Source organism: Sminthopsis crassicaudata, chromosome 3 (assembly GCF_048593235.1).
Source record: "Sminthopsis crassicaudata isolate SCR6 chromosome 3, ASM4859323v1, whole genome shotgun sequence".
Lineage (NCBI taxonomy): Eukaryota > Metazoa > Chordata > Mammalia > Dasyuromorphia > Dasyuridae > Sminthopsis > Sminthopsis crassicaudata.
In genome coordinates this window covers 123,180,192-123,468,549 of record NC_133619.1, presented here as the reverse complement: position 1 = coordinate 123,468,549, position 288,358 = coordinate 123,180,192, and the positions used below count along the sequence as shown (strand labels likewise).

Below are 288,358 nucleotides of genomic sequence, written 5' to 3'. Positions count from 1 at the left end.
GAACTTAAACCCAGATCTTCCCAGCTCTTTAACCAATTCTCTATTTACTAAGCCAATACTATTTCTCACCAAATCGAATCTTTTAAAATCCAGAAGCATTTTGCTGCCTCGTTATTTCTCACTGCAGCTCAGAACTGGTATAGAAATGTCTACCTTCTTCAATTTAATACAACAATCAAACAAGCTATTTCTAGGGGAAAAAAGTAAAATAATCATGAAGAAAGGAGAAGGAAAATCAACCTGACCCACTTCAGTTCTGCTGACAAAATGGGCCTTCTCTTTAGATTAGTATTCTTACATATTTGTTTCAGGAACATGTCAGAAGTGATCTCAAACTTTGAGGAATTAATTAAATGGTAGTTAAAGAGGAATTGAAGTGGGGAAAGAAGTTAATGTTGGAAAGATTTCTTTTATTCTCTCATATAAAAACATCATTCCAAAGTATTCATCCATATTGGAGAAATCTCAGAGAATCAGTTCCATGAGACCTTTTCCATCTGACAAATCCCATGGAAGCATGTTCTAGTTTATAGAATTTTAGAGCTGGTACACTGTAGATATCATTTAGTATTTAGGTCCGAAGAATTAAATGACTTACCAGGGCCACCCCAGCTGGTACTAAAACCAAAGCCTCTTCCAAACTCAGCAGCCTTTACAATACAAAATGGAGGATCACAGAACCCTTCAGGCTATACAAAGAAATCAAATATCTCTATTCCCAACATTCACCCTTAGCTGAAGCACCTTTGCAAAAAGATTTTATGCTAAAATTGGAATTAGGTCTTTTGGGGACTTGCATGGTAAATAAAACAAGTCAAACTTGCCTCAAGTTTCTGGGAAAAAGTGTAGGAATATAAATCTAGAAGTAGAAGGGATCTCAGAAGCTATCTAACTCAATCTTCTCATTTTGCAAATGAAGAAATATGAAATAGAGAAGCAAAATGATATGTCCATTAGACTTGCACTAGTAGAGGTGGAATTTGACTTAGGTCTTCTAATTCCAGCGCCTATGATGGCTCCACTGTACTTCTCAGAGACTTTACAGCAGGGTCAGGAATGCCTCAATTTGGGGAAGTATCTTCTTTCAGGGAGATTGTAAAGCAGTGATATAAGACTGTCCTTGAAGCAAAAAAATAGCCCAGATTTAAAATTCAAAGTCCCTAAAAATAGGCACTTTTCAGTCAAGTCACATTGACCACTTTGATTTCTGAGTGTCCAGCCTAAGATCCCAAATCCTGACATGTAATTGCAAGAAGGAATATTAAAAAGGAAGAATTAGTAGAGAAGAAAGAGTTCTTCTGGAAAGAAAGGAATTGGTTAAGTAAGTTAAATATTCAGGAATAAAAGTGTTGGTAACAATTGACCTTGATGTCACTGAGTTTTAACTTTTGCTATGCTATTGGCCCTGTGGGTGTCCAGTGATCCCCCAAAAGGAAAACAAACACATATTTATTAAATACAGCATTCAGACACAATTCTGTTACTATAGCACCTTGCCAACTTCCATTATTATTTTTCAAGATGGTTATTTATTTTAATACTAATAATTTCTACTCTTCAAGTGAAAAAGGTCACCTGACTAACTCTGCTGCACAGAAAACATAACAAAAGCCTGCTGAGCTCTGATGAATTATCAGCCACACAAAGAGTCCTGAAGTCCTTGACAGAGTTGGGATTAAGCCCTGGTGTCTCTTTCAAATACAGTATTTATAATTTTTTAAGGATTTTAAAAGCTTTTTTTTTTTTTTTTTGCTTCTCTGTACAATGTTCATTAGTTCTAATCATATTATGGTCCCAATGTAGCTATTTTAAAGTGAAATTAAAAGGCAGCCCAGCTATGGAGGGTAAGAATTATTGAAAGAGGTGTCTGGAGAGCCATTTAAAAATTTCAAGTAAAAAAAAAAGAGCTGTTCTTTTCCTTTTAAAAATTAAGAAATCAAATACAGAAATGATCTAATTTACATTAATAACCTCCAATCTATGAAACAATTTTTAACCATTTTAAAATGAAAGGCTGGTGATTAAGTCTATGAGTAGGTAGTGATCATAATAATAAATCTTTGAGAATTATAAATGTGTTAAGTAGTGGTATATAGAACACTGAATTGGTTAATGTCTTGATCTAGAGTTGCCATAAAGCAACAGGCCCAGAGTATCCTTACAATATGACTATGACACCCAGTTTGACATTTTTACTTTCCCTTAAGGAGTCTGTCAGAACTAAAAAGTAATATTTACCTCCTTCTGTATATAAAGCCACTTCAAAGCCATGGCTACTTGATGAGTAATAATACTGCTTGCTTAGTTCTCAGTAGGGCTTTTGCTCAGGATGTTATAGGATATTCCTGGGTCAGGAATACAGTCATGATAACATTTCCATTTGGCCTCAGCAATCCTAAATGTTTATGGAGGAGAGGAGGAGGAATAAAATATATACCCTTTGAAGTGAAAATGGTTTTTCTTTTTAATTTTCATGGAAGTGGTGCTGCAAAACAGCTGCGTGAATTAAGTCGACTCACATAATATCTCTAGACCTTGGACCTTGATGATCTCATCTATAAAATGCAATCCAATTCAACAAACTTATTACATCTCTCCTGTGTGCACTGCATTGTGTTAAATTTTAGGTGAGATAGAGGGTTTACATAATATGTAGTAATAAGTGATTAATAATGAGATTTAGAACTGAAAAGGACTTTGGAGATTACTGAATCCAACTTCTCTATATTATGCATGAGAAAAACAAGACTTGTAGAAATTACTGAAAGTCCCACAGATATATTGTATCTGAACTGGGATTTGAACTCAAATCTTCGGGCTTTAAGTTTAAAGCCTTTCTCCCACCCCTTATTAAAAAGTCAGTATGGTTTAGGAGAGAGAGCAATAAGCTCTACTATTTTCCTAATGTGGAAGCAGCTTTAAGAAATTTTTAGTTGTAGGATCATGGGCAAGTCATTTCCCTTCTATGAATCTGTTTTCCCATATATAAAATGGGGCTAATATTTACTTAGATTATCTCACATAGCGACTTGCATACCCTAAAGCAGAAGTGTCAAAAACTAGTCTAGCTGCCTAACACTTCTAAGTGTTTCTTGAACTGGATTAAAATATAATTAGGAATCATTTAATAAAGTAAATAAAAAATTTAATAGAACATAATGTTAACAAGTGGCTTTTAAAGTCAATATGTACCCACACAGATCCTTGTGAAGGGTTTAGTGGTTCTTAATTCTAATTGAGTTTGACACTACTACCCTAAAGCATCATATCAAATGTCAGCTATTATTTCTATTACATCAAGTTACTTCTTATAGTCTTGGAGAATGATGAAATGTACATTTTGTTAAGTCCTAAATAAATGGGTTAAATTGTAAATTCAACCCCTAAAATTATGTAGATTTATAATTGTGTGAGAGAATTATCAAGGATATTAGTATGTAAGGGACCATTCCCTCTTAACTTAGGTGAGAAGTCACTTTGTCAACATGCAAGTGAAGGAGAAAGAATATCTAAATTTTCCTGGTAAAGAAAATGAAGAGAATCTGGACCTTTATCAGAAATAAAATTGATACCTCCTACAGGCGGCCTTTCCTTAATTTCCCCTATTTTCCACTTTCAATAACTTTATATTTATTTTGTATATATTTAGTAATGTATATACTGCTTTCTTCCAGTAAAGTATAAGTCCCTTGAGGGCAGAGACTTAGATACTTCATTTTTATTTTCGTATTGTTGGCTCCTAGCCTAATGCCAGGTACACAGCAGGTAACTTGATTTATCAAACTTGATTCCTACTCTTAAATCCAATCCAAACATTATAAAAGATCACTGTCAGATCTCATTAAAAAAAATTCATACATATATGTAATGGGGAAGGATTAGTTTATGGGAACTTATGGAATTGATTTTATATGTATTTAATGATCTTCAAATAATCAATGGAAAATGAAATATTTCCAAGTAAATAAATTCTTGGCTTGTCCCTCACTTATTGTCAGATTTAAAACATTCTCTAGGGAAAGGGTGCCAACAACACTGATGGAGAATATTTTCACAAGGCTGAGTTCCCAGGTTCATTGAAGTGACACAATCACAAAAAGCTTTATCCAATAGGGATTGGACACAGTTATATTTCCAAATAATATGACTCCATTGAGGATAGTCCCTGTGTTTGATACTAAGTGAACAGAATGCTATTTTTAAAATCAAAAAGCCAAATTCTGTATCCTTCCTCAAACTTACTTTTTAACAGTACAATTCTCAGTAAGTTATTTTACCTCCTCTTAGCCTCAGTTTTGTCATCTTTTTAAAAAAGGGGGGGGTGATAATACAAGTAGTTTTTTTTTTTAAAAAAGCAAAACATGGGGATATAAGAATTAAATGAAATAATGAATGTACATTTACAAATGAACATTTACAAATCTTAAAGCAATCTTCCTGATTGAATATGACATTATAAGTGATTGTTTTTCTTTGATAGAGCAAAACTATAATTCTAGAGAAGTGATTCTAAAGGTTCCAGTCCATTTTCAAAACACACAAAAATTTATTTTTTAAAAAAATCTGAATAAAAATTTATTCAGTCAATATTAATGCCTTTAAATATCATTAGTATTGGAAAAGGTGGCCATGACTTGGTCTCATAGAGTTTCTATGGAAATAAGAATGCTTAAGCCCTGAAAATTCCACTTAGATTTAGCCTGGGATGAGCTGTTAATAAAAACTTCTTTGCACATTGTGTAGACACAGCACAGCCTTGCTGTATCAACTTTATGCTCCAATAAACAAGACAATAATGACAAATTATCAAAGCAGGCCTCAGATGTGACCCTCAATTGGGAGAGCAGCAATTTAATGAAGACAAAAGCTAGGTGAAAGCTGCTAATATCATTTACTGATAAACAGATTTTCTCAAGAGGCTCCTAGCTCAATCCCCCAAGGACCCATAAACCTGCATAATTCCATTTAAAATATTGTGCAATTCACTAAATTAGTCTTTGAACATCCTTACTATCCAATTACGAAGCCCCAGCATGGACAGAATAATGAAATTTTTCAAACTGTGGAATGCATGTGGTCTTAACAAACTTATGACAAACACTGAAATTAGCTTTCAATTTTGAGGCCCCGGCTGCCTTCTCTTCATGCTTCAAGCCAGTGTTGCAACAAAAAAATCACTATTGCAATGGCTAAGCAGAATGTAGGAAAAATAAATCTTGACTTCCTCAGAATTCACAACATAGTCCCCCTTCAGGAAAAAAAATCATAAGAAATTGAATGATGTTTTTGCATTTGCAAGCTATTTGGTCCGCTTAAAATCTAGTAAAAGCTTTACTGAATAAAGGGCAAAAATACCTCCTGGACAGTTCTATCTTCCAGGCAGGCAGAAAAAGGCGAGAGTTTGAGGAAGTGAAATTTATTTCTGTTCAAGCATTGCAAGCTACATTATTAAAGTCATTTGTCATGCTTTGAATATTTCTGCCTGATTCACCATTAAATTGGCCTTCTAATTACCAACTTTGTCATGAAAAGTGGTTGGGACTGCTTCATTCACCAGGAAACTTCAATTCTTTAATCATTACTTGCCCCATATGGGGAAAAAGGATACATTTTTATATTTAAACCTTAAAATAAATGATGTTCAGAAAATTATGTTTAAAATATCAAATCACCATAAAATTTTAAAATGTTGATTATTATTTAGAATGTGTCTTTTTGAGTTATGAGTTCATTTGGATAGAGTGGAACCTTGGTGACATTAAGCTATTGTTTCGTTAGATGAGTCTTGCTATCACCTACCTATATAACCCCTTCTAAGAGCTCCAGGGACCAACAGGTACCAAGCCTCATATAAAAATGCCAGGAGGCTCCTTTCTCCTCTTCATTTTCACCTACCCCTCAATCTCCATATTTATCTCACTAAAGTTGCAGAAAATATCCAAAATTCATAGTTTTCCATAGAAAGCACACTGTGAGTTTTAAGTGGCCTGGTTAATAGGAGAGTCTTGGAGAAATAGTGAGTATCTTCTGTTTGTCACATATACATTCAATTTTCAGAGTGGTAACCCTGCTTCTGGTATGCTATGTATACTCAATACCAGAAACAACAATAATATCACATTGTGAATATCCTTATCAATTGGTTATGATAGGGGTTATACCTGACATAACATTTTGTTTACAATTTTTACTGATATTCTTTGGTTTTCATATTATTTTCATTTCCAAATGTATTTCTTCCTTTTCTCAAATCCCTAAAGAGTTACCTATTAGATTACAGGATAAAAAGGGGGGGGGGAAGGTCAATAAAACTAATATATCAACCAAGTCTGACAGTCTATGCAAATATTCCACAGCTATAATCCTCCACTTCTGCAAAGGAAAAAAGGAATTGCCTTTTCTTCTCTCCTTTTCAAAGCCAAGTTTGATAAGAGTTAAGTTTTTTTGTTTTTGTTCTTTCTATTTACATATTGGTATATTGTATTGATATAACATTTTAAACTATGTACTGTAATCTCTCCTAGAGTTTTGTGGAAATTCTTGGGGAAATTATATAATCTTAACAGAATTGATTGGATACTGACAGGAAAAAGACATATTATAGGAACAATTAATGTCTTTAAAAAAGCATACTTTATATTTCCCAGTATATCTTTCCCTCTTTCCTTTCCCCAAGTGCCATTCCTTATGACAAAAAAACAAAAAGGGGAAAAAACCAGTTCAATAAAATTAATTAGCACATCAAAAATTCTTGACATTTTATGCAATGTTTCACATCTTTCATCACCTAACTCTGCAAAGAAGGACAAGACACTATCAATTTTCTTTTGGGGGCTCAGTTTGGTCATTATAGCTTTGCAGAATTCCATTTAATTTTTAAAATTTTTCTTTTCAATTACATTGTTATAATCATTTGCATAGTTTGCGTTGTTCACTTTGTTTTGCATTAATTCAGTAATAATTATACTAATTCAATAATGTTTTCCCAATTTTCTCTATCATCATATTCATCATTTCAAATGTAATGCCAGAGAAATTGAGCAAGATAGAAATTAGAGAGTATTTAATAGTTTATTAAATGGAGAGATATACTGGGATCAAATGGATACATGATTTGATCCCAGGGCTGAATGAGACTATGGTCTCCAAGAATCCAGCAAACAATCAGAGTTCTCAATGATATATATATATATATACACGTGTCTCAGATGCAGAGGGTAGACTGAGGCAGGGGAGGAGTCAGAGTACTGAGAATGGAAATAGGACTCTGGCAGGGTGGGGTGAGCCACAGGAGATGGAATGACCTAACCAGGAGGCACCAGGACATGGGGAGAGGCATGTTGATAAGACAAAATCTGACATTCTGATAGCTTGGGATGGGGAGAGGCATTCTGATATTCTAAAACATAAGATCTTTCATCCTTATCAAGTTTCTCATATAGAGGGAGAGGAGGTTTTGCAGAACTGAGGAGCAGGGAAACCAAGGGAGGAGTGAGTTGGGATAATTAGGGAAACTAAGTCAGGACAATGAAAGAGAACTGTGGCATAACACTTACGTTTTCAAAATTCTCCATTATATTCAAGTACTACAATTTGTTTAGCCATTACCCCCCTAGAATCTAAGAGAAAAGAAAGAATTTCTGGATTCAGTACCAGGCATATGAGTTTCCCTTGCCATGTATTTCCTACATGTTTTCTGTTCTGTCATTGTGCTTTAAGTTTGTTCCCACTCTCTTCTACGAGTTCACATAATTATTATAAATATTTTTCATAGTTTACTTTAGGTTTGTGGGTGATAGATCTTTTATAACTAATGTGATAGATCTTTTATAACTAATGTGTTCTTGCCATCTTACTCAATGCCTTTGTTTTCCATTAATTGTTTCTACTAATTGATTATTAAAGGTAGGCTCATTGGTAGAGGCTCAAGATCTATCTATCTTTAACTATACATATCTATAGTTATCTATTAAAATATTGATATCTAAGCATATTGTCTATCTCTACATAGTACACATAAAGTGGGTGTCAGAGAGAGAGAGAGAGAGAGAGAGAGAGAGAGAGAGAGAGAGAGAGAGAGAGAGAGAGAGAGAGAGAGAGAATCCTCCTCCCTTCGTGAATCCAATCTGCAAGTCTGAAAACAAGTTGGAGAGGGGATAGCCCCAGAGAGATGTTATGCTTCAAAGTATCAAAGTAATTTTGAAAAAGTATTAAAACATCTCAGAGAAATTCAAGATCTATTTAAAGGTGATGTTGTTGATGTTTAATTTTTTAATTAATTATGAAAATCTCTCCAATAGTCTGAAAATTCCTTCAATCTTATTATACACTATTCTTCTCTTACTTGATAGCAAAAAATGTCTCTTTTTGCTACTTCTCATACAAGATAACCAATCTCCCTTCTGTATGTTTTCCCAATGGTGGTCCCTCAAGCCTGGACTATTCCTCCTCCTCCTCACATTTACATCTCTTAGAATCTCTCCTTTCCTTCAGGTTCTGTTAGTGACACTGATGGAGAAGCTTTTCCTGATACCACAAACTGTTAAGTATCCAACTCTCCAAAAGAAAAAAAAAGTACTTCGTATTTTCTATTTCTCTCTTTCCCTATTTCCATTTTGTATCTTATTTTAGAATATTACTTATACACCTTCTAAGGGCAGGGACCATTTCATTTTTGTCTTTGTTGTCCCAGGACTTAGCAAAATGTCTGGCATGTATTAGGAACTTAATAAATGCTCTTTGAGTGATTGCTTCTGCATTGATATAAAAAACCTTGGCTTGTAAATCAAACAATAAAGGATATTCCAGTGCTCACATTGCACTTCAATTAGAAGTCAAAGATATCTATGTCACTTACTTTTCAGGTTCCTGGAATGCTATTTAGAGTTCTGGAAAACAAAGCAAACAACCAGACTTGAAGTAGTATTATAAAGACTTGAAGGGGAATGAACTTAGCTTCTTGAATGCAATATATTGGGCCTCCAGCATTAATTTAGCTGAAAACGCTATCATCTGATTCATAGTCAGTAATTAGATCTAGCTTGACCTTTGGTAGATATAGGTTCAACCCAACTTCATGCTTTTTCTAAGGGGTCAGAGATTTTATCCTCCACTATTTTTCTTACAGCTTTAGTCTGGATAAAGATTTCTTACAGTTTTATTCTGGCATTCTACTTAGTGATGATATTTTAGACCATAAACACACCATAACAAAAGTCAGGAGCACAAGGCTCCCCTACTGGGCAAATTAACATATTTGCCTATTGACTTGTCACCTCTGGAATCTGTATGATGACCCTGCATTACTGAAATTTGCTTGGGTTATTCCATGTAAGAAGTTGAGTTCTCCCTTCTAGGATATAAAGCAAAATGATGGGCAAAGCATAAAGATAGGCTATAGGCTTAACTTATACAGAGCAAAATGAAGTAGAAACTTGAAAACTGTGTGAACTTCATCAGTTAAGGTAGCCAGAATGTATAATGGAGCCCTGATTATTATTTTCTAATTAGAGGATCTGAATAGTCTCAATTTGGTCATCTTTGATGATCACATTAAGGCAAAAAAATTATCAGAATTCCACTTTATACTATATAGTCTTAGATTTATGGAAAATTTCAAAATAGTTTCAAAGGAACACAAAGTATAGAATTACAAATCTAGAGTAATTTCCAAATTGAAAAAGACTTCAGAGAATACCTAGTTGAACCTCTTAATTTTACAAGTGAGGAAAATGAGACCCAAGGAGATTCATGTTCAGATTTCTTCAGTTTTATGCCCATGAGTACCTAATTTTCATTTTTTGTAGTATGGCAAAGTCTCAAAACTCAATAATAAATAAAATAACAACTCCCATTTATTTGTCACTACAAAACTTATAAAACCCTTAGTTGTGGGTCTGATGACCCCTGAATTTAATTAAAGAAACACACAATCACTAATGCCTAGCTTCAGAGTCACCATGATCTTATCAAGAGGGTATACATTTTTAAATTTATTGCTATTTTATCCATCTTTAAAAATTTTTTTGAAGTTAATTTATTTTGGGACTCGTGTCACTATGTTTGAAATTAGGGACCTATAAGTAAAAATAAATAACTGAAGGATATTGGTAAAAGAAAATGGGGGGAAAAAGGTTTCTTCCCCACAGAGAATGTCTCAAATAGAAACTAGAGATCCCCTGCAGGTGAATTAAAACATTGTTTAAGCTAGGTATTAAAAGAAGGGTGAGTGCTAAAAAGCCTCATTAACAAAAGTTAATAACTGAGAATTATTTATAGGAGTTGCATTTTTTTTCTTGTCACCAAAAAGATTATACACGAAGTAAGGAATCATCAAAAGGATTGGTTTTATAATTTAAGTCCATAAAGCTCTGGGTTATTTAGCGTCTCAAAATGTCCTTGTGAGCAAATAGGAAGCTAATTAACATCTGTTAGGTGGGATAAGTGTAATGAGTGACTTGTAAAAGGAGAAACTATAAAAATGAGATGATACTCATATGTGACTCATGGAATCTCATTACTTTATAGTCATATCTCAACCATATCTCAACTATGTCAAATATTCTGAAGACCTCTCTATCAGTAATTTCTCCTTGATTACTTTAAAGAGAATATTATAAGTTTTAGAGGTAAACCAATCTGGATGGAGCTAAGATATAGAATCCTAGAGTGAGTCTGGGTAAGGAACAGGAGAAACATTGACTATTGATATAAATATAAAGGTAATTTGATGCATTTCTTTGTCTGTCAGAATGGGAAATTTGATAAGCCAAAGCAGAACTGTATCAAAAAGAGGTCCGAGTATTTTACATCATTGGCCTCCTAAAATAACACAACAACCTAAAAGGGTTTTTTAAAATGTTTTCTCTCTAACTATGAATTTACATAGCAGGAGCCAGTTTTGTCAAGCTTGAACACCTCATTTAACTTTTCTGAATCTCATGTCCTCATCACACCTTCTATTGGTAACATATTGCACCTATCTTACCTATCAGACGTTGAATATTAATAACAACTGATAAAGCACTTTAATGATTATCTCATTTAAACCTCATAATAACCATTTATGAGTATTTAAGCTGAGGCTCAGAGGTTAACTTGCCCATATTTACATGACTAGTTTTTTTTTTTTTTGCTTACATGGTATAAGATATTGAACAACTCAGAATTTAAGGAACTTGATATGTAAAACAACTTTTAAATATTTCCTCTATAAACACAATTGTTTTTAGAATCAAAGCTGATAGAAACAATTTTATTTAAGTTATCATTATTATATATTGAAGTCATTTCTAGCTGGGAGAAAGTTCAAGCTGGTATAGTCTTCTAACCCCTCTACTATGATTCTACTCTAATATTGATTTGTGGTATTAAAGGAACATTGAATATAGAAATGACATGTTAAATTCAGTCTAGGCTAAAATTATTGAATTTTAACCTAATTTTGACTAACCAAGTCCAAAGAACCACTCCAGTTATTCCTCGAGTAAACAAAGGGAAACTTCTCTCTTCATCTGTACTTTAATCATTTCTCAATCGAGCAGGATGAGGGCCAACCCAATCATTTTATCTTGGTGAGAAAATAGTGAACCAGACATACAATTGTTTCCTCTAAAAGACTGAGTGCTATCCTTAATCTATTTCCTCAAGAAAGGCTCCTTTTTCAAACTTGATCCATTTGAAGATTTTGGAAAAAGTTTTTTTTAGAGTAAAATTATTTCTTAATGATTTTAGAAGGGGAAAAGTTTTTTTAATAACATCTTTACACAATATATATCCTTTTTGCTGGTGAAAAAAACTTGACAATAAAATATGAACCAAGTCCCACTTATTTTAGTCTTATCTGACTTTTTTGTGATGCCATTTGAAATTTTCTTGGCAAGCACAGTAGAGTGGTTTGTCATTTCTTTTTCCAGTCATTTTATGGAAGGAAACTGAGGCAAACAAGGTTAAAGGACTTGCCCAGGTTCACATTGCTAGTAAGTTTCTGAGACTAGATTTGAAAGATAAGTCTTCTTGACTTCAGAACTGAAATTCTAATTACTATGCCACCTACCACCAATCTTATTTTAATATCCCTTTTAAGAACCTCAATTGAAAGATGGTTTTATTCACTTATAGACTTTTTTTCTGGTTACTTACAGATTTCTTTTTACCAGGGCAGACATTATCTCTCCTTCCATACCTCCTTTACTTTCTTTTCTTTTTTTACAGTCATCAGTTTCACTTAAAAATGATTGTTGTACCATAACACAAACATAAAATGCCTTGAAAGCCCACTCCTACAGATTAAATTATGACCTTCCAATTAAATAGCAAATTATGTTCAAGGACAATCGACACATAAATGGCCTTGATATATCTGATGCTGAGAATCAGTAGCTATCCTTTGATCTTCTGATCATAATAGTAATCATAGGATTGCCTGATGATGAGGCAAAAGGCAGGCAAGCAGGAAAAAAAAAGCTGAAGGGGGGATCTGAAACCAGGGAAAAGCTTTGATTTTAGAATAGTTAAAGTGTTAAGGCCAGCAGCCTTTGGCAGAGAGGGAGAGTGGGCAGTGACCTTAAATGAGGCAGTAGAAGGAAAAGGAAGAGGTTCAATCAAGAGGGAACAAGTACTTTAGGGCAAGTAAAACCTAGACCTGCCAAGTTAGCAGTTGGAGATTAAAAAAAAATAAATGATGACCTTGCTTTTTTTTTTTTTTAATATCACTGCTCTGAATCTTTTTATCATACCTAAAGAACTGTTAATTCATCTTTCATGAATACATTAGAGCAGGAGGGTTTTCCCATAGGCAAAAGCATTATACTTATTTGCAAATGTCTTACATAATGATGTGAATGCTATGCAGAAAGATATGTTTTGGTGAAAGGTTAGCAACAATGCCAAGAGCTTTTCATTGTCTCCTTAAATACTTGACTGTAATAAAAAAAATCAGTTACTTTTTTTGTCAGTCATTTTTTAGTTGTTGGGAAAGGTTGCTATATAACTTTAGAATTTAATAACCTGGTTGGTTAGATTGTTGGCTGATAAGCAGCATTTCTTACTTACCTAAATGTAGTCTGTTTCATCTTCTAATCATAACTTCCAATAACTTTATTTTTTAAAACATCCATTTATTCAGGAAATAATGCCAGATTTTTATTGGCTCTTCACAAGTTTTATTAATATACCATAAAGTGAAAATGAAACTGAAAATCACAGCTGCAGACCCAGAATTTATTGCAATCATTTTAATTTGTTTGTTATGACTTACACTAGTCTAAGGGTGCTCCTGTAACAACAGATGCTGAATTCATGAAGAGTTACATAAGGACCTTGTTGTCAAACATAAAAACAACCCATTTAGTGCCTGCTTTGCATCTACATAGGAATTTCCCTTTCATTATCTACCAGCTCCTAGAAGCTTATTATAGCCATTGTTTAATTTGTGCTTGGGTTTTACAAATGACACTTGTACAAGTCTCATGGGGCTCCTGAGAGAAGCAGGGCTCTTCTCTTTCCTCCCCTTGTGTCATTTCCTTTGTGAACCTTTATAATTAGCCACTTAACAAATCAAGGAAAATGAACCTTTGACTGCAAAGTGCACCCTCAAGTTTAGTCAACCACATAGCCAAACTAGATAGATTGGGGGGGAAGAAGTCCTTAAATCGAGGTAAATATGCCTGAAGGGTTAAAAAAAAAGAATCCTCAGAGACTAATGGTCCAAAACAGGGACAATGCAAGTGATTCTTGGGATGGCAAACTATCCAAACAGATATTAACATAATCACGGTACAGAATGTTAGAAAATGTGCATACATTGCCAACAGTACTAATGACTATTTCTTCTTCATTCTTCTCCTTTGCAGGGGGGAAAACTAAGAAATTGGCCATTTTGTTAGGAAAACAACATCATTCAAACTTATAAGTTATATATACATATATATATGTAAAATTTACATATATGTATTATATATGTTTACACATATAAGTTATGCATATAAGTTTTACATATATATATATATAGATATAGATATATATATAGATATATATATATATAGATATATATACGCACAAAATAGATCCAAATCTTAGCTGGTAAGAATTCAATATGGAAAAATGACACTATTTTAAGCCCTTAATGAAGGCAAGCACATCTGTAGTGGTAATTTGTGGAAGAGAATTTAAAAGTAAGATCCTATCTATAATGATAATTAATTTTGGATTACTAATTAGGTTTCTAAATGTGTACCTCAGAGAACATATAATCCCAAAGTCCAATATGTACAAAAGAACCTTTCAAATTCACATTCCTACAAAATTTCATCTTTCATGTATACTGATTTATTCTTATTATAGCATATTCACATAGACTTTTATATTTAATTTTTTAAATTATTAAATAAAAGTAAAAAAGAAATCTCTACCTCCATTTTTTCTATTAAGGACTTACTTCAACAGAATATTGGCTATTTAGTGCCTTTTCCAATAGATGAAATTCATGTAGTACCAATTTCCTTAATGTTAGCTCACTACTCTTTATCTACCTTTTCTCATAGTTAATTTTTTTAAAAATACATTTTAAAGCTTTTCTTAGTTATTATCCTCTTAATTTGAAAGATGAAGCTATCCTGATTTAATGTCATATCTAAGTAAAAATGCATAAGAAGATTTTTATATCCAAATGGGGAGAGAGAAGGAATTTCTGCTTAATAAAAAAGTTCTGGGAATTCTAGAAGATGAAATCTTTCAAGATGATGTACCACTTTAGTCTTTAGAAAGAAATCAGACTTTTTGCAACCAGAGGACATTAAAATGGAGAGGACAAATTGCTCTTGATGGGAAGGGTCAATGAAACAAAATATGATATGAGTAAAAAAACAAGCAACTATTGATTCACATAAATTCATACAAATTTCATTTGCATTTAAAACTAGTATTAAATTTTGTTTTGCCATACTACTGGAGAAATACAAATGTTTTCTCTGTATTCAAGAAAAGAAAGAAAATTGGTATAAACTTTAGGTCAATGAGCATGTCCTGGATAATGCAAATTTGATAATTTTTTATTAAAAGGATGGCAAGTGAAGAGCTATAAAAAGAAATGGAAATCACAAAAGCTAACATAGCTTGAGAGAACAGATTTATTAGCTCATTAAATCAAGGAGAGACAGAGACATATAAACAGAAAAAAGAGAAGAGAGACAAAAGAGAGAGAGAAAAGTGCCTTAGACAAAGAACATTTCCACAAGCTTCATGTTTATCAGACTTTGTGCTAAGTCTGAGGAAAAGACTCAGAATACACTGGAAAATCTAATAAGATAGACTTTGCCCTCAAAGAGTTTATATTCTAATGTGATATGGAAAAACATCAAGAAATGTTAGAAGTGGAGTGATAGGTGAAGCAGGAGAGATTCTAGGAAGTATCCCAGCTATATAAGGTACAAAGATAACCAATAAAAGCTTGGAAGAGCTAGCAATAAATCCTAGTTTTTGGTGGGGCAAAATGCTCATAGAATAAAGTTGTCATGGTAGAGAGATTATAGATAATACTATAGATAGAATCTATATCTAGATTTCATGAAAACCTTTGGAAATAATTACTAACAGCTATGTTAAGATTTGCAAAGCACTTAACATGCTATAGTATTCATCTTCATAACAATCTTGTGAGGCAGATGCTTATTATTCTCATTTTACAGATGAGAAAACTGAGGCTTGAAAAAAGTAAAATTACTTAAATAGTATCTCTCAACTAGGAAGGGTTTGAGGTAGGATTTGAACTCAAATCTTTCTGGTTGTAAGGCCAACTTTTTATCCTTTATGCCAAACTGTTTATCATGTTATTATTATGGACCAGAGATATATTTTACATAGTGATATTTAGTTGGATTCAAAATTGGTTGAATGACTAGTTTTAAAGAATAGTTATTTTTACATTTTTAATTAAAGGCTTTTATTTTCAAAATGTATGCATGGATAATTTTCAGCATCCACCTTTGTAAAACCCTTGTGTTCCAAAATTTTCCCCTCCCTCCCTCCCCCACCTCCCCTAGATGACAAGTAATCTATGTTAAACATATACAATTCCTCTATACATATTTTCACAAATATCATGCTACACAAGAAAAATCAGATCAAAAATGAGAAAGAAAACAAAATGTAAGCAAACAACAACAACAAAAAGAGAGAAAATAATATGTTGTGATCTGCACTCAGTTCCCACAGTCCTCTCTTTCTGAGTGCAGAAGGCTCTCTTCATCACAATACCATTATAACTGGTCCAAATCATATCATTTGTAAAGAGAGCCACATCCATCAGAACTGATCATCATATAATCTTTCTTTTTCAGTGTAAAATTAATTTTGGTTTTACTTATTTCACTCAGCATCAGTTCATGTAAGTCTCTCCATGCCTCCCTGAAATCATCCTGCTGATCATTTCTTATACAACAATAATTTCTATAACATTCATATACCATGACTTATTCAGCCATTCTCTAACTTATGGGCATCTACTCAGTTTCCAGTTTCTTGCCACTATAAAAAGGGCTGCCACAAACATTTTTGCACATGTGGGATCCTTTCCCTCCTTTATGATCTCTTTAGGATATAGTAGAGATACTCCTGGATCAAAGGGTAAGCACATTTTGATAGCCATTTGGACATAGTTCCAAATTGCTCTCCAGAATGGTTTAATCAGTTCACAACTCCACCAAAACGCATTAGTGTCCCAGTTTTTTTCCATATCCCCTGTCCTGTGAACCTAACCTATTCTGCTTGATAGACTACTCTATTTTAAAGAATAATTATTACTAGTCAATTGAAGGCAGCTAGATTATGCAGGAGATAGAGAGCCAGGTCTAGAGGCAGGAAGATTTCTTTTCTTTTCCTTTTTTTTTTTTTTTTTTTGGTTTGTTTGTTTGTTGAGGCAATTGGGGTTAAGTGACTTGCCCAGGGTCACACATCTAGGAAGTGTTAAGTGTCTGATGCCAGAGTTGAACTCATGTTCTCCTGACTTCAGTATTGGTGCTCTATCCACTGTGCTACCTAGCTGCCCCAGGAAGACTTATTTTCATTAGCTTTAAATACTTACTAATTGTGTGAGCTGGGCAAGTCACTTAACATGTTTACCTCTCCTCATCTGCACCAGTGACCCCTATGTTATGCAATCAATTCTAAAGTTCTTAAGAAAAACTTGAGAGTGTCCTATCACTTTTTCTGAACATCTTGTGAATGCTTGCCCTGGGTGGCTTCTCCACAAAATAATCATTTTTGGCAAGCATAGATTTTATATTCAAACAATGGCTAGCCACACTTTAGAACTGATTGCATGACATGGGAACTACTCAGCATAGCATGCCCTCATCTTAGAAGGGGCTGTGCTGTATGAACAAAGCAGGAAATGAATTAGCTGAAAAGAAACATGAGATGCCCAGAGTTAGATTAAGCCACCCCAAATGTTCATAGGGACTATTTGTGTCTGACCTGTGTGGCAGAGTATTCCAAGCTTTTATTGATCCGATCAGTCACAGTCAGACACACAGTAACTTAACCCTTTTGATCCTCTTTGAAAATGAAGGACAACAACCATCTATAGAATGAGCTGGAGATGAAAATGGCAAACAATTTCAGTAAGTTTGCCAAGAAATTCCTCTAAGAGGTCATAAAGATTTGAACATGATTGAACACAATAATAGTCAATCTGAAAGAAGATCTCCGGTAGAGTCCTTCAGGTATTTGGACCTCTTTATCATTTCTAATATATGAAAATGGCCTTGGACAACTAGTTGTCTTTGGATAATGGCCTAGGTACATTCTTATGAAATTTGCAGATAACACAAAACTAGATGGGAAGAATAGTTATTGCCTAGGATGAGAGAGTAAGAGTCAATTCTTAAAATAAAAAAATTATTGAACACTCCCTTTTTTCCTCATCTATATCTCTTATCAGCATGCTACATTTTTTCATTCTTCAATTTTCTGAAAAAAAATTTGCTTTTGTCCTTAACAAGGACAATCCCAGTACTTATATCTTTAAACCCATTCTTTTCTATTTCCTAAATTCCTAAAGAACTTGCTACCATAAGCCAATGCCCTTCCCTATCATCTACTCAGCTACCAAGGATGTCTTGTATTTTTTCTGAGGTCTTATTCAACCCATTACCTTTAGTCTCCTAAGCACAAACTTTGAGTCTCCCTTACCCCTCATACCCAGTTGGTTCTTAAATTGTGTTCTTTCAACCTCTCTAGTATGTGACCTTTTCTCTTTATTCATATGACCACCATTAATTCAGATCCTTATCACTTCTCACCAGGACTGTTGCAACAGCCATTCTCACTGTCTCAAATCTTTCCTTTCTCCAACAACTCATTTTCCACTCACCTACCAAAGTGATAGTCTAATAGCATTTCAATAATATGTTTCTGATAAACAGTGATGTTTATCACTGATTTCCTCAAGAAGCTCTAAGCATGGAGTTTCTAAACTAGAGCCTGAGAACTTAAAAAAAATTGATAACTATTTCAATGGAATTAATTTTTTAAAATAATCCAATATGTAAATCATTATATGCATTTAAACACATTATTCTGAGAAGGGATACATAGGCTTTACATACTGCCAAAAAGTCTATAAAATACACATAAAAATTTTAAGAACTTCTATTTTGATATATATAGTACTTTGGAAATCATGCAGAGGTCAGTGTTTTCTATAGTCTCAATACATTCAACTCTCATCAGATTACATATGCAGAAGTGCTCTATTTCATTTTGGGTGCTCCATTTTAGAAAAGGAGAAGGAAAAGGAACAAGCATTTATTAAATAGCATCTATTATATGTAAGCTATTGAAATCAGATTTTTACTGATGTTATTTCATTTGAACCTACCAATAACAGTGGGAAGAAAATGCTCTTGTAGTCACCACCTTTCAATTTAGGAAACAGAGGCAGACAAAGCTTAAGGGATTTTCCCAGTCACATAGCAAGATTTGAATTAAGATTTTCTTAACTTGAGGTCTGATGCTTGATGTACTTAGCCACCTACATTGATAAGCTAGAGGCTTTCTGAAGAAAAGAAATCAGAATTTCCTCAAAATTATAAGACATGAGATGATAAAGATACAAAGTGGGGACACTTGAACTCAGTTCCTTGATTCTAGATGCAGTGTCCTTTTCAGCATGCCCTACTGCCTCTCTACCTAACTGCCATCACAGGGTAGAGGATTTATTTCTTCTATCAGTCACAAATCTTCTTGTCCTTGCTCATTATCATTTCTTTTGTTATTATCTTCTATATATATCTTCACAATAGCTTCAATGTCATCAAATTCATTAAGTGGCAGAAAAATACAACCTGATTAGTAGGCCTCTTGAGGACTCAGAGACCAAACTAAAATTTAAACCTAGAACATTGAAACCTAAAATATATCTTTTGGAAGATAAACAATATATTCTGCTTCCTTCATATTTTGGGTCATTTAATAGCATATTGAAATTTTTTTAGCATGATTCCAGAGAGTCATTTCTGTGCCTTTTGTCTTAAGAGCACAGGCTTTCCCAGATTTCCCAGAGGCTCATGTCATATAAATAATAAAGCTAGAAACCAGTTCTAGGTGAACAATATCTTGCATATAGTAGGCATTTAATAAATGTCCACTAAATTGAGTTAACTTGAGAATTGCTTATAAAGTATAGCATTCCCTTCTAGGACCACATCCCAAAAGGGGCACTCACACACACAGGTTGACATTTCTAGAGAATGCTGATTAATATATGGTACCCTCAGTGTCCTAGAGGTAACTTTAAGGGGTCATGACTTCTAATTTTATAGCTCCTAGACTTTGTTGTGCTCACCATTGAACCTCATAAAAATTTAGAAAAGAGATTTCCTGAGAATGTATACCAAGAATGGAAGGCTACATATACATTTCTCCTATCTTGGGGGCTTATTTCTTCCCTTGAATACATTAGATCCTTAAGAACTGTGGACCTAGATTTAAAGAACAAAATGAGTAAGGCATATATTCAAGAACATGTATGCCCAAGGGATAAATCCACGCTTCTGGATCTTTGCTTTTCTTTTGGGGTCTGGGGATCAGTATTTGTATGTGGTCATTTCTGGCACCTTTCTCTGTTAAAAGGGTTATTTATGCTATCGTCAGATCATCTTTATTTTTAAATTATTTTTAATTTTAAAATTAAGCATTTATTTTCTTTCCCTCTTATCTTTCCACTGGAAAAAAAAGAGAAAAATAGCATTTATATCAAATATGTAGAGACAAGCAAAAAAAAAGAAAAATTCCTACATTAGCCATATCCAAAATGCATGTCTTATTCTGTATTTTGAGTCTATGATCTTTTTAGGAGGTAAGCAACATTCTTTATAATTGTTACTCTGGCATCATGGTCAATCGTTACTTTCAAATTTGTTTATTTTTACAATGCTGTTATTATTATATGAGTTGTTCACTTCAGTTTGCATTAGTTCATACAAGTCTTTCTATGTTTCTCAAAAACTGTCCTTTCATCATTTTTTACAAAACAAAAATATTATTTTACATTCGTGCACCATAATTTATTTAGTCTTTCTTATATGTTTGGCTAATCCCTTAGCTTCCCATTTTTTATCACCAAAAAAAGTTACTGTAACTATTTTTATACAAATGAATTCTTTTTATATTTTTGTGGTTTCTTTGGTGTATACACCTACTAGAGCCACTTCTGGGTGAAAAGACATGAAAAGTTTAGTAACTTTTAGGGTGTAGCTCTAAATTATTTTCTAGAGTTACTAGACCAGTGTATGTCTCTACCAATAGTTCTTGCATTTGGGGTTGATGCAAGTACTATCTAGGATCTTTGAAAACTCTTCCTTTAGGGAAAGTGATTTGGAGCATTTTTAAAGGTTATTTATAACTGGGTGTTTTCCCCTTAAAAATTGTCTGTTTATATCCTATGACTATCAATTAGAGAATGGCTTTGATGACTGTCTTTTCATATCTGCCTATAGTTGATTTCTCTATTATAAGTTACCACTATTCTCTTGCTTACTGTTATTGGATTTTTTATATGCTGCTAATTATTTTGATTTCTAGTGGATCCTTTAATGGCAAGTATGAATTTCCTGATTTTACACATTCATCTAGGCACTTACATCTTGGACTATTTGCTCAACTAAGCAGGAAAATATACACACCCATATCAGAAATAGTTAATGGACACAGAATAGACAGCTAGAATGTAGTATACCCATCTTTTACCTTAGCCGTCAGCTCACAGCAGTCCTTGTCATTGTTTTTTCTGGCTCCAAAGCCAATTAAAAGGAAGACTTCATGTTATCACAGAGTATTAGCCTACCATTTATTTCAAAACAGGCTTCCAAAGTTCATGTTGTATTGGAATAAAGATGGGAATATGGATACCTCCAAAGAAGGGAAAATCCCTTCCTGCCTATAATATAAAAGATTGTAATATATAGTAGAGGCACTTATTCTGTGCCAGGCACTGATGCTAAGTGCTTTACAAATATTGTCTCATTTAGCCCTTACAACCCTGGTAGGATGCAGATAAGTTTTGTCTCCAAATAGAACTAAAGTTGTATTTTTTGCTCTTTTTATGTAAAATGTGTGAGCATATCATTCACTTGCTGACCTTTGACTCTTTTCTTATTCATTTCCCTGGTGTGGAATGATAAAGTTCTTGTGCCAGACTTAAGTGCCATATGCATGAAGCCTTCTTTACCATTGTAATCCTCATTCCTTTCTTCTTTGAATCTAGAAGCAATATCAATAGTAAAAAGACTTTAAAAATCAGTGTTACTCTCATTTGGCGTTTAGATGCTACATTTACAAATTTTTTAATGATCATTATATTTCCTGGTGGATTGACAGCTGTCCTAAGAACCAGTAAAAATCAGGTATTAGTCACATTTCTAATACATATTAATATGTGACACTTGAAAAGACAGTGATAGGGCTCTAGAAAACTTTTTAAGACCATAAATTGCAGAGAAGATATTGATTTGCATTGATAGAGTGAGTTTTTTCTTATCAGAGTTCTCTATATCAATGAAATTACAAGTCCCTATTCCTACTATATGTAATATTTTTAGGCCACAGTAGACCTATCAGAGATTTAAGAAAAGCCTTATCTCATTATATTGAAGTAGGCATCTGCTAATGACTTTCCTAGCTTCTTATTCTGGAATTAACCTGCCAAGGTGGCCATTCTAACTCTAAAAACTTATGAAAATCTAATTAGCTTAATGGAGTGAAGAGGAGGCTGTCAGCAGCCACCTTGGAACTTAATTGAATAGTGATAACATGTCCATTGTCCAAGAATTGTACCCTGCTTTGCAGGTACAGAACAAAAATCAGAACTGACTTTAAGGCTCAGGGAAGGCAAGATAATAAATGCTATGTTTAGCAATAGGAGGGTAGTAATTGTACACCCTGTCTTACATTTATAGGCACTTCATTAAATAGAACATGTGTCCATGAAGCAAAATGTGGCCTATTGTACAAAATGTTCAAGAATATGTCATTTATAAAGAATAACATAATGTAATACTGAAGAATAATATACTTTATTTCAACTGCTTCTATTTCAGAGAATTAAATACTTCCCTAAGGAACTCACAAATCCTTAAGATCCAGATTTTATGACATAGGAATGGTTGATTTATTACTGGAGTAGGGCACTGAATGGTATCCCAATGTCCTGAAAACCTCTCTTACCTTAGGACTATGTGGTGGTTGAGGTAGGGAAGAAGTTATGATAGAATATCTCACCTTATTGTTGTTTCTCACAACATCCCTCTTAAATCTGAAGGAAATGATGGAGCAATCAAGGCCCTAGAAATCTAAGCAATTATAGCTAATGCTACTCTACATTTATGCATTGCTCTAGAGCAGGATTTCTTAATCTGGGGTCTGTAGATATTTCAGTTGGTACCTGAACTTGGATGGAAAAAATACACATTTATTTTCATTAAAATCCAACTAAAATTTTGAATTTTCATAAATGATGAATTTTTAAAAGAAACATTCTGTGAAGAAGTTCTCAAGCTTTACCCCATCCTCTGGAGTTTCCATTCAGACTATTTTATTTGAATTTGCAACAATAATGTGAAGTATTTAGGGCAGGTTATTATTGTATTCGACTCACAGATTTGGACACTGAGAATTTAGAAAAGCTAAGTAACTTACCTAATAAGATTTAGCTATTAAGTAGTCAAAGTAGGGTTAGAATTGCTACCTTTTGATTTCTAATTGTGTTTTCTCTTTTTCTGTGTCATGATGCCTGTTCTATGATACATATGAAAGTAAAAGGCAGATTTTTTATTGCCCATTGCAGTGCTTTGTCCATTAGAGCGTGTGACTTTGAGATATTTCATTTTTAATAGGTTTAAAAAGTTCACAGAGCCCAGGTTAGGAAATCCTGGTTTAAATGGATTAAGGCAACTGTATGATCTTGATTAACACTGTATAGTAAAAAAGAGCATTGGATTTGGAGGCGAGAGGTAGGACTCAAATCCTGTCTTTGATGGTTTGACAATAGGTCAATGATTTCTTCTCTGGAGCCTCAATTTCCTCATTTGTAAAATGGGGCTACAAAACTACTTAACTCACAGGGTTTCTATGAGGAAACATTGTCAAATGTAAAAAAATTACAAAAATGCAAGCAATTATTAAAATTGGGGGGGTATGGCCCACCTGTCTTCTCTGTCCATGTTATCTGATCTAAAACTGTCATGATTTAGCAATTTAGCACTTCCATCATGAGGCAGTTTGAAGATAATATGCCTTGCATTGCTATTCCTATTTCATTTGTCCCAAACACAATGCTTTCAATACCTTACATGTAATTGGTATGCAATAAATATTTAATCATGGTGATGAATTATGATCTAAAACAAGAAATTTAACAAGAATTAGTGATAACTTACTAACTGTCCTTTTTATTCCTCTTCTGGAAGTAGAAGAGTATTTCCTTATGCTGTAAGAAAGTTTGAGGCACTTGTCACAGTAAGACTATGAGTTTAAAATAGATAGGTTCTGAACTTTCATTTCCAGAATTGTCAAATGAATAATATTCCCAAGATAGTAGACCTGTATAAGAAAAGACTGGGTGCAGAAATATACTTCATTTTTCCAAAACACTCTATCCATTTAGTAACTTTATAAATTCTTTTGTCAATTTTTCATATCATTCATTCCCAGTGGCAAGTTGAGATTCCCAGTGGCAAGTTGAGATTTTAAGAATATAGGTCTTAACTACATAAACATGATGAATAGAAACAAATTAGACATATTACTCTCTCTAGCAGGCAGTATTGACTATTCTAAAATGCATTATTGGACTGATTTTAAAACAAAAGAATCAAAGTAATTGATTAGTGGCTGTGGAATGTTGTCTCCATCAATAGCTGAGTGTATTTTGAACTCTTTTCGGTATGCAGTATAGAGAACTGAATCACAGTCAAATAAATATGATTTTGAAGCATGCAAAGGAAAAAATATGCAGTTTTGAAGAGAATGATTTAAACTTTGACATTTAAAAATTTGGACTACCTGAAAAACTGCTAAGTAAAAGTTTCAACTACATTAATTTCTTACCAATAAATATATTATCTGGAGTTTTCAGTATCATCCTAGCCAAATGAGGAGAGGTTAGGCACCAGATTGTCAGCAATATGAACAGTTTTTAAGCCACAGTCTTTTCAAAGTCCAAATCAAAGAGAATATCATCTATCTAAATCAAAATAGTATTACTATCTCTTATCAGTGTAAAATACCTTGATGCCAAAATTTTACAAATCCTTGAAGTATATTCGTCAATTAGCAGTGAAGATTTTTTCAACTTGCAAAATTTTCCTCTCCCCAACCTACCACCCACCCCAGGGGGTTATTATAAGAAATGAATTTCAAAATGTTTTAGGGTGAGAAAAATAGAAAATAAGCTAAATCAATTACAGAAAAAAATCTCCCTCCCCAGGTCTCAAAAATATAAATGTTTTGAATGGAAATGCTGCAATTACATTTAAAAGAAGGGAATTCGCTTGTGATTTAGGCCTTCTCATAGAATATACTTTTAAAAGCATCTTTCTTTTAAACAAGTCTGCCCCTGTCACGCAATAATCTTACTCTATACATTTCTTCTGCTTCTTAAGTCATTTTCTTCTGAGAGAACTGGATTATCATCAAAATCTTGAATAAACATTCTTTTCTTGTTGAAAAATAGATAGAACTTTATTCTGGACCAAATTGTTTAATTGCATAAGTATAGAATCATTTATGGAGAAATGTATGGTCCCATGAAAGATTGAGAAATGAAATCAAAGTTAACAGCAAACTCAGAAACTCAAGAAAATCTCCCTTTGATTTGTTTTTAAAGTTACTGTTTTTGAAAATTCCTTATCTCATCCTCCTTTTATCAGATTTTTTGTGAGTTAGAGATACTCTTTTTTCTTCAAAAGGTCTAGGGGCCCATTGAGCACAAAGCAGCCCATTTGATATCAGTCTATTAGCCACCCCCCTCCTTCAGTTCAATGCATATTAATGGAAGTCGTCCAAACTCTTCTTCTCTCCTCACTTAACAAGCATAATAATAAATGAATATTTAAACTAGCTGCAGATATATTAAATGGAAACAAATAGGTTTCATTTGTAACAAGTGCACACAGGTTAATTAACAAGAAGGAGCTTTTGTGTTGAAACAAGACTCCCTGATGCTGTACGTGCAGGTGCCGTTAAGGGCCAATTGAGCTCTATAGGATAATTATGAAGTACCATTGTGCTCTTCCGTTTGTTAACAAAGTGCTGCCTGCAATTTGCCTAAACCTATAAACCATCATCTGTGATCCTCAGCAGCAATTAAGTGACAAATATCTTCTCATCGGAGACTTGGGAAAACAAAAGAGACATGATAGCATTTAAGGAGCCAGATGGATATTTTAGAATGTCATCTTTCGAAGGCCTCTCTTTCAATAATAGTATAAAACTGAAACATATTTGGTACAGTAGAGGGGTGGGGAGGGGAGCTACCCCAAAAAAACCCAACCCAAAACAAATAAGATGGGCACTTTGAATAATTGAAGGAGTGTGTATTGGAACAGCATTTGATTCTAAATTCTTCGAGTATTTAAGAAATCTAATAGAGCTATATAAAATACAGTTCCTCTCATTACAAGACTATTGAGTCCATTTGTTTCTCATGTCCTGAATACACCCATAAATTATGTGCTATGTAAAGGAAAGAAGAACATTTCTGAATTTAGAGGAGGAAAAAGGCCAAACAAATAGCAGCATTTTCTCCAGGGTATAAGTTACTAATTAGTTTCCCAGAAATAGCTTATTCTTGAAAATGAGAGATCAGCAAATGCATACCCATCCTCTCCTTTCCTTTCCCCTCCTCTCCCTTCCTCTCCCTCTTTTCTTATCTTCTCCCTCTCCCTCCCTCTCCTTCCTCCTCCTCCTCCTTCTTCTTCTTTTTCTTCTTCTCTCTCTCTCTCTCTTCTCTCTCTCTCTCTCTCTCTCTCTCTCTCTCTCTCTCTCTCTCTCTCTCTCTCTCTCTCTCTCTCTCTCTCTCTCTCTCTCTCTCTCTCTCTCTCTCTCTCTCTCTCTCCTCCACTCTGTGGGTGTGCCTGTTTCTGTCTCTGTCTGGATCTGTCTCTCTCTTTTTCTCTGTCCCTCTCTCTCTCTTTGAATCTGTCTCTCTGAATGTCTCTGTCTCTCTCTGTCTCTCTGTCTCTGTCTCTCTCTCCTTCCCTTCCCCGTCTCTCCTTCCTCCTCCCCCGCCCCCCTCTCTCTGTCTCTGTCTCTGTCTCTCTCTGTCTCTTTGTCTGTCTGTCTGTCTGTCTATCTGTCTCTCTCTCTCTCTCTCTCTCTCACACACACACACACACACACACACACACACACACACACACAGAGTAATTTTAAACCAAGCAGTCTCCCCCTCCAGTAAACTAATTGATCTCCAAGTTTTGGGGATGTAACATTTAAAATGCTTCTGTAAGCATGGCAATAATTCCAGGAGCTATAAACTTTACAAAGGCACTGTTGAATTAGTTCAATTAATTGTCTGGTTGGGAGAATCTCCAAAAAAACTTGCGGAAGCTCTTGTTTTTATAGTTAAGGATCTTCAGGGCATTTAGTTGCCTACATTAAACGATGCTGTCTAACTGGTCTCTGTAATTGGTAGAGCTAAAAGGCTATTCAGTAATGTTAAAAAAATTATAAATGTATGAGTTTCACTATCAAGTCAGTAGGTGGTTAGTTTCAGTTGTTTTTTTTTAACTTCTTTGCCAAAATAATGGCATTTACAAATGTTTTTAGGAATCATCGAGAAACTACTGCTCAGTGTGTTTTAATATAGTATTAGGTCAACAGCTCTCTTGAAAGAACAAAATCAACCCAGGGCCAAACAGTCAGACAGACCTAATTAAATACGCTAGGAGTAAGGAAAGCAGTCGGATAACTAGAACAGGCCTGACCCTTTTCTTTGTACTTTGCTGGGTTTCTCACTACCTTTGCTACTTTCCTCTGGATTTATTTTTTTAATGAATTATTTAAAAACAGCCATTTCAGATCTACAATTAATTTTCAAAGAATTGGCAACAGTTGGAAATAATCACAACTTAAACAGCTTGAAAGTGGTTCCTATCTTGTCAGGGAAACAGAATCTGTCCTCTGGTGACAGTTTCACTAATCCCCTCTTGGCATCTGCCCCTCTGCATCTTCTTTAAAATACCAGTGGTGAACCCCTATTTCCAACAGGGACAAAATGCAAATATCAGAAGGCAGCTTTTTCTATTTACCTAGATATCTTTTTCTTTTTATGAAAGGATGGGAACTAATGGGCTTCATTTCAGTAGGTGAAAAAATAGGTTATAGAGTGTTGGAACTTTTTTTTATCATTAAAGAGCACAGTCCTGTGAAAAGCTGAAATATTAGCTCTCTACAGCGTCTTGCAAAAAATGAAAGTGCTTAATAAACATTTTTCCTCTGGATATTACTTATAGTTCACCTTGTGGAGTGGTTGGAACTCTACCCTCAGGAACAAGATCCTGATATAATGTTATTTGCATGTTCTGATCCTTATCACAGCATTAAAGAGTTAGAAGGGATATAAAAAAAGGTCTTCAAGTCCATCCCTCTGCCCTCCTACAATCAACTACATCCAATAGATGCGAATCTATTATTGTTGAAAGAACCTCTGGGGAAAACTTTTCTCTGTAGCCAATTTGAACATTCATCAATCTTCATAGTTAGGTAAAGTTACACAGTAATAAATTAGCATATGGGAAAACTGAGCAGCTCTTGGACTTGTCCAAAATCACACAGTAACAGAGTTGGGATCGAAGATGAACCCAGTGCCCTGTGTCTCCAAATTTAGGGCCATCTCTGTCCCTCTGTTCTCTTAAGGTTCATTTCCTTTGAAGGACTATAACTAAGGTGGAAAGAAGCTTCCAATCTTACATGATAGTCTTAATTGCCTATTCAAAACACTACCTCTTCACTGTGGTCTCACTGATTTTATTATAGAATATTTGCATTGACAAGACCCTTAGGGATTCTCTAGAGATGCACAGAGATATAGATCAAGTAAAATATAAGCACCTTTAAAAAAGACTCTTTTTGTTCTATTAGTGTATCCCAAGTATGACACAGTGTCATCAGCATAGTTGGGATTAAACAAATGATATATTTTTATTTGGATATGAGTATTTTTATTTGAAATCTATTGTTCTTTCTATGGCCCAGCCTCCACTTACCTCTACAAGACTTGAATTCATATTTAACTGTACATACAATATCCGTATGGCTATTGGTGTAATATTGCATATTTAAACTATGCAATAATAATGATAGCTAACATTGATATAGTGTTTTAAGGTTTCCAAAACACAAAAATATCTTATTTGATCCTTACAATTACCAAAGGAGATAGATTTTATTAGCCCCATTTTGCAGATAAGAAAACCGAGGTTGAGGGAGGTTAAATGACACAGCAAATAAGTCTGGATTTGAATTCAGGTCTTCACAATTCCAAATCTAGTATTCTATCCATTATGCTACCCAGCCAGCAACAATGTAGCTCTCTTACAATTATAAGTGCTCCATTAATACATAATACACTGCATTTCTCAATCTGTATATGAGGCCATGATATAGAGGAGATCACTGTAGGTTATAATGTTCTTTTGGTATTGTAGCTTTTTATATGGAATCCAACATAGACCTAAACTTTACTGAATTCTATTCTATGGATTGTCACTTTGGTATTAAGTAGAGATTTTGAGGCCTGTTCAATATTTATTAGCCATTCAAGAAGAAACATAATTCACAATTTTTTCTTTTCAAATTGGTGGCTCAGACCATTAAACTTAATGACCCCATTATATATTTGCCAACCTCTTTAACTCTCCTTTCAATTTTTGAGGAATTTTCTTTCAACTGAGGAATGAGTACCTTGATCATCTATTGACTGTAGGTTGGTTAGTTACTGTGAGTCCTACCTACTCTGAGAATGAGATTCCCCTAAAATATCGACTGGGACAGACTAATTCCCTGGTTTCTTTTCTCAAGTAAGAGTAGCAATTACATACATTCATACAAACATACATATGTATATATGTGTATAAAGGCAAAATATCTCTTTGTATATATATATATACATATGTAAAATTCTTTATGTATAATTTTCATATAATTAAATATATATATATATATATGTAAGTATATATATGAAGAATTATTAAATTAAGGCTTAGAGACCTGTATAGTTTTACAGTCTTACAGACTATATTAATGGAATGTTTTTCATATTTCAGATTCTATATGGAATAAATCATTGGGTTCATTACTACTGTGTTATTGTTTTTTTTTTTTTAATTTTCCTCCTTTCCATTCTTTTACAAAAATTTGTGTTTGTATGTGTGTTTATGTTTTGTGAATGTTGCTGAAAATAAAAACATTAAGAATTTTTCACTGTCAGAATTTTAAAAAGAAACTTTTGTTATCGATGACAACTGTTCTTTGATCTGTTTCACAAAGAAATCATATCTTATACTTTTGGTCAAATTCTGTTACTTTAAACACATTAGTACTAGTTATATTAATTTGCTATTCTGGAAATTTATCACATTTATTGAAATTAGTGCATTAGTTAGGGCTTAGTATGTAGTCTTCATAAGAAGACTAGTTCCATAATAGCCTTTCTATAAATAGATCTCAAATATGGCACAAATTTTCAGTCATCAAAATAAAATTGATCAAAGGCAAGTTGCTTAAACAGATGATTAGAATGCTAATTCATACATCATATCAATAAATTGTACTCTTAAATTAGATCAGACTTTGAAATATTTCTCTCTTGGTTATGCACCAGGAGTAATATGTTATGAGCATCCTGCCTTAGTATCATAAGACAGGGAACAGTAAGTAGCAGGGGCAATAGACTGAAATCTCCCTCCCAAATAGTCTATACTCTAACATATCCATAAAGCTGGCTAAGGCATATAATCCACTATTTCATGAACTTCTTATAAAAGAAGTCTCTTTAAACACCACCAATCATGTGATCAGAAAACAGCTCATAACAGTAGGTAGCAAGTGTCTAACCATGATTTCAAGGTTGATCTGGAGTCAAATGGAAATTTGAGAATGTCAGCTTTAAAGGTCTCTCAATTGCAGCATAAAATGGAAACATGTTCGGAACAAGAGTGGCTATAAGTTTGGGGGGAATCCATGTTAAAAAAAGATTATGATGAGTTATTTGAATAATTGAATATCATAATGAGTATTCAGTGTTGTTTCTTTTTCATTAGCTACTTAGCAAGGTCTAGTTAATTGTGGCAACTGTATACATTGAACTCTATGTTTGGTTATTCAGAATGAATATACATTTTATGAATTACCAATGTCTGACTTTTCTCTCCTACTGACTGACTTATGGTTAGTTCAATGCTCAACGCTCAGAATATATAGAAGATAAATTCAATGCTCATTATTCTTCAGAATATATAAAAGATAAGAATATATAGAAATAAGTACTTTTGGAAGGGAATATGTTGCGCTGGAAATTCTCGGTGAGGGGTCTGTCCAAATATGTCAGTTTAGTGGGGAAAGGGCAGCACTTCTTTTCAGAAAGTCTTATGCACACAGAGCAGACTCCAAGAAGTTAGCTGACTTTTAACATTCTCCTTTGTTCTCCATAAATTTCATGATTTTTTGGGTTGCTGCCATTGTTTGTCACTGCTCTCCGGATCCAGTATTGATTGGGCATGATTTTTTTCCCCATCCTCTCTTGGAGGTCTATGAAATTTCCATTACAACTGGATTTGGGGGGTTTGTTTATTTGCTTTGATGTAATCAGAGATTAATGGACAACACATAATACACTGATCTTACCCTGATGAGCTCCTGTTGCTATCCTCAGTAACAGAGGCAAGATCTAATGATGATTATTAATAATAATCATTATGTCACATGTTCTAGTTTGTTGATCAATGTCCCTCCCCCCTAAAATGTAGAACCTAAATTAAGTACTATGCTCTAGATATGGTACCACAACATGGTATACAATCCCAGATCACTTTTTTTTTGTAATAATGTAGCCTAAGATACAGACTTTTTTTTTTGTTTTCCATATCATGTTCTTGACTCCTTTTGAGCTAGAGACTCAGGTCAATTCAAGTATAAAATAAATGCTTACTAAGTGCAAAGCACTATGCTAAAAATTGAGAATAAAAAGAAAAAGAAAGAAATACTCCCTGATCTCAAGGTGCTTTGCAGGATTTAATTAAATCAAAGTATATATATACATATATATATATGCATATATATATATATATAAAAAACAAACATGACAATTTCAGGAAGGAATGAAGGATGAATAATTAGTGGAACCACAATAGGTTTCATGTAGAAGGTAACCAATGAGTTTGGCCTTGAAAGATAATTTTAAGAAGCAGAAGTGAGGATACCCACAGTCCAAGCATGGGGACAAACTTTTGCAAAAGCACAGAGACAGTACATTGAATAAAAAATTTGGGAAGATTAGTTTGGCATGCAGGAAGGTAGAATAATATGAAAGAAATTAAAAAGGGAAGTTGGAGGCAGATTGTGAAGGGTTTTAAATACCATATTATGAATTCTGTATTTTAGTCTAGATGCAGTAGGAAGCAACTAAAGATTTTTGAATGAATAAGATCTGATGTGTTCAGTTTTGTGTCCTTGTAATACTAATTTAGTGGCTGCATGTATGCTGAATTGCACTCTGGAAGTAGGGTGATAAATTAGGAAGCAACAGAAATAGTTAATGAGTAGTGACTGTGAATAGAGATAAGGGAACAGGTGCAAGAAATATTTTAGAGGTAGAATAAATACTTGGTGACTGACTAGATAAGACAGAGCAATACCAAGAAATTGTAATGTGCTTAGCCAATAGGGACTGATTTTATAAGTTAAGGGCAGAATTAATCATTTCTTATAGAAATAAAATAATAATCATAGTACAGCTTAAATTTATTGAATGCTTTCTACTTTTTCTAAGTACAGCTATTATGTTTCATAAGTGCATGTCCACTAAAATTTCCAGATAATTTCTTAAAGGAACTGCTGTATCTTTCCATACTGAATTTGTGTGTTATGTGCACTTGAGTTTTTTTTAATCCAAGTTTAGGATTTAGGATTTTACATCTATTTCTACTTAATTTCATTGTCTCCATTTTATACATTAGGAATCTAAAGCTAAAAGCAGTTAGGTAATACCACTAGTAAGCATCAGGACTGCATCCTTTGACATCAAGTTCAGTACTTCTTCCACTGTATCATGTTGCCCTCTCTTAGGTTTTTTTCCCCCTAAAATATTATTTTCTGCAAAAAAAATCATATATATATATGTATATTTTCATATGTATGTTCATGTATATATATATATATATATATATATATATATATATATACATATATATATATATATATATGTAAGTATACACACACGTGTATGGGGGTATATGTATATATTTGTTTGGTATAGCTGAAACACCTGTATTTTTAGAAGTTAATTTTTGAGATTTTAAAAAATTTTTCAAGTATTCTTGATCATTAGAAAAGTTTTAATTTAGTAACCCCAGAATAGATTATAGTCTATTTTCTGAATTTATTACTTTTCTCAATTTCACTTAAAAATGAATAGTTAATAATAGAAAGCTACTTGTTTCTCGTCATCTTTATCTGAGTGTCTTGAAGAAAGCTGAGTTGTGACTCTTTAGAATATAAATAACAAGTCCCATGATCATCATCACACATTCATCAGTAAATCCTGATCACTAGGTGATTTTTATGATAAAAAGTTCTTGTTATGCAATTAGCTATGCCATTAATCACTTGTTACAGAAATTAGATAACAAAAATGAAGCTTACATATGTACATGCTTTCACTTTTTCTAGTACTTTCACATTTTGTAATCAAACACAACCAGCATCAATTAAGGGTCTGCCACAGGCAGGTCACTTTCTCACCAAAGTGTGAAAGCCCTTTGCCCTCAAGGAAATTATATTCTACTGGGGAAGTGCAACATTCCTATAAATAAGTATATAGCAATTCAATATTTGGTTCAGGATTCCCCCAAAGAGGAATAATTATACCTATCCTGCAGGCATTTTCCTTCTCATATTACAGATGAGGAAACTGAAGGTTACCAGGTGTCCAAGGTCACTCACTGAGTTAGAGACTGATCTAGAACTGTAAGTAGTCTCTTGATTCAATATCCAGTGGTTTTTTTTTTTCCAATAGTACATGCTCCTTTTTTTTTTTTTTTAAATAAAAGCATCTAGCAAAGATAAGTAGAAGTCAACTGTAATCTTTGTAAATAAATAGTTTTTATATGTAATTAGCTTGGGTTCTCAGGTCCTTCAGGATCTCACAAAAATCCCACCTATGTCTCAACCTACAGCAATATCTTCATGATTTTGTTTCACATATCAGACACAGTAAAAATAGCTTAGTAGAGATTGCAAGTATTTCATCTTACAAAAAGTTCCTCAAATATTTTACTTACAAGTTATCTGAAAAATATTATTTTTAGCTTTCTCAATAATTTTTTTGTCTGTGTCTTGCTCGGGCAGAGGAGCAATGGATGGTTTCACCAGGACTAAAGGGACTCTCAGGGTCACAGGGGGAGGCGCAAACAGCTTGCTCAGTGAGGATAGAGCCTCAAAGTTCTTCTCCTTCGTGGTATATCGTGTGGGATGTTTTTCCTGCTGTCCCTTGAGCTGGTGCACTTTTTCATTATTCCCCCTTGGCAAGGGAGCAACACGGAGAGCTCGTCCTTGAACTAGAAGTAATTTTGCCTTCTGAAACAGGCTCTTCTCCTCCTCCTGGACCAAGTCTGTTCGAGGTTTTCAGAGATGCCCCTTAGCTGGCTGGTAAAGTCCCACGTTGTAGAAAGGACAGACAAACAAATTACCCCTTTCCTTGAGATTTCACTGTAAAGTTCTTTGTTGAATTTACAACATCCCTTCCCCTTTGTACTTCTCAAAGTGAGAATAGAGCTGGATATGAGGTAAAATTTGGAAGTTACTATATGACTCCTACAAGGTCAGAGTTAGGAGGGACTATAGAGATTAGTTGATCCAATAGTTTCATTTTATTACTAAGAGGTGACCAAAAGAGCTAAAGGAACTTTCTCAAGATTGTACACAATAGTGTATGGTAGAATTTGAACTTTGGTTGCCTACTTCTGATCTAGTGTCCTTTCCATAATACCATAATGTCTTAATAAAGTTATAGTGGTACTGAGCATTGGAACCTAGTGATGGCAGAATGAGAGGGAAAAGGCACTTGAGATCCACTGAGCTGTTCAGTTATTGGAGCAAACAGCTCCTATTTCTTCAGTGCAGGTGTAGTGTAACAAAGAAAAAAATACAAGTGTCCAACAAATAGCAACTAGAGGAGTGGAAGAGTATTTAGATATCTTCAGAAGTATAGTTAGGGCAGAGCCATAAGCTCTTTGTCTCAGGCCAGGGACTTTGGAAGTTGTTTTTAAAATCATTTTGAGGATTATGTTTTCACTTGCCTGGCCTAAGGTATCGATGATAGCCTATTCAAGGGGGAGCACTTTAGGAAGTTGGTTGTATGTTAGAGTGCTCTTAATTCCCCTACTGATTATATTCCACATGGGTTCTCCCACTCAATTTGCTGTTATTTTCCTTAGGTGCAAAAATATGCTAGTTACAACTCAGCATGACACCTTCATTTCTCCAGCTATGTTGCAAGTGGTATTCAGGCAGATATTTCTGTCCTTTCTTCTGATTGGTTGGCTCTTCTCAAAATACTTAGAGCAGTAGTATCTTTTGGCCACTCAATAACTAAATCCAACAGACTTACATGTTAAATTATTTGAGAAAATTTTTTAATGATTTTCCTTTAGCTTACTACTATGTGAAACATGTATTTAAATGATAATATATGAATTTATACAGCAAATATTATATTCTCTAGAAGATAGCTTTCAAACACCATGAGATAAAATACTACTGTCCTTACAACTAGAAGCTATTAACCTAATTAGTGTACTAAGCATAAAATATAAATGATAGTACTATGTTGAGAAAATAATTGAAAATAATGGCTAACTAAATTTCAGAATTATACAAATGATACAATTATTTTACCTTATAAATGTTAAGGTGGCAAGAAGATTGTTAAGTAAATGGATTAAAAAGATATGTTTTAGGGCATCCTGTAATCTCAAAATTACCCAATAGAATTGAACATAAAGCTTTGAGTTCAGTTTAGATCTGCATCTTTAAGGTTGGCTGGGGAGGAAAAGTTTGCTGTATATTGTACTGTAGTTCATTTGAAGGATGCTTGCCTTCTGCTAGCTTAATAAGGATATTAGACTAAGGCTTTCTAGGGGAAGATTAGGAAAAGGTTGGTAAGCAATGAATGTCAAAAATAGTACAACTCATGAAGGGGCACTTTAAGAAGTTTTGTAGAATATTTGCAAACATTTACTAAGCACCTACCAGGCACCAGACACCAATAGTTAGTCATTTGAAATTAAAGACAAAAATGAAAATAGTCTCCTCCCTCAATGAGCTTGCATTTTCCTGGGAGGAAATGTACAGATACAATCATTTTGTTTTTATCGTGCTCTCTCAATATGCCCTTCTGTTACCTTTCTTCCTTCCTTGTTCCTTTCTACTTTTCTTTACCTTATAACCTTTTCTTTTCATCTCCCTACCATTCATCAATATGTTTCTATTCCTCTGTCCCCATCCCTTTGGCTGCATCCCTTTGACCCTCATGTGTTCAAAATGAAATGCCACAAAGAAAGGAAGGGGGAAAATGGTACTGAAACAGGAAATGCAGAAGCATTGGATTATATCACAGGTAGACACCAGCAAATAGTTTATGGCAGAACTTGGACAGGAGAGGATTCAAGTGAAAAGAAGTATGAAACTTAGAAAAAGGAATAAGCCAATAGTTATTTGTTGAATTCAGAAAATCTTGCAGAGATCACATTCTGATTTCTACATAAACTTCTAAGATTGTACTTCCATGATTCTACTATTCTCAATATACCAATTACGAATTTTGACCCAACTTAGGTCTAATAAGAGATTATAAATATAAAAGCAAATTCATGGAAAAAAGAATCAAACCAATCAGAAATAAAATTAGAATTAGACTAGAAAAGCAGCTGTGTAAGTAAGCTGCCTATTAAGTGAACAAAGGGCAAATGCAGTGGCATGTACATAATGAGGATAGTTTTAATAGACATTTTTCAAGAATGTACATATTTTAATGCATAAATGCTGCTTGTTCTCCATATCATTTAGCTTTTTTTTTTTTTTTTTGAGGTAATTGAGGCTAAGTGACTTGTGCAGGGTCACACAGTTAGGAAGTGTTAAGTGTCTGAGGCTAGATTTGAACTCGGGTCCTCCTGAATTCAAGGCTAGTTCTCTAGGGCCACCTAGTTGCCCCCGTTTAGCTTTTTTTTAAAAATAAGATAAATGGTGTGTATCATACCAAAGGCTCAAGGCCTTCAAAGGACAACAATCACTGGGGGATACAACCTCCAAAGCTTACTCAGAGGACACAATTGCTTTGTTTGAATCCTAGAATCAATTACTTACCATCATCTGACATTCAGTTCAGGTACTGTTTATTCTGGCAGATTCCTAGATCTTCCCATCTAAAAGTGATCATTACCTCCTAAAATCTCTCATGACACTATTTAGAACTCACCAATGTATTTGTTATAGTCAAACTTGTGTTATGATCTTGCTCTCTCTACAAGAATGTAAGCTCTTGAAGACAGAAATGATGATTAATTTTACCTTCATATTCCTAGAACGTGGCATAGTGATTTATAAATAATAATTGCTAAATACATGCTTGTTGAATTGGATCATAGGAATCCTTTCAGAAAGTATGATACTGGTTTTTCCCCATTTCTATACTGTTTCTGTTTATATCATGTAAACTCTGTCTTAAATTCATAACCTGAACTTTAATCTAAAAGTCACAAAATTGTCATGACACAAAGTATCCTAGATTACCCTGTGCCTTTCTGGGTACTCTCCCTCTGAAATAGAAACCAGAAGGGAGCTCAGATATACTGTACTGGACAAAATATGATCTTAAAGCATTTCATCATAGTTCTAGCTTCTACTCTGCTGTAGTATCTTACTCACTCTCAGGTTATTCCTGTTGTTCTTATGCCAGTATCCAAATTCACTGCCGAGTTTCCCAAGTCCCACATATACTCAATTTCACATAAAACTCACTCCCAGAATATTCTATCATTCATATGAACGCCTAAGAAGCACTCTCAATAACAATTATTGACTCCTTTACTACTATGCTCATAGACCTTAGGTCCTTTGAGAACGCTAGATGGTACAATGGATAGAGCACTGAGTCTGAAATTAAGAAGACCTGAATTCAAAACCAGCCTCTAGCATTTATTAGCTGTGTGATTCTGGAGAAGTCATTTTACCTCTAAGTTTCTTCAACTATAAAATAGGGATATAATGGTATCTGCCTTCCAACTTTATTCGGAAGACCAAATGAGATATTTGTAAAATACCTGGCAAATAGTAGGTACTTATTAAGTTTTTTTTTCCTTTTCCTTCCAAACTGCATATCAATATATACAATCTCTGAGCCTCTTTCTAACTTTACTAAATGCCTTGACAGCCAGAATGTAAATGCCTTTACTTGTTTTCATTAGTAAGTCACCTCTTCTATCCCATAAAAGAGAATAAAAATTTTTCCCATGAAAAAACACACAAGGTTTTCTCAGAATGAGGAAAATTTCCATGAAGAGACAAACAATTTCCCCCCTATAGCATATCAAATTACAGACACACTGATATTTAATTAGTTTTTGTCTTTTGTCTAACAATGGTGAGGCCAAAAGAGTTTTGTATCAAGGGTTCAAATGTCATCTCAGACCCTTGTCAACCCATTTTACATTTTAGGGCCTCAGTGTCCCACTTTGTGAAATGGAGCTAATACACAATATTACTTAACTCACATGGTTTTTGTAAGGAAAGTCCTTTGTAAACTATAAAGCGCTACATAAGTCAGTCCAAACAGCACTGCTAACTCTTGAGTGATATAATTGTGCAACTCTTTAAAAACTTAACAAGGAGCTAGGATCTCTGTCCAATTTATAGATATCAGGTTTTCTCTATTCTCTTGCTCTTACTTTCTTTCTCCCCACATACATATACATGTATATACACACATCTTTATATTTATGTGTATAGCTAGAGAGTTCATTCTATATGATCATAGAAATAATAAAAATAAAGCTGTTATTATTGATTATTCAGGTACATATTACTATTAAATCTACTAAATTTACTTTTCTCAGTAAATCTGTTTTTCTTTCCTGTATATTCCTTTCTTTGGGAATTGTACTTCTAGATTCAGAATTGCTTCAGTCTGCAAACAATTTGAGTGGCTGTCACCACAGGCAAAGTGAGGTGGAAAGTTGAGGCAATTATCTGGATAATTCAGGCAAAACCCCACTCTTTCCCTGGGGTAAAAAGGGTTGTTTTGGGGAGAGGGATTGACTGAGCCAAATTAGCTGTCTATATTGATAAAATTCAGGGGATAATCATCCACTTCTCTATTTTACCTGTATAGACCCTGATTTATAGTTGATATCATATTTTTAAATTCCCTAGAGTTAATGTTCACACCAACAAAGCAGTGAGTGATACACATGGTGAGAAAGAGGAAAAACAAGCATATCTGAAATTAAATTCAAGTAGGATTCCACTTTTCTACAATGCCTTTTAGAAACTAATAGTTGATTTTGAAACTGTGGCAGATATTCTATAATGACTTGTACCTATATAGATCGCTCTCTAGACCGCCATCTAGAATGGTATCATAGTCAGACATTGCAGACAAAGTCTGGACAAAGGTCTGTATTTTGAGGCAAAAGGACAATTGGACTGGTATGCTCAAGTAGCGTTGGTATGATACGTACAACTGTAATCAGGTGAGGTCGGGAGGCAGTTGAGGCAGAATGCAATTACTTTACTTAGCATTTGTCTGCAATTCCATGACTAGCATTCATCCAGAAGCAAGGCTATGTGTTATTGGCTGTTGTCTGAGCTCTGAGGAACAACAGCATGTAGTCCCATCTGCTTCTGCTGACTGGCAGAAGCTTTGTTATGTTTCTTGGGCTCCATTTTTCTGACTCTAAGAAGTGTAGAAAGTGGTAGCCTGGGAAAAGAGAGGCAAAGCAAATCCTTCCTCGCCTCTTTATTGCCGCTTCCATACATGCGAAGGTCTGGTCTATCATATGCCATTATAGTTGATCAAGCTTAAAAGACAAACTCAGATTTTCAAGCAGAGCATTCACTAGAGGACACTTACAGATCGTGTTCTCATCCCAATCTGGTTCCCTGGGGAGGAGAGTGCACAGTACAAGGAACATATCTGTGTTTCCCATCAATCTAAGTTTTGTATAAAAACAGAAATGTGCCAGTCTGTAAACAATGAGTGACTGTTATCTGCATAGCAACCAGAAGGTGGCATAATCTCAACAGTGATTGAAGCCTGTCAGGTCTACTAGTGAACATAAGCAAATTTATTTGGGAAGAACCTGTTTCGAAAAGTGCATTTTACCCTGTGATCATCCATTTATTTAGATTAATACATTATCCCCTTCCCCTCTTACCCCCACCTTACCCCACCCAAACAGGTTGTAAAATTACTTTTAGCACCAGATTGGTTATGTTCATTGGGGTTGATTTTCTAATTGAAAATAATTGATTTATGAAATCTAAATAGAGTATCTTGAAAAGGCAGCATGTAGAAAATGCTCTCATACCTTTTTACTTGCAGCTAATTCCCCCATCATAGCTATAAACTTTAATTTCATAATAATTTATTAAAATAGTTTTATTCATTCAAAGAATAATTTCTTAATAAGTCAAAAGTAGTAAAATAAATGCCCTCAGGCATTTTAAAAATAAATAACAGTATATCTAGCTCAAGAAGCACTCTAAATCATGTTAGATGAAGAACTATCGGACTTAACTCTCTCATCCATTTTAAAGGAAGCAATGATCTGGATATTCCTTTTATCAGTGTGAAAGGAAAATACTTATTTGTACTTTATTGGTTCAGATAACATAACACTGGTGACTATCATAAATATCTGAGCAATGTTCTAACAAATCAGGACAATCTTCCAAAAGCAACAGGTCCTTGAACTAAGGTGAAAAAGTGCCATATGGGTACTAAAAGCGAAGATTCTTCCCGATGCTCTCTTCTGTGCTGATTTAAAAGATAAGCAAATCTTTCTGCAACAAGCCCTCTGTTATTTGTTTCATTCTCATTTATACAAAAAGAACAAACTTAAAAACTGTGCTTTTCTCAGTCTTCCATTATAGTTTTTTTCCCTCTTCTTAGTCTTTTGTTTATCTGCTCTCTCACCCTCCCCCTTAGATGAGCATCTCTCTGTAAGCCTTTCCTTTAGCTCTGCCTAGAAGGCATTCTCTCCTTCTGCCCCCTCCATCTGGCAATCTCTCCCTGGTCAGTCATGCTTTCTTCTTCTCTGTTCTACCAATATGGCCATCTGGACGGTAATGGGAAGTATTACTATGTCTGAGTAGAAAACTTACTTGTATTATAAACAAATACATGATTGTGCTTAATGGTTATCCCATATATTAGAATGCAAAATAATGAATGGGTAGAAATATTAAAATGTAACCAGTGCCATCCTAAATCCTAAAACATAACTTATCTGTAGGGGAAAATAACACAATCCAGGTTCTCCTCTAATAACAATAATGATTTTGTTAAATAGACAAAAGAATCAAAATCTAAAAATTGGAAATTTTATTTTCTAATAATTTTTTAAAGTTTTGAACAAGCTGTTTCTTTGTTATTCCCATGATTTTAATCACACACACACACACACACACGCACACATGCACACACACACACCATACACACACATACCACACATACACAGATAGTTTTTGTAATTTCTAATTATTAATTTTGTAAAGTCAACAAAAACTGAAATAGTATTTCCCAATTTCTTTCTCTTTCTTTTTTTTCTAGCTTTTTCCCCTTTCTATCCACGGACAGAACAAGAAAAATAGAAATCTAACCTTAAATTGGCACTATAATATTATGACACCCCTGTGGGAATATTCTAACATATATTCATTCTGACAAAGAACCGAGAGCCGCCTGTAAGGGAGGACATGAGCATCAAATTTAAGGATGCTAGGCATTGAAGTAACCTAGCAAAGCACAGACCTGGCCTCAAATTTTTAAGGATCTTTTAGAATGTAATTTTTCCACTTTATAGGGGAGCTAAAGAAGCCTGCTTTATTCTAACATTGCTTAAAGTAGAAGCAGCCAAAAGAAAGGCAGAGGTATATAACATGAACTGCTTATTTCAGCAGAGAATTGTAGTAGGGACTCCCCATTCAAGTCTTACATCTATAGGGGCTTTCTAGGGTTATGAAGACTCTAAGGGCGCAATGTGGCAGGTAAGAAAAAAAGCATTAGTTTCTTATCACTTAACCTTATTCAGTTGGCAGCTGGCTAGTGACTCCTTAATGAAGACCTCATATATTGAGAAATTCACCTACAGAGTGTAAGGAAAGAAACTCTTTTGTACAAAGGATCTTTGGCTCATAGAAAAAATTTAATTGAAGACCAAACTTAGAATACAACTGGATTTCTTTTTTCTTTTTCTTAGAAAAAAATGAAGTCCTCAACTTCTCTGATATTTTAAATTAAGAAAAAGGGAGCATAAAATTTGAATTAGTTAAGTATAAGGGGCAGCACTGGACTGGGAGTCAGTAAGAGAGTTCAAATTCTGTCTCAGTCATTTATTGATTGTGTCATCCTGGGGACATCATTAAACCTCTTTCATTGTATTATCTTTATACATAAATAGAAAAAATGACACTCAATGGCTTTAAAGATTCCTTCTGATTTTCAACCTGTAATCCTATAAGATTTACTCAGAATTATACTTCACCAAGGTAGTCAGCCAGCACAGTAGATACAGTGCTAGGCTTCTAGTCATGAAGACCCATCTTTTCAAGCTCAAGTGGCTTCAGACACTTACTAACCGTGTGACTCTGAGCAGGTTACTTAACCCTGCTTGCCTCAGTTGCCTCATCTGTAAAATAATCTGGAGAAGGAAATGGCAAACTAATATCTTTATCAAGAAAACCCCAAATGAACTGATGAAGAATTAGACATGATTGAAGCAATTAACATATTTCAGTAACCTATCACGCTTATAAAGCTCATTATTCATACTATTAAGGATTACAGATAATTATTAGAGATATTAGAGATAAAAGGGAGATAGTAATAGGGAAAGAAGAATGGAAAGGGCTAGCATAAAGAGAGATGAAAACAGAGAATAGAGGGAGAATTAGGAACAAGAATTTCCATATAATAGGAAAACACATATAAACCAAGATTTCAAACTTTTTTTTAAAGTAGCAGTTAATATTTATATTATACCTACTATGTGCTAGGAATCACATTAAGTACTTTACAAATATATTATCTTATTTCATCCTTATAGCAACCCTTGAAGGATTTTTGTTCAGTCATTTCAGTCATGTCCAACTCTTTCTAATCCCATATGGGGTTTTCTTTCTCTCTTTTGACTTCCAAATTCTCTGCCTCCTTCCCTACCTGCCTTCCCCCCTCCCTGAGACAGTAAGCAATTAAATATAGGTTATATATTTGAAATTATGTAGAACATTTCTATCTTAGTTATTTTAAACCTTTTTTTAAAAAAGGATTCACTTTTTAATAACTATAATTTATTAATTTCAGGAAATATTGCAAGTAGAAGAGTGTCACAAAGATTTTGAAAATTAAAATGATGAGGAAAAGAATCTCATGAAGACTGCCAACCAAGGTATAGAAGAGCAATCTTTGAGGACATGTTAAAAGAGCTGAGGCTATTTACTAGGAGAGAAATACACATAGAGGGAGATAGGGAGAGAAATAGAGAAATTGATAAAGTATTGAGGTAAGAATTAATGGGAAACCACATCCTACAACTGACTGGGTCTCTAAGCTTTAGAGAATTATTAACTGTTATTTACTGGCCTTTAGCATGGGCATGAACTGTTTGAGCACTATGTTCAGCTTTTAGACAGCTGTAATCATCAAGCCTTTAGAAATTCTACTTTGAACAGGATAACTGGAGGTCTGGACTGGGAAGGAAATTATTCTCTGATTCACCACTGCTTAGAACCACAATTATAGTATCATCATTAGGAGATCAGATAGAATTGATCTCATATCTGGTCTTGAACTACAAGTTCCTCACACTGAATTTATGAAACCTTTCTGGGCCCCACTTCCCTTGAGGAATTTATTGTCATGAATTAGGTGATCCAAAACATGATTTTTCATATTGGGCTATCTGACTCATCTAGGTTCATATATATTTCCCCCAAAAGGTTGCGAAGCTATGTGATCCTGGGAATGAAGTTGGAAGACAGCTTGGTACTATTTGTATTAAAACTGATTTTCATTCTCTGGAGGAAGCATCTCTTGGGAACCTTATGTCAAGTTAGGAGTTTCTTTTAACTATGTCCTAATTCTTTCTTTTGATGAGAGGTAACTTATTCTCATGTTTAGTAACTCTTTATATTTTTTTTTTATTAACACAGAAGGTTTCGTTATACCTTCTTACTCAGACTAAATAATTTTATTTTTTTTTTTACATTTCCTCATTGTTCCCACATTCCAACACTTTAATATTTTCAGTTCTCTCAACCACAAATTAGGGTTAGTGTTAAGTACATAGCAGCATTAATAGAAACACTAAACTACAGATTTTCCCCCTTTCTTACTACATCATAATTTTATTAGAATGCCAATTCACACATCAGAAGCTGAAATGCTTTCTTAATATTTGCAAGAATCAGTGTCAAATAGTAGAAAAATGACTGTGTTTGTTGTAAAAAAAAAACAAAACCCTGGGTTTGAATCAATACATATATCAGGAAAAAATGCTCTGTTCCAAATATTTCCCATAACCTCCAAAGTGCTTTCAGGTAGAAATTTGTTTTCTCCTTTTTTAATTTTCCAGCATTTAGGAGAGCAAATCTAGAAGTTCATTATCCTAAAACTCTAATCTCTCAATTGATCAGGAGTGATAATGAATGAATAAAGCCTTGGCACAATGGCATAGTAGAGTATTATGTCTGGAGTCAGAAAGACTCATCTTCCTGAGTTCAAATCTGGTCTCAGATACTTACTAGTTGTGTGACCCTGAGCAAGTCAGCCCTGTTTATTTCAATTTCCTCATCTGTAAAATAAGCTAGAGAAGAAAATGGCAATACCCCAATATCTTCTGCCAACTAAACTTCCCCCAAAATGAGTTACAAATAGTTGGACATGATCGAACAACAATAAAAATATGCATTTATTAAATGAGAATTAATTTCAGGCACCAAGTTAAATACTGGAAATATTGCCGTTTATCCTTTGTTCTTGAAGAGAACCAATGACATCAAAAGGATAATGTCTTGACCTGCAAATTAATTGGATTTAAGTGAGGTAGGACAGCGCAAGAATATCAGCCTCAGTCTCTTTTTCAGAATCATTTGAATCCAGTGGCAAGGCATAGGTTAAGATAACTGGAGATGACTACAGATACAGTGATGTCTTGGCCTTTTAAAGCTAGGGTTTTCCCATTCCGTGATTTAAAGCTAGGTAAAAAAATGAAGCAAAAGGTGGCCTAGTTTGCCTACTTAAAAAAAGCAAACTCGGAGAGTAAAACTATCAGAGTTTCTGGTCAGAACAGAAACAAATGCTATTTACACTTACTCTGAGCCATCAAAATCCAAACAATACCAAGTGGATCTTGTGCTGGGATCTATTATTGGCCATTCAGTAACGACCAGAGTGATTTGAATCCCAGTAGGCTTTATCAAATCCTGGTTTTCTAGAACTCTATTTTAAGAAATCATAAATTAAATTATATGGGACAAAAAGTTAATTATTCCAGTTTTAAAAAGATATATAGGATAAATAAAGAGGAAAGAGGGAAAAAACTAACCTTCAAACCACAAGTTTGCCACAAGTAGTGGCAAAATTTATATTCCTTTGGAAAGAGCATTCATATGTAAGAGTGGAAGGAAGGAAGGAAGGAAGGAAGGAAGGAAGGAAGGAAGGAAGGAAGGAAGGAAGGAAGGAAGGAAGGAAGGAAGAAAGGAAGCAAGGAAGGAAGGAAGGAAGGAAGGGAGGAGGGAAGGAGGGAGGGAGGGAGGGAGGGAGGGAAGGAAGGAAGGAAGGAAGGAAGGAAGGAAGGAAGGAAGGAAGGAAGGAAGGAAGGAAGGAAGGAAGGAAGGAAGGAAGGAAGGAAGGAAGGAAGGAAGGAAGGAAGGAAAGAAGGAAGGAAGGAAGGAAGGGACATTGCCCAACTAGAACTGGCCAGTGAGATCCCCAGTGGAGCAATACTACTACTCACAGTAGTAAAGGATTTGGATTTAAGTAAAGCAAATGTACAAAGTCATCAATCTCATTCTTTCATACAGAATCATCTGAGTACAGTGGCAAGACATAGGTTAGGAAAACTGGAAAAAATCCCTATTGTAAATACACACAAAAGAAGAAAGATGATCTCTATCCTCAAGAATCTTATATTCTAATGAGGAAAGACTGCAAAAAAAGTAGTTGAAAAGAGAAGGGGGAGGGTGTAGAAGAACTCTGTAGACATGAGTCAGCAGTACAGTTGGAAGATTATGGATCTTCTACTTCAGTTAGAAGTTCTGGGAGGAGGAAACTAAGCAGAAGCTGAGGCTTTAAAGCCACTTACTATTTTCAAAGTATTGTGGATACAAATGGAAAAAAAATTAGGCAAAAAAAAAGCTCTCAAGGAGCCCACATTTTAGAACTATGTTTGCTATCTGAGTTTGTCCATATAATTCAAGTCTATCATGAGGAACATGCTTTCTAGATTAACCTGACTGTGCTTTTTAAATAACTCCAAACACAAATCTCAGTTCTTAAAGAGTCTAGCTACATCTTTAGTAATCAATTGTTCACTTCTAAAATATTGTCATCATAAAGGTCTCTGACCTGGTGATTAGGTAGATAATAGCACAATTAGGCAGATAATAACTTTAAGAATTGGCAGTAAGAAATAGTACTAAATTTAATGTACTTGTGAAAAGAGAAGATGTTATATCCTTGTAAAGTTTACATTATCTTGATCTAATGAGATACTGGAAATCTACTGATTGTTAGAAACACCTACCTACCCACAATTAAAAATATATCCAAAGATAGAGAGATTTCTCAGGGGCTAATACAGAGGCTTTACTACATTAAATATTCAATATTTGCCATTTTTTGCTAAAAAATTCCCAATTACATTTTAATCTGTTTCTGCCATACTTGCATTATGAATTTGGCACCTTTGTCCTAGCGACTCTTCTAATAGTAAGCACTTAATAAATATTTGCATTGAATAAAAAACAAAAGCAGGTAAGCAAAGTGTAGGGAGATAAACAGAATGCTGGGAATAAAATGCATATAGAATTAAGTTGTAGTTCTGGTTCATCCATAATTTAGCTATAGGATTTTAGGGAAAGCATCTAGGCTCTCTATTCCTCAACTTCTCTACTTGTGAACCCTCTTTAGAAAGGTGTAATAATTAAGGATGAAATAATATGATGTGTGGGCAAATATTCTGAAGATGACGAAGGGTTCTGCAAGCATAAAACATTATGATGATATCCACAAGTGGAACTGTGGAAAACAAAATATGTTTTGAGTGAAAACAGAGGTAATTTAGAAGACATAATAGAGAAAATAGAGAGAGGGTCTAACTTGGCAGATTCAAAGTGCAAAGGTAGGGACATAGCCCAAAGGCAAGAGTCTGTGAATAAAGAGGAGGTTGTGACCAGTTATGTTAGGAAAAATTTGCTTAGAACTTTAAGCCCCTGGAAAGCAAAATGAATATGAACTACATATGATAAGGCAACATTCCACTATTACAAAGGAAAAAAGTGATCCTTTCTTCTTTACTCACATCCCTCAGGCCACTTATTATGATTCTATCCTGACTTCTTTTTCCTTTCAAATCTGACTTTGGTGTTTATTCTAACATGATTTTGCTTGTACAGAAATTTGGGGGAGTAGGTATACATATACAGATACATGTATAGACATATATACACACACACACACGATATATTTAAGAGAGACAATAGAGACAGAGAAAGACAGACAGACACACACATACACACACACACATAGTGCTCTATACTCTAACTTGTATGATTCCTCGGATGGCCTTAACTAATGGAAAAGCCCAACAAGATCAGAAAGGTTAAAGTATGGGATCTTCAAAGGGAAAAGTAACACTCATGTTTTATATTTGATAATCTGGAACATCAAGCTAAACTGCTTCATCATACAAGAGACCTAGATTTGGGGGAAGTATAACTTATGGAAAATATAAGACACCTTGACATCCCTTTGATTTAGAGCCTGAATTTCTATTCACTGAAGTGCTTGTGTTTTGAATAACTGGACTCTGGCTTACTAATGATTCTATTAGACAGGGAGAATCCAAATGGTCTATTTCTGCAATTTAAGAGAGATAAAATTAATAATTTTAGAAAATTATTAATAAGATAAAAATCATAAGGTTCTCTCCCAATTGACTCAGCCCCAAACTAGAGCTACACTTCTGACCTATTTATTCTTATCTATGGAAAACTATAGATATTTTGTATTGCAATGTCTCCTGCACATAATTAACAGATATGCGCCACCAATCCCAATTTAAGACAACAAAAGGGCAAAAACAACCTAAAGAAATACAGGAAAATAATGTAGATAGTACTTACCACATCAATCAATTCTAGCCTGGATTGATATGAGTTCTTAGTTCTACAGAGTGGAGGCCCAAACATTAGAATCCAGCTGCCAGCATTCAGGCTCAAATTTCTCTGGCCTCATACGGCAAAATATCTGTAAGTGACTTTCAATCTTTTCAGTGGCTATTGCATTTTCATCTAATCCAAACACAAACTTCTAATTCATCTTCATTCAGCTGCATGAAGATTTTAAAAATAATCCCTGCCCAATGAATACTGCCATGGCAGATTCTGCTTTAGTACTTTAGCAAATCCTCAAACTAATATTTGAATCACAGTCCAATCTCATAATCCTGTCCCAGTGTTTACATTCAAATCCATGGAACTTCAATTGCCATCTTGCATTTCTCTATGTCCCTGAAACATTTGGATTGTACTACTCTTCTAAATCATGGATACCATTATCTGTCACCAAAAAAGATTAACTATAGTTCTAACCTTATCCATTGCTTTTATCTTGTTTCTCTTCTCTTTCTCCTCTACCCCAATCAAAATCCTTTAACAGATCTCTACTTCTTTTAATATAATGTCTATACCCTTTCATTAGCTTTTTGAGGTCCTTCATTACCTTGTTATAACCTACCTATTTATCCATATCATCTTTAGCCCTGAGTTTACACCATTTAGTGACCAGAATATTTTCATTTACATTCTATCTATCCAAGTCTTATTCATTCTTATTATTATAATGAATTTAATAAACATCAATAAATGGATATTTCCATATATTAAAAAGGGATAAATAAGCTTGTATAGGAAAATATGAATTTCTGTTATGTACAGATTTTTTAAAGTATATATAAGATTTTAATATGTAATATCAGCACTGTTCTGCTTATCTGTATCTGTTTCCGAATTTCCTTCCATTTACTTCTGAGACTTTTTAAAAATGTTTCATTGAAACCACATTCTTATTTTTCTTTCTTTCTCTTTTCTTTCTTTTTTCTTTTCCTTCTTTCCTTCCTCTTTCTCTCCCTCCCTTCATTCTCTCCTTCCTTCCTTCCCTTCTTCCCTCCCTTCCTTCCTTCCCCCCTTCCTCCCTTCCTTCCTTCCTCCCTTCTCTCCCTTCCTTCATTTTCCCTCCTTCCCTCTCTACCTCCCTTCCTTCCTTTTTTCCTTCCTTTTTTTCCCCTCCCTCCTTCCTTTTTTTCCCTTGACAAATTACCTCTCCCCCAAAGCCCTCTCTTATAACCAAGAAATATATTTCCTAGACATTCATAAAAGCTGTTTAGACTTCATGAAATCTTCCCTTACTACTCTAGCTCTCATTAATCATTTTTTTTTTCTGATTTCATAATGGGGATAATCTGTATCATAATAGCTTATCAGCTAATTACATACTGAATTTCAACAATTCAATTCAATTCAATTAAAAATCTACCTGTACAATCAATTGTACTAAAAGCTAAGGATGTCAATAAAATAAAAATAAAAAAAAAAGAACAACTACAATCTCTGTCCTCAAGGAATTTATAACTTAAAAAGAGGGATATGGCTGCACTAATAATTAAAAAGACAGAAAGTAATGAGAGATTAAAAGTTCTCTAAGAAAATTTGAAGGGGATAAATTTCACTTGAGGGGAATGGGGTAAGATACTTAGTGAAGAAGTAGCTGATTTGGAAGGCCAAAATTTCAGCTTGAGATGAGAAGGTATGTGTTTAGTCCAAGGGGACAGTTTACTCTTTTTCCATTAGAGTGTAAACTCCTTTTGAATAGGGATTTTTCATTCATTTTATTTGTATCCACAATACCTAGCTCATTGCTTGCATATGGCAGGTACTTTATTCATGTTTGTTGATTGATTTTTTTCTGAGAAATAGGAAAAATGAAAGATTTGATAACTCAAATAATTATGTAGTAGTGAGAACTGAAACTTTAAAATTTGTTTTACTCAAAGTCTTTCACTCTAAAGGAGTCTGGTGTTAGTTTATCAGTGTACTGCCATTTATTAAGTACTGGACACTGGGCTATATCCTGGGGAATACATAGAAAGTCAAAAATTGGTTTCTGCTTTCATAGAGCTTGCGATCCAAATAGTTCTATTACTTATAACTTGTGTATTTTTCAAAAAGGATTCTCAATCTCTTTTTTCCTTTGTAAAGTGGAAAACAGTTCTTCAGTATCACCTCTAAGGTTTCTTCTACCTCCCAAGGAGGAATCCTAAGAATCTTACACTGCATCTACTTTCATTTCTTCATTTTACAGATGAGAAAGTGAAAGTCTAGAAAAGGAGACTAATTAGCTCAAGATTACCAAGGTGAGATTGGAACCTGAGATCTCTGACAACAACTACACTCATGATGCTTCCAGAGAAAACAATGGAAAAAAAGCTTTATGAAGACTGAGGCTATGTATCATTTAAACTTTATATTCTTCTATAATCTAACACATAATTTTTCCTAGTAGGCCTTATACATATGTATATGCATACCTGCACATACACACATATATGTTATTGTCCAAAAGCCTCCCTAATGAATTCACATCTTTATATACTTCATATAGAGCCAAACAACAGATGATTTCATACAATTGTGGACTTTAAAGTTGTCAAGGGCCATAGAGGTCACCCAGTATAATCTCCCTTTTTTCAGAAATTAGCAGATGGTCACTGCTGTCATAGAGCTAACAATCTGCAATTTGATCTTTCCTTTCAATTCATGATTTGCTGTGAATCTCCATTACCGAATGGCCCATTGCAATAGTGACCAGGAAAGTAGTATTGCTAGAGCAGGATTGAACATTTTGAGTAAAATTCAAGAAATGAGACTATATTAGGATTGTTTGAGAATGAAGGATTTTCTGATGATACTCAAGTCAGGTTAAGAACTTTTGCAAAAGCATTCAAAGATCAAATGGATCTCTATTCAGAAATTACTTCTTAGGAGATGAATAGGGCCAATTTCCAAAATTTTGTTCCTTAAACATTTTCTAGAAAGTGGAAAATGTTATACACATACATAAATACATCCATGCTTAATTGTAGATTGTTTGAGGAAAGTGGGGAAGAGTAAAAGGGAAAAAAGAATAAAGTAAAAGTGCACAGCAGAGAATAAAACCTACAAGGAAGCAAAAGAAATGTGGACAATTATGAATGCAATATCTTTTATTGATATGTGCTTTCTTGAAATGGAAATGTATTTTGAATCCTTCACTCCTGGGCACACATGACAATATTTTTGTTTGTTTTTCTATTTCAAGTTTATTTTTTCTTATTTTGCATTTAAGTTTTAATTAAATACATTTTAAAATGGTAAATTATGGACATAATATCATGTACATCTTAAGGAGCCTTGAATAACCATCATCACCTTCTTCATCTGCATAAAAAGAAGACTAGACTACTTCCTTTCAGTTTGATATTCAATATTTTGATACTCAATATTTTTTGTTCATAAGACTCTATATAGTAAACACTACTTTGTAATTCACATCAGTCAGATGCAAATTATTGGTGTTTTAAAGCATCACAGAATCACAGAATTTTAGAATTGGAAGAAGCCTCAGTTGCCAATAATCTAACTCATATATAGAGGAATCTTCTTGTAATAGGCTCAACTTAGTGATCCAGTTAATGCTTGAAGATATCCAAGAAAGGGGAAGTTGCTACTTCTTAAGATAGAATAGCATTCCATTTTTGGACTTTTCTAATTGTTAGAAAGTTTTCCCTGATATTAAGCTTAAAATGGCTTTGTTGCAAAGTCTGTTCATCGATTCTTGTTCTGCCCTCAGGGGCCAAGGAGCATAAAGTGTCTTCTTTATAAAAGCTGTCCAGACATTTGAAGACAGCTATCATATTCCATCTGCCTTCTCTTCTCCAGCAAAGGTTCTTACAAGTGCTTTTCATATAAACTCAAAGCTTATCTCCATTGTGGTTGCCTTTCTTTGGACATGCTACAATTTATTAATGTCTTTATTAAAATGTATCCAGAACTAAACACAAGATACCAGATGAGTTCTGACAAGGGCAGAATAAATTGAGACTGGGATCTTCCTATTTTATCTTAACACATTTCAAAATCACAATAGTTTTTTTTGACTACCACACTGTATTCCTAGCTAATGTTGAGTTTATAAACCACTAAAACCTCCAGATCTTCTTCAGATCCAGTAATAACAGTGGATCCACCATCTTGTAATTGTGAAGTTGATTTTTGAAACCCAATATGCTCTTTCCTTTAAACACTTGAAGAGAGTTTCATAAACATTAGATGCTTATTTTTAAAACAGAATAGCGAAGAGGCATGGGAGAGTGCATGAGCACTCATCACTGTAAGAATACCATATCCATATATCTCTTTTGTTTCTTCTCAAATATTGTCCTTAATCCTAAACTCTCTGAAAAAAGAACTGTGAATTTTTATGCAAAGTTTTATATCAAGATATACTAATCTTTGTAAATCTCTGTCTGCTTCACCTAAACATTATTAAAGAAGCCCTGATGAAAAACATGCATACACACAAAATAGATAGATATAAATATAGAGATAGGTAGATAAACACACCCATATATGCTGATCACCTACCTGCCATAGATGAGGCATAGTAGAATTCTATTGAAGAAGTTTCACTGAACAAATTGACCTACATGTATTCATTTTACATTTTGTTCTTTTATGTTTTAATAGGTTTTTTGAATCTTTTTTAAAAAAATTACAGCTAGATCTGAATATATTGCTCTTTGACTTCCTAGCCTGGACAAAAATGGTCCATTTCTAGTCATATGAAATAATGCTCTAAATCATTATTGAACAGAAAAAGGCAAATTAAGACAACTCTGAGGTACTCCTACACATCTCTCAGATTGGTGAAGATGACAATAAAAGATAATGATGAATGTTTGAGGGCATGTGAGAAAACTGGGACAGAAGGCAGATGGACATTGTTGGTGGACTTGTGAACTGATCCAACCATTCTGGAGAACAATTTGGAACTATGTCCAAAGGGCTAAAAAACTGTGCATACTTTTTGATCTAGCAGTGTCTCTACTGGGCTTGTATCCTAAAGAGATGATAAAGGAGGAAAAATGACCCATGGGTGCAAAAATATTTGTAGCAGCCCTTTTTGTAGTAACAAGAAACTGGAAACTGAATGGATGCCCATCAGTTGGAGACTGGCTGAATAAGTTGTGGTATATGAATATAATGGAATATTATTGTTCTGTAAGAAACAATCAACAGGATGGTTTCAGAGAGTCCTGAAGAGACTTACATGAGCTGATGCTAAGTGAAGTCAAATGAACCAGGAGAATCTTGTAAACAGCAATAGCAAGATTATCCGGTGATTAACTCTGGATGATGCGGCTGTTTCCAACAGCAAGATGATTCAGGCCAGCTCCAATGGTCTTGTAGAGTAGAGGAAGGATTCTAATTTAGACAGTACTCTTTTTTATCACAAAGCATTGTTCCTTTTAAAGATTCTCAAAAAGAGCATTTGGCCCCTGGCCAGGGCATGTTAGGCACAAAATGACTTTACATAATTGCTGATAATTAAAAAAAAATCTAACCACAGTAAATTAATATGTTGCATATTACAAATATGCTGCAAAAATAAAAAGGTTTCAGGAGTGTATGAAGGAAGTTGGTTTCTTACTTCTTTCAAGAAACAGGTGATCTATCCAGACCTGTGCTTTTAGACCTGGGAATGAGTCTTTTATTTCTTATCCTGAAGCTCAATATCCCTCTTCCATCCCCTCAATTGGCTGGGAATGATGAAATAACAGATTTCATGGTCCTCTCATTGCATGTTCCTTCTTGACATGTTCCCCCTCCCTCATCATACAACCCATGTTCAAAAATAGCAGAAAACTCCTCCTTTGGAAAGTTAATATTAATTAACTTATTAACCATATACACTCAGTGCTTGCAGTTACCTTTAACCTACTTCTAGTTTTGGGGCAATTTTTATCAGTTTATCAGTTTGGGCGGCTAAATAACTTGTTTTGTGCAACTAACTCAGTCAGCCATTGTGACCTTTTTTCTAAGTTCTTGTCTCTATATAGAAATATAACTCTGTAGGTTGCTCACAGTGCCTTAACTTAGACAATAGGAGGGGTCATTGGAAATCAGTTTGGCAAAAAGCTCTTTTAGAATGATTACAGATTCTCAGATAATTACAGGGAATGTACTAATTGCAGAGGACTTAACCTGAGATTCCATAACAGTGCAGTATTTATTCATTTCTCATATTTTCTATGAGAAGTTTGGAAGTTATATTTCATTTCATCCCATTCAATTTATTTTTGTAATTCTTATGCAAATCATAGAACTGTGTAGGTTTTTAAAACTCCAAAATTCAATTCTGAAGGACATTAATAAATAAATAAGACAAAAAATTTTAGAATTTAAGATAAAAGTTTGAATGCTCTTCACATATCATAAAGATATGTACCATTTATACTCTATTTGTTTTTAGCCAGTGTTTTTGACCAGTTGAACCAAAGATGCCAACACAACCCAAAGAGGCACTAGAACTCATCCTCTTGATGGACTGGTTCTGCTGCCAAGACTCCTAATTCTATGTTCAACTCTGTCCATTGACTAGGCTAGGCAGCATTCAGAAGTGAAATTGGTGGGGACAAATTTTTTGTAGCAATTGCTTTATCTAGGATCAAGATAAAATATGGGAGAGCGTGCCCTTAATTCAAATCTTACACTTCGGTTTTTACTATATCTTCTCTGCAAAAATCTTTTAGTAAAAGACAATTGATGTTAATTCAGTAAATGATTGTTGTTCAGTGTGTTTGACTCTTTGTGATCCCATTTGTGGTTTTCTTGGGTGAAGATATTGGACTGCTTTGCCAATTCCTTCTCCAGCTCATTTTATATATGAGGAAACAGAGACAAACAGGGCTAAATGAGTTGCTTAGGCTCATACAACTAATAAACGCCTTAGGCTATATTTGAATTCATGAAGATGAGTCTTCCTGATTCTAAGTCCAGCACTTTGCCCACTGTGCTATCTAGCTTCCCTAGATTAGGATACTAATCTCGGGTTTAGCCAATGAAATAATGGAAACATTAATTGTAACAACTGATTGATACTGGAAAGAATATATTGGAAGGGGAGCTTAAGCTGAAAACATTAGAGAAGAATTACTAACCATTCAAGATTACTCATAAAATCTTGAGGGGGCAGATGTAGCCTTGCTTTGGAGGACCTAACTCATAGGTGCAAATAGGAGCTTGACTGACCCTCAGAGCTTATAAAAATAACATAGGTATTGGAGTAATGTTCTTTTCCTATCTACATCCTCTTAATTACATCTGGACCCACCTAGCACCTTGCTACTATTGAGGAAAACTCCAAGGTAATAAGTACTCCCATTGAAAAGTTCAAAAAGGGGCTTAATTTCATGATCCTAAAGCCTGAAAAAAATAAGTTCAAATAACATCATCTCCAAGGTTTTCTAGTCTATTTAAATTTTTTTTTTAAAAAAGTAAATTAAAATTAATATAGATGGTATCAATTTTTAAATTTATTTCTTTAATGCACATATTCATTAACAAGTCAGAGTTGGACAACCTTAACCTTCCTTCAACATTCTGGCTGGTTGCCTAAAGAGTAGCTGATGTATCAAGATACTGCTTTAGTTCAAGTGGTTTGGAGTCAGGAGGAGGGTCATAGTTAAGACCCTGTTGGAGCAGATTCAGTACAGGGGGCCCAATTACTGCACGAATCCCCCTGTGCGGAATATGACACAGATGAGTGAGCCTGCACCTGCTGGAGCCCTACCTGTGCCAAGGACCCACAGCACCAGCAATGCTTCCGTTTGTTTGTGTGCTTGTAGTTGAATGCTTTGTGGCTAGCCAGGGAATAGGTAACGGCTTCCCCTCTGGTAGCAGAAAGACTGGAAAGAGGATGTAAGTATGATTCCTACTGACAGCTAATGGAGAACCTCCTTTAGAGCAAGTGATAGAGATGCTGCTTTTGGATACCAAGCCCTTTGGTTCTCATCCCAGAAAATTGCTTGTGGGGAATTGATCAATTTCCCAAAACTTTCAATCATCTGGATTGTATCTAACCCTTTTATTTGGATAGTTTATGCTTTATATCATAAAGGTAGAGTACAGTTAAAAGGAAAAAAAATTGTTAGGCATATGGATAGAGTAAATGAGCTCCCAATGAGTCTTTGTCTTCTCTCCCTTCTATAAACAGTACAGTGTTTCATGGGTTATAGAGGTAGGTATTGGGGGCACAAGTAATAGAGCAGAAGCAAAATAAAGTTAAAATAGTTTTGCACATTTTTCCCCTCAAATCTTTGATTTCAGTGGCGTGGAAAGGTCCCCTGGTATGGAAATACTCTTCACTGATGCAGATCGACAACGTTTATAACTTAGAGAACTACCAGGGAAACATTGAGAGATTGTTATTCATCATAAGATAATAACCTACAAAAACCTATTCCTTTTTTTCTCCCTAAACCCTATGTCTCCCCATATACCTCTGAGATATTTTATTTAAATGTTTTGTTTGTTTTGCTTTCATTTAGATTTGGAAAGAACCCTGACAGTCATCTTATCTAATCACCTCATTTTGTAAATGAAAAAATTGAGACCCAGAAAGAATTGCTCATGGTCACAGACCTAGTATTTTTCAGAGTACAAGCTGAAATAATATATTTATATACATTTAAATGTATGTAATGTGTTTTATACATGTTATCTCATTTGATTTTATGCATATTTTCTCATATGCACATTAGGGATTCTTAACAAATTGGTTCTAAAAATTTGATGCTTTAGTCTTAAACTAATGATTTATAAAACATTTAAAACTAATTCAGTCCTTGAATTTACAGAACAAGTTTCTGGATATTGTAGTTCCTTTATCTAGAAATTTAAAAAGGGTGATTAGAGACATCTGTTTGAGCAATCTCACTAGCAACATGGACTCAAGAACAATGTGATTTTATGACTGGGTGTATCTTGCAAAAAATGGAGTGTTAAGCAATTTTGACTATGTATATGTATGTATACACACATATATATGTATACATATACATATATATATGTATATACATATATACATATATACATATGTATATATATAATTATTACCCTGAAGTTGAAAATGGTTTTTGCTTTCCTTTGCTGGGGAAATTGAGCCTTAAACAACAATTATCCATGTAATAGAAAATATACTAAGAACAATCTCATAAGTACTAAGTCTTAGTCTTATTGCTCAGTATCATTTGAAGACTGAAGATAGAGAAAGAAAGTATGTAACTTTTAGGAATTTATAATATCAATTGAGATTTAACAATATGAAAAATTTGTGATTTATGATTATGGCAAATTGGAAAAATGTATGATTTGTTTCATTCTCCATGCAAAGGCTTTTTTTTAAAACTTTTAATTTCATGAATTAGTATTTACAGGTAGACTATATATGGGGAGTGAATATAAAGGCATCAGACAAATTTTGTACATTATATTTATTCTCATTACTTTAGACTTGTAACATATATCTGTTTGACAAATAATCATCCATATTACCAAAATATCACCATGTTACTTTCCTTGAGATTAGCTCAGGTTTTTTTTTAATTTTCTGGACACTTTCTGAGGAGCCACCTAGAACTGACTCAGCTCTCCTGGACCTTCACTTGGGGCCCAAGACTCTGCAGCTGCCGTAGCTCTACATTTGCCTAAAGCAATGTGCCAGCTGTCTCAGCCCGTATTACCCTACAGTAATGTGAACAACTGGAAGCAATAATGTGTCTCCCCATTTGCCTAACAATACCAACATGAACAATAATTCAGAAGACTGAAGATTTGTGCTGTAATTTAATAAACCCCATGCCCATTTCTACAATTGAGTATCACATCTGTGCAATGGATCCTCGAAGTGTAATATTCTTTTATAAGGGACCATTAACCAATCTTAAGTTTATAGGTTTCCTTAAATCTTTTTCATCAGCTGTTAAACTACAGTAAAGAGAAAATTGCCTCTTATGAGACAAGGGATAGTAAAATACAAAGACTGTGATTAAACGTCAATCAATTAAGGATTATAATATAATAAAAATGCTGACTGATGATTAAAATGAGTAGTTTCTGAGAGAATTTTATAAGCAATATTAAGAATTGTTTTAAAAAGTTAGTAGAATAAACTTCAATTACATCATTATATATGAGGGCCATCTACTAAATTACTTTTCTAGAGAAAAAAGAGAGAAGAATTATGGTTCAGGTGCAAAGATCCCCAAATCAGCAATGTGCCTCTTTACTCAAAAGGATATCTTTGCTCTATCTCTTATTTTACTACAGTTTAGCTTCAGGGATTTTAAATTCATTTCTGAATGGAATAAATAACAGAATTTTTGTTTCAGCTGGTGTTCAGCAATCTTGTACAGCTGGGCAACAGTTTACGAAAATGGATCATGCAGTAAAACAAGAGAATAAACAAATACCATCTCAATTTAGGTAACAAAACACTGACTAGAACTTAGGGCTCAAGAAGGGAGCCCTGGGGCCTTTTGTAAATCTATCTCTTCAAGCCTTCCTTGAAGGGTACCACTATATTGGGTAACACTATAGTGGAAAGTACTCTGGATTTGGATTGAAAGAATTAAGTTCAAATTCTCATTTATTACATGTGCCATCTTTCTGGACTTCAGTTCCTTTATTTATAAAATAATAGTTAGACCAGATGACCTCAAAGGGCCTTTTTGTAATTGTATAACCTCCCTGAAAGAGTCAGATTCACTGGTCAACATGGAATCACTTAAACAAAACAAGTGATCCAGTTTATTCATTTCTCATTGACCACTGGTCAAAGGTTTTTAACTTGTATTTAACTGTAAAGATGATGAAATATATAAAATGGTTACTTGATATTTGGCAATAATGTAATTCAAGTGGGACTAAGTAGCATCCCTTTCCTTTCTTCCTTATTCTTTTAATCAAAGTGAATCATATATTGTTTGTGTGAGTAGACCTTTTCCTTGAAATTCCCTTCCATATTCCAGGCCACTCTGACTCCTACGCCTCAACCTCCTAAAAGTATTCACCTTCTCTTCTTCTACTCTCCCACCTCCCCCAGGGAGATTTTCTGATGAGCACCATTAACCAGGGTTCTTCTAGGCTCCAAAGGGTTTAGGAACGTTCTTTGCCAGTTTTGGTGGCATCTCAGAGCCTACAGTATAGCAGCTGGCTTATATGAGCCTTGAAGGAGTAGCACACGTGATACCACATTGGAAACATGGGAGCAGCTGGCAGCAAGAACAGTGCTCGAAAGATGACGGTAATTCATGGTCTGCTAGAAACCCTTTTGGAGATTCTACTTGCACAGCAAAGATAGCAGTAGGATCATTCAAAATAAATAGCAAGGAAAGGGGAGAGTGACAAACCAAGCAAAAACCAGGTGAGGGATATAATTTTTCTTTTTCCTCTCTGTAAGTATCAATAAATTCCCAATGAGCCAGTCAGCTACAATGTATTGTCTTCAAAAGAATAGGAAAAAAAATTCCTTTCATTACATGTGTTGAAAATGAACATTGATGAACAAAATAATAACTTCTAGGTGATATCCTGTTATCACAACATTATTGTTCTTCTGGAGCTTTCTTGCACTTCCAGGGTAATGACAAAACACGGGATTCAAAAGCCCAAGCCAGCAATTATTTACTAAATGCAGGACAAATGATGAGTCCTGTAAGAAATAGAAGAGAAGAAGAAGAAAATACAAGAAGAGAAGAAAAGGGATTTTTACTTTTGAGGGGCTTATAATCAAGTTAGGGCTTTAAAATAATGTAAATGTAATTTACAGAACGGTTTTCTGTATTTAACACCTATGTAATAGATTCTTAAAATAGAATATTATTTTATACAGAACTACTTACCTATACTAAGTTTGCGTAAGAAAAAAGGAAATGTATAATCAAATTCTAGGTTTTGTGGCTACAAACTTAAGAAGGCATAGGCCTCTTTCTTTGTTATTGGCTGGTTCCTCTCAGGACCCCAGTCCTTCCCAGACTACTCCAGACTTAACCTTCACAGGATTTTCTGTACTACACCCTGCAAGATGCTTTCATTAGTCTCTCTCCTTACCCCACCTTTCAACTCTCTTTTGTATGCATCTGTGATCCTATGACCCTTCAAGATTTATATAATTGCATAAGCTTCTTTTAAGGACATAGAATTTTTTAATTTTTATTTACATTCCCAATGTTTAGGACAGTATTGGGCACACAATAAGCACTTAATATTTATTGCCTGACTTAGAATAGGACATGCAAGAGATTGCAAATAATAATAATAATAATAATAATAATAATGATAATCTTTAATATAGCTCTTTTAAGAATCATAGGATCACAGATTTTAAGCTAGAAGGGACCTTGAAGGTTATAGATTCATTTTATTAAAGAGGAAACTGAGGCAAATACAGTTGCAAGGTCACATTGTTAGTAAATATATATGAAGTTGCATTCAAACCCAGGTCCTCTTGATTACAGGTCTAATACACTATAGTTGTGTACATTGAAGAAGAATGTTCAAATTTCAGTGATTGATATAACTGAATAAGAGCCAGGAAGGCCCAGGAGAACACAGGCTTTCAATCTAAAACCTGGACACCATATTTTTTGCCAGTCTCACAGCAAACAGTTGCTAAATTCTAACGGTCAATGAAATAACTTCCTGCGTCTGGGACTTAACTTTGGAACAAATTCATACTAGCATGGAATTTCTGGCATGTGGCTCTTCAGAAAGGAAAGCAGTGTGGTATAATAGAAAGAATATTAAACTTAGTTTGAGTTTGGTTCTCAGCCTGGTATAATGGTGGATATAGTTCTCTGAGTTGTCCATGTGAGGAGAATTAATTAAGAATAAAGAAGAGGTTTATCAATTTGAAAAGGTTAAAGAAATATAGCAATTTCATAGTACTTTGCTTGTATTTCCTTTTGAAACATCTATATCTACATATCTATAACCATATTTTCCTCTATATCTGCATATTTTATATAATTATACAAATATATGTATACATATATTTATAAATTTACATATACAGGACTATCACCTTATTAAGACTATTAAGGATATCTTCTGGGACTGGATACTTGTTGATCCATTAATCCATTCAGATGTCATTGAGAATGAAAGATTAAATCTCATTCTGGAGATGTCTTTGAACCAGAGCCAACCTTATGTATTGGAGCTATAAAAAAAATAGGGGGGAGGAAAACAATCTGATTTAGAAGGGGGGATATTATACAAAGCCTCTCCTTACTTATTCCCCAACACTACAATAAAAACACTTTGGGATTTGCTAATTACATCCTTGGTGGAATGTCCTCACTCAGCCAGATGCATTTGCTTTCCATCCACTCAACCTAAGAAGTAGCTATGGTGGAATCTTTCAATTATGTGTTCCCTGGAGACTTCTTTGAGGACGTGAAGCCATTGTGACCCATTCTCCAAAATAGAAGAGAGTGAATTTCCTATGCTGAGTTCTTGGGATTTTGAGACTTTAGGGAGAGAAAGAGAAGTTCCTAGAGAGTACCAGGATCTTATAAATAAAACTAAGTCTGTAGTCACCTGAGTTAGAATAGCAATGGGGGACTCAGTCACAATTTGTGGGAACAAAAAATGTGGATTATACATTCTGTTATTTCTGTAATGTATTAAGACAAGGCAGGTCCAGTAAGAAGAAAGTTGCTTCTTGTTCAAGTTCATCTCTTTTATTCAGAGTATAAAACCTTAAGGTAGTATAATAGACTTTAAATAAATCCCTGGGATGAAGGTGAGATTCATCAGAATGTTAGAATTTAACTAACATTTGCATCAACTATTTATAGACTACTGTTTGTCATATTTTGTTTTATTTCCTATGGGGTGAAACAGATTATCCTGTATATGAAACGCATTATTGCATTTTTACATGGGAATTGGAGATCCCATTACCCACATCTCTGAGGATCTAGACAGTGTCCATAATTTGAATTTTTCAGAGGAAACTCTGGGTAGGGGCAAAATGAGTCAAGAATTATGTCTTGGGATCAGCTTCAAGAATGACCTAGGTCTATATAAATTCAGAGATTAGTGGATCATAGGTTGCAAGTAAAGAGGGGATAATACCTGCATTTCCTACCTAACAATATTCTTGTGAAGGGTGTACCTTATAAACTATAAAGTACAATTCATTAGTCCTGATGTAAAGGATGTCCTAGTGGTTGTAATTTGGTGTAACTCAAGCCAAGGGGGATTCTGGTTTTTGAGTGATCAAAGTTTCGGTTTAATTCTCAGGCTGCCTGAATCTCAGAGTTTAGATCAAATTTGAAGAAAATATTCTAAACTGGGCATGCTTTATTGCTTGAACTGATATTGATTCCTAGAGACAAGGGTAAGGTATCTACTGCATCAAGATGAGATGCTTGTGTTCATCTTCTTTTCTAAGATATCAAGAGAAAACTCTCAATACTTTTACTTATTTTAATCCTTTCACTTTTTTATATCTGATTTTCTTATTTTGTATCTATAAAAAAGGAACTTTAATTCAATTATAATTAGAGGAGTACTTATGTTCAGTAAGTCACGTGGTAAGATAAAGACCTGATTAGAATTTCTGGCATGAATATCAATACTGCAAAAATGTTATAAGAAAAATTTCAATATAGATCTGATAATGATTTTACGTTATTGGATAGAAATTTCTGCCCTCCTTCAAATATGCTTATTTACCAAGATATGCTGATTGATATATTAGAGTAACAAACATTTAATTAGTGTTAGTTGAAACTGGATAATTTTTAGGATCCTCTACCCACATTCTGCCTTTTTGGTACTATCATACACATGCAAGCAGTGGCCACAAAGGACTGAGAACCATTTTGCATTTCAAACTTTTTCATGATAGAGATGGAATGAGTTGGGGGAAGATTGTTTATGAATTGAAGAAGAAAAAAATTCCTCCTTTATGGCCAATCACAATGAAAACCACAAAAAGGAACAAATGGAATATTGCAAATAATTTTTTACAACAGGATACATCTTTATAATCTTGTTTCCGATTGAGAGTTATAGAAACTTTAGGTTCCCTCTGTGTTTGTTATTTAAAACAAAACCAAAAGAAAATACATTTGAGTTCAGGGGATAATTCAAACATCAAAACTTTCCTCAAAATATTTTCATATATAAAATCAAATTCTATATACTTCTGCAACAGATATGACAAAAGGGAAAACTTTGTTGACATTATGAAAAGTAAATCAGAATATTATATATTTTCCACAGTCACATATAAGGGTCAAACAAAAGAATTTTATGTTATTAGGGATATTCTCCCTGTAAGTTATATTTTACTCCTTTGAGCTCTGGAACACTATACAGCCTGCTTAGGGAATCTGCAGTATTATGAAAGATGTGATCTTATCATCAATATTGGAAAAACAGTGTGGATGAAAACCCTCAAATTTCTTCTTTTACATATGAATTAGCAGTCCACTGAATTTGTCCAATGATAGATATATCATTGAGAAGCACTGCAAAAGGATATATAGCTGCTCACATTGCTTTACTAGAGGATTTAGAGTTAAGGTAATTTTTTTAATTGACCTTGTTATAATCCCTATGGAATCCACACTACATGAAAGGGCTAATATGTTAGCATGTTTTCTACATGTTTATTTCACTGTTCAACTGAGAATGTATGTTTTTGAAGGCCAATTACTATGTTCATTTAACTTGCTCTACTTTTCTAGTTCTATATTTGTTGATAATGGATAAATGTATACTGAAGGCAAAGGAACTTGATATATGAGTTTTGAGGCTGCCCACTCTAGTGCTAATTCCTCTCTCCCACAAACTAAAGAAAGTTAACTCATCAGTATTCCCTGTTAGCCAGTCTGCCTCTAATTCTACATCTTTTACTGCCTCTTACACCCCTAAGATATGTTTTTCCCCCCTTTGCAGTGAAAGATTGGCAAAGTGTCTGGATTAAAGTGAAACAGAGTTTACACTTGCCCTCATTCACAAAAAGCCTTGGGAAAGCAGATTAAAGGCCAGATCATTCCCTTTCCTCTTGCTCTTGTGGTCATTTTCGCTGATGTAAGCTATGCTCTATCTAGTGATCAGAGTCATTTTCTTGCAAAGATTGATGATTGAATGGTCTGACTACCCTGGTAGTTATCCATCACACATGCCTATGGAGAATCAAGTTTTGTCTCTCATCCAATTTTGGTAGCAATTAAGTTTGGGTTACTTCCAGGACTAAAGTCTTCTTTGGCCACCCACAGGGAAGCAGGGCAGTTGAAAGGTTTCCTATTTGTTCCAGAATGTTGTTGTCTGATCACCTACTGGGGCTCAAAGCTAAAAATGAAAGTGAAATGAAAAAGTTAAAAAAATAAGAAAATTTGAATGATGATTTTAGATATGCTTTGAAAATTTATTTTTAAGCATTGGAACAAACAATTCGCTCCATTTGTCCTTAATATATTAGCAGTGATACAGGGAATCTCAACGTTGCTACTTATTTGCTGTGTGATATTGAATGAGTCTAGGGCCCTTCAGTTTCTCCATCTGTAGAAATAGGGACAATAATATTTGAAAATATTATACTATCTAACCCCAGGGTTTTTGTGAGGAAAATGCTTTTATAAACTATGAAGTACTACATGAATGTGAATGGTTATTATTGTTGTAACTAACTTAGAGATATTTCAGTTGTAAAACTACTTTTATATATTAAAAAGTCTTTCATTCTTTACCCCAGAAATCCAGATCCACTTCTACCTAACTCCTTCTCCACTATTGCTGCCCTTTATTCAGAGCACTACCTCTATGGGAATCATTGCTGAAAACTATCTGACACACTATATTTACACCTTCTTTTTGATAAATCTTTTCTCCTACATTTCCATAGGAACCAATCAGTCTTGATTTGGGCTTTAGCTCTCACAACCCACTATTACATGGTTTGGGCTCAGAGGAGTTTCATGATTAAGGAAAATTAGGGTTCACAGATTAGGAGACATAGGTGGATGTCTCTTGCTTCTTAGAGAGAAGTGATGTATTAGAGGCACAGAATGAGACATATATTTTCATCATGGTCAATGTGTTGATTTATTTTGCTTGACTATACTAATTTGTTACAAAAGAAAGCTTCCGAGGTAGGGAGATAAATTAGTAGGTAGCAAAAAAAAAAAAAAAAAAAAAAAAAAAAAAAAGATGCAAAAAAAGGAAAGGAAAGGAAAGAGCATTATTAGAACATTTAGAAATGTACACAATAAAACAAAAAAAATAGTTTTAGTAGGGGCACAAAAATAAAACAATTTATTTAATTACCTTATGAAATTTAAAGCCACTACAGTAGTTGGCCAAAAAAAAATGTTAAAAACTACATAAAAGAAATTCATGGTTTTATAGATACTACTCTATTTTCATATTAAATTGTTTTTTTACTGTTGATGATTGTTAAATTTGTAATCATAATTTTTAAAAAAAGTAAAAGGGGGAGGAATCATAAAGAAATAGCACTTAGATGTAATTCTAGATCTACCAGATTTTTGATGTGACTTTCAGATTTAAATTGTACTCTTGCCAACTATCTTTGGGATTAAATAAATTGCTGCAAAAGCACTCCTCTAATGTATTATTTTTCTATGAAAATCACACCTGGGTTCATGAAGACTGTGACAATAGAGTATATGAAGAAAGTCCTATCAAATACGAAGGTATTTGTGTATAGTTTTGGTAATGGACTAAACATCTATCATCTGAGGATTATTCTAGCTAAGTTTAGAGAGTTCAAGATGAAAGTTTTTTTAGAATAGCAACTGTTACCAACCTAGAACAGTTACTAACTTGAAAAGAGGAAATTGTTGTTGTTCAATTGTATCCAACTCTTCATGACTACATTTGGAGTGTTTTGCCATTTCTTTTTTTTAGCTCATTTTACAGGTGAGAAAACTGAAGCAAACAGGGTTTAAATGATTGGCCCAGGGTCACACAGCTAGTATGGTTCTAGGACCAGATTTGAACTCAGGAGAATGTCTTCCTGATTGCAGGCCCAACATTCTATTCATTGTTTTACCTAACTGTTTTAAAAAGTAAGACCCACCTCCTAATAGGGTCAATTGAGAGAGTCTCTACACTGACAGAAGCATAGACACTTGAAATACTGACGTATAAAAGGATTAAATAGGTTATTATGGACTGGTTCTAAGAAACTAATCATTACTTCTAATTTTTTTTCTCCTATGGGGAAATACCTTGGATTCCAAACAAGTGACAACAAAATAAACATTGTGACATAATCCATCTTACCAAATGATGTTTTGGTATTGGGGAAACCAGGAATTGCTGGTATAAGGTCATGATTTTAAATTAGAAGGATCCGAGAGATCATCCAATCCAATGTGTTCATTTTACAGATTAAGGGACAAATAACACATTGGATGTCAGAGTCACAATCCAAAGAGATTTTAATAAGCTGAGCATTGGGTCAAATCTAGTTAAACAAGAACCAATTGGGACAAATGTAAAGTCTAAATCTAAGTCTGATTCAAAAAGTGTGGGATATGGGGAGATAATAATCAGCAATTTGTTTGAAAAATATTTGGTTTTTAGTGGACTCGATATATGAGTTGGCATTTTGATATGGAAATAAATGAAGCCAATTGGAAAATGTAGATTTAGAAATGAGGAGATAATATCTTTCTTAAATAGAAGCTCCAAAAGCTGAGCACAATAGATAATAAAGATGGAACTTGAGGATGGTGAAGGGCTTATCACATTTAAAATGGTTGAAGAAATTAAGGATTGAAGAGAAACTTCCAAGGAGATAACAGCTGTAAAAGTATTTGAAGGCTTTTGTGCAGAGGGCTTTGTATTTGTTTTGTTAGACAATCACAGGTGATGAGTGTAAATTTCAAAGTGACAAATTTTATCTTCAGATGAGAAAAAAACCAAACCCAAAATGTCTTAATGATTAATGCTATCTGAAAGTGGTATGGGGCTGCTTCTAGGGTGGAGAATAGTGGTGATGGTGGTGGTGGTAAAAGATTTCTCCTCATCTTGTTGTTGAGTTTTATTCTTCATTGTGTCCAACTCTTTGTGACCATTTGGGATTTTATTGGCAAAGATACTAGAGTGCTTTGATGTTTCCTTCTCCAGCTCATTTTACAAATGAGAAAATGGAGGCAAACAGGATTAGGTGATTTGCTCAGGGTCACACAGCTAGTAAGTGTCTGAGGCCAGATTTCAACTCAGGAAGAAGAGCCTTCCTGACTTCGGGCCCAATGCTCTATTCATTATAACCACCTAGCTACCCTTCCCCATATCAGAGTTCTTCAAAGAGAAGCTAAATGACAACTTGTAATATATATGGTAGTGGAGATTCCATTCTGAGTAGGTGTTGGACCTTTCTGGGTCCAAGAAAGAGACCTTCAGCATGATTCTGATTCTGGCCGCAATCACACCACAGCATTGCTTTATGGTTCAGCGGAAGGCTGTCATAACTAGAAATCCACAGGCTGTGGTTAACCTTAGAAAATTGCATTCCAAACTGTGGACAAATCAAATGATGTACTGTGTCTTAGAATTATTGTTCTTTGGATCCCGATGACCTTTTACTCTTTCCTTTAACTGCTATGGATTGTCTGACAATATTTGCTGAGTTCAGCTCTTTATTCAAACGTGGCAAGATTTGAAGGAGGAGAGCAGACGGTGTTTTCCAGGTTACCAGAATTTGTTTTCTTATGTTATACTTTACTTGATGATGTGACATAAGATTCAGATAGCTACTAGCAAAATATTGCACAATAAATAAAAATAAGTTTCTTTTACCAATCCTGAGTAGAAACCTCACATACCAGAACTAAGATTAACCATGTCTCTTTTGGGACAACTAGAGGTGTCTGCTACTACAAATGTGTCTAGTATTTGTTCCACAGAGACATTTTCAACCAGCTTGGAGATGATCAATTCCTTTGAGGCCAAAGATTACATCCTATTATTTTTGTATCTTACTAAATTCTGGACAATGCACTTCTATAGGTACTTAATCAATGTTTAGTTATTGAATGAATGAGTTATAAATGAATGCTAGCTAGCTCAGTCTTAACTGCATGACTTAAAGGTATATATGTATTTTAACTTTAGAAAGATATTGTAGAAGGGATGTTCATTCATTTATGTGTTGAATTAGGTGTTTTGTGGGTCCCTTTGAAGAACAAGAATCTATAATTCTAAGATATACTGTAATTCCAAGGTTCCCTGCCACTAGGATAAGCAGATGTATCAAATCAATTTGTAACATTTTCTTTTTATTTCAAGTAGATATTGAGTCCTTTGCTTTTATTTAGCATTTGCTAGAAATTTTTAAATATAAGAATATTACCAAACTATCAAAGTTTTTAATTGTGTCATGATTTCTTTATATTATAGCACTTCTCCCCCACTCTCCAACTCATAAATGCAAAATTCATTCATTCAAATATTTATTGAATACTTTTTCTGTGCCTATAACTGTATTTGCTCCTGTAAAAGATTATAAAAGAAGTGTAAGAAATTATCTTTCCCCTCAAGGAGTGTAAAATCCAGTTGGACAGGCAAAGTTGACAAAAGTGAAATAATGAGACAAGGTATAGTGCTAATGGCTAAGTGCAATATATGTTCAGTGATGATAAAGTTACTGTGGGCTGTAGTAGTCAAGAAAGTCTAATTGTTATTGAAGAATAGGAGCTTTTACTGGGACATTGAAGCAGACATAATCCTAGGAGAGGTAGAGGAGGAAGGGAAACACATGTTAGAGTAGTACATAGAGCTCTGGATCAAAGGTATAATAACATACAGGAATATGGCATATATAGAGAAGCAATGAAAAGAGATTGACTTGGTATGTCTGTATGGGGAAACAACCAGAGATAAAACAGAATGTCTAGGGGATGGAGCATTTGTGGAGGGCTTCTGGAAGCCAACAGCCGAAGCACCTTACAATAGGGCAATAGGGAGCCACTGTAGTTTCTTGAATGAAGAAAAACATGACAGAAATGGTTTATGAGGAATTTTAGTCTGGAATCCTGGAGATCATGCTAAAAGGAAATGTCAATAATCCAAACATGAAGTGATTGGAGTCTAAAAGTAAAAATGAAAAACTCTGATAAAAGGTTTTAATCTGATAAATCTGAGAAAGACAAAACAAGATAATAGCAGATAATACATCAAACCTGATCTCAAGTCAGGTTTATTTAAAATAGTATTGCAAAGCAATGATTTTCTTCCATTGTTGTTTTTCTTTGTCCTTTGTTCTTAAAAAGGACCAATTTCTTCTGTGATATCTTGATTTATAAGTAAATTGGATCTAAGCAAGGCAGAACTGTACAAAATCATCAACCTTCTTAATTAACTCGACTCTGATAAACATTGAGCCAATTTAGTTCTTGTCCTTTCAAAATCTTTTTTAAAAAATCCTGATACTTTGAATTTAACTGTATCAATAGGATTTTGAACTAAAAGGAACCATAGAAGTCACCTGATCTAATCCACTCATTTTGCAGATAGTGTAGCCAGGATCTGTCTGTTTTCAGACTCCAAATTTAGTGCCTCCCCTATTGGTGTTTTTTGATAATGATTAAAGAGTGAATGAACTTCTTAGGGTATTTATATATTCAGGTAATAGCTTGTTCATCCATAGATCAAACTAATCTAAATTATTTTAATATACCACATTTCCAAAATACAAATATACTTCAGAAATTCAGTTATGTTTTAGCTGCCCAGCAATCTCCAAAACAAGAAAACAAAATACTTAGTCAAAGTCATTGTTAATCTTTCTAATTATGTTAATATGTGGGTAAACTTTGAAAGCAATCATCAAGATTCTTTTTTTTTTTTTAATTAAGTACCATGATAATCTCCCTGTAGAATACCTGGTTTCATTTGGGGAAGTCCCATGAATTCTCATAAGTTCACCAGGAATGTCAAATATTTTATATTTATTAATGTGTAAATATTTAAGAGTCTTCTTATCCGGGAACAACCATTTCCTCCTTGACTGCTTCTCCACCCAAGTCCATCCTTTAGAATTGGCAGCAGAGAATTTTTAGATGTATTTCTTATTATAGCATTACCACAACAAGCCTAAACATCTTCCTCTTTTCCTTCTTCTGCCATACAGACTCATAATGGAGTTCCTTATTAAATATACATGCAATCCCTTGTTGCATATAAATGTGCCTCATCAAAGAATCAGGGAGACCCTACAACTTACCATCGATTGTTCATGAAGACAGTATAATATCTGAATGGTGTTCTTTCACTTTCTCCTTAAAGGAGACTACAAAACAAAGAGCCAGGTAACTTTACTAGCCAAGCTAAATAGTCCTAATTTGGTTCCTTTATTACATATTTATTAGGATACTTTATTTTATAGCTATTAAACCACAAAAACAGAAATTGCTGCTTCACACCTACTGAAATGAATTTACAGAGTCATAATTGTAGATCTTGACTTCATGGGATACTATGGGTTTTACTTTCTTTTTTGAACAAAATGCCCATCTGCTCAAGAAGTGTCTGTGGTTCTCCATTTCATCTTAAATTAAAAAAAATTTTTTTCTCTATTTGTCACTTAATGATGGCTCCAACCTATATTTTTAGTTGAATTTTATATTATTCCTCCTTCCCCTCCTTATCCCATACACACACCCTGCATTCTTGACAAACTGATTACCTACTTGCTATTTTCCATATATGTGATCTCTTCTTCTACCCTCTGCTTTTGCACAGGCTGTCTCCACAGTCCTAGTTTGCTCTTTCTTCTCATTTCTTTTTCTTGGAGTCTCTTAATTCCCCACAAGACACCTTTTAGGTACTGCCTTTGACACACAGCTTTTCATGACCTCTGACTCTTGTCTTATAAATATTCTCTACCCCCTAAAATACTTATTGGTTTTGTGCATATTTTATATTTATATATCAGAGTACATATTAGATTCCTCCTATCAGACCTTAAGCTCTCTGAGGCCAGGAACAGTTCTTCCTTCTTTTTATTGTTAGCATATCTTTTAGTATCTTTAGGGTATCTTTTTTTATCTTTAGATATTTTGCACACAATAGGGGCTTAACAAATGTTTGTTGAATTGACTTAAAAATTGGTTACTTTTACTTTTTGAAATTGAAATCAAGCAGTAGAAAGTTCTTTCTAAAAAAAAAAAAAAGGTCAGAGAATTTGAAAGGAAAAGGCAATGAATCCGAAATTTACTACTTTTTTTGGTGAAATAAAATACAAGAGTCTTTTAAGAAATTTCACAACAGATTCCTGATATCTTCCAGTAAATGTCCATAACATCAGCTGTGGAAGACAAGGACATTGCATGAAGGAACACAAGTATTTGGTATGAAAAACAGAAGAAACCACTTAAAAAACCACAATAGTGAATAGCAAAATAAGTATTCAGAAAGGGAAGTATATTGTTTTATGTATGTGTGCTCTTCCTCAGAATGCTCCCCTACCCAACCCTCCAACCCCTTTGGGCCTCCAGATTGCATTGTTGTAAAACACACAGGGATGGGTGGCTTAAACTGTGGTCTGCACACACTAGGTGAAATGTATCTATTGACTTACAAGCTGGATGCATGTGTCAAAATGCAATCCGGTATTTTTGTAATAATAGCTAGCAGTCATCGCTGTAAATTATTTATGGAGACTATTCAGTGCAAACAGGTTAGTGTACACATCCTCTTCAGCCTGACTGCCCTGGTTTTAGATCACTCAGACATTCAACTCCTCAGAGATCTGCTCTTATCACTGCAAACCCTAAAAAGGTACCCAAACTGCAGACATTTCAGCAACTCAAAGCAGTTCCAGCCATTTGCTAAAGTTCCTCCTCAAGGTTCAGTGAGTAAACATCTCCCTCCCACCCACCCTGGCCCTTGCGATGTAAGTTAATATCAGACATGAAGGAAGATCGATCTAGGGAGCAGAGATGCGACAGTCCTCTCCCTGCTTTGTGCAGAAACATGGAAGAAGGACATAGCAAAGGCCACTGGTGAGCTTAACACGAACTGACATTTCACTAATGCTGTGTTTCTGAAGCTGGGGAAAAGCCAGCTAGCCAATGAAGACTTCTGCTTATCCTTAAATAAATGTGGGGTCCTATTCCAATGAAGAGCATGAGGTTTCCATCCTCTGTCCTTAGCTCTTCCAGCTATGGTCATTGCCATTATCTTTTTAGGAATCAATTTTAAGCAAGTAGACATCTCTCCAATGTCACAGAGGTGGCAGGAAATTTCTGTTAGGGGGGAATCTCAATATTTTAGTAGAGCTATTTTGCTTTTCTTATGAATAAGCATCTAATGAAATATAAATCTCAGGTGTCCTGGTTTGTATAACTGTCTTTTTCATTGTATTTTCGTTGTCCTTTAAGATGAAAAGATAGTCGAGGCTTTTTTTAACCACTTATTATGGGAAGGCTGTTTTGTTATGATTAATCACAGCTTTTATTTGTAGTGTTAAAAGATAAGCTGGGTTAAGCTATTTGTTCACCAATTATAAACAGAATAAAAAAAACACAGACATAACTGCTGGCATAACCCCTGAAAATGTGATGAAAAATGTTGAGAGAGAAAATAAAAGGTCTCTGAGTTCCAGTTCTAGTTTTCTTAATGTCCACAGAATCAGTTTCTTCATTTATAAAATGGAAGATACCTATCTCAAATCACCTTACTGAGATATAGCAAGCCATAGGTAATAAAATTTATATACACCTCTTACATTTATTCTCAGTAGGGATAACTTACATGTTTTTACATGTCATAAATAAGAATATTACATAGAGAATCTCAGCTAACAAGCATATCAGCCCTACTAGGTAGCCTAAACCCCAGCTTCTTAAGTTGTGCTTTATGACCCCATATGGAGTCTTATAATTGAATGTGGAGGTCATGAAATTATGATTTATTATCAGTAAATATTTGATTTGTGTTTTTATTTTATATATCTATATACCTGGGGTCATGTAAACATTTCTTAGGAGAAAAGAGATCATGAGTAAAAAAATTTAAGAAGCCCTAGCCTAAACTATCATCCACATTTTATTATTGATTAAAGTGAGGCTTACAATATAAGTGACTTGTCCATGGTCATACAACTACTAAGCAGTATCAGGCCATGAACAAGATTCTCTGATTCTAGATCTCAAATTCTCCAGCAGACTCATGATGAAAAATCTTGTCCATGCCCAGAGAAAGAATTGACTGTATCTGAATATAAATTGAAGCATACTGTCTTTCTTTTTCTTTTTTTTTCCTAAACTTTATTTTTTGTTGAGAGTTTTTTTAGAAGGGGAGAGATCTATGTTTCTTTCAAAATATGATTTTCATGGAAATATTTTACCTAATTTCAAATATTCTTTCTTAATGGAAGTGTGAAGCAAGGATAAGGGAGAAATCTGGAACTCAAAGTTTAAAAATAAATAAAGTTGTTTTAAATGTAACTGGGCAAAAGTTACATAAATTGAATCAAAAATTATGGTAAAAAAGAAAACACAAATTTTAAAAAGTTCTCTAATATGATTACACATCCACAGTTCTAGTAAAGACCTAGGAGGCCATTTATTCTAGACCTGTCATTTTTTTTTTTTAAAGAAACTGAGGTTGAAGAATGTCAACTGAGTTGTCAAGATTAGAAAAGTAGTTCATATCACAGGTAAAATTTAAACCTAGAACCAACTTCAGAAACCAATGATTTTTCTACCATGTTGCCTAACCATTCCTACTTTGAAAAGGAATAAAGTTGTTGCTGATCACAGGGATTGTCTATACTATTGTGGTTTGAAATTGAAACTGCCCCCCCAATATTAACTGCTCCATAAAAATTTCCTTGATATTCCAAGATATTCACAATCTCTCTTCTTTCATGGCTCTCATTTATCTTTGTACTTTTATAATGATATTTATCACATTAGCAGTTATTCATGTATAAAGATTCTTTGCTAGTTGATAAATCCTGGACGTGAAGAACCATGCCTTATTTGCAGGATATTAAGAGCATAGGATAGATTTAAAGCTAGAAGGCTATAGCCTTCTATTTCATTTTATAGATTAAGAACCTAAAGTTCCCAGAGGTAAAGAAGCAAAGAATTCAAAGTCACTTAAGTAGTAAATCAAATTGAAGATTCACAGAATATTCAAATCTAGATCTCTGACTGCAGAACCAGAACTCTTTTCAAAGTAGCATGAATTTTTCTATCCTTCATATCACTTAGCATAGTGCTTTATAGATAAGATAGTGCTGGTGATGGTGACCTTCAGTTTTTTTTTTTTCAATCATATCTGATTTTTTGTGATCACATTTGGGTTTTCTTAGCAAAGATGTTGAAGTGGTTTGCCATTTCCTTCTTCAATTAATTTTACAGATGTGCAAACGAAACAAACAAGATTAAGTGACTTGCCCAGGATAATATACTTTGTGTCTGTGGCCAAATTGAAACTCAAGAGAGTTAAGTCTTTTTGACTGCAGGCTGAGCACTCTATCCATTATACTACTTAGCTGCTACTTTGCCATAATTATGATAATAGAAATATAGTAAATATTTGTTGAGTGATAAAAAGAAAGAAAGAAACCATTTTTTAAAAGTTTGCTTCTCCTCTTCCATAAAGGTTTTGCTGACTACCTTAGGCCACACTAATCTCTGCCATTTCTAAAGTCCCATAGCACATATAATCAGTACCACACAATAGAGCAGTTAAAGATGAGAGCTAATTTTTCCTCTAATTGTTCCATATGGATTGTTCCTCTCTTTTCTCTTTGAGGGCAGAAACCAACTGTGACTTGTACTTTTCTCTAAAACTTATCTCAATGCAATTATGTCATAGCTGTTCAAAAAATCCCCTCAATATTTGAGTAACTGACTATAGAATGCAGCAGGTATGTGTTTGGGGGACTTAGAAAGAGGTGAGGGGAGAGATTGCACTAATCTAGATCATTTTGTAAAACAGTTTTAGATAACTATATATTTTAAAATTAAGCTATAACTTTGTTAATCAAATAGCAGGTTGTAAATATTTCAACTGGTGAGGATATGGAATGTTTTATGATGTTTGGGGGGATTACTTTTTTGGTGTAAAAGCTACATGTTTCTTATGGTAGGATATAACTAACACAACCATTATAAAGATTCACTTTCCATAACACATAAAAGTCTAAGATCTAGATGATTTCAAGCAGAAATTGTGACTTTCTCTTCTGTTCCATGATCAATAAGTTTTTTGGAAAAGTAAAACTTTCAGAATCTTCTATAATTTATCATTTATAAATTACACATCCTTTTGAGAGCTTAAAATTTTATAGCTATGGCTCTAGAAAAAGCTCAGTAGTACCATACCACTTCATCCTCCCCTAAAAATTGTCTTTCTCACTCTTTTAGGAAAGACAGTTATTCTAAGGATATCAGAAAATCAAGTCTTTGAAGCACAAACCTCCCTCCCCAGATAAAATGTTATCATCATTCTTAGGAAGGAAGTCCCTTCACAGCATCACAAGACCAAAGAAAACCTATTAAAAAGACCCCAAGTGGATGGAATGGTATAATGTTGGCACTGTTAAGTCAATGCACCTGGTGACTCAGAAGTTGGTGGCCATTAAAATTTGTTTTTACCTGGATTAGGTTTAGGTTTGTAAAAATGGTTTCCATGCCTCAGGAAAGGGAAGTTTTGGGGCAATGAGGATTAAACAGAGAAATGATCAAAGATGAAATGTCCACATATAGAGGCTCTAGGTGAGTAAGCTCAAAAAGATTCATGAACAGACTAAGCTTTATGGTCACTATCTCAGGCAGATATGGAAATGAAAACATGTTAGTTATTATTTGTGAACACAGAGTCGTGAATCTAACCATAATCAAAGCTTAATCTTGAATGAATGAGAAAAATAAAAGCAGGGCTACTTATCTTTTCATTCTATAAATAGTTTATGTCAACCCAATTTGTGCTACATCAAATTATGCAAAGCTCTTCAAAATAATTTGGCAGAGAAGCTCTATAAATTCCCTATGTGGCTCTCCAATAATGCCATCCTATTAGAAGTCACAACCCTGGAGTGTCCAGCCTGTTACAATGAAGCCATGTTGCTTTTTCCACTGTTCTAGGAACTGAGCTTAGAAAAGTTGTTTGGGCTGCTAGTTGGAAAATGAGTCGGATGCATTGTTGCTATGGTGACTCATCTGGAAATATTCTGACAGCTGTGCAATAATGAAGAGAGGACTGGACATGAAGTAAGAGGATTTGAGTTCAAATTTCAGTTCTGTCATTATTGAGAAAAAACAGGTAAATATTGCTCATAAAATGGTTATAAAATGTCATAAATATAAACTTTCTCACAAGTTTTTCTTAGAATGAAACAAAGGCTAGTTTTATTTTGCAATATTCACAATCATTATTCAGATTCTCTGATCAATGATCTCTTAGTTGCTAATTTCAATGTCTTTTTTCTCAGTCATTATCTTGACTTGTCTGCAGCACTGGACACTCATGACCATATCCTTTTCCTAGATATACTTTCTCTCTGAATTTTCATGACAGTACTTTCTCTTGGTTCTCTTAATTCCATTAAGTCATTTGCTAGTTACCTTTCCTGGATCATCATTCATCTCCCACGCCTTAACTATCAGTGTTTCCCAAAAGCTCTATCCTGGGTCTTCTTTTTTATTTCTTCATACCTTCTTTCTTGATGTTCTCGTCAGTTCACAGACACCTAAGTATAATTTCAGGCAGATAACTAACTCCTCGATCTATATATGTAGTGCTAGTCTTTCTTCTGAAAAAAAGCTCAAGAGACAAGAAGATATCCCAAAAGCACCTGATTCTGTATCAGTCCCTGTAGGCTATATTGACCAAGTTATCAAATACTTACAGACAAACTCAGCACTCCTCCTATGCATATTTCACAGGCATGTTGTGAGTATTGATCGTCCTTTGAAGTATTTGAGAGAAAAAAATCTCTATAAAACATCAAAAATGTAGACTCTATTAAATGGCTTGGAATGGCTTTGAGATGATGTGGTACAAGTAGAGTAAGGAAATTCAAATCCAAGTTTTAATATTTTGCTATATGACCTTGGGCAAGTAATTGTACTTTCCTTCATCTGTTTTGTCATCTTTAAACTAGAGATAATAATACCTATGTTTATTTTCTCTGGGATGTGAGGAGATTGGTTTTTAATCCTTAAAATTCTATGTAAATGTGAATTCTTGTTATTAGGACAGTGATAGGACCTAGGTCTATTATCTCGTTAGAACAGAGAACAACTAATAAAAGGATTCCCTGTATCAGTACAGTACTACTCTCTAACATAAAGTATTAAAGAGCTATTTGCAACACTGAAAAGTTAAATGACACATAGCATCATGTCAGAAATAAAACTTGGAATCCTAATTTTCTGGGACTAGTAATCTAATGATTGATATTTGCATTTAATACTATTTGATAACTTGCCCAAGACTACAAAGATTACTATATCATTTTGCCTTTCAATCATTATTTAGCATTTGTTGTTGATTATGATTAGATTATAAGCTCTACTATTAATCAAATACTACATATGAAAATTCCAGTGATATATGATAAGTTCTTAGATAGGATAAAATTAAAGCACAGTTTACTCAATGAAATTTAAAAACAAACAAACCAACCTAAAACTACATGATAACAAACCCATGCTATTCTATTAGTATATTTTCAATTTAATGTATTTATTTACTTGTGAGTTCTTGAGGAAAGCCTGGATTATAACAAGGCCTCAGAAGGGATCAAAGGATTACCTACTGGTGCCTTTATGTCTTCAATGAGAAAAAAAATGAAAGTATGTTCATTAATACCTCAGGCAAATAGTCTCTGAAATACAGAAGCCAAAGTTTACAGATGTGTCTCAGCACAATGAGAGAGGGGAAATTTAAAACTATATGCTATGCTGTGCAACAGCTTGAATCCAGATACTTTAAGACCAAATCTCCATCCAATCTAGCCCCTCCTCACTGAGAATATAACATACCAAATAAAGCTAGTTGGTGTAGTAGATAGAGCACCTGGTTCTTATATATGTTAATATATAATATATTGTATGTTATTATATCAAGCCAATATATCATTCATTATTATTTTATTATATATGTTGTTTATTACATTATTAATATATTAATAATTATATATTATATAATACTTTCTATAAGCACATCAAATTAGCCATATTCTAGACATTCTGAGATCCCTATATCACTTTACCTCCATTCCACAAAAGATGTTTAGGACTAAATTTAACCTGCTTCAGTAAGAGAATTCTTAGGACTAGTAATAATTTATTAAGAAAGACTCAGAAGATGTCTCATTTAACATGCACACACAAAAAGTAAAAACTAAGTGTGAAAATATGATCTGTCAGTTCCCAATAAATGTTTGTGCAACATAAGATCAGCCTAAAGTGAAAATTTGTATGAACTGATGCAGAGTGAAGTCAACAGAAGCAGGAGAAGAATTTATGTAACAGCAAAACTGTAAAAACAACTAACTATGAAAAACTTAAAAATTCTGACCACAATTTGAGAGGATCAATAGTGAAGCATGCTACCTGTTCTCCTGATGGGGAGTTGAGAAACTGAGGGTGCAGAATGAATCATTTATTTTTGGACATGGACAATGTGGAATGTGTTTTGCTCAACTATACAGATTTGTTACCAGAATCTTGTTGGGTTTTTTCCCAATGAGGAAAGAAAAGAGGGAAGGAAAAAATACATTTTTTAAAAAGAAACATTCGATAACATAAGTTGGAAACAAAATCATTTGACTCTCAGAATCAGAGACCAGTAAGATCTTTTCCCTGTGGACCAGGTTATCAAGGCTATCGATATTCTCAGTTCATGCAGTTTTACTGATGTAACTCAATATATCATCTCACTCTTCTAGTAAGCTCATTTTTTCTTTCTTCTTAAAATTTTACTTGTCAATTAGTAGCAACTTAAACAACTCAGCTTATTTTTTTTCTCCGAAAGCTTGCACTGCACCCAAAAGAGATTATATACAAAACAACAAAAATAAAAGATGAAAAAGGTTAATAACTTAAGCTGATGCTATATTCATTCCATCAATAGGAGAGCAGCTCAGTGACCCAGTATCACAGTGATCTCACCATAATCAATTAACTGTGTGAAGTAAACAGATCTGTCCCTTTTGGCTGCTGGGGAACCTGATCCTTCTCTCTCTTCTTACTGACACTGTGAATGGAGAAATCACAGAGACGGACATTATGTCATCTCTTACTAAGGTAACAGAGAAATTTCACAGCTATGTTATACTGAAATCTGCTAACATTCTAGCTAATGTTCATATTTTTTAGTAAAAAAAAAAAAAAAGCATTGAGGTGGGGGGGGAAACATACACACAATAAGATGCCAGCTCTAAAACAGATTTTTTTCAAAACATGTGGAAATCATAATAAAATAACTTCAAATTCTAGTACCACCCCAGACGAGTAATTGTCATAATGATTACTGTCCCATTTTGACAGCTCTCTGATTAGTTTTTACGCAATGCCACGGCCACCAAACTAATTTGAAGCTAATTATTTCCAAACAGATTAGTATTCTTGAAGCAGTAGTTTTAGACAGGTCAGGAGATGGCGATCTCAGATGTACTTTATATAGTTTATATTACTTTTTCTCTCTTTCTTTCTTTCTCTCTCTCTCTCTCTCTCTCTCTCTCTCTCATACACACACACACACACAAACACACACACATTATGTCAGTCACAAAAAGCAGGGAGTGGGGATAAAGGAACTATTATGCATAATTAGTAGTCTTAATTTTAAAAGGGCCTGATATCAGCTGTAGCACTGGCTCAACAAACCCCCTTGGGCTAGATTCTCCTGCCTTCTGATTAGAGTTATATGAATCTGGAAATATCTACCTGCATTAACTCCATCAAAACTCAGTGGTTTGAGAATCTTCCAACTCTGGCAAGCAATTCAAAATCTTTCACTTTAGGAAACCATAGACTGGGAAGCCTAGGAGGTGATTAATATTTCAGGGTGATAGAAGCTCATTTGAAACCACTACTAGACCTCTTAAGGTGATCCCTGTGATACTTAACACATATGTCAAGTCCCATATTCTCAATGATCATAAAGCATTTTGCAACCTTTATAATCATCACACCAGGGAACTATTTGCTGAAAAGAGGTTTAAATTTTTAAAAGTGGTTTATACATACTTACATATACATATAGTGTAATATATATTATATTACATATAATATAATGTAATATATGATGGGTGTGTGTGCACACATGTAAAATTTATGCTTTGAATATTGTTTCACTTACAACTCTGAAGTTAGACAAGAAGCAGCTTGAACAGAGTTTCCTAACCTGGGATTATGGATTCTCAAATGATCTGTGGATAGATTTCTATTTCCATTTTTATTTTCATTAACCTCTTGCTGAAATTTGACATTTCCTTCTATTATGAATGTGGGCAAGAAACCATGATTCTGTGGAAGTGGTCCACAGGCTTCACCTTTTTGCAAAATAGATCCATGACTCTCTAAAAAGGCTGAAAACTCTAAACTAAAATTTGACTAAAAGAGAAATATGGAGAACCTTTTTTTTTACTTTGATGAATCCTTTATGTTTACCAAGGTAGGTGTTCCCTACAATGATGCAAAATGAAATTACTTTGGAACTTCTCATTCTGGGAGATTTTTGCTTATGTAAGACCCCTCCCCCCCTTAAATCCTGCTTTTAGAACCTATACAAGGCTCTGAAGCCCTTCATCTAATTATTTTATTATATCAGAAATAAATTATCATAGATGTATGTATATATGTATTTATATATATATATGTTAGGTGTTCTGTAGATGTTTATATTTTACATAGATGTTCAACCATCAATATTTTAAAAACTGAAGTTTTTAAAAGGATATCAAGATCATATACTTGATAAATGGCATTTGAACCCAATTACTCTAACTGGCCTGGACTACTTTTAGTTCATCCCCAAGGTTGTGTCCTTCATGCACATTGAAATTTCCTATAAGGGCTGAGGAAGAGATGGCCTTTTTCTGCCCCAACATAATGTCAGTCACACATCTTGCCACTTGTGCAAGACATCTCATTTAGGCAAGATTGCTTTTGGACTTCTAATTTTTTTGTCTTTTTTAATTTTTTTTTTTCATGATCTTGGGTAACTAAAAAAAATTATCTTTAGTACTTGTCTTGTACTAAAGGCAACTTAATCTCTTAAACATAGGTTTTCCCCTAAAACTCTTTCCTGAGTTTAACATTACAGTTAAGTTCTGATCAGCAAAAACAATAAATTTCCTGAAATGGTTGCATATTTTTGAATTTACATTATTCAAAGTTATAATTTTATAAAATATGATCATTTGTAGCAACCATTCAGGGGAATTGGAAATATGCAGTATACCTTCAAGTAATGTGACCACTTCAGGGAATACATTTTTATGCTTACCTGTAACTCGCTGTATCACACCTGGTGACCTCATTAGCTCCCATTGACTCAGTTATCATTTTTCCCCCAAATTATTCTCAGATTTCCATCCCTAACATTTCTCCTGAGCTCTAATCTTGCATCCCCAACTGATTCTTGGACATCTAAAATTGGGTGTTTTGTAGGCATCTCAAATTCAGCAAATCCAAAGTATAACTCATTATTTGCTTCCTTATCACCCCTTCTTTTTCTACTTTCCATTTTGAGGTTCTTGTCCTTCCTTTTTCAAAAAGGACCAAAATGACATCCCTATGATCCAACCAATAGTAGCTCAGAATGCTCTGCCACAGATCGGACACAATCTATATGAACATTTGGGGTGTCTTTTCTAATTTTGCATTTTTCACATTTCCTTTGGGCTAATTCGATTGTGCTTTTGCTCATAGAGTACAGCACCTTCTCAGATGATGTTATGTGGCATTTCTTATTTTCCCTCTTAATTAAGGACATAGTTATAGACTCATAGCTTCAGCATTATCCAATCATTTTCAATGGTTGTCTCCATTCCTGGAATCCCTTCGCACATTTATGGCTACTGCTTTCAAGACTCAGCTCAGATACTATTTTTTACAAGAAGCCTGTTCTTTAATACTAAGTATCTTTTCTCTAGAATTACTTTCTATTTATTCTGCTTGAGTCTTGCATATGTATATATATATATATATATATATATATATATATATATATATATATATATATATAATTTGTTTACATATTGTCTCTCTCATTAGAATGTTAACTCCATGAGAAGAGAGGATCACATACTTCAACCCATCCATTTTATAGATAAGAAACTGAACCCTAGAGAAGTGAAATAATTTCCCTAAGGTCTCATCAGTAGTAAGAGGCAAATAAGGATTTGAAACCAGATCCTCTGACTCAATTTGAATAGATTTGATAAATGTTTGTTGAATTAATAAATGTATTAAAATTCATTCCATCTTACCTAGTCTACATGTCTATTTAGTCCTTTTAGTTATTTAGATAGTAGAGGCATCTAAGTAGGGAACAGATAAAAACCTATTAGGTGATTGTTTGATGCAGTTGTCAGGGCTGCTTAGTTTTTTATCCTAGACTACCCTAAAGATACAGCAAGCCATTTCGGTTTGCCCTGAAAGTGATTACAGGAGAAGCATGCAGGAAATGATTGGCAAAAAAAAAATGCAGGAAAAGTGGAAATCACCAAGAAAAAAAGTACTAAGGGGAAATCAATAGAAGGTGAAAGGTCAACAAGCCTCCTGCTGTTAGACTGTCAAAATGTATTTAATGGGTTCATTGGATATTTTTTCACATTTAAGAAATTGATATGAGAAGGGAACTTCTCATATTGCTTTTTATCTTAAAGCCCCCAAAAAAGCTTTTTAAGAAAATAATTTTTTGAGAACTTTATTCTGATCTAAGTATTACATTTATACCCAGGGGGTTGATACCCCTGAGGCTTCTGTGGAATGACAGGCTTTCAATACCGATTCTTAAGTTATTTTCTAGGGAGCTAATTCAGCTCTTCTCACTACAGTATATATCAAATTTTAATTATAGTTTAAATGATATGAATCTAAATTCAGAATGGCAGTCATATGGAACCTAGCATATTCTGAGACCTCTTTTAGGTCAGGCCTGTAATATTCGCTGAGCAGAGATGACTTCCTAATTCTGTTGAAGATCATGCATGCAGATGTATGGTGTTTTCCACCCTTTCTTCAAAAGCAGGAAAATGCCTAAGAGCAATCTTGACTAGTGATTATAAGGTGACATCCTTTCTAGGCAACAGGTGAAGCATGTAGAAATGAATTGGAAAGTTCGTTGTTTCAATATTATGTATAATAATGCTTCTGGAAAGGCATTTTAATTTCATTGTGGATCATTTAAACACTTGATGCTTTATTTAAAAAAAATTTTAAAAAACTGACATATCTTCTAGATAATTATATTAGCTAATGTGTACATAGTGCATTAAGATTTGCAAAATATCATCTCATTTTATCAATATAATCCTGGGAGGTAGATGCTATTATTACCCCCATTTTATAGATGAGGAAACAGAGGCAGAGATTAGTTGGCTTTAACTACTGTCACACAGCAAGTGTACTTAGGTCTTCCTGACTCCAAGATGTGTGTTCTAATTACTATCACTACCATATCCTGAAAAATTTGCTAGTTTAGAACTCCTGACTTTAACTACAGTGACTATCCTTGCTTTTGACAAAGGCTACAGGGTTATTATTGGCCTTTTATTATGTGACTACTGTCACATAACATACCATAATTGGCTGAGCTGTTTCTCAAATAGAATGTCAACTTCTCAACGTAAACTTGATTGAATATTAATAGACTGGAGAATACAAATGGGCCTAACATTGACAAGACTCTTTTAAAGATAACTTTAAAAAAATTACATTCTTTTGTGACACAAAGTAAAAAATGGTACCACTAAATTGATGAGAAGAAATCAAACTTAAAAATAAAAGGGTGTGAGACAATATTATTGTACCTTCCTTTATCATAAAAGGTTAGTTTTAGGAAAGGATAGACTTGGTGAAATTTAATAGGTGAAACAGGTGAAATTTAAGTTTCATCCTGCTTGCTGCTCTGCTATAATTGACTGTACAATGCTGGGAAAGTCACTTAACTCTAAAAGTCTGTTTCCTTATCTGTAAAATGTGAATGATAATAATACTTGAGCAATCTGCATTAGGACTGTTTTTAGAAGCAAAGTATTTTGTATGACTAAAGTGCTACATAAACATGAATTATCATTACTCAATTATTCAAATGGATCTCAGATATCATCAGTGTAGGTACCCTCCAATGATGCAGATGACAACTTATTCATGGCTGCCTTTTTTTTCATGTCCTTCTGTAATTTGATCAAGGTATCCTTTTTCTTTACATTGTGAGGATATCAAAGGAGCATGAGGACTGTCCCTCAGTTAGCTCTTGCATTTACTATTTGACTTTGCTCTGTCTCCATCAAAATTCCTTGTTTTTAATGTGTTTAGCTTCCTCATACTCATCATGAACCTCTCCACTGATCTTTGGGTGAATGAGAATGACCTATTATTATTATCATTAATATTCTGCCTTACTCTCTGATAAAGGATACTGGGTGATAACTGGCGCCTTATTAGGATGACATAAACATATGTGGGAAATTTGTATGGGAAAATAGGGGAGAAATGAGGATCCTTCATTGATTTTTGCTTTTTGTAAAATATCATATAATTGTCTAAACAAAAAACAAACCCAGCAGTAGACAGAGTGTTGAACTTGAAGCACTGGACTAATTATAGTCCACTGATTTACCTGCAAATCACTTAATTGTTTTGAGCTTCAGTTTCCTCATATGTTAAAATGAGAGAATTGACATAATAGAGAGATTACATAGACTCACATACTATTAGTTTGAAAGGCAGTGTGATATAGTGGAGGACTAGATTTGGAGACAGAAGGCAGAGATTTCAGTTCTAGCTTTGCTATTTATCTACATAGCTCACACACATCAAAGCTCAATCAAGCCTCTCATAACCTTCTCAGGGTGAATTTTCATATCTACAAAATGAACAGGCTGGTTCATAATCTCAAAGGTTCTGTAATGAATATCACTCAACACTAGAGGGTACTGCAGAGAACCATCAACCTGCCTCTAACATCCCGAACCTCAGAGCTGCAAATAGCTATCCATCTCCTCCTTTTACTGTTCTTGGGTGTCTCCATAAATAAAACCACCTGATTCACTTACACCCACTTACTAGCTACTCCCATTTTGTCTTTCTGAGTTTTACCTCATAAAATCAGCTATTTATAAAGTGATAAAAGCATTTAATAATAATTGCTAGCATTTTTGTATAGTCCCTTAATATTTGCAAAGCCCTTTACAAATTTTACTTCATCCTCTCTTCACTATAACCCTGGGAGGCAGATGCTAATATTTCTCTATTTTACAGATGAGGAAACTGAGATGGAGATTAAGTGATTTGCCTAGGGAAGTATGAGGTCAGACAAAAATAAGTGACTTTTATATAGATCTTCTATTTTCTAGGCACTAGGTTAATCACTTTACAATTACAATCTCATTCAATTCTCTCAAAAACATCAAGAAAGTAGATCCTCTTATTATCACCATTTTACAGATAAGGGAGCTAAAGCAGGTAGAGACTGTGGGTCACACAGTTAATAACTTTCTGAGGCTGAATTTGAATTCAGGTCTTCCTGATTCCAAGACCAGAACTCTATCCATTGTGTCACTTAGCTGCCTCATTTAATATTAACAATATTTAATCAAGTGGTACCACAAACACATTAGTATCTTCTTCCAATCCAATATGTTCATCTGAAACTATGACCCTTCCTACTACCCACCCAAATTTAATCCTGCTTCAAACTGCCCTTAACCTCCTCTTCCCCTATTAGACAGGCAAAAGTTCAGAAATTCAAATTCTACTTGGAAGCTGGGCAAAAGGGTTTCAGGCACAAACTGGAAGATTTAGAGGAATGAGCATATGAATGAATAGCTGATGAATGAACCACTAGGACTCACTAGACTGTTCTTCTTTAAATAATGATTTCCCTGGTACTCCTGGAACTTTCATCTTGCCCCCAGCTCCTCATGATTAGTATCAGGTATTCTGGGCATAAATTTATACTTCTGTACCTTCAGCACTGAACAAAGCCTGTTGGGTTTTTATATGGGGGGAGGATGTTGCTTGGCTATCAGCATCTCTAGAGTAGAAGCAGCTTTCATCATATTTATACCAAATCACTATTACTATTTTTCAAATCTACTTGAGAAGTGCATGCACCAGAGCCATGGCCCTTAACATTCTATTTCTCTATAGTTTGGTTTCCTTGGTAAATCACTGCTACATCCTCTGCCTTTTCAATCTCTGAAGCCTATGAAAATTTTGAAACTTCAAGGCCAGATATGTCAGCTATTAATTCCTAGTCAAAGAAAATCTTTATAATCTTTTCACTTATTGGAGATAGGCTATTTGTCTTTGTATCCCCCAAAGCCTAGCACAGTGCTAATCTTAGACACTTAATAAATACTCTTATATTGCTTGATTGTGAGTAGAATTTGAAGCTACCTGAGGCTGTTTCAAAGTTCAGTTCCTGAAAGTAGCATATCACAAGCCTATCCCTTTTACCTCAGATTATCATCTAAGCAATGGCTTAGGTGGGGGCTGGAAGCAGAGACTAAGTACAGTGGAGGATAGCTCTCCCCTGATTCACAGCTATGTACCCTACTGACAGTCATCTCTGTGTGCAGAAGATAGCAGCTCATCCATTCATGTCTTGATTAATTCACATATCAGTACCAAAGTTAAAAAAGAAAATCCCAGAGTGAATGAAAGGAGAGGGGACTCAAAGGAGAAAGAGAACAAAGAGGAAGACACTGATAATTCAGCAGTCAATAGGAGGAACACATAGACAGGAAAGTGAGAACCACTCTAAAGTAACAATTAGATGCTCCCCTTGAGGGCTGACCAATAGAAATCAGCAACTAGAGACTTCTTCAAAATCAAATATGTATTTGGGTATAGATCTGTGCAAGATCTTAGCTTTTTTGATTTGGCACTCTTCTTTTTCGATGGAAGAAAATGCTGAAAACTGAAGTTGGGAAAGAAGCTAAAAAATTAGAAAGATAAAGTTTTAAAACTTGACCAAAGAGAATGAGAGAATAGTTATTTAACATCTTGTGGGAGTTCCTGGATATATCTTAGAATTGTTCAAATGAAAGTTTGGCTAACATTGCACATGTCTCTCAAATATGACTTTTCACCAATGTTTTAAATGGCTTATGAGAAAAAATTCAAATTCTCCATTATTTTCTGATATTTTTCTGATTATTTTCTGATATTCTTCATACTAAACACAATATATTATCCAGGACTTGGACTAATTGGAGCATAGGATGGAGGAAGCATGATGTAGTGATCAGAGAGCAGTCAAGAGAGAAGTTATTTTGCAAATAGAAAGCTGGCCTAGTAAGTAAGAAGACTGGAAACCAGTCCTGATTCTGACACATGCTGAGTACATTTCTCGGGGCTAGCCATGTAAACTTTTGGAATCACTTGGCAATTCTTTAAGACTGTAGTTTAAAAAAAATGGTTATTAAATTTTAGAAAATATAGTTTCTTTCCTTTTTACCTAATCATTTTTGGAAACAGACTTTAAAATGGTATTGCTGAGTTAAAGGGTACAGGTAATTTTATAACTCTTTGGGCATAATGATATCTCTTTAGTTTCAAAGACCTGCAAGTTGCAGGGATATCCATCAATTAGGGAATGTTGGAATAAGCTGTGATATGTGATTGGGGCAGAATAGGACTGTGGTATAAGAAATGATGAGACTCAGTGATCTTAGGAAAAAACATGGAAAGATTTACATGAAATAATGAAGATTAAAGTGAACAGAACCAAGTGAACACTGTATACAGTAATGGCAATATTGTTTTAAAAATGATTTAGAATGAATAAGTTATTTTGACTATTATATTTGACTATTATAAGTTTCTAAATTATCTATAAAGGACATATGAAGAAAGATGCTATCTGCATACAGAAAAAAGATAAATAGATATATGTGCAGGGTAATTTTACATATACACATGTATACACACATGCATGCACACATACATGCATACATGTGCACATTATATATACAAACACATTTCTTTGTATTTAGTGGCAGATAGCTCTAGGATAGGAGGTAGGGAAAAAAGAAATTTGCACAATAATGTGGTTGTATATTTGAAAGGAATAGTAAATTGTTCATAGTAGATTTTCATCTTTTTAATGTACTGTTATGGAAATGCTTGTTTTATTCCACAAATTAAAAATAAAATAAATTTAAAAAAGAAAAATAGTGATTTGTTCCATATTTGGTGGAGGGAGTTAACTATACTAATGAAATTATAGGTCTAAAAATAATAAAGTCTGAGGAGAACCCAGAATGTATAGAAAGGGATGGGACAGGGATATAGAAGTCAACTTACTTTTTTGTTCCTTTGGACGCACATATAAAATAAAAAAAGTTTGGAAAAGGTGAATTTTCCCTTAAAACTCTAAAAACCTTATAATTCTATGCCTTTTAGACCAGGGGGATAGGGGTGGGGAGAAATAAGTATATGTTGAGGGTGGGGAGTATTTTACTGAAATATTAATCTTCTGTTTGAAAGAGCAGTTTTAAAAATTATGTTAAAGGGCAGCTAGGTGGCACAGTGGATAGAGCACCAGCCCTGAAGTCAGGAAGACCTAAATTCAAATTAGACCTCAGATAAAACTTACTAGTTGTGTGACCCTGGGCAAATCACTTAATCCCAATTGCCTCAGTAAAAATAAAGAAACAAAAACATATATTCATTTCTCCCCACTTCCATGGATGAGACTGGATAAACAATATGCTAAACTGTATTTACTTCAGTGGAAAAAAATGAGTCAAAGAAAAACTTTGAATTAGTCTCAGGTTATTTGGATCTTACATAAAGTATTTACAGAAGTAGGTAGGTAATTTTTTCTTGATTGAAATTTATATAAAGAGGGAGGGAAACACTGGGGAAAGGTATCTTGAAAATGTAATTTATGTCAAGGAATAATGAAGTCAACAATCTCAAAGAAAAAGTTCCCTTTGATAAGGTCAAAATAATAATAGCTAACATTTATCTACCATTTTAAGGTTTTCAAAGGGTTTTTATACACAAATTATCCCCCAAACTCATAGTGCCCTATTAAGCTTTAATTGCTTAAACTAATAAAAAGTTTTATAATAATAAATATATTAAAATTAATATGCTTTAATAGTCGAAAACTGCATGAAAAGTTTTGGGACAACTTGTTCATTAATTCATTTAATCCTTACAACAATCCTTCCAGGCAGCTGCTATTCTCACCCCTATTCCTCACTTCCATTTCAATTAAGGAAACTAAGGCCCAGGAAATCAAAGGGATAATTATTGGGATTGAGGCAGACTATGAACTTCAGTCTAGTGCCCAATAACATGGACACCTAGCTGCATAGAAGAAGGGCACTTTGGTGGCAGAAGAGGTAGAGGAATATAAGCAAAGTCTAGGAGCTGAAATAGTTTAGAATATTTAAGACACAATGAGGAAGAAACAGTCTGGAGCTAAAAGTTAGGGAGTAGTGAGATATAAATATTTAAATTTGCTGTCCAATTATATCTGACTATGATGCTATTTTGGTATTTTATTTTGCAATGATATTGGAATAGTTTGTCATTTCCTTCTTCAATTCATTTTACAGGTGAGAAAACTGAGGCAAGCAGGATTAAGTGATTTGTCCAGGGTCAAACAGCTAGTAAATGTCTGAGGTCAGATTTGAACTCAGAAAGCTATGTCTTCATGACTTCAGGCCTAGCATTCTATCCACTGCACTATCTAGCTGCCCATAAATTTAAATAAGTTTATTAATAGAAGATTATAGATATTTTTGGATGCCAGGAAAAAAACAGTTAAATTTATCCTATAGGCAACAGGGAATGACTGGATGTTTTCAAGTTAGGGTTTGACCTATTGAAACCAGTGTTTAGGAAGATTAATCTAGAGCTTATATATAAGAAGTGGAGGTTTGGAATGGGGAGGCTTGAAGCAGAAGAAACTCTTTGAATAGTTAAGGTGTGAAATGAGGTGGACCTCTGGGTATGATTATGCCAGTGGGAATAGAAAAGAATAGATTTAAGAGACATTTCAAAGGAAGAATCGACAGGACATAGTGAGTGATTGGATATAGGGGATGAAAGAGAGGGATGAGTCAAAGATATCTGCAGGTCTGGAGTCTGGGGAATTGGAATAGTGTTGTCATTGCTAAATTGAGGAAGTTTGGAAAAAACACTGGGGAAATCTAGTTCTCTTGGTTTTTTTCTCTATTTAAGTCACCATAGACATTGCTAATAGGTAAATCTAATTAAATAAGCTAGATGAAAGGAGGAAAATGTTTTCTCAGCCTTTGCAATACTCCATTGAAAAGAAGATAATGATTTTCCAAGGGAACTCTGAGAGGCAAAAATGCTAGTTCTTGGCTTATTTCAGAACCTTGTATAATTTTGTGCAAATGTGGGATGTTACATAAGTGCTGCATACTATCATCAAGAGCAGATAGAGAAATAAAGCAATTAAAATATACAAAAAAACAAACAGAAGTTAAGAAAGGGATAGAAACAAGCAAGTTTTGTTAACACATGCTAAATTTACTTATATTTTTAAAAACCTAGATAAAAATGTTTATAGTTTCATATACAATCCTATTATTCTATTTTTCTATCAAAGCATTATTGTTTGCTTTTGTTAATCAAGTTCAATAAAATTTAAAAGGCCAGAAACTTTATAATATAACAGTAATGCTTATTATAGTAAGCCCTATCATCTTGCAACTTCATTGATAATCAAAAATCTCATTGGATCTTAACAAAAGTTATATCAGGCAGGTAGTGTATTAAGTTACTTTTAGAGACCATCATTCTTTTTCCTTGAAGAACAATGACCTCAGGAAGGTGATGTCTTGACTTGCAAGTGAATTAGGTTTAAGTGAGGGCAGGCTGTGCAAAGTCATCAGCTTCACTCTTCCCTCCAGAGTCATCTGATTCTAGTGACATGACATCAGTCAAGATGACTGGCAATGGTCCCAGATGCAGTGGGAGACCTTGGCCTTTTTAAGCAAAGTTCTTTCCTATGTCTCAGTATGTCTGAGGCAATATCCATTCAGTAGTTAAAGGCTAGGTAAGAATTGAGACAAAAGTTTGCTTTCATAAAAGAATCAATCTGGAAAGGAAAGACCTTTAGGATTTCTAATGAAGGAACTAAAGTCCACTTAAGTTATTTGCCCAAGGTCATGCAGTGACTGGGAATTGACAGCAAATCTGACTTTAAGACTAGTGGTCTTTCTGTAAAATCACAGTTCTAGTAACAAAAGTCTTGATGATATTAAACTTACAATGCTATCCATTTCCTTTTCTAGATTCCAAGTTACTTGATAGTTCTTGGTAGGAATAGAAAGAAGCAAAACAATACTTGTGGATCACTAAGACCCAGAAGTAGCCATGAAATGGTTATGGAATTCCCATAGATTGAATGAATTAAGGTTTCTTTCTCAGAATGGCTCAATACCTGGAAATAATAATTTATATTAATAATAATACCCTTCAAATGATGAATTTGATTAATTTCCAAAACTTTTTATCATGTGACATCTTTCCATAATTCTGAGATTTAGAATAGTTCAAGTTAGAGATTGCTTACCACCTGTTTAAGTCATTCTAAATATAATCAGTGTGGCAGAATGAAGATGGTTTTAAACTATGGCATTATAACTATGTGACCTTGGGCAAATCTCTTCTCTATGTTTATTCATTTGTGAAATGAAAGCATTCGGCTAGGTGACCTCTAAGGTCCTTGCCACCTCATAGTTTGTGATCTCTAGTGTTGTTCCCAAATTTCATCTACCCAAAAGAAATAGGAGATAGTATAGTACAATAGAAAGGCATTTGGAATGAGAGGGACTATTTTTGAATCCTGATTGCTACTTACTATTTCTGTGATCTTGAGCAAATCATTAAGTTCTTCTTTGCCTCAGTTTCTTCAGCTCAAAATCTGTATTTTATATGTCCTGAAGTAACTTTAGTTTTTAAGAGTGTTCTCATTTAGAAAATGTCTCATTAACAATAATAGATTACTATGAGGGGAAAGGCTTAACTTCATCAAATTGTTAAGTTTGAATCTATCATTTATTTTTCAATTAATATCTTTCCATATTAATTTGTTCTAGATACTGGTCTATTTTTCTCTGTTTTTCTTCTCCTTTTTTTCTCTGATATAAGAAAAGTTGTTTTGTTTTGTTTTGTTTTTTTAAGAAAAGAAGAGAAAGTCAATTCTATATTTTGAGTCCTGACAGCTCCCAGAATTTACATCCCAAAAACATAGTGGCATTGTTCTCAGTCTAATTGTATGGCCAAAAAAAAAAAATCTTTTTTTTTTCAGATTTCTATCACACTTATTTCTCTTTAAGTGCTTCCTCCCCAGATGTGCTGCATAATTAATGGAATGAAGTTAAATATAGAGGTTTTTAAAATTAATTTTCTTCAAATACATTATACTTTCAAATTCATTTTATTTCATTGTACTGTTGATCTCTGTCGATTTTTTTTGCATCATTTCCTTATCTTTTTGGATACTCTTAATCCCTTTTCCTTTAGTATCTTCTTATAATTTAATTGCTATTCTATTTATCACCTTCCAGGATTTTAAGTAAAGATATTAAGATATGATATTGCAGTGATCTCTTTGTGTGTCTCTTTAAATTCCTTTTCAATGGATAAGTTGCTATTTATCATCATGGCTTTTTCCATTACCTCTCTATTTACTATATATTTTATAAACTGTTCCAATTACATATCAAACTAAATGTCACAATTATCCACTTCCAAAATAATCTGAATTAATTTTCTAGGTAGCATTCTAAATTGTTATTTGCTGTGATCAAGACTTTTCCAATCTTACATTTTACTCTCCAATATGTACTTAAACTTGACACTCCATTTCTCAGCTCTGAGCATCCTCACTGGCTATCCCCTATGTTTAAATACTTTCCCAGCTTTCCTCCAACTACTGATTTACCTAATTTATTTTAAATCCCAACTAAAATTCCATCTTCTAAAAGAAGCCGTGCCCCATTCGTAATTTCAGTGCCTTTTTTCTTTTAATGTGTATAACTTGCTTTGTACACACATATGCACATTTTTAATTTTGGGGGGCAATTTGGGTTAAGTGACTATACACTATATATATATATATGTATATATATATATATACACCCACACACATATAAACACTGATATACTTATATACATATATATATATACTTATTTATGTGCACATACACATACATGTGTGTATGTGTATATATGTGCCTACCACATAGTTAGTACCCAGTAAATGTTTGCTGATTGATATTGGAGGAGTCATCGATAACCTTAAAGGATCCAGATATGTTTCTGTAAATGTGGAGTACATGGTGGCTTAGAAAGTGGAACTTGCTGGTACTGAAAGGGTAAGTATGATGTGTTTATAACTGTGAGCTATAGAAAATAGAGAACTTATCTCAGGAACAAGAAGATTTGGATTCAAGTACTGCCTCTCACACTACTGCGTAAGTCACCAAAGTTCCCTGTGCCTTAGCTAACTTTCTAGACTTCATGTTGAATGTGGGCATGCTAACCTGAATTGAAAGGGAGAATTCTCTCTATCAATGAAATCACAGGTCAACTCCCCATCTCCTGAATCTATTCCAATTTGACTTGACAGCCGTATCATAATGAAAACTGAAATAAAAAAAGAAAATAATTTTCAGGTTTCTTTCTTTCCTTTGCATATCAAAAATTCTCGGGCTTTTCATCCTCATTCCATATTAGTTTACTCATCAGTTTTACTGCTTTGCCAGGTGTCCCATTTAGAAAGCTGACATCATCTGGATAGGGGTTAATGACCAAGCTTCTCCTACTACCTCCCTATCCATGCCAACAATGTATTGGATGAGAGAGGAAGGAAGAAAAGTGTTGCAAACCAAGAAGGAAGGAAAGCATTTATGCAGCACTACTCTGACAGTACTATTATACACTGTGCTAAGAATTTTATAAATATTATCTCATTTGCTCCTCACAAAAATCTTTGAGCTATATGCCATTATAATCCTCATTTTACAATCAAGGAAACTGAGGCAAACAGGGTTAGTGACTTGCCCCGCTAGTAACTGTCTGGGGCTGGATTTGAAGTCAGGTCTTCTTGATGTCAGGCCCGAGACTCTATCCACCATGCTACCTTTAGGGAGATAGAACTAGTAATCAGCATATAAGATAGGAATGTCGGAGAGATGATTGATAAAAATTCTGAGAGAGTGTGGCATAGTGGAAAGAGCACTGCATTTGGCCAAGGATCTGGTTTCAAATCCCCAGTTTTACCTGTGTGACATTGTGAAAGTCACTCCACATCTCTGGGTCCACTTCAGTGTTCCCTAATTTATGCAATAAGAAGGGAGAGTTATATTATTTTATAAATGAGTTTCCATGTTTATAAAATAAGGGAATATCCATATAAAATAGCAGAATGTATTACATGGTCTCTAAAGTAATATGAGATATAAATTCAGTGACCCTATGGTTACATGTGAGTTCTAGTGTAGAGTAATCATTAATAAAGACCAATAGGTTGGATGAAGTTATTAGTCAATACAGAGAGATTAGGGAAATCAAAACAGATTGAGAGGAGAACTGTTACCGATTGCAGATTTTACTGATTTGCATATGCCTGAACATTAGGCATTATATGGAATGGCTTCAGTTTTCAGGAGGAAGGAACTGTGTTTTTCTATAACTGTTCTTTCTCTTTTTTAAAAAAAAAAATAAGCTCTTTGAGAGAAAAAAAAAACAACAACAACTTGCTCAGCTATTTTTCCTTCTTCAATAATCCTTCTTCTTGTCCTCCCTTTGCCTCCTTTGTGGCTTTCACCTGATAATCGTGATTGTTTTCCATTAGCCTCCTCCCTTTCCGAAACACATACAGGGAGTAGGGAAATGGCATAGAGATTGAGGGGGACTGATGCTTGGGGATGAAATTGACATCCACAATACACTTGGATCATTCATCTTTTGACTAGTAGAATGTAAACTCCCTGAGAGCAAGAACTATATTTTCTGAAGGTCATTTTCCATGTCAAACAAATGGAGAGGGCTTAATAAAAGTTTAATATTAACAATATTTCTATCAAAAAGTGATCAAGGGACTGCGATTCTTTACTGTTCATTGTTTATATCAGTTTGGGGCTTTTAAGTGAGAAGAAATATGAAGACAACTTGGAGGGAGTTCAGAATTAAGTCATAAAAATGAGTGAAAGGTTGGAGGGAATAGCTTAAGAGGAAAGAGGGAATCAGTTATATGCTGGCTAAACAAGGGCGAAAGAAGGAATTACCTGTGTATGACAAATGAAAGGTGCACAAACTAAATAATAAATTGCTTGGTTGTTGCTACAACACTGAATCGGGAAACTTTTCCCAGTCACTGCATTTGAAAACTTTGCTGCCTCAACCATAACCCAGTTGCCAATTGTTCATGTGCAAAATCAAAGAAACAGCAGTCACTGCCACAAATCAGTATAGTCACCCAGTTAATGACACACTCCCCTCTCTCCCACTTATCTACAGAGATTTAATTACAAGGGGGGAATGATACTATCTTTCCATCATTCCTTTACTCTCTCATTCTCATTCTATTATCTCCAACTAAAATCCTCCCTTTTAAAAACTGGAAACTCTCTTTATTTCCTTGTTTTCTATTTATCCTATATATTACTTGCTTTCCATATATTTGCTTTCATGTTGTTTCCCTCATTATTCCTTGAAGGCAGGAATAAAGTTTTCTACCTTTTTTTATCCCCAGTGCTAAGGTATGCTTGTCTGGCACATAGTAAATGTATAATGAATGTTGATTAATTAAATTTTTCTGATTCCCCAGGATCATCATATTGAATCATTTCCCTGAGACTTGTACCATGATTTCAGCCTAGGATCTTAAAGATTGTTTTAAAGACCAAAATCACATAGAAGATTCCATAGAAGAATAAACTTTTGAGCATAATGTTTTTATAATGACCTATATCCTTTTTTTCTTTTTTAATCCTTAAACCATTATCAAATAGTATGGTTGAACTGTTAGCTCATCTAAATATAGCTAGTTTATGGGGTTTTTTTAAAAGTTACCTTGATTCATAGGATATACAAATCAAATTGGAACAAATAAAAACAAGCAAGTAACATATTTTCAGCACATTGCCTGGTTCTTATTAGACTCCCTTCATTTATTTTAGATCTTGTGTATAAGGACTGGCACTCATTTCCAGGGTGAGCTATGCTAGGTAACATTTAAAAACAAAACAAAACACTCCCTTTTCCTGAGCTCTTTATCAAAAAGCACTGTGACTGACGGTGATTAGCAATCAACCTTTTTGCATTTAAGAAATACGTTGATATTATATTCCTTTTTCCCAAGAAACAATTATGAATTCATAAATATTAAAGCCATCTAGCATTCTTTCCTCCATGTACTACACCTCATTCAGGAGCACTGATCAAATGCAGAATATGCATTCTGATGTCAGTCATGTGAAAAAGCCAGTCTCAGAAATACTAAAAGAACTTTGCATATCTCAGAATGTACAGAATGAACGAATTATTTAAAATATGTCCAGTTGCAAAACATTCATCATCCTTGATCTGTAATTTGGGCCGTGTTAGTTCAGTTTCAGTCAAAATCTACAAGTCAGTGCCAAATCACTTCCAAATGCAGACACCTCTCCATAAGGTCTTATACAGATATGGTACCTTCTGTGAATTATATGGAAGAAAAAAGTACATGAGGATGAATTTCCTCTGATTGCTAGAACCCCCAATAGCAAATCATAATAATCAAAGCTTTAAATACGATAATGTTTAGGAATTGAGCTGGCACCAGGGAGGCTAAGTTCTCAAGTCAATATTTGAAAATTAGAGCTGTTGTGTGAAATAGAGTGCTAAATTGGAGAACTGCCAACTGCTGAAAGCCCATCCGTGGAGGAGTGACTGGGAAAATAGAGAGTTTCCCAAGGATGCCAAGATTGAAATAATTGAGAAGAGTTTGTCTCATTCTCATCTCATTGCTTTGGGTCCTATTCTCCGTGGGCTTAGCCCCTGTCTTGTTGTGAGCCTTAGGAACTGTACTTCCATTCTTCTTTTTAGAGACCCTCTCAGCCCAGAGTTCCTATTTTCCTATGGGAGTCAAAGAGGAGATGAGGAAAGTTATAAATTGAGCCCTTTGGGAGAAACTTTCACTTGGTTCACATATTTGTTTTTATGTTTTTGTTTGGGGCTATGTTAAGACCAAACATTAAGGCAATGCATTAGAAACATATCTGCGCCCTTGAAAGTAAGAGGAAAAAAATCAGTTATCTGTTCTTAAGAGAACTAAGAGATCATAGATTAATGACGCAGCCACTTGTTTCCTTGATGATCCTTCCCTTATACTCCATGAGAAAATAGACCATATTTTACATTACTAATCTAAGCATGCTTTTAGAATGAGTAAAACCCCTTTTCCATAATACACAGATCTATATATGTACAAAGCTTGTCACTTGTCCTTTTCAAAACACTCATATACCCCAATAAATTTACTAAAGTGTTCCAAAGCATATATTTTCTTAGAAACATGAAGGGACATAAGAAGGTAATGAAATTTTGCATACCCATAAGGAGAATAAATTCCTGTAAATAGATGGATTATCAATAACTACTCATCACTTTTGCTATTTTTTTTACTTAAAATTTGTTAAGCACAACTTTGACAACTTGTAAAATATATGTTATCCTTAAAATTCTAAAATCTAAATCTATTGGACCCCCAAAATTCAGTCACAATGAGCTAAGGCATCAGTTGATTTTATCAAATACTAGAAGGTATCAAAGTATATACATATACATATATTTTTCTTCTCACTAAAAATGTCTTTGCTACTATACCAAAGAAACCAATAAAGATGCTTTGATTTTCTTAGATGTTTGAGTTTTGGAAAGTTTATTTATATGATGTATCAATTTTTAGCAGATATACAATAGTGATAGGGGAGCCAAGGTTTTGCCCAGGGAACTGAAATTTAAAGTGCTAACAGTTTCTTGAGTCATAGAATCATAAGAATCCGAGGCAGGATTGGAACCATGGTCTTCTGACTCCAGATGCCATACTCTTTTTACTGTGCCATGCTGCCTCCCAGTTCTTCAACAACATAGAAACAACTAAGCAAAGCACCTAGCTAAATAGAAATAATTCATTCAAGTAAACACCTATCAGGCAGTTGTATTTTTCTGCTAATTAAATCATTCTCCATCCTGCTTCTCTTCCCTCATAGTTGGCCACCTCAGCATTGGTTTTTCTGTATTCTGTGATCTCCCAACCCCAAATTCAGGGCATGTTTTATCCTGCTTTCCTGAGGCACAATAATTTCTAGTTCTGATTCTGGATTGCACAGATACCAGCTCCAAATAGAACTGAATTTCTGTATAAAGGAATGTTTCTCTACTTTTGTAATCCCAATACTTAGTGAAGTGCCTTTCCCAAAATAGGCATTTAACAAATTCTCAAACTGAATGTGTATGTATGCCCATGGATATAGTTTTCCTTTTCTATTCCCCAAAGAAGAACGAAATGATTAATTTAAATATATCACATTACCTTCATTAGATACTTAAGGTCCTTATTGGTCTATGACATCAATGACTCTATTTCTTTTTTGCTATAATTAATTTACTATTGCTTTAGTATATTCCTCCTCATCCCTCAATGGTGAATGATAACTTGTATCATGACAGTCATGCCTACAAAATGATGAAGATGTGCAATAAAGAAATGAAATATGACATTGGGATAAAAATTGGGTAGATGTCATAATCATATTTAAAATATATATTAAAGAGAAAAATGGAAGATGATGAGCACATTTTAAAGAGATGAGTACAATTTAGTTCTCAGATTTATGTTTTCTCAAAGCTAATGATAATAACTAAATATGCTGTATACAAATATATAAATAGAAAATTACCCACTCTCTCTGACAATCAGCTTAAATGTCAGAACATGATACTATTTGTTAAGCACTTAGAGAGTGAGGAACACTCAGAATCATAGAAAAAGAAACAAGAAGAAATTTGTTTCATTTTCCATCTCTAGAAAGGCATGATATTTTGCATTTATAAGGTGCCTTGAAAAAGAAACTTCTTGAGCTCTTACAAAATAGTTGTTATAGAATCACAGAACATAGAGCTCTAGGGGGTTTTACAGAATATCTGGTCTATACCCCTCATTTTAACTGAAATTGAGATTTTATTGAAACCAAAGCTACAAAAGGGGAAGTGAATTGTTCTTGTTTTCACAGGCAGTAAGAGGGCAGAGCTAGGAAGCAACTTTCATTTACTTTTAATATGTTCTTATGAAACACATGGGGTAAGCATCTTCCTTTATAAGACATAAAAATTTAACACACAAACCAGCTAAGTAGTTTTCCCAAGGTCCCATAGTTAATCAACAAAATACAAACTGGAACTCAGCACTTGACTATCTCATTGCTAATAATCATGGACTTCTGATGTCATGTGTAATTGTTCAACATTTTCATTTTGAAGACTGGAAAACAGAATTTTTAGGTTTAATGACTGACCAAAGGTATACAATTCTTGCCTCAGATATTAAGTTGTATGATCCTGACCAAGTCACTTTACTACTGTCAGTTTCAACTTTCTCATCTATAAAATTAGAATATCTATCACCTACATTCCAGGATTATTTTAAAGATAAAATTAGATAATATAGTATTTTGTAAACCTTAGAAGCACTACATCCATGCCATTATTACTACTTTTGATGATACTTGAGTGAGCTCCAAAATCTTAGTCTTTTGGTTCTTTATTCTAGTTTTGCTTCTTTGTAACATGCTCTGGGGCAATCAAAAATTCTTAAGATTTGACCAGCATGTACAGAATTATGACCAGACCTATGTGACACAAATGTTCTAAGACTTTAGGAATGCATCTTTTATGCTGTAATGTGGGTTCATTTGAGTAACCTATAACTTCAATACAGATATGAAAAATGAATATTTTTGAATATCACACCATTTTAGCAGAAAATTCATTTTTGTTATTTGTGTTCCGGTTACAATATTTGTTATTAATGACAATCAGATTTAAGAAAAGCCATCTGGGACACACATTATTCATTGTACTGCTACACCCTACCCATTACTCAGTACTCATTATTTTATGTAGCCTATCCCCCATCTAAACTCTTTTTGGAGATTCTGGAGAGAAAGATGCAAAGGAAGAAATAAAGCGACACCAACAAACGGAGGGAATTGTGGTGAAAGAGATACATACCTAGCAGAGATAAGAAAAGAGATTAAACAACCTTCCACCTGGGGAGAAGGGAGGGAATCAAGAAGAGGAACTTTGTCCTATTTTTAGTTCAGACATCATAATACTAGGGGATAAGAACTTTGGTAAGATGACATTAAATAAGAGCTTTCTTTTCCCTTGAGGTTTTGGTTTTTTGGAGTTATGGGAGTGGAGGTGGGGCAGGATGAAAACAAAGCAGAGCAGAGAAAGCAGAATTGACTTCTCAAGACTTGCTTTAGACTCAAGGGGAGCAACATATAGGGGATCCTCAGATTTCCTTTTGGCTTATTTAGCCCCGATCTTCAGGCTAGGGAAAAACACATGGATTCATGGTAAATTCTCTGTCTAGGGTAGGGTTTCTTAAATTGGAATCCATTAATTTTTTTATGTTGATAATGACATCAATATAATTGATTTCCTTTGTAATCTCATATATTTTATTTTGTGCACTTTAAATCATTATTCTGAGGAGTTCATAGATTTCACCAGATTGCCAAAGGGATGCACAATATGAAAAAAAGTTAAGAATCACTGGTCTAGGAGAAAAGATTGTGTAAATTGTTGAATTTTTTCTCTTTTACTGTTTTGTGAGCCTCAGTACAGTAAATAGAGGCAGGAAGGCAAGGAAATCAGTAGTAAGGAGCTAAAAATATATATTAGTTCAAAAAAACCAATCTAATGGCAAATTTTAGTTACACAGAAAATTCCCCCCAGTCCCCAACCAGTAGCTGGGAATGATGGCTATTCTATTTTGGAATTTAGATTTAAAGGAATTACTTTTTTTTCTTCTGGATACAGATTAACATATATTTACTTATTTTTAGAAGAGCAATGAATCACATTTGAATATTCTTTTTTCCTTCTTGTTGGCCAGAGCTCAGCTTCTTACATGTCAGAATACAATTCAAGCCTCACATTTTATTTCTTTTTCTTTTCTTTTTTGGGGGTTCCTAGCAAAATGAAATCTTATATTGTAACTGTAATTTGGCCAAGCTAAAAGCAACAAAATAATGTGTTCATGATACAAAGACAATTTTATGATACAATTTTCTGAAATCCTCCAGCTTCTGGATTTTATCTTATCTGGACTTAAACTCTTCTTCCCTAGGCATTGGTTTTCTTTTGTTTCCCACTTTATAGCTTTCTCCAGATGTTGTCTTCCTTAGTGGACTATGAAGATTTTACAAAGAAGTTCAATAAGAACTTTATCACTGATGTCCATGTTCATAACTCAGTTCCCATATAAATAGATTTTAGTTAGATATGTTTATACCTGAGGTGATTTGGTGTAGTTGGCTGAGTACCAGGCAGGGAGCCAAAAAGACTTGGGTTTGAAGATTGTCACTGTCATTTACTCCACTGTGTGATCCTGGGCATGTAACTGAGGCTCCCTAAAATTTATCTGCTAAGTTACAGATGTTCTGTGATCTGCTTGGTGAAGGGAGGTCCCACACTGATGAAATAATACAGATATAGATTTGTATGATCCCTCTCTCAAAGGAATGAAAGGAGCCTTGAGATCTTATTTAGGCTAACTACATCTCATCTGCTTTTTAAAGGTTCATTCCAGTCACTTTCATCCTTACCCTAGTTACAAAAACCTCAGAAATTGAGGTTTTACTTGTGAAATTTATAATGAAATAACTCATTCAGATGAATACCATTCACTTCCTAAAAGGGATTTTTTTCTTATACCTATCCTGAATCCTTCATAAATTAAATAAATTTCTCTTCTTCTTCTTCTTCTTTTTTTTCTTTAATTCCAGAAAACAATTTCACTATCTTCAACTTCCCCCTTATCTTTTACCTTTAGGCTTTCATTCCTCCCCACTTCATTCCCCCTTCCAGGAAATAATCACTGTCATAAATATTTTCTGTTTTCTTGTGCTAGTTTTTTCTTCTGTTTTTTTTTTTTTCTTTTCTTGCCTCTACCATTTCAGGGATAAAAGTTAATTTAAATTATTTTTCCATTTGTGTGTATATATGCATGTAGACATATATATGTATATATATATGTAAAATACAGATATGCTTATAGACATATATACATACAATTATGTGTATATGTGTGTAAACAGACAGAAATAGAGAATAAAAGCAGTCTTCTATTTGGCAGCAAAATATCAAGAAAATAATTTTCATTTCCTTCAAATACTTGGTCAAAAAATTCCCTTTGCAGCAGATTGTAGGTCTAACAAGAGACATGTCACAAAATGGTATTAATCTTAGAGAAGCAACTCATATAAATGGAACATAATGTTATTTTTACCTATGGATTTTTTCCCCCAGGAAAATCCAGAACAAGGAGAACAGCACATATTCTGATGAGGTTTAATACAGAAGCTTTTTTTTTTTTAAAGTGTAAATGCTTATAGTTCTTTAATGTCACTTTCAGTAAGTTGCATGACCAGACAAACCTTTTATCACATTATTTTTTGCATAAATGTCAAAAGAAATGGAAAAAAAGAAAAAGCTATTAAAAACACAATTTTTGTTGGCATATAAGAAAGAGCCCATATTTGATGGAGCAAATTCTTTTAAAATGTATTTCTTATTAAGGAGGACTTCAAGGTATATTGCCGACCAAAGTCTCTTAAAGGGCTCTCATTGACATTTACATGACTTCATTTGTGCTATTAGCATCTCTCTAACTAGAAGTCTGAGAGCCTTAAGACCGATGGCCGTATAAGGCGGTCCCTTGACATACCCTGGAGAGGAGATGAGAATCAGTGTATTAAGGAGGAAAAAGCAACCGGCTGCAACTTTATTACAATGTTACAGTGGAGAATATCATGTCATGAATAACGACCCCCTTGGTAGGTGGTGGAGATGCTTATGAGTATGTATGACGAGGACGAATCTGTGAGCAGGGAGCCCTATGTAGCTATAATTCACTGTCACTCTGGAGGAAGGTTCTGGAAGGTTGGACTGCTGAGCAATAAAAGATGCCCTCGGGGCTGAATAAATGTTCTATTGGATTTCCATGTCTGGACTCTCACATTTCTTTAAGCTTTCTTGCTGAGGGACCATACGGTAAACAGCAGTCATTGTAGCAATAAGCTTTAAAAGGCAGATAATTCTTGCAAGCTATATACCACTTTGGCCTCCCAGGTCTGCTCATATTCCCCCCTCCCCATTTATTTTATTTTTTTTAACATTTTTTTTCTTTTTAAATTTTGAGTTCCAGATTCTTTCTCTCATCCTTCCCTTCCCCTTGAGAAGACAAACAATATATCAATTCTACATATGAAGTCATGCAAAATATATTTCCATGTTAGCCATAAAACAAAGGAAAAAAAAGAAAGGAAGCCAGAAAATAATGGTTCATTTTGCCATCAGAATTCATCACTTTTCTCTCTGGAAGTGCATAGCATTTTTTCCATTGTGAGTCATTTGGAATTCTCTTGGATCGTTGTATTGATCAGAATAATCAAGTCTTTTATTATTACAAAATTGTTGTTACTCTGCACAATGATTGTTTTTCTCACTTCACTTTGAACCAATTCATATAGGTCTTCTATGTTTTTTCTGAAATCACCCCCCTTATCATTTTTATAGCATTTTATAAAACAATATTATTCAAATTACATGCCATAGCTTGTTGAGCCATTTTCCACTTGATGAGCATCCCCTCAATTTCCAATTCTTTGCCACCACAAAAAAAAGAGCTGCCATAAATATTTTCTTTCATCTCTTTGGGACAGAGACCTAAGTGGTATTGCTGGATTAGAGAGTGTGCTCACTTTTATAACTATTTGGTAATAGTTCCAAATTGTTCATCAAGAGAGTTAGACGAGTTCACTAATCTACTATAGGTAGAATAATGTATTTATTTTTCCTTATCCCTTCTAGCATCCCTTCTCGTCTTTTCTGATAGATGTGAGGTGACAACTCAGAGTTATTTTAATTTGCTTTTCTTGAATCAAGAATGATTTAAAACATTTTTTTCATATCCCTTGATCATTTATCAATTGGGTAATGGTTTGTATTCTTACAAATCTAATTTAGTTCCCTACATATTTAAGAACTGAGGCCTTTATCAGAGAAACTTTCTATAAAATTTTGTCTATGCATTTTTTTAGCAAAGTGTACTTTCCCTGATTATGTCTTTTAATTGAGTCAATTTTTGCTTTTGCTTCTTCTGAGATAATGGTTGCTACCCCTGTCATTTTTTTACTTCAGCTGAAGCATAAGAGATTCTGCTCCAGCTCTGTAAGCTAGGGATCTTTCTTCTTCAAGTGTGTTTCTTATATACAAAATATTGTTGGAATCTGGTATCTAATATGTTATACTATCCACTTCCATTTTGGGGGTTAGTTCAACCTATTCACATATACTGTTATGATTACTGTGTATTTTCTTTCATTTCTTTGTTTATCCTTCTCTTTTTTCATCATGTGCCTTCGCAGAATCTGTCTTCTTCTGACCACTGCCTTGATTTTAACACTCAGCTGAATTTTTGTGTGTATATGTGTATATTTATATATGTGTTCTTCCTTCTTTGAACCAATTCCACTGAGAGTAAGATTCAAACACTGCCTTCCATCCCCCATTTTCTCCCTTTACAATAGAAATACTTCTCTGTATACCTCTTTTATTGAGAAAATTTCTCCATTCTATGTTTCCTTTCCACTTCTCCTAATACATCTCTTTTTCTTACATATACATTTTATTTTGGAGATCATTTTACCATAAGTGATTCACAGACATGTTCTCTATCCATGTAGACTCCTAACTGCCCTAATAATGATAAAGTTCTTAGAATTTACATCATCTTCCCATATAAGAATGTAAAGAGTTTAACTTTATTGAGTCCTTTATGATTATTCTTTCATATTTTCCTTTTTAATGTTTCTCTTGAGCTTTCTGTTTGAATGTCAGATTTTCTATTCAGCTCTGGTCTTTTCATCAGGAATACTTAAAAGTTCTCTATTTTCTAGATACTATTCCCTCCCACCCCACCTCTGAAGTTTTCCTTTACAGTCTCAAAATATGATGTCTAGGCTCTTTTTTGATCATGGCTTTCAGAAATATAATCCAACAATTCATAACTTATATCACATTGATATATTTTCCAGGTCAGTTGTTTTTCCAATGAGATATTTTACATTTTCTTCAATTTTTTTCCTTGTTTGTTTCTTGAAATCACATGGAGTCATTAGCTTCTACTTGCTCAATCTTAATTTGATTTGAGATTTTTTTTAAAAGTTGTTTGGAGAGAAATGTTGAGAGTTTATGTAGATTCCAGCTTATACTCTACCATCTTGTGCCTCCTCCTCATTTGCTGGAAGACAATTTTCCTGCCTCAAAGTTACTCTTAAATTAAATCAAATGTCTAATTGCATATAAGACATTGTTTCTGAGTGGCAGAACAACAGGGCTTGAATGTATTAAGAATTTCACCAGAATATTTAATACTCTCAAACATTAATGAAGACATCTCGCATTTTGCCTCTCTCAGCAACACAGATATGAGGATAAGGAAAATATATGCATCCAAATGAAATAAAATACACAAGTTGTTTTGCAAGTGCTATGTAGATATTAGCTGTATGAGTATAAGTAAGCCTCTATTTTCTAATGTTCCCAGGTAACTCTCTAAGATGCAATATTAGGATTGAGTTTGTGATTTCACTAATACCATTTACTAATGCAGGTTGGTACCTTCTTTGCTATTATAGGTTTCCTAAAGCCCTAGATAATTAACATGAACAGTAAGTGTTGAAGACACAAACCCAAAGTGTTCCTGATTTGGTGGCCATCAATCTACCTAGGGCACATTGTGGTCTTTCAAGATTGTAAGTTACAGTTAAGAAACCTTCATTCTTGGAGGGAGCTTCCATACCAGGAGTTGCCCATATAAGTGAAATCACAAGTTTGACTCCAAAAAGATCTATATTTAACTGTGCTAGGTAGTAGGAATACAGATTGTAATAAGATAGGTTAAAATGTAACAGAGAAATAAAGGAATCATAATTGGTAGGTGCAATAAAGCATAGAAAAGAAGTTTGAGAGAAGAGAAATCACTTTTACTGGAGGAGTTAGGGAAGGCTTCATGAAAGAGGTGGATTATGAAGTAGGCCATGGAAAAGGAGTAGAATCTTTAAAAACAGAGCTTTTTCTTCATGAAAGTAGGAGAAGGCATGGAACACTGAATAATAACCAAAAAATTTCTGAATATTCATTACCCCAACAATTGTATTTATGACTAACCTCCGAATATCCAGATGACAAAGGAAGATAGTTTGGATGTAAATCAAACTAATTCTTAATTTTATTTTGATTTAAAGTTGAGAGACTTTCTCAGAATCCATGTGATCTTTAGGGTTTCCAATATTTTATGACTGTGATGCTGCTATTTTTATCATTTGCCACTTTTTAGTTAAGCGAGACTGAAAATAGGAAACAGCAAATCCCTTTGCCACAAGATCTTTTTACAGGAGTTATTTCTAGATCATTTTTCAGGAATGGCCCTTAGGTGAGTTTTATCATTTGGGGATCTTATTTCAAAGGGAAACTAAATTCAGAAACTTTAAGATTAGTTTACAGTTAATCAGCGGATCACAAGGTATTTCATCTTGCCACATGATAATAGATGTCAAGCTGGAGACTTCAGAGTTAATCTAATTCAACCTCTTCATTTTACAAAAGAGGAAACTGAGACATATTGACAGATTATTTCTTTCTCAAAAGTCATAAAAGGAGTGGCAGAAAAAGCATTTGAATCAGATCTCTTGATTCTCAATACACATTCTTTCCATTGAAGCAGAGATCAACATTTCTACAGAAATTTTCAAATTCATTTATTTTGAAATTCTATTTAGGGGGAGAAAGGGAATGGGGACTTATGATTTCTTTGGTGTAGGGAACTCTTAATGAGTTCTACAAATATGTTATCAAAAATTATTCTGCAATTTAGCATCCTAGGGAATAATCATGGAGTTCCAGAAGTTAAGAGTTTTGCCTAGAGTCACAAGAGCAGTATGTGGTAATAGTAGGACTTGAACTCAGCTCTTTCTCACTCCAGGGCTGGCATTCTGTTAGTGATATGCCAATAAATGTTTAACACAAAGCTCTCCAAAATCAAGATGCACTTTTAAGTTTAATCTGGATTTTGAACATTCTTTCTATTACTTTCTTAAATTTAGAAATTAACAAAACAATGAACCAAGCCCTGATTTGTAGTATTTGTGGTGTCCAAGGGAGTAAATGCTCACATTGAAAATTTAAACACTCACTTTCATAAGCCAGTTAGAGCTGGCTTCAGTACACCCTTGATTTCTTCATATTATACCAAGCAACTTCTTTAGCTGTATATAAAATAAAACCATTCCACATTGCTAACACTCTACAAAACAACACAAGGAGGTAGTTTTCAAAATCTGCCAGCAATGTGGTTTTCTTCTTTCCTTTTTCTAATCAAATTAATTAAAGGTTTATCTATTTTTTTCATAATACTATCTTTTATTTTCATATTTATTGTTTTGTTAGTTAACAGTTTTCTTATTTTCAATGTTATTAATCTCTCCTTTTATTTTTAGAATTTCAAATTTGGTATTTAATTGGGGTTTTTTAATTTGTTCTTTTTCTAGCTTTTTTAGCAATAATCCCAATTCATTGATCTTCTCTTTATTTTATTCAAGGAAGCATCTAGAGACATAAAGTTTTTTTTAAGAACTGCTTTGGCTGCATTCCATAAATTTTCTTCTGTTGTCTCATTACTGTTATTTTTTTGGATGAAATCCTTGATTGTTTCTATGATTTGTTGTTTCACTCACTTGTTCTTTAAGATTAGATTAATTTCCAGTTAATTTTGGTCCATTTTTCCTGACCCCTTATTATATGTAATTTTTCTTACATCATGACCTGGAAAAGATACATTTACTATTTCTCCTTTCTGCATTTGATTTTGAGATTTTTAATACTCTAATACCTGGTTTCATGTACTACTGAGAAAAAAGTATATTCCTTTCTGTCCCCATTCAGTTTTCTCCAAAAATCTATCATACTTAACTAGCTCTCAAATTCTTCACAAAACCCATTATTTCACTCAAATTTCAAATATTTGCGAACTCCATAGTTTCCTTTCAAATGAATAAACAACAAACCTCTTGCCCCTGTTAAAGCATTTCTCCCACTTTCATTTGCTCCTGACCTTAGCTTGTAGGATGAATGCTACAATTTCTGTTAGGTCATTTGACTGAGAAATCAAGAGGCCAGGAGAGCATGGCAGACTATACCATCCTTCACAACAGGCTGTTTTATTTTCGTTCCTTTTCTGGGAAGGCTGAAGGCCTTTGTGTCACAAAACAACAAGTACTGAGGGGGGTAATTATATGTAGTTATATAAAGCAGGCTAATGCCAGCCAAGCAAATTGCCTAAAAGGAGAGGTTGTGTTCCTTGTTAAATGTTTTGTCAAGCTGACCATGCCCTTTATTTATCTCTAATACAACATGCTTATTCTGCCCCTATCTACTGTATTCACCCTGCAAATTTATGAGGCTCTATTAATCTTTTGCCCTGCTGACTATCTCCGTTGCAAAGTGTCAGCAGACTTTTGTACCTTGCTAATGTACAAAGGGCTTCCTATGAGTAATATCAGCATTTTGCCTTTTAATTGCACATATAATTTTTAGGTCTTACAGCTAATAAGGGAATTGAGACCACAGTTCATCACTGTCTCGAATGGTACTCCAGGGGTGTGGGGACTATGGAAGCTGAGAAAAGGATATAGCCGTGCTGGCTCTAAGCTGTAGTTTCTCTCATAATAGTGGTACCATTCACACTGCTGTGGGGAAAGATGTCAAGGTTTCCAATGGAAACCCCACTTTTCTGGGACAGTGTAACTCCAATGGAAGATTTTATTCTTTCTTGAAAATTTTCTATGGTGAACCTTGGCTGTTTTCTTTTTCTTTCTTTCTTTTTTTCTTTCTTTCTTTTTTCCTTTTTTTCTTCCTTCCTTCCTTTCTTTCTTTTTTCTTCCTTCCTTCCATTCTTCCATTCTTCCTTCCTTCCTTCCTTCCTTCCTTCCTTTCTTTCTCTCCCTTCTTTCTTTCTTTCTCTTTTTTCTCCCCTTCATCCTTCCTTCTTTCCTTCCTTTTTACATTTCATATTGATTCCTAAAGAATGTTTTCTTTCTTTCTTTGTTTTTATTGCTTTCTTTTTCTTTCTTTTCTCTTTCTTTCTTTCTTTCTTTCTCTCTCTGTCCCTCCCTGCATTTCTCCCACTCTCGTTTCCTTACTTCCTTCCTTCCTTCCTTTTACATTTCATAGCGATTCCTAAAGAATGTTTTCTTCCTTCCTTTCTCCCTTCCTCCCTCCCTTCCTGCCTGCCTTCTTTCCTTACTTCCTTCCTTTCTTTTTACATTTCATATTGATTCCTAAAGAAATTACTAGTGGTATTTTTAAGGTCAAAAAAACCCAATATTATCTATCCAAAGATTATCTATCTAGCCAAACTCTTATGACCTGAGATCCCCAAGGATTTAAAACTGGTACAGTTTTTGATCTTCCTCTGACCCTGGTATTGAATTTTTCCTGTCCAGAATGCAGACTTATAGTTTTAAGCACTTTCAAGAAAAAATAGTTAAAATAAATGGGGGATTAGGGTTTGCAATGTGGGCATTTTGCTTTCCCATTAATAGCCTTTCACAAACATTTTTACTATGCCTGAAAAATGTGCATTATTGATGAGTGTACTTCTTACTGAGCAAAAGCCATTAGAAAGGAAAGGAAAGATCTGTGGCAAGGAGGCTTGTGCAGAGCTTAGAGTTTTGTACAGATGTTATGTTATCTTGTTTAGCAGTTCTCCATTGTCCAGACAGTGAGTAGACCCAGCTGCTGTTATTTGACTTAAATGCCCACTCCATGATGTGGGTTATCATGGGAAACTATAGGGTATACAATATGGAATTTGTTAATAATGTGTGAAAATAGCAGGTAAAGTCAGTCAATAAATTTAATGAAGAAATAAGTCAAGCCAATTATTTGTCATTAAGCAAATAGACTAATCAAACCACTACCACAACAGACTGTAGTTCTCATTTTTTTAGAACAGCTATATTCAACAAATCATTTAAAAAATGATCTCATCCCTAGTGCTAGGATATCAAGAATACTGATAAATTCTATTCAGAAAAGGGGTATATTAGTAGAGTAAGGAAAATGTGGATTCAAATCCCACATTAAATACTTATTATCTATGTGACCATTAGACATTTAACTTAAGGCCCAGATTCTCTTTGTAATAAGTGTTGGAATAGATAGCCTATGAAGTCCCTTCTTTCTCTAAATTCATGATCTTAAGACTCATGGGAAAAGTCAACAAGAGTAATACAGGATGAGAAGATGGGGGAGAAGATGGGGTATGATTAAAAGTCATATCCACATTAATGTTTATGATCCTGTATCTTTGGCACTTCAATTGTTACTTTTCTTACACTAATTTTCTCTTTTCATTTCCATTAGTGGGGGGCAGATAAGATATCAGTCATATTTTAAGGTAAATTTAAGCCAATGTGTTACTTGCCCAATGGTTCTTCTATTAGGTTCACTAAAATTTTGCATCTTTAAGAGGAGATCAGCCAATCTATGAGTAAGGTTTCAGGTTTTCTAGGAATCCTTGACATCACTTCATATATGCTTCTCTTTGACATGCCACTTTGTGACAAGGAACTTATAATCTGCAAAAGAAGTCATTTCCATTTTTGAATTGTAATAATATTCCTCCTTTTATTGAGCTCAAATCTGCCTCTACAATTTTTATCTACTGCTATTAGTTTTACCTTCTGATCCCAAATATAATAGGTTTTAATTATTCTTCCATGTAATAACTTTTGTCTTCAAATATTTTAAGATAACCAGCATACTGAAAATATTTTTTCCAGTTTAAATGTTCCTAGTTCTTTAGCCAGTCCTTCAAAGGAATGATCTTCAGCCCCATATAAAATAGAAATTCTCCAGCTTTTCTATATTCTTCACAAACTGTGGCACTCTGAATTGAATATAATTCTGTGGATATGATTTGTCCAAGTCAAAGTATAGAATAAATATCATATATCTTGTTCTAAATATTTAGCTTCATAGCATTTATATGATGCTTTAAAGTGCATGAAATATACATATATTAACTCATTTAATCCTCATTAAGTGAAGTAAGTGCTATTATTATGTCCATTTTACAAATGAGAAAACAGACACAGGGAGGATACAAAAGAAATCTTATACATCTTCTGATCCACACACTTCACTTAATACATGGGGGAAATGAAATTTAGAAGGATTAAAAAACTTCCATAAAGTCACATGAAGTAAGATATAGAGCTAGATTTGAAACAATATCTTTGATTCCAAACTTACTTCTCTCTGTGTGTGAAAACATGAGCTTATTACTTTTATACAAATCAAAATTTTATCTATCCCATGTTCTAAGGGAATTCTCTCTGTCTGTAAAGTAAGAATGAATTAGCTAATGTACATACATAAAGCACAATCTTATTTTCAAGATTGATAGTTTATAGTATAATGCAGATATTTAGATAATATTATTTAAGATAGTATCAATGATGAAACTGAAATTTGAGAAGCGTTACCCTAACATAAAAATTTCAAGAGAATAGATGTTAAAATGAATTTTCACAATAATATCTCAAAGTATCTTATCATTTTTCCAGAAAGACATTTTAACATTTTTGTAATAGATTACTTCACTGATGTTATAAAGTAAATAAACCTACTTTTCTTATAACTTTTCATCAAATTTTGTTATTTTTTCATGTTTTAAATTTATAATAAAAATATTCTGTGAAATTTCTCTAAAAATAATTTCTGACATGGAACCATAAGATAACAGGTTTTTTTTTTTTATTTTAGGGTACAAAAGGACTAGAAGTTTCATTATGTGTTTTTCTCAATCCTGTACACTTTGCTTGATTTCATAAGAAATAACATTATTTCTACTTTTGAAAAATATTTAATTCTTCAAACCATAGTTGAATGAGGTTGACTTAGAAATCATTTTTAGATATTGAAAAGTAATCTTCCATTTCTTTTATTTATCATTGTATATAGTAGGTTGTGATGGTTCTCTTCTATTTCTTTTCTATTGTGATTTTGCATTATATATTTTTTATTTTAATCATTTTATTTTTCTCCCTATTCTTTTTTCCCTTCATGCTAGTTAAAGGTTTATAACATGTATATCTTTTCTAAGAACCATCATCTAATTTTTTTTTTAAAATCAATTCTATAGCTTTTAGTTTTCCATTTTGTCTATTTCTCCTCTAATTTTCAATATTTCCTCCTGTATTTATTTTGGATTTATTTACTTGTTGTCTAGTTTTTTTCTATTTTCTTTTTCTATTTTGTTAATGCTTAATGCCCAGGATGTAATTTTTCTTTTGAATATTATTTTAATTACATCTGAGAAATTTTGGTATGTTGTCTATTTACTATTCTCTTCCACATAATTTTTGTTTCTATAATTAATTCTTTAAGCCACTCATTATTCAGGATGCCACTATTTAGTCTACATTTAAGTTTATAGCTTTTACTTGTTTTCTTTATATTGATTGTTATTTTATTATATCTGCGAAATATGTTTACTATTTCTCCTTTTTAAAAATATGTATTCATAATTTCTCTTCACAAATTGGTCTTGAGAAATAAATCATATAATTCACCAAGACAGTCCAAATGAAAGAGATAGTAAATTATAAAGGAGTTTAATAATCCTTCCTCAAAGTTATATAAATCTCAGAGAAAGATAAACAAATGAAAATACAGATAGAACAATTTGTTGCAGAATTTAAATCTGAAAGACGTGGTATTGTCTACATAGGAATGTTTATATATGTACATATATACAGATATAATACCAAAATATTCATAATTATGAATTTTAAAACACTGTACTTAATTTTTTAAAATAAGAGAAAAGGCTCACTTGTAAAATGAAGGTTCTATGGCTAGAAAGCAATTAAATGCAATTAAAACAATACTAAAGCTCTCCTCACATCTATCAGATTAATACAACTGGCCAAAAAGAAAAATGACAAGGATTTAGAGAAAACAGGATGGGAAAGATGGGAAAATAGGAATATAAATGTATTGTTGATGGAACTGGGAATTGGTCTGTTTTTTTGGAAAACAATTTAGAACTATGTCTAAAAAGTTATCAAACTGTACATATTCTTTTAGATATTGAGAACCACTTTTAAGCCTAGAGAACAGAAAAATCAAAGAAAGAAGAAAATAATTCAAAAAAAAATCTGAAACTAAGAGGGTGCCCAATAATTGGGAAACAAATCGTGGATAATAATGGTATTGGAATGTTACATATTATTAAAAATGATGAAAGAAACACTTTCAGAGAAATCTTGAGAAACTTGTATGAACTGATAAAAACTGAAGTAAGTAGAATAACAAAACATTTTATACAGTAACAATGGCAAATGTGAATACAACTTTGATAATCATAGTTATTTTGATTAACACAATGACTTACCATGATTTCAGAGGACTAGTGATGAAACATACTGTCCACTAACACAAAGGTAATGGAGTCAAATAATGAAACATGCATTTCCCCTCTATATCCAACATCATTTTGCTTGACTATGCATATTAATTACAAGGGTTTTGTTTTTTCTTTTTTAAAAATGGAAAGGTATACATAGGGAAGATAAAATAGATTTCTTGTACTTAAAAAAGAAAATTAAATTAGTAGAAAAGGGAAAATATAGGTTTTATGGAATGAATTTTCAATATGCGTTAATATGACATTGAAATACATGTTGAATATATATCATATTGAATATATCAATGACATGACATGGAAATGTAAAATTTAATATATCTTTTGGTAGTGGCATGGAACTAGAAACTGAATGTCCAGCAATTGGGGAATGATTGAACAAATTGTAGTATATGAATTAATGAAACACTAATGATTGAACAAATTGTAGTGTATGAATTAATGAAACACTAATGATTGAACAAATTATAGTGTATGAATATAATGAACACTATTATAATATAAGAAATTATGAAAAGGACAGAAGCATAGAAATATAATCATCAAAACATCAGATTATACTGCTGTACTTTGACTTTGTTAGATTCTACTTGGGACATTGTGTTCTTATCTGAATGACTATTTAAGGAAGGTCATAGACAAGCTGAAGTGCTTCCAGAAAAGGAAAGCCAGGATAGCGAGGGGCCTGGTCACCATGCCATAAAAAATTAGCTAAAGGAACTAGGGATGTTTAAACAGGAGAATAAAAACTTGGGAAAAGAGTAGTTTAGTTATCTTCGAATATTTGAAGTATCCTCAGGTGAAAGATTTCTACTTAGCCCTGAGAGAAAAAATAGGAACAATAATTTATGAAAATTATAGTCAGGTAGATTTGGGTCTTCTAAAAGAAAGATCTTTCTAAAGGAATTTGGGAATAGTAACCAAATCCCATTGCAGGGGAAAGGATGAAATTTTCCCAGTCTAGAAACTATTCTATATTGCCCTTTTTATGTTAATGAGTTCACTCAAGTCACACAATTTTTAAAGTTACAGATTTTAAGGCAATGCTCAATGTAGTATATTTTACTCATAACTATTTCTTCCATATGACAGAGTGGATAGAGCACTGAACTTGGAGATAGGGAAATCTGAGTCAAAATCCAGCCTCAGACACCTACCAACGGTGGGACCCTGAGCAACTCGTTTATCTGCTTTCTGCCTCAGTTTCTCCAATTAAAAATGGACATAATAATAGCATCTATTTTGAGACTTGTGAGGATCAAATGAGATATCTTTAAAATACTCAACATAGTGTTTGGTACATAGTATTAATAAATGTTTCCTTCCAAATAAATTTTATTTTATTTTCATCTCTTTGCTCCCCCCCTTCCCCAAGATAGTAAGCAAGCTGATATAGCTTATACATGCACAATACTTTTAAACATATTTTCATATTTGTCATGTTGTCCAAGAAAAACTATTCCAAAGGGGGAAAAATCACAAAAAATAAAAATCAAACAAATAAACAAAAAAGTGAAAAAGACTATACATCAATCCATAGTTTTCTCTCTGGATGCACATGGCATTTTTCCATCCCAAGTCTGTTGGAATTGTTTATTTCCAAAGAAATTAATAATTGTGAATTCATAGAGGGGAAAGGATCTAATCTCATAACTCACTAAGTTCTGTAAGTAGAAACTGATAAGTATTTGTTGAATTGAACTCTTATTTTTGAGTTGAGGCAATTGAGGTCCAACAATAAAAAAAAAAAATTAATTCAATCAAAGTCATAGGAATAATTAATTCAGAATGAAAACTAAAACTAAGAACTCCTGACTCTTACTCTACTGATCTTTCCATAGCTCTATAAGAAAAGTAGCCTGATGAAGAAAATGGGGAAGGGTATAAGCATTTATATAGTGCCTATGCATGTACTAGGAACTGTGCTAAATGCTCTTACAAATACACAGGACTATAGGTTCACAGTCAAAGTTAAAGGGCCTTTAAGGTCTGAATTAATACATGGAACTTTTATCAGAATCCAGAAGGAAAGAGCCTTGGACTTAGTGGAATACCACTGTCCAGGTCCTACAGGACATGCAGGAGTTCCATAAGACTAGAAGATGAGAATCAACATTTCTAATGACACCTGGAAAAAGTGTAGACTTTAGAGCACAGTTGTTCTATGTTCCAGATGGTTAATACCTTTAAATGAGCTATCTTCTCTATTCTGTGCCAAATGTTTTGTATATTTCATTGCTCTGGAGTAAAATAATAATAATAATCAACTCTCACTTATGATATAAAGTCATTTATGTTCTAGGAACTTTAAAAATGGATTTCAAAGACAAATGCCACTTATATTGCACTACAAAATTTTTCAATATCCATTTCAGGACTAAAATTCTGTGATTCTAGTATGTATATATATATATGTGTGTGTGTGTGTGTGTGTGTGTGTGTGTGTGTGTGTATATATGTAATCATCTATTATATAATCATTATGAACAAATATATGTACAGATATTTATAAAGGAACAAGATATTTCACTTAAGAACTCAGATTTCAATATCTCCCTCAAGTCCCTTTTAACTTTATGAAAACCTTAATTATCCAGACTTTGAATGTATTATTTGCATCTCTGGCACCCATGTATCTATACACAAGTAGTGCATAATATACATATTTCTAAATAATATACTCCATCCTCACCTATGCTTACCTAGCTTTCTTCCAACTATAGTCTATCTTACTTCATATACCCCTTTTCTGATTTCTCTTCCCCCAATTATTTGCACTCAATTTTTCTTGGATTTTTTTATATTCTGTGTGTATATATACTTACTTGTGTACATGTTTCATTCTTCCAGTAACATAAGACCCTTGAGACCAGACACTATTTAGTATTTGTCTTTTTAAAAAAAACCCACTAGACTTAGTACAGTATCTTGCATACACCAATGCCTATGTTAACAAATGATTGGAAAGAATAATAGTAACAAAAGAAACAATGCTTTGTAATTATTATAAACACGCTTCCTTACTTCCTTCCCTTACACTACATAGGGCATCATACCCTTACCTACAGATGTTCTTAAAAGCATTTTTTTTTCTGTTTTGCACCTCTGAAACCTCCCAGAATATCTTGGAGTTTACTGGCTAGATTTCCTTCTTAAGGACCAGGTATTAAACCAAAACCAATCTGATTCACATTGGCCATCAATAGGTCCTAGTCCAAGCCCCATTTGGTCATTGTCTGGGTCTTGATTGATCCATATTGAATGTAAGTAACAATTATTTCTGCTTTGATCAGAGACATTGAGGATCTTCCCTTCCCAGATTCATTGATTTATTTATTTAGATTTTTTTGATCTAGGTGAAAGAGGAGATTTTTTTCATCAGTTGCTGCCTAACCTTAATCACTAAATGGTTGCAGTCTCAATAAAACTCAGACCTGTTGAAGATCTAGCTTAAAAAGGCCAGGGTCTCCTATTTCACCCAAGGCCAGCTATAGTCATCTTGGTTTCTATTTTGCCACTGGACTGAGATAACTCTGGAAGGGAAAGTGAAGCAGGTGATCTTGCATAGTCCTCACTTAAATCCAATTCACTTGTCTCTCATGGCATCATTTCCCTGATGTCATGGTCCTCTTCAAAAACAACAAATTTGAGAAAATTTAGGATTCCTTCCTTTTTATAGTAGAAAAAGTGGGTGATATGAATGTGAAATATTGCATAGATTATGATATAGCCTATTTGTTGACTAGTTTTGATAAAATTCATTGTTTTCTTTTTCTATATTTCTTATAAAGGGTGAGCTTCACTAGCTAGAGGAAGGGAGAGGGATATATTGGAAAATGATCCATGATGGCAAAACAAAAGGCATCAATAAAGATAAAATTTTCTAAAAGTAAAAAATGAATGCTTGCTGAATTGAATAATATGCTGAATAGTGGTTGAGGCAGATCACTCCCAAAAGAATCTGATCTGTATCTCAGGTACATCTAGTACTACCCAGGCCCAAGAAAAATCACCAGAACTCTTTCTGGCAGTCACCAAAAATTCAACATTATTCTTACAATCAAATTCAGGATTTCATGACAAAGACTTTTTACTTTTAATTTTTATCACTATAGCTTGCTTTTATATCACCTTTACTTCCTAATTTATCTCTTCCCCTTCTTCCCTTATAAGAAGGATTAAAAAAGAAAAAAAATTATTTAAAACTAGTCCATCAATCAGCCATTCTGACTAAAAAAATTAGTTCTTTCTAAACACTTTTTGAATGATTGATTGACCAAATGAATGTCATTGTATGCTAGAATCAACTCGTTTGCATACTGATAATCCAAAATTGTGGATAGTTAAATTTTTAGTGTGAGCATTTGCACTTTGGAAATTGGCAAATGCTGCAAATCAGGGCTAGCTTTATTATTTTACTTATTATTCAGACTTAAGAAAGTTATGGAGAAATGCTAATTATACAAATTAAACTCTGTAGACTTAGTTATTAAATGTTTGCCACCATACCGTTAACCGTGTTCCATGTTCATATTCCCCTGTCTCTACAAAGAATGGAGCAGGTAGGCCCCCCATATTTGTTTATTGGAGTCAGGGTTGGCTATTTTTAGTATTTTTTGTAGCATTGTTTCAATTATTTTACTATATTTTCTCTTTACATTATTGTAGTCATGTCTATTGTTTTCCTGATCTTTCTGATCAAAGGTTAAACATTCTTACTTTTTTGTACCATTCTTCTTTTCTTCTGTGTTACAGTAACCAATTCTATTACATCCATGCATCATAATCTCTTTTGACAAAATAATGTTGGTCTAAATCAAAGTTTTCATGATTCGTCATGGGGTGGAATATGCCCAACACACCTTTATGTCTATTATCTGAGTTCCAGGCAACATAGTCCAGAAATGCTTCACCCCAGGGGGTTGCCCACCTACAATGAATACTTTTAGCCTTGTCAACAAACTGATGTATGTTATTTCCTGTAATATGAAAGAAGGTGGGAAAGGAAGTACACAGATGTATTTATAGTGAAATACTACAAACATGTAGACCAATTAGGATTGTAAACTGTGGTCCCCAGGGGTTAAGAGCAATTGGTGATGTGATGCTAGAACTCTGGGTCTGGAGTCAGGAAGAATTGAGTTGAAATTCAGCTTCAGTTACTAATTGTGTGATCCTGAGCAAGTCACTTAATCTCTGTCTCACACAATTTCTTCAACTATAAAATGCAGAAGATGATAGCACTTGCTTCCCAAAATTTTTGTGAGATCAAATGTAATAGTTGTAAAAAAAACTCTTAGCACAATGCCTGACCCATAGTACAAGGCATTATAAAAATGCTTTCCTTTCATGCCTGTAACTACTCCCACACTTTAAAAAAAAAGATATAAAGTCATAATAGAGGAGAATATGTCAATGGACCTAATTGTAATTAGATCTCATTTATAAAATAAACTAAATGTATTCATTTTTTTCTTGTCCCTTTGTGTTTGGTTTTCATTGCAATCCATGTACATCATATGGTATGTTAGGTGAAGGTATGATTATTCTCTTTGTCTGTTGAATATAAAAACAATCGAGGGGATGGAGAATGGTACAAGCAAGCAGAGGCAGGAACAATGCAAATTGGCTATCCAAAGTAATTTGTGTCCCATTGACTTTCAGACTTTTAATAGAACCAACATATTCATATCACAATAGATTTAGCTACCTAGATTTGAACTTTTGGATGAGAAGATGGGAGGTGGAGCCCCATGAGTGTCTTATTACTACAGAGAATAAAAAACATGCAAATTTTGAGTTATGAGGCAATAATTCAATCTGAGGCAGATGTGATTACAATGACTCAAGCTTTCTTCTTGTGGTTTTTATGACTCCTCAGGATACATTGATAGAATTATAGTCCTATGATTCACAGTGTCCTATTTATTATTCCCTATATGCAGCTATGTAAAATCATTATTATTGCTAATAACAACATGCCCCATAATTATCTAAGTCTTTTCATTTGAGAATCTTGATGCATTTGATAGATTTTAAGTCTTTAATTTTCATGGTACATACATGAAAAATTAAGATATGGTCTGTATCTCCTTGGGAACAATTGAACAGTAACTACCTTATTGGGGAAAAAATTCTTTGGATACTTGATGTTGAGAATATAGATATTTGCTAATACTGGAAAGTTAAGCTCCTACAAAAATTTTCTTTTTTTAATTTCATGAATAATATTTTATTTTCCCCATATGCGTGTAAATACAATTTTAAACATTTTTTAATTTAAATTTTGTTTTCCAAATTCTTACCCCTTTCTTTTCTCCTCTGCCATCCCAAGATGGTAAGCAATTTGATATAGATTACATATGTGCAGTTATACAAAATCTATTTCCATATTAGTCATGCTGTGAACAAAAATTTTTTAAAAGAAATTGAATTTTTTTATGTACTCCCTTCTTCCATTGTAAGATTTGTGAGTTTATACTATAAATTGATATTGCTCTTAGTTGCTTTGCTCAACAAACAAATCCTTTGAAGATAAAATCTTTTCGTGAGCAAGAAGAGCCTTGGGCTCTAAATGTTTGGTAAGGACCCACAGCACTCTACGAAACCAATAATAATATTATGTTGAATTCATATAACATGTTAATCTATAATTTCACTTCACACATAACTATACCAAGTCATAGAAACAACCGCAGCATGAAGTAATAGAAATTTAGAGTTAGGTATCTACAATACAAAAATCTTTTCTTTGTTAAAATTATGCAAATAACTTGGAACATATTTCCACCAGAGCTGGCTCATTCTATTGATATATTCCTTTAGACTCATCTTCTTTTTTATTTCCTTCTTGAAATATTATTTCTATTTTACTCCTCAAACATTTGATTATACAGAGAACTTTAAATTCTTGTGTTTAATTTTCACAACTTCAAGAATTCATGTGATTTTATGAGTAACTTCATTTTGTCTTTCAAGATGACTGTGCCCATTCATGACTATGTGAAAAAAAATGAAAATTAATATCTGTGCAAGTTTGTGGAGCACCAGCATATACTACTTGGCATTTCACTGGTCCTGGTCACCACCTTTATAAAGAGATCCTGGTACAATTATTTTATATTTTCATTGATTACTTTTAAAAGTCATGCTTGGTGTTGCATTTATGCCCCTAAAGCATAGTATAAATACTTTGGGCTCTAAACCTAAGAGTGCAAAGTCAGTATTGTGGCTTAGTGAGAAAATAAAGACAGTAGATAATTTTAGCATAGATGCTGTGGGTCTCGAGTTTGTGAAATTTGCCATACAGTACAATGCCCTCTTCAATAATAATTCATTACAGTGAAAGGTAAATTTCAAGTTAAAATGCTTTAATTTTAAGTATTTTATTTGCTATGTGAAACTTATTTAAGGTATTATAAATTTCATGTGTCATGAAAGATGAATATTGTCTGAAACCAATTAAAAAATAATACATTAGCACAAAAGGACACTGAATTATAGGGAATTACTAATGATAAAAATATGCTTCATGTTAACAATTTTATTTTGTATACTGCATTTTATGGGTTATTTTATAGTTACTGTAGTAGGTAAAGTGCATTTTGTCAAAATTAATGTTTTGTTATAAAAATTGTATATAAAATACATGTATTAAAAAAGTGTATTTTCAAAAATCTTTAGCAAAAGATTACAATTTTTGATGGCTGCAGGAATCCAACCCTGTATTGAGCCTAGGTTCAATGTATCAACATTTGCATTTTAAATTTTCATGTCATTTTGTAGGAATATTATCCTCATAAAAGTTGAGAATTGAGGCTGTATTTAATAAACTGATAGATTAGAAAGTTTTATTCAAACTTTCTCCTCTTAATCTAGCAAAAAGATAAGTTTGCTTCCATAATAGACATAATTATTGTACAATTCAGGCAAGAATACAAGCAACACATATCTCTAGGACACTCTGATTTCCCCCTTGGTTTCTATATTTATTGAATATTTAGAAACAGGATGGGTTACCAAGAAAACAATAGACTTGGTGACAGAAAGTGTATGCTCAAGTCCTAGCTGATGACCTTGAGGAACTCAATTAAATTTCCTGATGCTCAATTTAATCGTATATTAAATGGAAACAATAATACTTAGACTATCTCATAAGAATTTTGGAAATCTGACTTGTTGGAGTTATGAACTGATTCAATCATTCTAAGAGCATTTTGCCAGAGTTTTTAAACTGTGCATACTCTTGGATCCAGAAATACCACTACTACATCTGTATCTCAAAGAGATAATAAAAAAGGAAAAAGGACCCACATGTAAAAAACTATTTATAGCATTTCTGTTTTTGGTAGTAAAGAATTGGAAATTGAGGAGATGCCCATCAACTGGGGAGTGGCTAAACAAGCTGTGGTATATGAATGTAATAGAATACTATTGCACTATAAGAAATACTGATCAGGTATATTTCAGAAAAATCTGGAAAGATGTTTACATGAACTGATAATTGAGTGAAGTAAGCAGAAACAGAAGAACATTGCATATGGTAACAACAACCTTGTATGATGATCAACTACAAGAGACTTAGCTCTTCTCAACAATATTAGTGATCCAAGACAATTCCAAAACAACAAAACTTATGTATCAGTTTCTCCATCTCCAAAATGGGAATAGTAAGATGTGTATTCATACACAAACGTTGCTCTTTTTCCTTCGTTCTTGAAAAGTACCATGAACTTCCCTTTTTTTAAGGGAGGTAATGTCATAACATGCAAGTGAATTAGATTTAAGTAAGGGAGGAGGTCACCTGCTTTACTTCCCCCTCCAATGATAAGATATAAATCAAGATGACTGGAAATGGTCCTGGATGAATGATTTTGACCTTTTTAAAGTAAAATTTTCAACAGGTCTCTGCTTGACTGAGATTGTACCCATTCAGTGACTAAGGCAATTGACACACACAAAAAAAATCTCCTCTTTCACCTAGTCCAAAAAAGCCAACAAAAAACAAAAACAAAATCTAAATAAATAATTTAATGTACGTATGAATGAATTTGTGTAATGTTCAGGCTAGCTTTCTAGAGGTTCTTCAGACAGGCCTTGGTCTCAGTAGGATGGACACCACAAGAATGGTCAGAAATAGAATGTAGAGTCTTTATTGTCTTCTTCATAAACTGTTTCCTTTACAATCTGTGTCTCTCACAGTCTGACCTAGTCTTGATCTTAGTGGAGGAGTGCAGGAGGCAAGAGAGCCACCAGGAGGATGGTCAAAGATGGAATGTCTCATTTTCAGTCCTTCTCATCCCTTAAATACCTTGGTATGATTACATAATTACAGCACACTATGTATGTGTGAAGAAGAGAACCATTACATCACCATACTAAAGAACTATCATCTCATCAATTCCACTGAGTTAACACCTTGTTGTAAGTATCCTTGTTTCACGTATTCTTCTCCAGAGTTCTCCAATATCTGCGGGAAAATTTCACTGGGATTCCCAATCATTCAACTGGGAAGAAATTCAGGGTTTCTGGTCAAAGCACAAATGACTGCTATTTACATTCAGCCTGAGTCAATCAGAACCCAAACAATAATCAAATGGGTTTTGGCCTAGAACCTATTGGTGGCCAATTAGAACCAGATTGTTTTTGATTTAAGTCCTGATCATTAAGAAAGAAATATAGCCAGTAAAACCCAAGATATGCACATATCATAAGAATCAAAGGATACATGGAAACTTAAAATTCGATTATATATTAGAGGATTTTGAAAAACCATGGATCAATACATAAATGCAAGTTATGACTTTTCCCAGAAGGGAACTAATTTGATACTAAGATTAAGTGTTTTTTTAAAGACATAAGGCTAGATAAGGCATAATCTGATCTAGAACTCATCTTCTCATTCTTCTCCAGTTTTCCCTAAAATATACTACTCCATAGTTATAACAATAATAAATATTCAAGTGGGATTTGGAAGATTTAATATGGAACATTGATAAGAAATAAAGTGATTTCCATTTGTTTCTTTGAGTATCTATTTCAATGGTTCCATTAATAATGGAATTTTTGTTCTTGTTGTATAGTTAACAAAATGTAAATAAAATTGATTTCTTAATCTAGGCACTATATATGTGTTATATGCATTCTTATACATATGCATGTATTTGTTATCATGCTATGTTTTTTTAGCAAGACTTATGGGTATGATAACATTTCATCAAATTTCAAATTTACTCAAGTTTCATATAGTTTGAGTTCCCACAAAGCTTCAGATTTGGAGCTATTCAAATTTTCTTCAGATATCCAATTCTTGATTGCAAAAGTGATTGTATATTAATGAATATATAAGTGAGTCAGTTTCAGATATAGATTTTAAGTTCCCTTGACATACAGAGTTTAGAAAACCATATGAGGAAACAACAGAAATAATTTGGGGAAATTCTACATCTAATAGGGAGAGTAACATTACTCTAATAGAAGAACAACTTCCTCCCATATGAGGAGGTGGACTAGAACATCCTTTGGCTGAAAAACATCCAGAAAATAACTTCATTATGAGTTACTTTTCTCTAAAATGGGCCTTCCAAGAGAAGTTGTACTCAAGTTTTAATATCATGAGAATAAAGTAAAGAGTTCTTCTAAAATAATGGCGTTTGGCATTAAGAAATACCTGTCACAATTTAGTTTTAGCAGATAAGAATGTATAACCAAATAAAATCCATTATCATTAGGGAGGAAGGTGTTAATACAGTAAGCACAGCTGATCAATAGATAGATTTTTAATAAAACCTGGAGCCTAAGTTAGTCTGAAGTTAATTTGATTTAGATATACACATAAATTTAACTGATGTCATATTGACCAAAAAATCATCAGAGAAAAGGGTAAGTCAAGGAACTTTGCTACAGAAATGAAAAGATTTGTGATTAGCTCACTGTCACCAGATTTATATCTTCACTATTTTTAAGGAGCCTGGACTTGATCAATATCACACAAGGAGATGGCAAATATTCATATTCTAATACTCATATTCCTATAGGTTAAATTATTTAACATCTATCAAATATTTTTTTAAAAAGACCTTATTTATGGATAGAATTATATATCAAGAGCATCCTATCTTTCATATATTATAGACAAAAAGCCCTACACACCACTTATGGACAACCAAATATCTTTGGAGTTCAAAGGATAAACTATAACTTAGCTATAGTATTTATTACAGACACAAGTATTGCCAACAATTTCCTGGGTATGATATTGATTATGGAAATTTAAGAATATTTTTAGATAGATTCCATGTGCAGGCAAAAGTTTAGCAAGTCTCTGAAAAAATGTATACAAGACACACTTTTAAATTTAATCTGCATTTTAAAATTTTCCTTTCACTTTCTAATGTGGAGACAATCAACAAAATGATAAATCATGCTTCAATTTGTTTTTTTTTATTATAGATTTTTATTTATAAGATATATGTATAGGTAATTTTATAGCATTAACAATTGCCAGTCCTTTTGTTCCAATTTTTCCTCTCCTTCCCCCCACTGCCCTCCCCCCGATGCAGGTTGACCAATACATGTTACATATGTTAAAGTATACATTAAATACAACATATGTATACATGTCCAGTTATTTTTCTGTACAAAAAGAATCAGACTTTGAAATAGTGTACAATTTCATCATGCTTCAATTTGTTATGTGTTCTGATTTCTGAGGTGTAAATGCTCACATTGAAAATTTAACAATGGGTGTCAACTGGTCACAACTCAGAATGTCATAATAGCTAATACCAATATCCTTAATGCTATGTATAATAAAAGGCTTTCAAAATCTAGACACCTAAACAAAGAAAGCAAAACCATGTGAGAACAAGATGAGAAAATCATTTCATTCTTGTTCTATCTGCCATTGTAGTAGTCCAAAGGATACTTTTAGTAAGCTTGCACAACATGCTACCTGTACAACTATATGCAAACCTTTAAATGTTAGAATAATAGCAAATTATTAACTTTTTCCAAGCTCATTTTATCTTAATTTTAATAAAAAGGATAAGAAAAATGACTATTATATTAATAACAATTGTTATTTAGCTGTTGTCAGTCATGTCTGACTCTTGACTCCTTTTGAGTTTTCCTGGCAAAGATACTGAGGTAGTTTGCCATTTCCTTCTCTAGATTCTTTTACCAATGAGAAAACTGAAGCAAACAAGGTTAACTGACTTGCCCAGGGTCACACAGCTAGTAAGTGTCTGCAGTCATATTTGAACTGAAGTCTACCTGATTCCAGACTTGGCTCTTTTTCTGCTGTGCTCCTAGCTACTGTATAGCCAAATGTATAGACCAATTAATAAACCTTTAAAAACCTACTAAGTGCCAGGAACTGGCTAAGCACTGTTAAAATGAAAAGTGGTATAGTAGATAGAAAATTAATTTTGTAATTAGGAAGGTCTAAGTCTTACCTCTGACACCTTCTAACTTTGTAATCCTAAGGAAGTCTTGGTGTGTTATTAACTGCAGGATTATAAGTTGCTAATCCAAAGGATCTGAACAGATAATTTTCAGATGAAGAAATTAATGCCATTTATAGCCATATGGAAAAAAATGTTCTAAATCACTATTGATTAGAGAAATGAAAATTAAGACAGTTATGAAGTATCTACTTCTCAAATTGGCTAACATGACAGGAAGAGATAATGATAAATGTTGGAAGGCATGTGGGAAAATTGGGACATTAACCCATTTTGGGTGGAATTGTAAAATGATCTAACCATTCTGGAGAACAATTTGGAACTATGCCCAAAGAGCTATAAAACTGTACATATCCTTTGAACTAACAGTGTCACTACTGGGGGGTCTGAATCCCAGAAAGATCATAAAAGAGGGGAAAGGACTCACATGTACAAAAATATTTGTACTAGCTCTTCTTATAGTGGCAAGGAATTAGAAATTGAATGGATGCCCATCAGTTAGTAATAGCTGAATAAGTTATGCTCAATGAATATAATGGGATATTATTATTCTATAAGAAATGATGACCAGATTGATTTCATAAAATCTGGAGTGACTTACATGAACTGACACTGAGGAAAGTGAGCAGAATCAAGAGATTACATAATGTAACAGCAAGATTGTTTGGTGATAAACTGTGATGGAATTGGCTCTTCTCAGCAATATGGTGATTTAAGATAATTCCAATAGATTCAGTGTGGAAAATGCCATCCACATCCAAAGAGAAAATTATGAAGGCTGAATAAGAATAAAAGCATAGTATTTTTACCTTCTTTTGTTTATTTGTTTGTTTTTCTTTCTCATGTTTCCCCCCCCCTTTGGTCTGATTTTTCTTGCACAAAATTACAAACATATTAATATGTTTAAGAGGTTTGAACATGTTTAACCCATATCAGATTTCTTGTTGTCTTGGAGAGAAGGGAAGGAAGAAGAAAAATTCATAATTCAAAATCTTACAAAAATAAGCTTTATTCAATAATTAATGGAATTGAAATAATGCAGTTTTATGACCTATCATAAGTTTGACAAAAAGGGTAATACTTGTTAAAAAAAAAAAAAAAAGCTCGTTCTTACAAGGTTTGGATAGAATACATTGTGAGTCAAATGACTGTAAGACCTTTAGCAATACTATATGCCTCAGTGTCCTCCTATATAAAATAACAAAATTGGACTTTATGGTCTTTAAGAACTCACTCATGTCTGAGTTGCTGACCCTGCAACCTATGATTCTATGAAATCTTGTCTCCCCTAACCATAGCGATTCTCTTAACAAATTCTTTATGTCACACAATCATTCTGAAGGCATGGCAATCATATGTGTTAAAATTTCAATGAAATTACTTATTTCAAGGGAAAAACAGCATATTTCTGACAAGTTTTTGGGAAAGGAATGGCATTTGTCAGAACATATTTAGCAATATTTAGTGAGAGCGTTTGGAAAACAGATATTTTCTGTAAGATATGCATTTTGGTATTTGTTTTTGACAATATCATCACTATCCCTAGCATGTGGGAATTAATTTTATTTCTGGCAACAAGTCTATCTTTAATAGAGTCATAAATGTGTTTCCTCCCAAAAAATAAAGCAATTTCTTTTTTTTTATTTTTTATTCATTTTTCCAAATTATCCCCTCCCTCCCTCTACTCCCTCCCCTAGATGACAGGCAATCCCATACATTTTACATATGTTACAATATAACCTGGGTATAATATATGTGTGTAAATACCATTTTCTTGTTGCACATTAATTATTAGCTTCCGAAGGTATAAGTAACCTGGGTAGATAGACAGTAGTGCTAACAATTTACATTCGCTTCCCAGTGTTCCTTCTCTGGGTGTAGTTATTTCTGTCCATCATTGATCAACTGGAAGTGAGTTGGATCTTCTTTATGTTGAAGATTTCCACTTCCATCAGAATACATCCTCATACAGTATTGTTGTTGAAATGTATAGTGATCTTCTGGTTCAAGCAGACCATTTCTAATAATTTGTATGATTTGTTATTCTAATACAATACCTTAGGTATTCTGGAAAAATCATCCAGGAGGCAAAAAGAACATCATGTGCTATCTGATGTCATTCTCCAGAACTATTGCTCATCTAACTGATGACTTGATAACTCATTTTTCCCCTAGAAAAATCATCTAACAGTCCTGGAGACTGGGATTAAGTAATATTCAACTTTAAGGGAATATGCTCTTTCTCTAAGATTAACAATTGCCTGGCCTTTGTTAAATCACTAACATAGTTTATCTAAAGAGAGAGAAAGAGTGAAGTGGGAACACTCTAGCCCAAGGGCAAGATGATTGAATATTTGGAAAAGACTCTAAGACATGATACTGTTTTTAGCCACCTTGCTTTAGCCTAGCAACGCGTTTCCCCCAGAGGACCTACTCTGGCATTAATAGTCCCTTTCAGAGACACTAAGGGATTGAGAGCACTTGAAGAACTATAACACTGTGAAATTGATAAAAAGTACACTAGAAGCTAAGGGATGTAGGAGTGGAGACAATGGGACTGACTTCCTCTTCATGTCTGAGTTCCAAGTGCTTCCATTCAAAAGTAGTCACTCAAAAGTTCTCAATTAAATGCTACTGATGCATGTTGGTTACTCTATAAAGCCAGAATGCAACATTACTCTTCAGTGTTGTCTCAGCTAATCAGAAGTCAAATAGCTTTATAATATTAAGGACATAGTGCTATTCTTCAGAAAAAGAAAAAAAAACTCACCTTGCTTAGAAGTAGGCTTATAAGGATAATGTAATAAAATATATCACAAGTGCTTGTTAAAATTTTCCCCATTATGCACAGCACAAAATCATAGCATCATGACCTGGGAGAGGACAGAGGGGGAGACCTTAGATATTTAAATTTAAAAGATGAGGTGCTGCAGATTAGATGAGTAATTCACCTGAAAACACACAAATAAACAAGTGGTCCTTGAACCCTGGTCTCTGACTACCAATCTAGCTTGTTTTAATTGTATACTGCTACCTCTCTAGATCAATGAATCTAAAACATTAAGATCAAGAAACAAATTCAATTAGTAGTCATTTTCTTTCCTCATGTGTAAGGGAGGGTAAATAGTTGAAATGAATATAAACATGTTATCAATTTACTTAATTTCAGAAATCTGCAAAAAAAGTTGTTAAATTTGAATCACATAATCCTACAAATCAAACCATAATGCTGAGGAATGATCTTGTTATTACTAAAGGTCTATAAAAATGAAAATTTTTATTGGTCCCCTCCCCCAATCATGTAATTAACATGCTTCCTTCAATACCTTCACATAGGATTTTCCCCCCATTTAGATTTCCAATTAAGATGCAAAACAAAAACATCTCTTATTATAAAAAATACAAAAGCCCCAAGGCTTGAGTTTCATTAACACTGGAACTCTTTATCTTAAAAGTTGTTTTCCCCCTCTGTTTTTTTGATATTCAGCATATCAGGGAGAACTCTGCCTTTTCCTCTAAAGTCTCTCACATTCCTCTTGAAAACTGGTTATAAATACTTCAAATAGTATCTTATCAATGCTACTTTAAAAAAAAATCTTAGATCATATTAGTAATAATTAGTGTTTCAGGGGGCACAATCAGCTTGTAACCTCAGGCGCTTAGCTCATTAATTTTGAAATGTGTGTTACTAGACCTCTAATTGTGGTTTTATATAATTAATTAGGAAACAAAACTGATAAAAATCAGAGCTTTTTAAAAGCAATGCCTTTACTTAAAGAGAATGATCTTGTTAGTTAGTTCTAGAATAAATATGGTACTATCTAATGATTAAAGCTGTCATGGTGGTTTTGAGGCACACCCTTGGGTACACATTACTGATTTTTCTCAAATCAACTTTAAGACCCCTGGATGGCACTGTCATACTTCATTATTTTTATTGTCATCATTTGTATAGGAAGATGACATTATTGACCTTCCAACAACAGGATATACAGTAGGGGTTTCCTAGTAGTCACTGACAGAATTAGATTCTTTTTTTTTTTCTTCATAATATCACTGAGCTCTCCCTTTTGACCAAACGTAAACATTTTTTCAAAGACCTAGTCAAAAGAAGAGTCGCAATATATAAGTATGGAACACTGCAAAGCTAAGTGATCCGTATGAAGGTGATACCTTACACCTGGACTCATCATTAGTCCCCTGTTCTAAATGACTGATTAACAACACATGTATTAACATATAACATAAAACTATTAGATATTATTTGCTATGTGTATTAATATTTTCTACCCTGTCATACCTGAGAATCTTTATCTTACTTTCTCTTATCAGTACATTTGTTCTTGTTCAGTTGTTTCAATTTTGTCTGACTCCTCATGCCCTGTGGGAGGTTTTCTTGGCACAAATATTGAGTCGGTTTGTCATTTCCTTCTCCAGCTCATTTTACAGATGAGGAAACTGAGGTAAACAAAAGTAAGGGACTTGCCCAGGGTCACATAGCTAATAAGTGTCTGAAGCCAGATTTGAATTCAAGTCTTCTTGACTCCCGATTTGGGGTGATACCCATTGTGCTATCTAGTCTCCCTATCAGTACATTCCTCTTCACTAAAAGTCATGATATGATTTTCCTACTTTTAAAGAGATTAAGACTTACATAAGAGAGCTCCTGTTGGGAGAATTCCTCTCATTAAGAGATATCACAAACAACTGTATCAGAGACAGAATTTGGATCAAAATAATCCTCCTGCAAGCCCAGTTCTATACCCATTCATCTTCTAAGTAACTGCTGATATTAATAATATTTTACACACTTCATTCCAAAAAGAAGCAAAAACAAACAGTCATTATGTTTTATTCAGTTACCAGGTTGATATGGCAGAGATGGCAAAATGATGGTAGGAAAAATCAGTCAATAAGCACATTAAATGCTTATTATATGCCAGATACTGTGCTAAGAGCTAGGAATGCAGAGAAAGGCAAAAAAGTTGTTCTTGCTATTAAGAAGTTCACAGTCTTATGGGAGAGACAACCACAAACAATTCTGTAAAGCAAGCTATATATAGGATAAACTGGAAATAATTAACAGAAACTCCTAAAATAGAATAATTGGGGAGTGAAATACTAAGTGATGTTTACATATCACATTGTTTACAAGTGTTTACCTTATTAATCTTATGAGGTTGGTATTGCAAGCACCATGATCTTCAATTTACAAATAGGAAAACTGGGACACATAGGGATTAAATAAGTAGCCCAGGTTCACAGAACTAGTAAGTGTAAGAAGTGGGACTTTAACCAAGCATTAGGGCTACAAGATTTTCCTTAGTGGCCTACAAGGGCAAGAGAGAAAGGCTGAAAAGAAAATGAGTATTATAACATAATACCCAATCTTGTAAAATTATGAGATAGTTCTCCCCACCTTCTCTCAAATCATGACCTCATAATTATAAAAACACTAACCTGCATAATTAGTTTATTTTTATCATTTAAAATATTTTTATTTTATGAAATAAACAAACATGTCCTTAACACAGTATAATAAAACATGATAACATATTAAACTGGACCTATTATGTGTGACTTGCTATTCCTTTTAAATATATAATAAAGTTATATAAATTTCTTTTTCTCCTTCCCCCATAGATACCATTAATCACAAATAGATATAGATATGTAAAAGATTACTCTATACATACTTCTACTTATAAATTCTTTCTCTAGATGTAGATAACTTCTTCCTTCATATATCCTTTATTTTTAATATGCGTATTTATAATAGTAAAATAATTCATTAGCTCAAATGTTTTAATTAAATAGGTCAAGGCTTTCAATGTGAGAAAGAAAGCTCCTGCAACAAGTGTTAACCTGAATGCTCAGACTCAAAATAAACTGGTTTTAGATCTATAGAAAAACATATAATGCCTAGATGAGGATGTATTCTTAAAGAGGATGCATCTGCAGCCATTAGTGTATTTTTTTAATATTTCTTCTAACAAGGACATGTTCGTTGCATGCATTGTAATAAAATATCTTGAGTCAGACACTATTCAGATGAATTATATGTGTTTTGTTCAAGGACCAACCTGGGTGAATTCAGAGAGACACACTGGGTTGGTTGTAGGGTGACAAATTTTTCAGCCACAAAAATTCAGGAAGATGATCAGCATTTCTTGATCTACATAAATAGCTTATAATGAATTTTTAAAAACTGATTTTTTCAGTGTTTAGAGGAATTTGGTTTAAAATTCATGTTCGCATGTAAGTTTCCTTTATGTGAAATGATGATAATGATATAGAATGTTAAGAAATCAAACTGACCAGTAGAGTGCAATATTTAGACAATGTGTTTTGCAGGCACAGTTCTAACTTCTCAACAACCCTGTGATAATCATGCTATGTTATGCCTCATTATTTAAAGAAATAATATTTATTGAGAAATATCATGATAGCTATCATAATGATAGCTAACATTTCCACAGGACTTTCAGCTTTTTGTAAAGCACTTTATATGCATAATTCTATTTCCTCACAACTATCTGGTGATACAAGTAATACAAGTATCATCCAATTTTATAGAGGATTGAAAATTATAGAAGTTAGTGGGCTTGACCTCTTTGTGCAACAGTCACATTGTTGCTGAGACCCAGTCAAACTTGAACCTAGATCATTGCATTCTATGTCTTTCCCTTAAATCATGCTTTTTATCTATTTATGAACATATTCAGGAGACTGGCTTTCACAAGTGTAATATTGTTGTTTAGTTGTTTTCATTCATATCCAACTTCTAATGATACCTTTTGTGGTTATCTTGTAAAGACAGTAGGAATGCTTTGTCATTTTCCTATCCAGCTCATTTTACAGATGTAGAAACTGAGGCAAAAAGGGTTAAGTGACTTTTCTAGGATCACATAGTTAAGTGTCTGAAGTCACATTTGAACTCAGGTTTTCCTGACTCCAAGCCTGGGGGGGGGGAAATCTATTCACTGTACCACATAGCATGATAAGCTCTAAGTGTAATAATAAGCAATATTTCAAGGGTTTACTCTTATATTTCATTTAAATAGTTTAGTAGCACTGACAAGGTAGGTGGAGGTGATTTCTGATCTCACTGTCCAAGTTTATAATAAGTCAGCTTTTCTGTAGCATCTTATGCTTTTCAAAGGGGTTAAGCAGTTTCCCAGATGTTTTTTTATTTAATCTTCACTGTCACTCTGTGTGATAGGTGCTATTATCATCTACATTTCATAGAGAAGGAAAATGACGCTGAGAGAGCCTAATGACTTATTCAGAATGACACAGCTAGACAATATCTGAGAAAGGGTTTAGTTAGGTATTACTAATGCCAACTCCAACATCCTTCAAGGCATTTCTCTTCTTTTCTTATTGATCCTCAGACCTGTCCTAATCATCAGAACAGGACAATCTTATCTCCCTTTATAAGTCACCGCAAATCAGTGTGCCACATTCGATTAACAGTTAGAAATTCCAAGCACAGTGAAAGAGAACTTGTAGGCATCTGAATGTGAAAACAGGTGCAAAGAATACTTTAATGACACAACTTTTAAAGTTAATTCTAGCATAGAAAGATCAAAAAGAAGCCTCTTATTGGCTCTGGGATCCGACTCTTGTGCTTATGTACATAAACCATTATTATACACATAAAGCCCTTCTGCTATACAATCTGAGAGTGTTTATTTAGGATAAATTTCTATGAATGGTATTCATGAGGCAGATCAGTAGAGCAGCCCTGAATTGGGAGCTAGCATGCCATTACTGACTCATTGTCTATTCATTTTAGATTGTTTCTATGGAGGATTTATAGAAACAATACCAAGGTGGCACTAAGGTGGCTATCAATGCTGTTTACAGACAATTTAGAGGAATAAACCTGCAGTTATGCTTAGGTTTGCTTTCCCTTGTGGTCTCAGAGCACCGTGTTCTAATCCTATTGTGACTTGATCATTTCACAGTCAAATGCTCCACAGAGGCCAGTAATTGGCATACAAGTTCAAATTAGATTGCTGTGTGTTTAGGAAAGCAGGGGTCATTTCACATCAGTACCTCTCATTAAGAAGCCAACTACTAAGTTCTCTGTTATAGAAAATGGAACATATACATTATTTCTTATTATAAAAATAATGCCTGGAGTATATACTTACTAACACAGATACAAAATTTCTCAAATCTCCTTTCATAAATGCATAGTAAAATGCTAATGGAAAAAAGTGGGGGGAAGGATGTCTGAGAATGACAGTTAAATATTTAACTAGCATTTTATTATGGTACATTGGCATAGATACTCACAGGTAAAAATAGCAAATGAGGGTTTATGGATGAAGAGTACTAAAGCTAATCTTTATGTTTTCTTCTTTAAAGAGGTGATTTTAAAAAAACGAAAGCTGTAGCACATCTACAACCATGACACTTTTTAATATGTTTTATTCTGCTTATGTTTTCAAGTTTGTTTGATTAAAAGTGAAACTATCTGTAGTTTAGAGATTAAAGTAATTAATTGCACAAAATGCTGACTCCTTTTCCCCATTTTCCTTTCCATCTCGAAAACCCTCAAAAAACAACAATTAATGATCTTCCCCACACATACATGAAGGAAGGAGAATTAAAAATAATAGAATGAAAAAAGGAGGAAGAAATTATGATGAGAGGATAAATGAAAGAAAGCATTTGAAAATATTGTTTAAAAGCTAAGGTGAGGAGAATAGAAGATGGGAGTATAGAAAGGAAAAAAATGAACTATGAAAAAATGAGCAATAAAAATGAAAAAGATTAGCCAGCTTTTCAGGGAAACAGGAGTAAAGGTTGGGGGATGATCACAAGCTAATGCTCTGCTTCATGCATGTGAAACTAGGTTAGCCTTCAGGAATAGCCAGCACTACTTGTATCACATCATAGAAACATAGATTCATAGTAATCTTCCAGTAATAAAAAAGGAGGGTAGGAATGGAAGATTTCCTACAACTTCCAAGATTTAGAAATGGTCATCTCAAGGTCCATATTCCCCTAAGTGCTTGTAACACGATTAGAAATGCAGACTCTTTGATGGATTTTTGTAAGTGCTTGGGAATAAAACTAAATTATTTTACTATCAGTAAATTATATCTCTTTGAGCTATTCATTTTTAGTTTTTTGGAGGGGAAAAGGATTTCATTCTATGATTCACATCCATATGTTTCCTGGAGAAATTTGGGGTCATTGAAGGAACTTTGTAATCTCCTGAAGGCAATCCAGATTGTCCATCCTCTTACTTCTATTTAAACCTAGGTCCAACTTCTTACCCATTTCTATTACCTATACCAGATATTTCTATCTATATGAATATCTATATAGATATAGCTAGATAGACCAATTGATCAATCTTTCTATATATGGATGGACAAGATCTAAAGGTTATCAACCGAACTGAGAATATATATATTCTTCATTTACTTAGTTTTTCCAGTATGGATGATTACACTAAACTCTTGAATTTGAAAATGAATATCACTTGGGAAAAGACAGACACATTGATGCTAGGGACCTCACCTGACTTTCATGGTTCAGCTAAGTAAATTTTTTTTCTATCATGTCCTCATGTAAATAACCTAAATCTGAAAAAAAAACATTTTAGGACCCTAATCATATCTTTCAAAAAACTCAAGGAACCTCTCAATGTCTCTTCTTAAGGTAAACTTTTTGGTGTTGAATATTATACTACATGCAAAGCAATCCATGATCTGCTTCATAGCCTTTTTATGTGCTTATAACATATAGCCATCCACCTATAATGGTTCCTGAATACTCCTTCAGGGACTTCTCATGATGCTCAGAGTTAAATGAATGTCCAAGATGGTAAGATACAGTATCTAACTCTACTTCCAAATCAACGACAGGGGATGCACATCCAGGGTGCACTTTTATTATATGCACAATTATAGCTAGTGTCACTGGTGACACTACTTGCTTCCTGGACACTCTAAGAAATAGATCATATCATCACTATATCCACAGGGAAAAAAAACTTGATACATCATCAACAGATTTGCACTGACATTTTGCCATACCAAAAAAAGTCCTAACATATTCCCCATGGCCTCCCCGGTTTCTCATATTTCCAGATTTTTAGATGATTCTTGGTAAGGAATAAAGTTGTAAGACAAAGATGACTAAGAAAAAAATAAATTTTCAGCAACCAGATATTAATTTCAGTGGCTGCATTCAAGACATTTCAGGAATTCTAGTTTTCTTTGTGATTTTTCCTCTCTTAATCTGTTATACCATGCTGACTCTTAGAAGAGTGATTTAAAAGAGGAATAAGTGACCTTAGACAAAATTCTTGGGCTTTTGGTTTCCTTTGGGTATTTAAAGGAAGGAATTAAGAGCTGATGAATACTTTCTGTTATATAATTCTAAGACAATACTATGAGGATACTTATATCCTTTTTATATCCTAGAGTTTTTCAGGACCAAACCCAAGTGAATATTTGTCTGATTTCATTCCCAGCAGGACCAGACCCAACTGAATATTTCACCCCCTCTGTCTCCAAGGTGAGTCCTTGGAAGTAAAGGCTCTCACAGCCATCTCCCTCTGAATCTCTTTTACAAGTAAAGAGAATGAACATTCTATACCCTTTGTGAAACCTTAGAACATCAGTGGTTTAAGCAGATCCCTTCCAGCACCAAAAGAAGCTTCTGTTACGTCATGTACTTATTAGTCCAAGCAGTCCTTCATCTGATGATAAATGATAGGTCACAGAGAGTTCATTTCCAATAACAGAAATAACACATCAGTGTCACTGGGATAACACATATGAAAAGATACCAGAGCCATCAATAATAATGTTTAGCCTTAATAATTATTATTAGCTTAGTAATCATCATTACTAACCCCTTTCTGCTGATTTAGGAAAGATCACCTAATAATAGTAAGAGGTCAAATGTAGAAAGCAAATGATGCTCTGTAGCATCTAATGCAATATCTAATGAGCTAATAAATGCTGTGCATTTTCTGTGTTAAATTTATAAGAATTAAGCTGGCTGGGGGGAGTAGATATGAAGGTACCAAATACAACATTTTACTCTAAATCACAGTCTGCCGAGTGCCATTGTGGAGACAAAGGTGGGGTGAAGTCCATTATTGTCTCCTTTTAATCAATTTCACATTTTTGTAAAGTAAAGCCAACATTTTTCTGCCTTTGGATGGTCTCACTTCTCTGAAAGGAACTTTAAAAATACAATATGTTGACTTTTCAGACACAAAGGGCTCCTCAGTAAATTAAGATAAAATAAAGATGCTCATACTGGCTCTTGATTAGAGATCTGTAGAAGAGTTCAATATTTTACTTAACTGTGCTGGAAACTATTCAGGCCACTGAGTCAAAAACTGTGATATTATTATTCTTTGATGTCTACTGCTTAGTAGCACAAAGCTGGTCTCCAAGCTCTTACTCTCTATAAAGAAACTCCAAATGTTTGGCCTTTATGCTGTAAATATAGTGTCACCATTGATTTTTAACATATAAAGTGTATTTTCCTGAATGTCAAATATTCTCAAAGTGCAGGGGTTCCCATGAGCACAAAGTGAAGGAATTAAGGCTGGTTTAAATGCTAAAGTTACAAGCAAGAAAAGAAGAAAGGGAAGGGAAAGAAAAAGAGAAGGAGGAAGAAAGGAATAAATATGAACAATATTCCAATATCACGTTCTCATGTTTTAGGCTGAAATGTTACTTGAAAATCTATCTCATTATCACTAAAGGGCTCTTAACTGTGATGCTAGTCACATATTTCTTTAGATGTCCAACTATTATTTTCCAAGTCAAAAAATTTTGCATATCATTGGCTACATATTATATATATGTATATGTATATATACATATATAATATGTAAAAAAAGAACTATGTTTGTTTATAAAGTTAGCCAGAATAGCCATATATAGCTAATATTTTATATATATAATATTTATTTTATATACACTGTTAATCATATTTAAAACATGTTTCTATGTAATATATGCTTATCCTCAGTAAAAGTGGTAGTCAATTTATACAAAGCTTTAAGGCTGATCAAATACTTTCTTAAGCTGAGATATTATATTTGAAAAAGAACTGTTATTGAGTGAAATTTTAAATTGCAAATATTTTTGTTGATAATTTTTATTTAATTTTAACAGAAAAAATTTTTTCTTTGGAATATTCATTCTAAACTGATATTTGCATGTGAAAATCTGTCAAATTTGTCTTTTATTTCTTATTTTAACAAAGGAAACAAATCATGAATTTAGAGCAATATAACCAGATATTAGGAATACAAACACAATCTTATTCTGCACTCTGTATGTGTGTGTGCATGTTATAATTAAATGAAAATGGTTTGTACCATTATGCTAAATTCTCACCTGATCCCCCTCTTCTTCATGTACATGTACACACATACACACACACACACACACACACACACACACACACACACAGAGGCCTCTTCTGCCAAATTACAAATTCCTGTCAGGCTATACCCTCAAATTCAATCTGTGACCTCAGAGGTGCAAGCTCATGGGACAGTGCAGATTTGGTAAAGTTATATGCTTTTTCTCTATCAAATTAGATTCTTTAATTCAACTGAAACGCTATTAGAAATAATCTACACCATTAGCAAAGTTGCAGAATACAAAATAAATCCACATAAATAAATCACCAGCATTCTTATATGCCACTAACAAAGTCCAACAGTTGGAGTTACAGAGAGAAATTCCATTTAAAGTAACTACTGATAGTATAAAATATTTAGGAATCTATCTGCCAAGGGAAAATCAGAAACTATATGAGCAAAACTACAAAACACTTTCCACATAAATTAAGTCCAATCTAACCAATTGGAAAAATATTAAATGCTCTTGGATAGGGCAAGCAAATATAATAAAGATGACAATACTACCTAAACTAATCTGTTTATTTAGCGCTCTACCAGACTCCCAAAAAACTATTTTAATGACCTAGAAAAAATAACAACAAAGTTCATATGGAAAAACAAAAGGTCAAGAATTTCAAGGGAAGTAATGAAAAAAAATCAAATGAAGCTGTACCAGATCTAAAATTATATCATAAAGAAGCAGTTACCAAAACCATTTGGTATTGGCTAAGAAATAGACTAGTTGATCAGTGGAATAGGCTAGGTCCAAAGGACAAAATAATTAATAACTCTAACAACATAGTGTTTGATAAACCCAAGGACGCCAGCCTTTGGAATAAGAATTCAATGTTTGACAAAAATTGCTGGGAAAATTGAAAATTAATATGGCAGAAACTAAGCATTGATCCACACTTAACACTGTACACCAAGATCAGGTTAAAATGGGTTCATGACCTAGAAATAAAGAATGAGATTATAAATAAATTAGAGGAACATAGGATAGTTTACCTCTCAGACCTGTGGAAGAGGAATGAATTCATAACCAAAGAAGAACTAGAGATCATTATTGATCACAAAATAGAAAGCTTTGATTATATCAAATTGAAAAGTTTTTGTACAAATAAAATCAATGCAGATAAGATTAGAAGGGAAACAATAAACTGGGAAAACATTTTTACAGTCAAAGGTTCAGAAAAAGGCCTCATTTCCAAAATATATAGAGAATTGACTCTAATATATAAGAAATCAAACCAATCTCCAATTGATAAATGGTCAAAGGATATAAACAGACAATTCTCGGATAAAGAAATTGAAACTATTTCTAGTTATATGAAAAGATGCTCCAAATCATTAATAATCAGAGAAATGCAAATTAAGACAACTCTTGAGATACCACTACACACCTGTCAGATTGGCTAGAATGACAGGAAAAGGTAATGCAGAATGTTGGAGGGAATGTGGGAAAACAGGGACACTGATACATTGTTGGTGGAATTGTGAATACATACAGCCATTCTGGAGAGCAATTTGGAACTATGCTCAAAAAGTTATCAAACTGTGCATACCCTTTGATCCAGCAGTGTTGCTACTGGGTTTGTATCCCAAAGAGATCTTAAAGAAGGAAAAGGGACCTGTATGTGCAAGAATGTTTGTGGCAGCCCTCTTTGTGATGGCCAGAAACTGGAAACTACATGGATGCCCATCAATTGGAGATTGGCTGACTAAATTGTGGTATGTGAATATTATGGAATATTATTGTTCCATATGAAATGACCAACAGGATGATTTCAGAAAGGCCTGGAGAGACTTCCATGAACTGATGCTGAGTGAAATGAGCAGGGCCAGGAGATCATTATATACTTCAACAACAATACTGTATGATGATCAATTCTGATGGACGTGGCCCTCTCAACAATGAGAAGAACCAAATCAGTTACAATAGAGCACTAATGAACTGAACCAGCTACACTCAGCGAAAGAACTCTGGGAGATGACTATGAGCCACTAAATAGAATTTCCAATCCCTTTAATTTTGTCTGCCTACATTTTGGATTTCCTTCACAGACTAATTGTACTCTATTTCAAAGTCCGATTCTTTTTGTTCAGCAAAACAACTGTTTGGTCATGCATACATATATTGTATTTAATTTATACTCTAATATATTTAACATGTATTGGTCGACCTGCCATCTGGGGGGGGGGGGGAGGAGGGGAAAAAATTGGAACAAATGGTTTGGCAATTGTCAATGTTGTAAAATTACCCATGCAAATATCTGGTAAATAAAAACTATTAATAAAACAAAAAAACAAACAAACAAAAATTAGATTCTTTAATAAAAGGACAAAACTGAAGTGAGGGGAAATGCTTTCCATACAATGAAGATACATTTGTCCATTTCCATCATTCCACTATAAAAAGCATAAGTGCTAGCATAGGCTAATAAAATTATAAAATACAAGGAATACTTTCATAGGTAAGAGGAGAGTCATTATCTTATCATCACTCCTACTCCTCTGTGTATAGATCTCCATGTGGCATTATAAATAAACATGCAAATATGGAACAAACTTTAAAATACACAGTTTAAATGTTGAGACTGAGATCTCATGAAGGAATTTGTAAGTGTAGAAAAATATGTATTTCTATGAAATCAAGAAGTTTGGAACAAATGCTTCTAAAATTGTACATATTCCCTTTCCCCCATTCCAATACTACATTTTATAGTTATTTTCCCACAAACAAATAGTGTTAACATCATCAGGAATTCCAAGAATTTTTAGATTATGATTTTTTTCCTCTACTGGATCTAATGTTAAATCATCATTATTTCTCATTACTTTCCCTCTAATTTTTCATTTTCTATGAAGCAGCTATCATTGAATAAATAAATGACACATTTTGATTCTTCAATTTAAAAAGTTTCCATGCCCATTAGTTTACATATCATACTACAAACAAGCTTGTGAAATAAATATTTGATACAACTTTTCATCATGTTTGTACTCCTTTTGTACAAGTTCCTCTGAATTTTGTTCAGATTAGCATATGAAGTACAAGGGACAAAAAGACAACACCTGTATGTCCTTCTCCCCAAACACTCATGCACAAGGCCGGTGAGAGTTGTTTATATGTTTTGTCACTTTTATTGATAAAGCAAAAATTGATATTTTAAAATTCCATATCAAATGTCAAATGATAAAATGTTAATGTGCTTAGAGGAAATGAATTAGAGATTAATCCAATCTAATGCTCTCATTTTATGTATGCACAAACTGAGACACAGGCAATTTAAGTTACTTCCCCCAGGATCATTTAGCTAAAAATAATAACAATAATAACAACAATAATAGCTAGCATTTATATAGCATTTATAAATTTGCAAATTGCCTTGCAAATATTATCTCATTTCATCTCAAAACAATCCTTACTATTATTATCCCCATTTTACAGATGAGGAAATTTAGGCATATAAACAGTTAACTGGCTTCCCCAAGGATCACTTAGTTAATAACAACATATTTAATAATAGCTAGCATTTATGTAGCATTTTAAGATTTGCAAAGTGCTTTATGAATATTATCTGATTTGATCTCCCCTCCCCCAAAAAAGATTTTTCTTGGACAGAGGTACACAGATGAGGAAACTGAGGCATACTGATATTAAGTGATTTACTTGGGATTGTATAACTGCTAAGTGTATGAGACAAGAGTTTTACTCAGGCTGATTTTAAGATTAATGCCCTTATCCATTTTGCCACTTGTTGCCTAGAAAGTACTAAATGGCAAAGCTCATATTTGAACCTACATCCTGTGGTTTCAAATGTGATTTTTTTTATTATGTCCATCTTCAAATAGACCCTAGATGACATCTTGCTAAGTATGTCCTAGTGGATATAGCATAAAATAGAGAGGTGCTGAGGTCTCTTTCAGTTCTCAGAATACTGTGATTTTGTGACGAGGCTCACTTTGAGAATAATATAAGACTTAAGGTTTACATAGTACTTGAATTTTCTGTCTTGATTCCACAAATACAATAAACACAATCTTTGCATGCAGTTCTGTATTAGGTGCTGTGAAGATTTTTTAAAAAAAGGATGAGTCATGATATTAATTAGTCTGAAGGCTAGTATACCAGCTAGTCTTGATTCTGCTAATTCTGCTACTCAATTAGCATTTAATCTTGCCAAACTTCTTTCCTAATTTATAAAATGGAGGAGTTGGTTGGAATGATCTCTAAAATTCTATAATTCCATAATCCCCATTCTCAAAAAATTTCCAATTTGTTCTCAGAATAATTGGGTAGGGTATAAAGGGCAGATTGGAAAAAAGTAAGAAATGGTAGAAGAGAAAGTAGGTCAGGAAATAAAGTGGGGAATCCAGGGTAGAACATCAAACAAATCAATTCATCTATAATTAAAGATACTTCACTTGCAAGAAATGTGAATCATTACTGTTTTACATCTATTTTGGACTAGTTATGTAACAGGTTATTCAAAGAAATATACTTTATTTTGATGAGTTAAACTGATAGCACCATTTAAGCCACAAAACTAATACAAATATTTAGGGTTACTAGAGAATTTTGCACTCTCCAGCAGTTTTAGGACTCTATATTTCTAATGCTATGGCTACTTAAACAATTGTTTCCCTTAATTGTGACCAGACAAAATTAGGTTATTGGATTATAAATCAGATCATTAGGAAGGTGTAAGTAAAGAGTGGAAGGCTTAATAAATAAGTTTTTGTTAAACTTGTAAACTTTATGAATGGCGTTCATTTTGTGATCCTTCATTATGGATGAGTAGTTCAGATTTTGTAGATATAGGGAATAATGCCTTGTAATGTATGAGAACAGGACAGTTGCTATTGATGAAATCCAATGAGATGATGTATAGATTTTAATAGATGCTTAACATTCCTTTCATCATGATTGTTTCTGATATAGTTATTGTTTTTATTATTGATTAGATGACTATACCAGGCTATTTGGAATTTGAAATACTTGCTTTTAAAGATACACATGGAGAAAGTAATTTAACTCAGTAATTTTGGTACAATTCAATAATTTTTCCCCATCCTTTCACTTTTGATCCCACTGGAATATCAGCAAATGACATGTTAACAATCCACAAAATATATAACAATGCCTCAAAAACCTTATGAATTCTTTTAAAAGCACCATAAGCAACTGTTGATTCAATACAACTATTTTATATTCAAAGAAAATGCTGAATTTAAAAGCAAATACCTTATGTAAGATTTTTTCCCGTCATATAGAGGTTCATTTTGGGCTATGAATAATACATCCTGCTACCATAGTGCACACAGATACTGCTATAATTAGATACATTTCTGAGGTCTGCCTATGGTTCATGCATCAAACACTGATCCTTCAGGCAGCTGTGTATAGGTCTATAGGCTTGGGACATTAGAGAAACGAACACAGGCATGCTAACAGTGCCCTCACTCCAGTTACAGATGTAAGATGACAGTGATTGCTCCGAGGCATACTAATTACAAAGTATTTAGTAGTCGGGATCTAGCATACACCTGCCAGAAGCATGAATAGCAGAGATGTGACATCACTATTCCTCATCCTAAACAGGAGAGCTCAGCTGGAAGCTAAGTTCTAAAGAAACTAGTGACTGGGTGAAACCATATGTCTTCCAAGTTCCATCGGAGACCCATGGATTTCCCTTCTTCCAGGAAATGGAATTGCTGGGAAGTTCTCTTTCATTTTGCACTGATCAATCATACACTTTTAAAGGTGAGAACATTTTTTTCTGCCTAGGCTTGGAGATAACAAACCAGAAATACAAATGTGATTTTTTTTTGCCGCTTGTACTGCACGCCTCATACAGAAAAATTGATGAGGTTTTATACATAAAGCATGTGTCTTATCCCTAGCAAGTATAAAGTTTAAGATGTGCACTGCTCATCCTTCTACTGCAGATGCATCCTTCTGATGCTGGAACTTGGACAGAGGAATTCTGGATACAAATAAAAACTTAAATATCATGAAGATTAATTAAAGAAGAATGTAGAAAAACAAAAATATACAAGAATGCTTCATGTTAAAGAAAAGCTTTCTTTTTAAAGTTCTAAATTTTTTTTGGCAAAAAAAGGGTATTTTAAAAAGGAAAATAATTTAGCCCTGTTGATGGTAGTTGCCATTATTGCAAGATTAAATTCTCTGATCCAGTGACAGTTTGGATTTCATGACACTGTTTTAACTTCTTTTAAGATTTTTCATCATTTCTCAATTGGAGAAAATACTAGAAAATAGAAGGATATCTATCGAATTAACTTATCTACTGACATATATTTTGTAGAAACAAAGGCAACATTATATTTTTATTGCTTGTACCTGCTGTGTTAACCTGCCAATAATTGGATATGTAAATAATTAACTTCTAGTTTGCATATATATAGAAAGAAAATGATAAAATGTCCCTAACAAATTAGTTATATTATGCACACAATCTAAATTTTACTTTTTGTCTACAACTAAGGGAAGATACCATCCCACATAATCACTCCTTTTATTCAATTAGGTGCATTAATTTATGTACTGGGCTTGAAATAAGGAAGACTCATCTTCAAATCAGGCCCCAGACACTTCCTAGTTGTGTGACTATGGGTAAATCACCTAACTCTATTTGTCTTATTTTCTCATCTATAAAATGAGTTGGAGGAAGAAATGATAAACTGTCCCACTGTCTTCACCAAGAAAAATCCAAATGGGGTCACAAAGACTCAGATATGACTGAAATTACCAGATAATAATAATAATACCTTTTTAATCCAAATCTTTTCATTCTCTTTATGCCTACCAAGGTATATATTTATTTATTTAGGTAACAATAAAAGGGGAATCATAAATTTCAAAGAAATAAGTCAAAATACTAGAAGGGAATGTCAGTGGAAAAGAGTACTGGATCTTAAGAAGGAATGAACTTTGTGAGCCATTCATCCTTTATAGGTGTTGATTTCTCTCTCTAGAATATGATAATGATGATGATGATTTTTAGTACAAAATAAATGAATTTTTTGTCATATTACTATACATGTTTATAATGGGTTTTATTTTTCTTGTTTTCTCAGTGGGGGAAGGAGAGGAAAGAAGATATGAGAAGGAGAGAATACAAACCTGAAAATAAAGTAAAATTGAATTAAAAAAAAAAAAAAGAAAATTATGTGTTTGGGTTAGTGGATCTCAAAGTGTGCTTACAACAATAAATCCTATGATTTATGATTCAGTATTTACTATGCTGGGTGACCTTGGACAATTACAACTTTTCTGAACCTTGGTGTTCTTAAGTGTAAAAAAAATATTTCTACTACTTACCTTACACGGTCATAATGAGGGTCAAATAGACTAATGCACATAAAGCATTTTTTAATTGTAAAGAGTTACAGAGATGTGATTTATAGTTATTTTCTTCTTTTCTATAATCCTGACTTAAGACACTCCTGGGCCTAAAATATCTCAGACAAATAGGTGCCTATTCTATTTTAAGTGCTTTCAGAGAATATCTTGCTTGATAGTCCATTCAAGGATGAACAACCCCCATTATTTGGATATACCTTCATATCAAATTAAAAATCTATTGTGGTTTCAGCCCATTTTCTCCTCTTCCATATCTCAGACAAATAAAGAATTACTGATCTACATATTTTAACCTTCTATATATTTATCCTCAGAGCATTAGAGCTCTCTCTTTTCTTTTCAAAGCTAAGTAATTTCAATACTTTTTTATTTCCTGAATCCCATTTTCCAGGTCTATATCACATGAGAAGAGATAATAAACATCAGAATAGGTACAACAAATAAAATAATTCTTTGATTTCTGAATGTCTGTTCTTTGTCATTTTTGTTTTGGGACTAAATATGTTATGTCATTGATATGATAAACTTCCTTTACAATTGCATCTCAGTAATTACACTGCAGTTCTTAGTACTAGAGTTTCCAGGGACTCTTTGAGAGTCCCTTTGAGAAGTCATATCTTGTCCATCATATGTGCTGGAGTCAGGACTTGAACACTGATATTGCTAGCTCTGGGGAGCTGGGTGGTGCAGTGTACAGAGCACTAGGACTAAAGTTAAGAAGACGCTCTTCTTCCAGAATTCTGATCTCAGAAACTTTACTAGCTGTGTGGTTTCCTCATCTGTAAAATGAGCTGGAGAAATGAATGACAAACCATTCTCATATCTTTGCCAAGAAAACTCCAAAGGAATCACAGATTGTCAGACACTTGAAATAACTGCACAACAACAAAATGGCTAACTGAGGACAGCTAATTTATTTCCTATGTCACACTGCCTCTCTTAGGATATTTTGTTACCTACCTATTTAAGATTCTAGAAAGGCAGGGTCCATAATGCCATGAATGCCAGAATTTTTATGTAGAAAGTACTATTTTGAAGACAGTTGTCCATGACAATTTGCCACATGTGGTCTTGAACATAGATATTTTAGACACAGACTAGAATATATGACCTTTTTGTCAATTATAGCTTAGCTTTCCCAATCATTCCAAGTAAAAGTGCATTATTATTTGGGCAAGGGCCTCAGAGGATAACAAATTTAGAAGGGAAAGGGATCTCAGTCATGTATACTCTTTAGCAAAGGCTTGAACATGGTGAAGTACCCTAGTCTAACAGAGGGGTGAGTGAGATTCCCTTGATGATCCCCATTACACTGATATGATTGATGCTGATTATGATAGAATTCCTTTGCCATTCCTATAAATCAATAAATAATTAAATATTTATTGAGTGTGTCAGAGTGTGACTATGGAAGATATTTTTTTAAAAAACATATTTCTAATCTCAAAGAGCTTATATTTTCCATAGAAAAAAAGGATATGAGCAATGTGACTATAAAGCAATTTTACTAAATTTATTTTACTTGATTATCTTATTTCATACTTTGCCAAATATACTAGAACTTGTGCACTTACATTAATGCCTTAAAATTATTCACCACAAAAGATTATATACTTGTTCCAACAAATTTTGGAGAGCCCTAGAATTTCTCCAAAGTCACCAGTATATTCTTTTGAATATTTTCAAGGGTAGATCACCTTTGCCTTTTGAGAATGGATTTGATTTTTATAAACAGCCAAATTCAATTTGAGCTAGCAAATCATATGGATAATATTTTTGGGAAGAAAAACCAGGAGTGACTACCAAGTAATCTGACTAATTTTTCTTGTTCTGCTCATTAACTAGTTCATAGGCAAGCACTCCAGACATTTTTGATGGCATCATAATTAGAATAAGAGCATCATTTATTGAAAAGCTCATTTGTTTACAGCTAATTATTTTGTATCATTTCATAGTAATATTTAGTACATAAGACAATAACTAATAATGCAGAGTTTCCATAAATGCTAAAATCATATTTTAGCAAAGGTCACAAATATAATAAGAATTCAGAAGAACAATTAAGTAATTTGTTGAAGTGCTCAGGTATGACTACACATTGGAGGTAGGACTTCTGTTGATTTAAAAGGGTAAATAAGATTCAGATATGCAGGGAATTACCCCAGAAAAAGTTTTATTTCTTCTGAAAAATCATAAACAATATACTCATTACCTTAATTATTCTTAGAATGTATTTTCAAAAAAGGAAGTCAGTTCGAGTAATGTTGTGATTTAATAATGAAATGGCTCCTTCTACCGTCTTTCTTTTTGCATTCAAGGATTTCTCCCTATCTACTTTGTATTTAACTTAGTATGCTTATTTATCTTCCATATATTTATTTGTGTACATAGTATATCCTCTGATAGAATGTAAGCTATTTGAGGACAGGAATGATTTCATTTTTGCCTTTGTATCCCTAGTTCTTAGCATAATGCATAGAACATTGTAGGTGCTTAATAAATGTTTGTGAATTTGAATGATTGACTGATAAATATTCAACCACTCTGAGTCTCTTGGGGAGTAGATGCTTCAATGAGTAGACAACCAGCATTATTGATCTTTCACAAGCTGGTTCACATGTTAGTCAATTACAGGCCATTGGAGGGATGATGGAAGCAAGTCAGAGATTACTGCTTAAGACAATATGGCTTTGTGGCTTGTAACCCCCAATTCAATAAATAAAAGTGTTATTAAATGCTCCCTGAGGTAGTTACATACACTGGGACCCAGCACAAGATAACTATCTAGAGTTTATGATGCTGTCCAACAGCAGAAGAATATGGATGCTGGACTTGCAACCATAGCAGCAGGGAGCTCTGCTTTCTAGGGAAAACTATAGTCTGCCGAGGAAGTCAGACAACCATAAGAACAATGACTAACTTGCTTGGGGCTCTTGGAACTGCCTCAGGGAAGTGAGTTCATGAAAATGAGCTCATAAGTTTGCAATTTGCATACTCTAATGTTTATCTCATTCCCACAACTTCTGGGGAGCCTTTACAACATGGGTGCTGAAGCAGTTTCTACACCCAACCTCAGAGTTGTGCATCTGAATTTCCATTTTAGAAAATCTAGTGCATTATAAAACAATCCATTGTTTACAGAGTAATGCTAATAAGTGCTCTTTTCTCAGAGTTCTATAGAATTCTTTGGTGGGAATTTATATTTAATGATGATAATGATATTAAAAATGATGATGATGAAAGCAATAATGATGATGATAAAACAATGATGGTGTTGATAATGATGATGGTGATGATGATACATGATTTTTATATATTATCTTTTGTAGGTTAAATATCCCTAGTATTTCAACCCATCCTTAATTTTAAATCTTTTCACCATCCTGTTTATTACCTTTTTTATACAAACCATATTGTCAGTGACTTTCCTAAAATGTGACACCTAGAACTGAAACTAATACTATATATATATATGATTTTACTAGTGGAGAATAGAGCAGTACTATTAATTCCTGTAATCTGAAATTTTAGTTTCTCTTACTATAGCATAAGACAATAGTGATTTCTGCCCCCCCCCCAGTTCCCAATGTTATCTGTTAACTCTCCAGTTTTGCAGTTCATTAAAATCTCCAGATCTTTTCCATAAAAACCAATGACTGGCTACATCTTTCCATCTTACATTTGCATAATTGACTTTTAAAATTCAAGTGTGGTCATCCTATTCTTGTTCAATAGATTGTTTATCTTAATTCAAGTGTAGGACTTAATAGATTTGATCTACTGTTCTAACCCATCTTTCTCCATATTGAAGTCTGTCATATATCATGGGGATATTTCTTTCCAGATGTATCCCATCAAAAAAATGATAGATGTGACATCCATTGCCAAATCATTGATGAAAATATTGAACTGCATAAATCAGGGACAGATATCTAGGATACTCCATTAACTAACTCATTTACTACAGGAATCCCAGACTCTTTTGGGTTTAGCCATCCATTCATTTTTATCATAACTCATTAAGGCAATATCTAAGAACTGAAATCTATATTAGTATATCCTCAATGCCAAATATCAGGTCTTTGAATCCCCAAATCTAATAAATTGGAAAATGTATCAGAAAATGTCTATTCCAACTTGTAGCTATACAGAAATACTCTATAATATCTTAGCAAGTGGTTATCCGTCTTCCACCTAAAAACTTTCAATGATAGTGAACTATCTCTTGTAGCACTCTATTCCATTTTTCTTTTTCTTTTCTTTTTTGTTTCTTTTAAAATGAAATATATATATGCATATATATATACAAATTATATATATTTTTTTTCAAAAGACATACAAAGATAATTTTAATACTCCCCCTTGCAAAACCCTATATTCCAAATTTCTCCCTCCTTTCCCTTCCTAGACAGCAAAAGTAATCCAATGTAGCTTAAACATGTTGTAAGTCCAGCATCTATCTTCTTCTAAACATTTTCACAATTATCATTTTGCACAAGAAAAAAAAATCAGATCAAAAATGAAAAAAGGAGAATAGAAAAAAACAAGCAAATAACAACAAAATGTGATCCATTTTCAGTCTCCATAGTCCTCTTTCTAAAAGGAGATGGCTCTCTCCATCACAAGTATATTGGAACTAGCCTGAATTACCTCATAGTTGAAAAGAGCCATGTCCACAACAGAGTTGATCATCACATAATCTTGTTGCTCTGTACAATGTTATCTTGGTTCTACTCACCTCAGTATCAGTTCATGTAATTCTCTCTAGGCCTTTCTGAAATCAGTCTGCTAATTCTTTCTTATAGAACAATAATATTCTATTACCTTCATATACCATAACTTATTCAGCCATTTCCCAAGTGATGGGGATCCACTCTCTTTCCAGTTCCTTGTCAGTACAAAAAGGGCTACTACAAATATTTTTGCACATGTGAATCCTTTTCTAATTTTTATGATCTTTTTGAGATATAGATCAAGTAAAGACACTGCTGGATTAAAAAGTATAGGGTATGCAGAATTTGATAGCCCTTTGGACATCCTACTCCATTTTTCCTAAGAAGTTTTTCTTTACATAGCACCTAAATCTTTATATCTCTATAACTTATAACCAGGACTCCTACTTTTAGTCTTTGAGGCTAAACAGAGCACAAAATTTCTCTGCCACAAAATAGTCCTTTGAAATCCAGCTCTCAAACTCCCTATTATCTCTTCTCTAGGCTAAATATAATCACTTCCTTCAAAAGCATGATCTTCATCCAGATCACCCTTCTCTAGATATTCTCTTAGCAGTCAAGAGCCTTCCTAATATTGGATGCTCAGGGATAAAAACATCATTTCAGACATGGTTTGAAATATTGCATTGCAAGTCTAGTTATATTCATTATGAAATTTAATCCTTACAAAGTTGTTGTTTTTTTCTTACAGAGTTTTTTTAAGGTAGAAAGACAAAGGCAGGGCAATTGAGGAATATGATAATGAAAGAAATTAAATGATAAGCATCAAGGCACGCAAACTTAAAAGTGTTACAGTTGGAACTGAAACTTGGATATTTGAACCAGTTATAGTGTAGAGAGCTAGCTAAAGAGTCAGAAATACCTAATTCCACCTCTGACATATATTGGCAAGTTATTTAATTAACCTCTCTGATTCAAAGACTTCAGCTGCAAAATGGGAAGTTGGACAAGATACCCTTTAATAGTCCTTTCCCTCTCTGTCTATGATCTCCATGTTCAGTTTAGTGATATTTCAGGCTGACTCTCATGAAAATGTGGTGTTCATTCAAAAAAGGATTTAAGCCAAGAGTAATCAAATAAGCTTTTTCCAATTTTCTCTTTCTTGCTATAAATGTTGCCATTATGATGTGTTTTAACACATTCTTATATCCAATATTTATCAATGGAATGCTATTACCTAAGAAATTGACATTTGAAAATGTTAAGTTCTTATTCCAGACTTTATTCCTAAAAAGATCAATGAAGATTGAAAGATATATCTCTTATCTTAGAAACAACATGGAATTTAAAAGGAGAATGGTTAATCTCATTTTGAAATTCTCTTTTTTAATCATCTTATAGGATCATAGACTTAGAGCCAGGAGACTTCAGAAATCATCTAGTTCACCTGTCTAATTTTTCAGATGAGGAAACTGAGATCTAGAGAGGTTAAATGACTTGACCAGGGTCACACAAGTATTAAGGATTCAAACAAGATCACACTTAAGAGTTAGCTAAATGGGTGCTATTATTAATAATAATACCCAGGGTTGTTGTGAGGATCAAATAAGATATTTATATTTAGCACAGGAACACAGGAAGAACTTAATAAATGGTTCTTTTTTTATTCCTTTCTTCCTTTCTCCCACTCTCCCTCCCTGCTTCCTCCATCCCTTCTTCTTCCCTTCCTCCTTTCCTTTCTCCTTTCCTTCCTTCCCTTTTTCCTTTCCCTTCCTCCCTCTCTCCTTTCCTTTTTCCTTTCCCTCACCTCCCTCCCTTCCTTTTTCCCTTCTCTCCCTCTCTTCCTTCTTCCCTCCCTTCCTCCTTTCTTTTTTCCTTCCTTCCTTCCTTCCTTCTTTCCTTCCTTCTGTTCTTCCCTCCTTCTTCCTTTTTTTCTGACTTCAGTGCTAGCACTTTTTCCTTCATGCCACTCAACTTTTCAATTCCCTTCCTTGACCTTTCTGATGTCCTCATCACTCTACAAACTTAGTTTTTGCCTTATCATAAGTTTTAGTCCACTGACATATTCTCTAGTAATCAATAAATAATATTTATTAAGTTTCTATTATGTGACAGATGCTGTACTATGTTCTGGGCAGGAACATAGTTGTCCCTATTTACCCATCTTGTTTTATTTTTATGTCCTCCTTTTCTCACAGAAACAAAAATATACATAGGGTACATTTAACATGAAATATAATATAATTCTATGAGTAGTAAAAAAAACCCAATAATATGACAGTGGAAAAAATTCTGAATTCAGAATCATTGGACTTGGGTTTTAAATTCATGGTCTTTTATTTACCCCTTGTCCTGAGTAGGGCAAGTTATTTAACTTGTTTCTAGAAATAAATTAGAAAAAAACTTGCACTGTCTCAAGAGAGACTTTGTTAAATTTTACAGATGAGTAGTTACCCATAAGAAATCTGCAAGTGGTACAAACCTTGATTTATTGGGGGGGTTTATTGTCTTCACTTAAGAGATTGAGAAAATGCTAATAATTATTCAGGTTAAATTTAAAAGTGTGTCATGGGCATAAATGTATACATACATTATACATGTGTGTGTGTGTGTGCGTGTGTGTAAAAATTTTCCCTTGGAGCTAATTAAGCATTAACCAGCATTTCCCTGAGACTTACTTTCCTCATTTGTAAAATGGAGAAGACCTTTAAGATCTCTTAAGTTCAACATATCATGGTCAACTATTTTCTTGAAATACCTTGCTATCTTGCTCTTATAGTTCATTTAGTGTCTTATTCATTCAACAGATCTTTTTAAGTGCCTACTATGTGCTAGTTATTGAAGATAAATAACAAATTTTAAACAGTGGTTCTATGAAAAGGAAACAACATATATACAGATAAATGTATTTCATTCTCTCTATGGATGTGATTGGCATTTTTCAGTGGGATATAACTCTTCTCTTAACATTAATTTTAATTTGAATGTATTCTAAGTATTCTAAGAAATCCAAGTAGGGAGTATTTCCAAGGCATGGGAACACTTGTGCATAGACACAGACAAGGCATTCAAATGCCACAGATAGAGAGGGAACAGCAAGTGGACTGGTTTAGTTGGAATATGAAAAACCAGAAAAGAAATCATATGTAATAAGACTGGAGCTCAATTGTATAGAACTTTAGTTGCAAAATAGGAGTTTCTTTTTTATTCTAGGGACAACTGAAAGCTTTTTGAACTGGGTAGTAACGTGGTCAGATCTATAATTTAGGAATATCAATTTGTAAATTGTATGGAGGATGCATTGAAAAGAGAAAGAAACTTAAAATTAGGGAAACCAATTAGGAAGCCCTAATAGCAGTCCAAATCACTGGGGGGGGGGCACAGGGAAGAATTATTCCCACATCTAATTTTTTGAGTGAATCCTCACATTTGAGTAACTCCCACCACCTGACCTCTCTTCTCTGCTGAAGCTGCTGAATGAACACTGATCTAGGGAAAAATGAAGTGAGTTGGTTCTTTCTGCTCTATCCTCACAGAAGTTACCAAACCCTTTCAAATTTATCTTGGCAATTATATTTCTAAATCAACCCCTCTATTGCTAGACTATTGTTATCACATTTTTGTTTTCAATGTATCCTTTCTCCAATCGAATATCACCTCTTGCTTCTCATTTATATCTATTGAATTCTCCACTTCCCTTGATGTACTATTCATTCATCTCCCCAGCCTAAAGTGAAATCTCCCTCCTCAAATTTCTTGTTTCTTCTTTTTCTTTGTTATTTTCTGATAATGTTTACATATGATTTATACCCTGACAAATTGTAAGTCCTTTGAGAGCAAAGCCTGGGTCTCACCTATTTTTGTATCTCCAATACCTGACAGTGTTGGTATTTAATAAATGTTAACTATATTGAATTTTTCTTTTGAATGTCTGAAATAAATTACATCTCATTATCTTCTCTATTTTATAAAGGTTAGTTTTCAAAATGCAGCAAAAGTGCAATACTTATTGATAAATACATACTTTTCATGATAACAAAGTAACACATGATCACATATGATTTCCTAGTTCTTGTCTTCCAATCACTATAGCAACCTTTTAGGTACCATATTATGACAACAAATATATATTTTTTCTTTCTATATCTATAGTTTAGGTTCTTCTTGTTTTGGTGCTATCTTCCCATCATCTGGTCAATTCCTCCCAGGAAAACAGTATGATTTGGATTTTCTTTAAGCAGCCCATATAATTTTCTACAATGATTTTCAAGTAGAGAATGAGTTGCTATCTTTACAGTCTGATTGGACTCAACATGATAATGGTGAAAAAAATATTGGATTTGGAGTCAGGAGAGATTTATGTTGAAATCCTGCCAGTAAAACTGGCTAGTTATATAGGAACACAAGAAATCATTTAATTTCTCTGGACCTTAGTTTCTTAACCTGTAAAGTGGTTAACCCTACTTCAAAAAGCTATCCTGAAGTTTATATGAGATAATTTGAACAAATGTCATTGTTGATGAATGCAAACTAATGGACTGCATTATTTTTAGATCTTTTGTTTAACTTTAAGCATGATTTTAATTTATCATAAAATAATTAGCATTTACATAGTTTCTTAAGTAAAGCATTTTATACATTTTGTTCCATTTGATGCCTACAACATTCCTGTAAGAGAGATGCTGTCATTTTCTCCATTTCATTGATGAGGAAAAAGATGAGAGTGAGGACTTATACATTTTGCCCAGGGCTACATGGGTAATAAGTGTCTAGGGAGGAATTCAAAGTCAAGTCTTCCTGAATCCAAATCTAGTTCTCTATCTTCAACACCAAGCTTGTTATTATACAAAGAAACTTCTGTCCAAGGAATCTTCGCTGTCCCAAAAGTAGTACAAGTCCTTTATACATGCAATGCTAAATCTGGAAAATTTCTTACATACCACATGAAATTTTATAAAAAAATTTAGAGCCCATTTGATGTCATTAAAAAGGTTCCCATTTCCAAGTTCTTCAGATTCATGTCTTCAGTGTAATAAAAGACTATCATAAAAATTAAGAGTGATAAGCAAATTTCAAAAATGGATCTCACAATTCCCTAGGAGCTCTATTCTTGAAATGTTTAAATCAATTCAACAAACATTTAGTAAGGGTCTATTATATATAAGGCACAGATGCAAACATTGAAAAAAGAAAAAAGGAAAGAGACCTTCCCCAACTTCAGGGAGTTTCCATTTGTTCTAGGCATAGAGGCTTAATGGTCCAGCATCCTGTTAAAATGACTGTGCATTTAAGAGGGAAAAAATGATAACCATATAAGTAATTACAACATTTTTCTTTGTTTGATGTTATTACAGTAGAGGAACAATTGCCTAATGGATATCTATTGACCTCTGATGCATTTTTGAATGATTTACAGATTGAATTTGCCATATGATTTTGCTAGTATAAGAAACATTTCCGTTAAAATGGAGAGTGTCTGTACTTTAGGGACAAAATAACAAATCTCCTACCAATGAGGAAATCTTTGGACTTGGCAGAACCTCATTTGAGCAGTCTCTGAAAATTAGCAACAACTCACATTTATCTGAGCATCTAGGTGACACAAAAAATGGAAAATGGACACTTGGAATCATCATGTTCATGAGTTAGGATCCAGCCAAGATACTAGCTGTGTGATCCTGGGCAAGTCACTTAATCCTATTTGCTACAGTTTCCTCATCTGTAAAATGATCTGGAGATGGAAATAACAAACCACTCCAGTATCTGCCAAGAAAACCCCAAAATAGGATCATGGAGAGTCAGGCATGACTGAAAATGACTAAACAACACACTTATTTAGTATTTTATGGTTACAAAGTGCTTTATACATTCTGTTATTGGTTTCTGATTAGCAACTCCATAAAGTAGATGGGACAAGTGCTCTCATTCACGTTTCCTCATCTCTAAAATAGAATAACTTACCTTTCATAATGGTCATTAGAATAGAAAGAAGTGATACACATAATATTTTTTGCCAACCTTAAAGTAGTCTATAAATGTGACCTCCTGTTAGAAAATTAAGGTGCAACCATTCTGGAGAACAATTTGGAATTGTGCCCAAAGGGCTATAAAACTGTATATACCCTTTAATCCAGCAGTGTCTCTCCTGAGTCTGTACCCAAAGAGATCATAAAAAAGGGAAAAAGACCCACATGTACAAAAATGTTTGTAGCAGCCCTTTTTGTAGTGGCAAGGAACTAGAAACAGAGTGGATGCCCATCAGTTGGGAAATGGTTGAATAAGTTATGGTATATGAATGTAATGGAATATTATTGTTCTATAAGAAACAATCAACAGAATGATTTCATAAAGGCCTGCAGAGACTTACATAAATGGATGCTAAAGTGAAGTAAATACAATCAAGAAAATATTGTATATAGCAACAAGATTATGTGATGATCCTCCCTAATGGACATGGCTCTTTTCAACAATGAGGGAATTCAGGCCAATTCCAAAAAAAAGATGGGGAAAGCCATCTGCATCTAGAGTCTTATGGGGACTGAATGTGTATCACAACATAGTATTTGTATTTTTATTGTTTGCTTGCCTCTTTTTTCTTTTTTTTCCCTTTATGATCTGATTTTTCTTGTGCAGCATGATAAATGTGGAAATATATTTAGAAGAATTATATATGTTTAACTTATATTGGATTATTTGCCATATAGGGGATAGGGGGCAGAGAGAGAGGGAGAAAAATATGGAACAAAAGATTTTGCAAGGGTGAATGTTGAAAACTATCTTTCTATGTATTTTGAAAATAAAAAGCTATTTAAAAAAACAAGGTGCAGAAATGGAAAGTGTCAAGCTTCAGGTTATATATGAAGCCAGTAAGGCTAGAAATCAATTAACCCAGGTCTTACTAATGTCCAGTGGCCCTAAACCTATTTATCTCTAGAATAGAATACAAGCTACTCTATTTGATGTGTAAAGTCCTTCACAATTTACCTTTCTAGCCCAATTACATAATTTATTCCTTCACATACTCTATGATCCAATCAAATTGACCTTCTGATTGCAGCTCCCATGTAGCTCTCTCTTTTGCATAGTCTATCCTCTCCCCCACTTCTATATCCTCTCTCCTATACCCCCCATTTCCCTTCACCAGTTTGTCTACTTCCTCATCTCTACCCCTTAGAATCCATGGTTCCTCTAAAGTTAAGGTCAAATTCTACCATCATCATGAGGTCATTCCTGGTGCTCTCAGCTGCTAGTAACACCCCTTGAATTTGTATAGCATTTTAAGTATTTATCCAGATATGTTTTCTTCCCAATAGACTATAAACTTCTTGAGGACAGGGATTATTTATTTTTGTCTCTTCTATCCCCAGTACTTGGTACTGAGCCTTGCACATAAGTGGCAATTAATAAATGCTTACTGATTGATTTTTCTCCAAGTCCAAGTTCATTATTCTCTCCTTTAAACTACTCTATCTCTTAAATCCACCTAGATTATCTGCAGACTGACTCTTTTTCTTTCCTTCTCATTTTGGCTGAATGCATTGATCTCTTTTTGAATAGCGCTATGACTGAATTTATTCTTAAAAGAGCATAGAATAATCCTTTAAAAGAAATATGAGTTGTGAAAATAGTCCCCTTCACAGCCTATATAATCCTGTTGCTTTCACCATTAAACATTTCCTGAGAACTATTGAAGTTTAGGGTTCAGTAGAAGGTAGAATGGGCATTATTCACAGATAGGATTAGATTGTCCCTTCCTTTAAGGATATTAGACTCTTTAAGGGAAGGAAAAGAGACTGAGAAATGCTGATGTGCTGTAAATAAGCTGAATAGTGAAACAGAGAACATAGAATTCACAAATAGCACACATAATTAACATAACTGTATTTAAAGATTAAAGATATTAAGAAACCATGGAACATAATAAGCACTTTATATATGCCTCTCAATTATTTTAAGCTGCTTCTCCACATGCAAAGGAAGGTAAAGAATGGAGACAATTATTGGGACAATTTAATCCAAGTGTTGTCAGCATGACTTTTATGTCTGTCCATGTTGAAGTTGCCTATTAATAGGCCATGTCCACTTACACCTGTTGAACAGTTCCACATACAAACAAGAGTTGAATAAATGTTTCCTAGGGAGGAGAGTGATGAAAACTAGGTCAGGGTTACTTTCATTGTGGAAAAAGCTCCATATTTGGAGTTAGAAGATTTGAATTTGACTGTATATTTTGCAGTTTATTGGCTATGTAGATCTTAATCTCTTTGGACTTCAGTTTCTCTCATCTGTTGAATGAAAAGATTACACTAAATGACTATTAGTGTCTTTTCCTAGAGAGCTATGGTCCTGTATGATTTAAGAGTTATCTAGATAATTAATGAAACATATTTTTATTTGGTTATATATACAATTGTCACAATTGCCCCCACTCCATCATATATATATATATATATTATGATGATGACAGTGATAACTTATAGGACCATATATTTAGGCCCCTTTAGATTTACAGATTGATTTTTAGTTCACCACCATAACAAAGTATTTTCAGCACAAATTTGAATTAGATACTTTAAAAAGAAAAAATTGGGTACACTCCCCCAAGTGAGATTATGATTAGAAGAACATTTTGGATGCATTTAAGTGATGGGGAGGGAGGGAGGACAGATAGTTCAACTCTATAATCTCCCAGGATGGAGTGATTAAAATACAGCTCAAGGTCACATAGATAGCAGTAAAGAGGGACAAGATTTGAATGCAGTTTCCTTAACTCCAAGTCCAGTATGTTTTCCACTGCTTAGTAGTTTTCTAACAATAATCTTATGAGGGAAGTCTAAGAGGTCTAAATATTATACCAGTTTTACAGATGAGGAAACTGATATATAAGGAAGTTAAATGGCATGTCCATAGTCTACAACTAGTTGGTGACAAAATCAAAACTCCCAATCCAGTGCCCATTCTACTATACTCTGCTACTTTTAAATGCATCCAAAATGTTTCACTACTCATAGTCTTATTTAGGGGAGTATCCCTGTTTTCTTTTAAAAGTATCTAATCAAAATCTCTTCTGAAAAACACTTTGTTATGTTGGTAAAGCTAAAAATCAATTTGTAAGTCTAAATTGACTTAAGATGTTATGAGCCAAAGTGAAGAGACAGACAACAAGGAGGAGACAGATGTAAAGTATGCAGAAGTAACACCCTGGGACAATTTCCCGGTTAATGACCCAAAACACTCTTGCAATCCTGTTGGACTATCAAAGCAATTCCAGATGTCTCAAAAAATCCATGTAAAATGATGTTATTAACTAATGGGTAATGCAACTGTCAGAATTTCCTGGGGAAAATCAATTTAGTTCCCTCCCACCCAAGTATCTTTTATTAACACTTACTTTGCTTGTAATACTTTTTTAAAATGTTAATCATCACCTCAAAGAGCTTTGCCAACCTCCTAGAATGTGAGGTTAAAGGGGATCTGAAGAACTAATGAAAGGAAAAGACACAACTCAAAAAAGCAAGCCCCATAAATGATGAATGATGTTGATCCATTGATGGAAAGCAGCAAAAGAATCAGAAAAGGGAAACCCAGGGTGTATATTCCATTTTAAATGGCTGCCCAGTGCTTTTAAAATATATTAAAGGATGTAGGGAGCATGCCATTCTTTTACTCAGAGAATTCAGATTAGACGGGAATTAACACTGTCGTGCCCTGCTAAGTGTCTATTTTTTATCTGCTTAAAACTAAGAATTGCAACTAAGGGCATATGGTACTATCCCAATTTCTTTCTAGAAATAATTCCCTGTAAAGATTAAAATCTATAGGGAGAGGAGATTCTGGTTGAGTCCTGGGACAATTCAGTGTTCTGCTTCATTTGGGCAGCTTCTCCTTTAGACTCTGTGAAAATGTTAATAGCAGCACTAAAATTTATTTTGTTAATTGGTCTAATAATCAATAAGTAATTTTCATTCTAAACTAGGTTCTTTATGTGACTTAAATAAACCAAGAGAAGATCATTTACATCTCAATAACAATTCCTAATAATGTCATCATTAAATTCCAACCCTAGTTCTCAATAATGATGGTCAGTGACCAATAAAGAGACTTATTGCTTTTGTCAACTCCTAAGGGGGTCAGAGAGAGCCAATGAGTGATTTTCTTGTTGAGACTTGTCACTGGGTTAAGTTTTCCCACTCTTGGGAATGGGGCCACCATTTATTTTTATGGTTTAAAAGCAGAGGGAGGATGGTGAAGGAAAACATCACAATAATTCAAATTTTAGTGTTTTAATATAACTTCATAAAGTGAAGAATCACTCATACTCCTTCCTTTCTTGTCCCTTCCACATTCCTCTTCCCAAAAAAAGGAATAGCAGAGAATAAACTCTTAGCATCTTTGTATGGAAACCATAGAATTGGAAGCAGGCTCTGTTATTTGCTTCCTGTATGCTCTTAGACAAATTATTTGAGCCCTTTGGGTTTAAATTTCCTTTTCTGTACATGAAGAAGTTGTCCTTATGACTCCTTTTGGACCTTTTGTTCCCCTTTTTAGCTTTAAATACTATGAATATCTCCCAAAATACCAAACACCCACAGAATTTTATATAGATTATATCTACATGGAATAAAGATTGTAGCAACTATCCTGATGATTTGAATAATGTCAATATGCTACTTGGAACAACAAACTAAAAAAGTAAATGTTTTGGATCATACTGTGCTTTTTAGATAGCCTCACAGAACCATATGTACCTTTAAAAATGTTTCTGTGTCGCTTAGCAATTAGAAGCAAAAGCATAGTAGGACTGACATACTTGCAAGAAACAGGAGAGCCATAAGTATTTCAAGAGGAAATTTAACAATACTTTGGTGATACCAAACACACTTGCTGATGATATTGAAATTTTTATGTTAATTAAACAACCCCTAACCACTCAGTACATTTTAGATATGTACACTTTGTAATTACCTCCATTATTGAAAGAGCTGGCTTGATTTATCCTTGCCACAACAACATTCTCGCTTCTGTTATTTTTGTCTTTAGAAAAACATAGGTCCCAGCGAGGGAATATAAAACTATTACTGTAAATTAAATATTAAAGCTAACTTATTTTTGCATAAGAATGCTGTCAAATAATGGTGATAACTATTCCTAAGACGTGAACTATTTTAGGGGGGATGCTTTTTTGTGAAGCACAAATTAAAATCCAATTTTCAGTTCTTTTGGTAAATTGCATGTAGTTAGTGTGTGTGCCTTTACTGACGGTAGTAGCTTAAGGGGGAGCTATTATAGTCTTAGTTTAGCGATTAAGAAATACAACATTTGTTGAAGGGTTAGGCCTTTTAGTCTAGAATGGATTATCACTTGATCCTTCCTTAAGCATTTTTATACAGGAGTGCATTATCCTTGGAGCCACCCTGGGCGCTATGCCTCATTAACCTGGGTGTTAGATAAATCAAAGGCAGCCTCAGAGACAAAGATAAGCAAACTGCAGGCCAGCAAGACGATGATGTATGGATCCAGGAGGCTAATAGGAAAGTATTGACAGGAAAATGGTGTGCTTATCCTGCAATCACGGCATATTGCAATGAGAGCTCCCCAAAGCAGATGGGATACACTTTAGGGAATGCACGAGTATGAGATTGTTAGGCAGAAATGGATCCTTACGTCTTCAATTCTAAGGAGAACTTTGTTTCTTTTCTAGCAGCCCTCCAAACACATTAAAATGTGGAAAGTACAAGAATGTGGCAAACTCCAAAAGTGAATTCCATTTAGTAATAAGTGCCTCTGAATTATTTTCACTCCAACATTAACATTCCTTCTCTAATATGGAATCACTGATTCACAGAGCTTCTCTACAGCAAAGAATAAAACAGGAGACTTTATTGTGATATTTCTTCTATAAACCTTTGATAGATTTTGCATTTTTTTCCCCTTGTCCTTGGAAGCTTTGGAATAAATGCAGATTAGAGCACTTTTCTAACATGAAAAAAAATCATTTTTTTTTATACTGAAGTAAAGTGTTTTATGTAGCTATCTAAAAATGTTCAACTTCTCACTAAAAAAACCAAAATCCTTGAAGCAAATTAAAATGGTTCAGATTATGTAAATTATTGTCTAGACTCATAGCCCAACTGTTAGAATCTTTTCAGTTGGTATATGATTACCATGTTCTTTAAACTATTTCAGGTTCAGCCACATTTCAAATTTATCCATTCCATATAAAGAAATATTGTAATGACCCTACCCATTAGAATCACATCTTGGAAGAAAGGTTCATTCACACTCATTTGACCCAGGCCCCTATTATCATTGGGTTAGTGTTGGGGGTTGAAGGTTAGTAAGAGAATTGATTTTCCAACCCATAATACCCTCGTTCATTCAAAGATCTTTTTTTTCTGACTTCAAAATAGCTTCTCTGATTTGTTGTAATGGATGGGAGAACCAACTAGCCTTTTGAAAAGAGAGATCCTACAAACTCCCGTCTAGCCTTATTTTCAGAACCTCAAAAATCAAGTAAGTTTATGCAGATGACTATTGCAGGCAATGTGCTAACTGCTAAAGATATAAAGACAATTTTTTAAAAGTCCTGTTTTCAAGGAGTTTGTATTTTATTGGAGAAAATTTTATATATTAGATTATCCATTTGTATACTTATTTATGTACAGATAAAAAAGAAAGAATTTTGGGAGTAGGGAGCTACTAGCAGTTGTGAAGATTAAGAAAATCTAATCTTTTCATTTTACAGATGAAGAAATTAAGACCCAGGAAGGGAGGTTGAATAATTTGCCCAAGATCACACCATAGTAATCTATAATCACAGGATAATTGTGCATTTGGCCAGATTATGAGATTCAGGACATCAACAAAACTCAGAAAAGTCTGATTAAGAACATTCATATAAAACATTTCATCTAGACTTAAAGGTCATATAGCTGTAACTAACATGTTAATTGATCATATAGTCTTTTATAGGAGTGTGAATTTTCTTTTTTTAGATTATGGTTGCAGTGCTAAAGTGTTATGAGAAACTGTGTTCTATGGTCTCATTCTTCAGTATCTTATTATATCTTCTATATTATGAATGTGATCAATTTTATTGGCACACTTTGGCTCAGTTACATCTAGTACAAAACTGATTTTTTTATTTGTCAGAAACTTCATATTTATGATGTTGTTATTCAGTCATTTTACAGTCATGTCTGATTTTCCATGACCTCTTTTGGGGTTTTCTTGACAGAAATACTGGAGTGGTTTGCCATTTCTTTTTTCAATTCATTGTACATATGGGGAAACTGAGGCAGATCAGGTTAAGTTACATAACTAGGAAGGGTTCAAGGCCAGAATTGACTCTTTCTGACTGGGCCCAATGTTCTATCCACTTGCCATATCATTGCTCATACATTCCTACATTTATCTAAATTATATAATTAAATAATTATCTAAAACAGTCCAATATTAGATCTGGAACTAATAGCTCAAATTTAGGTAGGATTTTAAGGTTTACAAAACCTTTCATCTCACAAGACTTTATCTGAGTTTCATCACTATCCTGAGAAATAAGCAGCACATGTTTTCATACATATTTTTCATTATGGGAAACTAATTTTTGGAGAGTTTAAGACAATTGTTTTGCCCAGGCTTCTTACTTAGGCACTAGAGATGGGTTTCAAATCTGGGACTTCTGAATCCCAGTTCAGAGCTGCCTCTAGCACCAGCCAGGTTTTAATAACTGAGATGAAATTTTTGTGAACATTCTAATACAATAGCTCTCACAAATGAGAGACAAAACATATTTATCTCTAAAAAGAAAAAAAACAGGAGGGAAGGGGGGAGAATTGAAGCTTGGAATAGAGGGATAACTTGGTATACTTAGGAAATACCCAGCAACCTCTGTTTTTCAAGTAACTTGCTAATAGAGCTAGAGCAATAACCAAGAATTCCTCCAACTTTACAAAATTACAATCTAATTTCCATATAGTCGGGTGGGTAAGGAACAGGGGTGTTCACCTGTCCCTCAGATAATTTGGCCCAGGAAGAATGAGAATGAAGGAAAGATCCAGCGGAGGGATACCACTTCAGTTGTGCCATACAACACAACCATAAATTATGTGTGTGTGTGTGTGTGTGTGTGTGTGTGTGTGTGTGTGTGTGTGTGTTATGTTATGATCAATCTCCAGATTTCCTTGGGGAGAAAGTATTCCCTCCTATCCAAGGAAAAAGGATATTTTCCACCTAATATTAATATTTTGAGCAAAGCTTCCGGTCTAGTTATAACTTTGGATGAAGTGAAGAAAGTTGGAGAAATAACCCAAAATACTAAGGTTTGGAGGGAAAAGAAAACACATCAATCTAGAGATCATAAATTGGGTAAAGGGGAGAGACTTTGAAAATCCTCACTCTACATTCTGACTCCCACTGCCTCCTATCTTACTTTCATTTAGAGCTTTGCAATTTCAAAAAGAATTTCCTCTGAACCATTTTGTGAGATGAGTAGTTATTCTCATTATACAGATGAGGAAAATAGGACTCAGAGAGGTTGTGACTTGATCAAAATCACACAGCTAAATGATGGAACAAACTTAAGAATCTAAATTTTCTACCATTTTATACCTCATGGTTTTCTAATCTATTTGCCCATTACTATGTGAAATGATCATTTCCCCCTCTAATATAATTTCCCCCTTTCTATGTCTCTAATTCTTAGTACATATTTTTTTTTAATTTTAGAGTGTATATTATTTGAAAAATTTGAAAGTCAATATAAAGGCAAAAACTACCAAAAGTAATCACTTTTTAATTTGGTCTTGGGCAAATCATTTAACTTTTCTGGATCTCAGTTACCTCATCTGCAAACATGAGAAGAAGAGACTTGAGAGTCAAAGTCCTATCTAGCTTTTAAATGTATATGTCTATGATTCTATGAATAATTAATAACTAAAATTATACTATGGGATGGAAGAGATTACATCTGTTATTTGTCACTGTAGGGGAATTCCTCATATGGAAACATATGTCCCCTTAGTTATTTTTAGAAGGATATGGAATGGGACCAGTATTTGGAAGTCCTAATATGGCTTTGTTCATCATTTTGGTTGTGTCAACTCTCATTTTCCCATTTTGGGTTTTTTTGACAAAGGCCCTGGAGTGGTTTATCATTTTCTTCTCTACTGTACTTTACAGATGAAGAACTGAGACAAACAGGGTCACACAGCTAGAAAGTGTCTGAAGCCAGATTTAAACTCAAAAAAGGAATAATCCTGACTCTAGGCCTAACACCACTTACTGTGCCATCTAGCTGCTCTTTATTATAGCTAGTTACTATATGTGTCCGTGTGTGTAAATGCATGTATGTATATGTGTGTAGGCATGTATAAAATATGTTATATATGAATATGAGGTATATATGTATACATATACACACTTATATGTATACATAAAATGAATCAGGCAATATAAATATATAGGTATGTTACATATATATTTTCCATATCCATACACACATATATAAATGAAAAATAGGGTTTAGAGAATCTACCTTCCATAACATGTATTGATTGTATGACTCTGACCAAAATGTTCATAGGGACTATTTGTGTCTGACCTGTGGTAGCGCATTCTGAGCTTATATTGTTCTGGTAACTATAGTTGGATACATGCACACACATAAACATATATCCAATTTGTCTACTGAGGCAGATTTATAAATTTTAAATAATCTGTAGACCTAGGAAGTTGTGCAGGGAACTAAGAATTTCAGTGATTTGCCAGTGTTCACATAGCTAATGTGTGTGTCAGAGGCAGTCCTTGAATGCAATTTTTTCTTGATCCCAAATGTGGTTCTCTCCACACTAAGCCACATTGACTTTCAATTATCTTTAGAGGCCCAGAGTTGACTGATTAGTCTACTACAGAAGGCAGTGGTATAGAACAAAAATTTCTGGCTTTGGAATCAAAAGTCCCGAGTTCACATTTTAACTCTGCCCCTTATTCCTCATGTGACATTGGCAAAATCACTGGACCTTTCTGAGTTTTTGGTTTCATGTAAAATGAAGTGGTTAATCAAGATGGTCTCTGGTGGCTATTTCTTAGAGGATGTGACTGCATCAAGAACTCTGATTAAGGAACAGCTAGATGGCACAGTGGATAGAGCACCATCCCTCAATTCAGGAGGACCCAAGTTCAAATTTGGTCTCAAACACTTAACACTTCCTAGCTATGTGACCCTGGGCAAGTCACTTAACCCCATTACCTTAAAAAATAACTTTGATTAAGAGAGTTATTTGTTTTGCCCAGAGGAAGATGTATAAAACCCAATACAATTATATAAAGTAATGCCAGAAACTCATTCAGAACCAAAGTCAGCTTTTCATCACCAACAATTTTGTCTAACTGTTGTACTACAATCTAGCTAAACCTACCTCCCATAACATGTATTGATTGTATGATTCTGACCAAGTGATTTGATTTCTTTTTGCCTCCAGAAAACGCTCTAAGACTATATAAATAGCAGAGAAGGTACCAGTATGTTTTTGCCTGAGAAAGTTCCTATATCAGTGGAATTAAAACCAAACCAAACCAAGCAATAACATGTTCCAATAAAACTCTAAAGCACAGCAATTTTTAGAGAATGGGAGAAAAGCAGGCAACAACATAATAAAATGCAAGTCCATTGTCACTAAAAAAGTGAAGAAAAAAAGTAACAAAATGGAAAACTGTAAATGTGTTTACTTGTCATCTGCTCATCTCTGTACATATGAAATTAGTTATTAGTGGAATGTTTTTTTTTTTCCTGAATAACTGTCTTTCTCAAGTACCAGGCAGGGAGACTGCCACCTCCTTGGTTTTACTGGGGTTTTGCTGGGTTTATTCCAGTGATTTGATTTGAATTCTCCATTAACCCAGGAAAGGCTGTGAAGAATGCACACCCTAATCATGACTACTCCAGGAATGGCTCTCTCCTGCGGTAGGTATACAGTTTAGTCACTGGTGGTCTCTGTACCTTTAACAGCTCTCCCTTTATCTGTCTGCCCCTGCGGCCCACAGCTGTGCCTCCTGATGGCCTGATGGACTGGTTCTTGTACCCTGGGACACCGGCAGGGTGCATCCATTACTCATTTGTGACAATAACCAATTGAGTAAGATGTAGAACTCAATTCCAGCAGAAAGACCTATAATGTTGGAGTCAGGAGGTTATCACTGAGGGACGTGCACCTTGGTCCTTCCCCCTCTTATCGAGAGCTTTACAGCCTCTGCTGGAGCAGCATCTTGTAAAGCTGAGAGCTGCAGATTTGGACCCAGATTAGCATACATCTTCCTAAATGGTACTACATTTAATTAAAAAGTAAACCTCTGTTAATTTTTTTTAAACTGACTTCAAGGCCAATAGTGTACACACTGAAAACTAGAGCTATGGAAAAAGTGGTGGTGGGGTAGGTGTGAGGTAAACAGAGAAATCAATTTCTTCAATGACTACCCATCTCAGTCATTTCTCACCCTCTTCTTCTCCTACCACACAAACAACAACAAAAAATTCTCTTTAGAGATTAGGAGTCCTAGCTGCATGATTCTCCTGATATCAAAGGATGTTCTGAATGAGCAAAGAAGAACTGGTCCTTAACCCCTGAAATATACTTACTGTAACCAACACACCTACTCAAAAGCCTTCTATCTTATCAATTTTTTTTCATTTTCATTTCAGTGTGGGGAAGAAATTTTGTGAACCACCATTGAACCCATGTAAAAGAACTATTGAATAAAGTTTTCAAGAATATATTTGCCATTTCTCCTATTAATCTTGATTCAACAGAAATTATAAATAAAAATAGATAACACATATATGTCATTTAAATGTTTGAAATGGGCTTTATATATATTATCTTATTTGATCCTTACAATAATCCAGGAAGTCACATGTTATTATTATCCCCATTTTAGAGATGAGAAAATTGAAACTGAGTGACTTGTTCAGAGTTATGTATGTAGTAAATTGAGTCAGGATTTAAAATTAGGTCTTTCTAATTCTAATACTCTATATATATTGTACCACTTTGCTTCCAAATCTTGAATTAGTAGCCTGGGGAGAAAAAAAAAACAAATGAAGAAGGTAGCTTACAGCAAACATTTGATCATCCTTTTCAAGCATAAATGCAGAGTAGTAAATAAATTTTCTCTTTGCCATTGAGTCAATATGAAGAATTTATGAACATTGTTGAAATGAAATACACATGCTCAAATTATTTCATAAGGATTTATTTAGGTAACAAGTCAAACAGGAAGAAATTATATATCCTAAATGCTTTATCATCATTGATGGTAAAAGTAGAACACAGTCAGCCTATTACTACATAGTATACAAGCAATTTTAAAATCTTATCATAGTTATAATTTTTTTAACTACTTATCATAAGATATATTGACTATCAAATTCTAATACTTCAAATAAAACTACAGAATACCTGGAAATAATTTAAAGAGGTATTTTATTTAGACACAATTTAGTGTAATTTTTTCAGTCATATCTGACTCTTTGTGAAGTTTTTGTTTGGGGTTTTTCTGGGAAAAACAACTGAAGTAGTTTTGTCATTTCCTTCTCAAGCTCATTTTACAGATGAGGAAACTGAGGCAAACAAGATTAGATGACTTGCTCAGAGTCACAGAGGTAAGTGTCTGAGGGCAGATTTGAATTTATGATAATAACTCTTTCTAGTTCCAAGTCCAATACTAGCTGTCCAAGGTATAAATTAGGTTGTTAAATCAGTGAAAGTGAACATTTATCTCCCTGTTTGGTATTTCATACAATATTCAGTACCATAACCTTCCTAAAAGCTAAATAAAGATCAATTTTCTATTAATCAAGAAATTTCCAAATGCTAGTTATTTCAGATAACACACTACTTACAATGAGCCCCTGGAAGACTACAAATTCAATTCAACAAATCAACAAAATTTTATTATGTAGCTACTGTGTGCAATGTACTAGGAACAAAGATTGCAAATATAGTATCCCATCTATATCTCACTTCCCCAGCTGTCACTGTAAGTCAGATCCTACAGTATACTTCCCCTCAAAGTTCTAGGAGTAAGCCTGAGAAGTTGAAGATTTCTCAGTAGCATTTTTCAAAAGCACCTACCCTGAATATACTCGTTATTGTTTCATCAACTGACATCTTGCCAAAATTGATCATTTAGTTCATATGAATTAGCTTTTAAATGGTTATTTGCCTAAAAGGCATAGTATAGATAGTTGATAGTCATTACCAAAATATTCTTTCTCTCCCTAAAGAATTTAGGAAATATCATTCCACAAATATATGAAGACTTCATGGGAAAGTAAACTCAAGCTCTGGAAGCATATATAACAAAGAGTAACAACTTTTTAATTTTTGGAAATCCTTTTTTCCTTTCATGGAGTCCTCATGAAATTCCCTTCAGGTTGAGCTTTTTGGTAGTTCGTAAGGACCAACGCCTATGTAGAATCAATAATTGCATTTCTGTCCTCTCAAAGAGATCACAATGTCATGTATCTTCCATAATATGTATGGATTGTATGACCCTGACCAAGTCATTTGATTTCTTATTGTCTCTCTAAGACTATGTAAATTGAAGAGAAGGTATCAATATGTTTTTGTCTGAGAAAGTTCCTATATCAATGGAATTAAAAGCAAACCAAACCAAGCAATAACATGTTCCAACAAAACTCTAAAGCACAGCTTTTTTTAGAGAATGGGAGAAAAACAGGCAACAACATAATAAAAAGCAAGTCCATTGTCATTAAGAAAGACTGAAGAAAAAAAAAGTAACAAAATGGAAAGCTGCAATTTTTATTTTATTTATCTGTTCATCCTTGCACATATGGAACAGGTTAGCAATGGGACAGTTTTTTTTTTCCTGAATAACTATCTTTCTCAAGTACGAGGCAGGGAGATTGCCACTTCCTTAGTTTTACTGTGGTTTTGCTGGATTTTATTCATTTATTATGGATTTATCATTATTATGGGTTTCTTTTTAAACCACTGCTCCTTCTGAGACACTTATGCAAATTCTGATGTTTTTCTGCTTTCATAATATACAATTCTGTCCTCTGATCCATATTTGGTAGGGGAAGTGAGAATGTGAAACTCCTTCTGGGTGCACTAGTTGCCCCTTTCCTCCCTCTGTTGCAAAAGCAAGAAATTGGTTTTCTCATGGCATTCCCAGAAGCACAACTGTCTTGTTTACTCACATTCCTTCTCTGATATGCATAGGCCCAGAGGTATATATAATTCTTTCAACTAACCCCACCACATGTTTTATGTTTCCTCATCTGACTCCATCCAATAATTCAAAAGCATTTTTCTCTTCATAAATTAAGAATTTGTTCACATCTAATTTGTCATTTAGTGATTGATTTAATAGGGTGTGGAGTCCTTGTTCATAGGTATTTAACACATTGATTGATTTGAGTTTACATTTAGATAGAACAAGTTTTGTCTTGTTTTTGTTGTTGTTGTTCTTGTCTTGTTCTTGAAAGAGATATTTGGTTTAGAGCATCTTCTTAAGTATATTAACTGAAGTTGAGGAATAAAGGGCATGCCTTTTATCCACAGACAATGAATAGTGCAGTGGGCAGCACATCAGGCCTGGAGTCAGTCAGAATTTGATCTCAGATATTTACTGTGTGGCCCTAGACAAGTCTCTTATTCCTGTTTGCCTCAGTTTACTTATTTGTAAAATGAACTGGAAAAGGAAATGGCAAACAATTGCAGTATTTTTGACACCAACATCCCATTTAGGATCATGAAGAATCAAAAGGCCTGAAACAACAATAATGAAAATCACATTTTCTTATCTCAAAGTATTCTAAAAGATAAACCTGACCTGAGTTTAGTTAAATTCTATACAAGATAGAACGTGAATAAAGCAAAAGATTAATCTCAATAAAGTGCTAGGGAACTGTCACCTAAACTGGGCCTTGAAGGAAAAGAGGCATTTCAAAAAGAAGAAAAAATGATATGACTGTTCCAGCAGAACAAGTCTGAAAGAAAATCAGAGTCTGGCTATGATATGGAGATTACTGTAGAATAAAATGCCCAAAAAATAGGTTAAAGATAGATTTTACTTTAATAGCAGGATAAGGAATTTATGCTCTGTCCTAGACAATGGGGAGCTGCAGAATGTCTTTGAACAAGGAAGTGCTTTGTATTATCAAGATTATTTTGACAGATATTTGAAAGATGAATTGGAGAGGGGGAGAAATAGAAACTCTATGGTTAGTCTAGTCAAGACATGAAAAGGATCTGACTAGGATGATGGCAAGCTTGATATAGAAAGTAGAGGACTCATTCCTGGGGTAAGAGAGTCAAAGATGATTCTGAAGTTTTGAGCCTAGGAGTATTGTAGTGTCATAGCTGAAATAAGGATATTAAAAGAAGATTTAAGTTTCAATAAAAAGATAATAGTTTGTGGAAACTGGATGGATGCCCATAGTTGGAGAATGGCTGAATAAGTTATAGTGTATGAATGTTATGGAATATTATTGTTCTATAAGAAACAATTTCAGAAAGGCCTGGAGAAACTTACATGAACTGATTCTAAGTGAAGTGAGTAGAACCAAGAGAACATGGCAAGATTATGCAATCATCAATTTGATGGACATGGCTTTTCTCAGCAATGAGAGGATGCAGGCCAGTTCCAATGGCCTTGTGATGGAAAGAGCCATTTACATCCAGAAAGAAGACTATAGGAATTTTTATTGTTGTCCAATTGCTTTTTTTCTTTCTCATTTTTTTTCCTTTTTGACTTGATTTTTCTTGTGCAGCATGATAAATTTAGAAATATGTATAGAAGAATTGCACATATTTAATTTATACTGGATTAATTGCTGTCTAGAAGAGGGGGTGAAGGGAAAGGAGGGAAAAATTTGGAACATACAGCTTTACAAGGGTAAATGCTGAAAATTATCTTTGTATTTTGAAAAGAAAAAGCTATTTAAAAAAGAGAAGCAAACAGAAGAGAATAGTACCCCTCAAGGGAAGGTAGGAGAAAGGATCAAAGAGGGGTATCAATATTGTTCAATGATACAGAAAGGTCAAGAACAATGAATGCTGAGAAAAGGCCATTAGATCTTTATGGCCATTGATAACCTTTGAGAGAACAGTTTCTGAAGAATGCTGAGAACATAAGACAGAAGGCAATTGGTTGAGGAGAGGTAAAGAAGTTCCGTGAGGCTTTCTTAAAATTTAATAGCATCTGGGCATGTTGATGCATCCCTGTAAAACCTCTTAATGGGGAGGTTGAGGCTGGGGGATCATTTTAATTTAGAAATTCTGAGTTTTGCTAGTGCTAAGTTTTATAGTTGTCCTAAGTCCAGCACCAACATGGTGACCCCCCCTTAGGGATTGGGATGCTACTGACCTGCCTAAGGAGGAACAAACTAGCTGAAATGAAGCAGGCCAAAGCTTGTGTGCTGATCAGTTTGGACTGGTGAGTGGCCACTACTTTCAAACCTGGGTGAGATGAGGAGATCCAGTCTTTAAAAGAAAATCAAGTAAAATGAAGAGAAAAGGAGATATTAGAAAGATGGATGCAAGATTTTAAGATATAGAAGAGGAGAGAAAAGAGCAATTGTCTTGTATGATCATAGGAAAGAAAATAAAGTTAGGCCAAATTGCTAAGAGAGTTAAAAGTATGATGAGAAATTATGGTATAGCAGTTGTGAGAAGTACAAGAAATTGATGAATAAAAGTGCAATAGCGAGACATCACAAGAGCATGAATTTTCAATGGATACAGTCAATATGGCTTTTAGACTTCTTTTCTCTATGAAATCTATAGCCATGAGAAATAAATTAATCCAACCATTATCATCAGAAAAAAAAATTCAATCAAGAAGTATTTTTATGTGCCATTAACACATCAATACAACTTTGTTCTAGGTACAAGAGCAAAAGTGAGATAGTCCCTGTACTTAAGGAGCTTACATTCTACCAACATAAATATATGCATCTTGTCTTCTTTGTTAAAATGAGAGCTTCTTGAGGGCAGAGATTTTGTTGTCTTTGTGTCTCTAGAGATAGTGCCTGGTACATAGTATTTAATAAATGCTTATTAACTGAATTCTTAAAGAAATCAAATGAATACTGTTCAAATGAAGGCAGAAATCCAATTCAGAAAATTAGTTAATTGAGATATATGTATATATACATATATCTCAACAAAAATGTGTCCTACATATACATATAAACGTATATATGCATATGTCGGACACATTTTTGTTGTTGTGATCTTTTCAAAATCAAAATGCTGGTTAAATGGGAAGGACAAAATCCAGAACTCAGGTCCTTTGAATGTTTCTACAACATTTTTATTAGTAAACTGAGTCATTGATTGGCAGCTTTTTCTGACTGGTTGGTCATTAGAAAAGTCATATGGATAATACACTGTGTTACAGTATCCTCTTTGAATGAACTTTTCATGATCATTGCCAAGTGAATTCATCTTTGTGAAAGACATTTTGTAACCTATTTGAAATCAAATAAATATATTGTTACTATTAACTCCCATCTAATCCTTACTCTTCAATAAAAAGGCAATTTTGTGAATCTGCATGTATTTGTATATATATATATATATATATATATATATATATATATATATGTGTGTGTGTGTATGAGTAGAAGTGTATGTATATATAAGAACACACACACACACACACACACACACACACACACACACACACTTAATCTCATACTATCTGTGGTAGTCCAAGAAACCTTGATTTTCTGGGCTTTGCCATTACTCACTAGTCTGTCTTTGAGCTATATCCCCCTTTCTTTTGTTTGAAATTCCTGTTCTTTTGTGATTATTGTCCCCCCCCAAAAAAGCTGGAAATTACCATACTCTATTCCTTGTCCATGACAACAGAAGTAGAAAATCAATCAGATGTGCCCCGTCTCTCCCTATATAAAACACTTGTTCCTCTTTCACATCATTGAGTATCCTGTTGCTTTATTCATACATGAAACTAAGAGGAGTCACAAAAATCTAAGTAACAGGTTAAAATGTCTGCCTTTAATTGGATGATTCATCCCCTTTCTCTTTCTATCATGGTTTGAAGATTATGTCAATTAAACACCTTCAATGTTGAAATTCATAAAATCATAGATTTGGAGTTGGAAGAGATTTTAGAGCTCACTTAATTCAACCAATACAAGTGATAAAAGTAAAGATTAGAGAGATTGTGACTTTCCAAAGTACCAGAGCTGAGATTTTAACCCAGGACCTCTGAATTGGGTTTGTCTTATTTGTTATCCTCAGAAATTTAGTTGTATGCTTAACTCTTTAGTGACCATATCCTTTCTCCCTCTTATGCTCCTGGGTATCTCAGATTAATCCATAAATTTTGCCATGTTAACTCAAAATTCTCTGGGGAAAAAAAGGCTTATTGCTTTCAAAATTTGCTTGCCAGTGAGTACCTTGAAACAATCTGGGACACTACTCCAGAGCTTGGTCAGAATGAAAAGACAAAGAGAGATCTAGTATTTTTTCTCAAAAGGAAAAGGAATAAGAACAGGAAAGGGAAGAATGGTTGGAGAATGTTAACTTTTATCTTCTAAAATCCTCAAAGTATTACAACTTATTTGAAATGGGTGTCTTGTCAATCAGGCAATACTGCCACATATTCAATGCCAAAAAAAGGTTAATGAGCCTAATCAGCTACTGTGGTCTCAGTGAAAAGGAATTTTCCCATTAGTTGTCACAAATAAGTTTTTAAAAAGTATTATCTTAGCTTTTGATTGGTGATGAGAAAATTATCCATTTTTAATGTCACCTAATTAGTCAGTTTTGAAAGTTATGTACACAAAGATTTAAACCATCACTACCACAGTTACTTCAAGCCAGAAAGTTTAGCTGAATTAAGAAGCCCTCTTTAAAGGAAAGGCATTGAATAGAGCTGCATATCTAAATAAACTGTAGGAGAACTTGTTGATCAAAGGATATTAAATGTGTAGAAGGATCAACATATCAAAAGGCAATTTTTGACTTGTATAAAACAGATGCAAAGTGAAATGAGCAGAAACAGAAAACCATTATCCACAGTATCAACAACATCATGTGGTGATCAACTATGAATGATCTAGCTTTTTTCATCAACATAAGGAACCAAGATAATTATAAATGATTCATGATGGAAAATGTTATATACATCTAGATACAGAACTGATGGACTCTGAATGCAGATCAAAGCATACTTTTTCACTATTTTTTCTTTTTTTTTCTATCTGCTTCTTCTTCCATAGCTGTGACTAACATGGAAATATGTTTTACATAATTGCGCATATATAGCCTATGTCAAATTGCTTATCATTTTAGGAAAATAAGAGGAAAGGAAGGAAGGGAAGGAGAGGAAAATTTGGAACTCTAAATCTTGTAAAAATGAATGCTAAAAATTATAATTTGGGAAAAATTATTATTTTAGAAAAGCAATCTTTTTCTTTCTGCTGGTTCCTTCTTTCTTTTCAACCATTCACAGGGTTCCATTACTTGATCTTGATCCTCTCTGTAGCTATTTTCTTAATTTTCTCCATTCCATAGTTGAAAGAGAGAAAGAGAGAGAGAGAGAGAGAGAGAAAGAGAGAGAGAGAGAGAGAGAGAGAGAGAGAGAGAGAGAGACAAACAGACAGACAGACAGGAAAGAGAGAAGAGAGAGGTTTTGTACCTGCTCCCATTTTCTCACCTCTTTTTTTTGCCCCTTTGTCCTCAGGCAGAAATCAGCCTCTACCATACCATATAATTTGCTTTCTTGGTAATTATCAATAATCTGTTCATTATTAGAACATTCCATGGATTCCATCTATAAAATTCCATGGATTTTTCACATTGCTCATTCACCTTGATCTATCTGTAGTTTATGAAACCTCCTTTGTGAAAGGTTACTGTTCTAATTTTTTTGACCACTATTTTTTTCTTAGGTAAGAAAATTCATAATTACATTATTTCAATAATTATCAATTCAACTAGGTTCTCTTCCTCCTTTAGTCTTGAAATGTGTACTTGTCATTTTCTCCTTAGGAAAGCTCATTTGCTCTTTTACCTATTATTAAATATATTCAACTTCCACCTGTCTCCCAAGATATAGACATAAATATACTCACATTCACATCTGTACATACATACTTACACATGTGTATATACATATTTGTATTATGCCTTACTATAGCTCTAATTTCAACCTCTCTCCCAAACTACAGTCTTCAGTGTTTCAGTCAGCTTGAATCAACATATGCTAAAACTGTTTGTTAAAATTTCAGTGTGAGCATTTACATTTCATAAATTGGCAAATGTTATAAATCAGAATTTGATTTATTGTACTATTGATTGCTTCCATTTAACAAAGTGATGGAAAAAAACGATTAATGTCATGTCGAACTTTTAAAATGTTATGTATACTTTTAAAAAATTTTGTTGGCAAACATTTACCAGCACATGCCTGGCTAGGTTTATACTTTCAACTGAATTCTAGGCATTTAGGCCTTGAAATCTTACTCTCACCTCAAATCTGACTTATTTAAAATGAAACACATTGTCTCTTCTTGTATTTGTATTTCTCAATTTCTTTTAATGATACTATCATTCTCACAATCATTAACCCAGAAGCTAATCCCTGAAGTAGGGTCACAGGCAAGAATTCAGTAGTAATGAAGCCTCACACATGAGTAGTGACCAAATGGAGTGTAAATAAATTTTCACCAAGAGACTGGGCATCCTTAAATGTAGAAATGCTACAAGGTAGGTAAAATCCCATTCTGGAGAAAAATAATACCTAATAAATATAAAGAAGAAATTTTTGCCAGGACTAATTTTTTGCAAAGTGTTTGTATTTTTGGCATCATATAGAAGCCAAAAATGTTTTTTTCAGTGTCATACTGGCTTACCACAAAGTCAAGAGTTGGTAAATTAAGAAATTAAAATTTTGGTCTTTAGTCAAATTCATTTTATAATAACTCATTTATTGATTTCAACTGAATTTTTAAAAAAAAAATTTCCAAAGAAAAGTACCATGACAACTCTCAGTAACTTTGACCTTACCTTACAGCAATTTTTAAATTGCTTTCCTGAGCCTTTAAATGTCAAACAATTTGCAATGTTATTATTAGTCATATAATCATGTCACCAAAATATATTGAAAGGTTATTATTATTCATTTGTCTTTAATACTCATTCAAGTTCTACATATGTCCTTCTTTACAACTGATGTTTTATGGAAATAGGCACTGAATCGAGGTTGTTACCATCCATTTAAAACAACAAAGTTGAAGAGTAAAGCAGTTTGTTGTCAACTCATAATTTAAAGGTAAGCTTATAGACCAATGAGAGAAATTGGAACATACATTAGAAAACTAGAAATTTGCTTGCATGAAACATTAAAAAATAATGAGAGAACTGCAGTGATAGTGTAATGGAAAAAAGCATTAACTGGAAAGTGGAGTACTTGGGTTTCACGTTCTGTTGCTTACTTGGTGTATAGTCTTGAAAAAGTCATTTTATTACTGACAGTTTCTTCATATGTTAAAAAAAAAAGGTGGCCACAATTTATTCTAAAGTTCTTTTCAACTCTAAACTTCTATTATTATAAGAAAAAGTTACAATGGCACCTGTGAATTGACAACAAATAGAAAAAGAAAATTGCTTAAATGATCAGCCATTTCAATTTTTAAATGAGGGTCTACAGCTTGGAAATACAAGGGCTACAGATAAGCTCAATCAGCAGTATTTGGAAGTGTTGTAGACTATGACTGACTCTCTTATTATTTCTCAATTTTGTGACAATAAAAATGATATTTGCCATTAAACTCCTTACCTAGAAATAAGTTACATTTCTGAGTAACTTTTAAAAATAAGATATGGCATATATAGTGATAACTTAAGTACACAGAGAAATATGTAATCAATAATCAGTTGGGAGTTTTGACTTGTTCCATTTCTTACTTGGACTAGTTTGCCTTTTGTTAGGCAATCTAGTAGCCCCTTACATTCAGGACTTTACTATATTAATGCTAAACTTAGTAGGGGACACCTAAATGCATTGTATATCATTATAAAATGTTAAAAACACTATAGAAATATATGAATTATTAGCACTTTGGTATCAGACTTTAGTAAAATTATAATTTGAGCCATGAATTACCGAAAGAAAAGTGAAATATTTAGAGAAATATAATTAAGTATAAAAGAATACTGCCCCACTTATACACAGGAGAGAATCTAAATATATCTTGAAAGTGTCTGTGTTTATACACTAGAATCTAACATAGGAAAAAACTAAGGAAGCATTTTAACAAAATTATTGTATGTCTTGAATATTCTTTTTAATTGGATACTGTGAACCTAATTGGCTAAAGTATATGGAACAATCAGATTTCAGAATTTAGAATCTTCACTTGGGGATAGGTAAGACTAAAAAGGTTGGGTGTGGTAATCATTGTCATTCTTGACAATAACATATCTCTGTTATAATGATGACTGAGATCTTTGGAAACACTATATATACTGCCTTCTCTCCTTATCAATTACCCCAAACCTATGATTTCACTAGTATAGAGTCCCTAAAGGGTTAACTCTATATAAATCATGTGTGATTGGTCACAGTTCCCCAACTTACTGTCTTAAAAAAGCTTGCAAGAGCAATTATAGCTTAAGTAACTTTCTTAGAGTAACAGAATTAGCATGTGTCAAAGTTGGGATTTGAATCCAAGCCTTTCTGCCTCCAAATTTAGGTCTTTATCCATTACAACAATAGTGTCAAACTCAAATAAAACAAGAGTCACTAATTTATACATAAGGACCACTGTTGTCCTTATTAAGGCATTTTAAAATATTATGTTATGTAAGTCTTTTTATTTTATTTTTTGTTTTGTTAAATATTTCTCAATTACATTTTAATCTGATTCAGTAACATTTGGGAGTTTTATGGACTAGAGCATGCTGAGTTATTATTTTATAATTCTATGAAAATAAAAATAGTTGCCATTAAACTCCCACTCTAAAAATAAGTTACATTTCTAAGTAACTTTTAAAAATAAGATACGGCATATACAATGACAACTTGAACACACAGAAAAATATATAATTGCTTAAAAATAATTAATTGCATTGTTTTAGATCCTAATCCTGTCCACTAAAAATTAACAACCCTTTGTTAATGCAGCAGCATACTTCCAAATCTAATATGTTTATTGTCTATCCTATTATGTCAGTCATTTATTAAAATATATAAGTCATTAAGAGAGTCACAATTAAATTTCTCTTAATCTTCCAAATTTGACATTGAACCACAAAGATTGACTCTGTGGGTAGAAATTAGTGCTCTCTTCCTTTTAGTGCTGATTTTAGATAGTTGGTCATTTCATCTATGTGTATTTCACTTGACTTTAAAAAATGGTGAAAAAAATCACTATTTAGGAGGTTTCCTCCAACCTAAGAACAGAAAATTTATTCATTATGTAAGGCTAGCTTGTCATTTCAAAAGTAAAAGCAGTGTTCTTAACAAATAAAGGGAAAACAATTTTAAAAGAATACTAAAATTGGTTTTCTATGTCTCATTTGACTTTAAGACAAATTGACTTTTGACAAAGAGAAAGTCTGTATGTATATATCTATATATGTACAAATATATATATATATATGTCTCTCTTTATATAATGCTAATAAGTAATTGTGGAGAGTTAAGTAAGCTGGTTGGGCTTATATTTAATAGGATTGCAATAAAACTACCTAAGCTCAGAAATTTATTTTCTCAAATTATAATTTAATATAAGGTAAAATTGGTATTCCTATTTGTCAAATTTACTTATTTGGGGAAAATAGAAAAGTTTTAAATGAAGAAATATCTTACAGAGAGTTTATCATGTAAAATCCAATGCTAATTGAACAGATTTTAGCACTTCTCCCCCAATCCATTAAGTAGAATCAAAGATAATGTAGACAGTGTAGAGAAAAGTCTATTTAGAAGTAAAGAGAAAAATATAAAAAAATGAAGACAAAAAATCATTTTCATTTTTGACACTACTTTGCCTTAACTTTTATTCCTATCCCAAAAAGCTGGTCCTACCTTGAAATTTTATGGTTTATCCTATTTTCTGACTACCCTTTCTGCATTAAACATCTGACGAGAACAAATGAAGTCAGCTCTAAAGAGAGGAAATGATTTTGGTGATTAGGGGTTAGAAGAACAATATTGATTAATGTGATATTGGTTGGAGAGCCATATTCAGAGCAGTCATCAATGGTTAAATGTCAGCCTTGAGGGTGTATTGAATGGAGGTCCTTAAGGGGTCAATTCTGCACCTGGTGCCATTTAATAGTTTCATCAGTGACTTAGGTGATTCAGAGATCTTGCTCCTTAGGTTGGGTAAGTGGATCCAGAGAAGATCATTTGAAATCAGAAGAAACTTCTCAAGTTGGAGAAATGTAAAGATATTAAATGACCTGGACAAGTAGATAATAATAAACAAGTAGATGGAAGTTCTCTTCTTAAAAATAAATTCCATGAATAAAAAATAGGAAAATATTACTATAATTCCTCCAACCTCCACTCAGCTGTAATGTGGTATCCATAAGCATGACTTAAGAGTCCCTTTGCATACTGACTATAACCAATTGAGAAGATCATTCATCATATCTACAGACCTGAGACATATATATTCTACATATAAGTCTATGCTACTTGGAGATAATGGTTTTGGGTTAATGCCCACAAAGCCCAAGCACCTAGACAAATGGAGTTTTTAATCCTTAAGGTCCCATATAACCCTCTTAGTGATAGCTTTCAAAAGCTTCACAGAGACTGTGAAGGAGGACTATTCAATCAAATTGTATCTTTATTACCCTAAGTGGCAAAATATATTGCTAAAGATTGTTTAGAAAAATTTGCTATTGCTATGCTTTGATGATTGCCATGGCAATGTTGCATACTGATAATATGTAACTGAATTTGTGTCTTTGCTTTGTTTACTTAAGTATTTTTGAGTCATTGAGAATTCCCAGAAGCAAAGAATTTACATCACATTTTGAATGTAGTGAATGGAGATTTGAAGTGAGTACCAGGACCCTGGGCTCTGGTCCTGCCCCTGCCATATATTGCTAGGGAAGTGTGTAACAAAGCTGAGCCTAAAATTCTGCATCTGTAAAGGAGATTGAGATTACACATATCACAGAACTATTGTCATACAAAAATGCTTTGCAAACTTTAAAGCACTCCATAAATTAAAGATAGTATCTCTAAAATAGATGTCTATATGAAGAGAAAGCATGAATTTCCTCAAGACTTCAGTAACCAAGGGATTAAGTGCACTAGATTCAATTTAAACTAGACGATAACACGGTAAGATCCTCAGGCCATAGGCTTTGAAACTTTGGTTCCTTTGAGAAAACTAGAAGGCAGATATAGGGCTAGAAAAGGCTATTACTCTAATATAAAGCAGAAAACTTTTTTTTTAATTAAAGGGCCTACTTATGTAATTATATAGTAGGGGTAAGGTTGTATTTCTCTTCAAGGACCAAAAAGCCCCCTCCTCCACCCATTGTTCCCTTCCTAGGGCAAAAGTGGTGTGAAGTGGTGGAGAGAAACTAAGGAAATGATTATAAAACAAAGGAAAATGCTCAAGAGCAAGTGGAAAAACAGGTGTTTGAGCCCTATAAAAGCCAAAGCAGCTTCCTCCAGGGTTAGAGGAGCATGGCTAAAGTAACAAGAAGTTAGCTGGCTATAGCCAGCCTAAGGAAGCAAGAAAGTAGTAGCTACAACAGTTGTGACTACAGCCCCATAACCCAGCAATATAGAATGCTATGTGGATTCTTTGCCCATGAAGAGGTTCAAAGCCAATCAAAGCTTTCAGAATTTGAATCTAATTGTCCTTATGAGGAACTTGTAAATTATTATTTTGAGCGAAATTCCTATTTGAAAATTCTATGATTTTATGATAGATTATTAATTATCAATAATAAAAAGAAATCAAACTAATTTTTATTGAGCATCAAACACTGTGGGAGACACATGGTCACTGTCCTTAATAAGCAATGACTATTAATAGTGCAAGCACTGACATGTGGAGGTCCCCAAAAGTTTATGGAATTAAAAGGGGAACCTAATCCCCCAAAAAGTTGAGGATCAATGGTATAATCAATAAATGCTTCAGAGGATGGAAAGAGTGTTTTGAGCTAGCACAATCAAGGAAAACTTCAAGGTGAAAGAAAGACAATGTTCAGATGACAGGAAAGGTGAGAAGACATCCCAAAAAGTAAAGATATAAAATAAAGTCAGTCTGATATCATATAGGGATGGCTACTTACCAATTTGTACTTTTCAAATATGAACACTAGAAAAGTTCTAAGACATCTCTTAGTTTAAAATATCAAATATGTGACCCACAATACCCTCAAATGCTTCCTGAATCACATTAAAATTAATTAGGAAATATTTAACAAGAGGATTCTGAGAAGGCAGACTAAGTCAGAAAATTTTTATTTCTCCAAATCTTCACAAAAAAGACAGAATAAAATAAATTTTAAAATAAACAGAAATAGACACAGGGCAAAACATTGTCCTCCTAAGATAATCTGAAAAGATACCAATGAAGTATCCAGCCAACAAAGAAGTTCTGAGAACTGTTGATCAGCCTTAGAAACTTTTATCTCACAGACAGTGTTGGGGGTCTATTGGTTGAGTAGATTGAAAGACCTTCCACTGTCCAGGAAAGCCAAGCACAGATGTGCTGACCAGAAGCATCTGGGCTGTGGCTGCAGAGTCTGGTGATTGCAGTTAGGGAGAGGCAGGGACCCTATTGGCAGTGTCACTTGCAGGAGAGCAGAATCCTTGGTTTCAGTTCTGGGACAGAGAGGACAACTGCAGTTTACAGTCACTGGAGGGGCCACAGGGAGCAAGATCATTTGCAGGACAGTGTGACTGGAGGTCCTGGCTATGGCTCAGGAGTATAGAGGAAAGCCCAGACTTGACTTGGGGCCTGGGAAAGACTTCATAAAATAATAGTAAGAACTTGAGACTTGAATAAATAGTAAAGACTTGAGGCTTGGGGCATCATTCTTTTGGTCTAAACATGATCATATTAATAGCTACTAAAAAACAAAATAAATAAAATGAGTAAACGAAGAAGAAAGAACCCAACCATAGAGAGTTACTATGAGAATAGAGAAGAACTGGCTTCATAGTCCAAGGAAAATAATGGAGCTAAAAAATATACTTTTTTAAATGAGAAACATCAAGTGGAACCAAGTACAAAAAGAGTTCTTAGAAAAACTATCAAAGGATTTTAAAAACCAAATAGATATCAAGGAAAAATTAGATGGAAAAAATGATCCAAGAAAATTAAGGAGAAAAAGTCAACCAACTAGAAATAGAAAATCAAAAACTTAAGGAAAAAAAATAATTCCTTGAAAACTAAAATGGGAAAGGGGAAGCCAACGACATTCTAAGACACTAAAGAATTATAAAACAAAATCAAAATAATTAAATAATAGAAGAGAAAGTAAAATATCTCATCAGAGAAACAACAGATTTGGAAAATAGATCAAGGAGAAATAATATAAGAATAATTGCTACACCATAAATTTGTTTTTATTAACCATCTTTTATATGTCAATCATTATGCTAGATACCAGTGATCCAAAGATAAAAAAAAAATGTTCTCTGGCCTTGGATAGCTCATGATCATTTGGAAGGAAATAACATATGCATAGACAAGCAAATAAACCATATACTGTGTAATTTTCACAGTACTGCTTGAAGAAATTAGGAAAGAACACATGAAAAAAGTAGTCCTTTAAACTAGGGAATCTATAAAATGAAGATTAGGAGGGAGTATGTTCTAGACATGAAGAACTTTCTGTATAAAGTCATGGAGATAATTAACTGAGGAACCAGAGAGGAATGTCACTATTCAATTCTTGATTTAGAGTTTAGAAAAAGAATACAATTGAAGTTCCAACTCTGAACATGCAGTTTGGGGGTTTATGACTGGGATATTTCTAGGTATTAGGATTTCTATTTAGTTTCAGACCTAATCTTTGTCTTCAAACTTTAGTCTTTTATTTCTAAATGTCTATTAGAGTTCTTAAACTGGATGATTCATAAACATATTAAATTCAACATGTCCAAAGCCAAATTACTTTCTGATCACTACTGAGGGTTCCATTTTAAGATTGCCCAGTTCTGCAACTCAGGAGCCATCTTTTTACTTTCTCTCACCTGACATACCCAATAAGTTTTCAGATTCTGCCATTTCTACCATCATAAGCATCTCCTATTTACCCCTTTCTCTCCTCTAAAAGATGGACAGTCATGTATATAATTAATCTCTTCTATTATTAGATATCCTCTCTTGAAATGGAAATTTATTATTACACATTTTGAATTCTCCCTGATGTTCTGCTGGGCACCTGACAATATTTTGTTTTATCTTTTTTTTTGTTGTTTCTTTTTCTATCTTTTTGTGTTTTGTTTTTTCTTTTTTGTATTTAGTTTTAAATAAATAATTTTAAAAGAAGAAAACTGGTAAATCAGGAAGAGGGCCAGAAGATGAATAAAGGACAGTATGAATCCCTCTACAAAATTAAGGTTCTAGGAGGAACTACCCAATAGAAAAAATAGGCAGCCATAGAAATGATTGAATGCTTCCTCCAAAGTTGCTTATGATTTTTTAATTGCTTAATTGGACTAATCAAAAAGTCTTTTAGTTGGTTTCTATGCCTCATCTCTATCCACTTCACTATATTCTCTCCTCTGCTCTCAAAGTGATTCTCCTAAAGCATAACTATTACTATGTACCATATTATCTTAAAGATAGAATATAAAGTAGTGTAAATTCAAATGTTGCTCTTTCCTCCCTACTCAATATTCTTCATAGGCTCCCTATTATGTGCAGGATCAGATATAAAATCCCTTTATATTTTAGTATTTTAATTATTCACATCTTGGTCCCCTCTTCTCTCACCTTACATTTGAGGAAATAGAAGTCCAGAGAAGTTGTCATTTATCCAAGATCTGGAGATAGTATTCATTCTAAGATTCTACACTACCCTAAATCTATGATCTTATAGCATGACCTCTTTGAAAGTTAGAAACAATAAGATAAAAGATGATTTTTTATTTTCCTGTGCATTAAAGCTTTTATTTTCCTCCAATTTAATTGTATTTTATTTTTTCCAATTATACATAAATATAATTTTCAACATTCACACTTATAAGATTTTGAGTTCTATTTCACCCCCAAAATACTAATTTAATAAATAAACATATATAAATATCTTTAAAAAAACAAACAAACAATAAAACCCTCCCCCTTCCGGAGGAATTTACATTCCATTAGAGGGGACATGTACATATGTGTATATATATATATATATATATATATATATATATATACACAAAATATGTACAAAGTAAACACAGATCAATTTGGGGTCAAGTTTGGGGAATGTCCCTTAATTTCATCAAATTGTAAAATGAAAGTAATAAAACTTGGATTACTTACTTTGTAGAACTGTTGTGAATAAACTAATTATAAAGCACTATAAAAGTTAAGCATAATATTAGAAGTATATCCTGCCTTATTTGAGCTAAATATCTATAAGGTACCTAGCCAGCCTCAGAATTATCTGGGGAAAGTCCCATGGCTAATGTCTGATGTATTCATCAAGACTACATCAATCAGTGACAAAACATTTATTAAGTACCTACCCTGTGCCACAAAATTTGCTAAACACTAAGGGCACCAATCTAGGCAAACCATAGGTGAAGGAAGGCAAGAGGCAGAGATGAGAAATAAAGAATTCATTGATTCACTCTATAAGTTATTTAACACAAACCAGAAGGTCCATCATCCTAAAGGAGGAGGAAGCATTTCTTAGGCATCTATGATGTGTCATTTTAAGAAAGGGGATATAGGGACAAAAACAAAATAGTTCTTAACTTCTAGAAACTTAAGTACTAGAATCCTTTTTCTTTTTCTCTTTAAGATTTCAGCCTTTCTTTTGCTACAAGGCAATCATTCTATTCCTTCCTAATTGATTCAGTTTACCCTTCTACTTGGTGACAATTCCAATTCTGTTAACTGTACCCAAGGCTCCCAATAGCACTCATTCCTCCATCTTCTTAGCCAAGGACTTCACCTCATAGTTAATATGAGAGAGAGAGAGAGAGAGAGAGAGAGAGAGAGAGAGAGAGAGAGAGAGAGAGAGAAGGGATGAGGGAGAGGGAGATAATCTCTGTCTTTCTCTCTCTCTCTCTCTCTCTCTCTCTCTCTCTCTCTCTCTCTCTCTCTCTCTCTCTCTCTCTCTCACACACACACACACACACACACACACACACACACACACACACACACACAGCATTCTCCCTGGAGAATTTTACTCCCTTCACTCTTTCTCATCTCACATCACTCAGACATTTTTCTTTAATATGTCTTCCTTTATTTTAAATTCTCATAAAGAGATATTCTTCTTGCTAAGGCAAACAAACCCTCTATATGCTTCTTAAGCCTATCTCCTCCTTACTTTTCCAGAAAATTACTGCATCTCTAAAAATCCCACCCTTCATCTTTAACCACTCTACTGGCTCTTTCCCTGCTGCCTAAAAAAATCTACCCAAGTATACCCTCAAACTCCTCACTTGATACAATCATCTATGCCAGTATTGTCTCATTTCTTGCCTTTCCTTTGAGGCTAAATTCTTTGAGAAGGCCCTCTACAATCAAGGCCTCTATTTCCTTTCTTCTCACCTTCTAAATCCTCTGAAGTCTTGTTTCAGATTTCATCAAATTTCTCTTTCAAATTTATCAATGATTTGTTAATTGTCAAATCATAAGGTATTTTCTCAATCCTGATTCTCTGCAATTCTTGACACAATCAATCACTTTCTCCTAAATATCCTCTGTTCTCTAGGTTTTTGTGGTCCTTATCTTCTGGGTTTGTTTTAATAACAACAACAACAACAACAACAAAAAGCTTCTACAAATATTTTTGTAAGGTAGGTACACAGAAAATATTTAATAAATGCTTACTGATTGATGCTAGAAATGTAAAAAAATTTTAAATACTGTTCCTATTCAAAATAAAACATTGACCTCAGCATATTTTCTCATTTGGTGACATAGTTAAATACTTATTCTTTAAAATCATACTTCTATTTCTTTTTTAATGTTCTCTTAGAATTAATTCTGAATATTACTCTTGCTTTTCCTGAAGATTTTTTCTCTGGAAATGCATGATAATGATATTGATTATAAACATTTTAAAGAAAATCCTTATAGACAGGCACAGAGACTCCATCTCATTCAGACTTTCATATATCATTTAGAAACAGATGTGAAATAAAAATTATCTCCCATTTCCATATATTTGAGGTTTGGACAAACATATACAAACATCTTTGGGGAAAGAAAACAGGGAATTCTTTTTTAAATCTCACTATCATTTATTGATTTTAACCTGTTTCAAATGGGGGTCAAAAATATTTGTAGAAATAGGATAATATGAGAAAGCTTTCTGTCTCTTTCTCTCATTATCCCAAGCAATAAAAAAAGAAAGAAACATTGAGCCAGGACTAAATCTAAGGTAGGGACTATAGATTGAAGCTAGGAATTCTGTACCAGATTTTGCCTCTTTGGAAGTTAGATTCAATTGAAAACTCCTTATTTTTTACAGTATACACTTTTATTTCATGGTTTTCTGTGATTTCTATTTTTTTTTCTTATTCTGTCTCCCTCCTCTGTATCTGTCTCTCTGTCTCTCTGTCTCTCTCTCTGTGTCTCTCTCTCTCTGTCTCTGTCTCTGTCTCTCTGTCTCTGTCTCTGTCTCTGTCTCTCTCTCTCTCTCTGTCTCTCTCTCTTTGTCTCTCTCTCTCTCTCTCTCTCTCTCTGTCTCTGTCTCTCTGTCTCTCTCTCTGTGTCTCTGTCTCTCTCTCTGTGTCTCTCTGTGTCTCTCTGTGTCTCTCTGTGTCTCTCTCTCTCTCTCTCTCTCTCTCTCTCTCTCTCTCTCTCTCTCTCTCTCTCTCTCTCTGTCTCTTCCTCTCCCCTTTTTCTGTCTCTGTCTCTCTCTATCTCTCTCAATGTTTCCTTCTTCTCACTTGTAGTACAGAAAGCTTATAACTTAGATAAATGGAAGTACAGCAACAAATAATCTGCAAAAAGAATATGGGAGACTTGCCACAGCCAATTCTCAATATGTAACAAACAAGAAAAATGTTCATGACTGTTTGGTGCAAGTATAAGCCAGTGACCAGCTATCAAGCATTAGTCTGAATGATTTTTTTAAGAAAACTATCACTGATTTACAGTCAGCCAAAACTGTCCTTTTTCTATACGTATATTTATATATTACAATATGTAACATATGTATTGAATAATAATAATATTTATATTATTGAAATTAATAATTATATAGGTATAGATTCTATAAATCTATAAAAATCTATAAATTCTATAAATCTAGTTGTCTTCCCCATTAAAATGTAAGCTCTTTGAGGGGTGGGTCTGTGCTTTTGTCTTTATAACTTTAGCTATAAAGCTGGTCCATGAGATGTTCTTGATTTAATTTGAAATCATTTGTATTTTTTATTTAATTTCCAAAGGGATTTTTCCAGTAGCCAAAGATTAATATTGATAGTACTATTTACTGAGATCACAATTGTTCTACAATGCACCTGATTTGGTCTATTTTTCCAAATCAACAATTGAGGATGAAATAGCACCATAAATTATCCATGACCAACCATAACTGACTTAGCTACTTGTTTACAAATAGTATTCCTAAAGCTGCTTTTTCTTTTTTCTTTTCTTTTTTTTTAACAAAGGGCACAAAATTTGGCCCTCTGATTATGCAGATAAAAAACAGATGGATTTTTATCTGCTCGTTCAGAAGTGGGGGATGGGTCTAAGTGATCTGTGTGTTTTGTATATCTGTATCAGAGGACAATAAACTCATTGAATATGATTTTTTTTTCCAGGAAAAGAAAAACAAACATGGACAAAATCATCAAACATCCTTTCTAATGCCAGATGACCTCGATGGAGATTTAGTGCTAGATTTAAAATGCTTTGTTTACAGACAGTTAAGAATCACATAAATTTAAATTGTCAAAGAAGAAATGGTTTCCAAGAGCATCTACTAGCCCAGATAGCCCCTCCCCAGCCTAGCCGCATGAAAGGCCCAGAGGCAAATAGAAAGCCACAAACACAAATGCCTGTGGAGTCTGCCAGGAATCCAGACCCTGCTGCTGCTGCTGCTGCTGCTGCTGCTACCACAGAAAAACAAAATCTTCTACAACTTCATATCCAGAGTCTCCAAATGGTTATCAAACAGCAAGACCAAGAGTCTCCCACAGAGCAGATGATGCACCAAAGTGTCCCCTAGAGCATGGTGATTATTCCACCCTTGAGTTTAGAAATCCCTTTCCTACTTAGTTCCTCTGCAAAATCTAGAAATATAAAATGACTTAAGTTTTTAAAGAAAAAAAAATGTTGGGAATTTACTTTTCTGGACACTTGACCCCATTCCCATTAGTTAATAGACGAATGGATACCCAAGCATCGATTCAGCACAATTCCAGAGATGAAGGCACCCTTGCCTATTTGCGTCAATATTTGGTGTTGCTGTTGATAAATAAGTAATGCTGGGTAGGTATGGGCAACGGTTCTACATTTCCCTGATTGGTTCTGACACAGGTGCTCCCATGGACAATGAGGCTTACATGCTGAAAACGGTCAGGAGAAAACCATGGTTCCAAGCAGAAAACACACACACACACACACACACACACACACACACACACACACTCACACACTCACACACTCACACACACACTCTCACACCACACCCCCTCACAGATGCAGAATTCTGCACCTGTGTTTAGCATCGTTATTTCATTTGGTTTCTCTGAGGAAAAGCCAGGCATGATGTTCAAACTGGGAGCACCTGTGTTTGGGGCCAACTTGGACTATTTTTGTGGCCTGATTATAGTGGCTTTGCAACTTCCAGGGAAAACTTTTTCCCTCACTTGGATTTTTAGAATTTCAAAAGATAAAAAAAGAACTCAAAAATGTGCATTAAACTAGCTTTATTTATAAGAAGTTGTCTGTAAGAACAGCGCATTTTTTTTTCATTGATATTAGTTACCTATAACTTTGGGGATTTTTTGACCATAAAAACTATTATTTCATTGAAATAGGGAACTTCTGATGAGAAAATGCCTTCTAAATATAATATAAATAATTACTAATGCTTTGGTTGACTATCATTCAGAATTGGTACAATGTAAAGTCAGTATTCATGTTTGTGAAATAAAGAGTTCACGTAGTAGATGTAAATAACCCTTGTCTTCACACTTCTAATTGCTTTAATTTCAGCACAAAATCAAATGCATGAAAGGTATACATGTGAAACATATTAATGCACGAGAATTTATGTGATAAAAGACAAGCCACCTTTAGAAGTGAGATGGGAGAACCTTAAGAACTGGAACATTCTTTTGTTGGTCTTTCATTTTTAAATTACTAAAATTTAAACTACTAAGTTACTAAGAGGTAGTTCCATTTTAAGAGTATGCTATCAAATTTAACTACTTTCTAAAAATGCAATCTTGTTGTATCCCCAACCCTAAGTTAAAGTCAAAATCTGAATGCAGTTTTTTTCTATAGTGAACTTCATACAATCTGGTTATGACGTTCAATAAGCTGACAACAACAACAATGGATTCTTCCTTCTCTGCCTAATTGGGTTACCAACATAAAAAAATTTCCAGTTTAAAATAATAGCTTGTTTGCCACCGTAACTAATTCTCCATTCCCTAAGGTTTGGCCAGTGACAACTAAGACAAATCAAGAAGAATTTATCACTCAGAATCATGATCACAAGCCTAATTTTTTTTTTAAATTGCAGGCAGAACAATTAAATGGTATGTTCAAATTCTCCTAAAAATTGGCACTGGTAGATCCAGAAATTAAGAATATGCGTTATGCCAACCTAATGATATTCTTAATTTTTTCTAATGCCATGTATAGACACTTTCAAAAATTTACTCTTTCAGTTTATCTTACAGACTTAAAGCAAGGAGTGGGATGAAGGACAGAAATAGTTATCTTCCAAGATGTAAAATATGTTAATCAGTTTGACCAAAATATTATTAATAAATTAAGCTAGTAATGAGGTTCTGACCAAACAGATCCATTATTTAGACCTGTTATGTCTAAGAGCAAAAGATGTCAATCAAGTAAAAATGTATTAAATAAATATTGCAAATTTGGTGTCACAGAGAAGTTACACTAATATAAAAAATGTAGTGTCATAGTATCTGACTCCTAAAGAGTTACTTCAACCAACAATAATTCTATCTGATAAGTATTCAGAATTAAATCTTGTTTTATGTTTTTTTTTAATCAATTAGTTAAGTCTTTGATATGAATTCTACACCCTCCAGGCGTCAAAGAGATGCCTTTTCTTTTCTTTAAACAAAGGATTATTCTTCCTCAAAAGGGGTTTGTCTAGTTCTTTTATTGTTTTATGTCACACAAGGGAAAAATGCTTTTGAGGCATTACCTCTGAATTTAGCAGGGACGAGAGTTTACTGCTATATAATCATTAGTCAATGCAGTAGCTGAAACCTTAAACAAAAGAAAACAAACTACAAACAGGAAAGCATCCCCTAAAGGCACATCAGAACACCAGAGAGGGGAGGCATGGATTTCAAACAAGGCTGCCCAAGCATGTGCTAAATATTGCTGCTTCTGACTTTAAACAGCACACCAAGGAATACGGCATCACCTTCTAGGCTTTGAAACAGTTCTAGGAAGCAGGAGAAAAAAGAATGGGGAGGTTTAAGTAAAACCATTTTCACCTTCCTCTATCATATTAAATTTTATTTTCATAAAATTCTATTTCCCATCTATTAAGTTTTCTCAATATAAAAAAAATCTATTAGAAAAAAAAATATCCTGAAATCTCAAGTGTCGTGATCTACATTTTGTTCTGAGATACAAACTATTGTCATAGACAATTACTGCCTATAATCATTCTGAAAAACAGTAGAAAGCTTTGGACAGCATTTTAGTTAATCGTTCTGCCTTCAAACAGACTAACACATTAGACCCATTTTAGGTCACTAAAAGTAGCAAAAGGATTTGTGATTTATAATTTCTTAAGGCAAGATAACTTGAGGATTGCATTTTTTTTAAAATCTCAGCAATAGAAAATCCTAAAATGGCATGTACACTGCATGTAGAGGGAAAAAAATTCATTCATATTATTCTTCATATGAAAAGAAAAATATATTATGGGTAATAACATAAAGAGTTTTCACAATAAGTCTTTTCCTCTAAAATATTTTTTCTTAAAAATTGTATTGGACTTTAAAAAAATTTTTGCAATCACCTTTTGTGGATTGTTCTCATTTAAGTTTGTTAAAATAGAGATAATTAAAAGCTAAAACTATAAACCAGGGTAGTACTCCAGTCATTAATCAGCTTTTGGAAAGTTACTGGGCATTAGTTGGGGAGATTGAAATCTTAAACCATTTTTCCCTATATTATTTATTCCCTTATCTTTTATTGCTACTCCCTCCTCCAAAAAAGAAATATTCATTTCTCAGGGTACATGATCAAATAACTACAGGGGGAGTCAGATATCATGTAGCTAACATTTTAATATATCAAGTTCTAAAAAGTATTGATTTTATTGATTTTTGGTATTATATGACATGTGCAACATGTGACATAACATGACTCAGTGTGAAGAGAATTTAATACTCCCCAGATCCACATACCAAAAATATGAAGTCTAAAACTCTGACAGTCTGAAATGATATGATCAAAGATCACTTTGATCATTTATGAAGAGCAATGTATCACAATAGATTCTGTTCCCAAGTTAACATATCCTAAATAGGCTTGAGACTTTCTTTATGTTTTTAATTGAAACACAATTTATGAAGGAGCCCTGTAAGTCCCAATACACCATAACAGACTTCATTTTTCTTCTTGTGTCATGTTTCCACTGCAATTCATTGGAAAATTGCATCTGAGATTGGGCTGTGAGAATTCAAACAAGGGGAAGAAATTTTGTTAAGTGTCCTAATTAATCTATTCATTTTTTCAATCATGAGAATTAACTAAAGACATCTGGGAAAATTAGTATTTGGAAGGCCATGCATATTTCAGGTTTGGGTGGAGTTGATAGCTCACAGAGAAATGAATAGGAATGCAACAACAACAAAAAAAGCACTAATTAAGCAAATGGATAAAATGCTAGAACCATTTTAAGAAGGCATATTTTAATCATAAAAAGTCTAAAACTCACAAAAGCATATATAGAATATACATGTGTATATATGTATACACATTATGGAATATGCATATGTATATGGGGAGAAAAATCATTCCAATCATGAAAATAGTTCAAAATTTAAATGATTTACTTAATGAATTCTAGGGAAAAAAAATACTAATCTAACCAGAAAAAGACATCCACTTCTCTTTTCGATTTGGTTCCTTGTTTCATGTTGTTTTGCTTTTCCCTTTGAGATGTGGCCATTGAGATTGTGTCTACACAAGCAGACGAATTTTATCTTATTATAAAAGTTATAAAATATCACTTAGATATATGCTTGAGGTTAATAGCTGAATTTCCACACACAACTCCCCCCAACCCCAGCATATCTCCAAAGGAAAGAAAGAAAAACAGAATCTATCCACAAAAAAAATCTTCGTCTAAATTTAATTTGTTTCAACTTTACAATTTGTCCATCTATCTCTTTATCTGTCTGTCTCTCTATCCATCCATCCATTCATCCATCTATCCATCTATTTATAATACGGTTGCTAATACACACACAAAAAAATGCTTTGAGATTCTTGTGGAAGGGGTCCAATTCCCTACTCTTTATACAGATGAGTCACTCTTGAATCCTAAATGCAAATTGTATTCTGTATAGATAAGCATTAAAGTAATTCCTACTTAAAATACATCTTCTTTCCAAGGAATCTTAGAGTATACATTAAATGGCTTAGCTCTCAAAAAGTGTCCCCCAAAAGCCATAAAAAGTACTGCATATTACAATACTTGCAAAACTGGCTTTTTTTATAAGTTAATGATGTGGGATGAGAGATATTTCATCTTTTATACAGTTATTTGACAGTGATGAATTTAATTCATTCTATCACATTGAATGATACATTTATATTCAGTATGTAGTTTAAAATTTCATAAATGATTAAAGTCCCTGTCGTTTTAATTATAATATGCAGAGAGCAGCCAGAACTTATTTGCAAAGAATAATGTACAAGTCAATAAATTTGGTGAGTACTCCTGACAACATATAAATAATGACTTTAGAAGTATAACTACCTGTAGATGAAAACTAAATAACAAAGGTTCGTGTGTTGGTTTTTATGAACTAAATGGTCTAGCATCTCTTTGTTTCCAAATTTATTTTTTTAAATTGAAATTTTAATGCAATGCTAGTAAGTTGATTTCACTGCAATGTCCAGTATGGAAGGAAATATATGTGGCTAAGTCTCCACCCCTAGGCCTTAAACTATGATAGTCCAAAATAGATTCAGATCTAAATATATTCACTTTAAGTGGAGTAGAAACCTAAGTCTGCCTTGATAGAGACCTATTCCTAAGATTAAAACCAGACCCAAATTAACCATAGTAACATACTGGAAAAAGAAACCATTTGACATTCAACAATTCAATTTACTGAGCATTTTAAGGTGCCTGGAACTGCAAGATGCTGTGGCAATGCGAAAGAAGTTTGAATCCTGAGTCTCTGCCCTCAATGAACTTCCCTCTTTGGCAATTCCACTTGTCAGTAGCATCTGAAATCACTCCCTCCCTTTTCACAGATCCAAATTAAAAACAGCCAGCAGAGCAGAGACTGGACAATGTGACTAGCTTCAAGTTTTCTACAGTTAAATTCAGTCATTTTTTCCAATTGGGTCTGATTCTTTGTAACCCTGTTTGGGGTTTTCTTGGCAAGGATATTAGAAACGTTAGCGATTTTCTTCTCCAACTAATAAGAAAATTGAGGTAAATAGAGTTTAGTGACGTGGCCAAGGTCACACAACTAGTAAGTGTCTGAGGCCAGATTTGAACTCAGGAAGATAAGTCTTCTTGCCTCCAAGCCTGGCATTCTATCCATCACAAGACCTCGCTGTCTTCTACTACAATTAAAGAAGGGGACAAAATCAACCTTATACAGGAAGCTTAAACTCCTAACTGAACTCCAAAGCCTCTTAAACAGCCCTAGTGACCATCTGTGGGTAACTAAAGGATGGAAATAAGTTAGTTAATCCTTGGCTTGGAGATAGATCATCTAGTTTCCAACCCTACTATCACTTTCCTTTCATGCTTCTGCATTTAAAATTAGTAGTCAAGGAGCTAAGGTAAGAGAATCAAATTTGACCTTCACTTGATTTCTACCAGCTAAAGCTAAACTCTGCAAACCTATGATGTGGGGGAAAAAATGTGTTTTTTGTTAAATCAATGGTAATGAATTTATGAAAAGGTTTGTCTGTAGTATAGCTGCAGCTGGTAGTTTAGAATTTTACCTTTTTCTAAAGAGGAAAAAAAGAACAGAATAGGAAAGTAAATGTGCATTCATAATTATGAGCCCCAAACCTCCAAAGTGCTAATTTGAATGTCCTTTTGTTTTAACATCTTTTCTTCTCCAATCCCAGATTAATACTTTAATTCTTTAATTCAGGGCTCAACCTATCTGTGTCAAGGATTCCTTTGGCAATCAAGTAAAGCCTGTGGATCCTCAGAATCATGCTTTAATAAAACACATAGGATTAACTAAGACGATCAATTATGTTAAAATGCAGTTATCAAATATTTTTCAAAAAAAAGTCCACGAACCCTAAGTCAAGAACCCCAACTCTAATTCCATAATTAAGACAGGCTTAATCTGGATCTAGTTTATCCTTTTTATTTCACTTCTCCCTTCATTTTCTCATAATACTCAACCTCCCATCCACCCACAACTTGGAGATGAGAACCTTACATAATCCTGATTTCACAAACTGAGATGTATGTTAGAGTCAATTATTAAAAGCAAATGAGTTATTACCTCCCCTCACCTCCTCTCCTGTCCCATAAGCCTAGTATACGGTGGAAACAAAGACAGACCTTTAACTAGAGCAGTGCTGCTGGGTGCCACTATAATGAACTACAACCTACACTCTCTTAGGATTAATAAGACACCTGTCTTGAAAGTCACAGTCATATTGGTTTTTCAGGCTTACCCCTCAATACTTAAATTCTTGATGAAGTTCTTACTGTGCCAAAGGAACTTACTAACAAAGCCACTGAGTCAATTTAACCTAGTGAAACTGGACCCAGTAGACCGGGTTATCAGAGTTTTGTGTTGAGATAATTAGAGCACTAAAGAGAGCATATGGGCTGTCAGGGCTGGCACATGGCCTGCACCAGCTGTTACCTGGGTGCTTTGGAAAACCTACTGAACAGCATTTTGGACACCACACAGCTCTGTGTAAGTTTTCCAAGGTTTCTAGTGGGAGTTCTTCATAATAAATTTATTTCCTGTATAAGAGAGGATCACACCCAATAATGTAACTGGAACAAGCATGTTCTTTTTTTTTTTCTGGCAAATACAGTATCACCAACTAAAAGGAGGAAGCAATCAGCAACTAAACAACTAAACAAGAAATTCTCAGAGCAGGGAGCCTGAGGAAGGATGCTCTTTTTAAACAGATCAACTTAACCAGTCATGAGGTGGTGGTGATGTTATTGCTGCTGTTGCTGCTATTGTTAAAAATCTAGAAATAACCTCCTGCAGCAGATATTGCTGGGGAATTTTAGAGTTATTTGGATTAATCCCATTCCTGTTAGTATACATATATCAAGAAAATAGTCTTCCAAAAACAGGATACCAAGTGTCAGCCAAAGTCTCATTAGAACAACATTTACTTATTTAATGTATATATAACATATATATTATATGCATATGATATATACCTCCCTTTGCAAGTTTATATATACATATATATGTATAGATATATAGAGATCACACTACTGAAATATAGTCATTTCTGACCATACCTGAAAGTACATAGTTAAAGACAGGAAAATAATCTGATGTACTTGAAGATACTTTTAATTTCTATAAACCTTTATTAAGCATCTCCTGTGTACAAAGTATTAGGGAGCTGCATACAAAGATCAAACACTTCCTATATTCAAAGACTTTACAGGGTTTTCCATACAGATTTACAAGAAGAAACTTCCCTCTCGAAACAAAGCTAAACCAGCAACCATAGGGTTTAATTACAGCACTTGAATATTCTCATGAGACCCTTGGTATTAATTTTCTCAAACTGGACATCATTTGTTCAGATAAGTTTTCTTTTTTTTTTTTTTTTGTTTAGAAAGGTAGTATGGTACAGTGGAAAGATTGCTTGTATTGGACTGAGAGTAAAATAGGATTTGGGTTCAAGTACAAGTCCTTCCACTATTACCTGGATAACCTTCAGCAAATCACTTTACCTCTCTCTGGGACTCTACAGTTTCCTCAGCTGTGATATTGGGGTTGAACTAGAAGAAGTCCATTTCATTTCTAAATCTGTGATCTGATCAGTGCCAGCCTCACAGAACTCCTCATTCCTCCTAAAGGTTTAACTAGTGATTAACTATTAGGACACAGAGTTCTAATGGATCCTAGGTTCTCATTAAAGCGGGTATTTCCTCCAATAATGCATATCATGATGAATCTCTCTCATTCTGCAGTGTTTTGCTAGTTTTCCACAAATTTGCCATCTAGGGTCAAGGGAACCAATTATCATCCACAATTTCATGTTTAAGTTAAAAATCTGGAATCCCTTTGGAAAACTCATATACCATAAATTCAATGCTTATTTATCTCCACTCTACAGTTTCTATTCTCAAAACCTTAAAAACCTTTCAGTTTAACTTTAAGATAAGAATTTTAATATAAGTTGAGCTTACAAAACTGGTCTAATTCAATGAATCAAACTTCACACTTTTTGGAGCAATGGAATTTGCTTTCATTTCATTTCACTTATTTAAGAATTGATCACAGTCAGAGATCAGGTAGAGAAAATTCAAGTGCAAACTCCAGCATTTCCAGAGGGGAATCTGATTTGGGTTCACTCACTACCCTTTCCCTAATCCCCATCCAAAAATAAAAAGCCATGTTTCAGTGAAATGAGTGCCTTTTCAACTTGGAAAAATTCAGTCATTAAGTTTAAATTTTAAAAATCTATGCCTTAAAAACATTTAGGACATTTAGAAAACCTCCTGCATTACATCAAAGTAAGTGCATTATCACATTATATTTTGCAAGCTTTAGCAAATAAAAAAATCCCCCAGAAGAATCTTAATTCTTATCTATGGAAAACATTAAACTGCTAAGCGCTAACAACTGGAATTAGTCCTTAAATCTCTAATGAGAATAATAAAACATGAGTGCAGTTTGTGCTGTAACTTGATAAGGCCTGAATTTACTTGCTGTTAGTAAAAGTTCCTGAACCAGCAGTATGGCTTTTTACTCCCTGAGGTATGGGAAACAATATCTGTCCTTTAGGAGCCTCCTCTGTGGTAAGCACTTCTTATCTGTGCTATCAAAGGACTGAGATAGCAATGTAATATCTAGTAACAGCAGCTTTATGAGAAGATCCATTACTGATTTAAATCAATCTAAAGCAGATAGTTCTGCTTAACCCATTCTTAGTAAAATGGATCCTTTTGCACTGATGTGCCAGCCTCCCCCCGCCCCATACCATCACCATCCTCAGCTTTTAGTGTATTATGACATACCATGAACATCCATGGACAGAAATGCCCCAAATGTCAAATGCAGTTTTTAATACCATAAACGAAATTACATTTTAGTGGAATACAGTTATCCTCAAAAACAGGGAAATTTGGGCTACTGACCAAAGAAAAAGCTAATTTTAGTTAGGGAGATCGGTTCAGCATTCATACAAAGCAGGAGCTTAATGAGCCTATTAGCAATCTGCAAAAGCCCAACAACTTGCTTTGAGAAATGCAAGGATGAAATAATTCTCTCTTTCTACACTCGGGGAATTTTTTACAGGAGCATTTGCTAGAATGCAAGCCTCACTGTTTATAGGGACAGGTCAGCATAAATTTCAATGGCTGGAGGTAAATTAAGTCTTGAACTTCCAGAATCAAGCTAGCTGGATCACAGAAGTTCAAGTACAATCAATACTTTAATAAGCAATAAAGTTAGAGGATATGGAGAGTTTTACCTGTTCTGTGTTAAAAGCATACCTTATATCTTTAACACTCAAGATAAATGAACACTAAAGCTATATTATTCTTATTCCTAGGTGGAAAGATGAAAATAGTCATTTAAATAAACGGTCTTGTCAATGTATATTATATACATATACTATGAGTATTTATTAAATATACATGCAAATAAAGAGGGGAGAAGAGACAGAGTGGGGAAGAGAGAGAGGAGGGAGAAAAAAAGAGGAAAGGAGAACTCTCGGAAATTAGGGATAAGAATTTTTGAGTTGTATGGAACCTTAAGGATCATTTCATCCAACTTCACCATCACTCTCAACTCAATACTGTTCTTCATTCAAGATCATACAAGTAGATAGTGACAGAATTAGAACCCAGATCTTCAAGTTTCCAGTTCAGTATTCTTCTTTCCACACCATGTTCCCTAAGTCATGTATTTGTGTATGTGATGTATGTGTGCACGTGTGAGTATACAGTAGTAATTACATGGTGGAAATAACTCTAGATTAGAAATCCAATTAAGTCCAATAAGCATATATTATATCTAGTAGATATAAGAACTTTCATGTATTGAAGGAGAGAACATGCACCATAAAGATGCATGATACCTGCCTGTACAAAATTTTAGAAGTTCATGCATACTATAAATTCATATAGATCTCTCTATATACTCTTTGGTAGTTTCTTTAGCCAATAATTTATCAGAATTATTAACAATTTAAATCATGTGTTTTAATATTTATATTATTTTACAATTATTATTAATGTTTTATTTCTATATCAATTATATGTCTGCATGAAATCTCAAGATCAAAATGCCAATTACTTGTATTTTAATTTTCTAAAGATGAGCTAATCATGATTATATTAATATATGTTACATATGTATATGTATATGTATATTTGTGTGTTTATGTATATGGCCCTTAAATACCCTTTACTCTTTTCTAGAGCAGATTGAGCAGGTTTTGTTATTAGGGAAATTGTATTAATTAGAATACCTTCAGAAACTTAAAAAATCTTGTAATATTACCATTTTTGTCATAGCTTCAGTTTTTAATGTTAAAAATATATTTAAAATATAATTATGACACTTTGTATTAAAGGTTAGAAGGTTTTTCTTACCAATACTTATAACATATTTACTAGTCTATTAGCAATATTGTTTTGTTTTTTTCCAGCATAGCAACATCTGACTTCCAACGGATGTTTTCTCCAGTCAGTTTTCTAGAGTAGATTTAACTTTAATTTATTTCCGTTCTGTGAAGACAACTTAATTTGTTACAGAGAGAATTAATTGTCTTTTGTCTTTTAAAAAATAAAGGGGAGAAAACCTCTATAAGTCATTATATACATATATATGTATGTATGTGTGTAATATGTGTTTGTATGGATATATGTATATACCAGGCATTTACTTTTAGAGTAAGGACAAAGCATGATTTCTAGACAACCAAGATCAACATTTAAATACTTTCCATTAAAACAACTTTTTATCAGATTTAACTAGTGGCATGTCATTGATATTCTTTCTCAGGTAATGAACCCATACAATAATATCTTTCTAAAAACATGTGCTTATTATAGTAGCCATAAGTGAAAGAAAATGCACCTTTTATACTTTTGAATTGGAAGAACATTCCCTGTTTACCAACTTTCTAGAGAGAGAGATAAGCCACTCTTCTCTCTCCCTCCTCCCTTACCCCTCCTCAATTTATCATAGCTACCCATGTGTCTGCTGGTACATTGCATATTTCAATCTCCAAACTGTTTCACCTGAACACGTCCAATAACTAAAGTGAAGGCGACCACCTAGAGAACCATAATAATGGGCTTCCCCTAGAGAAAACCACACAGAATTTCTGTTCACTCCTTTCATGTAGCAATAGCATGCAAGATATGATGTGATTCATTTTTTTTCTTTTGATAAGATGTAAAAGAAATATCAAAAGAATTCAGAGACATTTTCATTTTCTTAGAATAAGATGAAATGTAAGAAGCTGCTACTTAAGCAACAGGATTTTTTTCTCTGGCATTTTCAGTTCATAAAATGAGAAAATTACTTTCTATTATTCTTCTTGTTTGATATATAAAAACAAGACTCAAGGTCTTTATGCATTTTTAACATTTTCAAATTAATATGGCTATCTTTGTGATAGTTAAAAATCAGGCCTAAATAGAATGGATATTAGCTGTCATTCCACTTATCACTAGTCATTTGTTTATCAAATTAACAAAATATAAAATAGGCAGCAGAAAATAGAATACCTGATAATGTTGCATCACTTTATGTAATATATTTTTGAATGCCCCAATGTAGATAGGTGATAAAAAACAAAAGTAATATTTTTTAAATGGAAACACTCACATACGAATTTACATAAGCATGCTTACAATTTATTTATTTACCATATAGATTTACAGGGACAATCTTCACTCTTTTGTGTCATTTAATCAAATTTTACAGGAAAGTTCCAAATTTCAAGGTTATTTCTAGGACTGCAAATTTGTAAATTATATATTGTAATCATTTCATTGTAGAGAGCTACAACATTCATCTTGTATTTCAATTTTTGCATTTTCCCCACTCATTTAAATTGGTGAAGATGGAAGCAGTCTTATTTAGTCGCCAATAGAGAGGAAACCAGGATGTTTTTCTTTTAAAGTGGGAAATATGAAACATTTGTTTAATGACCTACAGCTATGACTTTCTCCTATGTCCTATCTCTCCAATGTTTAACTCTCACATATGAAAAAACATGGGTTCCATAACATATTTTAAACCAAAACATCATTAAACCATGTAGTGTAGCCCTGCCTCTGACTGCAAAATGCATGCTGATAGAGAACATCATATCTTAACAATGGCATTTTATATCAATGATTTATTAGGAAAAGTTTGCTGCTTAAAAGTCCTCTCGCTTTATCTGACAAATAGATCCGTTTTCCTTGCCAGGTTTCATCAAGGTAATTACCAGGCATTTGACATTATACCCTATCATTCTAATATTCCTTTTCCATTACACACTACAATAACCCGGAATTCCAGGGGGCCTTATAAAGAAGAACAGTTTGGAATGTGGAATACTGAAAAATCTGTAAATAAAGCAAGGGACGGCTTTGCATCTTCAGTTACACTCTTCCCGACCCAACTCTGACAAAGTGAGAGCAACAGATCTATGAGGATTTTCATCCTCCAAAATGTCCATTTGAATGAACTTTGGCTTTTTATTTATGCTGCACAGGGCTACCAGATTTAAATCCAAATCCCTGATACTTTTGATACAATTCCTTGCCTCCTTGTCTCCCCTAACCCCCATCACCCCACAAACAACAATTATTAGTACCTTCACATAGTAAGGAAGGTAAGTAATAATACTAAGCAGGCTCCCAGTTAAATGCAGCCTAGTTCAGACAGCGTAATAATGATGTCATTAAGAGTCTGAGCTGAATGGGACTCAGACAGAACTGTTGTATAGCTGCAGACATAAATCTGAAAGAACTTTTTGGCTACATTCTCAGACTTACCTTGAGAGATATTTAGGAGCTCCCAGCAAAATGAGTTGAGAGAAAATGCCATCAAAAGGAGGAGGTCTGTAGACAGAAGACAGTGATATAGGCCCTACAGGGGCATTCTTCTATGATACAGGAAGAAACAATTTGTTAAATGGATAAACTAAGAGAAATCATCTCTGAAGAAGGAGAAAACAGAAAACAAATAAACCTTAATTCTAGCACAAATAAATGAGAGAAAGGCAATTGTGGGACTGCTCAAAGCCTTTTTGCTTAGCTGAATGAAAGCAATCCCTAAGACTGAATGGGTAATGAGATCCTGGCTCCTGAGATTTTAGCTTTCTTAATCATGTTCATAATTAATTCAAGAACATTGATAATTTCATTACATTCTTTTTGTCTTATCAATAAATGATGTGCCTGCACTTTTGGTCCTGTGTACAGGGAGAGAAGAGATGCTTTGGGTAATATTGCACTAGGAATAGTGGATATATATGATCCAAAAAAGGTGAAGTGGTAATTATTATCCTTGACCAGGCTTCTATTATCAGAACATGATGACAAGCAGCTACAAATAATTAATAAGCTTTTTATGCAGAAATGCAAAGCCTTTGAAGAAAAAATATGCTGTAAGTAGGATTCCTTATTGAAAGATTATGTACAGAGCAAAGCATGCTCCTTCAGAGAAACGCTTCAAAATGGGACTACTCACAGGAACGCCTGTACTGCAAATCCAAAAAGAAAATCAATAACTTGTTTAGCAGGATATCAATTTTTTAAACTGCCAAACTTTTCCTCATCTTTTGGATTTCAAAAGAAACATGTCCTTCTACTTGTCCTCCTAAAGGCATTTCCAGTATCAACTTACGATGGATGCGAAACTATACTATCCACTCAGTAAATTCTTTTTTTTTTTTTAAGCAAAGACTGAAAGCTATGTCATTATCTGTCAGTCATCATCAAAGGGGCAGTGTTCCTTTAGGGTTTTCTCTTCACCCTGTGTAATTTTCGCAAAGCGATCACTCATTAGTTTTCCAATCCATTTTCAAGGGATTGGATAAAATATTTAATACCATTTGATAGCGTCCTATGGACAGACAAGAGCATCTACAAAATAGCTTGGCTAATTAATACCAAATTTGCAGCTGGCATGTTAGGAAGAGTTATAAAGCAAATGCCACTTGAATGTTTGAATTCTTCCAAGAAGGAACAAGCATAAAATCTCAATTTTAGTGTAAAAGCGTCTCTGCAATCAGCCATGCTTCAGCTTACATCAGTGATAAGCAAGTTGGGTATTTTCTAAGGAGACAAGTTTATTCAGGCTTTGAAAGAAGAAATTACAATTTTCAGCTGCAATTTCTGGGGGATACTAATCCATAAATACATCTCTGAAATAAAAGTGCTATTAGAGATGCGCACAATTTATGCAAAACTGAAAAGTATTCATGTTGGCACTTTGATCTGATTACGAAACAAAATAGTCTTTGAGAAGATACTGCAGAATCACTTAGTAAAGCAAGCTGTTGCCCATGACATTGATATATGGGACAGCAATGATGTATATACTGGGTGGCCTTATCAGTAAATCATTGACTCTATTTACTTCCCCAAGGAACTAGACCTGTCCCTGAAAGAGAACTCTTTGTTAGAACCATCAGTAAGGGATTAATATTGGCAAAACATTCAATTTGGATATGGGCCCACAGAAGATTCATAAAACAATAATTTAATAAGTTTACAGACAAAGATTTAGCACATTGGCGATGTTCTGTTGCCTAGAGAACATTAAGTTGGGTTTTTTATTATTATCATAGCACAATTATTTCTCTGTGAATTCAATTCCATGGATTTTATTCACCAGTAACCCATTTTTCAATTAAAGAAATATTTCTGGGACATGATATATTTTGAATTGCTAATATAACTTTCAAAACACAACTTGCAATGAACATAAAAAAACTTTCTGTACCTCATTATAAGATGGCCTCTTTGTGAGCTACAATATAAAAAAAGTAGGTAAAAACTGTCATACATGTATATGTATCTCTCTATATGTATAAATATACATATATAAAATTTGATGAGCCAATGCTCATCAAATGATGAGTAAACATTTTACATAGAATAAGTCAGGTTAAATATATATCATGTCAATAATCGAAGCTAAACATATCAGCCATATATCAGAGACTAAGAGCTTATGGCAAATGGCACTTGTATAATTACAATTGAGTTCCTGTTTGCTTGAATGTGAGAGCAGAATAGTCAGTCATGGAATTCTTCATTTTTACACAACTTTCATGTCAATAGAGACAACTCCAATGATGACTTTATAAACCTTAACACTTCATCAAAGATTGCTAGAACTGGGATTGGCTTTAAAGACATATTATTTTAGTTCCTACATTTGATTGGGGAATGGTTGAACAAGTTGTGGTATATGATTGTGATGGAATGCTATGCTATAAGAAATGATAAGCTCAATGATCTTAGAAAAACATTGAAAGACTTGCAGAAAATAATGTAGAGCAAAATGAGCAAAACCAAAAGAACACTGTATATGGTAACAGCAATAATGTTTTAAGAAGGACTTTGAGCGAATATCATTTTGACTATTATAAATACCCAAATTAACTATAAAGGACATATGAACAAAGATACTATCAGCAATCAGAGAAAGGATGGATAAATATATATGTGAAGAATAATAATTTTACATATATATGCACACATACACATACACACATATACGTGTACACATGTATATACATATATGTCTAATAGTAGCCAACTGTAGGGCAGGAGGGAGAAAAAAATTATATCTTTTTATTTTATATATTTAAAAAGAATAGCAAGTTGAAAATAACAGATTTGCAACTTTATGTACAATAAACTTCTTATTATACTGTATAATGAAAATGCTTGTTTTATTTCATAAATTAAAAAAAGAAAAAAAAAAAAGAAGCACTCTCAATTAACTGCTCTTCTTAGTTACTACAAAAAAAAAAGTCTTAATTGCTCAATTTATTGGCCTTTTTCTCAGTTCTTATACTCCTTGAAATTTCTAGGGCACTTGACCTTGTTGATTTCTCTGTCCTCCTTAGATATGTGATCTTTCCTAACTTTCACTTCTTGGAACCCCTAGGTTCTTTCAAGACTTATCATTAAGTGCCAACACCTTACAAGAAGCCTTCCCTGATTCCTCCAGCAATTAGTAGCACCCCACCTCCCCAAACATACACATGTACACATTAAATAATTATTTTGTATTTTACTTTGCATGTATTTTTTTATTTATAAACAAATATTCCTGAGGACAGGGATTATTTCATTTTTGAATTGAAGATATTTGTCCAAAGTCATGCAGCTAGTAAATGGGACCTACGTTATGATCATAGGTCAAAAGCTAAAAGGAACTTAAGAAATTAAGTGTTCCCATCCCTCTATTTTACTGGATAAGTGACTTTTCTAGGGTCACAAAGGATGGAATTGAGGACAGAGAGAGGCCACTCAGGGTCATATGCTCTTTCTGCTTTACCACAAGGAACTCAAAACTTAGGTATCATGATTCCAACTCCATTACTAAATATTGTACTAACCAATAATTTTCTCTGACAGATTTTAGTCTGATTTTCAGTCAGAATGTCTATTTTCTCATTTTAAGCAATATTGTTCATCATTCTATATTTGTACAAAATTATACTTGTCCTAAATGAATTTGCAATCACTAAACTATAAGTACCTCATTTCCCTGCTATCCCTTTTTTGAATATTCTCTGACTTGGCAATATCTTTCTTAAAATGTAGTGCTTTAACCTGAACACCATATTCTCAGACAAACATCTGTTTGGCTGAGTCAGAGTAACAGCAGTACCATCCCCCTTCATTCACTGTATCTCTTTCAGTGCAGCTTAAAATCTTCTATTAGACAAAGTTTGGCTGGCCTTTATTTGTCATTGCTGACTTATACTGAGATTTGCAAGTTAATTAACTAACGCTACCAAATAATGTTTAAAATGAATTGCTATCCAACCATACCTCTATATCTTGTACTTGCCAAGTTGTTTTTTTTTCACTGAAATGCACAATTCATTAACTCAATCTTATTCAAATCCAGCATTGCAGTTTGTCAAAAATCCTTTCAGGCTGTGTGACCTTGGGAAAGTCACCTAACCCCAACTGCCTTGCAAAACAAAAACAAAGAACTTCTTTTAATTCAGGATACGATCATTTAGTATGTCAGCTCTTCATCTCCTCTTTGTGTCATTTGCATATTTGATAAGTAGGTCATCCATGTATTTACTCTTGAATTACCATTAACAAAATATTTTAAACCACATTTTCTAAAATTTTAAACAGCACAGAGGAGAAAATGGAAAATTCCTCACATCCTTTACTTACTCCACTAGAGACTTTCCTCCCATTTTGAAGCTACCTGGTACGTATTTCTCCATTGTCCAAATGGAAACATGCAAAAATTCCCTAAAATACTTTTTTGAAATTCTGAAATTTTAAACTGAACACAATCTTCCCCCTGCCTTGCTACGTGACTCAAAGTCTCTGGGCTTTTACTACCATTCAGAGTTTCTAAGTGATAGTTTTGAACTTAGGAATTAGGAAAATCCTCAATTCAAATTCTTCCTCTCATGGTTAGTTAATTGTGTGAACACAGGCTAACTTGTCTAATATTCACTTTCCTCATCTGTAAAACAGGGATAATAATACTACCTGTAGTATCTACCTCACAGAGGGTTGTTATGAGGTTCAGGTGCATCAATTTATATATATATAAAGCACTTTGCAAATTTTCAAGTGTTATATCCATGTTAATTGTGAGTATGCTACCACCATCTTCCTTTCTGACCAACATCAGCAGCTTGTACCATTTGCCTGATTATAACATAGGCAGATGCGAAGGTTGAGACACAAATCCAAGCACTGTGTTTTAGGTGAGTTGAATGAATATTCTCTAAGCCTGAAATGTTAACTATGACAGACTCTTTTTATCCTCCTTTGGAATTAAATGCACGTGTTTTGTGACAGGCATTTATTATTGGTTTTAGATTTATTTTGTTTTATTCTGCTGCTTTGCTTTTGAGTTCTAGGCAGTTTCAGTTATTTAAAATTTATTTAAAATGACCATTGAATAGAAGAATCACAATATTTTAGAATTCCAGAGCTTCAAATTACTTTTTAGAAGTTATATGAGATTCTGCAAATCACACTCAAGAAATGTGTTAGTACTATAAAAGCACGGTGATGTGAGAAAGAACCATGACCAATATTTACCTGATCTCCATAGTTACACTCTACTTTTACTTTTACCAATTTCTTGCTCCCTGCACAAATCTAAGTCTGACTTTCATCAAGTATGGATGCGATAATCTAAAAAATAAGTCACTGTTGTTATATGGTTCCCTTAACACATCCAGAGGAGATGCTGATACATTTAGGCTGGTTTTGATTCATTTATTTCCTATAGCAATGGTTTCCTGAGAGGGGAGAGTGGAAAGGATGGTATTCCCAATGAACTTCTTCTTAGCATTTTAAAGACTTTACTTTCTGTGCCTCAATGCCTCTTATTTTCCCTTCAATACTAGGAATATTACATGACTTGACTTTCCACAGTAAATGGGGTCTAGATCAATTAAAAGAGAAATGACCCTTCCCCACATCTCCTCTTTCTACATCATGCTTGCCCCCCCATCAAGTGACTGTGAGAAAAAAAAAACCCTACTTCTATTGATTACTCAGGTCTCCAAGGATTATATGACTATATATCCATAATTCATGTACAGACACATAAATATATGTTCTCATATAACACATTTTATATAGATTCATAACTACTCATTGTAATTGTGTTCCCCTTTTTCTCACATCCTTCTCTTCTCACAGACCATCTTTTTAAGAACCTCACTTAAGCCTACTCTTTTATGCTTCCTTAAGTTATATTCCCTCCCTGCCCCCAATACCAGGTCTCCATGGTCTCTCACACCTTATTCTTTCTGCTGACAACTTGGCCAATCCTCATTCCTATTTAATTTGCCCTCTAAAACAAATTTCTCACCATGTTAAATCTCAGGTCATGATCTTTTTTCCTTTTGATCATCCAACCTCCCAACATTTTCACATTTAAAGTTCAATCTAAATAGATATCTAATAATGATGACTTTAAAAGTCAAATATGGAAGATAAAATGATTTTCAAAAACATCTTGGATACAAATAGGCCTGTTTTACTATAATGATGCTTATTTTTATCAAAAAGATATTGTGAATAATAGCCTATGGCTTAGATAACTGAGAATAATGATAGTGAGATTCAGGATGAATTACATATTTATTTTTTATTTTACATATTACTTTGACCAATATTTCATTTGAAAAGATAGCATAGCATGCATGTAGTTATCCAAATGTTCTCCCTCAGTGTTCTTTGAAATAAAAATGAAAGGGGGAAAAAAAGAATATTTGACCGACCTGCTACCAATTTAATTAGTCTTTACCAACTAATAAATTTTCAAAGAGAAGGGAATAGTTAGAAAGATACTATATACTCATCATAGGAAAAAGAAATGTATTATACTTATGAAAGTCAAATTTATTATACTTATGAGATCTTTCCCCTGGCCTGACATTTTGGGTTTCTTTCTATATATACAGTGACTAGCCAAGAAGAACTTTAGAGAAGCAGGATTTCTGGGGAAAAAAATGGTTCAGTGAGTGAGTTGTGAGATCAAGTCACTCCCAAATCACCTTCAAACAACAACTGACCCAAATAAAGTAAACGAATAACAAAGAGCAGAAAGAAAAGTAATCTTCACAAGGATAATTCCACAAAGAAAAACACAAAAAGCAAAGAAAGTGAAAAATGAGCAAGTACAAAAAAAGCTCTTCTACAATGCAGAAATATGGAGTAAAAGGACTTGAGGAGACATCTAAGGAAGAAAGAAATAATATGTCATTGTCTACAATAGCTAGTACACCAGAAAAAAGAATGGAACAAGCACAAGAGCGGTTGAAAATTCTAACAAAAGAATTAAAAGATGAAATAAGGAATGAAATTAAAGTTCTTAAAGAAAAACTTGAAAAAAGAGCCAGTGTTTTAGAAGAAAGACTGGAAAATTTTAATAAAAAGTTGTGCATTCTGCAAAACAAATTAGAAGAGATAGAACTCCAAGATGAAGATATGCAAACTGAAATATTAGAGCAAAGTCAAATGAAAAAATTAGAAAATCAACTCAAAGAAGAATGTTGGTTCTTCTCTTCCTAAGGCTCCCTTCCTTCAATTCCAGTCTTCTGGGCCTTTTTATACTCAGGCCCAAATGTCAACAACACCAAAAATAAAATAACTGAAAAAGTGGAAAATGAGGAAATATATTTAGCAAAATATGTTCAATTTCATTCCCCTAAATGAGAAAAAAGTAAAAAAAATGCATACTTGCATTTCCCCTTACCTTAGGAGTACGATCTTTCTCAAGAGAAGAGAGGATAGGATGGGATTAGGGAGTTTACTTGAAGACTATCTGTTATGCCTCCAATTTTTCATTCTTTTCTCCTGAAACTCTGGCTATACAATTCTATTTCTTTGTCCAAACAAAAAAAATTTCCTACATATCTATCTAAGGTCACAATGCCTGTTGGGTTGCCTTGGTGATATAGCTCATCCCTGTACTAATAGGACCTGAGGATGAAACTTAATTCTATTCTATTCCTCCAGGTCCTTCCTCTCTCCTCCACATAATACTTCCAAAGTGATTGTTCAAATCTTGAAGTCTCCAATGAGACAGTGTTTGTAACCTTATTCTTTTGCTCTTTAGAAATGGAGAAGGTCAGAGTATCACAGTAGAGAAGCCATGTGCATCCTGTGACCATTAGTTTAATATACAAAAAGGAATTTTCTACACAATGCATATATAAGCTTACTTGTAGGCAAGAGTATAATTTATAGAACCTCCTATTAAACAAATACAGTTTAATGTGAAAAACATTTCTCCCCCTTTCGCCCCCTTGGTAAAATACAATATTACATATATGTATATATATATATACACATATATATATATATATATATATATAAAGAGAGAGAGAGAGAGAGAGATACAATACAATATAACTTTCATTATAATGAACATTGACTAAAAGGTTTAGAGAAATTTATTGTTTATAGTGCAGGAAAGATATAATCTAGATATATTTACATATAAATTCAGTTTTTAAAAGAATTGATTTAGTACCATTTAAGTGTAAGGCATTGTTCTGAGTTCAGGTATATAAAGACAAAAACAGGGCATTATTTGTCCTCAAGGAGGCTGTATTCTCTTGAAAAGAAATACGTATGAAGGGAAGTAAATATACACCAAATAAATAGTAGAAATACAATATATTTCTAATAAAAAGTAATTTCAGGGACAGGATACTAGCAACAATCAAAATCAAAAAAGAGTCCATGCATTGAACTAAACTTTTAAGGAAATTAAGGATTCCAAGAAACTAAGGTAATGAGGTAAGGTTCCAAGCATGGAGCACAGCACAAATGCATGGAGATGGGAGAAATACCATGTACATAAAACAATAAGATAAATATGGCAGAAATGTAATGATATAAAGAACCTGTATTAAGTCTAAAAAGGTCATCTGGAATCAGATTATTAAATACTAGCAGAGGTACTAGAGGATTTGTTTTATTTGTTTAAGCAAGAAAGAAACAAAATTTAGGAATATTAATTTGACTGTTATGTGGAATGTGGATTGGAAAGGGAAAAGATTGAAAATAAGGAAAGCAGTCTGCAACAGTTTAGACAAAAGCTGATAACACAAATTATCATTGTTGTGATGTACAATACAAGCAGAGAAAAAGACAAAATTGAGAGGGGTTTTATAGGTAGATCCAATAAGATTTAATAGATGATTGATTATGAGGGAGGGGAAAGTAAAATCTAAAAGGATAATTCTAAATTATTGACTAGAAGTATAATGGTACTCTCAAAAGAAATTGTAAAATTAGAAAGAGGGGAAGTAGGTTTAGGGGGGAAATGTGAAATGATTTAGAAATGTTTAAGGGATGGTTAAAGGATATCAAAGAAATGTCTAATAGGAATGTAGCCACATAAAACTCCAATTAACCTGTAAAGAGAAACTAAAATGTGGGAATCATCTTTACATAAATGATAATTTAGTTTATATGAACTGATGAAACCAAGAAAAAAGATGTTGAGAGAAAAAGGGCTCAAGATGAGCTATGTATAATGTTTAGTTAGACAATAGGACATTGAGAAAAATCTAGGAAAGGAGAACAAAAGGAAAACAAAGAAAAAACAAAACAAGAAGAGAGATTAAAGACAGGAACTCTGCCAAGCTTTCACCCAAAACTCTCTAAATTTCTTTAAATAATGACTCTAAACAATTTTTAGAGTGTCAGAACACACAAAAGACAGGGTGGAACAATTTTCCATCTGAAGACAACCTAGAAGGTCAGCAGGAAAGATCTGTGGCACCAGAATGGGAATCCAGGATAGTCCCAGTGCAGGCTGACCACCACAGCCTCAGCCCTGGTCCAGGCGCCAGTAGAGCAAGAATGGGCCTTGGGATCTCTGAATCAGTGACATTACTGGTGGCTTCTAGGCCCCTAAGCTCAGAGATACCAAAGACAATTAGGAAGGTCAGCCCAAAAGGTGAGAAGAGCTTGGGAAACCAGCAAATCAAAATAGACAAGGGTAGCTGTGGTGGTGGCAATGGCAGCAGCAACAGCAGCTTCCTTAGTTCACAGGAAGTCTTTTTATTATCACTGAGGAAGGACTCTATTGCTTTAGCACACTAGAACTTATAACCACAGTGGAGTGGAGACACTCCTCACAGTTCCAGGGCAGAAAAGAATGCTTGTGGTCAGATCCCCAGAAAAAAATACCTGAAAACAGCTGCACAAACCCCTGAAGCTTGGAGCAGTGCACCCTCCACCCTGAAAACAGAGCCCCACTATAAAGAGTTAAAAGCTGAAATGGGAAATAAGTAGACAACAGAAAAAGATTCTGATAATAAAAATGTTACTATGATGACAAGATCAAAACACACACACACACACACACACACACACACACACACACACACACACACACACAAGAAGAAAATAACAAAGTCAAAGCTGCTACAGCCAAAGACTCCAGGAAAAATGAATTGGCTTCATGTCATAGAAGAGCTCAAGAGAGATTTGAACATCAAGTAAGATAAAAGGAGGAAAAATTGGGAAGAGAATTGATAATACAAAAGAAAATACAAAATGCCTTAAAAAGCAAAATTGCCCCCAAATGGGAAAGGAGAGAAATACAAAAACTCACCTTGAAAATTAGGATTGAGCAAGTGGGAACTAATGACTTTATGAGAAATTAAGAAACAATAAAACAAAACCAAAGGAAAGAAAAAATAGAAAACAATGTAAAAATCTCATTGGAAAAACAGTGATCTGGAAAATAGATACAGGAGAGATCATTATTGCTCTATTTGAAAACCATGATCAAAAATAGAGCCTAGATATAAAATTCTCCAGAAAAATCATCCTGATGTTCTAGAACCAGATGGTAAAATAGAAATTCAAAGAATCCACTGGAACTAGCTAGATAGTGAATCAGATAGAGCACAAGCCTTGAAGTCAGGAGGACCCAAATTTAAATCTGGTCAGGCATTTGATACTTACTAGCTGTGTGATCTTGGGCAAATCACTTAATCTCAATTGTTTCACACACAAAAAAAAGAAAGAAAAAGAAAAAAGAAAAAGAAAAAAAGAAAGAATCCACAGATCAACTCATGAAAGAAAGGGATTTCAAAATGAGAACTACAAGGAATATTACAGCCAAGTTCCAGAACTCATATGTCAAGAAGAAAATATATTGCAAGCATTCAGAAAAAAACAATTTAAATATAGTGGAGCCATAGTCAGGATAACACAAGATTTAGCAGCCTCTATATTAAAGGATAAGAAAGTTTGAAATATCATATTCTGGAGAGCAATGGAACTAGTATTACAACCAAGAGTCACCTGCCCAGCAAAATTGAATATAATCCTCCAGGGGAAAAAGTGCACTTTCAAGCATTTGTGTTGAAAAGACCAGAGTTGAATAGAAAATTTGACTTTCAAATACAGGACTTAGGAGAAGCATAAAAAGGTGATTAAGAAAAGGATATCATAAGGGATTACACAGGAGGATATGATACTTGTAACATAAGAACTTTATCATTATTATGACAGAAGAAGTATACACAGTGTGAGTTAAATATGAAGGAATAATATCTAAAAAATTAGGGATGAGAGAGGAATGAATGTATTGGAAGAATGGGAAAGGGAGAAGTGGAACATGGTATAAATTATCTATCATAAAAGAGACAAGAAAAAGCTTTTACAAGGAGGGGAAGAGGGAGAGGGAAAGGAAATGAGTAAAACTTAATCTCAATGGAACTGGCTTGAAAAGAAAATAATATACACAATATGACTATATCTTACCCTGCAGAAGAGTAGAAGAAGAAGGGGATATGGGCAGGGGGAAGTCCTGGTAATAAAAGACAATGCATATTGGGGAAAGAAAGTGGTTAGTTGCAAAATACTTTTGAGGAGGATCAAGGTGAAAGGAGAGAGAGAATAGAATAAATAGAAATTTGGAAAAGAATTTTGAAGCAATTTTCTCTGATGAAGTCCTCATTTCTCTTTTTTTTTTCCCCTTTTTTTTTTTTTTCCTGAGGTTGGGGTTAAGTGACTTGCCCAGGGTCACACAGCTAGGAACTGCGCCACCTAGCTGCCCCAAAGACTTCATTTCTCAAATGTATAGAGAAATGGGTCAAATTTGCATAAAAAATTAAGAGCGATTCCCTAATTTATAAATGATAAATTGAAAAATTATAAAATATGAGTTTAAATTATAGGTATAATTATACATATATATAAGCTATAAAAGGCTATAAAATCATGCATATCCTTTTATAATAATCACTACTAGTCATGAATCCCAAATAAATTTTTTTAAAAAGGAAAAGGATCTATATGTATAAAAATATCTATAGTAGCTCTCTTCTCAAGGCAAAGAATTTGAAATTGAGGGGATGTCATCAATTGGGAAATGGCTGAATAATTTGTAGTATGTGATAATGATGGAATATTATCGTTCTATGGGAAATGATGAGCAGGATGCTCTCAGAAAAACCTGGAAAGTCCTTCATAACTCAAGCAAGGTGAAATGTACTGTATACAGAGGAATAGCAATGTTATGGGATGATCAGCTGTGATTGACTTTGCTATTCTCAGCAATACAATGATACATGACTAAATTTTGAAGAACTTATATGGAAAAATGCTATCATATAAGAGAAAGAACTGATTGTGTTTGAATACAGATTGAAGTATTCACATATACACATATATCTGGAATCTGGAATTCACCGTTTTAAAAAAAGATATATAAAAAAATTTACAAGTAAATGGAAAAATAAAAATATTAATTAAAAAGGCAAGAAAATAATCTATTTAGTGCTATACCAATCAGACTCCCAAAAATTATTTTAATGACCTAGAAAAAATAACAATAAAATTCATCTGGAAGAACAAAAAAAAGGTCAAGACTTTCAAGGGAATTAATGAAAAAAAAATCAAATTAAGGTGGCCTAGCTGTACGAGATCTAAAACTACATTATAAAACAACAGTCACCAAAACTATTTGGTATTGGCTAAGAAATAAACTAGTTGATCAGTGGAATAGGCTAGGTTCATAGGAAAAAATAGTCAATAACTATAATCTAGTATTTAACTAGACCCAAAGACCCCAGCTTTTGGGATAAGAATTCACTGTTTGACAAAACCTGATGGGAAAATTGGAAATTAGTATGGCAGAAACTAGGCATTGACCCACACTTAACACTGTACAGCAAGATAAGGTTAAAATGGGTTCATTATCTAGGCATAAAGAATGAGATTATATTAAAAGAACATAGGATAGTTTCCTCTCAAACCTGTGGAAAACAAAGGAATTGTGACTAAAGAAGAACTAAAGATCATTATTTACAAAATAGAAATTTTTGATTATATCAAGTTAAAAAGTTTTTGTACAAACAAAACTAATCCAGACAAAAATAGAAGGGAAGCAATAAACAGGGAAAACATTTTTACAGTCAAAGGTTCTAATAAAGACCTCATTTCCAAAATATACAATTGACTCTAATTTATAAGAAATCAAGCCATTCTCCAATTGATAAATGGTCAAAGGATATGAATAGACAATTCTCAGATGAAGAAATTAAAACTATTTCTAACTATATGAAAAAGATGCTCAAATCATTATTGATCAGAGAAATGCAAATTAAGAGCACTCTGAGATACCATACACACCTCTCAGATTGGCTAGGATAACAGAAAAGATGATGAATGTTGGAGGGGATGTGGGAAAACTGGGACACTGGTGGAATTGTGAATGAATCCACCATTCTGGAGAACAATTTTGAACTATGCTCAAAAAGTTATCAAATTGTGCATATCCTGTGATCCAGCAATGTTACTACTGGGTTTATATCTGAAAGAGATCTTAAAGAAGGGAAAGGAACCTGTATATGCAAAAATGGTGGTAGCCCTTTTTGTAGTGGCTAGAAACTGGAAACTGAGTGGATGCCCCTCAATTGGAGAATGGCTGAATAAATTGTGGTATATGAATCTTATGGAATATTATTGTTCTATAAGAAATGACCAGCAGGATGATTTCAGAAAGGCCTGGAGAGACTCACATGAACTGATACTGAGTGAAATAAGCAGAACCAGGAGATTATTATACGCTTCAACAACAATACTATATGATGATCAATTCTGATGGACGAGGCCCTCTTCAATAATGACATGAACCAAGTCAGTTCAAATTGTTCAGTAATGAAAAGAACCAACTACACCCAGTGAAAGAACTGAATGTGGGCCATAACATAGCATTTCCACTCCTTCTGTTATCATCCGCTTGCATTTTTGTGTTCTTTCTCAGGTTATTTTTACCTTAATTCTAAGTTCGATTTTTCTTGTGCAGCAAGATAATTGTATAAATATGTATACATATACTGCATTTAACATACACTTTAACATATTTAACATGAATTAGTCTACTCGCCATCTAGGGAAGGGGGTGAGAGGAAGGAAAGGAAAAATTTGGAACAGAAGATTTTGCAAGGATCAATGCATATGTCTTGTAAATAAAAAGCTATAATAAAAAATGTTTAAAATGTTTAAGTAGCTGTAAAAAATTAAAAATATTCAATAAATATGAAAAAACAAGAAAATTGTCACAAAAATCCAGGTAAGATAAAAAGTACCAGTAATCAATAATGTAAAGATTTATCTCTTGAAGGAGCTGTGTTAGCTCAGGAGTTACAAAAGAAATAGTACGTTGGAGTCAAGGAGCTTCGTGGAAAAATCTTTTCACAAAAAGGGTGACATAATGTTCAAGTATTTGAAAGATCTTTTGTGAAACTGTTTCTGTTCAACTTGTCTCTGGAAGGCAGAAGAAAGATCAATAAATGAAGCTAAGGAGTCAACCTAATGCAATATATATGGCTTCTCTCAGATCATGGAAGTTTCTATTAATGGTGATCTTCAGTGGAATCTTTGTGATCACCTTTGATGAGTGTTATATAGATTTCCAATACAGATATGGCCTCTGAGGTTTCTTGAATTTCTGAGCTTAATTAATAATCAAGGTTTTGTAAATTAGATAAAATCAGTGTGTTCAGAATCCAAGAGGATGGAAGCCCAGAATTGGGAAATTATCACTGCAAAGGATTAGGAAGAGGGGCAGAGAAAGGAACATAAATTGGAATTTTTTCTGATTCTAGCTTCTTCTGTCTATATTAGGAATAACTATGTGACCTTGGATTTTAAAAAGTCACTTAATGTTTTCATTATAGTAGAAAGAATAGGGGTGTCATGGTATTTGAAATTTTGCGGGCCTGTATGTGCCTGATTAGATAGACTTATAGAATTAAAGTTTGCCACATGTCTACATAAATTTTCACACTATGTCAACTGCAAATGGAAACCCAAAATGACGATTCTAAACTATTATCACTTCTATTCTTCTTCTAATACCTTGTTGAGAAATAAATTGTGGTTTATTTAGCACCTTGAATTTCATTGTTCTCCTACTGACTATTCAAATAGTCAGCATCTTGACCCTCATAACCTTTTGTCTATGAACACTTGTAATAGCCTCTTAAATTAGTTTTTACCTCAAGATTATCTCCACTTTAATCCATATCCCATACAATACCATCATGCTACTTTATTCCTCAAGAAATTTCAAGGAATCATTATTACTTCTAAACTAAAAATAGAAATTCTTATTTTGTATTTAAAGCTTTTAACTGTTTAGTTCCAGCCTCCATTAAATCTGAGACAAATAAATATGTCTTTATTTTTTGTTGGTTTGTTAATAGATTTCATGTTACTGAACAGTTCTTTCCTTTTTATTTTTAATCTCAGCCCCCCCCCCATTTTAATCTCAATCTTTTTGGGCCTCATTTTTTTCTTCATATATAAAATGAAGATAATACATATTTGACCAACTTTACAGGAGTGTTTGAGGAAAGTTCAGTAAACCTATAGAAATAGGAACTAATAAATTAGGAATATATTTTGTTCAAATTTCACTGATCCAAAAGTAATTTATCAAGTTAAATTATTCTCACCCAATATCTGACAATTCTCCTTATATTTCAGCAAATATTTTAACCTCAGAGAGCTTGAGCTCTAGAAGTTATGATGTAAAGAAGGCTTCATTATTTTCACAAATCTATTATAGAACATTTGTGATATGGCATAAATAATTATATCCAAATTATTCATATCAGAATAAATGGAATATTTTTGTGGTAAAAGTACTGAGTATCTTTAGTGGTTAATAGCATGTATTCTTTGTCTACTGGATAATTTGAAAAATCCTCTCTACAAGAGAGACAATATGATAGGGCAGAGAACTGGTATTAGAGCCATTAAGATCTATTTGAGAATTACCCTCACTTACTGGCTATGTAAGTTGGACAAGTTACTTATCTTTTCAGAATTCTGAATTAGAGGAGTCAAAATTTTGCCTGCAATTCTTCCCCAGTGAGGCCCAAACTCAAAAAGCTAAGCAGAAAATATTAAAATAAATGAAAATGCAATAGAACTTAGATAATATTAATGTATTTTTTTAAGTCAGTATGTGGTTCTCAGGAATCTTTCTGTACAGTTTAGTGGTTCATTATTAAATGAGTTTGAAGTCAACCTATTCTTTAGTTGTTTAACAAACCTATAAACATGTATTTTAACCTTTAACATATGACAATAAGATTCATAGACTTTTTTTTGAGGTAATCAGAGTTAAACGAGTTGCTCAAGATAATACAGCTAAGTGACTAAAGTTGAATGTGAACTCACATCTTAGCTACGCCCAGTATTCATAGACTTTTAAAATTGAATTGGACTGTGAAAACCATTTTATTCAAATTCTTCATTTTTATACATGAAGAAATTAAGGTTCTCATTAATTGCTCAATGTCATCTGAAAGGAATTTTCCAGTGGAGTGTTCCAACAAAAAGTGCTCTTTGAACTCTACTAGCTCCCTTTAAATCTCAACTAAAATCCCATCATTTGTAGGATGCCTTTCCTACCACTCCTAATTCTAAGGTCTTCTGTTTATCCTGTTGATAGCTTTCTTTTATGTAGATGTTTGCATGTTGTCTTTCCCTTTAGATTGTAAGCTTCCTAAAGGTAGGGACTCTCATCTTTTTTGTATCCTCAGTACTTAGAATAATAATTGGCACACATAAATGTATGCACACTTAATAAATGTTTGTGAATTGATTGATTTTTTTTATTTAGTGACTTGGTTACTGAGCAATATACTACTTGCTTACAAATTTGCAGATGACACAGTTAGTAATAATACCAAATACACTAGATAACTGAATTAGGATCCAAGAAAATCTTGAGAGCCTAGAAAATGAAGGTAAATCTTGAGTAATGTAAGAACTGGGCCCTTATTGCTAGGGTCTATAAATCAGTTTCATAAGTACAAGAAAGTGAAAAGATGTAAGTAGATGAGCCACCAGTTTGATGTCAGTAAAAGTAGAAAGTATTTAATGGAACAAAGTCCAGAAGGAGTCATAAAGGGATGAATGAGATCAAGGACCCATGTGAAGGAGGCTAGACTTGGAAAAGAGGAGGATCATCTTTTTCTTTAAGAGTAGAGGGGAAAATATATTAAGACTTAGCAATATTGGTATATAGATGCAAGTTTTCAATATTGAGAAATCTTTCCAAAGAATCTTAGAACAAAAAGACAGGAGAGTAATCAAGCATGAAACCTTGTCTTCAATTTAAATTTACTTTGGTTTTGTTTTCCTATTATACTTTCTTTAACAGAAATTTGATTTGAAGGAGGCAAACTTATAGTAACTGCAGAGATCCACCCCAAGAAATTTTTAATGAAATTTAATTTTAGGCTGTAACTATGGAATCCACAGTCTGTTGCTAAGTCTCAAAAATGCATAGCATGTTTGCTTTGATGATAATATAGTATCCTTTCAGAGACTACAACAGTTCCAGCTGATAGTAATGAGGTATGAAACCTTCCTGGTGTCTGATATAGAGTAGTAATATATACAGTACTTGGTCTTCTGTTTTTGTCATCTGTGCTTACAAATTTTCACAACCAGATTGCTGAAATGTGTGGTTTTTCTAAGATCCTCAAACCCAAGAAACAGATGAATCCATGCAATGCATGATAAGAACTCTCCTGAAAATACAGGAACAAGTATAAATATGCTTGGAGCAAACCCAGATATTAGGGAAGGTAAATAAGCATCCCTGTGAATACTAGTTTTCAATCTCTTGAGTTTACAAAAGGATATAGGTTATTAATCATATTAAACGTGACTCAAAAACAAATGCAAATTACATAAGAGCTTTAAAAATCTGCTAAATTCCCTTCCTACTTAAATAGGCTTTCTTAATGAATGTTAAACCAGCCATTATTCCAACATAAAATATTAAATTGCTACATATAGTAGTTTAGTTAGTTCTACTTTCTTCAAACATTTTAACACTTGAGAGTAGCTGAAACACTAGGGACCAAATGCACCCATAACTTTCAAAAGTAAATATATATCACAAACTTTTCAAACTTAGCAAGATTTATAAGCCTCGTACAGTTATTACTTAAAATTAAATTAGGTTTTAATGGTTTGGAGGTGGATACTTATAATCTTGCTCTCCCTCAGTTCCTAAATTTCTGCTAAGGAAAAAAAAAAAAAGCAATCAACCAGCAAGTATTTATTAAACTTCACTTTGTGCTAAGTACTAAGATAAGCACTTGGGCTACAAAGAAAAGCAAAAGGCTGCCCCCACTCTCAAGGAGTTTACAGTCTAAAAGGGAGACAACATGAAAGCATTTATAAATAAGATATATTCAGGATAAATTGACTTCTTATATTTTGTTCCCCAACCCAAATCACTCTCTCCCTCTCTCTCTTTTTCTCTTTCTCTCTTTTGAAACTGGTGGTACATAGTGTAAGATAAAGAGTCAAGTTGAATTTGAAAGCCAAAAAGATTTTATATTTTATCCTAGAGGTAATATGGAACAACAGGAGTTAATTGAGTAGGAGGAGAGTTTTAGGGTTATATGTGTGTTCAAGAAAAGATCAATTTGACAACTTTGTTGAGACTGGAAGTAAGAAGAGACTTTTGGCAAGAAGATCAATAAATCCATCATATTTATTAAGCACCTACTATGTGCCAGAAAGTAATAAGAAGAGAATGATATGGGAAAGACAGTGGTACTACTAACAATAAATAAGTAATTTTGGAAGGATTAAGGGCTTAGAGTGAAAAATCAGTTCAGTTTTTCACACTGAATTTAATTAAGATGTCTTTAGGGATTCAGTTCAAGATATCCTATGGGCAATAGAAGATGGAACTCTGGAGTTTGGGAGGGAGATTTGAATTGAATAAGTAGATATGTAAATTATCAGGATAAATAATTTAAAATAATTGAATTCATAGGAACCATGGGATCACCACGCAAGGAGGAGGAGGGAAAAGAGGAGAAAGAGGAGGAGGAGGAAGAGAAGGAGGAAGAGGAAGGAAGGAAGGAAGGAAGGAAAAGAGGAAGAGGGGGAAGAGAAAGAGAAGGAGAAGAAGAACCTCATAGAAAGTTACTATGATGACAGGGAAGATCAAACTCAGAAGAGAACAACAATATCAAAAATCTATGGGCAAAGTCCCAAACGAAAATGGAAAATAGTCTCAAGCCCAGAAAGAAATCATGAAAGAGCTCAAAAAGGAGTTTTTTTTTTTTTTAATCATATAAGAGAGATAGAAGAAAAGTTGTGGAAAGAAATGGGAATGGTGAAAGGGAATTATTTTTTTTAAAAGAGTCAATGGCTTGAAAAAAGAAAACAACTGCTTAAAAAGTAGAATTGGCCAAATGGAAAAGGAAATACAAAAGCTAACTAAGAAAAACAATTGCTTAAGAGTTAGAATTGGGGAAACAGAAGCTAATGATTCTATGAAACTCTATGAGAATGAAAAATAGAAGAAAATATAAAGTATCTCATAAGAAAAAAAAACAGATCTAAGAGATATACTATATTGTCTGAAATCATTGGACTACTTAAAAGCCATAATCAAAAAGAGGCACTGGAGAGCATCTTTCAAGAAATTATTAAAGAATACTGTCCAAGCTTCATCCAGAAGGTAAAAGAGGCATTGAAAGAATTCACTGATCACCTCAGGAAAGAGATCCCAAATAAAAACTCCAAGGAACATCATAGCCAAATTATGGAACTATGAGGTCAAAAAAACAAAAGAATACTAAAAATATCCAGAAAGAAACAATTCAGAATTATGCAAGACTTGGTAGCTGCAATATTAAAGGATTATGGGTTCATGGAACATGATATTCCAGAAAGCAAAGGAGGTAGAACTACAAGAATCACCTACCTGCAAAATTAAGCATAATACTTCAAGGGGAAAATAGTCATTCAATGAAATAAAAGGATTTCATGCTTTCATAAGGAGGTGACCAGGACTGAACAAATAAAACTGATCTCTGATATCAAGAGTGATGAGATATTTAAAAGAAAAAATAAGGTATTCCACATGTGAAAAAATGTTTGTGGCAGCCCTTTTTGTAGTGACTAGAAACTGGAAACTGATATCCATCCCTGGAGAATGGCTAAATAAATTATGCTAGATGAATGTTATAGAATATTGTCGTTCTATAAAAAAGACCAAAAGGATGATTTCAGAGAGGCTTGGAGAGACTCACGTGAACTGATGTTAAGTGAAATGAGCAGAACCAGGAGAGCATTATACATGGCAACAACAAGACTATACGATGATCATTTCTGATGGACATGGCTCTCTTCAACAGTGAGAATATTCCAACCAATTCCACTTGTTCAGTGATGAAAAAAGCCATATACACCCAGAGAGAGGCCTGTGGAAACCGAGTGTGGACCACAACATAGCATTTTCATGTTTTCTGTTGATGTTTGCTTGCATTTTGTTTCCCTTCTCAGAATTCTTTTTTCTTTCTAGGTCCGATTTTTCTTATGCAGCAAGATAACTATATAAATAAGTATACATATATTGGATTTAACATATATTTTAACATATTTAACATGTATTGGACTACCTGACATCTAGGGGAAGGGGTGGAGGGAAGGAGGGGAAAATTTGGAATAGAAACTTTTGCAAGGGTAAATGTTGAAAAATTACCCATGCATATGTTTTGTAAATAAATAAATACATATATATATATGATGGGGTAGAAGGTGAATTTGAGGGAATGACATAAGAAATCATCAAGGGATGAAAAAGAGGACTATACTGGGTGTGGAAGGGAGAGGTAGAATGGAATAAATTATTTCACGTGAAAAGGCTCAAAATTCTATTCGATCCTTTACTGTGGAGAGAAAAATAAGAAACAGAGTTATGAGAATTGCTTGAAACTTATTCTCATCAGTCTTGGCTCAAATATGGAATAAAATATACAATCAGTTAAATATAGAAAAATTATTTTTGCTCATCTTTCATTCTTCTTAACTTCTCTGCTGTACAATACTGCTTTTTTAATTGCCATGATACTGTTTTCTCTCAGTTCTCCTTTTATTCAATCTGTCACTCTGTTCATTCAATCTCCTTTGCTGAACTATCATTTAAATCAGTGGTTCTCAAACTTTTGTTCTCAGTTTCTTTATACTATCAAAAATCATTGAGGATCTGTTTTGTTTATGTGAGCTATATTTATAAATATCTACCATTTTAGAAACAAAAACTAATTTTGAATCCATAGACACTCTGAAAGGTTTTAGAGATCTCCAGGATTCTCTGGACTACACTTTGAGAAACACTGATCTAAATCACATTGTCTTACTATGGGTATCCCTCTACTCTGATCTAGTTCCTCTTCTTTTCTTTTCTCTTCCTCTCTGATCCTCCACCTACCCATCCTCTCCCTCCAGAATACCAAACAAGAATCAGATAGAATAAGGTCAAGGCTGATGCCTCACAGGCTTCCCATGAGGAAAAAACAAAGTAGGAAAGAAAAAAGATTCACACAAATCTAATTTTGGGCCACTCTATTACTCTTAGCCCTGACACATTTGTCAAGGGAGCACACATCTCAATTGTTCATTGGATGTAAACAGACCGAGATACCTCCCTAAAAAATCCTGCTCCAGTTGTCTAGTGAATAAGATATCTTCTGAACCAATAAATATAATCAAGGCTAAGTGAAAAGGGGATGATTTTGATCCTACACTTACACACATACACCCCTCTAATGTGTTCCTACTATTTCTGGTAAATCAGTTATGTATAATCATCTTCTTTCTTGTTGTAATGTCTATTCCATAGTAGTCCACGAGGTTTGGAGACTTCAGTGATTAAAGACAGAATGTTAGAGTTAGAAGGAACCTCAGCGCCTATAAGAATGGCATATAATAAAATAAGACTCTACTACTACCACATGCCCAACAAGAATCATAAAGCAGGGGGAACCCAATACCTCCAGGCAGTTCCTTCTATTTTTTGTTGGCTTTAATTGTTAGGAAGATTTCCTCACATCATACCCAAATCTGCCTGTGCAACTTTTCTAATCATTACTTTCAACTCTGCTATTGAACCAAAAGAACATCTATCTTCTACACAACACCCTTTCAAATACTTGAAAACTACAATTATATTCCATCAACCCCAATTCTTTCCTTCTCCATGCTAAATTCCCATTTTCTTCTATTAATCCTCAAGATCCTTCACAACCCTGTTTGCCCTCTTCTAGGTAGCCTCCAACCAATATATTATCTAAAAAGTGAAGTAAACATAGTTTTTATGATTTACGGTTTTAACCATAGTCATTTTGATTGTGTCTTTTGGATTCCAAGCTCCATTCCAGAAGAAAGGGCTAATAGAGGTGCACAGCCATTTTTAGTCAAGGGGATATTGTCTTAATAACAAGAGCAAGTTATAGCCTCAATTCAAGTGAATTGCCTAAGATTAGTTATTTGTGATAAAATATAAGACAATATTCGCATCTCTCGAATCATAGACTTTCCGTGTCATTTTGCCTTTGTAGACAGTGAAGTCACAAAAGTTGGATGCCAATAAGCCAAAAAAAGTAGGAAATTATGAGTTCTACCAACAATACTAACCTGCTACACCTCTTTATTATTAAAAGAACACTTCAATTGTCTCCATTATTAATAATCATTTCAATAGTCTAAAATATGATTTGACTATTGTGAGGACTACCTCCAAAAATAGATATGACTTTAATAGATAACCAATTTTGGTTCCTGTAATCAAAAAATTCATCTGGTTGTCAGTCTCTTGGTGTTGAGAGTGATCATAAAGGTCCACAATTTATATTTTATATTAAAAATGAAAAAAATACCACAAAAGTCTTCTTATCAACAAACCTGTGAAAAAAGTGGTGAAAACATTATTTCTCTCATTCTAGAAAGAAATTTCTAGAGAGAAAATTACTTCCTTACAATCACATTGTAGCAAAACTATAGTGAATAGTATTGAGCTAGAATTCAGGAATACATGAATTCAAGTTCACCCTCAAATTGCCTATGGGATCTTGGACAATTATCTGAACCTTTCTCGTCTTCAGTCCCTTATCTGTGAGAAGTTAAGAAGATTGGATTAGAAGGATCCAACAATCCCTTTTAGCTCTGAATCTTGGAAGACTATGATTCTATAGATCAAAACTTAAAATTCAAGTTTTCTGCCTTCAAATCCTTTTGTCATCAGAGATACTGTCATTAATCCACTGCTTCTTACTCAATATTCCTAAAGCATTTTGTTCTTTCCTCAAATATAAAATGGAATGTCTCTAGCCAACCTCAAATTCAATCCTTGCTTCAGTAGAGTGAATGATGAAATAGTCAGGAATGACTGGATTAAAATTTCGTCATATATTCAAAAGCTATATGACCATGGCAAGCTGTTTATATTCTCTAACAATCAGTTTCTTCACATGGAAAGTATTGCTTCTGGTACCTAATATCTAGGATTTTCCTGAGGTTTAAATGAGATATGCTATATGTAAAGAAAACATTGAAGAGATATGAAAATGTTATCTTCTTGTGATCATTCTTTAAAATTCACCACACTAAGTCCCCAGTGTGAACCTGGCTAAGATGGAAGCTTCTTGTGGTAAGCCACAAACACTGGACCATCCTAGCAAAATGAAATCTATCTAGATCATAGCATTATAGCAAAATGAGAAGTACCTCCTGCCTTCCCATTTCTTTCAATCTAATAATAAACAATAATGATGCTTAAATATTGATCTAGAATCTCCATTAAAGGTCAGAGTGTTTCTCAGACATTACTTCACAACATTCCTGTGATCTCAACCTGAAGAAATGGCTCCCCAAAGTACTCTCCTAATCTATCACCACAAGAAGACCAGAAACCACTCAGTCACATGTGGAAATTTTAGGAATAAAAAGTGGTAATACTTAAAAACCATTATATCTATGGGGCTTTTGGCCAAAGTGCTTAGGTAGGGCAAGAAATAAGCCTGTTAGCCATCCACAAAGTTCAAAGTGAAGACACTTGATTAATGCACAATGAAGATTAAGTTGTAAGACTGGATATTTATCTGGAAAGGAGTGTATCAGACTATTTCTGTTTCTTTGGTTTGATGGTGATAGTTATGTACCTAGGAAATTCCTCCTGCTTTAAAATAATCTGAGAAGACCAAAAACATTTTGAAAAACGCCTGTCGGATATTTCAGAGAGATAATCTAAAGATACATGAATAATAAAAAGAAATGGATTTCTGATTCATTAACTAATGAATCAATCAAAAAAATAAATTTGATCTATCAAACAACACATCTTTTTGATCTCTTCAATGTAGATTGCCACACAATTCTGCCTGCTAACCCTGGGGAACTTTTTCCCATGTTTTCCTGCAAGTTAATCAATGTGTCAGCACCTTTCTTAATTTTATCTTGTCATCAAGAGATTAACAGTGGAAATGGATGCCTATCAGTTGGAAAATGCTCGAATAAGTTATGATTTATGAATGTTATAGAATATTGGTCAATTCTGATGGATGTGGCTCTTTTCAAAGAGAGTCATCTGCACCCCGAGAGAGGACAATAGGGATTGAGTGTGTATCACAACATAGTATTTTGACTTTTTTGTTATTGTTTGCTTGCATTTTTGTTTTCTTTCCCATTTTTCCATTTTTGATCTGATTTTTCTTGTGCAGCATGATAATTATGGAAATTTGTTTAACATATATTAGATTATTTGCCATTGAGGGGATGGGGAAAAGGGAGGGAGAAAAAAAATTTGGAATACAAGGTTTTGCAAGGGTGAATGATGAAAATTATCTATACATTTGTTTTGAAAATAAGTTTCTTTTTTTAGTTTTAAAAGAGATTACCAGTGGAACTTCTGACCGAAGTGTCTTAATAGAAGCAGGCTGATAAGCTCTTTTACACGTACTCCCACAATAACAAATAATGATCAAGAAATCAAATGAAAAGTAATGTTTGCTCCACAACTATACACTATGTCAGCCAGAAGTCCATAGGTGACAGAAAAGGATCAATAAAACAAATACCAAGGCAGGTAAGCAAACAAGCAGCCTCCCAGACTCTGGATCTACAGAGTGAGGGTTAGCCTAGAAAGCCCTCAGGTAATTAGAAACCCAGAGTAAGGACTTTGGAAGTTATAAAATTTCGAAGAAATTTAGATATGGCAATGATAGGGCTCCTGTCCTTACAAATGAAGATCCTTACAAATTTATCACTTCAAGCCTCAAAGATTGGGGAAGGTCTAAGCCTGGAACATGGAGATAGGATAGGAGCTCAACAAGGCAAGTAAGGCTGAGCCCCATACTTAAAGACATAATATGGGATAAAACCTGGCCCTGGCACAAAGCCTTGGTGCTAAAAATGGAAAGACAAACAAACTTAAAAAAATATTTGTCATAAGAAATTATTGTTTATGCAGAAATATCCAAATCTCCAACCATGAAAGAGACACTATAATAACTATTTTTAGAGATTCAAAGGAGGAAAATGTATTTTCCACAAGGGTTACATGAAATAAAAGAGGTTTTTTTTTTTTTAAATGAAGTAAAATCTCTGGAAAAAAAGAATTAGAGAAAAAGCAATAGCTTAGAAGAGAAAATGGTAAACCTTGTCCAAGTCATGAACTCCCAGAAAAGTGTAGCATACAAATATAAAATCAAGGAATTCATGAAAAAAAATAAATATTAAACAAATCAAACCATCAAAAACACAGCAAAATTTAAAATACCTGATATTTTAAAAACCTGGAAAAAACAGATCATAGAAAAATAATTTAAGAGTGTTTAGTAATTTAATTTCTGATAAAACAAATCTAGATTTTCTGGTCATGTGCCCTTTGCCAAACAGTGGCCATCTTGCTCATATTTGCAGAAAAAAAAAGTTTGGCATCTTGCCAGCATTTTCTTGTCATGGGTTGTTTTGACTTCTGGTTTCAAGTCTCCTTATCCCTATGAAAGTAATGAATTTGGCCACTATGCCATTTTCTATTTCTGCAGTCAAATCAAATGTGGCCTCTCATTTGACCCTGATAGCTTAGACTTGAGAACATGTCTTGAGTCCAGGCAAGGTTGGTTTTATTATTTTCAGACATATGACCTCTCACCACCTTCAAAATCTATCTTTAATACTATATTTCCATGTCCATTGATACTGTACTTCCATATCCCTTTGTCATATTCCAATCAATCAAATGATCAATAAATTAAGCATCAACTGTGTGCCAATTACTGTGTTAAACAAAGAGAATACAAAAAGGGAAAAAACAGTTCTTACTCTTAAGGAGCTCACAATCTAATGGGTCTCTGGTTACTTGGGTCTCTTGCATAGTTCATCTACTTGGCAGTCACTAGTACTATGAGCACCACTGACTGTAGAAAAAAAGCTCTCCTTTATAAATGCAGCACAAACTCAAAGTTTCTACCATATTTAAATTTGAGGAACTAGGCTAGATTTTATACCATCAAATTGCTCATCTGACATTTAAAGTATTCAAATAATGCTTCAACCTAGGTTTGTTTAAAAAAAAAAGTGTGTGTATGTGTGTGTGTGTGTGTGTGTGTGTGTGTGTGTGTGTGTGTGTGTGTATTCTCCTTCAGTAAGAATTCACCAGAACCCACTTTACATTTGGTTTGGGGTGAATTAGTTACTTGAAAAAATCCCTTTATGTCTTGCTTTTGTTACCAAGGGCATACAGATTACCTGGACCTTAATTTAGCCATCCTTGAAGGGTGCAGTTGAACTGGCAACTTTTGTCTGTCATTTCTGTGACAGCCCTGAAATTGCTGCTCCCTTTACACAGTACTTGGACTACATAGGATTGATGTGAGGATCAAATAAGATCATGTATATATAAAGCACTTTATAAATCATAAAGCATTATACAAATGTGAGCTATCAACATTATTATTATATAAGGGTTTAGAAACCATTATTTTCTTGGTCTTGAAAACCCTTGATGGTATTTACATTCTAAATTAAACTGAACACTGAATATTGATTTTAATATGTTAAGATGAAATTCAATTTCTTGAATACTGCTAACATCACAGCCCATGTAAGATCAATTTGTTTGCTGATTTCCTGCTTACTACCAATATCACCCCAAGGGATTGATACTGGATTTATAGGAATATTGTTTCAGAAGATTTGTGCATAAATATGTTCTCTCACAAATTGCACATTAGGCCAAGAATGATTTGTTTGTTGTGTTTTAATCAGTTTTACATAATAGCTGACACACTATTTGAAGAGTTCATGTAGACATATGAAACAAGTTGAGTTCAGTTCTTGCTATTGGCAGGAGAGCCTCTTATGGGGACTGTCTCTGAGAATTTATCTCTCAAGAAAAAGAAATAAAACTAACTCAGATGCTATTGAAGATGTACATTGCTGAGTTAGTCATTGGTCATTTGGCCAATAACATAGCTGTGCCTTCGTGGTCTACCAATCTAGCTGACAGTCTAAAAAAGCTATGTATGCCACATAAACACAAAATATACCAAGAAATTGGGTGTGCTATTTTAGCAAGTCCAAATTATAAATCTTTACTTTAATCCAAAGTTTTGTGCTATAATTGAAAGAGTACTGCCTTCGGTTTGAACCTGACCACTGCCATGGTAATTATATGATCATGGGCAAGACTACATAGTAATACCTTTTGTACTTACCCCACAGAGATTTTGTGAAGAGGAAATGAGATAATGTATAAAAAGCATTTTGCAATATTTAAGGCTGCTACACAAAAGTTAGGTATCATTATGTAGTAAATGATGCCTTTGTCAATTCATCTACTAAATCTTTGGTCACAATGGTAACCTCATATTAAGATAATTCTGTGAGGTAGACAATGTTAACATTATTATCCCCATTAAACAGCTGAAAAACTTCAGAAAAGTTATGTAAATGTTGAATTTCTATATTTATGGATATATCATTTCCAAACATACTTGCTATGAAACAGAAGTCATCACAACTTTTGTATCTTTTTGTCATATCCCAATGTATTATAAATTCCATTCCTCTAAGAGTTCCTAAAAAAGAAGATTCCTTAGCCAGCATTTCTACTTTATCACTTGTACAGGGGCTGCACTATTAACTATTCCTTTACAAGTGGCAGAGATGATGGGAGCTATCATTCCCATCTATGGGGACAAAATCTATGGGGACATCTACAAACAAAAATAAGACTAAAAAAGTAAATCTTGATCCAAGATATGGTGCTCTAGAGGAAAAATACAACAAGACTATTAAGTGTTTATATTTATTTCTTCTTTTAGGGTGGGCTTTCTTGTGGGGATAGACAAAGATTAGAAGTCAAAAAAGTTAGGAAACTTTGAGGTCATTGTATTGGGAGCATCAGAATATACTAGCTCTTGGGAGAATTCTTAAGTATCTTTTAGATATTTTAGAATGTTTGGTAAGGAAATATTCATATAATTCATATAATGCTATATGCAAATAGATGAGATCTATGAAAGGAAGAGAAGAAAAACTTGTTGAAAAAAATCTTTAAGGAAGATTATTATTAATGGCATAAGAAGATTCAAAGGATAGGTTCTCCTACTAACTAATCATTTGACTGTGGTCAAGGCATTTCATGTCTTTTAGCCCAAGTTACCTTCTCTGTAGAACATAAAGAAGAAGAAAGAAGAAGAAGAAAAAGAAGAAAAAAGAAAAGAAAGAAAAATAAGAAGAAAGAAAGAAAGAAAGAAAGAAAGAAAGAAAGAAAGAAAGAAAGAAAGAAAGAAAGAAAGAAAGAAAGAAAGAAAGAAAGAAAGAAAGAAAGAAAGAAAGAAAGAAAGAAAGAAAGAAAGAAAGAAAGAAAGAAAGAAAGAAAGAAAGGAAAGAGAGAGGGAGGTAGGGAGGGAGGAAGGAAGGAAGGAAGGAAGGAAGGAAGGAAGGAAGGAAGGAAGGAAGGAAGGAAGGAAGGAAGGAAGGAAGGAAGGAAGGAAGGAAGGAAGGAAGGAAGGATGGAAGGAAGGATGGAAGGAAGGAAAGAAGGAAGGAAGGAAGGAAGGAAGGAAGGAAGGAAGGAAGGAAGGAAGGAAGGAAGGAAGGAAGGAAGGAAGGAAGGAAGGAAGGAAGGAAGGATGGAAGGAAGGATGGAAGGAAGGAAAGAAGGAAGGAAGGAAGGAAGGAAGGAAGGATGGAAGGAAGGAAGGAAGGAAGAAGGAAGGAAGGAAGGAAAAAGAAGGAGGATGGGGAAGAGTAGGGGGATGGGGAGGAGGAGGAGGAGAAGAGGAAGAGGAGGAGGAGAGGGAGGAAGAGAAAGAGAACAACGTTTACACTACCTAATTCTAGGATTCTTATCTATGAAGTGGTAAAGTAACATATATATATATATATATATATATATATATATATATATATATATATATATATACACATACATATACACATATATATACATACATATACATATGTGTGTATATATATATATATATATATATATATATATATATATATATATTATTACTATTTACTAAAAGCAACCATGAGCCTATGATCTCTATAACCCTTAATGGAAAATTGAAAGACAAAATAAAGCAAGAGAAATGTGGATAAAGCATGTGAGAAGAGTTCAGTTATCTCCAAAAGCCAGGTTGCTGTAGTGGTAATACGTGACTCTGATTTGTTTTTAATTATTTATACTTCACTCATTTTTTAAGTAGGCATCTAATTTATAATAGAAATACAGAATTGAGAAAGGGCTTATCCATCCCTCTTTCTCTGTCAGCACAGGGTTGCTTCCTGCAGAACATTTTGGAGTGCTTCGTCTCACAGACACTCTGTCTAACTCTCAGTTCCGTATAGGGCCTAATGCACCGATAGTGCTTAATAAACATGAAGGACCATGATAGCAGCAATGGTATTAATAGCACAAGTTTGCAAAATTCTAGTGACAGGACTTTTACCACTTACTTTGGAAGACTATTCCATATTCTTATTGACTGGCTCTGTGAAATTATTTCCTGATATCCTTTCTGAATTTCCTCTTGTTCCCCCTCATGCCATTACTACTAGTTATGGCTTTGAGTTGTTGTTAATGATGGAGAGTGGGGGGGGGCGGTGGGAGTTAGAAGGGAGGGCTTGCCATTTTCCCTAAGTGCTCATCAAAAGCGCTGACTTGGCAGCCCTGGAGACTGAGGGGTTATTATACATCCCTAGAAGAGGCATAACAAATAGAGGGAACAGGAGTTTTGCTACTTTGATTTATCAATGAACTTCAAATCTTACATCATAAAGCATAGTCCTTGTCATGGGTGAAGATGGGTTGGTGATGTGGTCCTTTACCCATAGAAACCCAAATTCATCTTTAGGAAATTATTGAATGCACAAAAAAGGTATAATTTGGTTTTTGTTATTGTTTTATTGTCAATGCCTCATTTCATTTATCTTAACCCTTCTCCCAGGAGTAGTTCTTTGAAACTACTGTTCTGGTTAAGTACAAAGTATATAGAAGAGAAAAGACTACATATGGAGTCAGAAGTTCTGAGTTTAAATCCCAAGTCTGCTACTCACATACCTGGAAGACTTGAATTAAGTAATTTCATCTTTCTGGGTCTCAGTTTCCCCCTTTTAAGGAATGATAGGTTTAGACTAGATAATCTCTTATGTCCTAACTCTAAATTCATGATCCAATTCTTTTAAATAAAATCTAACATTTTACAAAGATTAAGGGAGATGAAAGATCAATTAAGAGGGAGCCTGACGTGTATAGAATTCTGCTTTGGATTCCAGAAGACTTAGATTCAAACTTTGCTTCTGACATAGACTAACTGCATGACCACAGGTGTGGGGTTTAATTTTTGCACCCCAAATAACAATCTAAAACTGCAAATTATGTACAGATTTTCAGTCTGCTTTGGAGGAAAATATCCACATTGAGAGTTTCTTACACAGATGAAATTATAGGTCTAGAACAACCATCCAACAAGAATATTTGAGAAAATCCCCCAATAATAAACAAGAAAGCAACATTTAAGTGAAAAATAAACTGAAACTGATTCGTCTGTCCTCTTTCCTTCTATCCCCAAGGAAGAAGAAAAACTACTGAAACATTGTTTAATATTTATTTACAAAATTACTAAAGTAAGAGACCTTATTGTTCTATGTGACTTTAGCAGTATAAAACTAATACCTTCTGTAAAATTTTGATAGTTAGGCTTTGTTACAATGTCTTCCCAACTTGAATTAGCAAGAAGGAACCAAGTTTCCTCCTAGGTATTATAGTATTAAATTTAAAATACAAATAATTATTAGAAATATATATAGTCTTGGCAACCATTAAATTTGTTCCTTAAGCAGGTTTATTACTAAATTGCATACTTGCATAAAGATTTGTCTTCTCCCAATTTGACATAAAAGAGTTAAAATTAGATTTATTCATTTTACAGATACCATTATTTTTCAATGTCAAGTGTTAAGAATTTTATCTGTTTCATAGTAGTAGGTGTATTCCTTCAGAAATATTCTCTCATCAATAATACCACCACAGTACTGAGCAATTATTTTGTTCTCTGAAAATTAGACTCAACTTTATATCAAATATGTGGGATACACTGAACACTTAATGATTTTGCATTTGAAACTGGTAAGTTTATAAAGGTCTTAAAGTTCCTGAGCATATAGAAAGAATCAATACCTAATATAAGCTTCTTCCATAATCATATCTTTTTTTTTTCTTCAAGAAATCTGCCTCCAAAAAACAATTGGCTGATATTGGAGAAAGATTCCTTGCTTGTCCATCCTGAAAGCAGTATTTTAATACTTGGACCAGGGGATTCCAAATTTGACAGCCTTTTCTTCTGCCTACAGACAAAATTTAAAGGCAGTCTTATCTAAAGACAGAGGGATAGAGAAGATGGCTTTCTCCTATACATTCCCTTTCATACACTGATTCTATTTTGCTGTGAAGTGTGATATGTGATAGAAGTATTTCCAGCCTAAGAGATTGTCCTTCTGCTATTCATAGACAACTAAACAGGTGGGGCTATAACTCCATAGCCAACAGAATGACAGAGCTGGTTTTAGGAACTGGGGGAGACAGGAGGGAAAGACAGAGAAAGATAGACACAGAAACTAAGAGACATTAAGAGACAGAGAGGTACAGAGACAAAGACTGAGATAGACCGAGACAGATCAGAGTAACAATGACAGAAAAATCAGGTAGGTACAAAGGCAGAGACAAAGAAATAGACAGACAGAGACAGAGCTCACAAAATAATTTGTTCTTCCTTAGGTTCTCATTTTTGTGTGGGGACCATCTCCAGTTGTCCTGATTGATATCGTGCCACCGGACCCAGATGTCTCTGGAGGGGAAAGTGAGGCAGGAGATCTTGTACAGCCCATCCTCACTTAAATCCAATTCATTTACATGTTATGGTACCACCTCTCTCTTGGGGAATGAAAGAAAAACAACAACCCCCACATTTCTGGGTAGAAAGGGATGAACACAAAGCTGTAAAACAAAGGCAGATCAGAGTGGGAGTTGAAAGTATGGAAAGGCAATAAGTTGCAAGTGTTACATAGTTATTTTATTTACAAACCAAAGCAAGAGGAAGGAAAAAAAATTACCATCCAAGGTGGGACAAGGGGAGGGATATTTTATGTCCATCCAAAAGAGTTCTTTGACACTGGGAAATGAATGTGGACTACTTGCATTTTTGTTTTCTTCCCAGGTTATTTTTACCTTCTGAATCCAATTCTTCTTATGCAACAAGAGAACTGTAGGTTCTGCACACATATGTTGTATCTAGGATAAACTATAACATATTTAACATGTATAAGGCTGCCTGCCATCTAGGGGAGGGGGTGGAGGTAGGGAAGGGAAAAGTCAGAACACAAATGAGTATAAGGGACAATGTTGTAAAAAATTGCCCATGCACATGTACTGTCAATAAAAAGTTATTTTTAAAAAAGGGTTCTTTGAAAAATAACCACATACACTCACATAAAAACAGTTCTTTGAAATATTTTCTATACCTAAAGAGTGTTATGTTGAAGAGACTTTTGCCAGCTTTGTCTCTCTCTCCCCATGTCCTGGGGTACAGACAGTAATATTCTTTACCTCTTCCCAGGACTTTCTCCTCCAGAGCAATTCTTTCCAAGTCACAGGATCAGAAGCACAAAGAGTCAGAACTTGAAGGGACATTCAGAGCCAACTGGAACCAAGGATTTTTTTTATCCACTTACTGTTTTTTATTATTAAAACTTTTTTATTTTTCAAAAGATATGCATGGACAATTCTTCAACATTAGCCTTTACAAAACTTTTTGTTCTAGTTTCCCTCCCCTTTTCTCCTCACCCCTCCCCTAGATGGCAAGTAATCAAATATATGTTAAACTTGGTAGAAATATATGTTAAATCCAATATATGCATACATAGTTATACATTTATCTTGTCACACAAGTAAAATCAAATTAAACAGAAAAAAATGAGAAACAAAATAAAATGCAAGCAAACAACAATAAAAAGAGTGAAAATGCTATGTTGCAAACAAACTCAGTTCCCACAGTCCTCTCTCTGGGTGTAGATGGCTCTCTTTATCATTAAACCATTGAAACTGGTCTGAATTATCTCATTGTTGAAGAGAGCCATGTCCATCAGAATTGATCATTGTAGAATCTTGTTGTTGCAGTGTATAATGATCTCCTAGTTCTGCTTACTTCACTTAGCATTAGTTTATGTAAGTCTCTCCAGGCATCTCTGAAATTATCCTGGTGGTCGTTTTTTACAGAACAATAATATTCCATAACATTCATATACCACAATTTATTCAGCCATTCTCCAATTGATGGGCATCCACTCAGTTTCCAGTTTCTGGCCACTACAAAGAGGGCTTCCACAAAACATTTTTTGCATATGTGGCTCCCTTTCCCTCCTTTAAGATCTCTTTGGGATATAAGCCCAGTAAAAATACCGTAGAACCAAGGATTCTTAAGCCAGTATCCAATCCATACACAGAAAAGTATCTCCCTTGTGTTCTTTTCCCCATTTCCCCCTTCACATCCTCCCCTTCATCCCCCCCCAATTCATTCCTACCAGTATGTAGCCTTTGTATAGTGATCTCCTTTGAGGGGAGAGCCATTGCTTTCCAAGAGAACCTTTTACACTTAGGAATAACTCTAATTGTTAAGAAATTTTATCACAACATCAAACTTTAATTCTCTTCTACACAACCTTTACCCATTACCCCAAGTTATGCTCTCTGGGGACAAGCAAAGTAAGTCGATTCCTCTTCCAAGGGATAGCCTTTCAAACATATGAATGTAACTATTTTGCCCCCACCTCTCAATTTTCTCTTTTTCAAACATTATTTTAATTTCTTAAAAAATGTTTAATGTATGGCATGAAACAAGCACTTCCATAATAGAGTACAATAATAAAAAAGATTATTGTATGTGAAACTGCAAATTTGCTACATAAAACTTGCTGTGCTTTTAAAATATATAATAAAGTTCCTTCCCTCCTCCTATAGATGGCTACTATCAAACATAAATAGGTATACATTGGACTAAAAATTCAGAATTCACTCAAATGATATTCATATGACATGAACTCAAGACCATCATCCAGGGTGTTATCTTTTTTGAATGCTCTTTAGATTAACTATAAATGGAGGGGAGGAGATAACTTAAACTTAAGGAGAAAAGAAAGCTATGTGGTATCACATAGCTTTGAGCCTGGAATCAGGAAAACCCCTCTTTCTAAGTTCAAATCTGGCTTTAAACACTTACTAGATGTGTCATCCTGGACAAATCACTTAGCCTTGTTTGCCTTTTACATTTCTGTAAAAATGAGATACAGAAAGAAATGGCAAACCACTTCAGTATCTTTGCCATGAACACCTCAACTGGAGTCAGAGTCAAACACAAAGTCAAATGACTGAACAACAATAAATGGGACATCCGGAATTGAAAGCAACTATGTTGATAGGGTCTTAAAAAGGAAAAGTTTAGTAACACTGTCAACTCTTTTCTGGATACCATGAATATCTAAATGCCAAGAATTCATGAAAGTTTTTAACTGCCATATCATATCACTGGCTAATGCAGAGCTTTTAGTCCACTAAGACACTTTTAAAAATCTTTGTTAAGTCAATATTCCAGGTATGTTTCCCCAGTATTATAAATGTGAAAGTGATTTTTTTCTTGTCAGAAGGTAAGATTTAAGATTTAGTATCAATTCCTTATTGCCCCTTTCTTTTCTTTTTTTTTTTTTTTTTTTTTGCTCTATTCTTCCCTGTTCAAAAATCATTCATCTTGGCAGAAAAAAGAAGGAAAATAAAAATAGAGCAGCATTACCATGATACTTGTCATTTGTTTTGATTATTAGATCTGCACAAACAATAGTACAGTCTTCTTTTCTGTTCTTCTCCCCATTGTAACTAAAAACATGCCTTTTTGGTCTTAACTTTCCTTACCACAATGAGCTCACCATATTCTTATAACATTATACCACACCCTTTATGTTTAAAAAAAAATACATCCTCAATTACCTGCTCTTGCCTGGAAGAAAACCCATAGAACCTGTACTTTCAATTGATGCTAAACTTCTTTTTCTATAAACCCCATTGGGATACATATATTTTGTATATGAATCCATTCATTGAGCAAATATGTTGACAAACTTAGCAAATAAATATTTTTAGAGTGTATTTGCTACCAAATGGTAAAAAAAGGATTCATCACTTTTGTAAAACCAAACCTAGTACAGATGCTATCATTTTAACCATCTATTTCATATTCCCTGGGCAAAAGAAACATAATTCAATGCTGTGCTGGTACTCAAATTCTTTCTATTTTGATAGGACCTATCTGAGCTTTTATTTCACAATCAAAAGTTTTTAAAACCTAGGTCACTTTCACACCATAATAAAGCATCAGAGGAGGTCTTTAATGGTACTTAAAGGCACATATTTAATGTTAATATTTCTGAAAGCATATGTGGACAGGTGGCAGGAAGTAGCCACTCAACCAAAACTGTACACAGTGAGTCAGTGCTTAAAATAGATCATAAAAAAGCATATTGGTCTCTTCCAATTTTAAAATATAGGGTTACATTTTTCTCTTCCTATTTATCTTTATATCTTTGCATGGATCACCATTTTAGTACAGAAGAAATATTTTTATAGCACTTACTATGTGCTGACAACTGGACTAAATGATTTTTTTTTGTAAATATATCATACTATCCTCACAAAAATCATGCAAGGTAAATAATATTATTAATTCACATTTTATAGTTGAGGGAATTAAGTTAAACAAGTTTAATAATTTTTCCAGTATCATCACACAACTACTAAATATTTGAGATCAAATTTGAATTCAGGTCTTCCTGAACTCCATGCTTAGTACTCTATCCATTGTGCTACTCTCTGCTTCTTGGTAGGCCAGGAAAGATAAGAATTTGCCTGAAATATACTGTTACCCCAAAAGCATATTCTTCAAAATAGAAATAGGAAATTGTTCATTATGCCTGATTCTTAGTAAGCCTTATTTTTCTTAGATAATATTACTAAAGCCAATATTACTAAAGGCAGTACTTATTTTTAGGGTTCAATTAACCCAATTCAGAAGAAGAATGAAGCCAATACATTATCTTTGTAGACAATGATTTATAAAATTAAAACCCTACAATTCTGGTTTTCTTATCAATTGTTTCTCCTGTTAGTGAGTCAGTCAAGGGACACAGGCAGACCTATAAACCTCTTAGAGACTCAGCTTTCTTATCAGTAAAATAGGTGTAGTAAATGGAAATAGTGCTTTTGTAAAACTTAAAGTATGATATCTAATTAGATATATGGATACATAGACAGTCAGATAAATAGAATAAAATGATAATATTTATAAACACAGCATACTCAGTACCTGGCACGTAGTAAGTGCTTAATAAATGCATATTCTCTTCCTGGTGTATATAGATAAGTAGATAGATCTCTTTGACTCTTTCACTTTTTATTCATAAAGTCTTATGATTAATGCTATGCTATCACAAATACACTTATATTAAATATATATTGAATGATGTCCTGCTCATTTGTACTACGGATCTTTCAAATCTTAACCTTTCTTCCCATTTCCACAGCCTTATAAAGTTCCGCTTCTCATTTTTTAAAATAACTCTCCTTCTTTATGCAGCAGTCCCTACTTTTCAAGAGTCTACAGTCTAATAGGAAGCAGATGATTTATGGATTAATTGTAATCTATAGTGACTTCCTATAAATTGATACCTTTTGGTGACTAGTAGCAATTTCCAAACTATCACTTTGCATCAGCTAGACAATAACTACTTAACTAGTTTCTCCACCTCTTGTCTCTCAAAGCTCTAGTCAATCCTGCATCCTGCTGTTAAATTGATCATCTATAAAATAGCATTTTCATCAAATCATTCTCAACTCAAGAATTTATAGTAACTTCTTATTGTTTATTGGATCAAATCTAGACTCCTCAGCTTGACATTCAAAGCTTTCCATCCATCAACTGCTTCTACATTATCTATAGGAACCCATTTCTCATTGTTCTCTGACATAGACATTCAGTCAGGGCAATGTCAGGTATAATTCTCTTCCTAATATCAAATGCTACTGGTTGTAAGGTAGTTCTACTGCTCTTTCTCCCTCATCCTCATAGCCCTATGACAAAGTCTGCATTATGGGAAGTATTATAGTACTGTCTAAAAAAATTTTTTATAATAGAGAACAAGGGATTTTTTTTCTTTCTATACGGCTATTTTAGAACATTGGAATGAAGATAGGGACAAAAACTGTAATATAAACAAATCAAAATTGTTTGCTAGGGTTATAGGTGTTGGAACTATAATCACCAAATAGTATTAATATCTAAACCCAAGATTAGTAGTTAAGATTGCCTACCAAAGAGCTAAGTGAGCCCAAAGCAGAAGAATTGTATAAAGAGGAAGCCGGATCTGCCATTGATTCTGGGTGCTCAATCAATTCCAAGGAGTTTTTGGAATTTGGAGTTAGAAAAGTCACAGATTTCATTCTGGGTGATCAGGAAGAGCTAGATCAGAAAAATTCTAATTTGTTACAAGCCTATGGATACTCATGAGAGTATACCCACTTTTCTTCTTCTCCTGAGTTTCCTTCAGCTGAAGATCTACAAGACCCCATTAATTTCCATAGAAACTGGGGGATCAACCTAGTCACAGACTGAAGTAAAGAAAAGCTTCAATAGAAATTAGCCATTTACTTGAAGATCAATGGAGCCAGAATCCTTCCCTCATCACAAGTAATTCCCTTAATGTCAATAAACAACCTGAATCTTGTTACATGACTATTTTCACATCATAGCAAGACCTACTGGGTCTCCCTTGAAACTTACTCTTTGAGGGCACAAAGAAATATGACCAACTTCCTATGGTCCAAATTTCTAGACAGAATTCAGACAGTGACACTAGTGTTGCTACCTCATGTGACTTAGGACAAGTAACCTAATCTCTTTGGTCCTCAGTTTTCCCTTCTGTCAAATGGGAGAAATTGGACTCCCTTCTGCCTTTAAAATCTCTCATATTATGAATTTACAGATGAAACATAAAAGTCATAACATACTGGCATGACTGCAAATACTGAATCTTTAGCTAGGTTCAAATTTGTTTGTTGAATGTACCAATCATGCTCCAAAACATTCTGTCTCATTAAAGTAACTCAACTGATTTACTCATCAGAAGCATCATCACATTTTGCATTTTTTAAAAAAATATTCTTAGCATTCACCATTTCTCTCAGGCTATCACTGTGTGGTTAGTTTGCTGAGGTCCTTTCCAACTCTGAAAATTCTATGCAATTCAATGCATGATAGTGAGCAAGTCATTTGACTTCTCAGAGCCTTAGTTTCTACATCTCTGAAATGACTGTGTTAGATGAAATAATCACTTAGGTCCTTTATGATTTTAATGAAACATAACCTTCTACAGACTTTTCAGAGATTTAAGCTCTGAATCTTTTTGGATAAACAGCCAGACCACAAAGCCTACAATTATAAATCAGTGCTGAAAAACATTTTCAAAACTTGTCAGAAATGAACTTACCCATCAGGGAATTCTCTTCTGTTTTTGAAGATAAACTATTCTCTTCCCCCTCCTCTGATTTCTGACTTAATACATTAGGGGGAAAAAGCAACCACAACTAATTCAGGTACCATTTTCCCCATCATCTCTGCCAAAGTACTCACTGGAGGCTAAAGCATTACTCAGTTGCCAATATATATTTAGCACCCAGTGTACCTTAAGCAAGGTATTAACGATGATGAACTATAACAGATCCCGAAGGCTAGATTTCTGCCTTCATCTAGTTTCCAATCTATGTTACAAAAAGAAAGGATACATATGAGGAAATTTCACAATGTAAAATATCAATTGTAGATTCAAAGTCATAAATGTGATATGATAACCTTAGGAAGAGCTGTGATTCTAATTCTTTCCTAACCCATCTGATGTTGACACTCATTTCTTTTTCACTTCTCTTTATCTTATTCTACAAATTAGAAAGGAAGGAAAAGTACTTAAAACTTAGTCATCAAATGCTATGGTACACTTACATTTTGAGAGGTAGCATGACATAGTACAGAGAGGGCCAGCCTGAGAGTCAGGAAAAGTGGGTACAACTCCTACCTCTGACACATATTGGGAACCTCTGATGAATCATTTAATCCCTCAGTGCCCCCAGATAACTTTTCAAGACCATAAGTTGCAAAATAGGTTACAATTTTCACTGGTAAATGGAATTTCTTAATTGATAGCTAGCTTCTTTTGCCAAAATAATTAAAATCTGGTTCCAAAGATAACATTTTCTATGTGAATGCTAAGCTTATTTAATGAAGCTATCTATCAAGATTACTTTTCTTGCAAATATTAGAATCTCTTAACAAATTAACCCAATGAAATTTTTCAGATCTCTTCACCCTAAGGAATAAAATATTTTTACAGTCAATTCAATAAATATGTGCACTTATTAGGTATAAAGATATTATACTGGGCACTAAGGATACTCACTACTCAAAAGCATCTGTGATCCTTTCTAGCAATGCAGATCACAATTCATCCGTGCCTCATCATCCTATGGAACTTTTTTCCCCATAAGGTTCCCCATAAGAGGTTCACTCAGCATACTTAAGGTCCTTCTTGATTTATCTTGATTTCCCCTTGATTGATCCTGACATCATATGTCAGTGTAACCTCTCATTTTTACCATTTAACCAGCCATTTTCTCTTTTTATTATATAGTTCCTAATTTAAATATTTAATTAATTTTAAATTAATATTTAATTTTTAATATTAATACTTAGATATTTTAAATATTTTCTATTTTGTGAAGTTTTTCATATAATGTAGCTTGCTAACATCTACTATGAATCTTTCCATCATTTTCTTATGATATTCATTTTTAATTCTTTGTAGACCTGTATTCCATGTTTCACTGACATGCTATAACTGGCAAAATATAGATATTTAAAAAAATGGACCTTTATTTCCTCTGGAAGCCTGGAATCAGTAAAACCCTTGTTGTTTTCCAACAGTAATCCATCTCACTTTCCTACTATTTGTTCAACATTGATCCAAATTCATTGTGAGACTATAAGATTATAGGGTGTTAATACAAATGTATTTTCTATTCTGGACAACAGATATTCATCCACTTGATCTTTCCTTTGTGGGCAGTTAGGTCAAACTCCTTTGAATAATGATAGATCTCTTCCAGAAGACTCTATAGAATTCCAGTGCTTAAAAATTAGCCTTTGCAAATAGGAGTAACTGGAGAACTTTCTCAGCTTTAGGAAATCCTTCTTCATTCTGGATAAGTTCTTTTTCAGCATAGTGACAAAACATACTACATTCCCTTGTCTTGTGTTCCATCCCATACTTATGATTAGGAGGGTCCTGGAAAAAATTATCATATCTCTCAAGGAATCTCTTAATAATTTTGATATTTTAATGGGAAGCTCCATGTTGAAAAAGAGTCTATAACACAACATTTCATTTTACCAAATCAAATTTTTGTCATAAGCAACAATTAGTGAGTATAGTGGGATCATGTGCTACCTACATCTTTCAGTTAATTGTGAAATGGAAAAAATGTGATATTTTATTAAATATCACTTGTGAAAACCTTGCTGATCTCTCATTGAAGATGCCTTCAATTTCTATATCAATGATCCTCACAAAGCATTCATATAATTAGAAGAATAGGGAAAAGAGTTGGTTTTTATTAATTTTATCTCCATTTTTTCATATTAAAAAGAATCAAGATTCTTTTCATACCTTGGATATCTTCCATCCTTTAAATACTTATCAAATTTTGGACATCAATGTCTTTACAATTAAGTCACCTTAAGCTTGTATCTCCTCTATATATTTGGTCCAAACTGGCTTCTTTTCCCATATTTGTTTCCTATATGCACACCTACGAATTGATATTTGGTTCCAAATGTAATGATATCACTATCTTTGATGAAAAAATGGGTTATAATAAATTGTACAAATATTTTCCTTTTTTCTTCTTTGTCATATTCTTTCCATTTTTTTTTTTTTTTTGGTCCTTAAGTACCCTTGGGTTGACTTTGGTTAGTTAGATCTCTTGTTGAAATTTCTTTAAACTTGTTTTATCTTCCATTGTTTCTCTGCTGTATAAGACAACAGTATTCATATTCATCAATCATCTCTCTTTGTAAGCTTTTACCAACAAGTTTATATTCTGACCCGAGGCTGCCCTTACCACCTCTCAGTTTGGCAAGCAAGAGAGATACTATTGACTAAGGCACTTTCTGATTACTTTTGGCTTCTTTGTTGGAGCAATAAATTTATATTAATTAAATTACTATGTAAAATTAATAAAAACAATATTGGTATGATTTTTATTATCTATTTCTCAATTTTGTGAGCTACTTAAATAGTTCAGAACTGAGCTATTTTACTTGCCTACCTCAAAGTTGTCTCATAATTATTCTTTCTGCTTTTATATTAATTCTAATATTTATATTTCTTTGTGTAAAAAGGATGAATTAGAGAGAGGAGAGAGTTGAGGCAATAAAAACAATTAGGAAGCTATTAAGATCAAACCTAGAACATATCTGTGTGAGGAGACAAAGAAGAGCAATATGGAGAAAGAATGCAATAAGGCCTTGCCAGTGGATTAATTCATCCTCCGTTATCTGTATATATTCAGTAAATCTGAGTAGGAGGAGGGAGGAAGGGAGAAGTAGAAAGTTAGATTTTTAGTCACATTTTTTTAAATCGTTCTGATTAATTTGGGTCAAAATAATTTGTACCCACTTCTACCCTCAGTTTGAGTAACTGGTTGCATACCTTTTTTATCATTTACTTTCATCTTTACTTTCCAATTCTTGTTTTCCTTGTCTGCTCGTAGTCATTTCAGGGAAAATAACATTTCACTACAGAAATTTTGTCAAGGAACTCTGGCCTTATCTTACTCATTGTACAGTACAGTAATTTGGAGTAATTGCTATGATAGCCACTCTTAATTATAGAATATTTTAAAAGAAACACAGTCATTACTTTCAAGTACTTTTTACTAACTAGATGTGACTATCCTTCCTGCTTTAATGAATAGATAAGATCTAGTTGTAACTAATTGCTACCTTTTATATACAAACCAAAGTCATCACAAGTTGAGTCTCCCAAATAGATAAAAATATTCTTTCTGTCCTTTAGCTCAACAAATCCTTTCTCTATAGATAATATAAGACTAAATTTCAACCCAAGGAGAATTAAATTTCAAATTAATAGGGTTTTCATAAGAAGAGCAAAGGTCCATCCTGAATTCATGAAGATAAAGATAAGAGATTAACTACCAATACCTAGGGCAAAATACTCTTAAAGATCAGGTGCAAAAATAAACTTTTTCCCCTTATTTTTTTTATTTTAAAACTTAAACACAAAATAGAAAAAGGAAAAAAAATTGCCATGAGCATAGTAGAACATGAGAGGATTCAAAATATAAAGCAAAAAATTTCCATTTTAAGAAAGTCTATATAATAAATACTACACATTGTGGTTAGAGCTATCCATATTTGTTTGCTTCCTTTTGTATTTTCTTTTGTTCTCTGCTATGCACTTTTTATTTTATTCTTCTCCCCTCCCTCAAAAAAGGTTACAATTATGTGGAGATTTTATAGATATATAGATATACATGTATATATACATATATATATATGATTATATACATATATACTCATATACATTCATATAAATATATGTAAGAATGTACTGTGCTTCTTTGTTCATCCTCTGACAGTGGTTAACAGCTTCCTTAAGTCCAAGTCTTTCCATATATTTCTAACTCCACTAACTCATCATTTCCTACACCATAGGAATATTCCAACCTCATAATGTTAACTTATTTTAGATAGTCTAAAACAATATCAGTTAACATGGCAGACATATAGTGTTATCCCTACTTTTCTCTTTTGATTAAATCTATTTTAGTTTTAACTTTGTTGAAGATCATGATTACTATCACTGTTTTTTTTACATAATAAATTCTATTCCTGATCTTTATTTTATTTGTGTATATCTCTTATTTCCTATCCCTTCTAAACCCTTTGCTTTACTTCTACCTGCTACCTTGCTCTCCTATTATTTAACTTATTCCTTCCTCTTCAAAGATCTTTCTCTTATAACCCCACACATACCCTTTCCCCTTGCCATCTCAATTTACAAGATTTATAGCCTTCCAAATATATTTGATGCTCCCTATTTATCGCCTTATTCCATTCCTGTTAATCTAAACAGCCTTCTATACCAGCCTATTCCCTTTCCTTATTTCTTTATAAATTTAAAAGACTTTTGTTTTCTTCTAAATGTATATGTTGTTTTCTCTTTAAGGTAGATTTGATATGACCAAGATTATCTCTAAAAATCCCTCTCTTTTCCTCTCTCCCCTCCTTATACCCTCACCCTCTTATTTCTTTTTGAATTTAGAAAAGTTTTATAATTTTTAAATGTGTCTGTATTATTTCCTCTTTAATCCATTCCCAATGAGAATAGGGTTCTATAACTTTCAGCCCTCTCCCCACCTCTAGTACTTCTGGTTCAGTTCTTCCTCTCACATCTCATTTGTATAAGATAATCACTCTTTTCACCTTTTCTACATAGTTTTGGTTTTGTTTCATACTCTTATTTTATCTCAATCTTGATTTCAAACTACCCAATTACTAATGACAATCTTAGACATATCTTTCTACATATAAAAAAGTGGGCAGTTTGTCCTTATTGAGTCTTTGTAATTAGTCTTTGAAAGGGAGGGAGGGAGGGAGGAAGGCAGACAGGGAAGGAGGGAGGGAAAAGAGAAGGGAGGAAGGAAGAAAAGAACTCTCCTCCTAATAATCAATCAGGTGCCATATTTACCAAACAACCTTCAAAGATTAAAGTATTTCTAATTGAATCCTTCTTTCTAAAAAAAAAAAATGGGAGGCAGTGATGTAATAAAACCAAAACTGGATTTAAAGCCACAGAACTCAGATTTCTGTTATGGGCCAGAACTTGAAACAAAGGATTCTCACAAGGTACTAAGTCAGGAATTGATAGAGACAATAGTTATCTAATTTAGTGTGGTTCAGTATGATTGATTTGATCCTTCAAGGAGATGTTATGGGCCAGAACTTGAAACAAGGTACTGAGTAGAATTGAGGAGACACTGGTTAAATCTAGTTTAGCACTGATTTATTTAATCCTACAACAAATAATGGTTTCCTAGTGGTACAATGATTGGATTGTACCCAGTGTGGAGTTTATAAGCTAGAAGCCTCAGCCAGGGAGATTCAGAGAAACAAGCGAACAGAAGGCTGGAGGCTGAAGGCTGGAGCACAAGCCCTTGGACTCAGACAGATTTATCCCATCTCACATCACCTTGGTGGAAGGCTCTCCTCCTTCACTTCTCTGCTGAAACCGAGGCTTTGGAAGGCCCCCAGAAAGCTAACTGAGCCCCAAGTGAAGGAGATAAGACTTTGAAGGAGACAATAAAGGATTTGGACTTTAATTCCTGGCTGCACTTGTGGTGATTACTGAACTGAAACGAAGGCTGCTCCCAGAGACCCGGAGAAAACCTCAACAGAGAACATTACATTTTAAAGAGAATATTACAGATTTCATTGCCAATTCTTTTTTTTTGCTATCTATGTGATCTCAGACAAATCTCATTTGGTTTCAGTTTCATTCCTTGTTTAAAAAAAATAAAATAAAATAAAATGAAGGTTGAGTTCGATGACTTCTAATCTTTACACCTATATATATAATCTGGCACATTGAACATGATTGGCAATGTATATAAATAGTTTGTATTCCTCTCTGGCAAGAGGAAATAGTTGTGTTTTGTGATCTGTTCTCTGGGTTCTTTATTGGTTTTTCAGTTACTCAGAGTTTGGTTTCTTTTTTTGTTTTTTTCCATTATCATTATTGCAACTATGTATGTTGTTCTTCTATAGCATAACTTGCTTTAGGTGTACCCCAAAACTCCATTCTGGGTCCTCTCTTATTCTCTCTACACTGCTTGATGACTTCATCAGTGCCATTGAGTGCAATTATATCAATCCAGCTTTAGAGTTTATCTACAGAGCTCCAGTTGTACATCTGCAACTTCCTTTGGATATTTCATTCTGTAGAAATTTTAAACTAATTATATCTAAAACAGAAATCATCATCTTTCTCCAAACTCTTCCTATTAACATCCCTATTTCTATCAAGGGCACATATATCCTTCAGTAAGCCACATTTACAGCTTTAACTTTTCCTCCATTCCTAAGTTCCTCTCCCTCCATATTGTCTACCAACCAATTGCCAATAAAGGAAAGTTGAAAGACCACGATCCCTGCTTTACATTATTTTGTACCCATCTTATATGGAACTATTTATTGGTATACATATTGTCTCCCCAGCGGAATAGATGCTCTTTTAGGGCAGGAATATTTTTTGTCTTTGAATTCTCAGTGCCTACCATAGATTTAGCACATGTTAGGTCTTAAATAAATGTTTATTAATTGATTAATTGATTGGTTTCATTCTGTATCTGTTTATTCAAATCTTACATTTCTCTGAGTTCTAAATACTCAGATTTGTTTGTAGCACAATAATGTTCTATGATATGCCTATACTACAATTTGTTCAACCATTCCCCATTCAAATGGTGTCTACTTTCCTTCCAAAATTTTTGCTACTACAAAATGTGCTGCTATAAACATTCTGGAAAATATTGAACTTTTGTCAACTTCCTTGTGTTAAAAGCCTGATATTGGCATTATCAAGTCAAAGAGTGTGAATAGTTGAATTGAATTTCTTGCATAACTTCAAATTGTTTTCCAGAATAGTCAGAAAAATCACAGCTCCAACACCAGCATGTCAGCTTTTCCTCACTGACTGTTCTTACTTAGCTTTCTATTTTTTATGTTAACTTAGAGAAGAGCAAAATGTTGCTGTTTCTATGCAACTGAAGGACTTCAAGTTCTTGTCAGTGCCTTTTAAATTTCAACATATTAGATTAAAGACTCAATCATATCATCCTAGCTACAAATTTGATGAAGATTTTTACAAAATAAAAAATTTTGTAAAATGTATTAGATTTATTTCTCTAGTCTACAAAACTGTTACTCTGTAATTTGGGATTTCACCTACATTGCTTTAAAAATGTATATATATATATATATATATATACACACATATGTATATATATATATATATATATATATATATATATATATATATAAAAGCACATCTCTCATATAAATGTATGTCTCTATATATCTATATATGAATGTATACACTGAATCTTGCTGACCAGAAAGCACCAAAAATAATTGTTTCCTTTTGTCAACTTTTCTAATTTTCACAGTATAACCTGTAATCCAACCGAAGAAATGCTGGGAATGTCTATTTACTCCCACCCTAGTGGAGAAGGACTGGGGTCAGAGGAAAGGAGGAGAGAGAAAGCACTGGATTTATCTTTATGCCCCATGTGACTGAAGCCCTTAGAACCTTTTAGCTCTTCTTCAAAGAGCCTTATTTAAGAGAGCCCCCATTTACCTTAAATGAAGCCTATTTAAAAAGGGCCACCCCCTCTATTATCTGGCTATCTCTTCCTTGATGCAAGTTAAGGGTAAATTCACCAAGGCTGAAAAAGAGATAAGTGCACTCTACAATAGCTTTCCTCCCTTTTCTATCAAATGTAAGTGGTGTTATAATATTGATACGATCAAGACTAATGAGCCATTAATTCTAATTCAAAAAAAAATGAGGTAACTGAGCATGTTCTTTTTACAATGCATTGATCTGACATGACAGTCTAAAGCAAGATTGCATTTCCTCTTGGAGATATGCCTGCTCCTTGTGAGCCATTTAAAAATGTTCCCTATATGGATGTGCTCTTCTATGTGCCAAAAATAAATCTAATAGAAAGAGACAAATATAATGTCTAAGAAGAAAATATATCCACATTTTAACATTTCTCTGACCTTCTTCTCCCTTTCTTTTAGACCTCAAATGTGTCATATTAGTAAAGTTGTTCTGTAAATCAGCTAGGTAAATTTTGGTGAGATGAACCACTGATCTTTAGTGAAAAAGATTGCATCCTCCTATTGAGCTCTATTCTGATGCCTCATTGTGGTGTCAAGATAGCCCTGAGTTCTCAAAATTACGCAAGTAGAGCGCAAGCTGTAGCAAGTTAGACCTTACTTTAAAAAGGGCTTTTGAGAATGGGTCCTTTGATGATCTCTGTCTTCAGTGGCCCAACATGGCAAAATTCAGGGAGGCTCATGACCATGTTGACTACAGGATATTAAATTATTTGATGGTAGCAACTCTTAAAGACCATCTGCTAAATTATGGAGTGAACTGTCTTGGTAGAGAGATTCCAGATTTGAGGTGAAGATTGAGGAAGACTTTTTTTAAAAAGGGCAAGTCAGGAGAAGATTATGCTCAAAATAAAGAAAATCCCTCACAAGAATGATTAGATCCATAAAATCGGGTTTGGGGGCTATCACAATGGCCTGGCTTGATCTGACTCAAAGAAATAATTCTAGCATAAGAGTAATTTAGTTGAGCTAGGAGAGGAGCATCAGAAGAAAATATGTCTTGAAACAGTAAAATTTCATAGTGTCACTCAATTTCTAAAGTATTTTGTTTATTGATGATAATAATGGATAAAGTACTGCATCTGGAGTCAGAAGACTTGATTAAATTGGGTCTCTTAGCAGTGCTACTACTGGGCTTATATCCCAAAGAAATACTAAAGAGCGGAAAGAGACATATATGTGCCAAAATGTTTGTGCAGCTCTTTTTGTTGAGCTAGAAACTGGAAGATGAATGGATGTCCATCAGTTGGAGATGGTTGGGTAATTGTGGTATATGAAGGTTATGGAATATTATTGCTCTGTAAGAAATGACCAGCAGGAGGAATATAGAGAGGCCTGGAGAGACTTACATCAACTGATGCTGAGTGAAATGAGCAGAATCAGAAGATCACTGTACACTTCAACAACAATACTGTATGAGGATGTATTCTGATGGAAGTGGAAATCTTCAACATAAAGAAGATCCAACTCACTTCCAGTTGATCAATGATGGACAGAGGTAGCTACACCCAGAGAAGAAACACTGGGAAGTGAATGTAAATTGTTAGCACTAATATCTGTCTGCCCAGGTTGCATGTACCTTCGGATTCTAATGTTTATTGTGCAACAAGAAAATGATATTCACACACATGTATTGTACCTAGACTATATTGTAACACATGTAAAATGTATGGGATTGCCTGTCGTCGGGGGGAGGGAATAGAGGGGGGGGTAATTTGGAAAAATGAATACAAGGGATAATATTATAAAATATATATATATAATAAAAAAAATTCAAAAAAAAAATTGGGTCTCTTCACATTACATGGATACCAATGTAGTACATGGACTAGCCATTAGTTAACTCTTGCATGATTAGCTCATCCCCTTTTGAATTATATATCTCTGTGATGGTACCCTTTTTGTTCATTCTCCTATTTACTTCTTGCACTTTCTGAATATTGGTGTAAAGATCATGCTTCTCTTCCTTTCCCTTTCCTTCCCTTCCTTTGCTTCCTGTCCATTCTTTCCTTCCATTCCCTTCCCTACTATATTCTTTTCTGGGAGCCTGTCCTTAGCTGACATGCTGATAAGGATGGTTTAGGTCCAGCACTAGAAATCTGAAGTTCTAAAATGAACTGAACATTATTCCATTACTAAGGACTGGTGCTAGATATCTGAGGATGGTGTGGAAATAATTCTATCATGTTGGGAACAACTATGTTATAGCTAGACCTTATGACCCTAGAAAGAATATTGTCATCTGGGAGTTTGAATGTTTTTCTGCATAAAATTTCAATATTCTACTTGCCATTTACAAAAGTGAAGTGAAGAGTCAGACAGAAGGAATACCTTGCAAGAGTATGTTACTCAAAATCTTTAGGAAGGAAGCCCAGGAACTGTTCATGTCAGCCAGCATTAGATGATCTTGGTTATTTACTTGACAGCAAAGTCCTGGAGTTGTATAATATTCCTGGAGTAAATGGAAGAATGCCTCAGGATACCGCAATATTTGCAACAGTGGTCCTAAAGGGTCATGAGTGCAGGATGGAAGTCAAATCCAGAGATTTTATATTAATAATCAGGAAAAGCATAATGCACAATACAATATTTTTTCAAAAGACTAATTTTCTGGGAAGTTGAAGATTCCATTTATTTTTTGAGATTACTATGTTTATATATTGGATTGCTTGCTATCTAGGGGAGGGGGGGAAGGAGGGGAAATTTTGGAACACAAGATTATGCAAGGATCAATGTTGAAAAATTATCTATGTATATGTTTTAAAAATAAGAAGTTTTAATTTTTTAAAAAGAAAATAACTTTTAAAAAGAGAGATTACTATATTTACACAGTTGAGATTCTTGAATTTGTGGTGTGATAAAGTAAAATGGTAGAATGAGAAAGAGCCCAGCCTTTTGGATTTAAATACCACCTATCACACTATCTTTGTGAGCTTGGACATATCTCTTAATCTTACTAGCCTAGATTTCTTCATCTATAAAATGAGGGAGTGGCTAGATGGCTTCTGAGGTCTCTGCTAATTCTATTTCTTTGATCCTCTAAGTCATCATTCACTGTAGTGAAATGGTGCTGCTAGGAAGCAGGATCCAAAGCCTTCGGGCTAATAGAGGAATGCAAATATAGGTGATAAAAGCTTTTACCAAAGAAAAAGTATGTTTTTGACTGAACCCAGTCACTGAGACAAATTCATGTAAAAATTAGACATATCTTCTCCATTTAGGGGGGAAATGGGATGAAAAAAGATAGAGTAACTAATCAAAAAAAGTCTCCAAGGTAGTTACATATGCCCATCCTTCCCCTCTCCTCTCCTCCCCTCCTTTTCTCTTCCCTACTATATATACTATCAGTATTAATTCACTCATTAATTAAGCATTAATTAAGTGCCTACACATGCAAGGCACTGTGCTAGGTACTGCCAATACAAGTACTTGCAGATAAAAACTGGGGACAACTAGTGACTGTTTTTGAGACACTTCTTTAGTTTTCACACTGTGACTGTGACTGCAATAAAATGCATCCTTATTTTCCTTGCTGGAGAGAAGTTGTTTGCAAACCGTGCCCAATTTCATCAACCTGCCACCATCAGTGGCAGTCACCCAAAAGATAATTACTCATTGAGTTGAGCATTTAAAAACTTCGTTTGAGCTTGGTTTTGCTCTTAGCATTCACTGCTATTTAATGGAAAACCTACTTGTTTTTAAAAATTCTAGTTGAGGTTCCTTGTTTTGAATATATCTCAATAATGGGAATGTCAGAGATGAACCCAAGGATAGACTTCAGTAAGTTCTATATCATTTCAGCACATTCTATCTTCAAGCTTAAAAAGGGAAACTTGAAATCAGAGCCTCCAGGCTCATCTTCTTAGTCTATTGCATAAATGGCTTCTGTTATTCACTCTCTCTGAATTCGAAAATTTGCAATCCTTGCAATAAAAACCAATACAGACTTTCTGTAGGGTTGAATTTGGATTTCTAGGACCCAGGTTTGAATCTTACTTTTCTCATTTTGAACAAGTCGTTCCTTTCTCTAAGCCTCAGTCTTTGCCTCTGTAAAATGAGAGGGCGAGATTAAATGACTTATGGTCCATTCTAGCTTGAATGTGTGATTCTCTTATTCTCTGATCCTTTCTGATGTTATTACCATGTATTTCTTCCACAAAAGCCAAGCACCATTGAGTCATTTCACTACCCACTGGGAAAGGATTTTTAAAGTGCTGGGATTGCCAATAATAGGATGCTTTTTTGGAATGTCAAACAGTTATTAACTAATGAGACTGTGATAGTGCAATATAATGGACACAAACAGGCTTCCTTACCACTGTGGCTGAGCCATATGGCATTGCTGCTATGCTTAGTTGCAAAAGAGCAGATGGTATAGAGGCACTGATTGCTTGGAACTCAAGAACAAGATCACCTACAAAAGAAATGATATACAAAGTGGCACAATTAACTAAGCGGGATCCCAGATTGGCACATTTTTTGAATCAGGATGATAGGATCAGCCTAGAAAAAAACAGCTTGAAGAATTCAATTTAATCTAATAACTATTTATGAAGCGCCTATTTTGCAAGGTATACAGTCAAAATCAAAACATTCCTTTTCTTCCTTAGGGGAGAAGGGAGGAAGAAAAAAAGTACAAATCAAGTAAAGTAGCATTTATTAACCACTTACTAGAGCTAGGCATTGAACTAAGAGCTGTGTATACAAAGAAAGTCAAAAACATAATCCTTGCCTTCCAAGTTACATATACAGATTAAGAAAATGTAAAATAATAGAAGGTAAAACTCTAATAAGAGAAGAAACCCTCAAAGGAGTTATCATTTAACCTGAGTGTTGAAGAAAATTGCATTGCCTAGGTGTAGAGGTACAGAGGGTAAGGTATTTCAGGCAGAGGAGATAACATAAAAAAAGATGGAGACTAGAAAAGAAATGTTGTAGATGAGGAATACTTAAAGAGACTCATCTGACTGGAATATAGGTATCTAAGAGGTAAATAATTCACAGTAAGTTGGGAAAGATATTAGAGTCAGATCATTATGAATTTTAGAAGCCAAATTTTATTACCTATTTATTATTTATTTTAATTTATTACCTATTTAACCTAGATATAAACGTGAGCCACAGAAGCTTAACTGATATCAACAAGCTTTTCTCAAATAGTCAATCATATCTATCAATAATAAGGATAGCTTATTTAATGAAATTCTGTCCTTTCAGAAGACACTTATGTTATCCTAGCAATACCATACATAGAATATTGTAATATGCAATATATTGTTGCTTTTGTTATTCAATCATTTCAGTCCTGTCCAGTTCTTCCTGATCCCATTCTGGTTTTCTTGGCAAAGATACTGTAATTGCTTACCATTTACTTCTCCAGTTCATTTTGTAGATGAAAAACTAAGGCAAACAGGGTTAAGTGACTTACTCAGTGTCACATAGCTAGTAAGTGTCTAAAGCTTTGTTTGAACTCACAAAGATGAATCTTCCTAATTCCATGCCCAAATAAATTATATATTATCTAATATCATATGTAAACTATTTGTATGACTATTAGCTAGATTAAATTATTTGAAATTCACTGTGATCTAAAGAATACAAAAAAAATCAAAAGATCTTTAAATTTCATAGAATTGGACATGAGACCTTGGTCAAGAATTCATAGTGCTTTTTCAGGATCATTTGTGAGGAAGAACTTCTTAATCTTGAGAGATCCCTTCTGTAAAAAGATATTATCAGTTTAAATTCATCCAAGAAATCATTTTAGAGCTTTAAGGGAACTTAGTCCATGGTCAACTTCATTTGGACTTTTTAAAAGAAATAATAAGTAAACTAGAACAAAACCTGCATGTGACTCTACCTGCACCTATCACTGTCATTTTTGCTATTAATTAAATTTTATTAGGAATTATGAAGATGAAAAAATTTAACTTCTTATCTCACTATTCCTGGAAAAGCCCAAATTAATGTCAGCTGAGATTTCTTGGCATTGCCATTTTGATCACCTTTAATAGTATTCCTTCCAAGGTGATTAATGGAAACACTAAAATGTTTCTAAGCCCTCTAACTTTCATCTTTCAGTGATGCTTCTGTGAAATTACCAGAACTACAAAATTTAAAAAATTCTCTGATAACCACAAATGCTCCCTCACAATACAAATGCTCCCCATGGCTGGAATGTTTTCCCTTTTCATTCTTCCTTCAGATTTCAGCTAAAATCTCATCTTCTACAAGAAGTCTTTCCTCATCTTCCTTAGTGTTAGAGTCTTTCCTCTATTGATTATCTCTAATTAACCTGTATATATTTTGTTCACATGGTTGTTTGCAAGTTACTTCACCTGTTAAACTGTGAGTTCCTTGAGGGTAGGGACTGACTTTTGCCTTTCTTTGTAACATCAGTAATTAGTACAAAGTCTAGCACATAGTGGGCACTTAATAAATGCTTATCTACTGATTAACAAATAGTGAAGTGGATTCACTTATTTTTTATCCATCTGCTAATATGACTAAAAAGGAGTATTATTATTTTGCTGGCTGAGAGATTGTTATATGAGATGTCATATGTTTTATGAGTTATATATCTCATATAACATATGAGATGTTATATGAAAGATAATATGTGAGTGGGAAAGTGTATATCTACTGTAGGGGGGCTTTTGTTGTTGTTCAGCTGTTCCCTTATATTTGACTTCACAACTCCATGGACCAATGTTCAGGGGATTTGGGGGGGCAAAGATACTGGAGTGGTTTGCCGTTTTCTCCTCTAATTTTATGCATGCAAGAGTTAAGCAACACCTAGGGCCATATAGCTAGTAAAATTGTCTGAGTTCAGATTTGAATTCTGGCCTTTCTGGCTCCAGGTTAAGTGTTCTATCCACTGTGGTACACTGTAGTTTTGCTATTCCTTTCAGGTTTCCTAATTTTTTTTAAATTAAAACCATAATGATTATTTTATTAAGCTCTCATTATATTAAGCTCCAAATATACAAAGAAAGGCAAAAACAATTCCTGTCTTCAAAGGAAGAGACAACAACAAAAATAACAACAAAAAAACCATGTGCATATAGGATATATTCAGGGGAATTTGGAGGTAATCTCAGAGGTAAGACATTATTGAGGAGGATTAGGAATGGCTTCAGACAAAAGGTAATATTTTACCTAAGACTTGGAAGATACCAGGGAAGCCAAGAATTGGAGTTGAGGAGGAAGAGAATTCCAGGTATGGGAATCAGTCAGTGAAAATATACTCTGGAGATGGAGTGACGTTTATGAAATTGTAAGAGAGCTAGTGACAATGGGGGCCAGTGTCTCTGTATTGTAGAATATCTGGAGAGGAGTAAAATGTAGAAACACTAGAAAGGTAGGAAGGGGCTAATAGTGAAAGGCTTTAAAATGTTAACAGAGGATTTTGTATTTAGTTCTAAAGGCAAAAAGGAACCACTGGAAATGATTACTCAATTGATAGGTGATATGGTCCAATGTGTGCTTTAGGAAGATCATTTTGGCAACTGAATGCAAAAGATACACACATACATACACACACACACACATATATGTATATATATGTATATATATATATATATATATATATATATATATATATTTACTTGAGTTTTTACTTGAAGTATTTGAAAATCAGTTCAAAAACCTTAAAGAAAAACAGTATGATCAAAATTATACTTGAGGAAAATGCCTGCTACAGTGGGTTGAATCAGTGAGCAGAAGCTAGAGGCAGATGCAGGGGCTGGTGAAGACATCCGTTAAATGATGATGGTGATAATAATGTATGATTAATAGCATATGACTATGTATATTGCAGTACTTTAGAAGAGCAAATGTAAGAGATGGTCCCGGGGAGTCTGAAGCAAGGGCTTTTATCTAGCCTTTACAATTTTCCCACCTCAGCTCTTATAAAGCACAATTTGTCTCTCTATCTTTTAGAGACTATACTCTCACAATAGGAGAATATCCTATTTAACAGCCAAAGTTAACAAAAAAAAAAGCAAACATAAAAGCTCCGTGGACCAAAAATAAATAAATAAAATAAAGAACCCTGCTTTGTAAATGCTATTCTATTGCATTTTTCCCTACAATTTTCCTGGAGCACTTTGCCTACATCTAACCTTTGTTACAATTTACATGCTATTGTTAGTATTCATCTTTGCACACATCATGTTTTTCCTATTCCTCTCCTATTGCATGTAAAGCTATTTCCAGTTGTTATGATCTCTTCCTCTTCCTCCTTTTCTCCCCTCCTCCTTCTATTCTCCCTGTGTCCACCTAGGGAATCATCTTTTATATGTGGTTTTGATCACTTATACTTCCCAATATATCTTGGGGCTTGGGGGCAAGATTTCCCCACTTCCTTATATATTTATTTATTTTATATTTTTTTAAATTGGGACAATTAGCACATGTAATTTTCATTCATGATTTCTTGAAATATAGCTTTGAAAAAACCCTTTGGGATTGACTGGCTGATAATAAGTACCAGCCCACGATTCACTTGCTCATTCTGTGGGCTCTTATGGCTCAGAGTAAGTGTAAATAGCAATTATTTCTGTTCTATCCAGAAACTCTCAGGGTCTTCCCCATCCTGATTGATTCTTTTAGGAAGTCAAACTAGGCCAACTTTTGTCTCAATTGGTACTTAACTTTTTAAATCACTGCATGGGTGTTTACTTAAACTGAGATCTGGGAAAGATCTTAGTTTAAAAAGGCCAAGGTCTCCCACTTTCTTGGGGATCATCTCAGGTTGTCCTGACCTAAGTCTTCCTACTAAACTCAAGTGATTTTAAAAGAGAGAGTGAGACTGCTAACTTTGCATAGCACTGCCACTTAATCCAATTCACTTGCAAGTCAAGACATCACCCTCCTGAATTCATTGATCCTCTTCCAAAACGAAGGACAACCTTTCCCCATTATGATGTAAAGGCTACTGTTACATTATTTTTCATTTCATTTCATTACTCAGCCCCAATACAATGTTCTGCAATTGTTACTGAAATTCATATTTGCTTTTGAAATCAGTTGAACTCCACATATAGAACTGAGGCTTCCTACTAAAATGCCCAGAAAAACACCTGTTGTTCATTTGTAAATTATTTCAAATTATCATTTGCATTCCTACAATTATCATACCTTTCTTTATAAGTTGCAGGTATGAATTATACTGTACTAGCTTAAAATTTATCTCTAAAATCCCATAATATTGAAAATTTCTCTCAATAAAATTAGAAGACATTTATCAAAATTGTTCTTCAAATGAAAGAGGAACTGCCGAAAGAAAATCTAGGGAATCTGTGTAATATGGTGGAAAAAATGTTGTTCTTGGCCAGAGTTTGAATAGCTGATTTGCATCTTACCTGTCTCACTTGATCTCTTTAAAATTTCTCCCCTATACAATGAGAGAACTGAATATAGATGGAAGAAGCCACAAAATCATGTTCTACTATAATTTCTTGTTACATAATCTCAAGTGGGCCCTCACTGCAGCAAGATACTATTTTTTATCCCTTCCTATTCAATTCCCAAGGACAGCTAGGTAGCACAGTTGATAGAGGTCTCAATACAGGAAGACTCATCTCCTTGAGTTCAAGCTGTACGAGTATGGGCAAGTCACTTAATCTGTTTGCCTCAGTTTCTTCATCTATAAAATAATCAGGAGCAGGAAATGGCAAACCACTCTAGTATCTTTGCCAAGAAAACTCCAGATGGGGTTATGAAGAATCAGACAACTAAAATGGCTGGACAATAAATCAGTCCCTGTCCCACTCACCAAAATGATTGCTGCAAATATTCTCATCTCTTCTCAACCTCCCCATCCCTAATAGCACCACCTCCAGTTTCTTAGTTGTCTACCTCACCTCATACTCTGGAAAAAATTGGAGACTTTCCTTCACCAGAGAACTCCTCTTCTCCGTTCTCACCTCATCTTATTCACTTGGACAGCTCCAAGTCTCTCCTCCATTCCTGGCTCAAATGAAGAGGCAGTTCTTCTTGCCAAAATAAAACCCTAAAAAGGCACCTTTGAACCCATCCTCTCCCATGCTCTTCAGGGTATTACCTCTTCTATCATCCTCATTCTCTCATTTATCTTCAGTCTTTCTCTATCTACATGTCCATGTTTCTCCCATTCTAAAAAACAGATAAAAAACAACCTCACTTGATCCCACCATCCCTGCCAACTTCCAACCTGTGTATCTATTCTCTCATCTAACTTAATGAACAAACTATCTAAACTAGGTGCTTCCACTTCTCCTCTCACTTACTTCTAAAGCCTTAGCTATCTGACTGCTCACCTCATCATTCAACTGAAACTGCTCTTCCCAAAGCTACCAATGACTTAATAATTACCAAATCTAACAATCTTTTCTTGTTCCCTCTGCAGCATTGACATTATTCACTCTCTCCTTTTCAGGTTTTCATGATACTATTCTCTTCTAGTTCTCCTCCCTCTTATCTAGTTGGCTTTTCTTTGATGGATAGATCCTCATCCAGGGCATGCAAACTGATCATGGGTATCTCTTCATTGTCTTTTCTGGACCCTATTCTCTTCTCTCTCCATTCTTTCTCATTTGGAAATCTCTTTAGTTCCCAGGGATTTGATTGTCATTTCTACAAAATAATTCCCATATCTAGATATCCAGCCTATCCCTCTCCAGAATTCTAGGACCACATCAACTACCAATGCTTTTGTTAGTTGTCTTCCATGTACATCATCTATATCTTTTATGTAAATAGTTTTTCTCATGATATTTCTCCCTCATAAGAATGTGAGTTGCTTGAGGGCAAAAAGTTTTCCTCCCTTTTTTAAAAAAATTTTCTGTATTTAGCACAAAGTGTAGCACATATATGATTAATAAATCCCTATTACTTCTAGCTTTAAATCTCTGATCCTTTGTTTAAAAACACTCTAGTGTAATGATTGTTTTTCTTTGTTGTTTTTTCTTATTTTTTTTCTTATACTATCTTCTTATATATAAAACACATTTTATGGAAGTGTTAGACTGACTTGTCTTCCTTCAATATTATCTCAAGATAACAGTTGTTAAATTCTATCAAACTGGAAAGTCTTGAGAATAGACCCAGAAAGGGATTATATTATAGTCAATGTGACTATATTACAATAAATATGAATCTAGATAGAGTCTTTTTTAGGTGGAAATGAGGTGTGTTCTATTTGGTCCATGACCTTGGGCAAGTCAACTAATTTTTCTAAGTCTTGTTTTCTTCACCTATTTTTTAAAAATGGGAATTTGAAATATATAACTCTTAGGGTCCCTTCCATTCAAAATATTTGATACTGAAGTTGGTTATCTATGTGACTTTTTTTTTTAACATCTCCTCACCCCCAAGGAAAATATGCAGGCTACTCTGACAGAAGGTTATTATTTATGTCAGTAGAGAGAGAATGACAGAACTTGGTACAGAGAAGTTACTCAGTAAATTTTATATATATATATATATATATATATATATATATATATATATACATATATATATTTATCTTTTTGATATGTTATTTATCTGTTATTATTTATTATCTATTGTTATATGTTATTGTTTATTATCTATACCTATTAATCCATATCTTATCTATTATATCTATTATTTATCATTTTATCTATTTTTGTATCTATCCACCCATTATTTATCTCTATGCATCTATGCATTATCTCGCATCTATTATATAGTTATTTATCTATACATTATTATTTATCTATTTGTTATCTATTCATATCTGTTACCTGTTATCTAACCATTTAATATCAATTACATATTATCTACTTATTTACCTATTATCTATTTATACATCCACATGAATTAAATTACAGATATTTGAAGAGATGTACTAAGTCAGGTTTCATAATGTATTCAAAATAGTCAATCCACAGCTTTAGTAAGCTTATATTATATTAATAGTAAGGAACTATATTATTCAAGACTTTAAAATATCCATAACTACTATTAAGTCAAATACCTCTTCAGATATACTGCTAGCACTAGATGGTTGCTTGTTGGTCTTGCCTCACAATAAAAGAATATATTTAAAATTCTTGTGTTCCAGATGCTAATAACAGTGTCTTTAATAATTAATATTTATAGAATGAATGCAATATGATAGATAAAGCTGAAAAGAGGGAAATTCCACAGACTTCACCCTCTTAAAACCTTGTGATCTAATGAAATGAAGAAGAAAAACTGCAAATAGATTTGTTTTCACTTTTTTCCTTTAATCCAACTTTTAGTGGCCTAAAGCCAAGTTTATACAAGTTCCTGATAGACCCAAGAGAACTAGGCTCTGGCAAAAGAGAGTAACAAAATTAGATATCTAAGGAGATAAATACTTTCTGCACAACTTGGAAAAGTCTGAAAGGACCTGTTACACACCAAATGTTAGAGAGTTAAAACAAAAGCAGCAGAGTTAAAGGGAGTACTATAATTACTTCAAATTTTTCATCCCCTCTCATCTCAGAGAAATTTATTTTTTATCATCCATCCTCCTTTTACATTATTTTAAATTCTAATTAGCCCAGAAGTTTGTATTTCAGATATAGAGCAGTAAGGGGGAGGTCAGTCCTCTTATCATACAGATGTGGAAAATAAATCCTAGCATGCTCAGGTGATGGGCCCAAAGTCACAGAGGCAAGAAGCATCAGGTGGGGTTAGGTTCCCGGTCCTGTGACTCGAAATATTAGCCCAGATGCAATATGTACATTTTGACAAGGTGACAGAAGGAATGACAAAAAGGGATCTCCTCAATGAGGAAAGATAATTTTTTATACTTTGTGATCACCCAATCAACAAGTTTTAATTATCTGCTTATGAGGCATTGTTATAGGCACTGGAGATATAAATACACTTTCAAATTATTATTTATGACAAAGGGGTAGTTTCCCCCCACTCCCCAATCAGATTAAAAACTTCTGAAGACCAGGGACATAATCAATAAATTTTGTTGATTGATATATTATATATTTCATAAAATAATTTAAGCCCTTTCCCAGTTGAGTCAACTTTTTTCAGACATAATAAACTACAACAGTAACTTATACAAGTTCTCCTTCATGTACAGAACTTGAAGACATTTCCAATTTATTTTTTAAAATAGGGAAATAGGAAATAAAATAACTTTCCATTTATTCCCTAATCTCTCTCCATCCATCTCTTCCCCTGCCTCTGCCATACCTTAATCATTCCTGATATTGTTGAATTCAATAGAGTTGTGCCCTAGGAAATTGTAGCATTAAAGTTGAAGGTATAATATACTTCCCTACCTTAGTCTGGGTACTTACTAAGTGCTTAAAAAATACTTGTTAATGGATTTTTCCTCATGACCATCAACCACAGTCCCTTACGGCTTAAGGAAGTTCTTTGGTTTTGTTTTTGTCTATTTTTTTATTGAAAACAAAACATTTGGGAATAAAATATGATATTTTGGTGCCTCTTCAACCACGTCTTCATTTATTCCAAGTCAACACTACACACTGCTCAGAACAAATAACAGTTTTTCAAGGATTGTCAAGTTGCACACCCCAGTGCTCATCAGACCTAATTAATTTTTGCATTATTATTTTTTAAATATTTCATTGTACTTTCAATATAAATTGATACAATAAACACCAAGCAAGAACATAGCATTTTGCATTATTATTTTATCAGGTCTCACATTTTGGCACTAAATAATGAGATAAATCAGCTAGAAAACAGCAGGAAAACACCAATAAAGACAAATACCATTATCTTAACTTTCTCACATTGTGCTTTTCTATAAGATCTCCAGTTAGAAGTATTTGTAGGGGGCTGAGTAGGGAACATGGTAGGGGGGAGTTGAGGAAAGGAAAAGACCATTCAAAATGAATCCTGCAATAAATATTTAAATTGTGATGTTGTTCGTACTGGATGAAAATGTAGCAAAAGAAAAATACAATTCTTTGCTCCACAGTGATATAAAGATAAACACTAATAATAGTCATGATGTGTAGCAAAATGCATAGAAGAATAAAACTGATGAAAAATCAGCAAGTAATGAGTTGCACAAGGAATGGATGTTATTATATGAAATATCTATAAGCATAAGAATCTTAGAACCATTGGAAAGTTTATGTATATATATATATACATAATATGTATATATGTACATACACATATATGTATATACAGTATCTGAATGTATATGTATAAATGTATGGATTAATATATTTATTTGGGCATATAAATATATGTGTGTATGCATATGTACATGCACATACAAATACATATATATACATGCATATATATAGAAAAGTATGGATTAATATATATTTGGGCATATACATATGTATAAATATATATACATATATGCATACACAACATATATATATACCAAAATATACATGAATGCATATGTTTGGATGCATATACACACATATAAAGATACTTATTGTGTATATATATATATATGTGTGTGTGTGTGTGTGTGTATAATGTACATACATATATCCTTATGAATGCTAAAATATATAAAATATACAAGAGCAAAATATACATTTAGATAATGAACATTGTTGATTATCGTATTATATACTATCATATGTAACTAACTATATTTATTCACATATATTCATATAAATCTGTGTATATAAATCAAAATAAATTCATTCATATGTATATATACTTATATAGTTAAATACATTTATTCACATACATTTTAGATAATATTCAGAGAAAATACAAATTCTTTGCAAATTTTTACACTTGAAACACAAATATCTATTTTGAAGTTACAGGAAAACTCACTAAATAATACTAGTCCCAATAAAATTTCATAGGGAATACATTTCTCTTTAATAGACATAATTGAGAGGTAACATCACTGAGTCCCAATAAAGCTTCTTTTTCTACCTTGCCAAAAAATAATAATAATAAAGTCTCTATGACACAGTTAAGTCCAGGCGTAGTCTTACACACTAAGGTCCTCTATTAAATTTATTCTAGTACTTTAAGAAAATTTTATTTAGTCTTAAGATTTTTCCAGTGATCTCAGAAGAGAATTCTCTCTCTTTAAAGTCCATCTCATGATTCTTTTATTTTCTAAATATTCTATTTATAGCAGTGATTTATAAATGTGGTCCAGGGAATCCTGGGGGTTTGAAATCCTTTCAGAGGATCTACAAATTCAAAATTAATTTTTATTTCTAATATAGTAAACATCTATAAATATAATCCACATGACAAAACTTTTTAGATAGATCCTCAATAATTTTTATTAGTATAAAGATATTAAGAACAAAAGTTTGAGAACCAATGATCTGTAGCATAATGCAGACTGGCCAATAAGGGTTCAGTGCTTAGGAATATACTCATTTAGTGAGCCTGCTTCTTCACGTGCTTAATAATATGTAATTAATAATAATATTTTATGGTATAAAAAGACCTCTTTCTACTTAGGAAACATGTAGGTATTTTCTGGTTATTTCTGAGTCTACTAAACATGATGAAGAAAAAGACTTTTGATTGGCTGAGTCAGAGCTGGGTATGTATTCAAAAGGCATTAACGGACTTTCCTGCTAGACTACATCCCAGTGAGGAGGTATATTGCAAGTCTCCCATTGGGAAGAGAAACCTAGCACCAGTGCCTTATTCTCCCTATTTAGATTGACCCCAAACTACTGACTTTCACAAGGCCATATTTCAAAATATAAATATTTTCCCATTCATTCTATGCAGTTGCAAATCATGAAACACCATGGCGTTTAAAGAATCAAAATTTCTGGTAAATTAAGGTGCAAAAGAAAGATTCATGATGGGTGAACATTTATTAGCCAAGATGTGTGTAAGTAGTGATTTAAAGGATGTCAACTATATATATGATTGGAAAAACAGATGGGAATGCCATGTGCTGAGAACAAAAGGTAACCAGAATGCTATATTGGCATCTTCAAAATAGTATTAAAGCCACTAGAAAGCTTCCAGCATATTGGATAGATTCTCTTTGGAGATTTATAGAAAAACATGGACAAAAACTGAAAATGGTCAGAAGGTATAGAGGGTTTACAATCTATAAAAATAAAGGAAGACACACATCAATAATGATAGTATAGATCCATAGATAAAATGAAGTTTACTTACCATAGCCCTCTATACAAAGATAAGTTCTATAAAGATAGAGTTGTTGTATTGTCTAAACTTAGAAACTTCCTCAGATTTGCATCTAGAAAAATTTGCATCTAGTAGGGGTATGGACATATAAAAGGCTTATTGATTGGAGAAATGCTACTTAAATCAATTCTGAAGTACTACCACGTATCTATTTGAATGACTGATAGAACAGAAAAGGAAAATGACAATTATTGAAGGGCTGTGGGAAAAATGAGACATTAATGCATTGTTGGTAGAGTTGTGAACTGACTGAACCATTCTGTAGAATAATTTGGAACTATGTCCAGAACCACAGAACCACCAGAACCACACCTACCCTTTGACCTAGCAATGCTAGTATTAGGCCTGTATTCCAAAAGACAAAAAAATTAAAAGAAGAAATGAAAAGGATCTACATGTACCAAAAAATATTTATAACAGTTCTTGTGGATGCCAATCAATTGTGGAATGGATGAATAAATTGTGGTATGTGATAATGATGGATACTATTTTGCTTTAAGGAATGGTGGTAAAATCTGAAAAACCTGGGAAAAAAGGCTCTGAGCATTTGTCATCCAAGGATCAATCTAATTAGTTTCAAAATTGACCATAACTTTGGCCATAACACTTTATGATTCACATATATGAAGGCCTTAAAGATTTTCTGATTTGCATTGGTGGAAAAAATAGCCCCATGATCACAGATAATGGAAGTATTGAAGCTGAAACATTTAAAAACTCAATATTACGGACCTGATAGCTCATATTTAGCCCAAAGATTGGTTGACAATTGAAATCTCTACTGCCTAGTTCACAAAATCTGCTACACTGATTAAATAGAGCAACAATTGAATATAACACAAGGTGTTGTACCTCTATAGTGCATTGTGGACCTAATAAATATATGAAAAATGAACAACAAACACATCAGTTAGTGTCATTGTCAATCCTCACCCCAAACTAAGAAAGGCTTTATGGTTCCATTGTCTATTTGGAGACTCTTGGGAAGGTACAAATACCAATATAAAGAACTACTCTGTGACTGTTGGCTAACCTAAGACACAGACTGCCACCGCTTAGTAGGACCATTATTCCAGTTTTATCTTTCTTAGTTTCTGTCACTTCATCAAAGATTTTATTATGGGTAATATAGACATAAAGAATCCCTTTAAAATAAACCATACAGAAAAAAACTTATAAATACAATGTTAAAAATGTTAATGGCCCACTTTCCTCAAAAGTTAAACAAAATATATAATAAAACAAAAATACATAAAATCTGGGTGCACAAATAGCAAAGCCAATGAACAGGGCACTGAAAGTTGGTTATGCTAAAGCAATTCCACATGAAAAACTAGAAGACTTATTAGGAAATTGGAAGGTAGCTCATCAATCACAAAGAAATTGTTATTTATGCTTGATTTGAGGTTGGAGGGTCATTGATCTTTGGGAACAAGAAGGCAGCAGCTGATATCAATAGACCAGAGAAGGTCAACATTCTTTCTATCAACCTGTGACTTTCTTTCTTTGGTACTATGCTTTCTGGTATGGTACTTTGGTACTTTCTGCATCTTTCTTTGGTACTATGATTTGACTGGTATGGGGAACTCCAGTGAAGGGAATTCCCTCTATCAATACAAACTGGTGCTGTCTCTCTAACCTAATTTTAGAAACTTGCCTGAGAGCAACAAGAGATTTGTGTTTTACCCAGGGTTACATAGTCATTATGGGTTGAAAGAAGGATTCAAACTCAGGTCTTACTGATTTTAAGGCCGGCTCTCTATTCACTACATCAGAATCTTCTTTTAAAAAAAAAGTTAAACAACTGTTTGGACATGTATATAAATATTGTATTTAATTTATACATATTTAACATGTATTGGTCAACCTGCCATGGGGGCGGGGGGGAAGGAGGGGAAAAATTGGAACAAAGAGTTTGGTAATTGTCAATGTTGTAAAATTACTCAGGCATATATAGGTAAATAAAAACTATTAAAATATTTTAAAATAATAAATAAAAAATAAAATAAAATAAAAATTAAGGGAACCATGAAGTCAAAGTTAACCTATTATCCTGGAATTATAAACAATGCATATGTGTAATCAAAAGACAGGAAGAAAAAAGAACCAGGGAAGACCTATTGTAGAAAAAAATAAGATTCTGGAAAGCTATTGTTCCTGGATGAGCTTCTTGGTCTGTTTGTGGTGTATATGTCTTTGGAAACATCTTGTATGTGAGGCTGGACTGCAAGCTTTTCCAGGTCTTGAGCATAGGGAGTTAAATGATGATTCCAGAAGAGTGATAACCAAAGCCTTATCCCTGCCTTCTAAGTCATTCCTTATTGTGTTTAATGTAACTAAGTCAATCAAAGTCTATGGAATATTGAAGCCAGAAATCCCCAAACACTGACTGCAAATATCTATAGGTACAAAGAAAGGGTCTCATGAAATAAACACTAGCAACAGTGTAAACAAACTCCTTATATCATGCTGTCAATATTACATGAATTCAGTTATAGCATGGGTCAAATCATGCCTCCTAAAACATAATTATAGGCAAAATAAACTCAATATTTTAGCAGTTATTGGAAGTGCTTAAGAAATGTCATTTGATTAAGGTGAATGTAGTCTTAGCTCCTAAATCACTATTCTATTTTATGTTATGAGGAAGTATAAAATAAATCCAGCATTTAAAAAAAAAAAAGCTTATCATTTGAATCTTCTCCAGAAATAGAGATAATTCAGTGAAATCATGAAGGAGACAGTTGGTACTTTATGCTCTTAGTTGGTTAGGCATGGTATTCAGGGCTGTTTTATTTTTTGGCTAGCACATCCTGGCTCTTACAACCAGGAATGCTGTGAACCATAAAATCCATCTTCAATTCTGTCTATGAGCACTATCCCAAATTCAATTGGCCTTGAAAACTACCAACTGAATGTGTCTCTGCACATTGAACTCTTGGGCTAGGGAAGAGGCTTGTGAAACTTAAAACATCAATACTTTGCATGTATAATTCAGTCACTGCAAATCTGAAGATCTAGGGTTTATGTCTCTGTTTAGGTATTCATATTTATTTCTTGTGCCCTAGCACAATGTCCTATACATTTTATTTGGACTGAATCTGTAATAAGGAACTCCTGGTGAGAAAATTACCTCTCCCAGTATAAAATAACAACACCTCCTATCCAGTGGGACACCAACAGGTGGCTTGACAAGGGTCACAAGTCAGTATATGTCAAACTTAAATCCAGGTCTTGGACTTCAAGGCAACATGGGATAATAGGTCAAAATAATAGTCACCTCTCAGTCTATTATGCCTTGCTGCCTCACCTGTCTTATACACAATAAACAACAGTAGTTGATGATGTCGACAATCTGCTACTTCCTAGGAAAAGAAAACTTGAGTTCCTATATGTACAAAATTCAGCTACCAATAGTAGTTCAAAGCTGTGAAATCTTGAAATAGAAAATGACAAAATGTTGAAAGTAGAATCTGAACTCTGTTATCTTGAAGAACAATTGGAATAAGAAGATACATTTTATTGTCTGTAAAATGTAGTAGAAAAAAAGGAAATAACAAACAAGACTAGACAGAATGACAAAAATATTGACTTTATTTGCACTTCATGTTTTTCAAAGCACTTAATATATATTATCATAGCTATCCCAAATACATAATACCATGGAAGTTGCTGTGACTCAAAAAGGTTTTGTGATTTATCCATAGCTTTTAAGAGTTAGAAATAAGATTCTTATCTGGGTCTGCTGACTCTGAGTCCCGTCCTATTTCCACTGTTGTGATTTTATTTTTTCTTAGAAAAAATGTTATGAGATAATGTGGTATAAGGAAGTCAGTTAGCAAGATTAATTTTCATCATCCATAAAACTCACTTAGGTTTAATGACTATTGTTACATGCCTTCATTACCATGCTGAAAATATAGTACTCATAGTTTCTGCAATATATAATTGTTTCATGTTCATGAAATTAAGTATTTTGTAGTTCATCTAGCAATTTACTATCTTTTACATAAAAGAACCAAACATCCACAAAGAAGCTTTTGGCCCTTTTCCATTTTTATATGTCTAAACACATTTCTAGTTATTACTTTGACTTCATAAGAGTAGTTTGCCAATTGTTTTCAAAATTTCATTAGTTTTTCCCCCTAGGTTACTTTGGTATCCTTTTGTTTTACATTGGTATGTATATACTACATTTTGATACTTTATGGGATTTATGACTTCATAGATGTTAAACACCTACTACTAAGTCTTATTTTCCTGTGCTTTTTGTCACTGTTTTCTACAAATCCTGAAGAGGTCTACTCAGAGTTGAAAGTCTTTCTTTGAGTCTTGTTATACAAATGCAAACACTTTGGTTACAAGAGCAGTCCATGTCCTCTTCCATTCATACATCTTTTTCAGGATGCCTATACAAAAATACATTCCCAATAGTTAAAAAAAAAAAAAAAAAAAAAAAGATTGATCTTGGGGAAAAGGAAATTCAGTTGCAGGATCATAGATTTAGAACTGGAAGGGATTTTATAAATTTTTGAAAACTCCTACGTACTTTTACATTTAAAGACACCAAAACCCGAGAAGTTAAATACTTGTCCAAGAACACACAGGTGATAAGTAATAGAAACCAATCAATTAGCCAGTACTTCTTAAGTTCCTATTATATGTTCTAGACTCTAGGGATGCAAAGATAAAAATGGAAATTCCTGTCCTCAAGAAGCTTACATTCTTTCAGGACAGTAATGGTTACAGAAAATATAATAAATTCAAGGATTATGCAAATGAAAGTCACAGCATCGTAGCAGAAATCATTTAATTAAAAGAGTAGAAAAATAAGTGAAGGGGAATTGATGCTTTCAACATCAGGGAAAGGCTCTCATAATATCCCTGAAAAGTGAGACAGGAAGACCAAAAGGAAGCTATCATTATAGTCTGAGTAATGGGTGATAGGAACTGAATTATGGTGGTGACTAAATGAGTAATATTAAAGGATCAGATACCAAAAAATGCTGCAAAATTATAAATGACAAGATATGACAATGATTAATTGATAAGGGGTGAAGGAGAATGAAAAATTCAAAAGAGGAATGGCATTGCGGTTGGGAAGAAAGATTACGAGTTCATTCAGAATTAAATATGTTAAATATGAGTTGTTTGTGAGTTCTCTGACTCCAAATCTCTCATTCTTTCATTAGACCAGTAGAGCAATAAAGTCCAAATAGGCAGTATTTGAAAAAAGCATACATATGATTGACTACCTCAGTGGTCTAGTCACCAATTTATATGTTATATGTGTAAAAATGCATAAGAATACATATGTAATTTGAATCATTTATTCACTTGGATTGTATGTGTATGTGAATTTATGGGTTACTAAATTGATATCTTTTGAGTGACCATGAATCACATTAAGTAGTTGAGGTCTTATAGCTTTCTAACTGATGCAATCAGCACATCTGCAACCATCTGCAAATAAGAGTATCTAAAGAAATATCTACAGGGAATTCAGGTTCCAGTTTGACTTTTTTATAGGACATCCTCAATGACAGTAGAGAGTATCTTTGGTGTCCATATGTTTATTTGTTTTGTGCCTTTCTTAATAATATTCAATCAATTGTTGAACATTTACTAAGAGCTTCCTAAGAGCTAGTTATTTTGCTAAGTGTTCTGGATAAAAGGAAGGTTTTAGTGCTTGCCTTTAAGGAGTTTACATTCTAGTGCATATGTTAACATGTAAATTAAAAAGTACATAAAAGATACTTTGATAGTAGAAAAAAAATAGCCTTAGAGGTAAAGATATGAGTGATTAAGTAGGGGGTAAGGTAGGCCAGAAAATACCTCCTGCAGAAGACATTTATTTTACTAAGTCTTGAAGGATTTATAGGTAATATTGAGAGAGCATTATTGAACGAAACTCTTTTATTATATATTTATTACTATATATGTCAAATAATCTTTTTTGACAACATCCACTTCTGAGACATCTTTTTAGAGGAGAGACTTTTGAGACTATACTTTGCTGGGTTAATTTTGGAAAAAAGGGTAAATCAAGAAATTATAAACATAGTATCCTATGAAGATATGGTCTGCTATTGAAAATCATGGTGCATATCCTGACTGTTATGATAATTTCATCAAATATTCCCTTGAAATTTTAGTTCATCTAGCAATTTACTATCTTTTACATAAAAGAATCAAACATCATTCTTATATTCTATTGAAAGGAGAAAATAAGCAAATGGTCCAAGAATTGCTTATGTGTTCTCAGCTATCTTTAAAAATATATTTAATTTTATTTAACAACTTCCTACTAAATCCTCTTTGCAAAGAAATTTCAGGAGATAGAAAGAAAAAAATGTATCACTCTCTGCTTTCAAGGAATTTGCATTCTATTTGTGAAATATGTATATATGTATATATATGTAAATATGAGGTTATTTGAAAAGAGAGAGAACACTAAGAACTAGGGAAATCAGAAGAGTCTTCTCTGAGGATGATATCTGAATTTAGCTTTGAAAGAAAATAAGGATCCAGGGAGGTGAGGATAAAGAAGGAATATATTTCAGGCAAAGAAGATAGTTTATATGAATTAATAGAATCAGGAAATAGAATATCACATATGCTTTTTCCTATTCATGTTTGAATTTGGCTTTCTCTGAGACAACTTTATTTATTTATTTGTTTTGCTGAGGCAATTGGGTTAAGTGACTTGGCCAGGGTCAACACAGCTAGGGAGTGGCAAGTGTGTGAGACCAGATTTGAATTCAGGTCGTCCTGACTTTGGGGCTCCTACTCTATCTACTGTGCCACCTAGCTGCCCTGAGACAACTTTAAAATGAAACTTAAAACATTTAAAAATATTACCCATATTTATATATTACTAATTTTTTTCTAACTTTGTTTTCCAAGTATAATTTCTAATTCCTTATATAGAATATCAAATAATGAGATGTTTGAGTATAAATGTCTGGTGATTCTACTGTCATTAATGATAAGAATAGGTTATTACAAAAATGTCTGCAAATATGCTTTATTTCATTTCTATTTGTGTTCTTCCAGTTTCATTTATCAATGCTCATGAGATAATCTGACTTACCTGGGTCCTAGTATCAAAATATCATAGATTCATAGCTACAAAAGGAACTTAGAAACTTATAGGTGAGGAAACTGAGGCCTAGAGGTGCTAAGTGACTTATAAGGTCACAACAATGATAAATCTCTTGCCAAATTTGCAAATCTCTGTCATTTTCTCTGCTAAAGGACTACAAATATTTCCACTAGTCTCTAAATTCACTACCCAGCAGCAGAATCCTGTAGCTAAGGCATTGTGTTTTATCCTCTATTACAAATGTTGGTAGATATATTGAGTCCATCTTTGTGATGGTAACCATGTGTAAAACAAGACGACCAAATACCTCATGAAATGATAGGGTTTTTTGCTCCCCAAAACATATAATAAAATCAACTTCACAATAGCTTTGTTCACTTTTCCCAGGAGAATTTATGAACTATCTTTCCAATTTGCAGCAAATTCTTTATGTCTCCTGGCTTAATTTCTAACCTAGCTATATTAACTTCAGATTTTCCATATAACTTTACTGAAGAGAATGCTGCTTAAAATACTTGATAACCCTTTCCTGAAATTTTCTAAAGTCTAGAGAGATGACCAAATAAAATGGGATATGTTGAATTTTCATGTTATACAAAAGTAATCTTGAGCAAATTAAAAGGTTTTATTCTAATTTATTTAGAGATCAATTATAATCTTGTTCTTGACAAAGATATGCATGAAAAGAATTAAAGACAGATAAAAATGCAATAAGATTCTCTGCTAGGCATTTAGAGTCAGGAAAGATGTTAAAGGACAATTCAAATCAATTCAATATTTTTAAATACTTTTTGTTTGCAGGTCATTGTATTAGGACTGGGACACAAAGTTCAAATGAGACATGATCGGTGCCTCCATGTAGCAGATAACTGAGTAAAGGGATAACACATGCACAAAAACTGTTACAAAAATATGTTTTAATATAATAGAGAGAGAAAAAGTGCTAAATAAAGGGAAATTATCAAGGAGAAAAGATCATTACCAACTTCGGCTCATAGAGGTTTTAATCCAAATTGGTAAATTCAATTTCACTGAAATTTATTGAGTAGAGATGCATGTGTATATATATATATATATATATATATATATATATATGCATATATATATATATATATATATATACATACATACATATATATGTCTATATATATGTCTATATACATATATATGTCTATAGACATATATATGTATGTGTGTGAACATATAACTAGATATTTAAACTTAGATATATACAACTTAATTATCACATTTGTAAATTACACAGAGTTATGGTAGTTAGATAAATCATTGAATGAAAAGATAAATACAAAAAAAGATGATGTTTGAGTACCAATATGAATCTAATATGAAAGTTTAAAAGTACTGAACTTGGATTTAAAAATCAATTGCAGAAATCTAAGCTGAGGGATACATTACTAGAGAACATTTTTTTGTGAAATCAATATAAGAATAATAACAAGCTACAATTCCAGGTTGAATCATTAGCCAAAAAAAGAGCAACTGAATGGAACAGTGGCTAGAGTATTAGGACTTCCAGTTTTGACCTAAGTCAAATCCTTTCTTTCAGACACTTACTAGTTATGTAACCCTAAGCAAAGCAAATTTAACTTCTTTCAGTCTCTATTTGTAAAATGAAAATAACTATAGAAGTTGTCTATATTAAACACTTTAAAGTGAGAATTATTAGAATTTTCTTGTTGTTGTTATCATCATTATATGACATAAAGTCATATAATGTGCTGGAGTACTACACCAGAAGACAAGAAGACTAGTCTTTCTGAATTCAAATCCACCCTAAAATACTTAATAGCTGTGACCTTAAATAGGTCACTTAATCCTTTTTGCCTCAATTTCCTCATCTATAAAATGAACTGAAAACGAAAGGGCAAACCACTCCAATATCTCTGCCAAGAAAACCACAAATGGAGCCATGAAGAGTTTAACATAACTGAAAAACAACAAATGAAAAACAAAAACTTCATTAATTAAGAATTTCTGGGACACCTGAGTTCTAGAGTTGTTACCCAGTATATTCTACTAATTTTTAATACTTCTTCTTTGGATTAGATAAAACAGTGAGAGTTATTTGAGAACAGTGAGAAACAGAGCTAAAAACAGCTATGAAGAGTTGTCGTCTTTCTTTCTCCTTCCACACATTAATAAGTGACAACTACATTTCCATAAATATAATTGAAACTACTATTTATGCTGGAAATCATTTATTCCTAACATTTTACAATATAGAAAGAATTTGGTTCAAATCTGTAAGATACTTCAAGTCTTTTATTTCTCAGGGCTTCTTTTTTTTCTTTCTGTGTATAGTTCCTTACATGTCATGCTGACTGATATGTCTTACATTATTTCATATCCTGGAATCTCATAATATCGTTCTCTTTAGACCAAAATCCTATATGAAGTTGATCCATATTGAATCCAGGTCAAGGAATTTAGTTATTGCCATGTAGGGAGGACTTCACTGGAAAGAAGTTTTCCCAGTGAAGTAGCTTCAGGGGCTACATCTTGAAGAAAAATGGTAGTAATTTTTTTAATTAATTTTATAATTATAAATTTTTTGAAGGTATATATGCATGAGTAATTTTTATAACATTATCCCTTGTATTCATTTTTCCAAATTTTCCCCTCCCTCCCTCCACTCCATCCCCTAGATGACAGGCAATCCCTGTTAACATTTTACATATGTTACAGTATAACCTAGATACAATATATGTGTGTAAAACCAATTTTCTTGTTGCATGTTAAGTATTGGATTCCGAAGGTATAAGTAACCTGGGTAGATAGACAGAAGTACATTCACTTCCCAGTGTTCCTTCTCTGGGTGTAGCTGTTTCTGTCCATCATTGATCAACTGGAAGTGAGTTGGATCTTCTTTATGTTGAAGATATCCACTTCCATCAGAATATATCTTCATACAGCATTGAAGTGTACAGCGATCTTCTGGTTCTATTCATTTCACTCAGCATCAGTTAATGTAAGTCTCTCCAAGCCTCTCTGTATTCCTCCTGCTGGTCATTTCTTACAGAGCAATAATATTCCATAACCTTCATATACCATAATTTACCCAACCATTCTCCAATTGATGGACATCCATTCATCTTCCAGTTTTTAGCCACTACGAAAAGAGCTGCCACAAACATTTTGTCACATACAGGTCCCTTTCCCCTCTTTAGTATTTCCTTGGGATATAATCCCAATAGCAGCAATGCTGGATCAAAGGGTATGCACAGTTTGACAACTTTTTTAACCATAGTTCCAAACTGCTCTCCAGAATGATTGGATTTTTTCACAACTTAACCAAAATGTATCAGTGTCCCAGTTTTCCCACATCCCCTCCAACATTCATCATTATTTGTTCCTGTCATCTTAGCCAATCTGACAGGTGTGTAGTGGTATCTCAGAGTTGTCTTAATTTGCATTTTTCTCTGATCAGTAATGATTTGGAACACTCTTTCATATGAGTGGATATAGTTTCAATTTCATCATCTGAGAATTGTCTGTTCGTTTCCTTTGACCATTTATCAATTGGAGAATGGTTTGATTTCTTATAAATTCAGATCAATTCTCTATATATTTTGGAAATAAGGTCTTTATCAGAACCTTTAACTATAAAAATATTTTCCCAATTTGTTACTTCCCTTCTAATCTTGTTTGCATTAGTATTGTTTGTACAGAAACTTTTTAGTTTGATGTAATCAAAATCTTCTATTTTGTGATCAATAATGATCTCTAGTTCTCCTCTGGTCATAAATTCCTTCCTCCTCCACAAGTCTGAGAGGTAGACTATTCTCTGTTCCTCTAATCTATTTATTATCTCCCTCTTTATGCCTAAATCATGGACCCATTTTGATCTTATCTTGATATATGGTGTTAAGTGTGGATCCATATCTAATTTCTGCCATACTAATTTCCAGTTTTCCCAACAGTTTTTTCCAAATAATGAATTTTTATCCCTAATGTTGGTATCTTTGGGTTTGTCAAACGCTAGATTGCTATAGATGTACCCTTTTTTGTCCTTTGTACCTAATCCATTCCACTGATTGACTGGTCTATTTCTTAGCCAATACCAAATAGTTTTCGTGACTGCTGCTATATAATATAGCTTTAGATCAGGTACACTTAGACCACCTTCATCTGACTTTTTTTTCATTAATTCCCTTGAAATTCTTGACCTTTTATTCTTCCATATGAATTTTGTTGTTATTTTTTCTAGTTCATTAAAATAGTTTCATGGGAGTCTGATTGGTATAGCACTAAATAAATAGATTAGTTTGGGGAGTATTGTCATCTTTATTATATTCGCTCGGCCTATCCAAGAGCACTGAATGTCTTTCCAATTATTTAAATCTGACTTTATTTTTGTGGCAAGTGTTTGTAATTTTGCTCATATAATCCCTGACTCTCCTTTGGTAGATGGAACATGGTAGTAAATTAAACAAGCCTTAAATAATGTTCATGGAATATCTCAATGAAAATTTTACTACTGCATGTGTAATTCAAACTTTAAAAAAAAATCTGAGCCTTAGGTCTTGCAATGTAACATGTTTTGATTAAAGAATAGAGAATGGTTAAAAGTTAACAGATTTGTCCTACAAAGAAATAATAAGTAATTTTCTAAAAAGCACCCATCAAGTTTAGTATTTCTGTTCCTTTCGACTAGGTCAAACAGTGAGATAGTGATTCCAAAACAATTAAAATAGCATTGGAGGGTGCTGCTTTTCTTCCTCTTTCTTTTACATAGTAACAAACAACAAATATATTTCTATTAAAAGCACTGAGACTATTATTTACGTGGAAAAATCACTTCTTACTAATATTTTGATTACTAAGCCCTTCCTAAATAAATATCTAATTAAAGAGGGGAATATTCATTTGAGATAACATACTAAAATATATAGATGCAATACCATATAAATGGAATAGATAAATATATTTGCATGATAGAGTGTTAATGGTACATTATAAGTCATTTTGTGGAATTCATAGAAAAGAAATATGAAAAATAAATGCATAATGCTTAATGATATTACCCCATGTGAAAGGAATCAATCATGCTGTATCAGATAAAAGCACAGGAATCCCAACACTCAAAAGTTTTAGAATCAAAAGCTCCTCATCATAGACAGGGAGTAGGTCATTTATTAATGGAGAAGTTGAGGTAACTTTGCCTGAAATAATGAAAGCTGCATGCAAAAGAATAAGCTGTGAAGTGTCTCTATCAAGAGAGGCCTGGATATGTTTGCTGGTGCATAAATTTAAATTCATTATTGAAAACTGAAGCAGTGTTGCTTTTGAAAAAAATCAACCTGCAGCATCCAATGAGCAAAGACCTGTCCAGAACTATGCAAGTGAACATGGAAACCTAATCATTTGTGACTAATTGAAATCTTAACCATCTCTCTTGCATGGGGCTAATGGTCAGAAAACCACAGTGGAAATGTTGTTTTTGCTTTGTTATTAATTTTTCTAGGGAGGAAGACCAGACACAAGGAAAACACTTCTTCTTCAATTAAGAATGCTTTTAAGCCTTTTTTGCCTCCTTTTGAGGAGGCTGATTTTCACTAATGTTTCATTTTGCTATATCAATCATGTTGCTTTGCTATTGCATTAAAGTATGCTTTAATAACAAACATTAGAAATCAGAAGTGACATTTTTTTTCCTAAGATGCATTACTAATAAAGTAACACACATTTTCATCCTGGAGAAACAGCTGGACCATGACGAGATCACATTAGCACTAATTAAAATGATATTTTTTGTGTAGTTTTTGCTAATCCAGCTTCATTGGGCTCAAAAGGATTTTCGAAATCCATAATAAAAGCTATTATGTAATCTTACCATGATTCTCTTGAATCAGGTTACTGTCTAATTTCTCTATAACGATATTTTCTTAAAACTCTCACTCAATAAAATCAATATTAAGTTTTTACTATTATAGCTCTTTTTTTCAATATATGATCCTCATTTAATTAAAAAAAATTAAAGCTTTAATTTATTTTGCTTGATGAACAAGAAAAATATAATATTAAAGGCAACATTTTGCAATGTTTCTCTTTTTCCTCACTTTACTGGGTCCCTGTTGTTCCCAACGTATAATTTGCAAAACATATTGCTTCAATACTTAAAATGAGAGAGGCGGCCCAGCTGTGGGAGGGAGAGGACAGCAGCCTCCAATATTACCATAATAATCTGCCTAAGGTCCCATGAGCCCTCTGGTATATACAATTCTCTGTACTGCAGGCCCCAGCTGGAGAACATTCTCTTGACATGTATGCCAACCTTTGCCTGCAGGCAAAATAAAAAAACGCAGAGAAGTAATCATGAAAATAAAAAATCTTGTCAACTGGGTTAGGATGCAGTTTCCATGTTTTTGCTCACGTAGGCAGGCATTGTGCTAACAAAATGATATGAGACTTAAAAAGACTGCAGCTGGTTTGTATTTAGCTGGAGAAAACATCATGTGCCATGTTAATTCTGCAATACTAAAATTGGGGGGCAGACAAGAGGGGATAGGAAATATGCGGTAGTACTGTATTACTGTCAATACATATGACAGCTTTATTTACCAGCTTCTCTGAAGGCTGCTCATTACAAGATGTTGACAAGAAAGAGGGGCATTTCAATATCATGGCTGATTATGGTTGAAACTTTTAAGCAAAATGCCTCCATTACTTTTAAACCAAGTAAAAGAAAAGGAATGGGAGCAGTGTTCTTAATGGACACACCTAACAATTAGGTAAAATGGGGAAAAAATGTTTAAAAAATCTATCTGCTACTGCTATAGCCAATTTCCTATCTGAGGAAATACAATCCTTTCCTCCCTTTTTTAAATTCATTATTTGAGGAAAACAATATTGGCATGCAATTTGACAAAAGAGACTACTCAAGTAGTAATTTGTCAGGTAAGACACAATGAAGTTTATGTCACTCACAGATCATAGGAAATAAAAGTGATACTCCATATTACTTCTAAAAGTTTCTAAACCTATTTTTATTAGAAATCTAATTAGCATTTTTGTCAGAAAACTTCTGAATTCTGAAAAAGCAATGACTTTATGCATGGCACAGCATTGTATGTGGTGAATCATTTTATGGAATTCATGGGAAAGGAATTGAAAATATAGGAAAAATAAATACATAATACTTAATTATATTTCTTTGCTAAATTAATTTTTCAGAAATAAATCTTGTTGGAAGAAGACAGTAGAGTTGAAGAGTGGTGCAAATTTCTCCCATGTTTATATTTGCATAGGGCTTTTAAATAAGATTTTTTGTTTTCATTACAAGTGCACTTATGGCTCTGTCTATTGTAAAGGTGAGAAAATGGATAGAAGAAGGTAAGAGATTTCTCCAAAGTCAGGAACATGATCTGAACTCATAGAAATTAATACTTTAACTTATCTACTTACCATAGAAGTTAACTTAGGCAATTAAAAAGAAAAACAAAATATTATGCATGAAACAGTCTACAAAGAATTGATGGACAGTGAAAAGAAGAGAAAAGAGAATAGAATAAAGGATGAATCATACTAAGGATAAGAAGATAGTAAGTTTATGAATTTTCAAGAGAAAAAAATACATGGTAGGCTACCAATGAGCTCCATATAAAAATAGAATTCCAGTCCTGAGGTATACACATCACAAAATCAAGAACTGATTTTGAACGAACTCTTCCAAAATAATAACTCACAATTATATTTCTTTTAAAGTTCATAAGCCACTTTCCTCACAACAAACCTTTGGAGATTCCCAGTGCCGAGCAATACAATACTTATTTTACTAGTGAGGAAATTGAGGATCAGAAAAGCTACTTGCCCATAGTTGTTATTGTACTCCTATTGGGTTCTAAGCTGGGATTCGAACCCAGGTACTTCTGGCTCCAGTTTGTTGCCATTTTAACTAATTGAATATTTGTCTCCACCAAGGACTGCTCCTGTTCTTTTCTTTTGCTTTATTTAGAAGTAATGGTGGTATTTTGTTTAAAAGTTTCAATCATAATCAGTCACAATACTGAAATGTCCCTCTTTTTGTCAATGTCTTGTAATGAGTAGTCATATGAACTGACAGTAATACAATATTATTGCATATGGTGAATAGAATTGCTGGGCTGGACCATTCTGGAGAGCAATTTGGAACTATGCTCAAAAAGTTATCAAACTGTGCATACCCTTTGATCCAGCAGTGTTTCTACTGGGCTTATATCCCAAAGAAATACTAAAGAGGGGAAAGGGACCTATATGTCCAACAATGTTTGTGGCAGCCCTCTTTGCAGTGGCCAGAAACTGGAAACCACGTGGATGCCCATCAATTGGAGAATGGCTGAATAAATTGTGGTATATGGATATTATGGGATATTATTGTTATGTAAGAAATGACCAACAGGATGATTTCAGAAAGGCCTGGGGAAATTTACATGAACTGATGCTGAGTAAAATGAGCAGGACCAGGAGATCATTATATACTTCAACAACAATACTATTTGATATTTGATGATTAATTCTGATGGACATGGCCATCTTCAACAATGAAATGAACCAAATCAGCTGCAATAGAGCAGTAGTGAACTGAACCAGCTACACCCAGGGAAAGAACTCTGGGAGATAGCTATGAACCACTACATAGAATTCCCAATCCCTCTATTTTCGTCAGCCTGCATTTTGGATTTCCTTCATAGGCTAATTGTACACTATTCCAAGTCCGATTCTTTTTGTGCAGCAAAACAACTGTTTGGTCATGGATACATATATTGTATTTAATTTATACTCTAACATATTTAACATGTATTGGTCAACCTGCCATCTGGGGGATGGGGAAGGAGGGGGGAAATTAGAACAAAAAGTTTGGCAATTGTCAATGCTGTAAAATTACCCATCATATATCTGGTAAGTAAAAACCATTAAATAAAAAAAAATTGCTGGGCTGGGCCTCAGATACCTAGTAGCTTTGTGATCCTGGACAAGATGTTTAATGCCTATCTGCCTCAGTTTCTCCAACTGTAAGGAAATGGTATCCTTGGCAAGAAGATCCCAAAAGGGGTCTCAAAGAGTTGGATACTACTCAAATGAGCAACAATACGTACTAGGCTCTTTGCTAAGTACTAAGGATTCAAAGATACACTCCTCCACATATTCTACATTATAGTCAAACTCAACCACTTGCTCATGTATACAGAATCCCATCTCCCACCTCCAAACCTTTGTCCATGTTATTCCTCAAGATTGTAAAATATTTCATCCTCATCTCTGTCTCTTAGAATTTTTATAATTTTTCATAGCTCATGAGTGTCACTTTCTAAATGAGACCTTTCATCTCCATCTTTACCCCAACTCAAGGCAGATGAATGTTGCAGGGGAATGCTGGCCCTAGAGTCAGGAAGACTCAATTTTATGAGTTCAAATCCAATCTTCGACACATACCTGGGCAAGTCACTTAACCCTGTTTGCCTCAGTTTTCTCATCTATAAAATGAAACTGAAGAAGGAAATGACAAACTACTCTGATAATTATACAGTGTTTTACAAACCTTAAAATGCTATGTAAATGCTAGCCATTATTATATAAAGTAAACTTTAAAGTGCTGTATCAATGGTAACTCTTGCTGTTGTTGACAAGCATCATGGTATAAGTGGTAGTGAGTCAGAATGTACAAATTCCATCCCAGTGCATACTGGTTATGTGACCCGTTCATTTGTCCCCTTAATGTCTTAGTCACCTGTCAAAGACTAAGTGTGGAGCTGCTGCCAAATTGCATTGGTGAGGGGAGTTTCCATGGGTACCCTATCATCATCATTATTACCATGGCTTTACCCTATTACCTCTCCACATTGGTCAGCATGTTTCATTCTGTTGTCTCTGGGCTTCAGGCCAGTCCAAATCTTTGATCTTCAGTCTTAACTGAGGATCAGAAGATTTGCCAGGATGTCAAGGAGGTAGACTAGCCATACATTTGTGGTGGTGATGACAAGCTGAGAGAACCCAAATAAAGCAAGGGCAGTGTTTGGTTCTGTGATTCATGCTAGAGTAGGATTGAAAATGGGAGCCCACCTTGACCTAGAGAGCTGAATTAGCAAAAATGAAAATTTAGTTACCACAAGTATGCAGCATACGAGGAAGTTCTGTCTCTGACCAGCTACCTGGTGGTATCAATACCTAGTATTTATGAGTCAATGAAAATCTGTCTTAACTAGAAAACAACCTAAAACACATTCCCAATTCTTAGAACACTGTTAGAATAGAATTCAGAAGATCAGAGCTGTATTCCCACTTTTGTCATTTATTAGTTGTTTGACTTCAAGCAAGTTATTTCATTTATTCATCAATTAAACAAGCATTTATAAAGTGCCTACTATGTGTAAGGCAATGGGCTTTCTTCCAAGGGCCATTTGAATATTTATAATATCATTTGTGAACCATTAAAAAATTATCAGCTTAAAAACTAAAGCAGTGGGAGGTTGTTGTACCTAGATTTCAGCTCATCATCACCTGCAGTTGCCTTGGCAGAGCCAGACCAAATGATTTTGTGAATCCTATACAATCTGCAGACTAGATATTTCCTACCCCTAAGCTAGAGACTTGGGATATTAAGATTAAAAATGATCTGGAGGATTTTACATTCTTTTGAGGGAAACAACATATATGGATACAAATAAAATATAAACTGTTTTTGTAACATTGTATAAAATTTATATAATTTGTAAATGTGCAAATAAATTATCAAAAATTTACATTTATAAATATATGCAAAGTAGTTGGCTGTGAGATACTAACAACTTGTGCTGGGGTTTGTTGGATTATTTTAAGTTGTGTCCAACTCTTTATGATTGCATTTGGAATTTTCTTGGCAGATATTAAAATGGTTTTCCATTTCTTTCTCCAGGTCATTTTACAGATGAAGAAACTGAGACATACAGGGTTAAGTAACTTATCCACGATCACACAATTAAAAAGTGTTTGAAGCTGGATTTGAACTTATAAAAGTGAGTCTTCCTGCATAGGAATGGATCCACATTCCATTCACTGTACCATCTAACTTCCCTGGGTTAGGGTAGAAGTGGATCTGAAAGGTTTCATTCAGAAAATGCCATTCATGCTGAGCATTGAAAGATTATGTAGAAATCCCAAGAGGCAGAGGTGAGGATAAAATATATGTCAATCTTACAAGAAAAAAGCTGGGAGGTAAACAATGGGATTCTGTGTATACGAGGAACAGTAAGTACACGAGTTTGACTACAGTGTGGAAGAGAGTACCTTTGTTTCCCTAGCACCTAACACAGAATCTGGCACAAGTTATTAGTGTTGTTCAGTCATTTTTTCAGTTATATCTGACACTTATTGATCCCTTTTGGGATTTTCTTGGCAAAGATACTGGATTGATTTGTCAGTTCCTTTTCAAGATCATTTTACAGATAAAAAAACTGAGGCAAATGGTAAAATGACTTACCCAGGCTCACATAGTTAGAAAGTGTTTGAGGTCAAATTTGAATTCAGGAAGATATCTTCCTGACTTCAGGCTGATCCATGGTACTTAGTAGATAGTTAATAAATGCTTCTTAATACTTGTCATTGCTATCAAGAATTCAACTAACCTAGAAAAATAGATTAAAGTCAGATTCGGAAAGGTTCTAAATGTCAGAGGAATTTTAAATTTATTCCAAAAGTAATAGGAAATTACTGGAGCTTTTTGCAACGGAGATCAAAGGTATGACATAGTCAGATCTGATCTTTGGGAAAATCATTTTGGCAGCAGAGTCTTATTTACCTCATCTGTAAAGTGGGGATGTTTTACAGTGATTGAGTTGAAATAGAAGGCCTTTAAAACCCCTTTTGCCTCTTAATCTTTTTTTCCTTTTTTTATGATAATTTATTTTTATTTTTTCAAAATATATGGAAAGATAATTTTCGATATTCTCTTTTGCAAAACCTGGTGTTCTAATTTTTTTCTCCCTCCTCTCTCCCCTAGACAGCAAGTATCCCAATATAGGTTAAACATATACAATTCTTCTAAACATATTTCCAAATTAATCATGCTACACAAGAAAAATCAGATCAAAAGAGGGAAATCTGAGAAAGAGAAAACAAACAAGCAACAAAGACAACAAAAGTTTAAAATACTATGTTATTATCCACATTGAGTCTCCATAGTCCTCTCTCTGGTTGCAAATGGCTCTCTCCATTATAATTTGTGCCTTTAAATCTAACATGATATCTCTACTATCTTTGTCAAATGGCACTTATGATATCAAATGATATAAAGTAATATACTTTTCACTTGAAGTCTTTTATAGTTTTTATGCAAAAATGCTTTAAAAACTATAAAAGACTTCAAATGAAAAAGTATATTACTTCAAGAATTTATGATTTTATCAGTAAGCATATTGTTATTATTGTAGATCATGGCCTTTTTGAAATTTTATGAATGGTCTTCCTGAGTTAAGTATAGTAGAAAAAAATTATCCCTAGATGACCAACCAATATTCTGGTGATGAGTTGTTCTCAAAGGAATCAGGTTGATATATATAAATAATATAAATGTATAAAATATATATGATATACATAAAATAAATACAATAACATATAATATAATAATATAAATAATACTTATATCCATATAGCACTTATTATATTCCAGATACTTGCTAATAACTTTACAATTATTATCTTATTTGAACCTCACAAAAACTCTAACTTTACAATTATTATCTTATTTGAATCTTCCCAACTCTGGAAGGTTAGGACTATTATTATCCCTATTTTACAGATGAGAAAATAAAGGTAAACAGAGATTAAGTGACTTGCTCTGGGACACAGAGCCAGTAAGTGCCTGAGACCAGGTATTCTATACTTGAAGCCTAGCCATTTCATCCACTGCAATACCTGAGCGTTCAGAGCCCAATCCCACATTTGACACTTGTATATTATTCCTCTCCACGAATATTTCAATACCGCTAAACTAGACTTTCTGCTTTTCCTCGTATATGATATTCCATCTTCTATCTCCATGTTTTTGGCACTGGCTGTCCCTCATGCAAAGGAATGTCCTCTCTACCTCTTCCTTTTGGAAATCTCTTCAGGACTCAACTCAAAAGTTACTTTCTTCACAAGCCCTCATCTGGTTCTCAAGTTAATGGTTAACTTGGTCTACTTTGTATGTGTTTTACAATGTAGCTACATGTACACACATACATATATACATGTATATATGTATATATATACATACACATACATACATACATACACAAACACACATAAACACACACACACATATATATATACATATGATATATATATATATATATATATATACATATGATATATATATATACATATGATTTCCCTGCTTAGAAGGTAAGATCCTTGAGGGCAGGGACTATTTCACCTTTATCCTTAGCACCTCAAAAGTACCTCATTAATAGCAGACATTTAAATGTTTGTTGTATTGCCATCAAGAATCTTGGTCACTATATACAAACATAATAATAACGACCGGGAGTAGAATTTATTAGAAAAAAAGCAGGGTTTTCTCATTGATCTCAGGCAAAGTTAAAGTTAAAATATATTCAATCAAAAAAGAAAAAAGGGAAACTATACTATATGTCAACCATATTAATTGATGTTGTTTTAGACTATTTAAAATAAATAGGATAGTATAAGGTTCAACTATTGCTGTGGTATAGAAAATGATGACTTGGAGGATTTAAAAAAAT

General features: G+C 33.7%; 2 long non-coding RNA genes across 2 annotated transcripts; one reads left to right on the top strand and one right to left on the bottom strand.

The window, feature by feature from the left end:
* Positions 1-59,795: 59,795 nt before the first annotated feature.
* LOC141560700 (uncharacterized) lies at positions 59,796-211,736 on the bottom strand. The gene is made up of 6 exons (XR_012487785.1): positions 211,636-211,736; positions 208,215-208,359; positions 204,192-204,257; positions 111,439-111,592; positions 61,454-61,591; positions 59,796-60,082 (listed from the first exon to the last, which is right to left on the bottom strand). It is a non-coding gene; the product is annotated as an uncharacterized LOC141560700 (long non-coding RNA).
* LOC141560699 (uncharacterized) lies at positions 208,987-211,546 on the top strand. Its single transcript, XR_012487784.1, has 2 exons — positions 208,987-209,125; positions 210,842-211,546. It is a non-coding gene; the product is annotated as an uncharacterized LOC141560699 (long non-coding RNA).
* Positions 211,737-288,358: the final 76,622 nt, after the last annotated feature.